This window comes from Lacerta agilis, chromosome 3 (assembly GCF_009819535.1).
Source record: "Lacerta agilis isolate rLacAgi1 chromosome 3, rLacAgi1.pri, whole genome shotgun sequence".
Taxonomy (NCBI): domain Eukaryota; kingdom Metazoa; phylum Chordata; class Lepidosauria; order Squamata; family Lacertidae; genus Lacerta; species Lacerta agilis.
This window is the reverse complement of record NC_046314.1, coordinates 101,353,775-101,609,601: the sequence shown is the minus strand read 5'-3', so window position 1 is coordinate 101,609,601 and position 255,827 is coordinate 101,353,775. Positions and strand designations below refer to the sequence as shown.

The 255,827-nt window shown below is 44.7% G+C and overlaps 10 protein-coding genes and 1 pseudogene across 19 annotated transcripts; 8 read left to right on the top strand and 3 right to left on the bottom strand.

Annotated features, from left to right (window-relative positions):
* Positions 1–3,452: 3,452 nt before the first annotated feature.
* Positions 3,453–7,167, bottom strand: C3H6orf226 (chromosome 3 C6orf226 homolog). Its single transcript, XM_033145469.1, has 3 exons — positions 7,147–7,167; positions 5,468–5,624; positions 3,453–4,034 (listed from the first exon to the last, which is right to left on the bottom strand). The coding sequence occupies exons 1-3, from the start codon at positions 7,165–7,167 to the stop codon at positions 3,673–3,675; spliced, it is 540 nt and encodes a 179-aa protein (XP_033001360.1). The 3' UTR covers positions 3,453–3,672.
* PTCRA (pre T cell antigen receptor alpha) lies at positions 6,731–9,819 on the top strand. The gene is made up of 4 exons (XM_033144970.1): positions 6,731–7,243; positions 8,185–8,508; positions 8,913–8,954; positions 9,683–9,819. Exons 1-4 carry the CDS (start codon positions 7,177–7,179, stop codon positions 9,817–9,819), a joined length of 570 nt encoding a protein of 189 aa, XP_033000861.1. The 5' UTR covers positions 6,731–7,176.
* A 3,684-nt stretch (positions 9,820–13,503) lies between these two features.
* Positions 13,504–18,288, top strand: CNPY3 (canopy FGF signaling regulator 3). Its single transcript, XM_033144969.1, has 6 exons — positions 13,504–13,676; positions 14,998–15,121; positions 15,850–15,946; positions 16,061–16,183; positions 16,821–16,938; positions 17,880–18,288. The coding sequence occupies exons 1-6, from the start codon at positions 13,556–13,558 to the stop codon at positions 18,128–18,130; spliced, it is 834 nt and encodes a 277-aa protein (XP_033000860.1). The 5' UTR covers positions 13,504–13,555; the 3' UTR covers positions 18,131–18,288.
* A 10,449-nt stretch (positions 18,289–28,737) lies between these two features.
* Positions 28,738–39,041, top strand: GNMT (glycine N-methyltransferase). Its single transcript, XM_033144968.1, has 6 exons — positions 28,738–28,997; positions 30,529–30,656; positions 34,334–34,447; positions 35,169–35,311; positions 35,893–36,014; positions 37,527–39,041. The coding sequence occupies exons 1-6, from the start codon at positions 28,792–28,794 to the stop codon at positions 37,696–37,698; spliced, it is 885 nt and encodes a 294-aa protein (XP_033000859.1). The 5' UTR covers positions 28,738–28,791; the 3' UTR covers positions 37,699–39,041.
* Positions 39,042–39,465: 424 nt separating this feature from the next.
* PEX6 (peroxisomal biogenesis factor 6) lies at positions 39,466–62,326 on the bottom strand. Its single transcript, XM_033144967.1, has 17 exons — positions 61,409–62,326; positions 59,596–59,759; positions 58,297–58,380; positions 57,787–57,889; positions 57,308–57,444; positions 56,219–56,330; positions 54,985–55,193; positions 54,492–54,684; positions 53,694–53,770; positions 52,648–52,780; positions 51,016–51,221; positions 50,871–50,932; positions 50,644–50,752; positions 43,934–44,050; positions 42,947–43,024; positions 41,149–41,288; positions 39,466–39,974 (listed from the first exon to the last, which is right to left on the bottom strand). Exons 1-17 carry the CDS (start codon positions 62,309–62,311, stop codon positions 39,841–39,843), a joined length of 2,961 nt encoding a protein of 986 aa, XP_033000858.1. The 5' UTR covers positions 62,312–62,326; the 3' UTR covers positions 39,466–39,840.
* A 7,091-nt stretch (positions 62,327–69,417) lies between these two features.
* On the top strand, positions 69,418–116,597 carry PPP2R5D (protein phosphatase 2 regulatory subunit B'delta). The gene is given in 17 exon segments (XM_033144952.1): positions 69,418–69,540; positions 74,133–74,249; positions 88,496–88,688; positions 91,723–91,922; positions 92,545–92,655; positions 94,643–94,735; positions 96,361–96,491; positions 97,126–97,185; positions 98,738–98,846; positions 99,863–99,916; positions 104,153–104,323; positions 104,956–105,083; positions 106,267–106,368; positions 110,482–110,554; positions 113,455–113,472; positions 113,474–113,572; positions 116,373–116,597. Coding segments are annotated over 17 exon segments (1,824 nt in total). The 5' UTR covers positions 69,418–69,513; the 3' UTR covers positions 116,511–116,597.
* LOC117044821 lies at positions 88,848–88,991 on the top strand (annotated as a pseudogene).
* A 4,230-nt stretch (positions 116,598–120,827) lies between the features above and the next one.
* Positions 120,828–125,447, bottom strand: MEA1 (male-enhanced antigen 1). Of its 5 annotated transcripts, XM_033144961.1 has the most exons (5): positions 125,341–125,429; positions 124,765–124,801; positions 123,565–123,844; positions 123,346–123,442; positions 120,828–121,536 (listed from the first exon to the last, which is right to left on the bottom strand). In XM_033144961.1, the coding sequence occupies exons 3-5, from the start codon at positions 123,832–123,834 to the stop codon at positions 121,373–121,375; spliced, it is 531 nt and encodes a 176-aa protein (XP_033000852.1). In that variant the 5' UTR covers positions 123,835–123,844; positions 124,765–124,801; positions 125,341–125,429; the 3' UTR covers positions 120,828–121,372. The 5 variants fall into 5 exon arrangements, with proteins under 5 accessions (XP_033000852.1, XP_033000853.1, XP_033000855.1 ...); XM_033144962.1 differs by lacking the exon at positions 124,765–124,801 and having other exon boundaries at positions 125,341–125,447; XM_033144964.1 differs by lacking the exon at positions 124,765–124,801 and having other exon boundaries at positions 125,335–125,427.
* A 1,731-nt stretch (positions 125,448–127,178) lies between these two features.
* On the top strand, positions 127,179–170,141 carry KLHDC3 (kelch domain containing 3). Of its 6 annotated transcripts, XM_033144953.1 has the most exons (12): positions 127,546–127,628; positions 129,028–129,129; positions 139,708–139,961; positions 142,959–143,135; positions 144,898–145,013; positions 147,074–147,145; positions 147,344–147,557; positions 148,446–148,532; positions 151,754–151,862; positions 168,162–168,235; positions 168,476–168,554; positions 169,158–170,141. In XM_033144953.1, exons 3-12 carry the CDS (start codon positions 139,808–139,810, stop codon positions 169,222–169,224), a joined length of 1,149 nt encoding a protein of 382 aa, XP_033000844.1. In that variant the 5' UTR covers positions 127,546–127,628; positions 129,028–129,129; positions 139,708–139,807; the 3' UTR covers positions 169,225–170,141. The 6 variants fall into 6 exon arrangements, with proteins under 6 accessions (XP_033000850.1, XP_033000846.1, XP_033000844.1 ...); XM_033144959.1 differs by lacking the exons at positions 127,546–127,628; positions 129,028–129,129 and adding an exon at positions 127,179–127,200; XM_033144955.1 differs by lacking the exon at positions 129,028–129,129 and having other exon boundaries at positions 127,544–127,628.
* A 10,995-nt stretch (positions 170,142–181,136) lies between these two features.
* LOC117044315 (neuronal PAS domain-containing protein 4-like) lies at positions 181,137–219,922 on the top strand. Its single transcript, XM_033144951.1, has 10 exons — positions 181,137–181,219; positions 184,494–184,610; positions 200,854–201,015; positions 210,686–210,854; positions 211,430–211,535; positions 212,606–212,858; positions 213,477–213,586; positions 214,833–214,980; positions 217,041–218,017; positions 219,876–219,922. Exons 2-10 carry the CDS (start codon positions 184,498–184,500, stop codon positions 219,905–219,907), a joined length of 2,070 nt encoding a protein of 689 aa, XP_033000842.1. The 5' UTR covers positions 181,137–181,219; positions 184,494–184,497; the 3' UTR covers positions 219,908–219,922.
* A 710-nt stretch (positions 219,923–220,632) lies between these two features.
* Positions 220,633–250,246, top strand: RRP36 (ribosomal RNA processing 36). The gene is made up of 8 exons (XM_033144960.1): positions 220,633–220,816; positions 224,865–225,343; positions 240,544–240,682; positions 247,925–247,991; positions 248,412–248,516; positions 248,629–248,703; positions 248,889–249,006; positions 249,961–250,246. Exons 2-8 carry the CDS (start codon positions 224,908–224,910, stop codon positions 250,098–250,100), a joined length of 1,080 nt encoding a protein of 359 aa, XP_033000851.1. The 5' UTR covers positions 220,633–220,816; positions 224,865–224,907; the 3' UTR covers positions 250,101–250,246.
* The last annotated feature ends 5,581 nt before the right edge of the window (positions 250,247–255,827 follow it).

The following is a 255,827-nucleotide window of genomic DNA, read 5'->3' as shown; positions in this document are numbered from 1 at the left end:
GGCTTAGAAATTTTAAAAGCTGACCAGACAATCAGAAATATTTGCAGTAGAAAAAGAGACATGTGCCTTTACCACCTCCATATACTGTCCCAATATTAGAAACTTGCTTACATTACTTGAATGGAAAATGGCTGCAAGTCCTCGGACAGCCCTAAAGCGTTCACTAAAATTGCCATAGAAGTTGCAGATTGTAGCCTTTTTCTTGAAAAGGAAGGAAAGTTATAGTGGACAGAAACAGACTTCTTATGTTTTCACCCCATGATGGGTACCAACAAAAGGTTCTTAGGATGCTTTCTCCTTGCATTCTGAAGGGCAGTGGCCAAGCTATTTGCTCCATTGTTATTTTACACCCACCATGCCATTTCTGAATTGCATACTAGTGTCCAGAAGGACAGATCCATATCCTTACCCCCTCAGATCCCGAACACACTGGAACGCAGACATTTTGGCTCCCGAATGCCACAAACCTGGAAGTGATTGTTCCGGTTTGCGAACATTCTTTTGGAACCCAAACGTCCAACAGCTTCTGATTGGCTGCAAAAGCTTCCTGCAGCCAATCAGAAGCCACACCTTGGTTTCCGAACATTCTGGAAGCCAAACGGATTTCTGGAACGGATTCCATTCGTCTTCCAAGGTACGACTGTATTTATTTCCTCAAAGTAGGTATCGGTTCAAGGATGTTGCTGTTTGTTGTTCCATTTTCACCTGAGGTTGCTCACAACATTTCCATTAAAAGATGTTTTACAGTTGGTATTGCTTTTGTCTTTTAAACGACCTTTTCAGTTTAAAAGGATCCAACTAATACTACTTGCTGGTTTATGAAATGTTGCCATGTTTTGACCATGGATCCATTGCTTGCATTCTGTGGAGGGAAAATACTTTTTTAAAAATAAAAAAGAATCTTATGCAAATACTGCTCCTGATTTCCCCCCCCCCTCTGTTATTTTAGTTTTGTTATGATTTATAGGAAAGTAAACCTGATCTTGAACCTAAACTATTGGCAGTCCCTATTGATATTCATTATATTTCACACACATAGTACAGTGCTCAGGAACACGGTCTTTAATTGCAAAAAGCAGAAATCCGTTGATGGGTTTCAAATGTTCTGTTGGCAGGCTAATAATGACCAATTCATATTACATATGACAGTTCACAGGGGCTGGGATCAAAACATGGAAGGATCCTTAACAATCCACATTTTTGATACGCTCCAAAATTTGGCCAAAGTAGAATGTTCTATTACTGAACCAATCCATCTGCTTTTGGCATTTGGAGAATTAAAATTGGGGTAGCCTTGCAAGCAGATTGTGGGGCTGGGACTAAGTTCCTGGGTTGAAATGAGAGCTAGTAAATACAGGGCTTCAAAACTTTTACTCCCTGTGTATAGAAGCCAGAGTGGTGTAGTGGTTAAGAACGGTAGACTTGTAATCTGGGGAACCGGGTTCGCGTCTCCGCTCCTCCACATGCAGCTGCTGGGTGACCTTGGGCTAGTCACACTTCTCTGAAGTCTCTCAGCCCCACTCGCCTCACAGAGTGTTTGTTGTGGGGGAGGAAAGGAAAGGAGAATGTTAGCCGCTTTGAGACTCCTTCGGGTAGTGAAAAGCGGGATATCAAATCCAAACTCCTCTTCTTCTTCTTCTCCTTTCGCCTCTGAAGACCAAGCCATGACTGCCTGGAAAAATACTGAAGTGGATGCAGCTCTCTTCCTAATAGGAAACCAGGGTGGGGAGTTGTTTGCTTCAGTCTTGCAGACTGGATAAGCACAATCGAGACTCACTCACACTGGGTTTTCTTTCCTTCCTTCCTGTTCCTAAACCTTTGCATATTGTGCCTAGATACATGCTTCCTTCTAAATTGCTAATATTCCATCAGTACGAACACCAAGCTATGCAGCCATTAATGTCTTCAATATGATGATACAGGCACATCTTTCAAGCTTTCTTTTAAGGAATGGATCTGCAAGAACTGACAACTTCATTTTTTCAACTGGGCTAAAAAAAAAAAAAAGGTTTCCCAGCATCCTTTCACAATTCTGGCCAAAACAAATAACTCAGGCTGGTGCTTTGCAGCTAGGAATAGACAGGAGTCGGTGCAACCTCTATCACTGAGAGTCACTCTTAGTTGTCCCTCATGGCTCAGGTACATTGCTCAAATCCACCAGCTGCTGTAAGTTCGGCACTGTGAGCCCAATTCTCAGATGAACCTTTTTCATTGCAGCAAGCATTTTAAATTTTATTATTTATTTTCTTACTAGATTTTATTGTAACTTTTAAGCTCTACTGCACACCACTTTGAGACAATGGTGTTAAAGGGCATACAAATTGATGGAATACAATGATAGGATTTTAAGGTACCCCGAAAGTCATTCAGTCCAACCTCCTGCAATGCAGGAATCTCAGCTAAATATTACAGTGTTGTCCTGAGTGCATGCCTTCCTCCCACACAGAGTTACTTTTCCCATAAAGACAAGTCAAATCCCACACTCGGGGAGACAGTGTTTTAAGATACAGGTAGGTTGGTCTGCCATAGTCAAAACAAAATAAAAAATAAAAAAATCCAGTAGCACCTTAGAGACCAACTAAGTTTGTTCTTGGTGTTTTAAGAGCGAGGACAAAATTTGCCCTCTAACGATGCCACTGGGTGGCTGGAGCCATACTGACAAGGATCCTGCAGGTCGATAACATGCCTGTCTATGGATAAAAGAGATGCACAGCTCTGCTTGCATGCCCACGCTCAAGTCTCGTATACACCCCGAAACCGCTGCCTCTTTGCACCCATCCTAATGGTGGGAATTTTACAAGTAGCTATTTCCTAATGCAGCCTCAGCCACAGGTGCGCTTCCATGAATTGCCTTTTGTGCTCTTGGTTAAACTGCAGCGCGTCCGTTACTCAGGTGCATCCTTTGCTTAGCTCACTGCCAGCTGGAGGCCAGCTTTGTGGCTTAGAGATGTCAGCCAGCGATTGCCTTGAGCAGAAAGTTATGGGGCTCTTATCTTTCTGCACTCCCCTTTCCATTTTGAGTTTAAGCTGCTTAAGATCTCTCTTAAAAACAGGCCCTTGCTATATAGCGTGTGCCAACAAGTGAGACCCAAAGTAGGCATCGTTAATTGGATTCTCCCTTTTTTTGGCTACAGGAAAATGCTTTCATTTAAAATAATAATAACTGCAATTGTATTCTTGAAAACGCATGGGTGATTGGTGAAACTTCAAAAGTCAGAAAGGCGGGGTGGGCATTTCAGTGTCCTTGCCTCTTCCCAGACTAGCAAAAGGACAATGCATTATACGAAATAAGATAATGTACAAATTTGCTTAGTTTTCATAATTATGCAACCTGCAGAATTCCACGTTTCTGGGTGCAATCTTTGGATTGCTTGCGTGCCGAAGCATTTTTTGGGTTCTTTCATGCTACACTTGTGATTTTAAATTAAGGACAGGTGGCCTTCAAAGCACACTTTAGTAAAGGACATATTTAATTGTAAGGTGCAGAACTAATTCAATGCACTAGTAGCCTCTTGTCCTCAAGATCTATGACCATGCAAACTGGCAGAGTTTAAAACCCCAAAAAGGTGTTGTACACACACACACAGACAGCTCTTTTAAGTCCGCAAATCCATCAAGCTTGGTAAGTATTGCTTCATTCTGGTGTGGAAGTAAGACGACAGGGCTTTCTAGTCACGATGGGTTGTTCTCCCAAGGTTTGGGTCTTGGGGCCATTTGAGATGGTGTAGGACTCCCATTTGTTGGGGTGATATTTAGCTTCTGCAGCCCAGGAATGTCCTGCCCAGCCTGGACCAGGCGGAAGATCTCAGAGAAAGACACAGAAGCATCTGGACTCTGAAGCTGGTCAGCTGGGCGCTCTTGAAGTTCTTCCTTCCTATCCTCCACAGTACTGGGAAGTGAGCTTGCTGTCCCTGCTGCTGTGGATTCCATGGTTTGGTGGATGGATACCTGATGCCCAGCTGCAAGAACCAGCTGTCTAATGTTCAATGTACACTTTGGTATCAGAGAAAAGGAAGCACACCTCAGGAGCACACCTGAAAAGAGAAATTTTCCAAATTAAAGAGAGGGCAATTCAAGCTCCAGGTCAGGTTCCTTTCCAATTCTTATAAGGGACTAAATTAGGCTTCCCCGCAAGTATATGTGGTCCACAATGTCTGGACCACAACGTCTGGACCTTGTCTCAATTCATAATCTTTATTTTAAAATATTAACATCATTTTTATTTGCTTGCTACCACTTCGTTAGCTGCCTGAGGTGCATAAATAGATGTCAAAAGTGTGGAATATTTTATTTATATTTTCTTTTATAAATGAAATATGAATTTTCTTTTATAAATAAATAAATAAGCAAACTCTTATCTGCTTATTTAAATAAATAAGGGCCTTCTTGGTAGCTGCTCCGAGTCTTTGGAAATCCCTCCCTAGAGAAACTAGTCTGGCTCCTTCCTTGTTGTCCTTTCACCTGCAAGTGGAACTGACTGCTTTTCATTTAAGTACTGGAGCTGTGCTGATTATATTATATTATATTATATTATATTATATTATATTATATTATATTATATTATATTATATTATATTATATTATATTATATTATATTATATTATTTAATGCACGCATCCATGGGGTCACAAAGAGACAGACACGACTGAACGACTGAACAACAACAATGCATGCACGCATACAAACACAAACACACACAGTTTTAATTCTATTTATGCTTAATTGGTTTTTAATTGCTCTATGTTTTTGCTAGGAACAGGCACCTGGTTTCCTGTACCCTCCAAGCGGTCTCCAACCACAGCCCCCAGTCTGGATGGCATTCCCTTTTTTCATGCATTTCAGCAGACCGCTCTAAAGCCAAAAATGGCTTTTCAACCTCTCTGTTCCCCTCAGCTGCAGAAAACCTGGAAGGGGGCTTACCATCGGAGATCGAACAAGGGCAGGAAAGGACAAGCGTGGGCAAGTGGGCGTAGTTACACGTACTTAAAAGCTCGGGTATCAAACAGTTGGGCATGAGGATGGGGGGGGAATAAACTAAAAGGCATCGTACTTTTATTTTGTGGGCAATGCCCTGCGGTTTCGGGTGGAGGGCGGGATACAAATTTAATAAATTAACAGCGATATACTGTAGTGAAATTTGGGTGAGGAAATGAACGCTTTCACGAATCCTGCTAAATCTCTTTATTTGGAAAGAGCAGCTCCAATGAGCTCCCTGTAGCTTGACAAAACGACAGCCTCTCTCTCTTTTTGGGATGGGTGTGTTGACCCCCCCGCGCCTATAAAGGGCTCAGCCCCGCCCCTCTCTCCCCGTTTACACGGAGGTAAGCGCCCCACCGGTCTCAACCGGCCTACTCTGCAGGGAGGGAGCGGCCACGTGCCAGGCCCTTGCATAGGCCCGCTGCTCCGCCCCCGCCGCCATGGGTTGCCGAGAAGCGGAGACCCCCCTAAGAGCCCCCCTTACCCTTACCCTTTGCAAGCCGAACCCCCGCAGCCGGGCTGCTCCACTCCGGGCGGACGTCACGGAAAGCACCACCAGGGCAGCGAGGGGGAGGCCGGGCCGTACCAAGAGCGATCCGATCCGTCGCCGGGGGAGGAGGCCTAGGAGGAAAACAGGACTGCTGTGCCTAACTCACTTCCCCAGTTACAGTTCATTAATCACGCACGGGCAAAATTTTAGTTAAGTCGGCCAGACGAGCTTTTTAATCGGGGAAGGGGTTGAATCTACATATGCAGCACCTGCAGACTGGATAAACAAACAAACAAACAAAAAGGGTTTTTTTTTCATGTGCAGAGTAGACCCATTGAAATCAATGTGCCCAACTTAGGCCTGGCTGCTGATTTCAGTGGGTCTACTTGGGGTACGCATAACCCCATACCTTCCAACATTTCTCTGATGAAATTAGGGACGTCCTGATGCATGGGTAGGCAAACCACGGCCCGAGGACCAGATCCGGCCCAATGTCCTTCTAAATCTGGCCTGCGGACAGTCCGGGAATCAGCGTATTTTTACATGAGTAGAATGTGCCCTTTTATTTAAAATGCATCTCTGGATTATTTGTGGGGCATAGGAATTTGTTCATTTCCCCCCAAAAAATATAGTCCGGCCCCCCGCATGGTTTGAGGGACAGTGGACCGGCCCACTGCTGAAAAAGTTTGCTGACCCCTGTAATGTTTCAGTATAAAATCAGAAACCGGAGCGGCTTCTGTAAATCCGGGGCTGTCCCTGGAAAACAGGGACACTTGGAGGGTCTGATAGCACTGAATACTACGACCCAATGGCCTGACCCAAACGGGGGGGGGGTGTGGAAGGAAAGCAGCTCACACCGATAAATTTTGCATCCTCTGGTCCCTGGAGCAACTCATTGTGAACAGCTCCTCCCCTGAAGAGTCTCTCCAGAAGGTATGGTCTGAGGACCTTCTTTATTTTATTTCAAAGTAGCATACATGGTTCTCTCCTGCCTCGTTTAATCTCCACAACCACCCCGTGTGATAGGTTAGGCAGAGAGAGACAGTGACTCGCCCAAGGTCACCCAGTGAGCTTCAAGGCCCAGTGGGCATTTGAACCTGGTCTGATACTCCAACCACTGCACCACACAGTCCTATTGCATGCAATGGGAATACTTCTGAAAAGACATGGTTAGGATTGGGCTGTACTGCATACTAAAAAATATTAAAATCCTGCAGCACGAAAAGCTGAATTCTGCACCTTGCATGACTCATGTAACCTGGACTGCTCTGTACAAGTTTCTCTTATTGCATAATTATTTTTTCAGTTTCTCCCTATTTCACATAATCATGGATTGTTCTATGGGATACCAATATGATACATGCATAATCTGTGATGCGGGTAAATAGTAGGACGATTTAATCAGGAAAAGGACAGGTGTAAAATATGTCTCTCAAATAAATGTGCAAGCTTTCGGAGTGCCACAGGACGCTGCAATTGTTATGTCAAGTTCTGGTGGTACTCACATAAGCCAGTCACACAGCTAAAATAATCAAAAAGCGTGCTTAGAAAAATCACACCAAAACACCTCCATTGTTTACTAGGGAGCAGCTGTGCAACCGTTAGCTGCGGGGAAAGGAGTACTGAGGTCAGAGAGGAAGAGAGGTGGGTTGAGCACATTGCCTGCTAGTCTAGCGCACTCTGTTTGTGTAGCTGCTCATCCTCACAAGATGTCAACAGCTCTCTATGTTACGTTCCAGCACCTCCTGACCAGTGTAGCACTCCAGCTTCTGACCTGTGAGTAAAACACCATAGCTTATTTGCTTGCTTGTTGGGGGTCAGTGTGACAGTATCATTCGGGAGAGGGGAGGGAGTCAATTTTGCCCGCTGAGTTATTTGAGTTTTTAAATAAGCAGAATGAAATAAAAGAACTTGGGATCTGGAATTTTAAAATTGTCCTACAGGGGCCTTGTGTCTTCACTAAAGTTAGGAGTCCAAACAGAAACAAAACAAATTATATTTGACCAAAATTGTGCACTCAAAATAAATTATAGGACCGCAGAGGTGGAAGTGATCCCAGGGGTCTAAGTCCTTGCGCAGCACGCCACCCCCCATCCAATTTGAAACCATATCGGACCCTGCATAGCTTTGCAAATGTGGTAGCAGTTTTATTGCTGCACCACCATGCAAGTCATTACAATAGAATGTGTAGTACCTTAATTTTGCATCCTTTAGCCTGCAAAACCAGACTTGGGGGTGGGGGTGGGCAGGAAGCAGAGTTTGTCCCAGCAGGGGGGAATGTTACAGAACCAAACAGGTAACCATGCAAAGCAGAAATGCTCCTCCACCTGCCTGACAGAGCTGTTTGCCTGGAAACTTTTCAGAAGTGACTTACACGACCTTTGGGACTAGGCAAGTGAGCAGCAAGAGCGTTGCAGAGTGGGTTGCAGGGGAATCATTGCCACAAGTTCACCTGCCGGCTCTTTGGACGACCCTTTCTGCCCAGGGCAGTTGCTCCGACCCCTTGATCATTCATTGAATTGGACAGAAACCGTGGGATGGGAAGAATGCCCGTTTTTATTGAAGACAGCTCAAAAGAAATAAAATCCAAGCAAGGCTCCGTCAAGAAGAAAGACCCCCCCCAAAAAAAAACATTAGCTACATAATTTGTGTACATAAAAACCAGTAGCTCCCCGATCAAGTAATTTTGCTCATGCACATTTATAATAAACTCTCAGCAGGTAGCTTATCTTGGAGCTTAAACCCAACACTGGCACCGCCACTCCATGTGATAGTAAATGGCGAAAGGAAGACCCTGGTAATTTGTCTGGTGAACGATCTCTCTGAGGACGCATTGGGGGCCGTTCGGTTTTCCAACGGAAATGGGAGCATGCTGGAGTCTTTCACCTATGGGATTTCTAGGGAAGACGATGGAACTTTCAGCAGCATCTCTCAACTCTCCATCAGCACCAAAGAATTTGGATCATGGAGTACAGTCGCTTGCTACGTCGCACCAAACGAAACTTCAACGACATGGAGCACCACCTCCCTTCAACTCTCAGGTATTCATGAATTGGGGGGGGGGAGTATGGACAGTAGATATACTTTTAGGACCTCATAAATTAACAGTGCAACCCTATGCATGCCTAATTAGAAGTAAGTCCCATTGAGTTCAGTGAGACTTACTCCCAGGTAAGCAAGCATTGGAACGCAACCTCATTTTTCTAAATTACTGGTATCCTGTTACACTTAAATCCTGCCTTTTTGCCAATGAACTCTCTCCTTCTAACTGATGTGTCCTAATACAATCAATTGATCAATAAGGACATTTATGCACAAATTCCAGGCACTTCAAATCAGTAAATTAATAACCTGGAAACTTATGAGGATATAACACAACCAAGGCAGGCATGCTACCAATCTTTCCCTTGCAATGTCTTCTCCAAGTCATAATTTTGTCTTACAGAAGAAAATATGGGAGATCTCTGCCTGAGTGAAGAGGAAGAAGGTAAGGACAACAATGCATTCTTCTTCCAATCTCAGTTATACTAAGAGCTCAGTTCCGAACCCGGTGTTTGGGGGGCAGGAATTCAGAAAAAGCCGTTTAAATATACAAGGCTAGTGTCACGAAGAGTCGGACACGACTAAACGACTAAACAACAACAACAACCTTATCAATCTGGGATGCGGGTGGCGCTGTCGTCTAAACCACTGAGCCTAGGGCTTGCCATTCAGAAGGTCGGCAGTTTGAATCCCTGTGATGGGGTGAGCTCCTGTTGCTCGGTCCCAGCTCCTGCCCACCTAGCAGTTCGAAAGCACGTCCAAGCGCAAGTAGATAAATAGGTACCCCTCCGGTGGGAAGGTAAACAGCGTTTCTGTGCGCTGCTCTGCTTCACCAGAAGCGGCTTAGTCATGCTGGCCACATGACCCGGAAGCTGTCTGCAGACAAAACGCCGGCTCCCTCGGCCTATAGAGCGAGATGAGCGCCGCAACCCCAGAGTTGTCTGCGACTAGACCTAACGGTCAGGGGTACCTTTACCTTTACCTTATCAATCAGATTACTTCTGTCTCTCCTGATAGTTTGATCACCCACTGGGCTTGGCAGCAATTAAGAGATAACATTGGTAATATAGGCCTGTATCCAGAGTATCGGAGGGAGCACATAAGTGGCTGGGGGTATAGTTCTTCTGTGGATATTACTCTTGCCTTTTTCTTTCTTCTTTTTTGTGGTGGCAGCCCAAGAAGAGTCATTGTTCATTGAAGATCTGCATAGCCGCTCACAGATCTTACTTCTCCTGGCTATCAGAATTTTGCTCTTCAAGTTGCTCCTGTTTGACGTGTTGATGACCTGCGGCATTGTTTACAAGAGGTAATATTGGCCACAACATCCAACGCATTGACCAGATATAAAGCTAAACCAAACCATGGCCTAGAACGAGCAAGCAAATGTGCAGTTTCCTGGATCACAGATTGTGGCAGCAGTGTGCCTCTCTCGTTCTGCTGCTGCCACGCTACCCAGAGCTACGCCATGGTTTGGTTTAGCATCACATCCAAAGCCAGGCTCATGGTTTGGCTCACTTCAGACGAACCACAATGTTTGTTCTTGGTTTACTGCTCATGGTGTGTTTGGGGGAAACACAAGCATAGCTTTGGATGTAATGCTAAGCCAAACCATAGCTCAGCCATGGGTAGCACGGTGGCAGCAGAAACACCACTGAACTATTTGAAGGAAGGGTATGGTGTTATGATGATGATGATGATGATGATGATGATGACAGTAAAGTTCAGCTCCCAACCTGCTGTAATCTTCCCTCTCCTTTCAGGGAAGATATCCCGTTGCACCTGAAGCCTTCCAACTTTTCTGCAGTTCATCCACACAGAGTCAGAACTGCTTCTGTCACAGAAATTGTTGCTATGGAAAGCACAGAGCAATGGACTAGGGGGAAAGGCAACTTTCACATATCTGGCTGAAAAGAAGGAACTCCATATGGAAGCAGAACATGTGTCCTGAAGATGGAAGCATTCACTTGAACAAAAGAAGGAGAGACTAGCCTGGTTTGAATACAGGCTGAAAAACAGGCTTTTGGCTTCCTTTCTTCTGTCTCTGCTGTGACCTTCGATTTGGGTTCTTTGGTGCTGATAACTAATCGGACAACAACTAAGCCAGGCACCCAGGCTGTAGCAGTACACAAATCCGCACAAATAACAAGGCTTGACACCCTTTCGATATTCTTGTGTTGTAAGCGCGGAATGTGATGTCCTGAGAAGAATGTTTCTCTCTTGAATATTGCCGTGTGATATTTCTTTGTTCATAATTGTACATATAGTCTTGTTTGCATTGTCCTCAAATATCCAGCTAGTTGTCATCTATATGAGAGGGTGCCTAAGGCAGGGGGTCTGAAACCTGTGTCCCCCTCCAAATGTGGATGGGCTATAACTCCCATCATTCCTGACCATTGGCTGGGGGACCTGGGGCTGATGGGAGTTGGAGTCTAATAACATCTGGCGGGGCACTGCTTCACTTAAGAAATGGATGGTGTTTTTCAGCCCAATGGCAATGTTCCTTCCACGGGCCGCATAACAGCTTACGTGTGGTCAAGGTGGGTGCAGCCAGTCACTTGCTGCTTTCCAGCCAGACAAACAAAGAGGTATTTATCACATTTCAAGGGCATTTTCCAGCCAGGTAAAATCAGGGGCAGTGAGGGGTGTGGCCTGGGAGCTAGGCAGCCATATTCAGCCCCCTGAGCTTGAGGTTCTCCACTTCTTTCACTGTAGTGGGGAGTGAGGTTCTGTGTTTTCAGCTCTTCCGAAGTAGCAAAATGTTAATTGCATAAGAAGTCATTAGGTGAAGGTTCACAAGTGCATCGTCATTGCTCAGCATCTGCAACATCATGTCACAGTGGTGCCCTGCCTATGTGAAACAACAGCTGTCACAGGCTGAATGGCACAAATAGACATCACATCATCTTTAGCAAGCAGGACTCCAGTTCTGAATCGTGGCAGGTGCAAGGAGGAAGGTGCATGCAAGGGAGGCATGGGATAGGGGTTGGTTCTTCCCTACATTCTTTGGACTATTACTTAACATGAATATGATTAAATGCTCTGTGTGTGCTTACAGAACAGCCAAAGCATTTCTAGCATTTTTATGAGGATTTATGCAGCAATTGTGGATTGTAACAACAATGACAGAAACCCTCTACCTTTCTGTATTTTACAGGTGCTATAAATCTGTTTTGAAAAATAAATTACTTAATTTTTAAAATAATAATAATATTTATATTTATACCACAGCCATCTGGCTGGGTTTCCCCAGGCACTCTGGGTGGCCTACAGCACATAAAAAATTGTAAAACATTGGACATAAAAATTTTCTCGATACAGGGCTGCCTTGTTCAGATGTCTTCTAAAAGTCAGATAGTTGTTTATTTCCTTGATATCTGATGGGAAGGTGTTCCACAGAGGGGGAGCCACTACCGAGAAGGCTCCCTGCCTGGATGCTTGCAACAAGAATATATGAGGCAGGTAGGTAGCTACAACAGTCAGCAGAGTGTTGGCCATTAAACATGCTGCCAAAATACGAACTAGCTATGTAGCTATAGGCAAGTCCTCCCCTCTGCAGTATGGAGGGTAACAATACTGTACTGAGTTGAAAGTAAAAGCTGGGAACTGACAGAAGCCAGGCCCCTTAACAGCCTGCCTCTTAAGTAACTGCTGCAGGTTTTGGGACGGGAGAGAGTAAAAAACAATGAGCAGCTGCATCTATCCCAACCATCTCAGTAAGTTTGGGTTGCTGTTTTTAATAAGTTCGCAAACCGTCTAGAACACTTAAGTTGATAGGCAGCATAGATAGAATGTCATTAAGTAAAAAGTAACAGCACAGACCCTATATGTCACGCCAGAAGCGGTTTGGTCAGAGATGAGCACTGCAGAACCACAGTCGCCTTTGACTGGACTTAACCGTCCAGGGGTCCTTTACCTTTTACCTTATCCCACTGAGTTGAATCCAACTTATCTCCATGTAAATGACTACAAGGATCACAGCCTGAGAACGCAAAGTAAAAGAACCACCGCTCTGGAACTGGATAAATGGAAAATCTGAATAAGGATGAATCATAGAATCATTGAGTTGGAAGAGACCCCAAGGGCCATCCAGTCCAACCCCCTGCCAAGCAGGAAACACCATCAAAGCATTCCTGACAGATGGCTGTCAAGCCTCCGCTTAAAGACCTCCAAAGAAGGAGACTCCACCACACTCCTTGGTAGCAAATTCCACTGCCGAACAGCTCTCACTGTCAGGAAGTTCTTCCTAATGTTTAGGTGGAATCTTCTTTCTTGTAGTTTGAATCCATTGCCCCATGTCCGCTTCTCTGGAGCAGCAGAAAACAACCTTTCTCCCCCTCCTCTACATGACATCCTTTGATATATTTGAACATGGCTATCATATCACCTCTTAACCTTCTTTTCTCCAGGCTAAACATACCCAGCTCCCTAAGCCGTTCCTCATAAGGCATCGTTTCCAGGCCTTTGACCATTTTGGTTGCCCTCCTCTGGACACGTTCCAGCTTGTCAGTATCCTTCTTGAACTGTGGTGCCCAGAACTGGACACAGTATTCCAGGTGAGGTCTGACCAGAGCGGAATGCAGCCCAGAATTGCATTGGCTTTTTGGGAGGAGCATTCTCCCTACTCCCCACCCCCCACCCCCGGCGCGTTACCTGAGCCCAATATTCGTGAATGCCTTTTTTACAAAAATGAATGGAGTGAGCATTCCAGGGCCGAGACGAACGGAGGCGAGCACCAATCACAGGACAGCGTTGGCGGCACTCCCATTGGCTGACCTGCGGGGAAAGCGAAGCTGCTCCATTGGACAAGCGAGAGAGCGCACCCACCCACTCCGCTCCTGATTGGGTAACATCTCAAAAGAACAGCCGCCTCGCGCCGGCTCGTTGGCCTCGGCGTGACACGTTCCCAGCTGCCATTGGCCAAGGGCTCCGGTTGTTATAGTTACGCTGAGGGAAAGGGAAAGGGGGGAGGTTCCCGGAAGCGCGGTGTGCGCTCTGGAGAGCTTTTAGCGGCGTGGCGGCCCTTCGCGGGGGTCTCCTCCTCCCTCCATGGCTTCCTGGGGTCCCGCCGTCGCGCTCTGGCTCGCCCTGCTGGTAGGCCCGGCTCCAGGGCACGGCGGGGCCATTGCCGAGGACAGCGAGTGGGTCAAGCTGCCCAGCAAATGCGAAGGTGAGAAAGGGAAGCCCCCCCCAAAAAAAACGGTTATTGCAGAGCTATGGGGGGAGGGGAGAAATCGGTGCCCGAGTTTTGATTTTCCTCATCCCTGCCTGCTCCTCTTTCGTTTCGTGAATTATTGTTATTATTATTCATTTTATTATATTTGCATACCGCCCTTCATTCAAACATCTCAGGGTGGTTCACATATTATTATTATTATTATTATTATTAATAGCAAGAACAGAAGCAAAACAAACCAATAACTCCCACCCCTCCCACAAACACGTTTAAAAGGACATAGGATTAGGATGATGATGATGATGATGAAAAGCCTGCAGTTGTGAGCCTTTTTGGCTGAAGGGTGGGGCCACAAATGCCCAAAATAAAATAAAGGGACAGGAAAAGGGGGTAGTCAAAAACAGGGGGCTGAAGCTCAGTGGCAGAGTGTCTATCTCCCAAGCAGAAGCTCCAAGGTTTGCTCAGTCCCCGCTGGCATCTCCAGGTAAGTCTGGGAGAGACTCCCTGCCTGAAATCTTGGAGTGCTGCTGTTAGTCAGTGTAGACAATACAGAGCAAGATGGCCAGACTTGGAATAATGCAGCTTCCTATGTTGAAGACCACATTGCCCAGCCGTAGACATCACTATATAAGGTTATAGGTAAAAGGATGGGGAATCAGCGACACTCAGTATTTTACTGGGTGACAATTACCACCATCCCAGATCTTTCTTGATACTGGCTGTGGCTGGTGAGAGTTGGAGTCCGGCAGTTTCTGAGGCACCACTGGTTCCCCTCCCCTGGCGAAGCACTTCCAGCACAAAACAATGACAGGCTGACAGGTGGGCTAGCTTATGCAGGGGCACTTATATAAGGTAAGGCTGTCAAGAGTGAAAAGAGGATCTGAAAAGCGCCTTGTCACTAAAAATGGAACTTACTGAGTTAAAGAGGAACAGAGAGAATTATGAGCCGGTAGTTGCAAAAGAAGTTCACTGAAGTGAAAGCCGGAGTGGTATTTAGGTAGAGGGTTAGAGCTGCCTTCTCCAACCCGCTGCACTGTTATTGGGGATCATCCCTGACCATTAGGCTGGTTGGAGTTGATGAGTCCAACAACATCTGGAAGGCTGCTATCAGCCCCAGCCAGCACAGCCAGTGGTCAAGAATGATGGGATTTGTAATCCCAACAGGTTCCCTATCCCTGCCTTATTTTCTCCACATATACACCATTGTTTGTTGCAATATAGCCTGCACTGTAAACTCTGTGATCTGCTTACTTACTGGCTTTTGATCACCAATTAAAATATATGAGTGGTTACTGTTTTTTTCTTCCGTTTTTAGTGTGCAAGTATGTGGCTTTGGAACTTAAATCCTCCTTCGATGAAACTGGCAAGACCAAGGAGGTGATTGACACAAAGTACGGCTTTTTGGATGGCAAGGGATCCAAAATCAAGTACACAAAATCGTAAGTGAATGAAGCTGTTGATAGACCCTTGGAGGCAGCCATTCTTCACCTTGTACATTATTGCAATATCTTGGTGAGTAGGTAATGCAGAGAGAGGGTGTTAACTCTCCTGAATCTTATTTTTGTCTGCCAGGATATAAAACGCAAAAAAGTCACACCCATAAGTCACTTGCCATCCATTCCTGTAAGGAAGGAAGATTTCTTATTCCTTCTGCAGGATTAATTGAGCTCTTTGGTTAGTATGCAATTTATAGGACTCCCCCAACATGCAGGCAAAAAAGTGACATTTCAGTGAAGATAGGACACCCTAAATCCCATTGAAGTTTGGTGGAACTAACATCCATAATTGAATGCTTTAGGTCCTATTCTTAGATGTGCCTAGTTCGTATTGTGTTTCTAGTCCTCAATGTTATAGTGGGTTTTGAAGATGGTAGGACAGGTAACTCACAGATTATGTGGGCTGAAGTCCCAGTGGTGTATGTGTATACACTGTCTATTGATTGAGACTGTGGAAAGGCACATTTTCATACTTTTGCTGTAAAACTACATTCCAGATTCATAAGCTCTTACTAGCGAAGTCCCATAACACATGGAAATTGATCTCAAGCAGTAAATTGTGAGTTGATAAAGTGCTGAGGTACATTCTATCAGCTGCTATTTTATACTTGTGTTATTGGACACTCATACAGAGATCTTGCCATTCATAAGGACACTTTTTTTGCCTGCAGGGACATTCGCCTTATTGAAGTGACAGAAAACATCTGCAAGAGGCTTTTGGAATACAACCTGCACAAAGAGAGAACAGGAAGCAACAGATTTGCAAAGGTTTGTCTCAGGATTTCATCTTGTTTCCAGATTTTTTTAAAGAGCTACTTCTCGTTTTCTGTGCCTGTCTTGGCTCTTCCAGGATACACCACTGAACTCTCTCACTCCCTTTAGGGTATGTCTGAGACCTTTGAAACACTGCATAACTTGGTACACAAAGGAGTCAAGGTGGTGATGGACATCCCTTACGAGCTGTGGAATGAAACCTCTGCGGAAGTGGCCGATCTAAAGAAGCAGGTACAGCCCTTGGCTTCACACTTTGTCTCCGGCATTGAAGGCCGCGTGACTGATGGCGACACATCAGTTCCAAGTAACTGGAGCTCCTGGTTGATCTCCTAGGGCACCTTCACCAATCTGAGCCTCTCTGGATGTTTTGGACTACAATTCCCATCAGCCCAAGGCACCCGGGGAGCCCCAGACGGGTGAAGGCTGTCCTAGAGGATTCTCCTTTCAAATGGGAGAACTGAAAGCGAGAATTCTGCATCTAATGCTGAAACCACTGGCCTGTCAATCACATTTCCAGGGTGTGTTCCAAAGGTACATTTTCACGGATTTTGGTGGGAATGGAAAACTAGTGCATAACCTAGCTGAAGCAAGGCAGGGTCTAGTGATCCGTGGTTAGATGAGAGACTGCCGGGGGATCCTTTTCACGCCACCTTGAATTTATAGAGTTGGAAGGGAGGGTCATCTGGTCCAATCCCCCTGCATTGCAGGACTCTGAGGCCAGGTGAGATCTAAATGTAATGCGGCTTTGTCACAGCCAAGTGGCAATGAAGCTGTGGCAATGTGTGCAGACCTACCGGTGTGGTTGAAAACTCCTCAAGTAGATGTTTGAAGGAGGATTTCTTTCTCTCTCTCTTTCTGTCTCTGTTAGTGTGAGGTAATGGTGGAGGAATTTGAAGATGTGATCGAAGACTGGTACCGGAACCATCAGGAAGAAGACATTTCCCAGTTTCTCTGTGCAAACCACGTCTTGAAAGGAAAAGATACCAGTGAGTTATGTTTCCTGGGGCGTGGCAGGACTCGTCGTTGGGGTCCAGGGATATGTGTACGGGCGGCGGCCATTATAGGCGTGTTCAATTAACATGTGGCCGCCAATGTGTGGGTCCTTTTGGACGTGGAAGAGGGTGGAACGGGGGGCGGGGGTTGGGCAGACTGGGCTTATGTGTGCTCCGCCAATGTACGTGGGGGCTAGGAACGGAATCCCTGTGCAAAATGGCCACCACAAATCCATCCAAATGGTTTTCAGTCAGGAATGGGGAACCTCCGCCCCAGGTGTTGTTGGACTTCAACTCCCATCATGGCCAGTGGTCAGGAATGATGGGCATTGTAGTCCTCACCTTAATTTCACTGCACACAGGTGGTGTAGTGACAATAAAGGTTTATTATATTATTATATTTTATATTATTATTATATTATTATTTATTATATTATATTATTATATTATATTATTTATTATTATTATTTCTCGCATTTCTAACTTGCCTAACTAGTCCACAGAGCTTGGAGCAGCTTGTTGCTTTCCTTCCCTTGTATTTTTTTACCCTCACAACAGCACATAGAGAGCCGAGGGGTCGTGATTGACCCAAGGCTAACTTGTGAGGTGAGTGACTGAAAGCAATTATTTTGGCCCAGGTTTTCTATTCACCCAGTCATAGTCAATGTGCTGCCCTCCAGATGCTGTTGGACTCCAATTCCCATCATCCACCACCAAGCTGGCTGGGGCTGATGGGACCCGGAGTCCAACGAAAACAACAGGATGATACCACCAGATGTACACACTAGTAACCTAAACCGAATGGAAACTTCATCTAAATAAATTAGGTGGCAAGTGAAAGCATGGGAATGGCAACTGGAATTGTGTGCTCAGGGAGGAGTGGAGGCGTTGCAAAATCCCATAGTCTCCTTTTTCCACCCTTCTCCTCTCTCTAGGCTGCCTGACAGAGAAGTGGGCTGGCAAGAAAGGCGACATGGCAAGTTCAAGGCCGAAGAAGTCTAAGAAGAAGGAAGGCAAAGGCAAGAAGGCTTCGAAAAGCAAAAAGAGTGGCAAGGACAAAGCAGGGCAAGAAGGGGAGGGTGAGAAACCGAGAGTCCAAGAGGTCCCTGACCAATCAGAGGAGCAGGATGAAGCAAAGGATGCTGGGAAGGAGGCTACGCTTTCACACAGGCCGGACGAACTGTAGGCAAGGTGCCAGCCAGCCATGCTTTTCCTCGCATGGACTCGCAAGCTTGTATTCAGGCCACTGAGAATTGCTTTCGCCCACCCGAGTTGCAAGATGGAGATTTCTCAGCTTCCTCGAGGGGGAAGTGCCAGGCTGTTCCTGACGGGCAAGGATCGCGGCCTTTCAAACTTTAGCTACCCAGTGTTATGGTGCCTCATTGCAGGTGCAGGGTGGGCCGAACCCAGCTAGCCCCTTGCCTACTTAGGGGAGCAAGCCAGGCAGAAGGAGGGCCTGAAGGACTGGCTCCCTAAGTCTGCGTGTTCAAAAACTGAGCCCGCTGCTTTCATCAGTTCTTCCCCACCTCCACGAGCTTTGATCCGCTAAACGCAACTGGGGGGACGGGTGGAAGGTAAGGAGAAAGTTGCAAGAGATCCAGGTTGGGTTGCAAGGCAGCTCGCCTCTCCAGCCCATTTGACTGAAGCCATGATAACCTCTCTATAGCCAGCGTAGCAGGCTCTCAACTTGGTACATTCCCTAAGTCGATTGTTTGGAAAGTGGGCTCGGTCCAGCCCTTCTTTACATCATGCAGATCACTCCGTTTGCTTGGAAGGAAATAAGGGTGAAGGTACTATTCGTCTAAGGGCACTGTGCTTCTGTTGCGATATCTTTTTGTTGGTTTGGTTTGTTTCGCTTTTGAATTACTCCCCACCTTAATGGATCATTTCCTGCAGTTGCTCCAGTCAGGAGAGAACTTGCAGGTTGGTGATGTGTTTATCTTGCCTCTCCTTCCCTCCCTTAAAAAACATGTGCTTTCTGTTTCTGCGGTGAACATTCTTCCTGTTTCCTGAAGTCCTGCAAAGAGTGAAAATAAAAGAGTTTTTGAATGATTCATGCTCCATCTGGCCTTTCCACTGGCTTTCTTTCCCCGCACTGTTATATGAATGATATTTACCTGTGTGAATCTTTTGAGGAAAAGGTTGCAATACAGTCATAATAACCTTTGTTTCTCCCTTGGAAAATACATAGAGCAGAAGGGGGAAGTTGGAAGAGTGATGCTTTATTCCACTTCCCTTTTCAGCTCTGTGCGCTTTTCAAGGCTCAGGTTAATTCTGCTGGAACCAGGTTCTGGGAAAGCAATCTATTCTGGAGAGCCAGGCTGATCCTGTGTCCCTTTACCTTTACTTTACCTTTTACAGTGGTGCCCCGCTAGACGAATGCCTCGCTAGACGAAAAACTCGCTAGACGAAGGCATTCGTCTATCAGAAGGCTGCCCCACAAGACGAAAAAGTCTATGGGGCTGCCTTGCAAGACAATTTTTTTTCCGTCTAGCGAAAACCGTGGTTTGCATTGCCGCTTCGCTAGACGAAAATACTCGCAGAACGAATTATTTTCGTCTAGCGGGGCACCACTGTACTTCCGTTGATCTGGACACTATACTTCTGTTGATGCAGCCTAGAATAGCTTTAGCTTTATTTTTGCTGCTGCATCACACTGTTGACTCATAATAAAAAAATGTCCTTCCAGTAGCACCTTAGAGACCAACTAAGTTTGTTATTGGTATGAGCTTTCGTGTGCAGCATGCACACTTCTTGTTGACTCATGTTAAGCTTGTAATCCACCATGACCCCAGAATCCTTGTCACATGTACTGCTAGTAAGCCAACATATGGCACTCAAACAGACGAAAACACGAGGGAATGACCAGAGCACCATTTCCTCAAACCATTGGGGGGGGGGGAGGTAAAGTCCTCTCCCTCCCGCTCAATGTTAGGAGTGCATCATGCTTTGTTTAGGGAAGTTTTTAAATATTTAATGCTGTATTGTTTTAACGCTCGATTGGGAGCCGCCCAGAGTGGCTGGGGGAACTCAGCCAGATGGGTGGGGTACAAATAATAATAAATTATTACTTATTATTATTATTGTGTATAAATGAGTATAAGAATATGGTGGCTGTCCAGATTCTCTTGGTAGTTGAAACCCCTCCCCCTATTTTATCAAGGGAATCGTAGCTCTCAAAATGTGTCTTCTGGTGTTCAACTGCTGTCCTCACTTGAAAGGTAAATGTCTCCATTCATGTAAATTCCCGTATCTTGGCTTGTCACAGTTTTAGAAGCCTTTTATTGGGGTCGTTCTAAGGTTTTCCTCTGTATCCGCAAAAGCAAGAAGCATTTTTGAGGCAGAGTCTAAAAAGCAGCTGATGGCTTCTCACATTTCCACTCGCACGCCAAGCGAAAGATTTCTGTATAAGAAGAGTTTGGATTTGATATCCCGCTTTTCACTACCCGAAGGAGTCTCAAAGCGGCTAACATTCTCCTTTCCCTTCCTCCCCCACAACAAACACTCTGTGAGGTGAGTGGGGCTGAGAGACTTCAGAGAAGTGTGACTAGCCCAAGGTCACCCAGCAGCTGCATGTGGAGGAGTGGAGACACGAACCCGGTTCCCCAGATTACAAGTCTACCACTCTTAACAACTACACCACACTGGCTCTGTAACCACCTGTGTGCCTGAATGAGATAGCTTGCGGCAGCAAGCCGGCCAAGCTTGCCCAGAAGAAGATGTGGCTTTGGGGCTGGAAAACGCTCCCTCATCCCTGGGTCCGATGGACCAATAGCCTGATCACCTGTGAGTGAGGGTTGGTATGAAACCAGATAGAGAAGAGCGAGAGCAGATGGAGCCTTGACCAGAGAGGCAGGAATGTGGAGCATGAAACGGGCTGCTCTCTCCGTGCACCAAAAGCCCAAGACTTGTGTGACGTCTTAAGCAAAATACAAACATTCTGTGCCCAGCAACAGAAACCTATGCTTTCACGATTAACATCCGCATAGAGGTGCGTGTAACTTGGAATCTCATAATGTCATACCTAGTTTGGCTCTCCCTGCAGTAGTTTCTCTTCCTGGTATTTCTGTTCAATTAAATAAAAACAACAGCCACCCTCCCAGAAGAGCTATGTAATATTCTACATCTCTTGATGCCAGGTTTGCAGCTGTGTCATTCAGTGGGCGTTTCCATTTATTTCCAGCTAGTCAGGTAGTGTCATGTAAAATCATTTCACACTTAAGTATATATATATATACACACAGTGGTACCTCAGGTTACAGACGCTTCAGGTTACAGACTCCACTAACCCAGAAATAACGCTTCAGGTTAAGAACTTTGCTTCAGGATAAGAAGAGAAATCGTGCTCTGGCGGTGCAGCGGCAGCGGGGGGCCCCATTAGCTAAAGTGGTGCTTCAGGTTAAGAACAGTTTCAGGTTAAGGACGGACCTCCGGAACAAATTAAGTACTTAACCCGGGGTACCACTGTATTTGTAATATGGTTGTGAGACTTCTTGCTGCTTGACTCACAGACACCTCTTTTGCTTGTGAGAGCTGTTTGTCACAGATAACACTTTATGTGAAAACAAATGTGGGATCAATTTGAAACAGGAGGCTTTGTTTGGTGGAGACGCCTTCTCAAATCTGCTTTGATCAGATAGATAGATTAGATTAGATATATAAAGCTTTCAGGAAGCTTTTTATGCAACGCTTGAATTATTTGATGACCACCTTGTTTCTGAATGCCCCTTTGGTGAGAACTTTTTAATTTTTTAATCAAGATTTCCCAACAAATAGTTGAAAAAAATGTTTTAAAAATAACAATCTTTGTACAATTCCAGACAAAGTCACCATATCAGGTGCCACAGAAGCACCCCGCCAAGCTGAGACTGTAGGCAGAACATGGCACAAATATTGCCAAATCCCATTAAATTGAAGAGCCAGTAAACATCCCAATGTATTAAACCATGGTAGGTTTGAGGAAACAGTCGTTATAACTGAACAACTTTCATAGTTTATAAGGATGGTTTTCATATTTATTATCAAAAAGTCAACATTACCCACGTGGGATTGTTAATGCTATTATTCGGTCTTCATAACAGTCACGTTAATGAAATGTGGCTAGCTTTGATAATATATATATGAAAATCGCCTTTAGGTGAAAATAATGCTGTTATAATTATTTTAAGCTATATTCCATTGACAGCAGACTGTCTTTCTTTACCCCCCGCAAATGTTACTGGGGTAAGAAGAAGAAAAAAGCCACAGTACTCTCAAATATAGGAGCCCTAGAACTTGACCTCTGATTTAAGGGAGGTGAATCAGAAACCCTGTTGGTGGCTGAATATAGGTTTCACTTATTTATTCCATTCTTGGCTTTGCAACCAAAAATCAACACCAAGCTCGAAGGGTTGTTATGCATACATAGCCTGCCCTCTCGAGCGGTTCATATAATAGAGAAGCCATTGCACTTGTATTAAAGGTTTGATTTCACAGGAGGCTGCATCGCACCACATGGAATTCTTTGGCCGTGCAATGTTTTGCAGCACTCCCTTCTGGGCAACCTGTGGTGGGCGGAGCCAGAGGCAAGAGTGGGGGCGGAGCAATAAGGGTAAAGGTTACCATTGTACATTCGCACTTACACACACACACACACACACACACACACCCCTCCGTCCAGGCAAGCAAAGAAGCATTAACAAAGTTCAAGGGCACCTTCTAATCAGGCAAAACCAGTCAACAAGGGTGCAGTAGAGAGGCAGTGAATTATGTGGTCTGGGGACAGGGTGTGCCCTAGAGTGTCCTAAAAGCTATATAAAGAGGCCTGTCTAGACCTGACCCCTGGGTTTAAGCTTCCCCACCCCTGATCTAACCCCTTGTTAATCTTCCATCACAGCAGATCCTCCATCACCTGCCATGTGAGCCTTATCATAGAATCATAGAGTTGGAAGAGACCACAAGGGCCATCCAGTCCAACCCCCTGCCAAGCAGGAAACACCATCAAAGCATTCCTGACAGATGGCTGCCAAGCCTCTGCTTAAAGACCTCCAAAGAAGGAGACTCCACCACACTCCTTGGTAGCAAATTCCACTGCCGAACAGCTCTCACTGTCAGGAAGTTCTTCCTAATGTTTAGGCGGAATCTTCTTTCTTGTAATTTGAATCCATTGCTCCATGTCCGCTTCTCTGGAGCAGCAGAAAACAACCTTTCACCCTCCTCTATATGACATCCTTTTATATATTTGAACATGGCTATCATAACACCCCTTAAACCTTCTCTTCTCCAGGCTAAACATACCCAGCTCCCTAAGCCATTCCTCATAAGGTATTGTTTCCAGGCCTTTGACCAGTTTGGTTGCCCTCTTCTGGACACATTCCAGCTTGTCAGTATCCTTCTTGAACTGTGGTGCCCAGAACTGGACACAGTATTCCAGGTGAGGTCTGACCAGAGCAGAATATAGTGGTACTATTACTTCCCTTGATCTAGACGCTATACTCCTATTGATGTAGCCCAGAATTGCATTGGCTTTTTTAGCTGCTGCATCACACTGTTGACTCATGTCAAGTTTGTGGTCTACCAAGACTCCTAGATCCTTTTCACATGTACTGCTCTCAAGCCAGGTGTCACCCATCCTGTATTTGTGCCTTTCATATTTTTTTTGCCCAAGTGTAGTACTTTACATTTCTCCTTGTTAAAATTCATCTTGTTTGCTTTGGCCCAGTTGTCTGTTAAGGTCATTTTGAAGTGTGATCCTGTCCTCTTATTTAATTTTATTTTTTAAATCTGGATTTGCCAGGGATCGAACCTGGGACCTTTTTGATGCAAAAAGCATGAGGTCTATCCCTCCTCGATCGCCCCCCACAACCACCTCTCAGGACATTTCTACAGCCAACGTGTCTTCTTTTTCTCATTGGAAACTGGTAGGGTTGTGCCGGCAGCAAACATTGCCGCTGTTTAAATAGCGGCCGCTGGGTTTCACAACACATTTTTGCCCAGTTGCTTTTGTTAAACACTTCGTTTCACATCGGTGGTTTTGTCATCTCTTTCCCGATTCTTGCCAACTCTCGCCTCTTCCTTGATGATGCAGGTTCACCTTGATCCCCAGCTCCCCCCCCCCTGCCATTCAAATATTAAACAAAAGTGTTGCTGCCAAACGAGCAAAGGTTGACCCTCTCAAAGCTGGAAGAGGGCCCTGGTCTCTAAGGCAGCGGGAGCTGTGTGGGCATCAATTTGAGAGAGGGGTCAAGGCTGGGTGGATCTACCTCCATACTAGTTCTGTGCGCTTGAAGCAGATTGAGGGATCACGTCATGCATTAACCATTTTAGAATGAGCACCTTGTTTTTAAAAAGCCACTTCCAGGAAGAGGGTTTCTGCAAATGTCGAGTGCGTGGATTTGGTGCCTTCGAAGGCACATGTGCTGTGTCAGCCGAACAAATTGGTAGCGTCGTCAGGGCTGGTGCAGTTGACAATGGAGATTGTAATATGGAACCTTGCAAGACACGGGCTTTGCTGCTGCAGCCACTAGTTGAAACTGCCATCTGGATGCAGCCTTGACAGTGAAAAGCAACGGCCTCGGTCCTGTATACCTGAAGGAGCGTCTCCACCCCCACCGTTCAGCCCGGACACTGAGATCCAGCACCGAGGGCCTTCTGGCGGTTCCCTCACTGCGAGAAGCAAAACTACAGGGAACCAGGCAGAGGGCCTTCTTGGTAGTGGCACCCGCCCTGTGGAATGCCCTCCCATCAGGGCTCAGAGAGATAAACAACTACCTGACATTTAGAAAATACCTGAAGGCAGCCCTGTTTAGGGAAGTTTTTAATCTGTGACTTTGTATTGTATTTTAATATTTGTTGGAAGCCGTCCAGAGCGGCCGGGGTGACCCAGCCAGATGGGCAGGGTACAAATATATTATTATTATTATTATTATTATTATTATTATTATTATTATTATTATTATGTGCATATTACCCAGCCATCCTCCCGTTGTGCCCATCTTCCATGCTTGACAAATGTTTTGCCAGCTCCTTAAAGACTGCCAAAGAGAGAGAGGGCAAACAATGGGCACATTGCCACCCCTCGATTTGTTTCATTGCAGAAACTGTAAAGCGCATTACATTCTAAGGATATCCAAACAAGGCGTACAGAAATAAAATATGGACTGTACGTGTGTGCATTTATATCCATAAACATTGATACAGGAAGCCCATTGAGCACAATGCATACTTACATGGTTCCTCCCAGAAAACGTCAAAAAAATCCATTGCCTATGAAGGGTCAGTGGTGACTTTGTTAATGCACATTAAGATCACAGGGAGGCCAACAGGACCAAAACCAATGACTTACCAGTAGTTGTGAGAAAGAAGGAAGGCAAGGCACAGGGCAGCTGGCTAGAAGCAGGGTGAGGTTAGTGGGGCAGGGCACCATTTGCCCCAATGGAACAACCTCCACTGTCTACAAAACAGCCGCACCAGTTCAGATTCCTTGGACAGGATTCACACCTTAAGGCTTTTACATCAGGCGTCCTTCAATCTACAATACTTGTCCAAGTCAAAATAAAGTTTAGCGAGACCGGGCTGGTGCCCAGAAATAAGCTGCTGCAGGGCAGGCCTGAAAGAGAGAACATAATAGAACACCACTTGCTTGGCACTCACATTTCCCAGACGAAACCACTCAAATGTATCAGCAGTGGTCTAATGATCTACAGCGCCTTCTGGATTACAACATTTGCCTCCCACAGCCCTCTGGTGCTAAGCTGACAGACATCACACCCCAAACCTAAAACAGCTGCTCGCCACCAGCGACAGACCCTTTAGTAGATATATGGGCAGGGGGAACAGCTCCTGTGGCAGGCCCAGATACCAACTCAGACAACTCAGGCTGTGTTTAGACATTTAAAGCCCATGGTTGCTCCCCAAATAATCCTGGGAACAGTTGTTGTTGTTGTTCAGTCGTTCAGTTGTGTCCGACTCTTCGTGACCCCATAGACCAGAGCACGCCAGGCACCCCTATCCTCCACTGCCTCCCGCAGCTTGGCCAAACTCATGTTAGTAGCTTCGAGAACACTGTCCAACCATCTCGTCCTCTGTCGTCCCCTTCTCCTTGTGCCCTCCATCTTTCCCAACATCAGGGTCTTTTCTAGGGAGTCTTCTCTTCTCATGAGGTGGCCAAAGTACTGGAGCCTCAACTTCAGGATCTGTCCTTCCAGTGAGCACTCAGGGCTGATTTCTTTAAGGATGGATACGTTTGAGTCTCCTCCAGCACCATAATTCAAAAGCACCAATTCCTGGGAACAGTAGAACTACAATAATGGATGGGGGGGGGGGTGCGGGGGCAAGTGCCACTCCAACAAGCACCTTTCCCCCCATTGCTCCCTAATTGCTGGGCTCCTGTAATTAACATTCATTTTATTTCACAGATCTTAATATGGAAGGGAAGCAACTCGCTGACGTAGGAATATGCTTTGCCCCTTCCCAATGCTTTAAGGTTTAAATAACTTTAAAGCAGCCATCCTGGAGCAAAGGGACTTCAAAAGGAGGCTGCCATGTAAAAGCATTTAACTACAATACCCTGAGAGTTCCAGTGCTATCACTTGTATACCGAACTGAGACAAAGGATTCCTAGCTTATTGTATATATTAATCGGCTTATCAGTGCCGGGGTATCTGCCATCAGAAATCACTGTCTGTACTTTCTTGTGTTCCATTTCTCTCTTACCTCATTTCTTACAATCCCCACCTCTACCCAACAAGGCATATATGCATCTGCAAATCCAGATAACACTCAATGAATCTATCTATCTATCTATCTATCTATCTATCTATCTATCATCTATCTATCTATTGTCCATGGAAACTTAAGCCATAATAAATTTGTTAGTCTTCATCAAGGTGCTGCAACAGGACTCTCTGGGCTGGTGTTTTGCATAACCTCCCTATTCAACTTGTTTCATGGATGATCTTGCAGTTCTGATTTGTATTCCTATAATTCAAAGGCACTCCCTCAATGCTAATATTTTTATCTCTCTCTTTTTTGGTTTCTCCAGTTCCTCAAGTGTTCTCTTCCAAGAACCAGAGCCACAGAGGAGAAACAAAACTGAGCAGGTCTTTAGTCACATGCTAGGCAGGGCTGGAAACGAAAGGAAGCAGGCAAACACTTGTCATATATATGTTTTTAAGCAATTACTACCGCATGCCATACATACATGGACTATATATGTAAATTGACTTCTAGTGTCATTAGTAATTGTATGCAGGCTATATTCTGTGTGATCTCTGTGTATTTAAAAATACAAAACACAAAGGAGGCCTGTGCCACATAAGACACGAGAAACACAGGAAGCTGTGCAGGTGGGAGATTTGTGAAAGAAAGTGATGGGAATGCATATATTTGTGATGAGAGGGGCTCATTTCCAATCACAGACCAATTTGCAATAGGCAGAGTCAACGCAATCTTATCCCCTTGTTCTGATTTTGGACTAGATCTCAGTAACAGGTAGGTAGCCGTGTTGGTCTGCCATAGTCAAAACAAAATAAAAAATAAAAAATTCCTTCCAGTAGCACCTTAGAGACCAACTAAGTTTGTTCTTGGTATGAGCTGTCGTGTGCATGCACACTTCTTCAGATCTCAGTAAGTTAGTTGAACAAAGGATACGATGGCTGTTCAAACCAATGTCAAGAAAAGAAGGCGCGCCCCACTTTTGGCTTTACTTTCAGATCAATGGCACTTTGGAACTCCCTTCCTAGTGAAATCTGGCAGGTGCCGTCACTGTTTTCTTTTTGGCACCTGCTGAATACATTCTTATTGAGTCTACCTTCCCTGGGAAATTTAGAAAAATTGTATGAGTTAATTTTTTTCTTAACATGGTTGTGACATGTTGTATGGCTAAATAAGCAATGAGCAATAATTTTATTGTTTTGTCCTTTTGGAAACAAGCGACATGGAAATCTTATGAAATGAATACATACATACATACATAATGAGAAATTATTTATTTAAATTGTATACCTTCCTTCACCCACGGATCCCAGCGCGGTTCACAGCATAAAAACAGAAGTTAAAAACACAAAATACATGATTAAAACCCGGATAGCTTCGTTTGGTTAGACGTTTGGTTAGAGCATGTTGCTGATAATACCAAGATCGCAGGTTTGATGCCCATATGGAACAGCTGCATATTCCAGCTTTGTGTGTGTGTGTGGGGGGGGGGGGTTGAAGGAGCCAATCCTCAGGGTCCCTTCCAACTCTACAATTTTATTCTCTCTCTCTCTCCCCCCCCCCCACCTGCAAATGCGTTCATAGGCTGCCTCCTATTTTCGATCTTGGCTGCATTTCTTAAAAATTGCGATATATGTGCACACACCCAACTCCTAGGGAACCCGGTCCCACCCCCAATTAAATATTTTGAGGTGGCCCAGCGGGTCTTACCTGTCCACCCCCCCCCCAATATTTTATTCAAGTCGACACCCCTGCACACATACACATACTTTATAGGGCTTCCTCGAGCAGGTGCGCAAGGGGTGCAGGTGACAAAGCAACACGAGCCACTGAGCTGCCGCCCTCCGGCTTGGAAACAGTAGACTGGGGGGGGGGGCGGCGCACGCAAGAGGGAGGAAGGGGGAGGAGGAGAGGCGGGGCCCGGCAGGGGTGTGTGCCCGGCGCTGCGCCCTTTGATTGGCGAGCTGCAGGGCCGAAGGGGCGGCGCCGCGCCTGCCCCGGCTGGGCTGGCTTGTTGTTGCGCCCAGTTGGCGGCAGCTGCCCAGACGCGGCTGCAGGAGCAGCAGGAGCTAGGTGCGCGCTCGTGGGTGCGCTCTCTCTCTCTCTCTCTCTCTCTCGTCCGTCGGCGCCCGCAGGAGCCTCTGTGCGCTCGCCATGGTGGACAGCATCTACCGGACCCGCTCTCTGGGCGTGGCGGCCGAGGGGCTGCCGGACCAGTACGCCGACGGCCGCGCGGCGCGGGTCTGGCAGCTCTACATCGGCGACACGAGGAGCCGCACCGCCGAGTACAAGAACTGGCTGGTGTCGCTGCTGCGCGCCCAGCGCTGCAACACGGTGCTGGACGTGGCCTGCGGCACCGGGTGAGTCACACAGCAGCAGCAGCAGGAGGAGGCGGTGGCGCTGGGTGGTGGATCATGACCCAGCTTGAAGGCCTGGGCTCCCTTCTCCCCAGGGGGGTTAGTGTCTCAGGGTCTTCTAATCCGGATCCACGCACGCGCCAGCTGATCAGGACCTCCCCCCCCCCCCATTGAAAGCACATGGCTCCACATCCCGCACCCAAGAATCCTGGGAACGACAACCCCCAAACTACAATTCCCAGCGCCCTCTAACAAACCACCACTTCCCAGGATTCTTTGAAGGCGTGCGCTTCAAACGCGTCTGGTGTGCTTTAAATGAAAAGAAAGCCCCCTACCCCGTCGCTTTGTTGTGGGAGAGGCTCCCCCCCCCTTTAGGAATATGACACCCTGTCAGTGTCTGATTTATGTATAGGCTAAGTAGGCTGACGCCTAGGTCCTTAGATGCACTTTCTTTAAGAGACAAGTTTAGGATAGAATCCTTTATTCCTATATTAGATGCACTCGAAGCCAATTTAAAAAGAAGTACTGTGTACAGTGACGTTGCACAATTGTTTTCCATTCTTGCTATTCTGAAACCATCTAAGCAGGAAATTCAGCAAGGTGTTGAACTGTTTGTTGATGGAAGTGTACCCAGAAGATAGGGACCGGAAACTTATTTAACTTTGCACTTTCAACTGTACGTGAGATAAAGCCATAGGCTTACAGCAGAGCACTCTCTGTCTCATACAGACCTTTATCAAATTATATACAAGGAAAAAAATCCAGGTGGCCTTTCCTAATGTGGAAGCAATATTGCGGCTATTTATTAGCTTTATGGTCACTAACTGCTCGGGATAGAGGAGTTTTTCAAGACTCAAAAGAATTAAAAATGAATTAAGGGCCACGATGTCTCAAGAGAGGTTTGTGTGCACTGACAAACTTAGACAAACAAATTTTGATGAAGTTTTCTGATGTCCTTTAGAGGAGAAATTGTGAACTGCAGAATTTTAAATACCCACCATCATCCTTTGGTTCACTCAATTTTGTTTAAAACTTCCATTTTCTTCTAGCCGTGAGGATGGGGGGTTGGGGGGGCCTCACAAGTGGAGTAGCTTAGGGTATCTCACCATCTAAATCCAGCCCTGCATGTGCCCTTTAATGTGCTGCGACCGGTTCCCATGCTCCTTGCTTAGCTCTCTTCTTCTTTCTTTATTTACCTCCTGTGATCATTTGACCAGGCAGGTTTAAAAATGAAAGTTTTCTTTTTGGTAATTTTAAGATTTCTGGAGTGATTATTTCTCATCTCCCCACTGTGAATACCAAGCACAGATGTAGGGGCACAGTTGGCAGGGCATGAGACTCTTAATCTCAGGGCCATGGGTTCGAGTCCCAGGTTGGGGAAAAGATTTCTGCATTGCAGTGGGTTGAGCCTTCCTACAACTCTGTGATTCTATGATCCGCTGTCACTACCGGATAGCAATGCAGGGAACTGCTGTTCTGAGTTTACCTGGGGGGTTGTTTAATCCAAATACCTGGACACTTTTATCTCTTGCAGTGTGGACTCCATCATGCTTGTTGAGGAAGGATTCAGGGTCACGAGCGTGGATGCGAGTGACAAGATGCTCAAATATGCCCTGAAGGAGAGATGGAACCGCCGAAAAGAGGACGCTTTCGACCATTGGGGTATTTTATCTATTTTTATTTTTAAAAATTCTTGCATCCCGCCTGCTTTTCAAAAGAAGCTCAAGGCGACTGACAAAACCAAGCATCGCTGCAATGTTGAAGTACGGTATATATAATTCCCCAACCCAACCTGTCATTAGATCAAAACGTTAACGCAAAATAGCAGTGCCCCAGTTGCAAAGTTCCCAAGCAGCTATCAAAATGAGAACATCCTGATAAACCTTATAATAATAGTAGAGGTGAAAAATAAGCACCTGAAGGTCTTTCTGTGTTGTGTGCATTCTGTTGTGTAGTAATTTTTGACAGCCACATTTTTAGCAGCTGTGTAGAACAGAACAGTGATGAGGCCTGGCACCTCGTATTGTGGCAGGGTGTTCCACAGGGTGGTCACCACCAGAAAAAAGGGCCACAGCTACCCATAACTCACAGGGCCTCAGAGCACGAGGAGAAGAGCATACAAAATAAAATCTCGTAATCGCTGGGGAAGACAAGCAACCGACCAAATATATTTTTTAGCTGATTTAACATCTGCTTTGTTGCATGTAAACAGATTTGCTTTGCTCCTAAAACCTATTGACAGATGCTTTCCCAGGTATGTTCCATGTGAAATAGCACAGGTTTAGGAGGAAAGGCAAGGTAGCAGTTTGATTAATAATACCCTTATTAATAATCTTAATAAAAGTGAGATAGAAATGTAATGAAAGGCTGTAACAAGTGGAGTATTTTCTGCCGTAACACACCAGGAAAAGAAATATCACCTCAAAGTGAACATGTGTACCTTTAAATCTCAATCCCATTTATTAAAATTTGCCTTGGTAGCTTAAAATGATAAGAGCTTCTGAAACTTTAGTTCCTTATTGCATCATACCATAAACCCCGGCTTCGCTATAAACACTGCTGTATTATTATTATTTTTAGTAATTGCTTGTGGTTTGCTAATTTTGTACAGGCAAAAAAATAAAATAAAAGGCTTGCTGCTGCAGTTAAGCCTTAATTATATGTAAGCTTCCTGCCAAGGATGCAAAACGTGTAAATCAGACTTGTGGCCGAAGCCAGTAACATCTCCAGTTGCTCTTGCCCTGGGTAGTTGAGGAGTCGAGTTTTGAACACTTCAAATAATTGGGGGTTTGAGCATCTCTTGAAAGTTCTGCTTACATTTGTTAGCAAGCAAGTTTATGTATATGGGCCGAAATATGATCAGTGCTGCTGATAGACATTTGCTATACCATCTTCATCATTATACTGAACATTATATGGCACTTTGTATTTTTGCACTTTGTAATTGCACTTTGTACTAGCACTTTGATGATTTAAAGCATATATAGGTTTGCCTCTGATGAAATATTTATAAATGCCCTTTGCATTATGATATTGTCAGTTTAGTTTCATATTTATACATTTGTTAGCAAGCAAGTTTATGTATATGGGCCGAAATATGATCAGTGCTGCTGAAGGAACTGGCGGAGTGTCAGTGCCGTAATGAGCTCCTTGCTGACACATCCCTTTTCCAGGACTAAACTTGGTGTGGTCGGGTGTTTGTGTCTTTGCCTGGCTTGTTTACCTGCAAAGGGCAGGAGGAGACCGACGCTAATCTCAACCCCATCTTTGGCCTGAAATAAGAGCATGGCGCCCCTCCTGACTTCACAATATCGTGTAATTATATGTGCACTAGAAAGAAAAACAGGGTTGAAAAATATCTCTGCCTATTGAAACCCGATCAGTGAAATGTAAACACGGTTGGGACTTTGTGTGATTTACGATATAGGGAGAGGGGAATAAATAGCACCCAATTCACAAAGATGTATGGCCTAGATGCTTAAGAAAAGAGTTTGACTCTTGGATCAATTCATCTACTTCAGCATTGGCGCTCACATGTACAAGCGTCTCAAATTGTCCCATGCTGTCTCTGTGATTAGGACAGTCTGTGTCAACAACTACCACTAATAATAAATTCTGTTCCGGAAAAAAGCAAAATTTGGCAAACTGTAAGTTACACAAATAGTGCATGTTCCCATAATTTGTTCTGGGCCTGTGATCTGCATGGCAATACAGGGCACTGAAGCTGTGCCTTAGTGCCACTGGAATTCTTACTGAACTCCATCTTCAGAGATTTCTCCAGATTTTAAACAACAACAACAAACTATTATCTGAGCTGCAGGGGTTAAGAACTTCATTTTTTCCTGTTTGATTATGAAAATCTGGAGTTCTTGAGTTCTACAGCTAGTGTCTTTTCTGCATTTGCATGGAAACAACAGATTTGAAACAGCCTAGTCGGTGATCTTCAGAATTCTGTTAAAATCAGATTTCCTATAGAGAAATGTCGTTGTCTGACTCCTTTCCTTTTGCCGGCTGGTCACAAGTGCCCAGCGCAGTTTTCAATGCATCTTCTTTTTAATTAGAGGTGATGCTGGCTTTCAGGTAGCTTCCTGCACTCAGATTGACCTGGGGCCAAATGGCATCTGCAAGTTGCATCATTTTGGGGGTATTTCCAGCTGATGCCAAGCTGGTTTGTCATGAGAACAGAACAGAGACATGGGTAACCCAGCTGCTGGGTTCTGGCAACTGCATTTGTGGAAAGCGAAGCGATATTAGCACCTGGGGAAAGACTAGCTCTTTAAGGCCAAGCTTTGGGTTTAATCTAATTTAGTAATTCTGTTTATGACCACAGCAGCAAATGAAAGCACGTACGAATTGGTTAAATGCTGAAACATCAAAGTAGGTGCTGTGAGCCCATGGGAGGATCTGAATGCCACACAGGAAAAGCTGGAAGATCACTTGCAGCTGGGAATTGCAAGTGCGGAGAGTGTGGTTGCGTGCAAGTCCTGCTTGTGGGTTTGTCTCTCAACACAATTCCCAGTACAAAGACTCTGTACTCTACCTTCCTGATCCAGGTGTAAAAGGAATACAGCATACAACCTCATATAGCCACAGCAAGATGGAGAGAGCTGGAAGTTTTCATCCTTGGCTGTTAAAGCCTATGCCAAAAAAAAAACACCCCACCGTAATACAGTGTTTCTCAAACTTGGGTCCCCAGCTGTTGGACTACAACTCCCATCATCCCTAGCTAGCAGACCAGTGGTCAGGGACAATGGGAGTTGTAGTCCAACAACAGCTGGGGACCCAAGTTTGAGAAACAATGCAGTAATCGCACTTTCAGTGCCAGTGTGGTGTAGTGGTTAAGAGCGGTAGACTCGTAATCTGGGGAACCGGGTTCGCGTCCCCGCTCCTCCACATGCAGCTGCTGGGTGACCTTGGCCTAGTCACACTTCTCTGAAGTCTCTCAGCCCCACTCACCTCACATAGTGTTTGTTGTGGGGGACGAAGGGAAAGGAGAATGTTAGCCGCTTTGAGACTCCTTCGGGTAGTGATAAAGCTAGATAGCAAATCCAAACTCCTCCTCCTCCTCCTCCTCTTCTTCTTCTTCTCAGCAGCAAATTGCAGGGAGAGAGAAACCTGGGGATTATTTTCATGCTTAGCACGTTGTATTTCGTAACAGAGAAGAGGCTTCCCAACTAAGTGACTTTTTTCTTTAACACAGCAAGGTGGCACTTTTTGCTTCTGCACGAGGAACGTAAAATCCTCCAGCTGCAGAAAATGTGTGGAGGCAGAGAGTTAGCCAGAGAAAGTAGAACTCTCTTCCATGTGTTCAATGCACTTTTTTTTTTTTTGTTCAACAGTCATCGAGGAGGCTAACTGGCTCACCCTGTCACAGGACCTAGAGAAGCCTGGCAAGGGCTTTGACGCTGTCATCTGTTTAGGAAACTCTTTTGCACACCTCCCAGATTTTAAAGGTGAGTGTTGCAAGGTTGGTTACATGCCCCTGGGGTCAGTAAGCATTGTCCAGTGCTACAGAAAGGGTTGAGTGACTGGGCCTTCTAGCCATGATGGCTGTGCTCTCCTTCAATGGTCAGAAGCACTAATGCGTCTGTATAGTGGTTGCTTGAAATTGCAGTAGGGGAGAGGTCTCTTGTGCTCTGGTCCTTGGGTTCCCCACAGGCTTCTGGTCACTGTGAGAACACGATGCTGGACTGGACGGGCCATTGGCCTGACCCACCAGGCTCTTACTGCATACTTTCCTTCAGAGCCCATTTCTCAGGCTACCCATAGTTAAGAAAGATGGTGGGCGACTGGGAAGTGATCCATAATGAATTGAAAAAAATGTTTAAAAGTACTCCCTCCCCCCTCCAAACCCAGAGTCCTTTCTGTTGGGGATAATTCAGACTGAAATTCCCAGATGTCAAAAATGGTTATTTATGTATGCCACTACTGCGGCCCGTGTTTTGTTAGCCCCAAAATGGAAAAAGAGCGAGGTCCCAACCGATGAAGGATGGCAACTTAAGCTGACAGAACATGTGTAGCTTGCGGACTTAGAACCCAAAACCCAGAATCAACATAGTCCTAGTTTGACGGCGAAGAAAATATATGACCAGTCCTCTCAGGTTTTATGCATATGTGAAGAATCTCTCTCTAGATGCAGTAAGGAATTTAATTCTTAGTTGTCTCTTTTCCTAGGTGACCAAGGTGCCCATAAGCAGGCTTTGAAGAACATTGCCAGTATGGTGCGTCCAGGTGGCATCCTTGTCATTGACCACCGAAATTATGACTACATCCTGGAAACAGGCTGTGCCCCTCCTGGGAAGAACATTTACTACAAGGTACTTCCTAGAAATAGGTCTTTTGCCAAAGCATTGCAGTAATAAAGGAAAAAACATTTCTCCAGCTTTCATGCTTCCAGCAATCAATTCAGACAGAGAACATGGTACCGTTCTGCATTGTACACCCCACCTTGAATGCAGCTCTAGGCCCCAAAGAGACAATTTAGGGGCAAAGAAAGTGAATCAAGGAAAAGGCACCTAGTAGTTATTTCCCAAATGGGCTAGCTTAGCACACACGGTGGATTTTACAGGTGGAGGAGACACAAGATATTGACCTGCATTCTGAGATGGTATAGTCTCATAAAGGACTATATGAAGTTATCTGGATGTTTGAGCCAGCATTTTGACCAGCATCTGTCCTGGGTTCATAATTAGAACGGGAATAACTCCTATGTGTATTTTTTATCTGTATCAACAATAGAGAGAAGGGAAGGGTTTTATGGGGAAGATGTGTCGATTGCATAGCCTGGACTAGGATTGTGTCGGGCTAATCACAATGAACTAGTCAAGAATGCGCCAAAAGGGGAAGGGAATTAAAACTGGAAGTTTATTTTTTCTCTTTCCCCTCACCTTTGTCCTAGAGTGACTTAACCAAGGACATCACTACATCTGTACTTCTTGTGAACAACAAACCGAACATGGTGACGCTGGACTATACAGTGCAGGTGCCACCCGAGGGGAATGATGGAAGCCCGGAACTAAGGTATGTTCTGTTCAGGCCTCATGTGCTATCCAGAGCCTTCAGCCTGATAGCAAATGTGGGACATCCAGCTATTTGGTAAGGTTGGGTGGGAGCTAACAGATGTCTGGGTCCAGATCAGCCAGGGCTGATCTGTTCTTGGGGCCTGCTACTAAGATCCATCAGATTGGCAGATATCAGAATCAGGGCCTTTTCAATGGTGGCCCCACAACTTTCTTCCCCTAGGTGCTTATGCCCTGCTCACTAGTGACTTTTCATACACTTTAAACTTTTACTTGCTGGCGTCATGTTTTACATGTCAGTTGGTTTTGTTTGTTTTATTGTTTGATATATTGCATTTATTAATGGTTGCATGTTGCCTTGTGAGGGTGTTACCCGAAAAGGCAAGGTATTCATTAAATGGGCTATCACTAGAAGATACCCATGCCATATCCAACCTCGTTGAAAAAACAGCTGCCAGCCAACAAGATTCTCTTCCTTCACATTGATTCTGAAAGATGGAATCACTGCAGATTATAGCCACGTCCAGGCACTTACCTGAACACGTGGCAGCTTAAATTGAGCAACACCCCAAGGCACACCAGCAGCTCTTCAGCTATTTCCGCAATTAGTTCAAAAGTATGAAAGAGCTTCTAAGACTTGTTCAATCTACAACTGTCCCTATGACTGGAAATTGTGAGATGTCACGGTTCCCGACTTAACAAGGAAGGTTTCTAAGTGTGTTCCGTCAAGTGTGCGTCAAATGCCTTCTCACCCCTTTGTGCCAACCACACATGCGCCTGTCCCTCACCCCTGGTTTAACATGCTTGGGTGTGCACCTCTGCCCCTAGTTTAACCTTTCGCGTTCCTATCCAAAGGTAAAACCCAATCACATTCTGTTAAGAAAAGGATGTTTGTGTAGGAAAAGCAATAACCTTGTGTTCCAACAAATATGCACGGCTAGAGCACAGCTTATCCAGCTTAGGGAGGATGCAGAGATCTTTGCATTTTTTTATTTTTAGCAATAAATCAAACTTTCTTCAGCCCAAGTGGTGGTGGGGCCAGAAGCAAAGCAAGAAATGTGACTTCTACCTTTGTACAGCGGGCTGCAAAAGTTAAGTTTCCTTCCATCCTGGCAAGCAAGAGACAAGTATTTCGGCAAGGCAAAATAACTTGGAAAGGTGTGGAGCAGGGCTAGTGATTGGTGTGGCCTGGATGGTGAGTCTGGCCTCCGGGTTGGAGATTTCTCCCTACCTGCAGCTTAAAGATTCTCAAGGTTGAGCTATCTCCCCACTGCAATCCCTTATCTCTGAAAGGGATAAAATGGGCTACACGGCCCACCACTGCAGTCACTTCCAAGGTTGGTGATGAAACAGCACAGAGAGTAAGTGTGGCACCCAAGATCTGTAGCGGGAAATTTAGCAACCAGAAAGCACAAGAGGATGCTGGATGGGTAGTTCACCTGCTGTATTTATACACAAGTGAGATTTCTGGGGGACAGCTGCTAACATTTCTTTTGTCTGTGTGTCTCACCAGCCAGTTCCGCCTCTCCTACTACCCCCATCGCCTGGAGCCTTTCACAGAACTGCTGAAAAACGCCTTCCAGTGCCCGTGTGAACACAGCGTCTTGGGGGACTTCAAGCCTTACACCCCAGGCCAGCAGTACAGCCCATGCTATTTCATCCACGTGGTGAAGAAAACTGGCTGAGAATTATTCCGCAGACGAATCCAGCAGGCGTAGACGGTTTTTCTTCAGCTGCTGGAGTGGCCAGTGGGGGTGTAAGCGGCAGTGAATGTGCATAAGAGGTACATGAACCAGAAGAGGAAGTACTTGAAGGAGTCTTTCCCTTGCCTTTTTCTAAGGGGGAAATCTAGTTAATCTGCTTTGGGAGACTGGAGGAGCCATTGCTCAAATCAGGGAGCTCTTGAGGGAAGAAGGTGGCAATGGTTTGCTTTGCATCTGAATCGTATGCAAGGTCACATGAGCTTACTAAACTTTGTTTCTCGATAACTTTTTGGTTTTTGCTTCTCTGCCTTGAGATTGCCTCAATGATTTGCACCGATGCTTGAAATTCCAAATGAATGTGGTTGTGTGTGTGTTTCTTTGGGGTGGGGAGGAGGGGTGAGCAAATACTCGTGCTTTAGCTACACCTGGAGTAATGGCCAGTTTGGGAACCTCATTAGTTTTGAAGGTGGCAGAAGAAAAAAATAGGGAAAAGAAAACATAGTATTGTCTCCTGAGCTGGAGTGTTTATGTGAGTGAGGGTAGCCATTGGCATGCAACCCTTATAGGGTCAGTTTGGGGGGGGGGGAATTGCCCACCTTTGGTTCTTGATGCTCACAGTGAGGAGACCTTTTGGCTGGGAATATCTTCCGTCACTTGAGATTCTGATGAAGGAAGAGTGCTGCAAAGTTCCCATTCATTTCAGCAGGCACTTACTTAAAATACATTGTGCCCAGAGATCTTGATCAGGGACAATTGGACTGAGTTAATGGTGGCACTGTGGTTAGCTTTCATGTATTTAACTTTTAGCACTTCCCCCAAAACATTTCTGGCAGTAGAGCCCCACCATCTCCTCCCCCAGTGTTCCCGAACAACTGGTAATACTCTATTTCGCCTTGCCAACAGAGCCAGAAAAACAGGTTTCACTGGGTGGTGTAGGCAGTGAATGAACTATGGTAGTAAAAGTTACTGGTTGAGATTTTACTTGATCTGGACCAGGATGAGGCCATGCTCTGTTAAGGATCAACTGGGTATTTTGGTGTTGTTGTGAGACCTGATACAGCTCCTGAAAACTTAGGTAGCAGCTAAGACAAGTGATTTTTAGCAGCATTAACTGTTTTGCCAGTATGACACAGACAATGGTAACCTCAGGGCTGGATGATTGATTACAGCGTGTTGTATGTGGGGAAAACTGTCTGGAAATCTTCGTTAGTTCAGAATACAGTTGCTTGTTTATCACATGAGCAGCCAGACAAAGAAATTCAAAAGAATGATAAAAGCTGCTTTTTTGAGTTCTTGTGGCATGCAATAAAAGTTTGTGGACACTTTGCTGCAGTTTTACACAAGACTTTAGGCTGCCAGCCTGAGCTGCCTTGCTCCATAGCTGGGAAAAGGTGATCTGAATCGCCTCCCCTGGCAAATGCAGAAGTGTTGGATAAGTCCAGCAAGCCAAAGAGTACAAAGGTATCAGTCTCTCTTCTCCCCCTCCCAACAATAAAAAATGGGAATATTTTACCTTATTGCTACAATTGTAAACACCAATGAGATTATATTATATTGGCAGATTAGATAAACTTGCCAAAATGGTGAAGGAGCCAGCATGGGAACAAGACCAGTTCTACAAAACAATTAAATATGTGACTGCATCAGAGTGCCCTACAGGAAGGAAGGAGAGCTCTGCTCTGCTTTGATGGTTTTTTCTTTCTCCCTCTGAAAATCTTAGTTCATAAAAGGCACTAAAGAGCATTTATGTCATTCTGGCAAAGAAACTGGATTTTTATTTATCCATTCTTAGACACAGCCACTGCACCACCACCCAAATATTCATGGGCCCAGGTTGCTGTTAGCATCCAAAGGTTTTCCACTGGGTGTTCAAGAAACCTGAACTTCTCAAGGGCGCTGAGAACTAGCTTGAGGGAGTTCTTACCCAGCTAAGCACCCAATAGTCTCAGTTCCATGCCTAGATCCCATTTTCAGTTTTTATCACTGACTTGGCCATTGGAATCCACTGTTTTCATTTCTCCAGCAAAACCGACAACAAGACATCAAAAATTTCTTCCTGATTCCATGGAATTATACAGTTCCAACCATATGTATCCCTTCCTTTCTGGTCCTGCTGGATCCTTATTAAGCAGCAAATCTCTGCTGGATTAGTTTGTATCTAAGCAGTTCTGGTTCGGAAACAGACGGCTGCAGCCTTGTTGCAGCTTGTACAAAGTCCTCCATGGTTAGAGTTAGGTCTGAGGTCTCTGTGTCTAGCCCTGGAGAAAAAGAGTGAAATGGTTGCCAAAAAAGTTACTCATTTTAGACACGTCAGATGCTGCACACCCACAAACTGTTCCCGGGTATGTAAAAACTTCTACAAGTGCAGAGAGAAACTCTATGAATAGTGCTCCAAAGTGCAAAACTCTCCCTAAGAGTTTTCACAGTGCACTGATTCTTTGCACTGGACAACATCTCATTTCCACAACATTTTACCAAATGACAGAATCCTAACAGCTGAATCAAGATACACTAATGCCAGTCTCTCACAGATAGGTGTTTTAACAGGTTCCCACCTCATGCAAAGTCAGTTCAGTCCAATCCAGATAGCAGAATTAGACCCCCACAAGTAACTCAACCTATTTGCCAAAGAATGCATCAAGAACAGACCCAAGGGTGGCACAAGTAGCAGCAATACAGAAAATTCTGAAAAAAATAAAATAAAAAATAAAAAATCCTTCCAGTAGCATTGTATCTGAAGAAGTGTGCATGCACACGAAAGCTCATACCAAGAACAAACTTAGTTGGTCTCTAAGGTGCTACTGGAAGGATTTTTTGATTTTATATTTTGTTTTAACTAAGGCAGACCAACACGGCTAACCTACCTGTAACTATAAAATTCTGAGACACACATTACAAGGGAAATAATATATTGCACCTTCAGGTCTGAAATTACACTACAGCCTGTAAAAAGGAGATTTTCTATATATCATTCCCACAAAAGGAGCCCAAGAACAAAGGAATATTTTACCTTTCCCGTTAAGGCCTGCTAATTCCTTTCAATTTCACACACCCCTGTCTACCAAGTGTCTCAGAGGCATTTATTTGGAGACTTAAGACAATCCGATTTTCTACTCCACTATTTAGAACTGATCTTTGCTTATCGATATGCAAGTCTAAACAGAAGGATGTAAAGCAGTAATAGTTTTGCCAAACACTTGATCAAATGTTTATTTAAAATATTTGTATTCTGCCTTTCTGTCCCATCACTGGAGATGGATGGACACAGTAAAGAGTTCAGTTATCTTGTTCAATGAATTAGTTTCAAAGAAACAATGGCCCATGAAGAACATTTTTCTCTTTCCAGAACCTGTCCATCATCCTGTCTTTAACTGCCTGCTGTGCATTTTTCTTACTAGATTTGAATCTAGCTGAGCTATGCCAGTTCCTTACCTTCCTCTATCCACACCACTTTTCTTTTGATAGCAGACATCATGGCATCTGAGCAGAGTGCATATATGTCTGCTCCAGTTAGCTGTACGGGACACTTGTCAAGGATACCAAGGAGACTGACGGAAGGATCCAGCTTAAACCTACCAAGGAAGAATATATCCAAAGCTTAGTATCAAAGAAAGATTGTTGTTAGACTGCAGCCCGTCTGAGAGCTGTGGACAGAAAGGAATAACCCTAAATCCCAGGTTCAAATGAGTGTGATCACAGAATCATAGAACTGTAAGATAAGATTTCTCTATTGTCATTGGATAAGTACAAGTACAATGTTGTACAAGTGCAACGAAATTGGATGCCATCCCATAAAAACAGCACAAAAAACAAACAAAAAAAGAAAACACATTGTCAGCCACACATGCACATACGTACACGCCCATCACAACTCTCTAAGGTCATATCTGGTTACAGCATTTAAGATGGTTATAGCTCTTGGGAAGAAACTATTCTTCAATCTATTTGTTCTTGATCTAATTGTTCTATATCTCTTGCCCGAAGGCAGTGGTACAAAAAGACTATATCCTGGATGAGATGGATCCTGTAAAATATTGTTTACTTTTTTTAAGGCAACGGGAACTATATAGTTCTTCCAAAGATGGGAGAGTATGGCCAATAATTTTTCGGGCTGTGGTTATGACCTTCTGTAGACCTTCTGCCTCTCCAATTGTAGAGTTGGAAGGCACCCCGAGGATCATCTAGTTCAGGGTTTCCCAAACTTGGATCGCTAGCTGTTTTTGGACTACAACTCCCATCATCCCTAGCTAGCAGGACCAGTGGTCAGGGGTAATGGGAACTGTAGTCCAAAAACAACTAGAGATCCAAGTTTGGGAAACCTTGATCTAGTCCGACTCCCTGCAATTCAGGGACATGCAGCTGTGCCATACAGGAATCGAACCTGCAACCTTGGCATTATCAGCACCATGCTCTAGCCAACTGAGCTACCCAGGCCTCATGTGGCAAACACCAAATGAGAATTATTGGTCTCACAATAATGTGTCTGGCTATCATTCAGAGCACACACCTCTCTTGGGAAGATTCACAGCCAATTTAACATCCGCAGCTTTCTAAGATCAGAAACTTCATAGCGCAAGGTGGTCTGTTCTACTTTTCTTTTAACAAAAGCAGCAAAAGGAGATGCTGATGCAGAGGGGTAAGCTATTAAGCCCAAATCAGCAGAGGCTGTTATCCAGTTTTAAACTATACTGCAGTTATGCTGCTTTCACTATTCCATAAAGAGGGTAAGACAACCCTGCCGGATCAAGCCAAAGGCCCATCCCATTCTCACAATGGCCACCTAGATGCCTATGAAAAGCCTGCAGAGCAGGACCTAAACGCAGCATCACTCTCCCCACTTTCAATTCCCAGCAACTGGAATGCAGAGGCATGATGCTTCCAACAGTGCAGGTAGAACATAGCCTTATCCTTCATGAATTTGTTACAGTAAATTGGTTTGCTTAAAACGGGAAGCAATAAAATAAACCCCGTGTTCAAGAGCAGGAGGGACTGCACAAGGACAGCACTTGTTTACAATCTTGCAGCCCATGATGTGAAAGATCTTCTGAATGCAAACCAGCAAGTTGCAGTTGTACTTAGCTGCTTGTAGGAGTGGAAGTACCACTTTGCACAGACTTGTCTTCCCCTGCTGAGTTAACTGCCTATATACAAGGAATACTAAGGCCATGAAATACTGGGAATCACAGGGCTTTTGCTTTGTCACTACTTTTATTTTATGGTAGGCACTCACTTTCTGGTGATAGCATTTAGTACTTGCAGCTGAGAGTCTCGGTCTTCATTTATACCCACATAGACCAATTTATCAAATCTGCCAGGGAAACAGACAATAAAGAGACAAAGTGAAGTTGTCCAACATACATACATGCCACAGCCTTGCTATTCAGAAAACACACACAACCCCAAGAAGATCTGAGAACAGACTTCTATTGTTAGGCTGTGGAGCTTTTAATTCAGTATGGCAGACATTCTCCAAGTAGCTCCACTCACAGCGTGCAGAGAAAAGAGAAGAAAAAAGTGCAACCTTCAAGAAACCCTGCACCTGGCTCTGTGCTTAACTGATACCTTCTACAATGAAGATGGGGGCTATTTTGACTAGGGCTCTTGCCCTATTCATTTTCCATAGAAGTTAAAGGGGCCCTTTTTAGTAACTTGCCATGTCCCATGATTTCCACCTGTTTTTAGAATGATGTTGGTACTTTAAAAAGTTAGCAAGTTTTATTAAGTTGTCTGCCAAGACCTCCAGCAATTTTTAAGTGGTCTAAGGGGAAAAAGCCTTTGAGAACTATTGCGCTAAATTGGAGCAAATGAATGCATCCAGCAGCAAATAGGCAAGGAAGAAGCAACAAATTGTTATTTTTCATGGGAAAGCACTTCAAGACCTCACTTTGGACAGAGGATTTGTCTGCCAAAAATGCAACACAGACAGAACAGAAGGGGCAGGGACCCTCTCTTAGTGCTTTACAACTAAACTTGCTTTACAATACATGGAACAAGTGAGGGAGTGGGGAGTTAGGATACTACACTAATCTAACTTTGTCCTTGTCTCTACTGTAACTAAGCCACGGTTCATACAAATGAAGTAATCACATCTTTTGTTTCCCTGTCTATATTTTAGATTTTAAGAGCCAGGGATCTGTTATACCTGTTCTTTGTAAAGTGCCACGTATATACATGTGTGCGTGTGTGTGTGTAAAACCAATAATAGTAAGAATCATACCTGCCTGGCCGGAGCAATGCTGAATCTAGAAGATCAGGTCTGTTTGTAGCTCCAATAACGAAGACATCTCGAGAAGAATGAAGTCCATCAAGTTCTGCTAGTAGCTGAGACACCACTCTACCAAGGGGGAAAAGAACATTTTTAAATGCCACCACAAATCCTAGTGCAGCCATTGAGCAAGTCAACTCATTAACCCAAACAGTACATACACAAAGCACTGGTTCAGATAGGTATGACCAAGCTAAGCTCAAAAGTATTACTGTACTAGCTGCTATACACCACTGAGAGAAAAACTACTTGCCTTGAACGAAACAGTTCTTAACAGACAAGGCAGGGCAAAGGGGGTGTATGAGCAAGTCACTAACTTTGCAGTGAAGTAAGAATCAAACAGAACTTTTCTTCTCACAGCGAGAGCATCACATGTCCTGGAAGACTGGCAAAATCCAGTATCTTCCTATATCTCTCTAGAACTGTAAGGTCCTGCTTCTCACAAGAGGCAAACATCGATTCTATGAATCTTAAAGATTCACCCTGCTTTACAAATTTCTCATCTGACCATTGCCGTATTCTTCTCGTTCAAGGACCGAGTTATATTCTGCTTCACGTGCAAATTGAGGAGAACGTAAGGAAGAACAGAGAAGAAATTAATAGAATTGGGCAGGAGGTGACCACTTTGAAAAAGGACTCCGAGGAAATTAAAGTGGTCAAAGAAAAAATAAAAAAAGTGGAGGAAAAATTGGACAATTTAGATTTGGAGCAGATAGAGAATATTGGAACACGACAGAGAACTGTTGAAGAGTCTCTTGCTTTTCTGCAACTACATCAGAGAGAGGGTAACATCCGTCTAAGGGGTCTTCCAGAATTGGAAGGGGAAGACCTAAAAGCTTATATTGTGAAGCAATTTTCAGTATATTGGGAGCTAGAAGAGGTCAATGTCTCAGCGCGCATAGTGAAGGCCTTCAGATTTGGACCAAGAGGTTCCAGAGGAAAGAAAAGCAATAAAACAGTCAGCGACTGTTTGATTGTGCTACACGATCGACACGATAGGGACTTCTTTCTGGACTTGCATTACAGAAACAACCTGGTGGTAGAGCAGAATAAAGTAATTTTTTATAAGGATATCCCCAGATTTTTCCTGGACAAAAGAGTTCCCTACAACGACTTGGTGACTGAGCTTAGAAGAAGAAAAATCCCCTTCAGTTGGGAATTTCCAGAAGGCCTGGCATTTACGTTCGAAGGGAAAAAGATAAGAATAAGGTCCTTGGCGGAAAAGCAAAAGTTTTTGGACAAGCATCTGGAACAATTTAAAGGTACTCCACTCGATCCAGCACAACTTTACAGGTTCCCAGCTGAGTTTCCACCACCGCCGGGACTACCAGGTCTACCAGGACCAAGCCAGGATCCAGAGAAAGATAAGAAAGGAGAAGCAACTGGAGGAGAAGAATAAAGAAAGGAAAATGGCGCTCAAGTTAATGACATGGAATGTCCGGGGATTGAATCAGAGACCAAAGAGACGCAGAGTGTTTTACAGCATAGAAAAGAAGAATTTGGATATAATATGTTTACAGGAAACCCACATAGCCCAACGTCATAGAAGATTACTACAGAACAAAAAATTAGGCCAAGAGTTTATATCATCGGACAAGGTCAAGAAGAGAGGAGTAGTGATATACGCAAAGGAGAAATATAGCCCAAGACAGCTTTTCAAAGATGAAGAAGGGAGATACATCGCAATTGAAATTAATGTACAAGGCGAAAAAATTATGATTCTGGGACTTTATGCACCAAATGATGGAAAGTCAATTTTTTACAAGAAAATACATGATCTGCTGTTGGACTATTTGGAGTATAAATTAGTTTGCCTTGGAGATTTTAATGGTGCAGTTTCCACATTAATGGACAGATCTCAAAGAACTAAATTAACGAATGATGGGAAACTCCCAAAGACTTTTTTCGAAATGGTGGACAATTTGAATTTGGTGGATTCTTGGAGATTAAAAAACCCTACAGATACAGAGGCAACTTATTTTAGTGAATCTCAGCAGTCATGGTCGAGGATAGATTACATTTGGATCTCGAATGAATTGGCTCCAAAAATACAAAAGGCAGAAATTGGTCCTAAAACGCTTTCAGACCATAATCCGGTACAGTTAAATTTAAAAATGATTTCCAAGGATTCTTTTAGATGGAGAATGGATGACGCTCTGATGAGAGACACCAAGCTAGTAGAAAGAGCGGCGAAAAAGATGAAAGAATATTTTCAGATAAATTGGAGTTCCGAAGTGGAGAAAAGAATTGCGTGGGATGCAAGTAAAGCGGTAATGAGAGGATTCCTCATTAGTGAAAAAGCAAAAAAGAAGAAACAACAAAATGCAGAAATGGAGAGATTGTTGAAATTAATCAAAGAAAAGGAAAAAGAATTAAGAGGACATCCCAGATGTGTTAAAATTCAAAAAGAAATCAAATACTTGCAATCCCAATATGCCAATATAATGAACCAGGATATTGAATGGAAAGTGAAAATGATGAAACAAAGAACATTCGAATCTGCTAATAAGTGTGGAAAACTACTAGCTTGGCAATTGAAGAAAAGACAAAAGGCAAATGTCATCAATAATTTGGTAGTAAATGGAAAAAATGTGGAGAAACCGGAGGAAATCAGATGGTGTTTTCAAAGATTCTACAAGCAACTGTACAAGGAGGAGAAGATAGATGAAGCAGAAATAGACCGATTTCTGGAAAAGAACGGATTGCAAAAAGTCCCAGAGGAAAAATTAGTTATTCTCAACCACCCAATATCGACACAGGAGATAGAAGATGCAATAAACAACATGCAATTAGGGAAGGCTCCAGGACCGGATGGATTAACAGCAAAATATTATAAGACATTGAAAGATTGGCTATCGCAGCCGTTAAGAGAAATTTGCAACAAAATATTAGAAGGAGACAGGGCACCAGAGACGTGGAAAGAAGCCTTTATCACACTGATTCCAAAACCAGATACTGATAAGACTCAAATGAAAAACTACCGTCCAATATCCCTCTTGAATATGGATTATAAAATTTTTGCAAATGTTTTGGCTACAAGGTTGAAAAGAGTGTTGAAAGATTATATACATAGAGACCAAGCAGGTTTCTTGCCAGGAAGACAAATTAGCAATAATACGAGAATTATTGTGGACATTTTAGAAAAACTGGAGAGAGACATAAACACAGGTGCGGCACTATTATTTGTCGATGCAGAGAAAGCATTTGATAAAGTATCCTGGATATTTATGAAAAAGAATTTGGAAAGGATGGGAGTTGGAGAAAAATTCTTGAATGGCATTAAGGCCATCTATACAGAACAAAGAGCTAAAGTAATAGTAAACAGTGTGATATCGGAGGAGTTTGAAGTTGAAAAGGGAACAAGACAAGGGTGCCCTATCTCCCCTTTACTTTTTATTACGGTCCTGGAAGTCCTCCTAAATATGATACGAAAGGACAAACAGATAAAAGGAATTCGTGTGGGAGAGAAAGAATACAAACTACGTGCCTTCGCAGACGATCTGATGTTATCCCTGCAGGAACCGGAAAGCAGTGTCCCCAGAGCCTTGGAAATAATTGAACAATTTGGACTTGTAGCTGGTTTCAAATTAAATAAGCAGAAAACCAAAGTTTTAGGAAAAAATTTGAGTGCAGAACAAATTCAAAGAATACAGGAAGGCACTGGCCTCAATTTTGCTAAAACAGTAAAATATCTAGGTATCAATCTCACAACCAAGAATCTGAACCTGTACAAGGACAATTACGAAAAACTGTGGATGGAAATAAAGAAAGACATGGAGATATGGACAAGATTGAAACTGTCGTTAATGGGAAGAATAGCTGTGATAAAGATGAATGTCCTACCAAGGATGCTGTTTTTATTCCAAGCCATACCAATTTTGGACAAACTGGATTGCTTTAAGAAATGGCAAAAGGATTTATCAAAGTTTATATGGCAGGGCAAAAAGCCCAGAATTAAGCTTAAGATTTTAACAGACTCTAAAGAGAGAGGAGGCTTTGCCCTGCCGGATTTAAGACTTTACTTTGAAGCAGCGGCCTTTTGCTGGTTAAAGGATTGGTTTAAATTAGAGAATGTTGATGTGTTGGACTTGGAAGGACATGACAATATGTTTGGATGGCATGCATACCTTTGGTATGACAAGGTTAAGATTCACAGAACTTTTAAGACTCATATAGTCAGAAAATCCTTGTATCAGGTCTGGATGAGATATAAAGACTTGTTAGAGAGAAAGACCCCTAGATGGATATCTCCAGTGGAGGCCAAGGCCTATAAGAGACCGAACATGTCTGCAAACTGGTTAAGATATATGGACATACTGCAGCAGGAAGGGGACACTTTTAAGTTAAAAAGCTACGATCAGGTGAAAAGTCAGGTCCCCGATTGGCTGCATTATTATCAGGTGCATGAAACATTTAAAATGGACAAAAAGGTTGGTTTTCAAGTAGAAAAATCAAAACTGGAAACAGAACTGATAGAATCGAACTTTAAGAACCTTTCCAAAATGTATAATCTTCTGCTAGAGTGGCATACGAAAGATGAACTGGTTAAATCGTCAATGATAGATTGGGCAAAGGATGTAGGACACAATATTATGATGGATGACTGGGAGAGATTGTGGCAGAAAGGCATCAAATTTACTGCTTGTAATAGCTTAAGAGAAAATGTAATGAAAATGGTTTATAGATGGTATTTGACACCAGTCAAGATAGCTAAGATGAATACCAAAATGTCAGATGTATGCTGGAAATGTAAACATGCTAAAGGTACCTTTTTTCATATGTGGTGGCTGTGCCCAGCGGTAAATGCTTTCTGGGATAGGATTTACAATGAGCTTAAGAAGGTAATGAAAGTTACCTTTTGTAAGAAACCAGAGGCATTTCTTCTGAGCATAACCAATGAAGAGATACCCAGCCAAGATAGAGTGTTTTTTATGTATGCCACAACAGCAGCTAGAATTTTATTGGCAAGAACATGGAAAGGTGAAGAGATACCAACGGTGGAAGAATGGCAGATGAAGATGATGGAGTATATGGAACTCGCAGAACTGACCGCCAGAATCCGGGACCAGAGGGAGGAGAAGGTGTCACAGGACTGGAGGAAATTTAAAGACTATTTAGTCAAATCAGTAAAATTGAATATTTGAGCAGAATTAAATAGAAGATCGGCTTTAGTAGGTTTATGTTAGATAAAACTGTTAGGAAGATATTTTTGTGTGAAAGATTTATTTGCTAGAAAATAAGTTAAGATTTGGTGTTTAAGTCAAGATTTAAATGCGATTAGGTATATGATTAAGTAAAGTTAAGCACATTAAAAATTGGGCAAATGTTAATAGAATAAGATACAAAGCTACCTAGAAGATATATATGATTTTGAAGACAGTGGAGGGAACGGGGGAAGTCCCCAAAAACAGAGAAGATAGTACCAAGAAAAGTAAGAGGATAAGTGTTAGTTTAAAGGTTTGTATATGTTTCTTTTTATTGTAATTGTTTGATTGTGTTCATGTATTGTGTTTTTGTATTGTTAATGTTGGTGTTTATGTTATGTTTTTCTTTTGTTTTAATAGAAAATAATAAAATCTTATAAAAAAAAAAATATATTCTGCTTCACGTGACAGAACAAACCAATGTTTGGTTAGTGCTAGAGCCGTACTGGATATTTTTATTATTTTGTGTTATATATACTGCTTATCACCATAGTCTCTAAGTGGTGTACAGTAAGGTTGCAAAAGATATAAAAAGATAAAATCAGTTTAAATTAACCATTAAAAATAAGAAAACTTAAATGCAAGCAGATATAAAAAGGTGTACACCAATTGCCAAAAGTTCAACTGGGAGTAGACCTATCTGATCTCAGCTGGGAGTGAGTTTTGACAGAAATGGGCGCACAATACTGAGCACCTGGTACCTAGCAGGTATGAGTCATGCATCTAAGTCATGGGGACAGACCGGGCAGGGATAGAAGGAATCACGTGGTGCTCATGGTATCCTAGACACCAGTTGTTGAGGGCCTTCCATATCAATATAACAACTTGGCCCAATAGCATAAGGGCAGCTTGTGCAAGCTTTGAAGCACCAAATACCCAGGCAGTGGGTATGCCTATGAAGGCAGTTTTTAGCTGGGATCCAGAGATGCAGTAATATTTTGCTAATGCCACACACACACACACACACACACACACACATTTATACACAGAGAGAGGGGGGAAGATTTTTTGTTGAAGTTAACCTTGGCTGCAGGATCTGCTTTTTGTTCTATTACATCAAAATACAAAGATTGCTGCATTAGCATTAGCAGCTGCCTTGGATGTTTGTATGCTGAAAGGTGGGATATTAAGATTTTCGATAAAATTTATTTTCACTCTTTATATCTTCTAGAACTAAGCCCCGGTGCAGAAAAAAATAGGATCATCAAAGCTAAGGTTCTGGGACCAAAGACAACCTGTGTGCCATCAGGGAGTGAGTGGGGCACCCCAGCCTTTTTAGTGTTTATATATTTGACAGTGGGAGTCCAGTTTTTAGCGAACACATGCAGATACTTCCAGCCTGTCTGGATCATTATACCAAGCATGGATAAGGGGAAAAAACCAAGAGTTTGCACTGAGTTTGCCACAGCAGGATGCTTATGCTTCAGCATTCCTTAGCAGCTGACAAGTGGCACTCACCGGTCCATTACACCACCGGAGTCTCCACTCCGCCCACGATTGGGTGCCAAGGAATCAAGTTCATCAAAAAATATAATGCAGGGAGCAGCTGCCCTGGCTCTAGCAAACACTGATATGAGAGAGAAAAAGAAAGAAATTAATGTGCATCTTGCGGAGTCACGCTAAAGCCAGCAGCATACATAATGCATAATGCATTCTTCTGCTCCACTTTGGAGCTCCACACTAACCTTCACGTACATTCTCTTCACTCTGCCCAACATACATGTTGATGAGCTCTGGGCCCTTCACACTGAGAAAGAGAAAAGGCAGGGCTGGTTATTCCGAGCTCTGTGCCCCAAGGCTCTCCTTATCCCTTTCTGCCACAATGCCCACCTGAGGAAAGTCATGGTGCATTCAGTTGCCACAGCTTTTGCTAGCAACGTTTTTCCTGTTCCGGGAGGGCCATAGAGCAGAAGGCCAGAGCGGCGAAGACCTAAAGAAAGCAGCTCTGGGTGTTCTAGAGGAAGCTGAATGGTGTCCAAGATCTCCTTCTTCACTTCCTGGAGCCCACCAACATCTTGCCAGAAGACAGAAGGTATCTGCAGTGACAGGACAACCTTGCAACTCTTACCAAGTCTACAACCCTATTTCATAAACCAAGACTTGCACTTTTTTCTTCTTACGGTGCTCTCAAGACACAGTCTCATAAACCCCTTGAGACCACAACACTCCCCTCTGCCCCATCCAGCGACTGCCACCGCTCTCACAGCATCCTCCTCCATGCTCCAAGGGGCAAGTGAAGATTGGTCTCACCTGGAATCATCCATGTTGCACCCTTAACTGCACTTTAGCTACCTTTAGTAGCTCTTCTCCCTTACGTACCCACTTACACCTTAATATCAGAAGGTGAAGCCCTGCTGCTTATTTCATGTACTGACAATTCATTATTACTGTAATTCATTTATATAACGCCAAATCATAGGTAAAGGATGGAGAGGAAGAGGGGGGCTTACAGTTCAGATTGGAATACCCATAACATTCCCAGCACTTTCTGGCTCATAAAAAGTTTCTCCAGACACAAAAATTTGGTTATTCAGTAATTTACAATGGACTCGACCACAAAAAAATACATTTCAGTGTACATGGACCAAATGTCCTTGTCTATATCTAGAAACTGTTGTCTATTTTCAAACTGTTGCATGTTCAAAGATCAAAAACACAGTAAGGTCCCAAGTCCACAGTGCAATTGTTGGCAGAGAGCTGCCTTTCCAGTGTTGTAGAATTAGATTTTCTCAGTTATGAGGGCTTGCAAGCCTCATTTATGTTGCCCATCCATTACCTCCAACAATATCAGAATGTAAAACGGCATTATGTGGATTTCCTTGAGCCTTAAAATTGTTCAAGGTTGAGTACCAATTAATGTGTTCCACAACCCCTGTCCAAAAAGGAAGCAGAAGATTCCTGTATTTTAATATAGTAAGATCTGCATGATTACACAGCTTTTCCCAGTTAATAGTACTACTGTACTAATAGTACTGTTAATAGTACTACTGTTCTTCCTTCCCAAGGACACCAACATTTTAGACACCAACTCTCTGGAATTTCCTACTGGGGGGCGGCTCTATTTGGCCCTGCAATTGCTAGTGAAAGGAGAGAAGTTTTGGGGTTTTTACACTGAAAAATTTACAGATTATTACTAAATTATTTTGTGTAAGCTTTGATAAGCATTGCTGCCTCCCTACTTCTTTATTATGTTTATTATGTTTTTAACATTTATGACTGGATATTCTATTGATTTTAAGCTAATGTACACACTCGATTGCGATTATGACTGAAATTTTATAAATACAATTCGTGAAAGACTGCATAAGCACTGAGCTATCTAGTCCACTTAGTATGGTTTAGTTACTGGAGCAGGAGGCGATGATGATATTCTCCATTTAATGGTAGCAGAGAGCTGCATGAGATTTCAGAGGGTGGTTTGTGGGTTGTTGTTTTTTAAATCAAGCTTCTTATTAGTCATACCTTTGGAGCTCCTATTGCTTGCGAATGAGCATCATGCAGCTTATCCAGTGCAACAACGAAATCTTCTGCTAGAAGAGGGAAGCCTGCAGCACAAAAATCATGTTCTTCCTCCTCACTCAGTCCCCCCAGGAAGCTGGCAAAGAGGAAACAGAAACAGCAAGCTATTTTCTGCAATCATGATAATAATAAAAAGTTAATTGGACCAAAGGCCTCCAAATTATAGGGCTGAGCTGGGTGCTGATGTGCCAAAAGAAAGGTGCCCTCAAATTTTGAGTATTTGCAGGGCACACCAACCAGCTGCGCCACAAAGGTGTTTGAGAGCCTTGACAATCAGGTTCTGCTGTACTGCAAAAATGAAATAATCACTGAGAAGCAAGTCAGACACAAAATCAAATGTGCATCTGAGCAGGATGTTATCTCTCTACACTATATTGCTCTCACATAAGCTCTGATGACTAAGGCTCAATCAGGCCTTAAGAGCGAGAGCAAAGTAGCTTCATTTGCCCTTCACTGACATCGCTCTGCAGCCCAATCTGACTGGCTCAGATACCACCAGGAATAGTATAGTGAAAAAGAATTAAGTTGCCTTATTTAAGCTGAAAAATTGCTCCAAAGCAGTAGTAGGTGAAGGAACTATGGTTGGAAGCAGGGAAGAGAAACAGTGCAAAAACAGAAAAATAGAAGGTTCCTGTGGGGGTGCGGATTCTCTATCCCCTAAAGCATACTTTCACCAAAGAGTCTTAAGAGTCACTGGGGCTCTATCAAATGCTGCCACAGTAAGCTTCCAAAGACAAGTCTTTTCAATCATTTTACTAAGCCACCACCCCGTGGCCACACGCAAACTGCTGCGGGTGGACTCTTTGTACTTGCTCCTTGTGCTACTCCCTCCTGACAGCTGGCACCTCAGGTTTTGAAGATCACAAACTGGCATGCCTCCCTTATCCCATCCACAGTTGGGAAACACAAATCTCATCTTCCAAAGTGTGTAAAACATTTGCAGTTATCACCTGAAGGCTTACGAATCACCAAAAAGTCTCCTCCATTACCTTGAATTCTGGATCCTTGCACAGGCTGCACGACTGCTGTGGGAAAGCAAAGTGCAGAAATCTCCCAGAACGAAGCCCTGCAAACGTGGAACAAGATGCTAGTAGTGGAACAATTCCCAAGGCAAGCAGAGAAAGCATTCTGAAAGAAGACCCCTTAAGGATAAGGATGAAGAGGTTTAATTCTCTATACAGAAAAATCTGGGGAAATCCTCCTGTACCCATTCCCTCAAGCTATGTGAGCACACCACTGAAGTAATGGAGAATGCTACTGCAGGTAGGTTTATATTGGTTTGCAAAGGCCTCCAAGCCCTCCTAGTGAAGGCAATCAAGATGCCTATATTTGTGTAATACTGGCTATCCATAGGCCAGAACTCAACTCAACTGAACTCCAATAGCTACATGAGCTTGACCACATTCTCAGTTTACATACTGTAGATAATTCTTTTTGACAAGTCTTTCTCAGGGATTCTGACTTGGGGCCTAAAGTAGTTGAGATCCAGCACTCCGCATTCCTATTTGGATCATGCTGTTTGCATAAAATGGAAGCAATTCCTGGGAAGGGCTGCAGCTCAGCAGCAGAGCATTGGCTCCCAGGTTCAATGTCCCCTAGCTGGGGCAGGGAGAGGCCCTGGAGAACTGCTGCCAGACAGACAACACTGGCCTAAAGAGACCAACGACCTGGCTGTTCTTTCCTACTGCAAGGTTATCTTTCAGCACTAGAAGGAATCACACACTGTGGCAACTAAGCTCCCCTTGTAACATCAACTAGGCTTTCCTACCGTGCGGGATGCAACTTACTGCGCTTTGCCGGGCAAGCTTAGTCAGGCTCACTTCTTTTCCCAAAGGCAAGCCCTCTGTCAGCATGCTTAGAATGGCCTTCCTCTGCTCTTCACATGGTGCTTCAATTTTCAGTTCATGAAGGAAAGCTGTCTGCAAGTCTGTAGGGACATTCCCAAGCCTGGTTGTTGTTCCTACTACCAGGACAGGATAACTAGTGAGAAAACACACAGATGAGCCATGAATATTTCAGCCAGGGGTGAGAACACAATGCTGGATCCAGCAGGGCTCTACTTAAGTGCTTATGTGAAAATCGCAGTTAAAATATAAAGAAAGCCCCACTCTATACTGCTAATACACCATGAGTTTTTTGGAGCAGGGATCCAAAATTCCAGTATCACCCAGCAAGAGAAGAACTACTCAATTAACTGCTAGGTTGCAGAGACAGGTACACCATAGTGATAGCCATCCTTCAGAAACAAACACCAGAAAATCCTAGTGTGACGATCCATACCTAGTACTTGCCTCTCTGTCCAGGAGAAGGTGCCGTAATGCAAGAATTACTCGGGAGTCCTCCCCAAGTCCATCACGATCTCTTCCCAGCAGCTCTATATCTTTCATTAGCAGGACACAAGGGCTATAGACCTCAGCCTGTGAGAACGCAGCATGCAGTTTTGCTTCTGTGGACCCACTGGTGTCACCACACAAACTAACAGAATCCACCTACAGGAAGCCAGGGGACAAAGATATGTTGAGGACTGCAATGCAAAAATATTTGAAGAATACATGCAGGGGAATTGGCTGCAGATTCTGCTGATCTAGACTAGTTTATTCATTGGACACATTTTTAACCTACAACCATACAATAACCTTTTTTACAACTGTACATGCCCGCCATTTTCCTGTAGACATCTTTAACAGGTGTGAGGATGGGAGAATTTTAGCAAGTGCAGACTATCCTATATGGGAAAGAAAAGCTGCATCAGGATTCCTCCCCTCTTACCACTTTCAGACTGTTGCTTTCTTATGATTGGTATATACCGGTAACTTTCATGAACAGTAAAAACAAATACAATTTGGTGCTCTCTCAACTGATACAACCCAGCAGTTGAAGAACAATATTACAGATAGGGGTAATTTCAATTTTTTAGAACTATAGAAACAGTCAGTGTGCTGCTGTTTTCACTATGCTAAAGCAAGATTTCAAATAAATTGAATACTTGATAAAAAAAAAAATGCCTTCATAGGGAACAAAAAGCAGTGGAAGCAGCACAGAGCTCAGTGCAGTGTCATCAATTGGCAGATAAACATGTCCTGACCCTCTGAAGGTGGGAGTTTTGGAAGACCCAGAAGTCCAAAACTGCCTCTTATTTCTGAGATGCATGCATTTAGAAAGAAGTATCCTTTATAAGGAAATTATAAAACCTCTATTATTCCTTGTAAGCACTCCCATCAGCAGCAGCACTCTGCATTCACGTAAGATGCCCAAGTTGCAAGGGGCAAGAGACAAATACAATTCACCCTCAGCTAAGAGGGAAAGAGGATAAATGTAGGATGAAGAAGGAATATGCAATGCCAGAAGTTCTCTATAGAAAAACCACTTTTCTCCACTGTGCCTGAGTGACAATTTGGGGTCAAAAAAGCAAAAAGAGAACATTGCTATTTGTAAGTAGCACTGTATTCTTTCAAGGCCATTTTCCACATGTTAAATGACATAAAAAATCAAATGGAAGGCTCAAACAAACTACCTTGAACAAATGGAGATTGAGGCGGCTACAGGCAGCTCTGACAGCTGTCAGTTTCCCCACACCACTGGGTCCTGAAAGAAGAATGCTTCCAGCTCCATTTAGTAGAGTCCCCCTAGAACACAAAAAACAAGCAACTTCATTAATTAGTATTACAAAAGAAGAAAGCAAAGGAGGGAGACTGCAGCACAACCACATAAACAGGGAACCAGGCAGAGGGCCTTCTCAGTAGTGGCACCCTCCCTGTGGAACTCCCTCCCTCCAGATGTCAAGGAGATAAAAAACTATACAACTTTTAGAACGGCCTCAGTCCAGTATACCTGAAGGAGCGTCTCCACCCCCATCGTTCTGCCTGGACACTGAGGTCCAGTGCCGAGGGCCTTCTGGCGGTTCCCTCACTACGAGAAGCCAAGTTATAGAGAACCAGGCAGAGGGACTTATCGGTAGTGGCGCCCGCCCTGTGGAACGCCCTCCCACCAGATGTCAAAGAGAAAAACAACTACCAGACTTTTAGAAGACATCTGAAGGCAGCCCTGTTTAGGGAAGCTTTGAATGTTTAATATATTATTGCATTTAATATTCTGTTGGAAGCCACCCAGAGTGGCTGGGGAAACCCAGCCAGATGGGCGGGGTATGTATGTATGTATGAATAAATAAATATTTATTATTATTATTAATCTGAAGGCGGCCTTGTATCAGGAAGTTTTTAATGTTTGATGCTTTATTATGTTTTAATATATGCTGTAAACCGCCCAGAGTGGCTGGGGAAACCCAGATAGTTGGATGGGGTATAAATAATAAAAAACAAGTTGTTGTTGTTGTTGTTGTTGTTGTTATAAACTCACAATGTGAGGCCCCAAAGGTTCAATGAGAAATTGAATTCAGGCCCCACTGCCACAAGAGCACCTTGAATGAAATGTGGCATGGTCCAGAACCAGAAAAATCCTACCACCGCATAACCAAAGTTATAATACAGAATTTCCAAAATCTATCAGTAAAGGGCAACAGCTACATGCAGCATAGACCCAGCCCCCGAAGCTATCTGCAGCAATGTATGTATGTGGTAGAATTAGGTCGAGTCAACTGACTTACCTACTGTGTAAGTGAGGCCCAAGAATATCACAAAGCTGTTTCACTATGTTGCAGAGTCCAGCAGGAGATAAACTATTCCAAAACCCATGATCATTTTGAGACGGGAAAGATGGGACGGCACTGTTTGTTGAACCAACCTACAAAAAAAGGGAACTGAAAATTACCTGATATGAGTATTTCTTCTCAAATCAAATACCCTTTAGAGCAAAGGTAGCTATTTAAATAACTGATCAGGTCCCTGGAAGCCCTACCACATTTTAATAGAAGAGAAATATATATATTTTTCTGTCTTGCAGCTAAGGAAAACAAAGGTGTTCAAAAGTTGGGAGAAATGTGTCCCACTTCAACATTACCTCTCTCCATGAGTTTTGTATGTAATGCCCTAACCATTATTTATATTTTTATATTTATTATACTCAAGAGCTCTGATGTCAGCACTAGAATATGCTATTTACCTAAAACATTTTTTTATACCTTACCAGAAATAAAGACGTGTTCTGGGTGTCAGCCAGGTACCCCAGGCTCTGCTCTTTTTCGTCTGCTGCTACTATCTTTTTTACCTTGAAGTAGAGGTCCGGCCATCTGAATGAAGAGCAAACAGGCTAAAATTCCAGTACCAAAGGCATTGGTGGAATCAATAGAAAATAACTGGAGTATTTATATGAAAAATATACTTTGCAAAAGCACAAGCTTTAGGTAGTTCTTCCTCAATTGATATTTTTCTCCAAAAACATCAGCATTTCCCATTTTCTGAAATTAAAGAACAGCCCCTAACATCACAGGACTTCCTTAGGTATAAAGCCACAATCTGCAAGACTATAATAATGGTACCATCAATCCAGGGTAAACAAGCTTCTGATTTTCCAGGACAGCTCTCCCTAGGCATTTAACCCAAACCAATTGAGGCTACTTCAATCAGATTTTTTAGTAAGCAGATTGATAACTGCAAAATGACAGATCAGTTAGCTTTAACAAAATGGAAAACATACCTAGAGAACTTATCTGAATTTCCTTCTAAGAACTCAGGATGCCCGACTGTTGGAATACACAGAATATCTTCCTCCTGGACTAGCCTGCAACAAAACAGTCATGGTGATACATGTGTTATTAAACTAAAGGAAGGGAGAAAAATCTGTGTGACAATGCAATGGTCTTAAAATGAAGTAAGGGAGGCCATCAGAAATATTTCAAATGTTTAATATCCTGCAGCAGATATGTGGTCCAACTAGCCATTTTAATTTTTGTCCTGAACAGAAAGTGCTGAATGAAATGGTACGCCTCAAAAACAGAGGCCTCTTCACTGTACTGCCAGCATTTGGTGTGGAAAAGGAATCACCAGAAGGAAACCTTTCTGCACAAACACAGTAATAACTTGCCTGTTAAAATCATATTTAAATCAATTCGTTACAAAGCATACAGAAAGAGTGTGGGGGGATGAAACATACTGGGGGCAGGTAACCTTAAGATAGCATTTGTTACTTATATTATTATTGTTTATAAAGACATCTATACTGCTTTTTAGGACAATTGTCTTACAAACCAATTCACAATAAAATAATACATTAAAAAAACCAATCAGTAAAATATTACAGTAAAACTATAAAATCTCATTACATTCAATGAATAAAGAAAACTAAAATTAACATTGAACAAATAGCTGATAATTTGGCCCAACATCACATTTCATTCTCCCAAGGCCATTCCTTTAAAGAGTGTGTCTATAAAGCATGTTTAAAAGAGATCATATTCCGAGCTTGCTTAATTTTCACTGGAAATATGTTCTATGAGTTACTTTGCATTAACCTGCTTTCAGTGCAGATCTTGGACCACAACTCTCAGCTGTGATTAGCACCACTGGCCACTGAATAAGAGAGGAAAGTTGAGGGGGTTGGACTAGATGACCCTCAGGATCCCTTCCAACTCTACAATTCTATGATTCTATGAAATGACTAGGAGAAGCCATAAAAGGTACTTGGCATACAGACCCCACAAAGACAGGCTTAAGATCACAATGCTACTGCAAAAGTTTTTAAGAGTTCTCTCAGCTGGCACAACCAATATATTTCACTGATTTAAGACATATTCTAAGTATTTCTAGAATCAATATTTTACTTGTAAATGTTTAAAATGCCTAAGCAAGCTTCTCAAATGTGACACATTGGCAACAAGCCCATGTCCTGCTAATTGTGTGCTCATGCAGTAAATAAGAAGCACAGTAACAAGATTATCCCTTGATCTCATAAAGAGGGATGCAGAGGTTAAGTTATTGTCTTTACTGAAACGCTAACCTGGGAGTTTGAAAGTGTTGGTAGAGAATTTGGTCATATACTCCTGTGATGCTGTAGGCTGGTGAGGACACAATCTCTATGTGTAGCTCCTTGGCAAAGGGTGGCACAGATAGCAAGGACCGACTTCCTTTTAACTCCTGCGCACCAGCAGCTTCCCCATATCTCTACAGAGGACAAACAACCCTATTCCATTTTAATTCCACTACACAAAATTAACAACTAGGAGATTAGGACAGAACAGTCTTTTTTTTTTAAACTACAATAACCTTTGAGTACCAGGCCTAATTTTTCCCATCCCATAATAGGTTAGAGAAAACCCAATTTTCCAGTCACAGATGTGTTTTAAACCTTTTAATTTCATTATCCCCACTTTAACCTAATTGTTACAGTCTGTAATTGTTGCATTTCATTCCCTGCTAACTTCACTGCCTACATTTTCACCCCCTGCCTTACAAATATGAGTATCTATACCTGCCAGTTTCCCGATAATGCTTAATACATGTGATTAGTTTACTCCAGTCTAGGAAAGCTTATGCCACAATGTTTGTTATTTTTTTAAGGTGCCACACAGCAAGATTGCTTCTTTGACACTAGACTAACTCAGTGGCAGATGTTTTCATTCATTCGGTACATATCTGTGTATGGAACAGGAGCTCCAATCTCTGTTGGTAATTGTGAATATACAAGTAGGGGGTGGTAGTTTTTTCCAGAAGCATTCCAGCCTGGAGTTAAGGGTGAAATTTTCAATGTATAAATCAAGTAACAAAGGAATGACGTATTTGAAGGGGAAACACCCTCTCTAAATGCAAGATAAAGCTCAATGATGTTCATAAAAGTGGAAAGGAGGTAAAGATGAGGGTTTGTTATGCAATCCTGAATACAGAACTAACTTTACCCAAGCAGCCACACGCCTGCTACCTTTGGGTCTATACAATGGCATAATCACACAAGATTTTTTAAATTGTATACAGATAGAGATCCTCCCCATGCTGCACTTCAGAAGTTCCCAAACTTCCACTTTAGAGACTCTCAGTTCATCTCTAACTGCAGAATCAAAGTCCACCACGACATCTTCACAACAATCTGTGCATGCTGTCATGACAAACTTATGATCTTGCCTTTCACTTTTAATCCTCATGGCTGTTAACAACAGTGCTATAGCAAAGACCTGCAGCTTCCTTCAACCCACCCCAATATTGAAGCTAAGACCCTACTGACCCCTAACTAGCTTATAAGTTAGCATGCTATGCTTTAAGGAGTCTTTCTGCTAAGCACATCCTTTACGATACAGGCTGGGCTCCACAGATAACTAAAGACTCTTCACAGATGCTATAGAACTACACTACTGCTGTGATCCTGATGTCACAACTACCTCTTCCTGCTCTATGGCATTTGACACAAAAGTACGCATCCACACTTTCCCCTTATATAACCACAACTCTATAGCAGACAAGCCCCATCCTGCTACTAGTCCAATTTCCACATACCAAACAAGCCACACCAAAAGGGATAAGATAACTTTACCCTTGTGTGTAGGGGGGTGGCATTAGCCAGATTTACAGGCATTATTCTTCCTCCAGACAGGAGGTTTTGCATTCAGTTCTCAGATGTGTGAGGTGGGCATACATTTGGTAAAAAAGACTACCGTATATAGCTGGTAGTTTTGCCTGCTGAAACATCTGGGAGTCGCTCCCAGTCCCAGCAGGCAGAACCGTGGTAGTCTGAAAGCTGCCCTACATGGTGCGAGGCAGCTTCCCACGCTCAGCACCTGTTTTCCCAGCCGGGCGCCTCATTCCGCACAGGTGCCACCCACCTGGATTTTAAGGAGTGCCCCTTCCAGAGGGTCGCAGGACAGGTTGAAGGCCAAGGTGGCGGGGAGCAGAGCCCTCTCGTGCGGAAAGACGGCGTCCTCCTCGGCGGCTCGGCGTCGCCTGTCTTCGGCGAGGGAGAAGTACCACCGGGGGTCGAGGGCTCGCACGGTGGCCAAGTGGCGGGAGCCGCCTTCCGGCCTCGACACGGACACCCACTCCCCGTGGAAAAGGCCCAGGCTGCGCAGACCGCCGCGGGTCACCCACAGGGTCTCGCCGGCCTCGCCTCCCCACAGAGCTGCGTGGCCCCGCTCCGCCTTCACCAGCCGCTCCCCGCCGTGCGCCCACGCAGATACCAGCGGCGGCGGCTCCCCGCTCCGGTCCCGGCTCTCGCCGCCGCCGCCGCCCCTCAGTTCAGTCACGGCCAAGCGGGTGCCGGCGCCCAGCAGCCCTTGCAGGGCCGGCCGGGACTCCAGCACCAGCAGCCCCGAGCCCGGCAACGTCTCCCCGCGCCGCACCAGGACGCTGGAGCCCGAGCCGGCCGCGGGTCGCGGAGCCCGCCCTGCCCCTGCCGCCCCTAGCAACACCCAGCCTAGCAACGGCGGCCTCCTCACGGGCCAGACCCGCACGCGTCTCCCCGCCGCCAGGCCCAGCTGCCTCAGGAAGGCCCGGCCCAGCCACAGCTCCGGCCCCGAGGCCGCCGAGGCCTCCAGCAGCGCCGCGCACAGCAGCACCGGCTGCGCCTCAGACCCCGCCGGGCGGACGGCCAGCACCAGAGGGCCGCCCGCCGCGGCCGCCGCCGCCACCGCGGCCCATTGCCCGCCGGCCGGGGCCACCAGCAGCCCCGCGGCCGCGGGCAGGTCCTGCGGGACTGGGTCTCCCAGGCTGCGCAGAACCGCCACCGCCATAGAGAAGCACAGAGACGCCCTCAGAGCGGCGGGGAGGGAGCTTCCCGGGAGGACCACAGAGAGAGAGGCGCAGGAAAGAACGCCCCTTCGCGGGCACTTCCGGCCCGAGTTTGAAAAACGCCCAATGCGAAAGTAGACGTGCGGATAACTAGAGATACGAGCGGTTAGAGTGGCGCCACTGGCAGGGGTGGGCTCACGGCGGACGCACAAGAGCACTCTCTTCCCTTTCTGCGGTTTTCAGCAGCTGTCGCTCAGATGATTTCTGCCTCCCGACCGTGGAGGCAGAGCACAGCCACCATGTAAAGAAAAGGGGTTATTCCTTCGGGGTTATTCCTAGTTCATATTCTCTCCCTAAGCCATAGGCCCTGCTCTAGACCCTCCTCAAATGGCTTTGTCTGTTTGGAAGGCACCCTTGAACCATGCTAATTCCTGTTACAGGTAGGTAGCCGTGTTGGTCTGCCATAGTCAATAAGTAAAAATAAAATAAAATAAAATTCCTTCCAGTAGCACCTTAGAGACCAACTAATTTCTTGGTATGAGCTTTCATGTGCATGCACACTTCTTCAGATACAAGGACATTTAAGTTTCCCACCCTGGAGTCCAAGACCACCCCCAGAAACCTCATACATACAGTATGAGGGTCTCCAACTGAAATCTGAGAGCGTTTTTCTCCTGCCTGCCAGTTTATCTGATAATGCCTTCTCTGATTGCCCTTCCTGGTATGTCTGGACATTCTTTTGAAATGGTAATCAATTTAAATTCCTGAGACAATGGGAAAGTTCCCTCACCCCCCCTTCCTTCCTTGCAGAGAAACATTTTGTCAGTTTGGGAATGAGAACTGGTGCTGCTGTTAATGGCAAGAGAATACAGGTGAATTGTTTATGGAATCAGAACCGAATGCTTTTATTGTGTTTTGCAGTGCGGCCTGATCCTGTACATAATTTCTCAGCGGTAAGCGTAAGCCCCATATTTCAATGAGACACACAAGCATGTAAGTCACCATAGGATTGCAATCATAAAAGCCAATAATTGCCCTCTGTGCTCATCATAGCTGTCAACTTTTCCCTTTTCGGAATAAGGGAATTTCCCTTAAAAAGGGGGGAGAGTTGACAGCTATGGTGCTCATTATTGCCCATCACAAATATCTAAAACCAGGTGCTGAATGAATTAAATAATAATAATCCTTCCAGTGGCACCTTAGAGACCAACTAAGTTTGTTCTTGGTATGAGCTTTCATGTGCATGCACAGTTCTTCAGACATGAAAGCACATACCAAGAACAAACTTAGTTGGTCTCTAAGGTGCTACTGGAAGAATTTTTTAATTTTTTATTTAGTTTTGACTATGGCAGACCAACACGGCTACCTACCTGTAACGGGTGCTGAATGTAACTGAAACCTCATGTACTTGTGCAGTTTGAATCTGGCCAAAGAGAGCTCCAGAGGAGCTGCTGTTTCTTCTGTGGACTGATGCTGCTTTAGAATTAGTAGAGCCCACCTGTGTCCCTACTTGCTGCCCACCTGATCAACCTAGGCAATTGTAAATAAATATATAGAGTTGGGTAAAAAAAAAAAAAGTTTCCTGTACTTCCTTTCCCTACAATAGAAATTATTCTGTAAGGTTGCCCTGGAACTCGTTAGTCCTCGAGACAGTGGGAAGTTTGAATAATTATGACAAAACCATTATGTTGTGCCACTTAAGCCTCACCTCAAACTGCAGAAATCTGGGTTGAATCACCATCTCTCTGCTTAACCTGCCTCAGAGGGTTGCTTTAAGGATAAAATGAGAGAAGTGTATGTTTCCATAAGCTCCCCGAAGGATGTGCAGGAAACAAATCAATTGCCACGTCCTCTGCTTCAGATTTTCCCATGTTCAAGCACTTCCATCTTTCTTCCTAACATGTACATTGTTTTGCTTTCCCCCATTGCATTCCTTGCTCTGTGCTGGGGGCGGGGGGGGGGGGGGTGGAATCAGAAACCTTCCAGGTACTGTTGAACTCCATATTTCATCATTGCAAGTTAACATGGCCAACGGACAGGGATGATGGGAGTTGTAGTCCAACAGCATCTGGAGGGCCAAAGGTTCCCCATCCTAGCCCCAGGCAAAGTGAACAAAAGGTTGACACCATTTCTTATTAGAATGCCCGAGGATAAAGCTGAGGATCTATCCAAGGAAATGAGGCCATTCAGGTGCAAGTATTTTTGGAAGGGCTGTGGACAGCAGCCAAAGCCATTTACGCTCAGTTAAGGTATTCTGTGGCCTGCTGAGCTGTCTACATGGCTCTGTGTATCCATTCCCTCCAGTGCTCCATCTATTATTGCTCAGTACGTCATGTCAAGTCTTGGCAAGAAGCGACATTTGCCATTTTGCTTCCCAAACATAATTATTTTAAATTGGAAGGGGAAGGAAAACTAGAATACGTAGTGATGCCAAATTGAAGGAAATAGAAGAGGGGGAAATCTTCACGAAACAAAGCAGGACAAAAATAAAAGAGATGTCTAACGGTCTTCCATTTGGGGTTGGGCAAATATTGTGAAACTGGAAACTATCCAAAATGTCTAATTGAGTTCATTATGGAACCTACCACGTGGCAGTCCTATTTCCATGGTAAGATTTTAGGTTGGCTTTTCTTCAGTACTGTCCAGAGTTCGTGTTATTTTCCATTTGTACTGGTTTAAATACTTAAAAGGGGGGGGGGTGGGAATATAAAAAGAAAACAACAACTGCAATTTGGAGTAAATTTCCAATAGAACTGGGCTGACAAAGTAAAGCACAGGCTGATTCTCTATGCTTAGAAGGCTGTTACTCCTGTAGCTCAAAATAAACCCATGGTGTATTATAAGTAAAGAGTGGGGCCTTCCTTATTTTATAAGAAGAGCCCTGCTGGGTCCAGCATCCTGTTCTCACACAAGCAGGACCCAAGCACAAAAGCACCCTCGGCCCCTGTAGTTTCCAGCAACTGGTATTCAGAAGCATTGCTGCATCTAACTGCGGAGATAAAGCACAGCCATCATTAATAGTAGACAGCGATAGTCCTCTCCGCCATGAATTTGTCCGATCTTTTTTTAAAATCACCCAGGTTGGCGGCTGTCACTGCTTCACTCACTATGGAGCGAGTTCCATAGTTTTAACTCTTATTTGTACTGAATTTTCCCACATTTGGCTTCATTGGATGTTCATAAGTCCTATTGTTATGAGACAGGGATAAAAGCTTTTCTTTGTCCACTTTTTCCATGCTGTGCAAAATTGTAAAAAATTCTGTTATGTCACCTCTTACTTTAAACAACAACAAAAGTTCCAAATGCTGCAACCTTTCTTCATAGACAAATTGCTCCACTTCCTGATCATTTTGGTTGCCCTTTTCTGAAGCGTGTTATTATTTTGTTCAATCTGATATGATCTAATTACAGTTTTTTAAAGTTTTATGTTGGTGTAACGAGGAAAGTGTATTTTTCTGCTTTGAGTTCCTAACCCTATACCACAGGATATTTAGAGGGGGAAATATACTGCAATATCTGAAAACCATGGTTTGGACATTTGTGGCCGGGGAAGAGGTGGAAGATACTGTTCACTACGTATTGTATTGTTCCCTGTGTAATCCTCTTGGGGTAGGTTTTTGAAAGAGATTATTGTTTCTTTATTGGACAGTAGGAAATGATGATACAGTAGGTATTTATTGTAACCCACCCATCTGACCAGGTTGCCCCAGCCACTCTGGGTGACTTCCAACAAAATATAAAAGGCCACAACAAAATTAAAAGCTCATCGAAACAGGGCTGCCTTCAGATGTCTGCAAAAAGTCATATAATTGTTTTATCTCTTTGAAATCTGATGGAAGGGTGTTGCACAGGGTGGGTGCAACTGCTGAGAAGTGAGGGAACCATCAGAAGCCACAGAGATGGACCTCAGTGTCCAGGCTAAACGATGGGGGTGGGGTAGCTCCTTCAGGTACACTAGTTGATTGATATACATACAGTAACGTATTTAAAGTTTCTTAACCAATCAGATCAGACTAAAATGTAGCTTACAAAATGGGGTAAAATGTGCTGGAGATCCCCTGTACTTATATGTCTCTCTTAAGTTGATTATGCCCATATTTTTGTGTTGACCACAGGTTTTTAGCAAATAAACATGACTGATTTGTGACACAGAAACCGTCCTGGGATGACACATCAGGTTGAATCCCCCTATCTAAAACCTCCTTTAAATATCTACTAGAACCAAAGGGTGGGAGCCTCGTCAATGGAAGCCATGTAGAAGGACTTCCACTTGCACAATAGGGCTTTTCCTCCTCTCTTCCCCCTTCATCCCCCAAAATGGGCTCTAGGGGTGATGGGAGAAGCAGAGAAGCCTCAGCACTGGGAACCAGTGTGGTGTAGTGGTTAAGAGTGGTAGTCTTGTAATCTGGTGAATTGGGTTCGTGTCCCCGCTCCTCCACGTGCAGCTGCAGGGTGACCTTGGGCTAGTCACACTTTTCTGAAGTCTCTCAGCCTCACTCACCTCACAAAGTGTTTGTTGTGGGGGAGGAAGGGAAAGGAGAATGTTAGCCGCTTTGAGACTCCTTCGGGTAGTGATAAAGCGGGATATCAAATCCAAACTCCTCCTCCTCCTCCTCCTCCTCCTCTTCTTCTTCTTCAGCAGAGGAAGGCTTGGAACCAAGGGAGCGGTGGTGGGGCACTGAAGACAGGTCAGAGGATGAAGGTTAGGGCAGAATGGTTGGATGCTGAACAAGCAGCAGGCTTGAGTGAGAAAGAGGAAGAGGAGGCAGAAAGCACTGCAGGTGTAGAACAGGCAGCTGCAGAGGTGGGGCCTGAGGCTGCAACAGATTATTAATAATAAATAATGATGATTATGTTATTTATACTCTGCCCTTCTAGCTGGGTTTCCCCAGCCACGCACAGAAGACTGCTAGTCCTACTGTACTCAGCTTCCCTCCTCCTTTGTCTCCAAGGGCATGAAGAGTTCTGCATGTTGCAGTACAGAGAGCACCTCCCCAATGGAGTTCACGACTGCTGGGGAAAGAGCCAGACAGGAGGTACAGATTGTTAGTTCTGGCAACTGCTTTACCATGGACAGTCTTGCCCATAGGTTTCTGTTTGTACAGTATTCTGTTTCCTTGAATAAATAAGCAACTTATTCTGATGGACCCCAGTCTCACATGCATGTCCATATTCCCTGAAACAACACAGAACACCGTTTACAAGACCTTCAATCCTTTTTTTTTTTTATTAAGGGCTGCGTGCTTAGAGATTGTGATATATTTGCATTATCATACCTTATTATCAAGGGTGAGGGTGGCGCTGTGGGTTAAACCACAGAGCCTAGGGCTTGCTGATCAGAAGGTCGGCGGTTCAAATTCCCGTGACAGGGTGAGCTCCTGTTTCTCGGTCCCAGCTCCTGCCCACCTAGCAGTTTGAAAGCATGTCAAAGTGCAAGTAGATAAATAGGTATCGCTCCAGCAGGAAGGTAAACAGCGTTTCTGTGCGCTGCTCTGGTTCGCCGGAAGCGGCTTATTCATGCTGGCCACATGACCTGGAAGCTGTATGCCGGCTCCCTCGGCCAGTAACGCGAGATGAGCGCTGCAATTCCAGAGTCGGACACAACTGGACCCAATGGTCAGGGGTCCCTTTACCTTTACTAATATAGTGGTGCTGTTTTCGTCTGATTATATTATGTTTTATTATTGTACTGGGCAACTTGCTGCAGTTTGTACAGACTATTTTAAGGTTACTGGGGGTTTTAAAGTTTGTTATGTTGTCGCTGCATATTTCAGAATATTTTCTTGAAAAATGGTTCAAATGTTTTTAGATGAGTAATTTTTTATTGCCCCGTTCTGTCTCCCCTCAGAAGAAAGTCACATTGTTTTTAGTGGGACTTACTCCCAGGTTAAGCGCTACAGTAGCTGGATTGCAGCCTTGCTTTGTTGGGGCAGTCACGTTTGCAATTATATCTGGACCCACTGGAAATGTCTTTAACTGCATTAGGATACATTACTGGGTTCTGGATCTTAAGTATTCTTGTTTGTTACATTTTATATTCTTTATTTTCTCCAAGGAGCTCAGAACTAAATACCCAACTCACTTCTAGTTAGTTGTGTTTAGGATTTCAGCCTTTTTGTTTTCACATTCATTCTCTCCTGACAAAGTTGGACACAAACCAGCCAAAGCTAAGCTAACGTAAATCCCACCAGTTTCAACAGGAATGTTAAGCAGCGCTTAAACTCTCTCATGTGGTTCTACTGAAATTTTAAATTTCTGAATTATTGTTCCAGTCCTCTGTCTCAAGTTTGTTTTCTCTGACCGATTGTGGATCTTGATCAGGAGTTGGGCTGTATAACCCCCATTTTCCTCTAACAGTCTTCAATTGTTATTATTATTACTATTTTAAAATCTCTTATGGTTCCTCCTATTGTTGAATTTTTATTTTTTTATTTTTTGCCGCTTCATATAATAGCAGAACCTCGTACTTGAAGGAGCAGCATCCAAAACATTATTAATGGCTTGCACTTTGTGTGTGTGTGTGTGTGTGCATTGTGCAAAGAATTATAACTGCAATGCAGTTGTCATTCTTTGGGAGCTGCTTCATTCACGGCAACCTTTCACTTCGTGGGGTTGCCTTCTCCATCGGCGTTTCTCCTTGACAATGACACAGAAAAGAGGCACACAGAGAGAAAGAGGCCTGCCCGCTGCACTACCCCAGTTGGTCCCTTATTTCACAAAAGGGCGCCCAGTCGCGGCGTCCACATCTTCACGGCACCCACACCCCTTCCAATTTATTCGAAGCAGCCATGGTGACCTATATCCATAATCCGGCAGCCCCCCCCCAACCCGAGCAGCCGGCGGCAGAGAAGCCCCCTTCGCCCCCCTGCCGCTTTCCTCCTCTTCCAATCCCACTCCTCTTTCCCTACAACCGCGGCGGCGCCTTTTTGCAAAACCGGCAGCGGCCTCCTCCCGCCCTCCCCAGCTGCCATTCAAACAGGCCCTCCAATGGCAAAAATCGGCGCGGCAGCCGGCGGCCAATGAAGCTAAGGCAGCGAGGCGGTTGCCAGGCAGGTTCGGCCGAGCTGGTCCAATCGGGGGCTCACCCAACCCAGCGCAGAGGGAGGAGGAGGCGGCGGCGGCGAGGAAGAAACCGAGGGAGGGCGACGAGAGGAGGCCGGGCCGGCGGCGGGGAGAGGCCGAGCGAGCGCTTTCGAGGTCCGGGATGCCCTACAAGCTGAAGAAAGAGAAGGTGAGCGAGCGGGTGGCGGCGCCCCGGGGTCGGACCACCCCTTTCTCTCGCACCACTCCGCCCCAGGGCCAGGTTGGTGGGGTGGGCGGGAGCGCCCTGGCGCCAAAGCCCTTCCCGGGGCCTGGCGGCATCCGTGCTCCGGGGCCTCCGCCGGGAGTGGAACCGCCCCGCGCGCCGAGGGGGCCGAGGACGCAGGCAGGAAGCAGCTGCACTTGCAGCAGCCCGGTGCTTCGACGCAGGATCCGTGTAACACACACACACACTCATCCAGGACGAGCAAATCAGTGCACACACCTGCAGGTCTAGGTTTGCAACACACACACACACGTATGTATATACTATGTAGGAAAGGGCGCACTGACCAGACAATGCACCACATATTTGTTATTACCCCTGAGCGCGGGCCTATTGGGTTAAGCGCGCGCACGCACACACACATCTTTATATCAATATCTGATTCACATATATATGGGAAAGGCACTGACCGGGCAACGCACAACATATTTGTTACTACACTCTTAAGCACGGGCCCTCTGGGTTAAGCATACACAAACACATATGTATCTTTATTTCTGTATCTACATTATATATTTAGAGAGGGGGCGGGGGGGGGGGAGAGGACGCACAGGCCAGACAATGCACAGCGTATTTGTTGTTACCCGTGGGGACGAGCCCTGGGTTAAGCGTACACACAAACACATATGTATTTCTATCTGTCTTTAAATCTGATTGCAGGAAAAGACGCCCTGGTCAGAGACAATGCACAGCCTATTTGTTGTTACAGCCTCTGAGCACGGGCCCCCTTGAGTTAGGCGCGCACACGAGCGCAGACAGACAAGCACCCACACGGGGGAGAAAATGTCCGCACCCGTGCAGGAGCCTTGCACCTGGGGAGAGGCGGGCTGAGGAGGGTGGCGGCGGCGGCGGCGTTAACACAAGGGTGCTCACGGGCAAGAGGCCGTTGCATCCTGGACGGGGTGGAAGGGGAAATGCAGGGGCCGAGAGTAAGGCGAGGCAGGGAAGAGAAGCGGCGATCGCAGCATGGTGCATAGGCAAGCGCCGTTGCATGGCACGGGAGGGGGTTGGGTTGAGTTGAGTGCTTGCTTGCGGAGAAAGAGGGAATCTACTAGTGACGGTCTCCGAGGCAGTGCCGGAAGCGGGTGGGGTGGGGAGAAACCCAACACGTATCTGGGCCTGGGCATCCTAGAATGCAGTGTGCGCGCGCGCACTGATAGTGAAGGATGCGCTGCGCTTCTTTGTATGCTTCCTTCGCGTCCATCGCTTCCGGTTCGGGGGCTCCCTGTGCAGGCGTGTGCGCCGTGCCCGTGCCTGTGTGTGTGTGTGTGTTGCATTCGGAGGTCAGACTAGCACAATGGACCTCACACTTGTCTTGCCATGCAGCAGGGGGAGGCCTAAGGACAGATTGCTCCCTTTAAATCGGACCGGTGCGTTTTAAGCACAAAGTTATGGGAAAGAGTACAGATTCAATGTTGCCTTTTGCAGTGCATAGCAACCACACCTAGGTGGCACTGGGGCAGATGCATATTTAGGCAAGTGGCAGGAGCGTCACACTGTGGAAGTGGGGCAAATTCAAGGCCCGTGTAGAAAGGCACTGCCAATATGATATTAGGAAGGATGTATGTGCATGTAAAGAGGAAGAATCTTGGGGGGAAAAGGGTTTGTGTTATTTTGTGTGGGGCACAGAGTTCATGTGTGCGCTATGTGCAAATGCAGAGGAGGCTGTATAGGTAGTGTAAGCTAAGTAGGAGTGCACAGAGAATCGTGTGCAGACATTACCAGGCATTTGTGCATAACTTTAAGGGGATAGAAGACAGAACTCCTGTGAACTACTGTACGCTGCAGAAGTATGCAGAACACAAACAAATGTGCAGAGTCTAGAATCCGGAGCAGAGTCCGAAAGTAATGTGCGTATCCGTGTAACATGCAATGTAGGCGTGGCGCCTCTGTGCAACACATGGCATGTGGCACAAATGTGTGGATCAGTTGCAGAGAGGAAGTATGCAAAGGGGTTTGTTGGCATGCTGAGCTAAAGGTTCGTGAGTGCAACATTTCTGCTTGTGGAAGTGGGCATGCATTGCATAGGGAAGGCTGCATGTTCAATTTCCAGAAGCTCTCAGTAGGGCCAAGAAAGACTTCTATCTAAACCAGGGGTAGGCAACCTAAGGCCCGTGGGCTGGACAACTGCCTTGTCAATCCGGCCCGCGGACAGTTCGGGAATCAGCATGTTTTTACTTGAGTAGAATGTGTGCTTTTATTTAAAATGCATCTCTGGGTTATTTGTGGGGCATAGGAATTCGTTCACCCCCCCCCCCAAATATAGTCAGGCCCACCCCATGGTCTGAGAGACGGTGGACCGACCCACGGCTGAAAAAGGTTGCTGACCCCTGATCTAAACCCTGGAAAATAGCTGCCAGGCTTTAGATGGCTTTGATGTTAGAATAAGACCTGTTCCTGTGTGCCAATGTTTACCTTCATGAAGCAGGAACCTGTAAATAATCATAATCATAAATTTCTTATACCCCACCAGTGTTCGAAACTCCCATTGCTCTAGGCGCATTTTGCGACTGCGAATTTCATTAGCGTGAGCAATTTCTGAGCTCTGGGTGCGGCACTGTCCCTAAAATTTCGGATTAAAACTGCGGAGTGGAAGGAAAGGAGGACCTTTTTTCTGCCTCCCCACTTCCAGCTACTCTCCGAAGACTGGAGAAGAGACCCTCTTAAGAATATTAGGGGGTTGGGCAGGGGAAGGACTGGACCGTGTGAAAAATGAACATAGTATTCTATCTGCAGTTCATTCATTTTCAGCTTTGTATTCTTGTTATTTAAAAAGTGTGCCTAGACATTACGTTGTGGTGCCCATAACCTAGATTTAAGGTGCCATTTAGCTCCTAGCTTCATATCTTAGTTTCTAACACTGTACCCCACCCATATGACTGGGTAACCCGTGCCATTCCGGGCAGCTTCCAGCAAAATACAGAAGGGAAAAAAACCACATCAAGCATTAAAAGCTTCTTGAAACAGGGCTACCTTCAGATGTCTCCAAAAGTAATGTAGTTGTTTATCTGTTTGACATCTGACTGGAGGGCGGAATTGAGAAGGCCCTCTGCCTGGTTCCTTGTAACTTCACTTCTCGCAATGAAGGAAGGGCCAGAACGCCCTTGGAGCTGGACTTCTTTGCCTGAGCTGAATGATGGGGGGTAGAGACACTCTTTTGGTATACAGGGCTGAAGCTGTTAGGGCTTTAAAGGTCAACACCAGCACCTTGAATTGTGCTTGGAAACATACTGGGAGCCAATGTAGATCTTTTAGGACCAGTGTTATATGACCCTTCCCAGTCACCAGTCTAGCAACTGAATTTGGAATTAATTGTTGTTTCCAAGTCACCGTCAGAGGTACAGTAGTCCCTGGTTCCGATTTAAATGAGAGGTATCATCTACATACTGATGAACACTCAGCCCAAATCCCCTGATGATCTCTCCCACATTTTATTTGAGCAGCGGATATGGACCTTAAAGGCACAACACAGAATCTCTTCACAATATGGTTATCAAACACATGCATTTCACAGCAAAAGAAGAAGAAGAAGAAGTCCTGCAGCATGGATACTATTTGTTATTATTTCTACCCCACCTTTTCTCGAACAAGCCCGTTTTGCTCCCCATTTTATCCTCAAAGCAACCCTGCACCGTAGACTAGTCTGAGAGTGAATGGCTGGCTCAAATTCACTCAGCAAACTTCATGGCTGAGCGAGGATTTGAACCCTGGCCTAGTCCTTGTCCAGTACTCTTAACCACTATGCTGCACAGGCTCACTAAAGCGTCATTTCCCGCAGCAGTCCATCACATGCGCCTTGGCTCAGGTCAAATTCCCTTGCGAAATATGTTTTAATATAACCTGTAAATGTATTTTCCTTACCTGTGATGAAGTTTGTTTAGATTGTAGCCTGTACACACTTGCCTGAGAGAGAGCCCCACTGAATTCTACCTTGGTCAGTACGGCTTCTGTCTGTGTTAGGGACGAAAAAATAGGCCAAATACAGATTTAGTTGACTGTCCACACACCAGTTGAATGGAGCTCCCGCCCCTCAGCTTGAGAACCTCTTTTCAGTTTTTCCTCCAGTCTTTGTTCTCAGCCTGCATTGCAAACTGCTTTCTAAATAGCAGTTTACTAGCATTTACTTGCTGTTGGCAGATAAGCCCTTTCCCATGGAGGATGGCAGGAGCAGAGACTCAGCTGGTCTGGCTAAGGCAGAGAGAGCAACAGGCTGCAAAACAGGCACCAGTGGGTGGGACTTCAGTAGAGTCAGGTGCCCTTTTTAAAGGGAAGAGAATTGACCGTTCTAGCAGGAGCTCTTGGATGATGATCAGTGTGTTTCTTTACACAGACCTTTCTCTTGCGCCAGGAAGAGTGTGTCTCTTGGGCACCGACATGGAGAGCATGGTATAGGAGCCTATTTATGGGATGGTGTCTTCTTTTTCTGTTGGGGTTTCATGATCCACGAACTTTGTTAAGCTGTTGCTAAAACAGTGCATCTGAATGTGTGTTTTTTTCCTGTTCCTTTTCTTCCTTAGGAGCCTCCAAAGTCTACTAAAAGCACTACAAAAGCCAGTAGCAGCAGCAGCAGCGGTGGTGGCGGCAGCGGCGGCAGTGGTAGTGGCAAAGATGGAGGCACAGAGAATTCAGAAGAGGTAGGATGTTGAAGACATCATTTGCATGATGTATGTTGCAGTCTGGTTGGCTTAGAGGAGCCTTCCCCGACACGGGGACCACCAGATATTTTGGGCTGCAACTTCCGTCAGTGTTCCTGATAGGTTATTGTGGGATCAGAGAGGGAGAAGGGGATTGGTAAAGGAAGAATGGAAACCACTAGTAGAAATAAAAGCTCTACGCAAGCCGAAAAAGCATGTGAGAGCCTGCAGTATGTGGTGGTTTAGCATGTAGCATAATAATTAAGTGTCTGAACTATAAAATTCAAATCTTACCATTGGTGTTGGAACTCCTGAAATTACTTCCATTCAAGCCACACGGCCTCAGCAATTCCATTTCCTCATCTGAAACATGGTGATTATAATAATGACATACCTTATGTGGTTGTTTTACGGATTGCAACAAAATCATATACATAAAACAGTTTGGACAATTTTTAATTTTGTATAAGTGTTGAATATAATTCATCTGTTGGGTTTTGGTAATTTGTGATTATTTCCTGAGCTCTGTTACTTACCCTCTTATTTAATTATAAAACATGGCCGTTTTAGATGAAAAATAGGCAGAACCTATTTTATTGGGGGGGGGTTAAATTAAGAGGGATAAAGGGTGAGAACTAAACCTTGTGGGAAAGGAACCGAGCAGAAGACTAATCAAGTGTGTGTGTCTAGGGTAGGTGGAGATTACCAAAATACTTTTTTGGTGCACAGAATTAATGGCAGAGAAATTCAAGTGAAGGATGTTTAGCTTAATTGATGGCATTCATGGAACTGACTGTGGTAGAAAAGCATACAGGTTGCGGACTTGTTTTCAACATCTAAAAGAAGATTTTGCATTTTCCCCCTCCTTGAAATTCAAATAAGTGGCAGTATTATAAATAGAAAGAAAGGAGAAAGGTTAGAACAAAAGTATCTGTTTGTCTATTTAGACCGAAACATCTTTTGGGGCTGCAGGTGTTTTTGAACTACACCTCCCATCATCCTGATACTGGCCTTGCTGGTTAGGGCTGATGGGAGTTGTAGTCCAAACATCTGGAGGACACCAGGTTGGTGAAGTTTGGGTTAAAGGGACAGCAGTGCTGCAGGATTTGATGTACAAGGGTTCTTCTTCCCATGGTACAATGTGTGTATTGTCAAAGATGAGGATGCCTGTGTGGTAGTGAAGTTCTCTTAGAGTTAATCCTTTGTTGAGGCTTCCCGATGAGGTTCTGGTACATATGGTTCCCCCTCTTTGGGGTCTGTTTCCATTTAGCACTGACACCTCAGCCTTAGAAAACATGAGGTGGTCTTAATTTGGAATGATTTAAGTTTCCCATTCAGAAACAAAGGTCCATTTAATGGTCACTCGAAGATAGGGCTGGAAAAATTCCAGCTGTTTTGTTGCTTGGGTTCTTAAACTCTTGATGTTGTCATCTAGGAATTGGAAAGGTCTCTGCAGGATCTGCTAATAGCTTTTAAAAATGGAGGCCTAGGATTTGAAATTATTTTCATCAGCTGTGAGTTTGGAAGAAGTTTTTTGAAGTCGAGATTGCCCCGAAGATATATCCTCCGATCAATAGCTTTTAATAAGTCGGGGCAACTCTAGAAAAATAAATTCTAGTACTGTACTAAAATATGTAAACACAATAGGGAATTCCACCTGGTGTATATTTGCTCATTGTGTCCCAAGTAGGAAGAGGAACACCATCCACTGTGTTGTTCAGCAGATATATTGGGGGTTTCCCTTGACATGACCCAGGGAGGAGTCAGGCTAGCATTTCTTGAGTCAATGGAAGATTCCTATTTTCCTACTTGAATGTGTTGGTGGTAGACCTCTCCTTCCTATTTTGAACCACAAGAGTCCTAAACACTAGCTTTTCAAGGTCAGATCCCTTTGATAATGTTATTGATCACACCTGGGTTGCCGGGGTGGGGTGGGGGTGGGGGAGAGAAACTGTGGCTCTCCAGAAATAGTTGGACTTCTAGCTCCCACCATCTGTGACCTTGGCCATTCTGGTTGGGAGTTGGGAGTCCACAAATGCCCTTTCTTTGGATTAAACCAAACAGTGTATTGTGGAAAGCTTTCTATCTCATAACGCAGTGAGGACAGGGTTATGGCTTTCCCCGAAGGTAGCTGTGGTTGCTCTCAGATGCAGTGGAAAATGCTGTCCCATAATTTTAGAAGACATCTGAAGGCAACCCTGTTTAGGGAAGTTTTTAATGTCTGATGTTTTATTGTATCTTTAATATTTTGTTGGAAGCTGCCCAGAGTGGCTGGGGAAACCCAGACAGATGGGTGGGGTATAAATAATAAATTATTATTATTAGTGTTGAAGTAAGATTCAACTTGGGGTGGGCAGAGGGGTTTATCGGTTTGTTCCTGTTCTTGTTGTTACGCATTTAGTGTTTTTATCTTGTGTTTTTATGTTGAGATCTACAGATGAAGGGTGGTATACAAATTTAATCATCATCATCATCTCTGGTTGCAGAAACAGACTTCTTTTATAGGCTTGAGGTAGAGTAGGGTGAAGAAAGGGACTAAGTAAGCACCGGGAAATGTCTCTCTTCTTGTATTGTCGTCTTGAAGACTTACTGCAAGTCCTGACATTCAGGGACAAGAGCCCCTTTCATCCAGTGCAGGAACGCTTATTCACAGATATATATATTCGTGGGCATCAAGGCCATATTCACAGCATACATTCAAAGTACTGCGATACCACTTTGAACAGTCTGTCTCCCAAGAATTATGGGAACTGCAGTTTGTTATGGGTGCTGAGAGGTGTTGGGAGAGCCCTATTCCATTTGAGGAGGTACAGTTCCCAGAGTGGTTTAGCAGTTAATACCTCTCCACATGATGCGGGTGGCGCTGTGGTCCAAACTACAGAGCCTGGGGCTTGCCGATCAGAAGGTCGGCGGTTCGAATCCCCGCGACGGGGTGAGCTCCCGTTGCTCGGTCCCAGCTCCTGCCCACCTAGCAGTTCGAAAGCACATCAAAGTGCGAATAATTATCGCTCCGGCGGGAAGGTAAACGGCTTTTCTGTGCGCTGCTCTGATTTCGCCAGAAGCGGCTTAGTCATGCTGGCCACATGACCCGGAAGCTGTACACCGGATCCCTCGGCCAGTAAAGCGAGATGAGCTCCGCAACCCCAGAGTCATCCGTGACTGGACCTAACGGTCAGGGGTACCTTTACCTTTACCTCTCCACAGGGAACTCTTGAGAATTGTAGCCCTGTGAGGGAATAGGGGCCTCCTAATAACTCACAACACCCTAAACAAACTACAGCTACCACAGTTTTTGGGAGGAAGCCATGATGGTCTAAAGTGGTATCAAAGTTCTTTAAATGTATGGTGCGAATGTGGCCGAAGAGAGAGAGAATAAAATGACAAAGTGAGGTCAGGCTGCTGAAAATATTTTAGGCTACCATACAGACCCCACTTATCTTGGAGTAAGCCCCATTGAATTCATTGAGATTTACTTATGAGTAGACATGGTTAGGATTGCAGCCATATTCCTTTTAGATGCCACAAGGCACTCTTGTCATATTTTTTGTTGCACCAGAATACAGCTACCCTTGCGGCATTGATTAAAAGTTGCTAATGACGATGGATGGAGTTCTTTCAAACTATCAGTAAATAATGTTCTGTTGCGCTAGCATGGCTATTACTATTCAATGAAACAACAGCTCTAGTTTTCACACAGCCTGCTAAAAAAAAAAACAATGCTGATGCAGTTTCTGAAAGCATAGTTGTGAGTGTGTGACACCTAAGAATGTGCTAAGCAATTGTGAGCATCCTGGAAGCAAGTGTAAAACTAACTTGGGGCTTTCAGTTAATTTCGGCTGAGAAACTGTTGCTATGCCCCAGCAGTTGGCATGAAAGAATTGGGGGTGTCAGCTTTTACCTTCTTGAGTAGGGCTGGAAAAAAATATTCCAGATTTCCTAGGTTGACCTAACTTAACTGTTTAGGGGCCTAGCACTAAAGCTCATGGCAAAGCCATGTGGGTCAGGAATCCCTATTTTTCCGTACTTGGGAATTATCCCGTTCTTCCTCCACATTGGAGAAGGCATGGAAGAAAACCCACAAACTGTTCAGCAGCTTGCATCCATTAGCGATTTCAGGGGTCCCCAAACTAAGTCCCGGGGGCCGGATGTGGCCCAATCGCCTTCTAAATGGACAGTCTGGGAATCGGCGTGTTTTTACATGAGTAGAATGTGTCCTTTTATTTAAAATGCATCTGTGGGTTATTTGTGGGGCCTGCCTGGTGTTTCTACAGGAGTAGAATGTGTGCTTTTATTTAAAATGCATCTTTGGGTTATTTGTGGGGCATAGGAATTCGTTCATATTTTTTTCAAAATATATTCCACCCTCCCCCCTCAAGGTCTGAGGGACAGTGGACCGGCCCCCTGCTGAAAACGTTTGCTGACCCCTGAGTGAGATGTTCTTTGGGCTGAAAATAATTAGAATACCAAATGGGCCGGAGAAGCTCAGAAACTGTCCTCTATTCTTTCTGTGTTGGAGCTGGGCAGCAGTCACACCCTAGCAAAGAATGATCTTTAGTTCCTAATGGGTGTGCATCTACATAGAGGTGAACCCGGCAGTTACCAGAGCAATCAGATGCTAAAATATAATGTCTGTGTGCAGGCTTTTAATGTGCAGAGATCTGGACACAAACCAAGAACTCTTGTTGTCTCGCTCCTATAGAGGGCAGGGCACATTTTAAGTCTGCATTGCTTTTTGATGCCTTCTTGATGGAATTCTGGTCGCAGAGCAGAAACAGCAGCCCTATGAAACTATTGACCTGAGCAAAACCCACTTAAATTGGAGAAGAGGGCCTGTGCCCTACATGGAATTCAAAGCCAGCCTTGTAGGTGTAAATCTGCAAGTCCATTCAGTGGCAGCTGTTGCACCAATGCATAACCAAACTCATGCAATGCACATTTAGTCATGAGTTGGTTCTTTATCGGATGCCTTCTGATGCGCAACCAGCTTGGAGGGTTCGACTCAGCATCCTGGTATGGTTTGTTTGCCAGAATCTCTCCGAGGTCTGGACTGGTGTTGCTACTGAACAATCCTGCCCTGCACCATTCCTGGTGTGCGTTAAGATGTTCCTTGCAATTCCTCTCCAATGTCAGATCTGCCGCTGCCAAAGGTACAACACTAGTCGTACAAATGGAAGCCACACCCATTATCTCCTGCAAGTACGGACTTATTGCTACATAGGCTGACAGGGCATGTCTTCCCCCGGCAAAACTGATTGCAGGTTTTCAGCTCTCTCCTCCAAAATAATTTGTCTTTCAGTTACTCCCCATGCAAAGGATAAATTTAGGTATTTGAGGTGTGAAAATCATCATGTGTGCAAGCTGATAGGTTCTCTCATTGAAACTAATTATTGCAGCAGCGGCCTTTAGCTTATAGTTGCTTCCACTGTGCAGGGCAGGACCGTGTTTACTCTTTGCTCAAACAAATCAAATTAAAATTCTGCATCAACAAAAGTTCAGTTCTGCAATGTGCATATGCTAGGGCAAAAATGAGCACACTTGCATAATTTCTCTTGTGTCATTTATTCCCCATTTCCATGTTACTTAATTTATCCTAGTTTTTCTAGTTAGGATGTGGGGATGGACAAAAACCAACAGAAGGCACTGGACTCCTGTTTTTCTCCCGCCACCTAGCCAACCAAGCTTAGGAAGTCTTTGTTTATCAATTCCGCTGGCTGCTGAGATTTCAGAAGGCATTAACCACACACTTGCAAGCATGCCTTTCCAGCCATAAGAGCAGGAAGCTTGCCCGCTTCTTTTTATGAATACTGAGTTTTTGTGGGAGGAGAATAAGCAGTACCATGTTAATCCTGAATCCAGTACCATGTTCTGTGTTTCTGATGCATTGCATCACACCCACTGCCCTTCTTGGAGCTTTGCTTTAGCAGAGGAAGTTCTTCTCACTTGCAAGGTCAACATCATATCAAGCTCCATTTGTTCTGGGTGACGTGTACTGTGGATGGACCATAGCTCTGTGGGTAGAGCTCATGCTTTGAGTGCAGAAGGCCTTGGGTTCAATCCCTGGGATCCCCAGGTTAAAAAAAAGGAAGCCTCATGTAATAATAATAATAATAATAATAATAATATTTATTATTTGTACCCCGCCCATCTGGCTGGATTTCCCCAGCCACTCTGGGCGGCTTCCAACAGAAATCAAATACAAAAATATCACACATTAAAAACTTCCCTAAAAAGGGCAGCCTTCAGGTATTTTCTGAATGTCAGGTAGTTGTTTATTTCCTTGACCTGTGATGGGAGGGCGTTCCACAGGGCGGGCGCCACTACCGAGAAGGCCCTCTGCCTGGTTCCCTGTAGCTTTGCTTCTCGCAGTGAGGGAACCGCCAGAAGGCCCTCGGCGCTGGATCTCAGTGTCCGGGCTGAATGATGGGGGTGGAGACGCTCCTTCAGGTATACAGGACCGAGGCCGTTTAGGGCTTTAAAGGTCAGCCCCAACACTTTGAATTGTGCTTGGAAACGCACTGGGAGCCAATGTAGATCTCTCAGGACCGGTGTTATGTGGTCCCGGCGGCCACTCCCAGTCACCAGTCTAGCTGCCGCATTCTGGATTAATTGCAGTTTCCGGCTCACCTTCAAAGGTAGCCCCACATAGAGCGCATCGCAGTAGTCCAAGCGGGAGATAACCAGAGCATGCACCACCTTGGTGAGACAGTCCGCGGGCAGGTAGGGTCTCAGCCTGTGTACCAGATGGAGCTGGTAGACAGCTGCCCTGGACACAGAATTAACCTGCACCTCCATGGACAGCTGTGAGTCCAAAATGACTCCCAGGCTGCGCACCTGGTCCTTCAGGGGCACAGTTACCCCATTCAGTGCCAGGGAATCCTCCACACCTGCCCTCCTCCTGTCCCCCAAAAACAGTAGTTCTGTCTTGTCAGGATTCAACCTCAATCTGTTAGCCGCCATCCATCCTCCAACCGCCTCCAGGCACTCGCACAGGACCTTCACGGCCTTCACTGTAGCAGGTGATGTGCAAAGGATATTTGCCTGACGCCTTGGAGAGCTCCTCGCAGCTAGATGGACCATTGAAGATGTGGTTTTGGGAAGTTTCCTATCCTCCAGCTCTGCAGGGCAGAGAACTGGCAGCCCTAATAAAGATGCTGGAAGGAACAATTAGAATTGAGCTTCAAGTGTTTATTGCTTTGTCATTTTCAGAGTTGGAACAGAAGGCCCAAACTGGATGTGATGCTAAATTCGGCACTCGCTGCTCCTTCTTTATTTTAAAAAAGCAGCCGCTTGGCAGAGATAGGAATTTTCATCAGAACTACAGTGCGTGGGAAGAGGTTAAACCTTTCTTCTTGGCTCCCTTCTCCCCCTCCGGCTGCTATTAACCGCAAGAGGGAACCTCCCATTCATGGAGGATAGGTCTCTCAATGGCTACTAGCCCCGATGGCTAGGTTCTGTCTGTTTCTCTGAATGCCAGTTGTGGGAAGAGAGTGTCGCTGTGCTCAGGTCCCTCTTTCGGAACTTCCCATAGCCATCTGGTTGGCCTCTGTAAGAGAACAGGTCTTTGGACCAGCTGGGCCATTGGTCTGTTCCAGTGGGGGGATCTTCTTACGTTCCACTGGTGCCAAAAAAACCCCCCACGTTTCTTTCCATGCTGATGATAGCAGCCACGGGAGGCGATTTTTTATGGGGAATTTCGGCAGGGAAGGAAAGGGTTAACCATATGCTGTGGTCCTGATGAAAAATCATCCCTCCTTATTGCCTGCTATTAGTGGCTTAAAAAAAAAATGCAGCCGCAAGCATCACATATAGTTTAGTCCAGAGAGAGAGAGAGAAAGTGTCTCTTTTATTTCTTCTTGTCCTTAAAAATTGGGCGGGACAGCGTGTTTGTTTTTTTAAGCCAGCAAACTCTGTGCAAGCACGTTTCTGATGAAAGCGCAGCAATTCAGTTGCAGGAACTTCCAATAATGCTGCTTGTTGCCTTTTAAATCTTCTGATCTCCTCTGGGCAAAACAATAAGAGGCTGTTTCTGCTTATTCTCCTGTCGCCAGGTGGTTCTAAACCAGAAATCTTTCAGGGGGGGCTCATATTAGTCATTATATTTTGTGGAGGTTTTGTTGAGGTTCATTTGTGTGTGTGTTCTAATTTTCTTCTTTTTAAAAGAAAACACTCCCAAATGACAGGCTGATACAACCTTTCTCTCTCTCTCTCTCTCTCTCTCTCTCTCTCTCTCTCTCTCTCTCTTTAATATACTCTATTCAAGATTCTGGGGAAGGATGAGCTGAGAAGTGGCACAGGGCCTCTTCAGACTTACAATGAACTGGCTGTGGTGAGATCCTGTTAATATGCAGCAGGCAGCGGGGGGGGGGGGGTTGATGCTGGCAAGGCGCCCCATGGCCCTTGTAAGAGAAGTGGGGAGTGAGGGCTGGGCAGCAGAAAAAGGGCCATCCATTTCCAAAATGTCTTTTGGAAAGCATTGTTTTGTCCAATTTGCTTCCCACAGTACTTCCCCCCCCCCTGGTCCATGGAATGCCCCCCCCATTTCCTATAGCTACCATCCACAGCCTTTCTTTCTCCCCTCCCCACATCGTGTAGACCTTAAAAAATGCTTTTCCTCCTCCCCCATTGAGAGAGAAGAGGAGCTACACAAACCTGTAAGGAGAGCTTCCTGTTCTTTGAGCCTTTTTTTTTTAATGCCATTTTTGAAACGTTTTGAATTAACCTGCTAAGGGTTGGATTTGGGAGGCGAGAAACGAACTTGGAGGGAATCCAGGGAGAAGTTCTGCCAGCCTTGCTAACTTAGCCTGTGTTGGCGAAATGAGGGCAGCATTTAGGAATGGGGTTCTGCTTCACATTGAGTTATTTCTCTCTCTCTCTCTCTGTCTCTCCTGTTTCTAGGTGTCCTGCAGAATCCTCCCCTCCCCTTTGATATATTTGTTTATACCAGCTCCAGTTTAATCTCCTCCTGCTTTCACATTTGCCAGGGCTCTGGAGAGAGAGGGCACTGTGTGTGTGTGTGTCTGTACGCGTGTGCACACACACAGAGCCATTTCTCATCTAGTTTCTTGTAGCCTTTTAAAAATTAAAATGTTGCTGAGTACAAAGGCAATTGCATCATTGCTTGCACAAAATAATAAAGTGTGCAGCTATAGCTGTATAAAATTCATTCATTCAATTTGTAGTGCTCCCTCCCTCCCAAAGGGTGCATATTGCCACAATACTTTACATTCCAGAGCACAGTGAATCACGCATCGTTCCAGAATTGCATTTGGTCATGCAGTGCAAGCTCTCCTAAAGCATGTTAACTTGATCATGGTCAAGATTGTGACCAGTTTCTTTCGAGCCTATCTGTTTCTTGCAGAACTTTATCAGCCTGGGCCTTGTCCTCAGCAAACAACTCTGATCCATTTGATTTTATCACCACTGTGTCTGGACGATGGACTCTCCCTCCCCTCTAGCTCCTCCCTTCCAGCCTCATTGTTAACATCTCCATTCATTATTACGCTGCAAATCTATACTTTGCTCACTTCTTAAATCCCCTTCCCAATGTTAACTCTGTCTTGGGCATTGGAACCTCAGGAGGAAGGCAATTTCAAAGCTGGGGTTGGGGGGGAAAGCTCTCTGTTGAAATCCTGCACTGTGACTGGCTTACCAATCCTTTTTGTTGATTTCCTCTCACTGGCTTTGGGGCGGATCAGCATGGAGAGACTCCTAATTAGCTCTTTGGGAGAGTAAATCCAAGGAGAGTTCGGCTCAAGGAGATAAAAGCAGGTTTTGAAACAACAGCAGATGAAGGCCCAAAAGTTGGGGTGGGAAGGAGACCGGTGAAAAGGAAGATCTTAACACAGCAAAGGCAGCAAAGGACTTTGCATTTCAGGACTTTTGTGGGTGAGGTTGTGGTAAGATGCAAAGAATCTTAGACTCCAGATTTTGCAGTTTTGGTGTCATGCAGTTTGGCCAAGGTGATCAGCTCAAACCCAGGTGTCTGGCTACTGCATTCACAATGCAGTATTCGCAACCCCACCAGTCCACCACTTCAGCCTGTTTTGTATGATGAGGAAAGCCTTGCCTAGATTTTTGTCTTCTTTTCAGATTTGCATCCAGAGTTCTGCCAGGTGGCTGTGCCTGGAGCAAACGGAGAAACGTTTGACATTTTCTGCGCAAAACTCTTCTGCGATCGGTCTGCTGCTTCATCCACTTCATTATACTGTTGAGGTGACCCACCCTCTGCAAATGTGAAATTATCCCCTTAAGATAACAGGGCACTTATTAACGAGCAGCAAGCATGAATTCAAACACACCCAGGGCTGAGTCACGCATGGCACTAGTTTTTCCTCTCCCGCCTCCTAAGCTCGGTGGCTCTCAGCAGAATGAGCAAGCTGTCTCCATTTGGAAGTGTCGTGGTTCTGAATTGACATGGGATGATACGGCAGTTCTGCTGGGGGCGTGTGTGTGCATTTGATCTGTGATGGCTCATTCACATGTGCATCGAGTGGCGGCTTGCTGCTGTAGATAAGGAGCAGTGAACATGCATGTGTGAGCTATTCCTCAGTGAAGGGCAGACGCTGGTCCTTTTGGGATTCTGTGAGGGTGTCAGCCTTGCCTGCATTTAATTTTTTTAAAAAACGTTTTTAATTTAATGTGGAGCTGGGGAACCATTTTCAGTCTCGGGGGGGGGGGAGTTTGCATTTCTATGGGTCATATGCCCGTAATGGGCATGGTCAGAGTGTTAGAAATTCCCCTGGTGCATTTTGCGACTGGCACAGGTCCAGTTGTAACCACGTGGAGGTATCTGGATGCCAGGTTGGCAACTGACACCTCCATCTGGCTGGCCCCTCCTGTTTTTTTAAGAAAGTAAGCAGAAGAACAAGAAGAAGAGTTTGGATTTGATATCCCGCCTTTCACTACCCAAAGGAGTCTCAAAGCGGCTAACATTCTCCTTTTCCCTTCCTTCCCCACAACAAACACTCTGTGAGGTGAGTGGGGCTGAGAGACTTCAAAGAAGTGTGACTAGCCCAAGGTCACCCAGCAGCTGCATGTGGAGGAGTGGAGACACAAACCCGGTTCCCCAGATTACGAGTCTACTGCTCTTAACCACTACACCACACTGGCTCTTATTTATTGCATTTATTTATTGCATTTACACCCCACCTTTTTCTCTAAGGAGTACATGGTTCACCCCCCTCCTCAGATAATCCTTACAACGACCCTGTGAGGTAGGTTAAGAGGCTGTGACTGGCCCAGGGTCACCCAGTTGAGCTTCCCTGGGGATTCGAGCCCTGATCTCCCAGCTCCTACTCCAGGCATAGGCAAACTCGTTCCTCCTGATGTTTTGGGACTACAACTCCCATCACCCCTAGCTAAACAGGACCAGTGGTCAGAGATGATGGGAATTGTAGTCCCAAAACATCTGTAGGGCAGAGTTTGCCTATGCCTGCCCTAGTCGGACACTCTTAAGCACTATACCACTCTGGTTTCCTAAAGTCCTTCTGCTATGGGGCAGCTATATGAATTAAGTAGGTAAATAAATATGGGGAAAGCAAAATGTCACTTACAGAAGGATCTGAAATATTTTCCTTGAAGCCTGAACTTGTTTTATTCTGGATTTTGTTTGGTGTTTTAATGTGCTGCAAACGGCTTTTGAGATTTTTTTTTTCCTTTAAAAAATAAAGCGGTATAGAAATGAATAGCAAGAATAAGTTAAATTTCAAAATAAAAAATGGCACCTAGACCAGGGTTTGAAATTAGCAGGGTGCCAGGCGCATTTTGTGCCCAAAGATTCTCTATTTGCGAGCACCTCAGAACGTCTGGGTGCAATTTTCTGTGTGCCTGGCTGACACTCAAGCATTACTGAAATGTATGTGCTTTGAATCCTTGAAGTATATGTTAAGGATAGACAATATGTTAAATAATTTAACAATTAAAGAGTAGAGTGTTTTGAAAACCAATATTGCTATTGTAAACATAAAATTAAACATGTATTAACAATTTCTGCTAAAATTGTGAAATTATCAATGTGTCACTTATGTGAATTGCATATTAGTTCATGTTTATCAAAATAATAATTAAAGTATTGCCCCCCCCCAAATGGTGCCCACAACCCAGGTCCCAGAAGCCATTTGGCTCCTAGCTTTTCTATCCCAGTTTCTAACCCTGGCCTAGAAATTCCATTGTTGTGACTGCAGCCTAGGTTTAAGTTGCCCTTTCAGTGGTGATTAGCTTATACTGTATATCTTGAGTTTCTAACATTGACCAGAGGCAAAACGTGGGCAGAGCTATGAATCTTAACCTTTTGTACAGTAGGATACGGTACATTTCAGCCATGCAGAAGTCAAAGAGTTTTTGGTACCCACACACCTGTCTCTCCATCCAGGCGAGCAAGAGGACGTTCTCACAGTTCAAGAGCAGGTTACAGGCAGGCAAAAGCGCTCATGGAGTCTGGTGGCATAGGGCTGGTGAGATGTGTGATCTGAGGAGAGGCATGTAGCCTATGCAGAGTCCTGAAAGCCATAGAGAGAGTTCTGGAGCTCTATAGTTGGCCCTCCAGACCTGAGAGTTCTGCACCCCCGATTTAATGAATGAATGTGTTACGGTAAAAGAAAAAGAAAAAGAAAATCAATGCAGACAGCAACGGAGCCTCTTAAAGGAGAGAGGCCAGGCAAATGGAAAAAAATAGGGCCCTGTGTTAAAAATGTATAGGGTTTCTTTTCCATTTTAACAGCTACGTCTTACGGACCTCACTGAAATAATGGCAAGGTAATCAACGGCTGGAACAGTTTCTAAAAGGTCTTGCAGGAAGAAGAAGAAGAAGAAAATCTACATTTTGTTTGTATGTGTGCCCTAGGAGTCTTCAAAAGAAATAAAGGAAAGCCAAGCTAGCATGATGCGTTCCAGGTTTCTTTTCTTCTAGGAGGTAGCTTTTCTTGGGGAAGCATTGTCGGGTTGAAGAGAACATCCCACGTCTTAAGTTCACCTCCAAGAGGTGGTTTAGGTTTAACGCTGCCTGTATCCTGATTTGCAGGATGAGTGCAAGCCACAGCTTTCGGGTTTTGTTCGAGCAGTATTATAAAACCACCGAGAGGAGATAGAATCATGGAATTTGATAATAGAGTTTGAAGGATATGATTGGGTGGCCGTCTGCCACGGATGCTTTAGTTGAGATTCCTGCATTGCAGGGGGTTGGACTAGATGACCCTGGGGGGTCTCTTTCAACTTTACAATTAAATGATACTGTGATTCCTCAAGGCAGGATTGGAGGGAGCGAATTGACACACGTGAAGGGGGAGGAGGAAGCACACGAGTAACATGGCTTCTCACTGCTCATTGAGATCATGGGTTTGGCATTACATTTGAACTGCCCATAGGTTTCTGTAGGGCAGGTATGGGGGAACCCCAAGCTCTCAGCATCTTTGTCCATTGCCCATGCAGGCTGAGGCCGATGGGAGTTGCCTGGATTCCACTTATTTAGGCATCAAGTTAAGACATTCACCCACCCCACCCCCCAAACATTTTAATGGTTTTCATTGAATAGAAGCTGGAAGCTTTTGATTGCTGTTTCCCTTGCTGTATTATTTTTTTGTGTTGTGCTGATTATGTTTTATTGCTCTTAACCGGTTTGTTTTATATTATTGCTTTGTTTAAAATTACATTGAAAAACTATGCTGGGATAAAACGTTACCTAGGGTGGTATACGAATACGTTAAATGCTTATCATAAGTCGTAAGTAGCAGTTTACAGGTACCGTACAACGGAATGAACTATAACAGGGATAAGCCACATCATTGACGGGAGATAATCAAATGTGACAATATTTGACAGTGATCCTTAGATACTGTGTTTACAGTGGGTCCTTCCAGTGGGATATAATCGTTGCTTTACAGATCGCACCAAGAGTTGTGTCCAACAATTTTTTTTAGTTCAAGCAGACCTAGTGAAATAAATGAACACAAGTGATTTTGGTTTGTAAATTTCACTGGGCCTACTCTTAAGTAAAGCTTAATTGGATACACTTTAAAATATATATATATAAACTTGGGTGCATAGAGGTAGTGACTGGCCCGAGGTCATCCAGCGGACTTGATGGACAAGTGGTGACTTGAACCCTGGTCTCCCAAGATCGCATCCGATGCTCTAACCAACACAGCGCACCGACTCTTTTATCTACAGCAAAACCACTTACTACTTAACAGGCGCATTGATGTCAGGTTAGCACTTAATGTTTTTGTCTGTGTGCCTCCTTCTCTCTTCAGGTCCAGCAGCAACAGCAGCAGCAGCAGCAGACCTCGAATAAGCGACCCAGCAACAGCACCCCCCCACCAACCCAGCTGAATAAGATCAAGTATTCAGGGGGACCCCAGATTGTAAAGAAGGAGCGGCGGCAGAGCTCCTCCCGCTTCAACTTAAGCAAAAACCGGGAACTCCAGAAGCTCCCTGCCCTTAAAGGTGAGAAGGAGTTGAGTCGCCTTTAAATCACAGAGTTGGAAGGGACCTCAGGAAGTCATCTAGTCCAGCATTCTTTTAACCTTGCGTCCCCATACGTTGTTGGCTAAGCTGGCTGCAGAAGAGGGAGCTGTGGCCCAACGGCATCTTACTTACCGGTACTTACTTACCTGGCAGGGGAGACACCTTGATCCTGGAGGAGATTTTCCCAGGGTGAGGCTCATCCATTGCACTAGCCGCCCAGAGTGGCTGGGGAAACCCAGCCAGATGGGCGCGGTATAAATTATTATTATTTATTATTTTAAGGGCCCAAGGTTGAAGAACTCTGATCTAGTCCCAGGAATCCTGCTATAGCGCCCCCTGTCAAGGATGGGCCATCCAGTCTCTGGCCAAGAACCTCCAGCAAAGGAGAGTCCAGTTTGTAAGCAACAGTGTGCATTACTCAACTAGTGTTCTTGCCCATATTTGATGATTAAAATGCCGATGTTCCTACAAGGACTTAGTTATATTTTTGGCAGCAGCTGATAAGTAAGTGCTGCTAAACTGGTCTAGGATTAACATCCAGGTGGAAGATGAACATCTGGACATTTACTTTAGGAAGATTGAAGGCTGTGGGAGGTAAAAAAGAAAAGAAAAGATGGCTTTGACCCAATTTGGTTTGATTCCATAACAGGTCTAGCCATACTTTAATTCAATCCACGGTGCCCTACAGAGACACTCTTTTAAGTTAGGCTCCCAGATTTCACAGTGAACATGCTTACAACAGCAGTAGTGTGATTCTGTTGTTGCTTGGCATTCGTATGGGCAGAAAGCCATTCAGTAGAAATACTTTCCCAAAGAAGGGAGTCCACCACGTTCTGAGACTTTCAGAACAGCCCGTACCCTTTCTGCTGTTAATCAAAATCCCCTTATGCCTACCAGGCAGTGGCTAGTTAGCCAGCGTGACACCTGGGAAGGCTTCTACAGGTAGAAACAGGACTGATTCAGCTGTGAGTCATGCTGGTTTAAGTAGCTGCAGTGCTGAAAGGAAAGCAGCTCCTGAGTCTGGGGAAGGCATCAAGCTGCAAGACAATGCTAAGGGACACGACCGCAGTTATTCTCCCTTCAAGTGAGGGAAGGAGCCAGGAGATTCTGCCATCACGTTGCAGATTCAGGAGCGAGGGAGCCCATCTCTCGTACTTGGAATCAAGTCATGGAAAGGAAGTAGCTTTGCATATTGAGAAGTCTAGAGAGTGGAGAACGTGAAGGACATAAATATTGGATGTTGGCAAACCTGGGCATATCTGGCATATTTGTGTTGCCTTCACACAGTGTTAGAAACCCCAGGTATATAATCGAATTGCCAAATGGCACCTTAAACCTAGGTTATAGTTGCCACAATGGAATGTCTAGGTGCCATTTTCCCCCAGTGAAGTTGATGATTATTGGTTTCATACCTATACTGCTTTATATTTTAAAGCAGCTCGCAACACATTAAAACATCGAATAAAACAATACAGAATAAAACAAAATTCAAGCTTTAAGGAAATCTGAAATAATCCATCTATGGAAGGCAGCTTTTTCCAAAGCATCATAATTCGACATCTTCCAGCGTGAATTGGGCAAGTTTAATTTAGCATTGCCTCTCTACTGCCCTTCTTGCTTCAAACACTTTGGGGCGCTTTTTTTGGGGGGGGGCTCTCCACGCTGTGCAGATCTCTCTCACTACGTTCCAGGACGTTGCATTACATTACAAATGGTGTGTCATGGGATTGCAGTTCATGGGAGGATCACAAGATCATGTACCCAAAATATTTAGAGGAATTAAAAGACCTGAATTAGATACTCTGCTGCATCTCAAATGTAATAAAAAAGAGCTTTGATTCCTTGGTTAAGTGCAGGAATAGGCTCTGGAGGAAAGATCTGAAGGATATGTAAGGAGGGAAGACCGCTCAAGGCACAGGGAGTGGAATGGCAAAGACGGCCCCTTGGCTGGTTGCTGTTGAAAACAGTATTTTAGACTATGGCAGATAAATCTTTGGTCTGATCCAACAGAACACTTCTTACGTTAGTGGAAAAAATGGGTGGGTGGGTGGGAATAGAAATATCCAAAGTACTTCACGTATGTTACCTCTGTAGTTGTTACAACAGCCTAGCGAGGTAGGTCATTGTCGTCATAATACAGTGGTACCTCGGGTTACAGACGCTTCAGGTTACAGACTCCGCTAACCCAGAAATAGTACCGTGGGTTAAGAACTTTGCTTCAGGATGAGAACAGAAATCACGCAACAGCGGCAGCGGGAGGCCCTATTAGCTAAAGTGGTACCTCAGGTTAAGAACAGTTTCAGGTTAAGAACGGACCTCCGGAACGAATTAAGTTCTTAACCTGAGGTACCACTTTAGCCATGTTATCATATATATTTTTTACCACTGTACCATATTACAGGATTGGGAGGGGCTGGGGGAGAGAGCGAGAGAGAGAGAGCAGGTTGCTTGAGTTCCCCCAGTGGTTCATAGCAAAGGTGCATTGAAAACACGGACCTGCTGCTCATTGTTTCACTTACTCCTGTCTCTCAGTGAGCATGCGCAGAGCAGAAGGACCATAAAGGAATGCAAGGAGAGGCAAGAGAAAGGAGGCCAGAAAAAGGATAGCAATGCATCCTATTTTGATGTCAGGTGCCCCAAGTACTTATTCACACAGAGCTCGGTTAAGCTGTGGAAGTCGCTTCCACAGAATTAGACAAGTTAATGGAGGGCAAAGCTGCCGGTATTGGCGACTACTAGCCACTATGACACTTGTTCCATCTCCACTGTTGAAGCCAGCGTGCCTCAGAATGCCAGTTTCTTGCAATCACCAATGAGGGCACTGCTTTTGCACTCGGGTCCCGCTTGTGGGTTTCATGTAAGCATCTGGTTGGCTACCGTGAGAACAGGATGCTGGAGTAGGCGGGCCTTTGCCCAGCTAGCTACCAGGCTCTTCCTAGGTCCTTCGGTTCAGCTGATGAGCTACAGTGGAAGAAGAGGACTCCCCTTTTTTGCCCTCTCTCTCTCTCCTCAGATGCACCTCCTCACGAACGGGAAGAGCTCTTCATACAGAAGCTGCGACAATGCTGCGTCCTCTTCGACTTCGTCTCTGACCCACTCAGTGACTTGAAGTTCAAAGAGGTGAAGCGAGCGGGCCTCAACGAGATGGTGGAATACATCACACACAACCGGGATGTTGTCACAGAGGCCATTTACCCCGAAGCTGTTATCATGGTAAGGCCGAGCTTATGACTGGGCGGCGACATCTCTTAAACACTCCACAAAGTCAAGAAATGTGTGTTCTGTACTTCCAGGCTGAAAGAGGTGCGCATTAATAGTGTGAGAGGTTGTGGGCACCAAAATGTGCGCGGGGTGCAGAGTGGGATTCTGTACAAAGCTCGTCGTTTTGATGGACGCTATATGAAATGTGTTGGGTGTGTGACCCTCCTAATAAAGTGGCACTGTGTTAAACTTGTGATCGTCATCTGATGCCCTTCTTCGTATGCCTCCTCCATGAGAGGCCCTGAAGGTGGCAACATGTGAACAGGCCTTTTCTGCTGTGGCTCCCTGTTTGTGGAATGCCCTCCCCAGGGAGGCTTGCCTGGCACCTTCACTACATATCTTTAGGCGCCCGGCAAAAACATTTCTCTTCTCCCAGACCTTTGGCTAATTAAACAATCTTACGACCGTTTAAGCTTTGTGTGTGTGTGTGTGTGTGTGTGTGTATGGGGTACTATTTTGTTTGTTAACTATGTTATATATTGTGTTTTTTAAAATTGTAAATACATTAATAAACAATAATGGTAATAACTTCTCAACTTTGCCAAACTTCTCAACTTCCTTATCGCGTCTTCAGTTTTCAGTAAATCTCTTCCGTACGCTTCCCCCGTCATCCAATCCTACGGGAGCAGAATTTGACCCTGAGGAAGATGAACCTACGCTAGAAGCTGCTTGGCCACACCTCCAGGTAATGCTATATAAAATTTGGCAGCACCTGGGCGCTGTAATCGTCATCTGGGACCCTTCCTCTTGCGTTACCCTCCATGGGAGGTCAGAGCATGGCAACAGAGCATGGCCTTTTCAGTGGTGGCTCCCCTCTTGCGGAATGGTCTTCCCAGGGAGGCACACCTGGCACCATCATAATTTACTTGAGGTGCTAGAAAAAATCTCCCCCCCCCCTTCTGCCCAGGCCTTTGCTTTGTAATTATATGCGGCCTCCATCAGTTTGTGGGTTGCTTTAGTCCTGTTTTTTAAAAATGTGAGCGGGTTTTAGATTTTTTGATTTTGTTTTTATGCTTGTTTTAATGTACATGTCGCTTACTTATTATTGTGGATCTGCTTGAGTTCCATTTGTAAAAAAAAAGAGGAAAAAGTGACCAATAAGTTTAATAAATAATCATAATTTAAATCTTGCTTTCCGTACGTGATGGAACTCAAGGCTCTTAGCAAAGTTCCTAGGCAGGACAGATTACAGCCACTCCCTTCTGCCCTTAGCACAGTTGCTGCATCATATTCATTTACACCCTGCCCTACTTGGTCTCTTTCTCGGGTCGATGGAGAACCAGTGACTAGCTTATATGTGAAATGAGCAGCTACTTGGCATAAGCTCCTAGGATCTGAAAGAGGGAGCAGGAGAGAGCAATGCTGATTTCCCCCCAGACAGAAGTTCCAAGTGGTTTTCCTCCACCAGCCATCGCTGTTTAAACATTTTGTGGCTAAGAGGTTGGGCCCATGGAGGTTACTGCCTCTGAGATGTCCCGGTCACCTTGGCTTTTGCTAGGGAGAATGGCTGTAGCTCAGTGCTGGAGCAATGCTTTGCATGCTAAAGGTCCTAGGTTGAACCCCCAGCAGCTGCAAATAAATCTGTGGAAGACTCTCACCTGAAACGCTGGAGAGCAGCAGCCAGTCAGTACTGGGCTCAATGGACCAAGGTTTAAATGTATTTTAATGTTTGATGGAAGCCGCCCAGAGTGGCTGGGGAGACCCAGCCAGATGGGCGGGGTACAAATAATAAATTATTATTATTATTATTATTATTAGCATAAGGCAACTTCTTAAGCTCCTTCGCAGTATGCTGATGAGACTTGAATCACAGAATTATAGAGTTGGAAGGGACCACGAGGGTCATTTAGTCCAGCCGCCCCTGCAATTTCCCCCAATGTGGGTCTCGAACCCACAACCCTGAGATTAATAAGAGTCTCATCTTCTACCAACTGAGCTACCCCAGGAGCACATTTGCTTCCAAATAAACCTGCATGGGTCCCACTGTTGGTCCCTTTGTATTGCTGTGGAAAGGCTTCTCCAACCAGCACAGTAATGTAGGTCTTTAATCACTGAATTAGGCTCCTGCTGAGATGAATTGTCTGCATTTCTGCAGTCTTCTTTCTCAGAGGTCCTGTGACATGACAGTTCTCCCGCTGGCGGGGGGAAATAAAGACAAAAGCTTCCTCTAGAGACATCATTTTGGCTCTTCTTTCCTGTGCCAATCTGCTCTCGCATCTCTCTTGATATTACATACTTACTTCCTTTTTATTTAGCTTTCGCAAGCCAGGGAGAATCTTTCCCCATTCTGTCCTGTCTCCCATTCTGTCATCTCCTTTATCATTTAGAAGGACTGTCACGCTAAAGCCATTCATTTCTTTTTTTAAAAAACCAAAAAAACCCCCAAAACATTCCTTTCCATTTTGGAAATTATTTTCATTTTCTGATACAATCTATTAACTGGCAGGCACGAGTCCACACTCAAACCCAATGGATAATCTGTTCAATTTCTATTGTTGTCGGTGGGCTTTAACTGTTCTTCAAATAGGTTTGACCGTTTTTTGTGGTTTAACTGGCTGAAGGGGCACAACTTCTGCATCCCTGTGTTTGCAGCAGGTACGCAATACGGACAACCAGTCTTATACTTACAAATAACCCTTTTCCTGTTTCCCCCCTCCCCCTTCCCTTCCTAGCTGGTTTATGAATTCTTTCTGAGGTTCCTGGAGTCCCCAGACTTCCAACCAAACATAGCAAAGAAATATATTGACCAGAAGTTTGTATTATCAGTAAGTAGTTGCAGCTTCCTTCTAACTTGGCATTTGTTTCAAAGCATTTCTAAACTGCTTAATATTTAAAAAATGGCATGGGGGCTGGTCAGGACAGGATAGAGAAGAGGTGGGGTCGACAGGGAGGGATCCAGTTGGCTGGGCAATCTCTCCCCAGGTTGGGGGAACCCATACTAGAAGCAAACCAGTATAATAAAAACAGGACATTGGTAATGGCAGGATCTAGTCTCATGGGTCAGGGGGAAAAAAATGTTACAAAGAGATATGGTTGGTACCCAGTTCACTTGTTCCGTTACCACAAGGATTTATGTTTGTGCAGTGGAATTTACCTCCCCTGCACACACAAACGCCCTGCGCCCTCTCCCAGAAATCTGCTCTGGAGGGTTGTGAGGAGAGCCCCTAGACCAGATTTAGTGGGTGGGGTACACTGGAAGGAGGAGAGATAACCCTTGCACTGATATAACACTGACTTTAATTCTATGTTGATTTCCACCCTCAGTCCGCCATCTTGATTCAAAATGGTATCCAAGCCTAAAACAAAAAAAAACAAAAAATCCCACTGGCTGATTTCATCAACCATCGCACCAAATTTGGTTTACAATACCCTTGGAGGTGTCTAAATACATAGTGAGCAAATACTCGATTGTGGGGTGTATATATGTATATATGTACGTACACACACATACATGTTATATTATGTGATCATCTCTTGCTATATTACCTACAGGTGAAACTCGAAAAATTAGAATATCGTGGAAAGGTTCATTTCTTTCAGTAATTTAACCTAAAAGGTGAACCAATAGATGAGATGACATGCAAAGCGAGATACCGGTATGTCAAGCCTTTATTTTTTATAATTGTGATGATTATGGTGTACAGCTGATGAGAACCCCAAATTAACAAACTTTGGGGTTTTCATCAGCTGTACGCCATAATCATCACAATTATAACAAATAAAGGCTTGACATATCTCGCTTTGCATGTCATGAGTCTATCTCATATATTAAACTCCAGTAGCTAATGAAAACAATTGCTTACACAAATGGACTTTTCCACAATATTCTAATTTTTTGAGTTTCACCTGTATGTATTAACAGATGCTCTTCTCCATATTCCACCACTTCATGAGGTACCGTATATGGCAATACAGGAGAGAGCCTTCTCTGTAGTGGTGTCTCTGTCTAAGTCATACTTGGGGTAGACCTATTGAAATGAAGAAGCGTGAGTTAACGCCCATTTGTTTCAGCGGAGTTACTCTCTGATCTCCTTTGAGTCTAGGGGCAGAGAATCTTTCCAGCTTCACGGGTCAGATCCTTATCAGGACCTGCCACGTCTGCAAAATTTGATAGTTTGGGGCGGAGTAATCACCTTGCATCACAGATGACATTGGGGGCATTTAGTGCTTTGAAATCCCAAAGTCAAGACTTCAAAGCACTAGCAGGCAGCAAAAGACCCCCCCCCCTTTTTCCTGCAGCTATTTCACTGCAAACAGTTGCTGAAATGTAGGGAAAAACATGGACACAGCACCAGTGCCCCTCCTTTGCACCAGCAGGAGGTGGGGTGGGGAGAATCTGTTAGCGCTGGATTCGGGTGCACAAGAGATTGATTAAATCCTCCATCCGCAGCTGCTGGACCTGTTTGACAGTGAAGATCCCAGAGAGCGGGACTTTCTGAAGACTATTTTGCATAGGATTTATGGGAAATTCTTGGGCCTCCGAGCATATATAAGGCGGCAGATCAACAATATATTTTACAGGTAAATACTGGTTGCCAGAAATATTTAATCTATTGTGAATGTTTGTGTGTGGAGGATTCAATCTTAATTTGAGCGGTTGCACCGCATTTCCTTGGAGTTTCATTTAGTCCTCTTAACTCCAACAATGATTAGATAAATAGACGGAAGATCTATGAGTGACCTAGGGCAGGAGCAGGGAACCTGCAAACCTCCAGATGTTGTCGGATGACCCCTCCCAGCATCCTCAATCATTGGCCGTTCTGGCTGGGGAGTTTCTGATTCCCGAGGCTGCAGGGAAGATTAGGTGTTATGGTACCTGGTGGAAGGATCAGAGGAAGCATCTCAGGGCCCATTTGCAAGTCCTCTCCTTCCCTATAGCTCCTATTTGCCGCACCCTGTTTGCGCCATGCTTTCCCCCAGTCGTTGGAATTCCTTGTCCAGAAACATCCAGGCCTATTTGCCTTCCCCATTTTAGAAAGCAAAACACAGCGACTAAATTATGCAGATGTGCTGCTCATGGCTACAGATTTCCTGCTTCCCTCCAGGGACAGAATGTGGAGCATTTTTATTTTGGGGGTGGAAAGTACTTACCAAGCCTCTGTGCTCATGAAGCCAGCCTGCGTTTTCTGCTTGACACCTGCTTCTCTCTACTCAGGTTTATCTATGAGACAGAACACCATAACGGAATTGCAGAACTGCTAGAGATTTTAGGGAGGTAAGGGGTACACCTTTCTCTTTATTATTCCCTCCCTGTTCTGCAGGGGGCCTCCTTGGCAGGAGCAATAAAAATATTTTTATTATCTATATGCCACTCATCTGATGGGGTTAACCAGTCACTCTGGGCAGCTCCCAACAAAATATTAAAAACACAACAAAACATCAGCCATTAAAATACTTCCCTATGCAGGGCTGCCTTTGGATGTTTTCTAAAAGTCATATCGTTAATTAGCTCCTTGACATCTGATGGGAGGGTGTTCCACAGGGCGGAAGGGACGCGGGTGGTGCTGTGTTCTAAACCACTGGGGCCTCTTGGGCTTGCTGATTGGAAGGTTGGCGGTTCGAATCCCCACTACGGGGTGAGCTCCCGTTACTCTGTCCCAGCTCCTGCCAACCTAGCAGTTCGAAAGCACGCCAGTGCAAGTAGATAAATAGGTACCACTGCGGCAGGAAGGTAAACAGTGTTTCCATGCGCTCTGGCTTCTGTCACAGTGTTCCGTTGCGCCAGAAGCTGTTTAGGCATGCTGGCCACATGACCTGGAAAGCTGTCTGTGGACAAATGCCAGCTGCCTTGGCCTGAAAAGCGAAATGAGCACTGCAACCCCATAGTCGCCTTTGACTGGACTTAACCGTTCGGGGTCCTTTACCTTTTTATCTTTTACTACAGGGCAGGTGCCTCTACTGAGAAGGCCCTCTGCCTAGTTCCCTATAACTTCACTTGGATGTGGACCTCATTGTGTGGGTAGAGACACTCCTTCAGATATACAGGGCCGAGACTGTTTAGGGCTTTAAAGGTCAGCACTAACACTTTGAATTGTGCTCGGTAATGTGCTAGAAGCCAATATGGATCCTTTTGGGCTGGTGTTATATGGTCCTGGCAGCTGCTCCCAGTCACCAGTCTAGCTGCCGCATTCTGGATTAGCTGTAGTTTCCGAGTCACCTTCAAAGGTAGCCCCACGTAGAACATGTTGCAATAGTCCAAGTGGGAGATGACCAGGGCATGTACCACTCCGGCGAGACAGTGCACAGCAGGTAGGGTCTCAGTCAGCATACCAGATGGGGCTGGTAGACAGCCACCTTGGACACAGAATTAACCTGTGCTTCTATGGACAGCTGTCAGTCCAAAATGACCCGCAGGCTGCTCACCTGGTCTTTTAGTGAGTGGCACAATTACCCTATTCAGGACCAGGGAGTCCCCCATACCTGCCTGTTCCCTGTCCCCCAGATACAGTACTTCCGTCTTACCAGGATTCAGCCTCAATAGGTGATTGCTAGCTAGGCCGTCAAGTGAAATTTACACACACACACACACACACAGAGAGAGAGAGAGAGAGAGGAGGAGGAGAGAGATTTCTGCTTAGAGTCTTTCAAGAAAGCATGGTATGAACCCTGCAGCTGGGTCCCTGGGAGCATTGCAGATGTTTCCTGCAGGATATCCTGACAATGAGGCACAGCAGCAAGGCGGGGGGCTGGGAACTGCTCTGTGCACATACAAACATGCACAGACAGTGCGAGTCTTGGAGGTTTACTATTCTCTCCCTTCTCCTCAGTATAATCAATGGATTTGCTTTGCCCCTGAAGGAAGAGCACAAGATGTTCCTCATCCGGGTCTTGCTGCCGTTGCACAAAGTGAAATCTCTGAGCGTCTACCACCCCCAGGTAAGAAGCACGTTGAGCCCGCGTGTGTTGTGCTCGCCGTAAAATGACAGGCAGGTTTAAGACCCTAAGGGGTGCCCTGCTGGATGACGTCAAAGGCCCATCTAGTCCAGCATCATATTCAGTAGCAGCACTCTCTCTACTTGGGTTCCCCAGCAGCTGGTATTGAGAGATTTTCTGTCTCTGAAACTGGGGTTGGCATACAGACTTATCAGTCATACTGATAAACCTGTCAATTTGTAGTATTTTAAAATATATCGTATCCGGCCTTTCTTCCATCACGGAACCCACAGCGGCACATACTTCCATCCAGTTAGTGACCAAACACGGGTCTGCTTAGCTTCTGCAAGGTGGTGGACAAGAGTCATGGGCCCTCTTGCCTGCAGGCCGTTCCCCACCCCCCAATCACGCTCATCTCTCTCTTGCACCTGACATCAGGTGTGGGGCAGGTGAGTACACAGCTACAGAGGAATAATTGGGAGCTTAAAGTGAGCTGATCGTTCCTTTGCACATGGGGGCTCCCTGAGAGCGAGGCCTCTGAAGGGGTGCTTCCGTTCCAAATTTAATCTCTGCATACTGATACCAAAGGGGGCTCATTATCAATGGTCTTCCAGGGTGGCTGATCCCTTTTCAGCTGGCAGGGTGAGGTCTAGGGGGTCTGGCTGGATCCAGTTCCCCATTCCTGCCCCCAAATCGTACTCTGGGACTCTAAAATCCCCTTCTAAAGCTGTTCAAGGCGCCTATTTCCAGTTGACGTACAAACACGGAAGTGGTGCGCTCTGACGACTTTTCTCTTGGCACGGAAATAAATCTCACCAAGTCGTAGGGAACTGAACCCTCGTGTAACTGTGCACAGGCTTGCAGCATTGGATTTGTGGGCTTGGATGCAGCTGACTTGCATCTGCGCCATCTCATCGGAAGGCTGGTTATAAATACTTTCAGATACCACACATGTTCTGCCTGCCTCTGCCGTTTCCATAGTGCCTGGAGTTCTGACTGTACTGTGCTCTTCCTTGCAGTTGGCATACTGTGTGGTGCAGTTCTTGGAGAAAGACAGCAGCCTGACCGAACCGGTAAGTGCTCCCTCTGGGTGGGGCTGCCTTGGAAGAATATTTGGAAACTTTGTAGGGAAACTTCCCACTGCTGCTGCTGCTGCTGCTGCTGCTGCTGCTGCTGCTGCTGTTAGGCCCTGTCTGCACTGTATGTTTAAAGCAGTATCATACCACTTTAAGCAGTCATGGCTTCTTCCCCCAAAGAATCCTGGGAACTATAGTTCGTTAAGGGTGCTGAGAGATGTTAGGAGACAGTAATCTGGAGGGGGAAAAGGCTTCTGAGACCATGGGTGGATCTAGACACATAAAAAAAAGCCATTCAGTTAAATGCGTTGTAAACAGTCATACAGGGAAATCCCCTTGGCGAAAGGCAGGACTCCACAGCGCCATCTGGTGTCACAGTATTGTAACACATATAAGGCGCTCCGTCTTTACAATTAAGGGTGCTGAGTGTTCTTAGGTGACCCCTAGTCCCCCCCCCAGCACTTCAATTCCCAGAATTCCCTGCCAAGAGAGATTGATGGTTAAACCACTCCTGGGATTGTAGCTCCGTAAGGGGAATAGGGGTCAACCTGTGAGCTCTGAGCACCTGTAACCAAATGACACTTTCCAAGATTCTTTAGGGGGAAACTATGACTAAGACGATATCGCACATGCGGCCTTCGGAGATATCTGTATACTGATAGCGGACTCATTCTCTGAGTGGCTTTCCTTACCTAGCCAAAAGGAGACCACGCTTGCACAAAAGAGAATCGTCAGCAGGCTTGGGGGAAACCCAGTGTTTGCTTGAGCACAGACTTTAATGGGAGAGGGAAAATAAAGGGGGCAGGGGAGCTGGGTGTGATGGAATGGAGTAGCCTAGAGAAGGCAGAGCTTGCTGGCTGGCACTTTGAATGGCAGCACTCTGCATTATATTGCAGATCTTGCTGGTGCCCTTGGCGCTGCCCCCTCTTTGTGGCTGGGGTGTTCTTTGGGGTTTTTTTATTGCTTGTGGCAGGGTGTTATTTGCTGTTGGTCTTTTTATCTTCATTTTAGATCCTTGTGATTTGCGTGGAAATCGTTCATTTCGGTTGTGCATCTTTTAATATTTTATTTATTGTTTATTACCACTTTTTGTTACGTGTTTTTTTGCATGTTGTAAGCTGCCTTGAGCGCGGTTTAAACTGGAAAGCCGGCATATGAGTAAGATCATGCCTATATGTATGCAGTTAGTTTCTAAGCCCATTTCAAAGTGCTGGTGATGGATCTTTTAAAGTTAAACCATAAGTGGTCTCAGGGTACAGTGAGGAGGCTTTCTTTTGTTCTGGAGGGTTGCGAATGCTGTTTAGCGACCCCGATTTGATTTTTTTTATTTTGTTTATTATTTTTTGAGAGTGCTGGGTGATATTTTTTTTTTTTTGTAATCATAATGATTCACTTCTTTCATGTTACTGGTTTTTATTGTGTTGTTTGTATAGTTGTAAATACTCTGAGGGCTGTTCATGTGGCAGAAAATAAAGTCCAGTGTGTACATTCTGTAAATAAGGAGTTAAGTTCAAACCGCTTCTGCACGGTTGACCTATTGTACTGTGGAGTGTATGTATGAATATGGCAAAACAATGCAAGCTTATCTCACCATCAACACGAATGGCTTAAAGTAAAAAAAAATTCCTCCCAGTAGCACCTTAGAGACCAACCAAGTTTGTTCTTGGTATGAGCTTTCATGTGCAAGCAATGGATTCAAACTACAAGAAAGAAGATTCCACCTAAACATTAGGAAGAACTTCCTGACAGTAAGAGCTGTTCGACAGTGGAATTTGCTGCCAAGGAGTGTGGTGGAGTCTCCTTCTTTGGAGGTCTTTAAGCGGAGGCTTGGCAGCCATCTGTCAGGAATGCTTTGATGGTGTTTCCTGCTTGGCAGGGGGTTGGACTGGATGGCCCTTGAGGTCTCCTCCAACTCTATGTTTCTATGATTCTATGACTTCTTCAGATACACTGAAACAGAAGTCCACTCTAAGATGCTACTGGAAGGGATTTTTTATTTATTTATTTATTTATTTATTTTTACTATGGCAGACCAACACGGCTACTTACCTGTAACTGGCTTAAAAGTAGTTTGCCCCATGAACATAAAAAGCATAAGGAACTTGACTTACACTGAACAGAGGTGTAATGGGTGTGGTGTCAATGGGGGTTGGAGACATGTTACTATTTCAGCAGCGGGCACCCCTGTCACCAGCATCCTAGAGCCATCAATCAGCCTGAAAGGGGAGCTCTTTAGCCAATAAGAAGAAGCCTTTTCACCCTTTTTTTTTTGCTGACGGGAGCCAATCAGAATGAAGGGAGGAGAGACAGCCCCTGAAAATTGACTCCTTAGGGTCACTCTGGAGAAGGTGCGTTGGGAAGAACGCCGAAGAAGATCTTGTTCTCTGTGCTCCAAAAGCTAAGCATTTAGGAACGCTGAAAACACAAGGCGCTTCTGTTTCAAAAGAATGGTGTGCAAGTTCTGCAAAGTACAGTAGAACTTTAAGGAAAACACAGCTAAAGTCGCTCCAAAAGAAGGGCACGTTTTCTAGCTGAAAAGCAGCACATGGAGATCTGCATTGATTGTTGCAGTGCTAAGTATTATTATTGTGTAGTTGTACCGTATAAGGCTGCATAAACTTAGATGGGTATGTGGCTGGGACTCTCATGTAGGGACCCTTCAGAAAAATGTGTGCCGCTAAGTCATTCCTCATACTTCTCATTTGAATTGTGAAAGATCCAATGCGCTTCTGCTAGAATTACTGCTGGGTTTGATATTTGGACACAAAGCAGGAAAGCTAGAACAGGCAAGCTACTCTTCGGTTGGTCTTTTTGCCCTGCCTGGCAATGCACTTCCCAGAAGCCCTTTGCATCCTTGTGACTTCTTCGCACATGCTGCGGTCCTTCCCGAAACTGCGTTGTTGCCTTCTTTGATCTATGGTTTGAACTTTGATTGCACTGACGCCCTGGGGAAAAATCAGGCTGGGCCACTGCAGAGTATTCTTGGCACGTTCTTTGAAAGCGTAGAAGCTTAGGTAAAAAGATACTTCAGTTGGCGTTGCTGACAAGTGTAATAATGAGTGCAGCCGATTGTCTTTAGATTACTTGATTTGTCTGTTGTTCCAGGTTCTATGAAACTGAATTGGTATTAAGTCGAGTGACTGAAATCGGGTTGGGGAGGAGCACGTTTGCACAACACAGACCTTGTTTAAAGCTGCAGTGATAAATGTGTGTGACTGACTTCGCATTATTACATTTGCTTCACACACTATTCTGCAGCAATATTAATTTCTGGGCCAGATTAAAAATTAAGGCAGATCTCTCTTCCAAGCAGCCAAGAGGATGACTGCATGATAAGCGTTCATAGACAAGAACTGAGGGTGTAAACCAGTTGCAGAATGTTTAGGTGAACTACCACCTGCCTTTTAACTGATTTATTATTTAATCAATTTCTGAAACCTATAGGTTTCTAAAACCTTAATGCAAGCTGCGTTTTTTGAGATACTTTAAGGAAAGCGTGCAAACTTTCAGTGCAATAAGCAACAGCTACCAGAAGAGAAGGTCATATGGAATGTTTGCCATTTCCTGTGACAGACACACACCAGAACCAAAGCATTCTTTAAACAAAACAAAGTATGCCCCAAGTTCTTAACTGGTTAAATTAATCTTACAAGGATTTCTGGTTAAATTTCACTCCATAGGTTTGATTCATGAAATGTAGTTGAAACTTACAGGGCTGAACAGCACAGAAGCAGCTAGAGATTTCTAGCTTTGCATTGAAACCAGCATACCTCCTTATGAAATGCTCCCCTTGTTGTGGATTCCTCTCCTCTTGGAATGCAGTGTAAGATGCAGGATATGCTCAGATGCAACACTAAACAATGGTTTGGAGTTATACAAATAGGCAGATAATAAGCCTCAGGCTTGTGGCCTTTCTCTTCCCCTTCTTCACCTTGTGTGTGATGATTAATAACTTTCAACAGAAATAAAAAATTTCTCAAAAATCTGTATGTGCACTAATTATGTCACATTAAGTAAATCGACACTTTATCTTGTGCCTTTTGACTAATTAAGCAGATTTAAAAAAAACAAGCTTGGAGGATAAAGGTCCCGGGTTTGTTGCTATCTTTTGGCCTCAGGATTTCACTATTGGCATCCCCCCCCCCAGACATAAAATTCTTGTTGCTATCACCAACAAATGTTCCTGCTTGTTTCTCTAACGCTCATAAAAAACTCGCTTCTTCATCTGTTCAGGTGATTATGGGCTTGCTGAAGTTTTGGCCAAAAACACACAGTCCCAAGGAGGTGATGTTCCTGAATGAGCTGGAAGAAATATTAGATGTCATTGAACCCTCGGAGTTTGTGAAGGTTATGGAACCCCTGTTCAGGCAGCTGGCGAAGTGTGTCTCCAGCCCACACTTCCAGGTAGGATCGAAACTCAGGATGCTGGCCACAGCTTTAGTCTCTGTTCAAATGCAGAGTGTAACGCTGAAATTCTGAAGCACGTTTGTACATAAGATGAGCAATTATTCAGTGAAAGTTTTTATAGCTAGCGCAGTTGGAAAGTACACCTTCCTCATCAGTGTAGTGGCCCACTTCAGATGATCTCACCGTGTTTAACATTAGGAAGTTCCCCACAAAATTTAGCTGAAATTATTTCCACACATTCTATTCCTGCTCTCTTGAGCAACAGATAATGAAGTTGATGCTCCCTCCTCTGTGTGGCAGCCCTTCAGATATTGGAAGGCCGCTATTATGGCTTGCCTTGATCTCTCAATCCTGCTAAACACGCCCAACTTTTTCAGCTATCCTTCGTCAGGCTGATTGCCCGCAACTGAACGTGCTCCGGTTTGTCCATGTCCTCCTTAAAATGTGGTGTCCAGAACAGGCCACTGTACTCCAGATGTGGCTTGCATAGCAGACAATAGAATGAACTTGTTTCTGCTTGTGATAAGGGCACTAGGTTTCTGTTAATTCGCCTTCATATTGCATTATCTGCTTCCCCCTTTAAAAGATCTCTCTTGTTTCAGAAGTTATATTTTGCTTTATTTATACAGGTGGCCGAGAGGGCGTTGTACTATTGGAACAATGAATACATCATGAGCTTGATCAGTGACAATGCAGCCAAAATTCTCCCCATCATGTTCCCGGCACTCTACAAGAATTCCAAAAGTCATTGGAACAAGTAGGTCATGTCTGTGTGCACGGGGCATGAGTGGAAGTACAGCTGAGAGAGCTCCGCCTTGCTCTTCCACCATGGCCTATTGCTCATGCAAAGTTTGGCAGAGGGAGAAAGAAAAGGGCTCTGATGGCGATGATCGCTAGCAATATGCATGGGCGTATGGAATAGGTTGCCTCCCCTTGAGTCTGTTATTTTTATCAGATCATTTGTAACTGGGAGTTTTATGTGGTTTGTCCACCTTTGGTCCCCACGATGCACTCAGCTCTCACCTGTGGCTCCTAGAAGCTGTCAACACGCAGTAATGGCCACATTCTGGGAAACGGCTTTGACTGGCCAGCGAAACCAAGCGAGGGTAGCTGATGGGTCTCAAACCCTTGGTCAGTTAGGGATTTCCTCTGCATGCGAAGGCAGACTCCGGCGGATTGAGCAGACAAGACCAGTAGTTGGTCCAATGGTCAAGAAGGCGGTTTCTGCATGTGCTGTGGAAGGAAGTGAGAGGCACATGGGGCTCTGCAACCAGGGAAGGGAGCCCATCTAGAAGAAATACTCTTGATCCTAAACCTCCACTGCCTTATGGGGTATCTTCGAATAAACCCTGCACAAATCCAGAGTGGATTCCCTAGGGTGATTGGTTGGTGCCTTGTACGCCTCCTTCCCGCAACTCCTGAGTGGGGATTCGAACCCCGGTCTCCCACGTCCTCGTCCAGTACTCTAACCACTATGCCACACTGGCTTCCATATACACCGCCCAGGCTTGCGCCCCAGGGAGGTCACACTCTTGCAGCTCATGCAGTGGTTTGACATCACCATTGACTCTCAACAACGACAACAATTTATAACTGGGATGGGGGATCCGTGGCCCTCCAGAGGCTGTTGTACTCCAGCCCCCATCACTCCTTTTGCCATGCTGGCCGGGACTGATGAGAGTTGGACTCCAGTATCCTCTGGAGTTCTACAGGTTGCCCACCCCGACTTACAGATTTATGTTGGTCTTTTTAGGGGTAGCGGGGGGGGGGGGATAAATGGGTGTCTCCTGGCATTTGAAGCTATTCTTCCTTTTTATATCGGGTATTGGAAGTTTACTGTTCTGGTCTATTAAATCTCTTCTGCGGAAGGGCAATTTCCCCACCTTCTATCCAAAGAGCTCTTTACTTCATTCTCCACCTCTTTTTTTGTTTTGTTTTAGGACAATCCATGGGTTGATCTACAATGCACTGAAGCTGTTCATGGAGATGAATCAGAAGCTGTTTGACGACTGCACACAGCAGTACAAGGCAGAGAAGCAGAAGTGAGTACTCGTGGCTGGGGAAACTGCCTGCAGCTAACTCTGCAACTAGTGGAACCATCCTACTTGACAGCACCTACCAAGTCTAAACCACTGAGCCTCTTGGGCTTGCCGATCAGAAGGTCGGCGGTACGAATCCTCGCAACGGGGTGAGCTCCTGTTGCTCTGCTCCAGCTCCTGTCAACCTAGCAGTTCAAAAGCACAGCAAGTAGATAAATAGGTGCTGCTGTGGCAGGAAGGTAGGCAGCATTTCTGTGCGCTCTGGCTTCCATCAAGGTGTTCCGTTTCGGCAGAATACCCCTCTTTGCGGAACCCCACCTTTTACGGGACCAGGGGTCATTTACCTTACCTTACCTAGAGGTTGGGGCAGGGGACCCAATACTGCTGGAGAACAGTCTCCCATCATCCTTGACCATTGCCTGGTGGGAGAAGGAAACTAAGATGCTCTCCATCAGCCGCCTGATGGCAGAGAAAGGAGCCCAGCTGCTGTGCCTTAGGCAAGATGAAGGCTGGGAAGACAGGGAGGATATAAAAAGCATCAGAGAGTGGGAAGAAGCGGGAGAAGCCCCATGGAGACACAGTGAGAACAGGCTGGGCTAGTTGGATGCTTAAATAATGTGTGTCTCTACAGAGGTTGGGAGAATGTGGGCTGTGATTCCTTTTTGGAAGTCCTCTTCATGCTGTTCCCCTAAGTCAGAGAGGGAATACTAACAGGCTATGCGCTGTGGTCTAAACCACTGAGACCAGGGCTTGCCGATCAGAAGGTTGGCGGTTCGAATCCCTGCGACGGGGTGAGCTTCCATTGCTTGGTCCCAGCTCCTGCCCACCTAGCAGTTTGAAAGCACATCAAAGTGCAAGTAGATAAATAGGTACCCCTGTGGTGGGAAGGTAAACGGCGTTTCCATGCACTGCTCTGGTTTGCCAGAAGCGGCTTAGTCATGCTGGCCACATGACCCAGAAGCTGTCTGCGGACAAACGGCGGCTCCTTCAGCCTATAGAGCGAGATGAGCGCCGCAACCCCAGAGTCGTCCGCGACTGGACCTAATGGTCAGGGGTACCTTTACCTTTATGCTGATCTAGCCCCACTGCTTCCTGGGGAGGCATAGGGTCGTGGATTTAACCATGGCAAGGGCATTTAGGCAGAATAGCCCTCTTTGGGAAAGAGCCTCGGCTCTGGGAGGAACTGCCTTTCCCTGGGGATTGGGACTTACCTCCGAGGAGACTTGGGACACTGAAGAATGGACTACACTGAAGCAGCCCTCTGTGAATCTGCTGAAAGACTCAGGGATGGGAGGAACATGGTTCGCAGAGAGAGTGAATGAGTGTTTCTGGAATAAAACCTGGTTTGCAGCTGACCAGACATGAGCTGGTGCTGTTTTTGAGCTTTTTGCCAGGTGTGGTCTATGGAAGCTACGGAACAAGCAGCTTCCACGGGGGTACAGCACTGGTGTTCACATAAAACACCTTGAAAACAATGGTAGACGAGCAACGCCAAAAGAACATTTAAGAAAAAGCTACCTGAAAGGAATGGGAGTTTTAAGACCCATAAGAGCCACAGGCAAATCAGGCAGAAAGGAATCCCTCAAAGCAGGGAGGGACCACTGTGAGAACACCCTGTTTATTATGCCTGCTAGCCTATTAGATCTTAACCAGCGGGCCCAGGGCTGATTTGAAAGTGCAAACAGGTTTATACAGGTGGACTTGACCCACAACGTGGCCCTGTTGCGACCCTATGGGATATCACTAGCATTAGAAATTCACCAGCAACCCGAGCAACTGATGCAATATTGGAGCTGAGTATTCTGACCCCCTTGGCCCTTAACAACATCCGAGTGGCCTCATTCTGAGCCGCTTGAAGTTTCTGAATCTCTCTGAAAGGCTGCCCCACGTGGAATGCATTGCAGTAGCCTCGCCGACGGTGCTTCCACAGGTAGTCCAAAAGAACCTATAAGCTGTGAACTTTATCCTTCAGGGGAAAGCGCCATTCCATCCAGGAGTGCTTGGATACCTCTTTTCAGTTTTGGCTGTTTTCCACACTCGCAATACCTCTGTCATATCTGGATTCCGTTCGGCTTGCTTGTCCTCATCCACCTCTAAGCCACCTCTAGACACCTGTTTGAGACTTCACAGGCTTCCTTGGGATTAGTAGGGATTCAGACAAGAGACAGGGGAGCCTGCCAGCCACATACTGGGGACACCACAGCCTTGTGACTTCCCACAGTGTAAGATGTTAGAAAGCACAGGCAATAAGATGGAGCCCAGAGACACCCTGTTGGTTATTGGGCGGAGCAGATGTCATGCTGCAGCACTACTTTCTGTGTCTAATTTTCCCAAAGGAACTGGGGTAACCATAACACTGTGCTTCCTAAGCCCAGCAGGAACCTTAGCTAAACTACCCAGCTGTGGCATTGTGCTAGTGGAAATCCCATAAGGTAGGGCACTCAATTGCCACTGTTCCCCACCACCTGCAGTCCCTCTGCCCCATAGGCCCTTGTAGTTCTGCAAGGTTCCACAACCCTCAGTAGCAGCTTTTCTGGAAGGCGTTTGGGGCTGTCAATGGATCAGCAAAAATTGGGTGCCCTGCCTTACACGGCTGAAGCGCTTTACAATAGTGCAAAGCCACCGCCGAATGCCATCCCATTGTGCGCAACTCTCCATCCCCTGCTCTGTCCCCATTGAGAAGGCTGAGCTGCAGTCCTGTGGATGCTTTCTTGGGAATAGACTCCACTGAATCCAACAGGGCTTCTAAACTAAAAGCAACCAAGGAAGAGTCATGTGGCTGCCTTAATATATTTATATCCATTGTAAGGACCGAAGGAGAGCCCTGCTGGATCACACCAGTGATGTATCTGGCCCAGCTTTCTGTTCTCACGCTGGCATACGGGAAGCCTGCAAACAGGACCCGTTTGTGATCCCCAGCAACCGGGGGGTTTTTTGGGAAGCAGAAGCTTTTCAGAGCAAGTTGTTACTTCTGAGCGAACATAGCCAGTTAGGTATGCTTTGCCCCCAGTAAAACTGCCAGACTTAAGAGCTTAACTGTACTTGGCATTCCCAGTTCTGCAAAGCTCTCAGTTGTGTGCAAAGGAGAACTTGACCTATGAGGTGCTGCTATAAAGCCTTGGGAAGTGGAGGGGGTGGGCTCCTTGGGGTTGTGCCACAACTAAGATTAAGAAAGAGGGGAAGATCACAGATTAGGGATTTGTGCCTCCTTTATGAAAAGGGCAGGAACGAAGAGGAACTCTTACGCTTGGAGATACGGGTAAATCGGGGGTGACTGCGGTCCCTCAGTAATCTGAGGCGAAAGGATCAGCTAGGAACGAACTTGTCTCTTTGAGGCGCGGCTTGAGCGATTCCTCAGCCATCTTAATTTTTTTTAAAAAAGGAAAGAGCAGGGTAGATGTGTTTACATTTGAATCCTCTTGGTACGCAGCCTGCAGGAAGCCTCATGCAAGTTCCAGAGATAACGGAAGCCCAGTCCACAGTAACTCAGAACGAGAGGAAAGCTTTCAGTGGAGCTGCCCCTGTTTTTGTGGAATAGCATTCCTGTTGAGATACAGCAGGCAGGCTGTCTGCAGTTTCCAAAACCAACTGAAGACATTTTTTGGCCCATTGGCTTTCCCATCTGGATGAATGGGTCTCTGCCATGGGTGTCTACTTTGCATTTTTATTTTTATTTTGCATTTACACACACACATACCCCTGCTGTTGTTTGCTGTGTTTTTAACTGCTTAGCTATTTTAATTTTTTTTGTACATTGATATGTGTGGGAGGCAGTTAATTACTTTAAAATACCTTCTAGTAGCACCTTAGAGACCAACTGAGTTTGTTCCTGGTATGAGCTTTCGTGTGCATGCACACGAAAGCTCATACCAGGAACAAACTCAGTTGGTCTCTAAGGTGCTACTAGAAAGAATTTTCGATTTTGTTTTGACTATGGCAGACCAACACGGCTACCCACCTGTAACTTTAAAATACCTGTTTTAATATGGAGCATTTGATTGGGTTTTGAAGAATGGCATAACTTGACTAGAGCTCTAGAGGGAGGGTGCAGGTTAAAAGTCTAATTGAAAAAAAATAACACCCACCCTAAAAAAAAAATTTCATTTTCTTCTTCAGAGGGCGGTTCAGGTTGAAGGAACGAGAAGAGATGTGGCACAAGATTGAGGAGCTGGCCCGCCAAAATCCTCAGGTAATAGTTGTTAGCAACAGAGGAAAGATGTTTTGGCAGTGTACTTTCTTAGGTTACCAGACCGCAAACTTGTTACCTTAACGATAAACTCTATGTGTTTGCTCCAGTGAATAAGCATTGAACTATGTCTAGGACAGGGAACTTGCGTCCCTCCATATGTTGTTGCACATGCTGATGGAAATTGGAGGCCAGCAAAATCTGAAGGGCGCACCAGGTTGGCTATCACTGCACTAGGACCTGTGGTTTTAAATTTCTGCATGGTCCTGGTCGAGTTGCTGTTCCTCGTCTATAAAATGGCAATTCTTTTCAGATGCAGGAGATAAGAGATCTTTATCCTTTGTTGAGCACGGTAGGTATGTCTCCACAAGGTATTTGCTAAAACACAACAGTTTAATTCTCCCTCACTTCTTCCTGGCAAACTAGCATCCAGGTATTAATCAGCTCCTGTCACCTCTGTCTGCTCATTTCAAATATGGTTACTAAATGCCTGCTTCATAGCTCGGTAAGTTTTGATATCTCTGGAACAAACATGAGCTGGCTTATACTGAGCCAGCTCTCATCTAGCTCAGAATTGGAAGTGTCTCTCCAGAGTTTCAGGCCAAGAGCATTTGGCACCCCTACTTGCAAAGGCGAGTAATTCAACCTGGGACCATTCTTTATTTATAGCATTTATATGCTGCCTTTTAGGGCACAGCCCCAACAGATCTAGTTGATGCCCATTTTGAATACTAAACATAAGATTCCGGAAACGTAAGGAAGCACCAAGTCGTGGGAATCAGTGGTGTAAAAGCACTTTTGTTACGGAAACAAAGCAAACGAATCACGTTTGAAGGATGATGCTGAAAGGGGCCTTCAGTAGTTCTACAGTAGTGGAGTTCCACTACTGTAGAACTTGGCGGTGAGGCCACCACCAAGGAGGCCCTTTCCTTTTTTGCTCACCAACCCAGTTAACTGTTCTTGTGAGGACTCAGTGATGGACTCTGCCTTTGATCTTAGCAAACAAGCAGGATCTTTTATTACGTAAATGACCTTTGCACGGAAAACTTGTCCGCTGCCCCCAAGCTATGGCCCTTCCCTGGAGCAGTGACCTTTGGAAACAGAAGTGGTTAGCATCAAGAAAACATAATTAGGGAACAGCGCAGAATGCAGATACTCTTCTGTGCCCTTTTGCATGTTACTCAGAGGAAGCTCCTTATATCTGCGAGTGGCTCCCTCGAAAATAGACTAACATAAAAGAGGGCTCTTTCTTCTCACCATCAGTGAGGCCAGGCCAGGAAATACTCTGTTGCAGGGCCCTGGGAGGACCTGTGGCCCTCCAGATATTGTGGGACTCTCAACTCTCATCATCCTTGAAGTTTGTTGGCTGAGGCTGATGGGATCAGTGTGGAGCCAGTGTGGAGCAGTGGTTAAGAGCGGTAGACTTGTAATTTGGTGAACTGGGTTCGCGTCTCCGCTCTTCCACATGCACCTTGGGCTAGTCACACTTCTCTGAAGTCTCTCAGCCCCACTCACCTCACAGAGTGTTTGTTGTGGGGAGGAAGGGAAAGGAGAATGTTAGCCTCTTTGAGACTCCTTCGGGTAGTAATAAAGCGGGATATCAAATCCAAACTCTTCTTCTTCTTCTTCTTCTTCCTCTTCTTCTTCTTCACCAGATCTGGAGGGGTCACAGGTTCCTGGCTGCTGCTTTATAAGCCATTTGTATCAGAAGGAGCCTGCTTTAGGAAAGATTCGAAATGCTCAATGCTCATCTGTGTGCTACTCAGTTTTAAAGCCCTGTGGTTTTAAAAAGTGTGACCCTTCACAAATCAGGTAGGGAAGCCAGATTGATACGTTCTGCCTTAGGGAGGAATTCAGTGTCACACATTCCCTCAGAACAAGCATTTCAGCTTCCAGATGAAACAAACCTCCCCTCCTCCGGATGCACTATTCTTGGGGTCCTGTCGACCAGAGCCTCCCAAGCCAGTTTGTGGGAATGGTGAAAGAGAGGGGAAAGGCCCTGTTGCATAAGCACAAGTCCTTGTGAGAGCTTCTGCTGGCAGGACTTTGTAGTGGAATCCACCCTTTTTTCCAATTTTTGGAGTGACTCCCATTTTTTAAAAAAAAAAATATGAAATTTTAAATAAGGAATATTTTATAGTACTGCTCTTGTAGTAGGAATATAGGATGCTATCTTACACTGAATCATGGCATTGGTCTGATCCCCAACAGCGGAAGGCCTCCCCATCGCTCAGTGGTTAGAACATCTGCTTTGCATGCAGAAGGCCCTGGGTTCAATCCTCTGCATTGCCAGGAGTCTCTTGCTTGAAACTCTGGAGAGCTGCAGCCAGTCTGTGCAGGCAGTACGGAGCTGGATGTCTCACTCAGTAGAAGACATTTTATTTCCTTGCATCTAGGATCTGTAGTGAATGCTCAGTATTAATTCCAGTAGGGCCTCATGTACCTCTGTACTTCCCCCCTCCCCTTTAAGCCAAAGCTTCCTGAAGATAGGAACAACAACAACAAAATAATAATGGTTAGCAACTCTTACCTTAATGTAAAGGTGATGCTAAAAAACCACTTTGGGGTAATTTAGACCACTCAGTACCTTGGACATGATGCATTTTATAATCAGCTCTAATCGGAGTGTGACACCAATGCCATTTTGACAAAACAAAACTCAGAAAAGGGGGGAGGGAATCCCAAGTGGAAGCTGCAGGGAATCGGGAGAAAAGTTTTAACCTTTTCTAATCCCTTGTGCCATTTTCACAGAAGGGAGAGCGTGAGCTGCAAAGGGGTTTCTCCCCCCCCCCCAGTGCTTTATCACACTTAACCTACATATATATGTGTTTAAACATTCGGCGTTTCAGTAGTTGAGTTGCTGAGCTTGCGTTCCCATTTTTCTATGTGCTGTGTTCTTGCAGTACCCCATGTATTGCGCCCCCCCCACCCTTGCCTCCTGTTTATTGCATGGAGACGGAGACCCCCACTGCAGAGGACATACAGCTGCTGAAGAAAACGATGGAGACGGAGGCTGTGCAGGTGACTCATCTCTATATCCTCCAGTGGGTCAGGAGTCCTTTTCTGTAATGTGAAAAGCAGAAGGGGTTCTTGGTGACCAGCGGAACTCCTCGCGAGCAAGCAGCCTCTTCTCCCTAACAAGAGACCTCACCGCCCACTTCCAGAGGCAGGCTGTAGGCCTTTAAGGCTACCTTCTGCTGTTTCTCTGTGAGAGAGGGCAGTGGAGGGGGAGGCTGGGCGGGGACTTCATTCTTGACTCTCAGTTGTCTTGGGCTCATTTAGAAGGGACAGCTGTCAGCCCCAGATTTGAGGGCCTTTGCACACTGCAGCTTGCGGCAGCTCGGACTTGCATGACGTCAAACCCATCGCAGAGTCTTGTGGCACCTTAAAGACTTAACAGATTTCTGGTGGGAGGTCTGTGGCAATTGCTGAGCTCACTCCTTGTAAGGAGCCAGGCAGCCAGTCCCAAGAAACAGTCGTGGTTTCCTTGCCAGAGGTTCCCTGCTCTGCTCAGCAGTTGACACCAGTCTGCTAAACGCTGTGGTTGTTTAATATAGATTTAAACACTTAATTGTCACAGGCTGTATTTTTTTTTGGGGGGGGTCTCATTTTGATCCCACTTTGCCAGTTTCCCCAACACATACCTTCCGACTAAGGTTTCGTTTCATGCAGCTGACAAAAGTGGGAACGAGTAAAGCTTGTGCCGTAGTGAACGCCGCAAGTCTTTTAAGGTCCCACAAGACTCGATTGCTTTTGCTACAAGAGACCCAACACGGCTGCCTCTGTGGAAATGTTTGCATGGTGTTAGTTCACGAAGGATACGACCATTTCTTCATTAAACCACCGCTGAAGTGCAAGCCAAACCTTGCGTTTCTCAGCAAGCGGCTATCAGAACTGTCTGCCATGCAAGTGGTAATTCCTGCTAGCGCCCCACCCCCCCACCCCAAAGCCCCGCTAGTGTGCATTTCACTTGTTTCCAATGTCCTTTCTGGAAAGAAAGAAAGAAAGAAAGAAAGAAAGAAAGAAAGAAAGAAAGAAAGAAAGAAAGAAAGAAAGAAAGTCATCCAGAACTGCACAGTTGCACAAAAACAAACAGACTTGCTTAGTTGTTTTTGCATGAATTGACAAACTCAGCAGAGCAGAGGAAGAGGGAGCAGCTAAACCATCCTTTGGCATGTTGTGTTGGCCAAGTCGCATGCTTTCTGTTTCAGCCAGAATAATCATCCCTCCTCAAGGTCTCACACCTTGAACTATGTGGGATAGTGGTGCCTACACAAAATCACAGGGCACTGCAGATCAGCCATGGCCATGTGGTCAGGTTTTGATGATTGGGAATCCATGATTGGGAATCCACCAGGATCCTCCCATTAGTGATTGCTGCTTCCCTTCTGGCATACCTGCTCTGCGCCTAAAGATTGCCAGTTCCCCTGTACTCCTCGCCCCAGCCACATCAGCCTCGCCCCCCTAGCTCCCATTCTGCTTACCTTTGCTCCCCAAGCAGATTCCCACACCCAACTTTGGGAAGCATTGGGAAGAGCTTGCACATCTGTGCTCCTTTGGGACACTACGGAAGTCCCGTTCATTGCCAGCCCAACATGCCCACCCCCACCCCCCCGCCAGCCCTGTGGCTGTCAGAAGGGAATGCAACCGGGCAGAAAGTACAGCTGCAGAGCTCAATATGCAGAGCTGCGTTACGATGGCAAATGCCAGGCACAGAGTCCCATTTTGTCCAAGTAAACATGATCAGGTTAAATGCCTTTGCTCATATGTTAGCGAGTGGGAGCACCGGAGCGCTTGTTTCTGAGCCTTGGTGTTCCCACTTTGTGAGACAGGCCTGTTAAGGAGAAAACAAAAGATAAAGAAACAGCAGGCTGTATTTCTACCTGATGAAGAAATCTAAGGTTCACCAGTTAGCCTTTATGCTTGCTCCTCGGCCTCTGTGTGTGTCACCCATCTGCAAAATAGGATGTCTTCTAGACTGTCTTCTCCATGCTGAATTCTGCTTATGATTTGCCCGCTCTACCCCTCTCTCTGTTGACCTGTAGCCTGCGGCTTGACTCGCTTTCTTAACTTGCCAGCTTTGTGTGCAGCTTTGTTAGTTCCTCATTCCTGACTCTGGCATTGCTGCTGTCTGCAGTGTGTGAGCTTGACACTGTGCATTGCTGGAATTGCTTGGTGGATGATGCTTTGCAAGAAAGCTCAAAGGCTGCATAGCACCGCTTGGGGAACCCTTTTCAGCCAAGAGTGCCACATTCCCTTCTGGGCAGCCTCCTGGCGCCCACACGCCATCAGTGGGCGGAGCCAGAGGCGGAGCAATGAACGCAAATTTCACCTTCGTACAGCAGGCTAGTTTCCACACCCGCTCATATACCCGTCTCTGTCCTCATGTCATCCAGGCAAAAACACTTAAGAGTAGGGGTCAAAGCAGGGCTGGTGAGCCCCATGGGTCACATAGAAAGGCCCAGAAACTTAGTCAAACAGGCATTTTTGCACTGGTTTTCTTTTATTTGTCTATTATTTATTTCAGGCTAGGCCCGGAAGGTGCTTCAGTAGGCAGCATCAGGAGGGCACACAAACCCTAGGGCTAGGATCAGCTTGGCACTGACCTCCAGCACACTCTATAAAGTAGGCCGGGCTTTGCCAACCTGTCACCCTCCAGCTGGCTGGGGCTGATGGAAGTTGTAGTCCAAAATGGCTGGAGGGTGCCCGGTTGGCAAAGATGGTAGTAGACCCAGCCCCCAGAGAGGAGGGCCAGGCCAGGAGGAGTTGCACCGCTCCCAGAAGCAGCCTCTGCTAACTTATTGTGGGATCTTGTGCCTAGATGCTGAAAGACATAAAGAAGGAGAAAGTTTTGCTGCGTCGGAAATCGGAGCTTCCCCAGGACGTCTACACCATAAAGGCCCTGGAAGCGCACAAGAGAGCGGAAGAATTCCTCACCTCGAGCCAGGAGGCACTCTGACGGGCTAGGGAGCCCCTGGAGGGAACACAGAAATGCACTTTGTTCTAATGTATAACTAGGGAATGAACATGGTGAGCTGTGCCTGTCCTCCGCTCCATTCTCATTCTTTCAGGTTAGATTTGATTTTACATTGTACCTCATATCCCCCCACGACACTGTCACTTCCTCCTGCTTTTTCCTCTTTACAAAGCTGTTTTTTGTGTGCACGTGTGAAAGGGAGCCTAGCCCCATCCATGAGGGGGTCATTCCACACAAGGGTCATCCCTGCTCCTCCTGTTTCCCCCCCTCCCCCCCGCATCAATCTACTCCAGTCCCAGGACCAAAGCATCGAGAGTTCAGCCGCAAACTTAACAGCAGCCTTAGCCCAATCTGGCGCCCTGCAGATGTTCTGGACCACAAATCCCATCAGGTAGTCCGGAATATCTGGAAAGCACCAGATGGTCAAAGGCTGGTGCTACAGTAATAATTCACTACAGCCCCCTAGCAATTGTTTATATCCCCCCCCCCTTTTTATCTACACCCCACACAATGATATGGTCTGAAGAATGGAACGTATTATGTGAAACTGGCAGAGCTGCTCACTACAGTCTGCTTCCTAGGGATCAAGGCAGGCTTGTTCGTTGGGGACCAAGCTAGATTTAGGAACATAGTTTTGCTCTCCCCACCCCCCCACCCCCGCCGGAATAAATGGCTAATTAGAGAGTACCGATTTGATTTGATCTATATGAATAATGGTCGCTGGCTTTTTTGTTGGGTTCTGTGCAAGGATGTAATCAGTGTGTGTGTGTGTGTGTGTCAGTGTAAGAAAGAGATCATGAATGCAAATGGAGTGAGTCAGGCAAATTTACAATTTGTTCTATTTGCACTCTTCCCCACCCCACCCCAAATTGCGGCACAATGGCAGCCTTACATAGTTCTAGGTCTGGCCTGTGCTTTTTGCTGCTCGGATCATTTGGATTGTCCGTCCCAAATACAGACTAGTGACTGATCTACACATTTACCGCACAAGAGCCTCCCTTATGAACTGGTTGGCTTTTCTCTCTGCAGTTTCAGCTAGAACTAGAGCGAGATTTGACGCTTTCCAGCAGATTCTCCTACTTGCGCCAACCTCCCTCTCTCCACTGTTGGTTTCTAAGCTTGGGAGAACGCTGGACGAATTAGTTCCCGGCTAAGTTCACAGTACACAAACAGCTTTTTAAGCATTTTTCATATTGGGGAACAAGGGAGGGAGGGGACTTAAACTGCACAAGCCAGGGAACACCTTTGCTGTTTTCTTAATAGGGATCAACACTTTGTTTGCTGGGGGGGACGGGGGACTAAGCCTCAGTGTGCTCAAGTTCATTTCAGCCGTTCTAGTTCCATGGGCCTCATCTTGGAAAGTCTCGGAGCAAGAGATAGCAAAGGCTTATTTTAGGGTGGTAGCCAGAGAGGATTACCCCATTTCCCGTAAGCTGTAGCTTTTAGCTTGTGAGCCACTGACTCAAACCCCTTGCTCAATGCAAGCAATCCAGAGCTAGAGTTTTCTAGAGGTGGCCATCCAACATCGACTTGTGGAGTTCCTGTAAGGTTCAGCCTTCCATGCCTCTAGGTCAGTGTTTCCCAAAGTTGGGCCTCCAGCTGTTTTTGGACTACAATTCCCATCATCCCTAGCTAGTGAGACCAGTGGTCAGGGATGATGGGAATTGTAGTCCGAAAACAACTGGAGACCCAGCTTTGGGAAACACTGCTCTAGGTAATTGTCAAACTGCTCTTACCTTCGAAATTTTTCTCCTATTAGTGAACCAAAATATTTGCTCAGTCGTGTCCGACTCTTCGTGACCCCATGGACCAGAGCACGCCAGGCACGCCTATCCTTCACTGCCTCTCGCAGTTTGGCCAAACTCATGTTAGTAGCTTATATCCTCCTGTAATTTAAGGCCGTAAGAGCTACTCTTGCCCTCTAGGGGCAGAAAAGGACAAATGGTTGCCTTCTTTGTGATAGCTTTTCAGGTATTTCAAGTGCTAGCATGTCCGCCTTCAGTCTTCTCTTCTGCAGCTGTAACATCCCCTGTTCCCTTTAATGTATCCTTACGAGATTTGTTTTCTATAGTTGGCCATGTTTGTTGGCCTCCGCTTAATCCAGTTGTCTATATCAGGGGTTCCATGGACCACCGGTGGTCCAGGAAATGTGTTTGAAGAACAGTTACAATTTGAATTCCATAGAATTCTATACAATTCAAATTGTAGTACAATATGAGAAATAAAAGAAGCAATAAAAATACAAGTAAAAACCATACAGCATCAAGCACAGCACGTTACAACAGGCAGAGAAAAATCATTAAGTGGTCTGCCTCAAAGTTGGGGCACCCAGAACTGGACACATTACTTCAGATGTGGTCTGACTAGTGTAGAGTAAAATGGAACTATTAACTTCTCATCTAGCCTATATTTAACCAGTTCACCAACAAAAATGTTAGAAAGACTTTGCCAAATGCTTAGCTGTAATAAAGATAAATTACATCCAGAGCATTCCCACACTCCAAGCTAACGACCTGATCAAAAAAGTCTGAGATTCTTGACAAATCCATTATGACTTCAACTAATTGTTATCAAGATTGTATATATATATATATAATTTGTTCTAGTATCATAGTCAGACTGACCAGTCTATGATTTCCTAGATATTTCTTTTTGCAAAGTGGAGCAACATTTGCTTGTCTCCAGTCCTGTGATGCCTCACAACCATTCTCCGGGATTTTTTCAATTAGTGCTTCTGCAAGTAAACTAGTGACTTCCTTTAGTACTCTACGATGTGATCTATATGCCCTGAAGCCTTGAACTCATTTGAGGTAGCTAGGTAGTTTCCTGACCAACTCCTTATTAAACTTGAATTAGCTTCATATGCTGCCATTGTTTACAGATTGCTGATTGAATTTCAGAATCATGGAAGGTCACAAAAGGGGAGGACCCTCATTCCTAATCAATTCCGCGTTAACCTTCTGTTTTATGAATTCTGACTTGCATCTCCCCACCTCAGATTCTAGGTTCCAGTCTTCTACATTTAATTTAAGGCTGTAAGTCCAAGTTCACTCACTCAGACGTAAATCCCATTGAAAGCAGTGAGGCAACCATGGGGTGCGGGAGGTTCAGACTGCAAGCCTCTTTCTCCAGTCTACATCACACTTTAAATCTTCATACGCTGTATTGCATTATCTGCACACCTACTTCACTTCTGTTGTGTTTCTCCCTATTTCTTCTGTACCTAGATTAATTTTGTTCCAAGTTCCCTAAAACCCAGTTTCATAGATCTGCCTGCATCTCACTGAAGGTACCCACTTTCCTGTACTGGTAACTGATCTGCACCGTTGCTTTTCTGAATTTGCCAATTAGTTTGGAAAGGAAGGTGAGGCACAGCTGACAACAGGCTATTAGTACTCTGACATCCAGCCCATCAATCAATCATAGCTCCTCCACTGTCCGCTGCCAAAATATTTTCAATACCCGTTGAAGATGCTCTGGCTGACTGGTGAACAGTTTCTCTGAACACTAAAGCCCTTCTTTGAGTGAGACCTGCTTAAACCTCTTGCCATGTGCCAACTGAAGCAACAAGTGGGAAACCATGACCCAAAAGGGAAGGGGGAGTTTTGATTTAATATATTTGCCTGTCTTTTCAGTGGTAGAATTGAATAGGAACCAGAATGAACTGAGTAGCCGCTGGGCTTCAAGTGTAGCTGCTGGGGGGGACGATGTTGACTTGGAGCTCTTCTAAAGCAAAGTGCAATTCAGTCAATTTGTGCCCCCCCCACCCACCCAAGGCTGGGCTCTGCAGACGAGAACTATAGGGCACATTCCACAACCTAGCCCCATAACACAACACAGCCCTTCTCTGCCTGCTGGAGTTTTGCATTGGTGGAGCAGGACTGCAATTGAGCATCATGTGCTGTATGACTTAGATGTAAATATAGCCTCTGTCTAATCTTTGTTTGGGGTCAGGGAACTTGTGTTTGGTACCTAACATTAAAGTTTAGTTTGCTGCCAATTCATTCCGGTGTCCTATGTATCTTAACAGGGATGGGAGAAGCTGTTTGAGAAAGGGGGCGAAAGAACTAACACCTCAAGCACACGGCTTCAGATCACTATTCACTTTAATCCAGCTCTACTTTTTTTTTAAAAAAAATCCCTTGTGTTTCTCCCACTTTGCTTGTATACCTTCCCTACTTTTTACATGGACAGGGTTGGAGCTGCCTCTTTCACTTCTTACATAGCCCCTTCTCAAAGGGGGGGGCAAGCAAAACTTAAAGTGATGCATTCACTCTCTGGACACAAGTATTAAGCTGCTTTACAGTTCATTATGTACATATGGTGTACTTTATTTTCAGTAGAGTATTACATAGTATGACAGTGTTGGATTTTGTACAGATGTCCCTGTATGTACAGAACTAAATAAAATGGATCTCTTGAAAAGATGACACGCTGGACTCCACCTCATGGCCATGTTTAGCTCTTAAGCCCATGTGTCACTTGGAAAAGGGGAGTGGGGCTGGTGGGGGGGAGAGTAAACAGCAGGGCTAGAATCATGCATGTCAAAGGGCGATTTCATGAGATGGTTAGTTCTCCTAGAGGCTTCTCCCTCTCCCCAAGCTTAGGAAAACAGCCTGATATCACTAGCACCACCACTCAAGTAGCTATGACTGGGCATTACAAAAAAAAAAACCCCACAAAACCCTTATGAATTAGGCCATATTTTCAATGTGACAAGGTGAACACAGAGTTTCAATGCTGATGAAAGATAAATATCTAACCCAACCAGTTCAGAGACAATGGTTTAAAGTGCAGCACTTCATGTTTAGCTCTTTCAGCAAAGGATGCACAAGATCCAGTCTTCAGTTCCATTCTGGCTTGGGGCTGCTCTGGCTCTGCCGGGCTTGCAGGGTTCGCTGCACCATATCCTGCCACTGGTCATCCGAGATTTCATTGGCCCACGCAGGGATTCCAAGCGTGGGAAGCTTGATTCCAGCCATAGTCCTTTTCACCAGCTCCACATGTTCTAGAGTCAAAGACAGCCGAGGAATGAGAGGGGCAGCACAAAAGGAAACCAGCTGTCAACACCACACACCCAAGACTCAACACAATTCCTTTTCAAGGATTTCCATATTCATGCAGTACTCAATCTGTGAATAGATAAAGGGGCAGCTCATCCAAGGTAGCATGCGACCCAGGATGAAGGCTCAGGTTTACTGGGGGGGGGGGACATACGCATTTATGGGCCCATGGTAAGCTTGAACTAGGGACTGGATAGCCAAAAACGATTGCTGCCCCACTAATCTTATGAACAAGAGAGAGCACCATAGCAATTAGCCAACCCACAAACAGAGTTACCAAGCAAAACTGCAGCCGATAATATACTAGTGCTAAAACTGAATGGGAAGAATGGAGAGAGGAATGCCATGAAAGCTAGAGGACATTGTGTGTTTGGACTTGAGCAAAGAGAAGCCAGACTTAGACCCAATAGCTCTGTAAAGTAGTCTAGATTGAGAGAGTAGTTATGTGTGGCCTTTATATGGCACTTAATCATAAAAGGGGTCATGAACACGGGTGAAATAACCCCTCTGCCACCTTGCACTTTATGTGGGCTACATGATGCTATTGTTAGGTGGATTTGTAGCTGGTTGGCTGACCAAGGCCAGAGGGTGCTCACCAATGGTTCCTTGTCATCCTGGAAAAAAGTGATAAGTGGTGTACTGCAAGGTTCTGTCCCGGGCCTGGTGTTGTTCAACATCTTTATATAAATGACTTCGATAAAGGAATAGTGGAGAAGCTCATCAAAGTTGTACATGACACCAAACTGAGAAGAGCGTGTAATGCCTCAAGAGAACAGAATCGGGATTCAATAGGATCTTAACTGGTTGGAGAACAGGACCAAAAATCATGAAAAGTAGTTCAATAGGAACTAGCAAAATGAATTTCAGTATGGACATATGTAAGGTTCTACACTTAGGAATAATCAGATGCACAAATCAGGATCAGTGGCATCTGGCTTGACACAGCAGTGCATGTGAAAAGGATCTAGGGGTCCTAGTAGATCACAAGCTTAGTATGAGTCAACAGCATGATGCAGCAGCAAAAAACAAACAAAACTAACACTATTCTAGGCTGCATCAACAGAAGTATAGTGTCCAGATCAAGGGAAGTAACAGTACCACTCTATTGTGCCTTGGTCAGATCCCACTTGGGAGTACTGTGTCCAGTTCTGGGCACCAGAGTTTAAGAAGGAGTTAAGGGTTGGGTATGCTTAGCCTGGAAAAGCGAAGACTGAGAGGTGATATGGTAGCCATCTTCAGATATCTGAAGGGCTGTCACATAGAGAAGGAAGCATGCTTGTTTTCTGCTGTTCCAGAAGGTAGGACCTGAGCCAATGGATTCAAGGGGATAGGGGATTCCAACTAAACAGAAATAACTTCAAGACGATAAGAGCTGTTCAACAGTGGAACCAACTACTTCAGCAGGTGGTGGACTATTTCAATGGAAGTTTTAAAGCAGAGGTCAAATGGCCATCTGTAAGGGATTCTTTATTTGTGATTCCTGCATTGCAGAAGGTTAGACTAGAAGACCTTTGGGATCCTCTACAACTCTGTGTAGGAATGGCAGGATAGAAAAGTGATTTAGAGGTTATGGAACAGGTTGGAGACATGGAGGATATAACAAACTAGATAATCACAAGCCTTAAAAAAGGCAGAATGGAAAAAATAACAGGCTGAATGTGGCAGGACTTACATACAACAAGTTCTAAGGCTGGCAATTCTCTCTGGAGACTATAAAGACTAAAATAAATAAAGCTGCTTCAATATAATGTTACCTGGATCCATAGGGATAGAGCTGCGAGAGTTTTGAGCTGCAGTTCCCTCCTCCTCATCGCTGTCCACAGGTGGGTCAGGCAGATGCAGTCTCATTGCCTGCATGCAGTGCATAAAGCCATTACAAGCATTAAGCATAGCACAAAGGCATGCTCATGCAAGAATCTGTGGCCCCACCTTGAGGAACCCCAGGACACATACTTGAAACAAAACTCTGCTACCTGAAGTCGCTCATTGATATCGGGCGCTGGCTCTGTGCTGGGTTCCGTTTCTTCAGCTGCTGCTAGTCCCTGATCCGGATCTTGATTCAGTGGCTGGTACAAGTAGCCATTACTACCATCTTCCTCCTCCTCTTCAGGTTCTTCACTACTCCACTCCCCAGCAGGTTCAGGGGTTCCATCAGGTGTCTCTTGCAGCCCCAGCTCTTCGTGCTCATTTGGACAGATCCTCTCTGGACCCATTATCTGTGTAACCACTGGCTCCAAGGCCATGCACTAGGATCTGAAGGGAAAACATGGAATTTAAATCTCCGCAACAATACTAAAGTTATATGTTTTTTTGAGAAAAGACTGGGAAAGGAGCATATCCTACAAAGAGATTGCAGGAAGGTTAGAGCAATAAGCACCCTAAGGCAGAACAGACCTACCTAAGAGAGTCCATTATAGTCAACTTTTAGAGCCATCACCACATTTCACATCACATACTAAAGCATTATGCCACAGAATCAGTTGGGACCATGAGGATCATCTAGTCCAACCCCATTGCAGTACAGGAATATGCAGCTGTCCCATATGGAGGTTGAACCTGCAACCTTGGTGTTATCAGCACCATGTTCTAACCAGCTGAGCTATGTAATGTGATGGGTTTCAGGCTGCCTTTCAGGGAACACCAGGATTCTATGGAAGCTTATCGGGAGCTTCCCAGAAATACAACTATACCATCTCTGCTTTAGTTTTTCCTGCAATACACAGGAAAGTGTTGAGTGTTTTTAAGTGGCTCAATTCTAGTTTGTCCAGTTATGGCAAAGCTCAATAGCCATTGGCCTAACCTGCATAGGTCACTGTTTCCCTAAGACAGAGATGGAAAACCTGCAGGCTTCCAGATGTTGGCACTCCCACTCATATATCAGCCCCAGCCTTGCCCTAAACAAGGACACTTCTTCAGGGTAAATTAGCTTCCAAGTCGTATATCCCATTTGCCTTTCACCCACATCAGTTGAGGGCTAGGTTTCATAACCAATTAACTAGACGTAGCTATTCATCTCAGTATCTCATATTGTCTTCTATGGGACAAATTAATAAGCTGTAATGTGTGATAGGAAACAAAAGAGCTAGGTTTAGGTCCCCTCTATGATCTATGTAACCTAGTGGAAGAGACTTTAAGAAAGCACTTTAAGACAATGCAGTTTAGACCAAACTCACCTAGAACCCCTAACAGCGACTGTTCTCCAAAGTATTTCTAAACTTATAATAGTAATAATACAATAACTTACCATTATTAAAACTGTTCTATTACGCCAAGCTTAGACGCATGCAATATAAAAGCATGGTGATTATTCACAGCATCGGCAACAATCCTGGCTCCCACTTCCCTTTGAGGTGGAATCATGGCTCTAACTCGCACCTCCGTAAAGTTACTTGCCTTCAAGATGCCTTTTCGCTTTTGCTGCTACCCCTCTGGAAAATAAACAAACTAGCCTTAGGCAGCCCAGGTTCAGGCTCCCCACTACCCACCCCAATGGAAGGATGGACAAAAACGTGTCTTTCCGGGTTTCAAAGGGGTTTCTATATGTGCCCGTCGTTATGGACCCTCCAAACGCCCTATAAATGCTGAGCCTTGTTATCCTCGCCCCCACCACAAATACCTCCCTTTCCAATACCGCCTGCTCTCGCCGTTTCGCCTATTGCCCTCGTGGAAGGCTACCTCAATCGCTGCCTGACGCCCAGCAAACCACAGCCGCGCCCGCCACCCAGAGCAACAAGACCCCCTGCCGTCACCCAGAAGGGAGTTCCGCCTTCCCGATCGGAGGCCGATCCCAGCCGCTCAGCCTCCGGAAAGTACGAGGCGCACAGGGCCACTGAGGATGACGTCATAGACATGCGCGGCGGGAGGAGCCATAACTATGGCAACCTGCTGCCCCTCTTGGGCGAGATACAGGCCTCGCCTCTCCACTGGCCCCTGGCAGTTCTAAAGTCGACAAGCGGCTGTGTTTGATACGGTCACAAAGCACGTTGGAAGGACTGGCCAATAGCTGCCGCCTTGCGCTTCGTGAAAGCATAAGGCTCGTGCAACAAAAGACACTCGCCGGGAATCGGGATTGCGGGGCGGAGGGGCCGGGTCTCAAGTACGGTGATGGGCAACCCAAATGCATGTAGGTTAGCAGTTCGGTAAAACCATATGTCCAAAGCCCTTCTACATCACCAGGCCAGTTTTTTATCCTTTTTAATACCACGGGGAGGCTTTTTGTTGTCGCTGCTGGTGGTGGCCAAAAAAAAAAGATGTTTCTCTTTTGCACCGTGGAGAGTTATGGAAATACCTTTCTCACAGCGCGTGCACGTGTAGAATTGCCCGACTTCCAGCAACCTCTGGGGCTCTAGAAGTTAAATCTCTTTTGAGGTTAGAGGTTGTATCTTAAAGGCGTTCCCATCCCACCCACACGGACAGGACGAGGGTGGCGTTGTGGGTTAAACCACAGAGCCTAGGGCTTGCTGATCAGAAGGTGCTCCTGCCAACCTAGCAGTTCGAAAGCAAGTCAAAGTGCAAGTAGATAAATAGGTACCGCTCCGGTGGTAAACGCCGTTTCCCTGCGCTGCTCTGGTTCACCAGAAGCTGCTTAGTCATGCTGGCCACATGACCCAGAAGCTGTAGGCAGGCTCCCTCGGCCAGTAATGCGAGATGAGCGCCGCAACCCCAGAGTTGGACACGACTGGACCTAATGGTCAGGGGCCCTTAGCCACACGGACACTCTGGACAAGAAATTCGCTCACCGATTTTGTGAAATACCTTTTATTATTGCACTTCATGCAATTATGCAAGCTGGCTAGATTTTTTGGGTTGCAAGTGAATACCTAACAAATGCAAATGATGATGATGGAGTGAGGGACGGAGCTGCGGGTCATCCTCTGTGAGAGGGGTACAGGAACATTGTTCCTACTGTATTTTTATCTGCGGAAATTTGAAGGTCAGGGTATGCAGGCTGTGTAGAAGATGTAAGGGGTATGTGTTAAATGGCACTGTATACCATATAGGCATAAAGTCACCAAGTAGGGTTGCCACCTGTCCTTTATCATAAGGGATTGTTCCTTTCTTCAAGGAAAAATATGGGACTTGTCCTTGCTTGACCTGTCCCATATTTTGCCCGACCAAAGGTGGCAACCCGACCACCAAGTGCCCTACTATAGGAAGGATCCAGGTGAATTTCTACCTACTGGTGTTTATTATGGTTTTTTTTTTTTAATGTAACTCCATGTTGCCTGTAAGACAAGTTGGAAGGGTTTGTATCCTGAAAGACGGCGGGGATATAAATACTTGAAATAAATAACTACAGTTGCCCCCCACAGAGCTACAATTCCCAGCACCTTTAACTACAGTTCCCAGGGTTCTTTTGGGGGGCGGGGAGTGTGCTTTAAATGGTGCATACGCAGCCGTAGTTAAATCTTCTTTCTCTGCCAGTTCTCCCAGGTTCCTTTTCTCCCTCCGGGCTTATGTCTGGAGCCTGGCTTCTGGAGCTCGCACCACCCACCTACCAACCTAAGACCATTCAGTCCAGAGTCTAAAATTACCTGCACCCGCCGCGTGTGCACAGAATTGCTTTACCAAATCCGTATCAAGTGATCTGGACCCGTTATGTAAATAAGGTAACCTTCATGCAGCGCGAAGCTGGTGGAAAGAGCTACAGCGGCTAGGGGCTTCTTAAAATCCCCCTTTTTGCATGCGTGGATATGTGAAGACGCTGCCCGGGCCGCCCCACTTCGTGGCCATTTTTTTGAAACCGGCGTGCTGGGGTCCAGAGTGACGGGGTAAAGAAGAACACCCTCGCTATATCCGCGGGACTACATTTCCCAGACTCCCCTTGGTGGGCGTGGCGCATCATTCTCAGCCGTTGTGCGCCGAAGCTGGGCCTGTGGGTAGGTGGGAGGGAGGGAGGGAAGGAGCGGCTGAGGCGCCTCAGGAGAAAGCTCGGGGCTTGGCTGGGCCGTTAACGAGCGCAGGGAGAGCGGGTTCGCGTGACCCTTCGGGGCCGCGGGCCGGCCCCGCAGCCCTCTCCCCGCTCGTGGGGGGGCAGGTAAATGCAGCTGAGGCGCCGGGGCGTGGAGGGAGCCCCTGTGGAGGAGGGCCGGGGGGGGGGCGGTTCTGCCGCGGGCGCGCGTTGGCGGCGCTGGCAGTTGGGGCGGCCGGGATCCGAGAGCCGTGATGCGTCTGTCATGGTTGGGGGTGGGGCGCGGGGGTTGTTATGAGGGACTCGTCAGTTATGGGGGCCGGGGGAAAGTCCCTGCAGGGAGAGAGAATGAAAATACACACACACACACACACACACAGAGTATAGAGCGAGAGAGAGACGGCTGAGGGGTGTGACAGGCTAGGCTCGCATTGTGAGCGCTGGGGAGCCCAGGGGGCTTAAGAGGAGGTTGGTGCATTTATTTATTCTTTCGGGGGTCAGTGTGTCTGCCAGGGCCGACCCGACTCTTTTTGCTATCTGAGGCGGAGCAGCAGATTTCATACCCCGCCCCCCCCCAACGCGCGCGCGCGCGCTTCTCCCCCTTGTCCCCCGGTGTCAAGAGTGCAGAGTCCTCAAGCCATGCCAAGTTGTTTTGGCGCTTGAGGCATGAGATATTGCAAAAGGCCTGTTTTCCTTCCTCCGCACCCCCCCCCCCCCGGCCTGGCAGTCAAAATACGACAATAACTTTTAAATGTTATTTGCTGCCCCTCCCCCCCAAAAAAACATTGATCTGCCCAAGGGTGCCGTTTAACTCACCCTGCCCAATGGTAGGGCTGGCGTTCCTGAATAAATGCCCGTGGCAGTCTGAAAACAGGGCAACCCTCTCCTTCCCTGGACAGTGTGCAAAGTTGCATTTTGCGGTATTTTCTAGGCATGTGGTTTTCTGCACTGGGGTGCTAGTTTTTTGGTGGGGGGAGGTGGAGGTTCTATGAGTGTTCATTAGGATGGTATATGAGAAAACCATATAATAAACGCCTGTTATCCCTAAAGTTTTATGGAGTTTGGTTTTCTGCTTATTCCTTTTTTTTTGTTGGGGCCTTCTTCTGCATTATCATTGTGTAATGCAGCACCATCAGTGTACATGGAACTGAGATGCATGGGCAAAATTGACAGTGTCCCCAATATAGAACAGTATAGAACAGATAATGGTTAAAACAAGAGAAAGTGGGGCATGGAAGAATGAATGTAGTAAAATGCTGTTGCTATACTTAGTTGGAAATAAAGGGATAAACCAAAGGCTTAATCTGGAATAATTCTGGCACCCTGGGTCAGTAGTCGTCTATGGACACAGTGTTTTGACTGACTGGATCCTCCATTTCACCTATTGATAAGTGCTGAAAATGTGGATTTTTTTCTCTTTCTGCTACACTTAACACGACTCTTGGTACTTTTATATATTTAAGAACCCCATTGTTTTCTTCTTTATTCCCAAGAAATGCTGGAATAACTCTTAATTCTAATGTAGATTAGAACTCCCATCAACATTCTCAGAAGAATGGAGAAAATATTCCACCTGTCATGTCTAAAGCATCCAGATACATTGTACATTGAGCAGGACAAAATTCAGGTCAGCAAATCCTGGGGATGGCAACTGAAATTCAAAGGGCAGCATGTTACAGGCTTTCTTATTGTCTATATCCCTGGAAGCCACAGACTTACTTAAACATGCATGTTCATCATTTGGTGACTGCAGCTTCAAATATAAATTGGATGTGTGAATGAACCATCACAGATATAGCCCCTCTAATAGAACTTTCATATCACATCAAAAGCAACAGAATTGGTGCACACAGTGGCTTGTTATAAAGTTTAGAAAAACTAAATGGTAAACAAGCATTTGTGAATCAATTCTCTTTGTTCCCAGTTGAGGCCAAATTACTTTTCAAATCTGCCAAATAAGCAGGATCCCGTTGCCTGGGTGTGATACTTTTTCTTATAACAGCTTATCCATAATAAACTCAAATTTTATTCCTGGATGCAACTCAAAAACAATGGTTTCTGGGTATTTTAAACCTGCTCATCCCTTTGAAAATAAGCCTCATGTGCCACATATGCACATAAAACGAGTCATCTACCACTCATCTTAGCTTTTCCTAATTGCTTCTACTCCCAGTGTGACTTAGCATGGTGCGTACTCATGCTAACATGGATAAATTATACCAATGTACTTATGCCCTTTTGGCAGATAGCTGAGAAGCAAATACTCAAAAACACTTAGGCTGTGGTCCTAACCACAATATGAAACAAGTTACTCAGCTTCTTAGGAGAAAAAAGATATGAGATCAGGATTTTAGCATGTATTAGTTATACATCACATACTTTAACCACCCTGCCAAGCTCAATAATTTATTATTCGTACCCTTCCCATATGACCGAGTTGTCCCAGATGGGCGACATAATAATGCCCCAAATGGGTGTTATGCTAAAGCATCAAACATTAAAAAACTTCCTTATACAGGGCTGCCTTAGAAGACATCTGGTCTTCTAAAAGTTGTATAGTTATTTATCTCCTTGACATCTGATGGGAGAGTGTTCCACAGGGCTGGCCCTCCATAGAGTGGCTAAAGGCGGAGTGGGGGGAAATACTTTGATCTTTTTTTATGAAAAAGAGAATGTTTGTACAACATTGAAGTACTAGTTGTAATTAAAGATTTTAATAACTTAACCACATTAGTGTCTCGTTCATACTTTGCAGCACTACAGTGAATTTATGTGATCGGTTTTTGATGGAAGAAAAAAACCCACCTTTTGACATTAACCATCAGAGTGCTTTAAGGAATCAAATCTGAGTGCTGTAATCATAGGCAAATGAAATAATGTATCCTTAATGACAAGCTAGACCCACATACTTTTGGAAAAGCTAGAAGTGTTCACATTTTCTTTTTTCAAGTCAAAATTAGCATACAAAGGATCTGTGATTTCACATTTAAAGCTTGTTCAGAGTTTCTGTATCCTGTAGAAGTTGTAGCTGCTTCAATCCAAATACGTAATAATGTAACTTTGATTGTAACTGAAACATAGACAGTATTAGTGCTATTTTCATTGAAGTGGGCATGCAGCTAGGTTTCAAATATTTTTGTCTTTATATTTTGACTGCAGAATCATTCTGCTTCACTAAGAACAGCATCACTAATTTGGGTCTGTCATTTTGTCTATAGCTTGATTTTAAAATGGTTAGTTCTGGGTATTTAGGCTGACTTCACTTTTTGAGCAGTTGTCTACTCTCAGAAGGTACAGCTGTGTGCCTTGTTTAAGCTAGAAGGCAAAGTGTTGGGTTGCTTGCCCTTTCCAAGACTGTGCAAATGAAGTAGCTTTACAAGCTGCATATTCCCTCATTTAGGTTGTTTGGTTCGTGCTAGTATGCCCTTATTTATTTATCCTGAAGTTGTTATTGTTGTCAGAATGGATTCTAATATGTCTTTCTTGCTGATTTTTGAAGCACTCTATAAAATCACATGTTCCTGTATCACATGTTTATTTTGACATGTCAGCTATTGAGCTTTCAGCCAAACAAGACTATTTTAATTTGCTACTTTTGTATAGATTATTATCTATTATCTGCATTAAAAGGTTTTGGGGATATAATATTGTGCACTTGTTAAGTGATAAATGCCCACCTTTATTCTGCCCCTTGTAGACATGGTAGGCAGTCACCCCTGCCAATCAAAATTTGTCACTTCTACATGTAACACAGAGTAAACAGTCACTTGATACACAAATCAATGAACACACAGAGTTTCACAAGTACCTTAATAAAGTATTTCTGACCATGTGCAGAGTGCTAGATACTTTCCCTTGTGCTTATTATGATTGTACTTGGCAGGTTTCCTGATTGCATTCAGTCAGTTAGCTTTCTTGCCCATAAAGAGATCTCGTACATAAATAGCATGTTAGACTCTTGGGAGGATTGAAGCATATTGTAAGAAGATTGATTTTTATGCTGTTCTACCATTTTTCATGTGTGCATATGCAGGAGTTAGCTGCAGTAAAATGGAAGAAGAAATTTTTGGAAAGATGCAGACAGGGAACTGAATTTGTAAAACAAGCTCCTTAAGGAAATTGTTGTAGTTCCCTTTTGCATAAAGTTAGGTGAGAGCTACTTCTGAAATGTGTATAGGCAAATTGTGTGGACTAAACTTAGGGTTGTATTCAGCTTAACACTAAGGAGAACATTCTCCTTCTTTCCCTGCACGCTCCCTAAATCTGTTTTGCCTCCCCAATCTTCCAGAGCAAATCTGGGGACATCACAAATACCACCTACTAGCAGTGCCTATTTTTTTTATCAGGATTCACCCTCAGTTAACTGGCAATCATCCAACCCATTATCACCTCAAGGCATATTGTTCTAAGCTAGTTAGCAAGATAAAAATAAATTCATTACATTGTGATATAAAGGTTTTTAAGTCTCTGTGATAGCTAATGTGTTTGAGTTTCTTCCAGGATAACTAGAACAGAATTTCCATAAATAATTTTCATGGAAAGTCTCTTTAGAGCAGGGGTAAAGAACCTCTGGCCTTCTAGATGTTGCTAGATTCCACCTCCCACAATCTGATCATTGTCCATGGTGGCTGGGGCTGAGTGTTGGAAGTCCAACAACAGCTGGAGGGCCACAGTCCCACCCTCCCCCCGCATTAGAGAAGCCCAAAATCTCAGGTTTTGCTTTTTTGTCCACAACCTTCTATGTCTGGAGTCTGAACCTTTCCTGTGGCTCCCCCTTACTCAGGTTATTGCTTGAAGTCTATGTAACCCTATAGCCTGGCTGATTTTTTCTATATTGCAAGATCATGGTGTTGGCGGTGGGGTGGGAGCAAGTTGAAAAGGTAAAGGGTGCATTGAGATTGAACAGGTGCTTCTGTCATTGGCAAACAAGAGCTGCCCTTCTGTTTGAATATAGCTGTTTCTTCTCTCTGCTGTTCAGATGACTAATGGTGTTTATGGAATTTCTGGCTTGCTTCATGGCTTCTGTTTATAGCAAGTTTCTCCTGGAGACGTGCATCTAACGCACATCCCTCTAAGATTCCTGGGATCTTTCCTTGAGGAATCGAATGACTGTCAAATTGGGTCTCTTGGGGTTTTGGTGATGGAATCTTGACATTGTGGTCTTCTGATAAGTAATTTAATAGGAGGGATCTATAAATCAGCATAATGTCATGGAGTGGGAGGCTAATCTCTGTAGGTTATGGAGAAGGCATCTTTTGTGTGTCTAAATGAGCTCTGTCACCTCTCAGCTGAAGCATCTAATAAAGTAACTTACAATATAATACAAAAAAATCCAGCAGTTGACATCAGAAGCCAATTAAAACTCACACCAGTAGTAAAAATAATAGCTAAGGCTGCAGTGAACAGTAAAACCAAAATTATCTCCAAAGAATCTGCAAAATATTGTTGCCTTCACCTGATGTCCAAATTTAGTATGTGCCAATAAAGTGGCACTGGAAGGAGAGCATTCCACACTTAGGGCAGTACCAATGAAAACGCCTACCTCTAGTAGTCACCTACCTCACTTCTAAAGTTGACACACAGAGACTCTGTCACAGGTCTTAATGAGTGAGCAGGTCTGTGTAGGAGTAGAGAGCCCTTCAGATAACCTGATGCCAAGCTGTATAGGTCATTATTGGTCAAAATCACTACAATACCTTGAATTGTACCCGGAAACAAATTGGAAGCCAGTGAAGATATTTTTAAGCTGATGAGTTCTTCTGAATGGCCAATATTAGTCAGTAATCTGGCTGTTATATTCTGAAACAACTGAAGTTTCAATAAATAAATCAAGGACAACTACATGTACAACATAATGTATTGCAGCAATCAAGTCTGGATGTTAATCTGGAAATTTTTGAAATTCTATAGTGTTTGCTGATCTCTGATGTCAGAATGGCCATATAAGCATAACGGAAGGAGGCCAAGGAAAAGAGAGAGAGAGAAAAAAATCCAAGGTTCCAAGGCACCTGCAGGTGCTCAGCTGAGGAGGAGGATGAGCACTTGACTGGCAGGTGCTGCTCAAGATGGGAAGCTATCTTGATATGCGTAAAGGTTTTGTTTCGAAATTCATGAGGTGGAAAGTGGTTGGGACTGGGTAGTGGGTGGTGTGTAAATGTAGCTTGCTGTAGAGGTTGGTTCCTTTTGATTTTAGCATGGACTGTATCTTATTAAGTCAGCTTACATAAGTGATCAGATGTATGACCTTTTCTATGTCAGTCTTTTCACAGCTGGTATTCCTACTAATGGGTATGGACAGTATCCCTTTCTTGTGGCATGTCACTTCAGTCTTGCTAAAAAGGAGGTACTGAATCAGAAAGGATTAAAACACCTGCAGTGTGTTGTCAAACATTAGGAAATCTGTTGCTCCTTGGCCAATAGCAAAGAGAAAATGAGTTTGAGGGGCTTACAAGGGTAGCAGGTTCAGTAGTTACAGCTGAGGCTACATGACAGCAAGCAGCTCAGCTGTCGCCCCGACCCCTATATGATATGCGTAAAGGTTTTGTTTGGAAATAGCTTGGGTTTTGCTCTGGCAAGTGTCAGGTGTCAGCATTGCTGCTCCTCATTATGAAAGGCCACTAACCATGCCTGTGTTGACACTGGCTTTCATTTCCTGCTGTCTTGGAATGAATAGCCAATGGAGTACATAAATGTCAGGAGAGAGAAAAGTTGCTGGATTGTTATTCTGCTGGATGTAACAGTGAGTTGGGATGTGCCTGAAATAGAACAGTCTATATGGCCTGCCTCAAGCTGACTGGATCTATTTTTAAGTACTACTAAACCACGTAGCTGGAAACACAGCTTTTCAGGTTACATATTCTCAAGGACTGAGACAACAGCATGGTAGGGACACGTCCTTTGCATGCACTTGAGAAATTGTGGGTGCAAGATTGCTTTGGTGTTTGTGGGAAGAGAGCTTCATTACAGTGTGTGATGATGAATGAAGATTTTGTTTGCTTCTTGCTGGGCTCATTTGTTCTGAAACATAAAAAATATTTTGACCTATATATTTCTTAAAATTTTAAAACTGCTTTACTTATAGAGCTAACTTTTGTCTGTTTCTTTTAGGACTGGTGTTTCTGCTCTTTTTGGAGCTATACCTTAGTAAATAATCTTCCTCTGTTTACCTTGCCTCAATTGCCCTCTTCCTTTCTCAGTTGCCTCCCTCTTAGTAGATTTTACATTGCAAGCTCCTTGGGGCAAGGATTTGTCTTATACTTTCTAGTATACCATATGTATGAGTTTTGGGCAGGGTTTGGTGGTGGTGTGTTCCTTTCCTTGTTGTAGATTTCTGGGACATCCACTCACTGGTCTAGACTGTTTTTAAAATATTGAAAACTTGTGTACGGTGCTACCTTTATCAATTTATTTTATTTTATTTTATTTTGCTTAAGGCACAAAAAGCAATAATTTATATTAACACTATTTGTATCATTCTTAGTACAGTACAAACTGATATATTACATTTGGCCACAATTGTTTATTGTTCCTATAGTCAACAAAACTATCTGACTATCATATTTTTGTCTTTTCATGTAAATCTGAGATAATGGGTTAGTTTGGCCATAGCAGCAAATTCTCGAAGTTTCTCCACACATTTTTTACTGGATAGTGTGTTAACTGATCCCATGTCTTACCAAATATTATTGGTGTGGCTAACATGAAAGAAACAAATTTGTTAAGTTCTGATGCCCCCAGCTTTCCGCATACTGGTAATTCAGTTTTTTTAAAAAACCTGGATGGAGAGGAATTTTATCATCTAAGATCTTTTTAATACAATTTTAAATTTTATTCTAGTAGTTTTTTGACAAATCACATTTGCACCACATATGGGGGTGGGAATCACCTATCTGTTTTTGGAATTTCTAACATGTGATAGGATATTTTTTGTTAGTATTTGTATCTGGGCTAAAGTGATATGCTACATACTCATCTTAAAAGAGTTTTCCCTTGAATACAAGTTGATTTTCAACCATTTTAAAATATTGAATAAAATGAATACTAGGTTAGAGGTTGTGCCAGCACTTGCATTCGGTTCCTTTGTCTTCTGGCACAGATTCAAGATGCTGACTTCAGTTTAATCTAAATGGTTAGGTTCCTACTTACCCTGGAGCAGGAGTGGGGAACCCATGACCCTCCAGATCTTGCTGGACTATTGGGAGGAATTCAGTGTTGTGCTAAGATGATTGTTTTATCAGGGCAAGCATTTGGGATTGACAGACAGAACAGTCCCCCCTCTCCTCTCCCCAGGCACTATTCCAAGGGTTCTCCCTACCTCCTTGAGCCAATGGGGGGCATGTTGGGGGGGGCCGTCCTGCACAAGAGGAAGTTCTTTTGCAGGCCTTCTATTGATGGGATTCATTAGCTGAATCCCACCTATTATTATTTTCATTTATTACCTGTCCTATTCCCTAAGGTCCCTGGGCAGATTACAACAATTTAAAATGTAGTTTAAAACAGTTTACCAAAACTCTCACAATCCCTGACTAATGACCATTCAGACTGGTGCTGTTGAGAGTTGGAAAATATCTGGAGGGCTGCATAATACCCTTCACTGCCTTAGGTTTCCTCCTGTCCTACCTCCAGTTGGTGTCGGTCACAATCACTTAACCTATCAGAAAGTAACCTCTTAACAATAACAGCATTGCTCCAAATCACGCTATTAAGTCTACAGGGAGCATTCCTAAGTACCAGAAAAAATATATAAGGTAGTTACACTCACTCTCATTTCACAGTAATTGTTTAGAAGGTACAGTACCTGAATGCTTTGCCCCATAACAACCTTTCTAGGTGGACTAGAGACTTACTTAAAAAAGAAAACTCAGAGTCTTTGACCCCCGGCCACAAGCACATATACCTTAACATTTAACATGTACCTAAAACTTTTGGGATAATATTTATCAGTACCTCTCCCTACCTGTAGAAATCCCAAATTGCATTTCTTAATTGCATGCATGTTAAAAGATGTACATGTGATGTGCTCAATGCTTGAAAGGCAACTATGATCATAGCTGTCAACTTTCCCCTTTTTAAAAGGGGAATTCCCTTATTCCGAATAGGATTCCTCGCAAGAAAGGTGAAAAGATGACAGCTATGACTATGATGGATGCATAAGTAGAATTTTTCCATGAAGGAGCTCCCCCACTAAGGCCCCAATTGCTTGTTTGGTAAACTGAACTATTCTTCATTTTCCTCTATAGTGAAGCTTATAAAATGCATATAGAAAATAGATGTTATCATTATTTAAAATGGCTTTTGTATGCACTAGGATAAACTAGCTTTTCCTCTTAGGATTCTGATCTTATATAGCCATTGTTGTGTTCCTAACTTTATACTTTCAGCCAATATTTTTCTCTTTTGAAATAACAATATATGTTGTAGGCACCTTCATCCCTCACACTTTTTTCTTTTCTGTTACATTTTGTCAGTGTTTTTAACATATATACCACAAAAAGGTAACATATATGCCATAAAAAAGGCGAAGGACCCCTGGCAGTTACCGGTAAGTCCAGTCGCGAACAACTCTGGGATTGCGGCATTTGTCTCGCTTTACTGGGCGAGGGAGCTGGTGTTTGTCTGCAGACAGTTTTTCTGGGTCATGTGGCCACATGACTAAGCTGCTTCTGGCGAAACCAGAGCAGCACACGGCAACGCCGTTTACCTTCCTGCTGGAGCAGTACCTATTTATCTAATTGCACTTTGATGTGCTTTCGAACTGATAGGTTGGCAGGAGCTGGGACTGAGCAACAGGAGCTCACCCCATCATGGGGATTCGAACCGCTGCCCTTCCAATCAGCAAGCCCTAGGCTCAGTGTTTTAGACCACAGCCCCACCTGTGTCCCATATAATATATATATAACATAAAATCATAGAATCACATGTTGGATCTCTGCCTCTTTCTTAACCATGTTACCTTCTTTCATCATGCACTTTATACTAGAATTTTCACCTCTTTTCTTTTATGAATTTATATATTTCAGTACATCAGACAAAGGGAAAGTTTTCAAGTGTTAACATCTGGTTATGTGTTTGGGATGGAATGTTACTCTAATCTAAACTATATTTGGCTGATGCTAATTGATTTCAGGGTTTGTTTTTTTGGAAAATTGATTATCAGTTGCTTTATTGGCCTTCATTGCAGGCCCTCTGCTTAAAGAAAACATTTTGTTTTCCTATGAATATTTCCAGTTGACTGGACTGGTGCTGAGTTTGTTGCCACACACAGGAGATGAACAGTTAAGCAAGTAGAGAATATTCTGTTCCTTGGTTTTAAAACTCCTACATAGTTCAAACACCTGATGAGAAAAGCTCTCTCTAAGTACTCTAAGATTCCAACTTCACGAAGTCTTTTGACAAGGTTTCAAGAACTCCCACTACAGTCATCACACAGCAGAAGACAGGTCTTGATTTTCCTTCTATTTTGGACACATAGCTGGAGAGACATGTGTGGGTTTAAATCTCTAACCACTGATTTTCTCCCAGGGATTGACTTTTGAAAAAGCTTCTTTAATAAGCAATCTGCTTTTTTCTTGCTTGTGTGTGATGAAAAGCCAGACACAAAGCTCTAAATCATTAAAGAGGATCTTTACCCTTCAAGTAAAACTAGATATATATTGCCTGGACCCCTATTACAGAAGAGCCTTGCTGGATCGGATCAAAGCCCCATCTAGTCTACCATTCTTTTCTCACAGTGACCAACCCAATACTTTTGGGGAGTCCTCAAGCAGAATGTGTGTGCAACAGAAGTCTTCCCATTTGTGCTTACAGCAACTGGTATTCAAAGGCATACCGCCTCAAATACTGGAAGTAGCACACAACCATCATAACTTGTAGCTTTTGTTAACTATATCCTCCATGAATTTTTCTAATCTCATTTTAAAGCCGTCCCAAGTGCTGGCCATCACTGCATCTTGTGGTAGCCTATTTCATAGTTTAACTATGTGCTGTGTGAAACTGCACTTCCTTTGGTCTGTTTTGAATTTTTCAACATTCAATTTCATTGCATGTTGCCAGGTTCTAGAATTCTCTTTGGTTAGGCATTAAATAAGTGGGGTACTGCAGGGTTCTGTCCAACATCTTTATGAATGACTTGTATGAAGAAATAGAGGGGATGCTCATCAAACGTGTAAAGGGACCCCTGACCATTAGGTCCAGTCATGTCCGACTCTGGGGTTGTGGCGCTCATCTTGTGTTACTGGCTGAGGGAGCCGGCGTACAGCTTCCGCGTCATGTGGCCAGCATGACAAAGCCGTTTCTGGCGAACCAGAGCAGTGCACAGAAACACCATTTACCTTCCCGCCGGAGTGGTACCTATTTATCTACTTGCACTTTGACGTGCTTTCGAACTGCTAGGTTGGCAGGAGCTAGGACCGAGTAACGGGAGCTCACCGCGTCGTGGGGATTCAAACCACCGACCTTCTGATCAGCAAGCCCTAGGCTCTGTGGTTTAACCCACAGCACCACCCGCGTCCGCCATCAAACCTGTAGATGTTACCAAATTTGGAGGGGTAGTTCATACCTCAGAAGATAGAATCATGATTCAACATTACCTTTACAGATTGGAGAACTGGGCCAAAACTAGCAAAATGAATTTCAATATGGACAAATGTAAGGTTCTATATTTGAAAATAATCAGATGCACAAATATAGGTTGGGGCATTGTAATGACTTGACTGGGAACTGCCCCACATAGAGAAAAAAGAGTTGAATTGTAAATTCATTTCTTGCGATTAATTTGCCATGAATATTCTCTTTGTCTTCTGTTAGAACAAGTAATTGCTGTACAACCTGATGGAAACATCTTTTCTCTTTACCATTACTGTTGTTGAGTATGCATTCTGTGAAATGATGACTAGAGGGAAATGCTTATTCTTGCTGCCCTCCTGAACTGCTGAGACATAGTTAACACTTGTTTTGCCATTTTTTGAATGATTACATATATCACATTTTCTGATTCAATAAATACTATTCCCTATCTTAGATATGTAGCAGGCTAACAAGAAAAAACTAACTGCTTTCTTCCACCCAAGAGGAACAATGTAATGCAGTATTCAAAGAGGCAGTTAAAATCGTGTCCAGTGGGAAAGCGGTTGCATAGAGGAAGAATCATATTCATTTTACAGTGGGCATAATCAGTAGCATTTTGAAAATTTGTTGTCTTTTTCAGAGCTCTGTGGCTACATACCAACATGGTTGGTAGCCCTGTTGGCATGAAACTCTAATGCCCCAACCCCCTTCTTGGAAGGACTGAGCACTTGCAAAAGGGAATGTTACGGTGGACAGTGCATTTAGAAGGTGGGCCCCGGAGAGTAAACCACGCTGCTGTGGCTGTTGGACACAAAGTCTACTCTTTTGGCGGTTACTGTTCTGGGGAAGACTATGAGACACTGCGACAGATCGACGTTCATGTATTCAATGCAGGTAAGATGAGTGTTGTGGCTGCAAAGGACTTGAACAGCTAGCACTTTCATACGACTGAATGGTTATGTTTTGAGAATGTTGTGAAAGCATGTCTTCCAGATTTTGAGATCTTTAAATCCAAGGTACACGTGCTGTTGCAAACAAACCCAGCTGCCTTACTTATATGATAGTGTTCCGTTAGCTTTTAAACATAGATGAGGTCAATGAGAATTTAAAAGTATCAAAAGCTGGAATTGTTCTTAAGGAGCATGGGAATCAGCCATTTCACACAGCATGAACATTATATTTACTGTATTTGTTGTTTATCATTTATATATCAACATTCATTATAAAAATATCAGAGCCATGAACAAGAGGTTAAAACCTAGAATTACAATACATTAAAGTATAAGATTGCAATAATAATATATAGCAGTAAACAAATCAATGCATATATTTTTATATAAAAAATACATGTATGCCTCTTGCTGAAATTTCACTTCTTTGGGAGCTATTTGCTGTCTAGGAAAAGTATTGTGTATGAAGTGACCTTTAGTGTATCATCAGAACAAGTTTGGGGAACAAATGTTAGAGCAAAGCTTCATTGTAGGAAGTGCTAAGGGAGGAGAAACTCCCTGATTTATGATTTCCCTTTCCAAGATATTTTGATAACCTTTAGGTTGCCTTGGAGAAGGAATAATCCTTAAAACGAGTCACTGGTTGGGAAATGATTTGCTGCTGTGGAAAGAAATGGAACATTGTTTAGTTGTTTAAGCCAGAAGTTATACTGTATTAAAAATCAAACATATCTGCAAAAAATCAAAGGGGTTATAAAAACCATCAATTGTGTGTCCTAGGAAAAAAAGAGTTTCACAAATTTGCAGCCACAAAAGCAAAGGCAATTACTTATTAAATAAGATTTATTTTTCTGATGGCTAACAGAACTTCATTTATTTTATTTTTTTCTTGCTAGATCAAAATCCCTTTCCAAAAACAAGCTATCCAAGTAGTCAGTGCTTTGTTTACTTTATGCGGTGAACACTGGAATAAGTGGTAGAGCTTCAATAACACTATAAATATGGCATCTTAAATTGTAAGGGCTTTCCCTATAATTACCATTCTGAACTGGAGTACGTATCTGCTGAAATTACAAGATGGTCAAAGTTTCCCTTATTGATTATTTAGTAAGAATCTATAGATAGCTTTCATAACTGAAAACATTTTTGATCATATAATTCATGGAGCAACCGTCACCATATTTTAGTTTTCAGCACCGTGTGACATGAATACATCTTTCACTCTGTTATTAAATTGATTTTTTTTTTTACTGCTGTTACCATATGAAAATAATACAGCAGTCTGACACAAGCCGGTTGATATATAATGTATGGTAAGCATCAAGTAGAAATGATCAAAATGCAACCTGTTCATAATTCAGGTTAAGAAAACAAGCTTGTGGGTTGGTTCACCCAGATGTGACACAACTGACCAACCCAAAGCTCTTTGGGGAAGGTGCAAAAGCCTGTTAATGATCCACTTGATGATGCATGGACAAGCCTCATCAATTAGTGGCAAACTTGGGTGCTTAAACAGGAATGGCACAGTATGACCCAGATGCTGCTGAGCTATATAAATACCTGATTTTACTAACCTTAATTGGAAGATGTGTTTTTTTTAAAATACATCTTTTACAGTTTTATTTGTTTAAACTGGGGGATCTCTTGGCAGCAGTAATACACTGTGGCATGGAGTTTTATGGAGCTAATTACAGATTTTCATTGTCACATGTATAATACGCAGATTCCATTGGAGAGTCAGAAGAGGGGAAGCAAACAGGAGTCTGGTAGGGCAGTGTATGTTTCAACAGGACAGGGTAGTAGATTCAGTTATGAGAGACCCAAGTGCTCAAATACCAGTACTCAGCAGTGAAGCACACTAGCCTTTGGCAATTGTCTTAGCCCAATGTTCCCAAGAACATTGTTGTGAAAATAGACAATAGAATTGTACATTAGTTGATTACTGCTGTTTTTAAATTATTAATAAGAGTTGAATATTTTTACTTTTTCTAGTGTGCACTGTCTTACATATTCTAATCTGCCATTTGGCTACCCATTTCCCTATTTTAAGCTCTTAAACTGTGTGCTTTTAACATTGTTTTAACCATTACCCTAAATGGGCCTTCAAAGCACTTAATTTTCTCTGCTTTGTACTTGTGTATGTTAATTCTTTTAGAACTCTTGAATATATGTCGTCTTCTAATGGAGCAACTGTTGAAAATACTATTTTCATCTGGCACCAACATCTATATAGTGTAACACATTTGCAACAGATTGTTCAAAGTGTTGGTGCTGACCTTTAAAGCCCTAAATGTCCAGTCCAGTATACCTGAAGGAGTGTCTCCACCCACATCGTTCTGCCTGGACACTGAGGTCTAGCACCAAGGGGCTTCTGGCGGTTCCCTCACTGCAAGAAGCGAAGTTACTAGGAACCAGGCAGAGGGCCTTCTCGGTAATGGCACCCGCCCCGTGGAACGCCCTCCCACCAGATGTCAAAGGAAAAAACAACTACCAGACTTTTAGAAGACATCTGAAGGCAGCCCTGTTTAGGGAAGCTTTTAATATCTAAGGATTATTATATTTTAATATTTTGTTGGAAGCCGCCCAGAGTCGCTGGGGAAACCCAGCCGGATGGGTGGGGTATAAATAATAAATTATTATTGTTATTATTAATACTAGGTGAACATCTTTCACATTCTCTTAGTGGTATAACCTTTTTAGCATCTTTTCATTGTTCTCTCTTTCCTTTTTATTTTCTCCAAGTAAAGTAATGTTTTGCAATCTCAAAACACACACACACGAGAGAGAGAGAGAGTACTGCATGACAGCCATTGGATTTCCTCCAACAATTATGACTTGTTAATCCAAGCAATTGAATTGTTTGTCAGTTAGTATCTGTGCATAGCAGCTTGATGCCTAAGAGCAAGCCAGTCAAGTAACACTGTGGGCTTTTTCCTTTTAGTCTCTCTGCGCTGGACCAAACTACCACCAGTGTGGACAAACAGCAGAGACCATGTGAGGGAAGTTCCATACATGAGATACGGACACTCTGCAGTGCTTATTGAGGACACCATCTACATTTGGGGAGGCCGCAATGACACTGAGGGAGCCTGCAATGTCCTATACGCCTTTGACGTCAGTAAGTGTTGTTTGCTGCTCCCCATATCCCTGGCTGTCACATGCTGCTGAAAGTGTATATTCTAAAAAGTTGCAGTTTGTCTCCAGGTTTAAACTGGGAACAGCAGGTGTGAAAGTACTTAATGTTGATTATAACTTTTATAGAGACGTGATTAATATTTTCAAAGAACGTGGGAATTGTTGGAGACCCACTGTACAGTCTTCAGTCTTCATGACTGGTGCTTCATGGAAATTATGCTCTCACTACTGTGGGCAGCACACAATGCAGGGGGACTGCGTACAGTAGCAGGAAAAAAGGTATGCTGCATCAAGGGAAGGTGTTGGCATATTTTTATTTCATTTATTAACCACTTCCTATGAAGCATTTTGAAGTGAATTTTCAATACAGTACAATAGAAGCCATATGCAAAACAATTGCATATATAAAACCAGCTAAAACAGTTGCATGTGTAAGTTGCAGATCAGTTCAGATACTGATCTGAACTCTTCACATAAAAGGTTTGTTGAAAGAGGAAAGTGTTCAACAGGAAAGAAGGAAACTGATCAGAAGGAAATAATGAGAGAACCAGTATCTTACAAACTCTCCATGCAATGAAGATGGGCTCTCGGTTCTTGGGCTCTCTTTCCAGGTCTAGCTAATTCTCTAACAAATTTACTTTCTCGGTATCTTGGAGTTCATTGTAGGGAGCAAAACTAGATATCCATAGAATTCCGTTGTACATACGGGCATCACACAGCTGCCAAACTGATTCTGTGTTTGAGGAGTGGTGGAAAAAGCTGCAAGGAACTGTTGCTGTCCAGAGTCCTAGGCAGCCTTGGATGCACTTGCTTGTGCAATTTCCTACCATCCCTGGAAAGCAAGTCTACTAATCCTTTCCCTCTCATGGGAAAAGGTGGAAACCCTCTTGCATGAGTCACTTCAGGCTAGACAAAGCCCTGAAGCTATTCTGTAAGGCATTGTCCTTCGTTGGCTTGCAAATGCTATCTGTATTAGATGTCACAGTCTGCTCCAGTCTCTAGTTTCATATGTAGCTCTTGGCCAAGGTCTTTAGGGGTAGCACATGACTGGATTTAGAAATCCAAGCATGGCACACATCCCACTAGGAGCAAGGCTCACTTTTCTTTGTGTTAATAATCTCCACAGAGTTTACATTGACCTTGTATTGAGCTGGAATACTTCTCCAGTTAATCTAGGTGGGTGGTTGTGGATGGAAGCCAGGATGTGAGAGATTCTTGGGTGCTAGAGGATTATGAACAGGCCACTCTATTCTGCTTCCTGGAATAAGCACTGAAGCTGACTGCCAACTGTGGTTAGGCAATCTCTTGCTTCTCCGAGGATTATCTGTGCTTCTTTTTATGGACTTCTGAGACAGGTGCTTGCTTTAACTTTACAGATAACCAGGCAGCCTTGCGTTAAAAATATTTTTCAGGTACTGAAAAATACTCTCCTACAGTTTAATTGCTTCCCAAAATATTGCAACTGTTTCTTACTTTGTAATACACAGTAGGATAAAAGTGAAATCTCACAGAATGTGAGTGGTGGCTTTTCACAGTTTTTCAGGAACTATAAGATAGCTTCTAGAGAGGCAGCTGCTGTTCCACTGTCCTGTGTGGAAGAGAATGTATACGTGGTTCCTTCCTATAAAGGAGAGATATTTGTTTGTTTAGGATTTCCCCCCCCCCCTTTCATTCATTCCTGAACGTGACATTCTTTGTCTGCTAGTAATGGCTCATCTCTCTGTTTTTTGTTTTTAACATATTAGGCACGCACAAATGGTTCACACCAAAAGTTTCTGGAATGGTTCCGGGAGCAAGAGATGGACATTCGGCTTGCGTCTTGGGGAAGAGCATGTATATCTTTGGGGGATATGAACAACTGGTAAGTCATCCTATGATGTCTGCTATTTGTGTTTAGGTCTGCATGACATATGCGGCTTCCAAATCAAATTATTCAAAGAGAATTCTGAGTGGTCCCTCTGCTCCCACTTCTCTTTCTTTCTTTCTTTCTTTCTTTTTTTCTTTCTTTCTTTCTTTCTTTCCTTTACCAACAATTATATTTAAATTTGTGAATTAAGTTAAAGATCACTGAAATGTTCTGTATTGTAACCCCATACTGTCACATACTGATGATAATGCCAAACTTTCATTGTAGCTGATGAATTCCAAGCATGAGGCCATGTCCTGTGCATATTTATTCAGAAGTAATTCTCACTGTGTTCAGTAGGATTTACTCCCAAGAGTATTAGACTGTAGCCTTAGTCTACACCTAGGTTTAAAGGGCTAGATGTATTTAAAGCTAAAGTCTGCTTGCTGCTTATGCATCTCTGTGCTCCTTGCCTCTTAGAGAGCAAGCTGTTGTACTGTTGATTGGTAAGTAAAAAGCAAAACTCAGTTTAGTCAACTGACATCTCAGGCATTATTGCCTTTGTTGTCATGCCACTAAATTTGTATTTTCCTCCTCTTTCTTTTTATGTCAGGTTGCAGTTCTGAATGCTGTCCTGGGTTATTTATATGAAGGGCAGTAAACAAATATCTTAGATAAAATTGTCAAAACTCTTAAAAGTTGGATTGCATCAGAAGGATGAATACATGCTAATTTATGAATAGATGTTAATTGGTTCTGTGAACTGCCCTGAGACCTCCAAGTATGGGGCGGTGTATAAACTCAATTAATAATAATAATAATAATAATAATATGCACAGAAACAGTCCGAAGGGAGTCTAGTTCAAGTCCCTGACCTATTAGATGACTAAAAATTTCAAACTTCCTAAGAGATGTGTTGCATCAGAAGTATGAGCAGATGTTAATTTATGCATGGAAACAGACTTAGACTTTCTAAGTGTTGTCTTTCTAGATGACTTTCTAGTGTTGTCTTTACCATCACTAGAGAGAGATTCCACAAGTTCCTAAGACAATCATAATTGTGCTTGTAAGATGTGCAGAATGTTTTCCCTTCCTGCTTATTCTTGCAATTACTGTAAAATAGATAATAGACCACCTCTGTTTTCTGGTGGTGACTGAGTTATTTGGAACAGATGGTGTCCAAAAGCCATCCATTGATTTGTGGCTGAGCAGAGATTTAACCTGTTTCCAGTACACAAGCAGCTGGATCTCACTGGCTTTTTCAGTGACTAGATCTTATGGCAAATGAAATAAAAAATATAAAATTCCTTCCAGTAGCACCTAAGGAATTTTTTATTTTGTTTTGACTATGGCAGACCAACACGGCTACCTACCTGTTATGGCAAATGAGTTTGTTTTCAGTGGATTTACAGCAATAATTAAAGTCTGTGTGGCAGGGTACTGAAACAAACGAAAATATGGTGATAGGATTTAAGGGACTCACCAGCAACTCCAAAGATTTTATCTCTCTCCATGGTAGGTCCAAGTCTTACAAAGCTTTGGCAAACCCAGCAATCTAGTATCTTTTACAGGTTGCTGCTAATTATGCATTCCTCTCAGAACATTTAGCTTAAGGCTTGTCTGGTATGACTTAGTGACTCTTTAACAACTCCAGTTGAGGTTAATGAGAGCTACTGATGTTTAGCACTTATTTAAAAGAAGGGAAAAGGGCAGCCTTTGCCATCCCACACCAGACATTCAGAACCAGTGTACTGTAAATCATGGTTTTAATCTCCCACATTACTTCTTTTTTCCTGTATATAAACGGGAGATGTTTTTTGATGGCATATGTATATTCAATGTGTTGTTTGGATAGTGTGCACTGATGTGAGTCAGTCTGAACAGCTGCTTTGTTTTTTGAGCCACCTATTTCAGTTCCCTTAATATATTTCAGCTCCACAGGGAAATGCTGAAGAATTAAACTCTGTTTTTATCTCTAGAGAGTAAAATAACCAAAGGCCTTTAGAATGCCTGGATTTAGTTGGCAGTGCTCGTTCCAACATCCCCACTAGTTTAATAATTTCTCTTTCTTTCAGGCTGATTGTTTTTCAAATGACATCCACAAATTGGATAGCAGCAACATGATTTGGAGTCTGATCTGTACAAAGGTCAGTATTGGTGTTAGTGTGTCTTTGGGTCCTGCATGTGACCCTGTTTGCTGTTTAACTTTTGTCTGCTTTAGTTTGTAGTCAACAGAATTTTGAACACCCAAAATCCCCTTTCACCTACATCCCCTTTCATATCTTTTACTCCTAAAGTAACTTCCATTTCCCTTTGACTTACTTAACAGGAGTCTCTTGTTTCAGGGCACACCAGCTCGATGGAGAGACTTTCACTCAGCCACAATAATTGGGACAAAGATGTATGTGTTTGGGGGAAGAGCAGACCGCTTTGGGCCATTCCACTCCAACAATGAGATCTACTGTAACCGAATCAAAGTATTTGACACAGACACAAACTCTTGGCTGGACTCGCCTCCCACTCCCCTCCTTCCTGAAGGCAGAAGGAGCCACTCAGCATGTAAGTCATCATTACACTCCATTGAGCGTGAGAAGTCTAATTAAGATTAAAGAGAAAGTTGTAGTTGGCCAATCAGGCACAAGTCTTCAAAAGATCAAGTAGTGGCCTTTGTTGTTTTTAGAAAGCAACAATGAACAGGGAATCAGCAAGTGTAAGTGTAATCAGTAAGTGGAAAAACAGAGAACAAGAATTTGGAGTCAGTTGCTTACCTCCCTCCTTCCTCCAATATGAAATGGTTCTTAATTCACCGTGCTTTTCTTTCATCTAAATCAGTCTTGTGCATCTTCCATTGGGAGAGGTGCCCATTATCAATTTTGGACAAGATGGAAAAACAGAGAACAAGAATTTGGAGTCAGTTGCTTACCTCCCTCCTTCCTCCAATATGAAATGGTTCTTAATCTAATGTAAATGGACAATCTTGGCTCTGAATGTGGCATGCAATAACATACGAGTCCTGGTGGATCAGACCAAAGGCCCATCTTGTCCAGCATCCTGTTCCTATAGTGACCACCCAGATTGCTTATGGGAAAATCATAAACAGAACTTGAGTGCAAAAGCATTCTCCCCACTTGTGATTCCTAACAACTGGTGTTCATAGGTATACTGCCTCCATCACTTGAGTAGCCATTGATAGCCTTATCCTCTATGAATTTGTCTAATTTCCATTCTATTTGGTGACCATTGCTGCATCTTATAGTATTGAATTCCATAGTTGGTAACTATTCACTGTACGAAGAAGTACCTCCTTTTGCCTGTTCTGAATGTTCCTACATTCAGCTCCATTGCAAACTGTAAAGGGGAATAGCACAAAAACTTTTCAGTTGTAACTGATATGAAACTGAGCTTCGTTTTAGGTGTCCTGACATGTAATTTCTCTATTCCCTACAGTTGGCTACAATGGAGAGTTGTATATATTCGGTGGCTACAATGCACGTCTGAACAGACACTTTCACGATCTCTGGAAATTTGATCCAGGTATTTTTAATTGACATTCATTCTTACTACTGGTATTACAGGAACCACCAAGAATCTTTGCTGTGATCAGGGCTACAGCTATGCATTAATCACATTTCCTCCATGCCCCAGATGCTCCCATATGTTTTGTAGGATGTATATGTTCAACAGATGCATGTAGCATGTGTTCACAAACACATAGATTTTCCATCAGTAAGGAGTGGTGAGGTCTTGGACCCAGTTAACAATATTAGCTGAAGTGGTAGTTGCTATATTGATTTGGAGCTCAATGCACTAATGGCCACATTGTACTCACGAGGAAGGGAAAGCTAAACAGCCACACTCCATCAAGCTCCAGGCATATCTCAGGGACACCACATGGGACCCGGGTAATGCAACAAATACTGGTTCCTTAATCTGAGCCTGGAGTGAGTCTCCCTGACCTTGCAGGTTTTGGCTATGAACTGCTGCTGTCTCTGCCAACAGTAACAGCAATATCAGTACCTGTTCAGGATTGTGGCGGCCAGGGGTTGCAGTACTGCACAGTAGACTTTGGGATCATGCCTTTGATGGTTGAGTATATCCATTAGCAGCTTCAAACCCTCCGCCCTTTTATTTGCATCTCTCTGTTGGTAATGTGGCTGTGTGGTACTTATATGGCTCACTGCTAATGAGTTCTCAAATAAGAGATTCAGAAGAGACTCAAGAAAATGTTTTATGGCCAGCTGCTTTTCTCTAGTGGGCTGATGCTCCCTGGCCAGGCTTCTCAGGAACTGGACACACACATGCACATGTGCACACATCACCATGACCACCACCTTCCTGTGCATGGTCATGTTTGCTCTGCCACCTCTTGGTGTGAAAGGGCATTATATAGCAGAGGCCTCCATAATGGTGCAGAGACCTCTTGGGCACCCTTGTCTTCAGCACTAGAAAGAATGGCAACCTTTCAGTGAGATTTTGCAGACTAAAGTACTGGATAGTCCTAGGAGATCTAGCTTCAAATCCCCGCTTAGCCAGAGACTCACTAAGATTGCTTTTCAACCTCAGAGGGCCAGGTTTAAAAATAAATGAGAAAAGAATTATAAATTACCCTTGTATCCTGCACATACATCCGAAGAGGCCACAAATTCTCTTTTCTGAAAAGCAGCTGAGACCACTTCAGATTGTTCCCGCTAGCTGTTTCAGTCCCTGTCTGCCACCTTCACGTTGGCTTTTCCCATGCCGCAGTTGACCTATAAGCTCTAAGCTAAGGCCGCTGCCGCTACCCCTGCTCAGCTTGTATGGATTGATTGAATGTTATTGCTGTGGGCTCAGCCAGTAAGTAAGCGGCATGCCCAAGGAAATACAGGGTCTGTAGAAGTAGGGGAGAAATCGGCAGATGGGGAACTAAGAGGAGGAAAAAAACACCCACCAACTCATTGAGGACTGAGCATGAAAAGCTAGGGGCTGTAGGATGGGAGTACCCTGGAAGAAGGCATGGCTGGCTGGAACACATCCATTGTCTGATCACTGCAGCTTGTGGAAGTGAATTCCATACATTAATTATATGTAGGTATGTCATTAGTTTAAAATATTTATTTACTGTCTCTCATTACACTAATAACAAGGCAGCGTACAATTAAATAATTCAATATACCATAAAAATGATCCAGTAAATGAACATGGCAATTACAGTACCTAGGTATTGTTCAGCTGATGGCAGAGGCTGGAGAAAGCTTGAGCAAATGGATGTGTTTTAACAGCTGGTGGAAGTTCACTGTAGTAGGTGTATACTACATGAGTAGGGAGTTCATTCTACAGAGCAGGGGCCCTCCTCAAAGCTGCATTGAAATGAATATGGCCGCCTCTGAATATTTTCATGAATGGGCAGGCCTGTGTGGGAGAAGGCATTCTTTCAGAAAACCTGATCCAAAATTGTTTAGGTAAGGATATCCTAGTCCAGGAACAGTCATATCTGGCAAACCAGCCAAGGATAGCAAAAGGCACTCCTAGCCATTGAGGTCATTTTTGCCTCCAGTGACAAAGTTGGATCAAGGAGAACTCCCAGAATATATACCTGTTCCCTCAGAAGGAATGCAACCCCATCCAAAACAGGCATATGCTCTAGTTCCTGGGAATCACTTGTGCACAGGAGTACAGTATTAGTATTTAGCTTCAGCTTATTGGCTCACAACCTGCTCACTCATGCATCCAGACACCAGCCTGGGGATTGCAAGGCCTCACCTTAAATGATGTGAAGTGATGCTTATGTATGTCCTCAGTTTACTGCCACACAGTTCCAGTTATCTCACTACACCTTAGTATGATGCTTATGGGGGAGGTTTGTCAGTGTATGCTACAGAGAGTAACTACGTCCTGCCTTTATTATATTCATACAACTAACTTGCCAATCTCCACTCTCTAAAGGAGAGAGGGTAGCAGGCATCTCTGTGGGGATGTCTCAGTGGTTATGGCTTCTGTACTTCATGCAGTTACCAATAGGTGGCAGTGCACCCACATGTACTCTTCAAAAAAAAAGTTAATGCATAGTTCAATCAGCAGAATGTTTTCAGAAGATGCTATGTGGTTTCTTAATTCTGAGTTCTACGGTTGTCACCTTCTTCTCATTTGCCCTCTAAAGCAATTGCTTTTTCAAGGGTCCTTATGCAATAAATATCCGTTTTTTTTTTAAAGTGAAGTGCAAACCGGAACAGCTGAATGCTTTGAACTATAATATCCTTAGTCTTCCAAGAGAATTTGAAAGAGTTCCCTTTATTTGAGGAGTTGTGGTGTAATGTAGCATTTTCTTGCTTCACACAGTCCTGTGTGACTTGAAGGTGTGAAATCTGTATACTCCTCCTTAACTGCTGGAAATGTTCAGCTTGTACAATGAAACATACAGCTTTGCATACATTTCATGTTTGGGATTGTTGGTGAAAAGGATTGTATAGCCTTAGCAGGCATTTCAGGGAGCTGTCCCAGGGTTTTTTTGTTTAACCAGAAGATCCCTGCTCCATTGGGAATAAAATATCAAGAGTGCAAACAAACATTTTTCATGAAGAAGAGACTGTGATATTTGAAACCTGAACATCTTTTTCACCTGCAAGCAAAAAACCTCAGTGTTTGTGCTGAAAAGCAAAAAGGTTTGTTTCTATGGGTTAAATTTGTAAACTTCTTAGAACTACAGCTTGTTCGTGTGGCTTGTCTTTACCAAGATTGCTTGAAATATTCAGCTTTCATGGTGTATGTGTTTTCTCCAGTTTCTTTTACCTGGAAGAAAATTGATCCCAAAGGGAAAGGGCCATGTCCTCGCCGCAGACAGTGCTGTTGTAGAGTAGGGGACAAGATCATCCTCTTTGGAGGCACAAGGTGAGTGGTATATCAGATTGGCTTTCTTGGTGTCTTGACTTTGGATTTGAAAATTCACTATTCAGTTCTTAAGCAATGACAAAGAACCAAAAGCAAGCCTTACCACAAACACACCATTGATCATTCTGCAGGCTGTGTTCAGTCTATTTCGAGTGTACGAGATTGCATCTGAGCCCTCGAGTCTCTCCTGTAGACCAATTTCTTAAGCCAGCTTACATCGTCCCTGACCATTGCTCATAAGGACTGGGAGTTTTAGTCCAAAAAACATTGCTGTAAGATTGGAGATAAGAGAAATGCCACCTGCTATTTAAAAAAGTGATTTTTAAAATCTCTGTTAATAGTGCTAAGCACCACAGTGTTAAAATTGGAGAGAAGCTTATTTCCAGTTTTAGCACTTTGGTGCTTAGCACTAACACTGAATATAAGATATATCTATATATATAAAATGCAAGTGTCTCTGCGTCCAGTGTGTGTGTCTCTGGGTTTGCGCAACTGAGCATGTGCCCCAGGGACACAGGGATTGGAGCAGAGAGACATCGGGCCACGAGCAGCGTCGGCAGTTCAAGCCGGGCGGTTTAAATGGAACGTCCGCGCTGCAGAGGACGAGGGAAGCCGAAGAGGGAGGTCACGCTGCTGCTCCCGCCACTACAAGGAGAGCCTGTTGCTGCTGACCCCCTCCTGCCCCGTTGGCCTGCATGGCGCTGCTGCCTCTCCTCCACCCCGCCCCCCCACCCGCTAAAGCAGGCTTTGGCAGGCGGGCGGGGGGCGGGGGGGGGCAAGCAGAGCTTCTCCGCTTTAACGGAGAAGCCCTGCTTGCCTCTCCTCCACCCCCCCCACCACCCGCTAAAGCAGGCTTTGGCAGGCGGGCGGGGGGCGGGGGGGCAAGCAGGGCTTCTCCGCTTTAACGGAGAAGCCCTTCTTGCCTCTCCTCCACCCCCCCGACCACCCGCTAAAGCAGGCTTTGGCAGGGGGGCGGGGGGGCAAGCAGGGCTTCTCCGCTTTAACGGAGAAGCCCTGCTTGCCTCTCCTCCACCCCCCGACCACCCGCTAAAGCAGGCTTTGGCAGGCGGGCGGGGGGCGGGGGGGCAAGCAGAGCTTCTCCGCTTTAACGGAGAAGCCCTGCTTGCCTCTCCTCCACCCCCCGACCACCCGCTAAAGCAGGCTTTGGCAGGGGGGTGGGGGGCGGGGCGGGCAAGCAGAGCTTCTCCGCTTTAACCGAGAAGCCCTGCTTGCCTCTCCTCCACCCCCCGACAACCCGCTAAAGCAGGCTTTGGCAGGGGGTGGGGGTGGGGCGCCAGCCCCCTCCACATATATTCTAGCCCGTTTTTTTAACGGGCTTAAACCACTAGTAAGAATATAAGAACATAATGTAAGGTATCTGAAGAAGTGTGCATGCACACGAAAGCTCATACCAAGAACAAACTTAGTTGATCTCTAAGGTGCTACTGGAAGGATGTTTTTATTTTTTATTTTGTTTTGACTATGGCAGACCAACACGGCTACCTACCTGTAACTGAATATAAGAGATCACTTGTCTCCAATCTTAACACTTAATGTTTTGATCAGAGATAGCCGATCTATGTGCCCGATGTCATATGTCAGGTGACTGACAAGTGGGTGTGGTTTGCCCAGAATGGCTTTGCAGGCCAAAATCAGAGGCCTAGTGGGCCTAACTAGGTATACGGGCCAGAGTTTCCTTCTGCTATTCCGAAGCCTACTGCTGCCATTTTGTGACTTTTTATATTTTTTATTTTGCTTCTCAGTTCCCCCTTGTAGAATTTTCACCCGATTCCTAGGTTGCATGATGTAGTACAAAATTTTATATTGCATCTAGCATTGTGAACCACTGAGTTCAATGCAGAGTAATGGACTTGGTACATAAAAGTTCAAATTACACCTTAGCTGTAGGCAGTCGTCTCATACAAGTCACGCTGTCTTAGATTTGGTTCCCCATCTGCAACATTGAATTATTTAATGCCCTACTTTGTAATAAAAATTCATGAGACAAGTATTTTTTTTTATAAAAAAAACACTACATTAAACATACATAAAATATGAAAATTATGCTGTTTATTGTTTGTAAGTTTCCATTCCATTGCAAGTTAACTTGAGACTCAGTTTTCCTCCTTTTTCCATGGATCATGTTCAGTTTCACAAAAGCAAGGGGGGGGGAATCATAATGTCATAAAGAAACAAAAAGGATATCTCCTCCCATTTCCTGGAGTTCCGTGTTAGTCTTTGCTTCAGAAAAATGCAGCAACATTTTGCAAAGATAGTGACTGTTAGCAGACTTTGTAGCTTGGGTGATTTAGATTGCAATAATGACTTTGCAGTTTCTGGAGTTCAGAGGCTTTATGCATGCAGGAGCTCTTTACAGGCTGAATAGTGATGAGAGAGAAAAACCACAGACATATTGTCCGGAGAGAACGGGAAACAAAATGGCTTAAGCTTTGGGGTAGAGTTAACGTAAACACAGAAGCTTGCAAACAAGTGCTGGCTAGATTGCGTGACAAAACAGTGGCTTTATGCGCTTTAAAGTAACACATGCATTAACTACAAATTCAAGAGAACAAAATGTATTTGCTTTCCCCTGACAGTGACAACCAGCTCCTTAAAATGTCATTTTTATTGTTGTTATCTCTTAATTAACTGTTCCTGTGCATCTATTGGTGCTATGTGATAATGCCAAAAGGTTTTATGTGCCCCTTCCCTATTTTTCCCATTCAACTTTTACTTCCTTGCCCTTATGTCTATCAATTGAATCTAATCAGAGAGATCTCAGTGGGTTATGCTGCAGATTGCTGATTTTGGGGGGGGGGGTGTTGATCCAACTTTGGATTTCATGCAGAGGCAGTAGCACAATTAGGTAATCTTGGACTCTGGACTTAAGGGCCATGCAGTGGGGGCACTGGAAGTGTGTAGTACACTTCAAAATGTGGTAAGCCACCCCCGTGTGTTTGGGAGTCCACCTGCCAGTTTGGTCTGGTGCCCTGGACTTTTGTACAATGGTTGTGCCCTGATGTAATCATTGTACAGGGGAGGCAAGACAGGGAGGAAAATCTCTTGCATCATAGCAGCAGTTTCTTTACACAGCACCACTCTTTGCTCTTCACATCGCCAACAACAGCCAGTTGCTGACATTCACACAGCTCCCTGATAATCTGTTCATTTCTCTACAGGAAAATTACATTTTTCTCAGTAACAAAATACTACTGCTTGGAAGGAAAAGGTGTGGGCAGTGCTTTGCAGATGAGGAAACAAATGTACATTTGGGGCACCATAAACAATCTAGAAAGGCATGTAAAACCAGGAAGCAACTTGGGACTTGTCTGTGACAGTGAAAGCTAAATGAGTCATAGAATTACGGTACCTCTGTCTTCAAAGCTGAATTTAGCTGAAGGGTCTACTAACTAGGAAAGATGCTGGAGTTGGGGAATGAGTTGTCAAACATTGGCAGTGACCTCAGCAAGATACAAGTCGGCTAGAAGTGATCTAGATACTTACCAGCTGCTATGAGCCAGGAAGTATGCAAGTGCAGCAGAACTTTTGGCATCTGAGCTTTTTCTTGATGGTAACCATATGTTAAGTTTACAAATCTAGAAATACAGACAAAGTAAATGTTTATTAGAAATTAATTTATTTTCTCACCTGTTTTACTTTGAAAGTTTCAAAGTAAGTTTTAAGCACACCCTTACTAAGCTCTTTCCACTGTGACACCTTCTATACTAATAAACTTGCAATGTTTAAAGACAGGCAAGATGAGATTAGGGTACTGGTCTGTCTTAAAGAAAAAGAAGAGCAGAGTGAGAGGCTCAGACAAGTGTTTGACGAATGGTTTGCGAGTATCTGAAGCTGCAATACTTCTACCACTACAGAAGTGTTGATATGATCAGACTTTTGCATGAGAAGACTCTGCCAGCCCCCCGTGTAAGAGGCTGTAAATATAATTTAAACTTCATTTGCAGTGAGTGTCAATAACAACATAACCTATTTTTTTTCATAAGCATCTCATTAATGTTGTTATGACAGGGCTCAGTAGCCTGACTATTCGTAAGGGTAAAAGCTTCAGAGGCCTGGAATATCCACTTTGTTAGGCATCACCGGGTTGAAGACGTACATAAAAATTGAGAATATCAGAAACTTGAGACCAACAATGACAAACCAATTTTCCATATCATTGCCTTGGGCTGGCGGTTTCCTTCCCGTATTGCAAACTATACATTCCGTTCTTGAAGGCAGGATATCTCAGATGATGGACTGAGCTATTGATCTGATCCAGTACGACTTATCTGATATGTTATTTAGACAGCCCCATTAACTCATGAGATTGGGAAGAACCAGAAGGTCATAAAGTCAAACACCTCCCCCTGAAGCACAATCTTCCAGCTATTGCACCATATCTATCTTTCTCGCTCGCTCTCCCTCTGTCACACAGAGATACACACTCCTGATCAAAGTGTCATCTGTGTCACAAACCATCCAGTCAAGTTGTGTCAGTCTCTGATAACATCCATAAATTGTCTTGCCCTGCAGCAGAGGTGGATAACTTGTGGGTTGTCAGATGTTGTTGGGACTCCCAACTCCCACCTGTCGTGGCCAGCATGGCCAATAGTGAGAGATAATGGGAGTTGTAGTTCAGCAACATTTAGAGGACCACATGCTAGCCATGCCTGACACAGTCACTCACTGAGAGTGAACTCTAGTGTAGCACAATATTAATCAGATGTCTGGAGTAGCCCCTCCATGTGGGGCTGCCTTTAATGATTTGGAAACTTCTATCTAGTACAGAACACAGCCAGCTGGATGTTGAGGCTAGGCAATCAGATCCTGTACTGATGCAGTGGTTGCCAATGCCGTTTCAAGCCCAATTTAAAGTCTGAGGACTGCGTCCCCTCATAGGCAACCTCTGGTGGGCGTATGCCAGTAGTGGGCATGGCCAAAGGCAAAATTGGATGTGACAACGAATGTGACACTTAGCTTTGCACAGTAGGCTACACTCCAGCCCCACAAAAGTTGATTTCTGCACCCACATACACCTCTCCCCATTCAGGCAAGCAAGTGGCATTTTCAGAATCGAAGCACACATTCCAGCAAGGCACAAAGTACTCAAGGAGGGGGCTGGGGAGGAGGCATGGCCCGAGAAAGTCCCAAGGATCAGACATGGAGGCCTGGTGGGGGCTGTATTTCACCTCTGGGTTTCAGATTCCTCAGTCTAGTTCCTCGTAAATGGTTTGGAATGAAGTTACACACTGATCATCATCCGAAGCCCTGCTCACACACCTATTTCCATTATGGATACTAGAACACAGGGCCACACAGTGAAGCTGAACGTTGGAAAACTCAGGACAGACAAAGTACTTCTTCACACAGCACATAACTGAACTATGGAATTTGCTTCCAGTAGATAGTGATGAACACATGCTTAGATGGCTTTAAAAAAGAATTAGACAGAGTCATGGAAAATAGGGCTATCAGTGCTACCAGCCGTGATAATTAAGTTCTACCTGCATGGTTGGAGGGAGCATGCTTTTGTACATTGGTTGCTGGCAAACAGAAGTGGGGAGTGTTTTGTTGCACTCAGTTCCTGCTTGCAGGCTTCCCATAGGTATCTCGACCACTGTGAGTACAAGAGGCATAAACAGGCCTTTGGCTTGATCCAGTATTCTGAGTTTGGTAGACTCAAGGAAGCTTGGTTTTAAGTTGCTTTGGGTTGCCCTGGGCAAAATAAAGTGTCTAATAAAGGAAGGAAGAAAAGAGAAAGGTTTTTTTTGGCAGTGGTCTCACTTGTGGAATGCTTGCCAGTGGGGCTACATCATACCCCCCCTTCATACCTTGAATATTGCTTGGATTTTAAAATTTGTTAGAGTTATCGTTATTTATTTACCATGGTGGGTATGTTTTTAGTGTTATTGCTGGTCCTTATCTGTTCCTAGCTTTTGTGTATTACAGTTTTATTCTTGAATCTTACTGCTAATTACCCGGTATATTGTATATTGATTGTTGCAACCTACCTTGGGAAGGTTTCTGACCCTACAAGACTGCCTGTAAATATGTTTAATAATGATAATTAATTAGGTCATTCGATCTAAAAACATTTTACTGTCTTCACATGCTTCTTCCTTACACCCTGCCTGTGAGCTAGGGGAACTAAGGATAGTATAGAAGTCACTTTTGATACAGGAAAGATGTAGGGATCTTCCAGCATTGCTTTTACACTACTGAACAAAATAATGATAGCGCTACTTTTTATCATTATAAATATAGGTCTACCAAAAAGAGAAGGATATGTGTATCCTACATATATATATTTTATCCAGTAGCACCTTAGAGACCAAATAAGTTTGTTCTTGGTATGAGCTTTCGTGTGCTCCTGGAAGGATTTATTATTATTATTATTATTATTATTATTATATATTTATATTACGTATAATACCTTTAGATCTAAATAGAGAGAATGGTCAAAGCATTGTAAGCAATAAGTGTGATTGTCTATCATAATAGTATGTACCATTTCAAAACGTCAGAAAAGTAACTTTTTCTCAAAATTATGCTGCTAGGTTTTTATCACCTTCAGTGAAAAGGTAACATGTTACTATGAGCATATTAAAGCAATGAAATAACAGTTCCAATAGCTTCATCAGTGTGGTTCTCCCACCTTCAAACTTCACTGTTGGGAGTGTCACAATAAAAGTGCATTTGAAGTGCCTATTTTGTGTCCGAATTTGGGGGGGGGGGCAGCAACTTTTATTGCACGTTACTTTCCCACATCTTTTGCTGGTTTGATAAGACTCTGTTTATATTGTCGGGAGAGGATAAGAAGGCCAGAAAGGGGGGTTGGGCTGGAGAGGTTCACTTCCTCTGAGTAGCTATCAGGTATGCTGTGGAGCTGGCTAGCTTGATAAGACGTTTTTCCAGGAAGTTGTTGTAAATGAAGAGGTTCCTGCATCTTGTTTTGTCCTGAAGGTGACAGGTCACCAGGAAGTGGGGGTGGGGGGAGGGAAGAGATAAAATTTCAGCACAGGGCAAGGATTAGAGAGAACATAAGTGGAAAAATAACAGCCAGCAAGTCTCTGGGTCCATTGGAAAAATGGAACAGGAGGCATCAAATAGGGAAAGCTAAATCTTATCTGTCTGTTATTCAGACCCACAGGAGCCCTTGCCTCCCTGCTTTTTGCATAGCCTTTATTTCACATTTAGTTTGCAGTCTTCCGCTGAAGATAGACATAAGCTTTTAAAAGAAGTGAGAGTGATAAGTTTGCCGCACTGTACCCAAACATTTCTTCTGTTCTGCTGTTCTTTCTGGTCAGATGTGTTTTGCATAAGCAGTACAAAAGCCACTTACTGGAGATAATAGTAGGATAAATGTTGGAAATTGTTCTGCTCTCATCTCATCTTCAGTTCTGTGGTGAGAAATTACTTATTTCCATTTTCAGATGTTTCTGTGGTGTTTTCTGTTGGTATACTGTTGTAAGAATATTAAGGTCTTTTTTACCATATAGTGAAGAGATCTCAACAGTTTATCTGCAGACCACAAATCAGTGTCCTCAGATCTGCTGCAGGCTCTGTTAAATAAATATCTATCCCGTTTCCTGAGGGGTAGTTATTTTAGTCTGTTCAGCAAAAACAACAGAGAGTCTTGTGGCATCTTAAAGACTAGCAAATTTATTAGGGCATAAGCTTTTGTGGACCAGAGTCCACTTTGTCTGATGCATGGAATGCTGTCTTGAGTTGGCAGGGATATATAATCCTGCACATGGGTGGAAAGAGAGAGAGAAATATGTTAGCAGTAAGATAAGAGGGAAATGGAAAGGCAGGAAACACAGATTGTAAAGCTTAAGTGTAAAAATAATTACAGTGACCAAACACAAACATATTAGCAGATGTATGCTTTGATTCAGACATATATACAAACTTCATAGCTGGGTGTTGAATGTTTAGCTAATCAACTCTTAAAATAGATCCTATCCCTCTGCAGCTCCTCTTACCCAAAGAAGAAGAGAGTGCACAGCTTCACACTAACAAAATAGAATAGGGTCAGGGTAATTTTGATAAAATTAACTAAACATGAGCTAACAATATAAGCAAAAACAGGTTAAAAAGAAAAAAAGACGCGGGTCTAATCTACTGAGCCTCTTGGGCTTGCCAATCAGAAAGTCGGCGGTTCAAATCCCTGCAATGGAGTGAGCTCCCATTGCTCTGTTCCAGCTTCCCCCAACCTAGTAGTTTGAAAGCATGCCAGTGCAAGTAGATAAATAGGTACCGCATCATAAGCATTTACTTCCTAAACAGTGAGATTACTATGTGCAATATCTTGGGACTGAAGTTCCCTGTTTCATTTGTTCTCTACCATATGTAATACTAAACAGCGCTTGGTAGGACTTCAGCAAAAGGCACTTGTATTGCACATGTACAGCATAGTGTTGATGGATGGAGGTTGCTAGAAGAACTGTATTACTGCTTATTTGATCCTTCCCGAAGGAATTCTGAATGTGATTGGATGCTCTTAAGCTCTCCGTTTCCAAATTTCTAGAGGCCTAGGAGTGTTGCATGTGCTTTTTGTGTGTAGGCTATGCAGTGGTGGCTGACAAATTAATTTGATTTGAATTCAAATTAATTTATTGGCCTTGCATTTACTGTCTAGGGAGTTCTGTGATAGATGTTATTGTCTGTTCATGCTGATACTCCCCCTACCTAAGTTCAGCTGAGTAAAGTGTATAGAAAGTTGTTAAGGGAGCACAAACCGATGCTCAGATCATCCAGTGTGAAACAGTCAAGCTGACCCACCAGCCTGACTGGCCCCAGTGCCTGGCTGATAACAGAGTAGTAGGTGCCCCAGGTTATCCCTTCATGGGAGCCATTCACCCCCATGTCTGGCCTTATTCTTCTGCAATCATTTTGGCCTTGAACTCTGACGTCTTTTGGCCCTTAAGACTTGTCTGTAATGCAGTAGACACTGCTTTTTTCTCCCTCACAAAGATAAGGAGTGCATTAGGGTTTCCTGACGTGGATGTGAAATAAGGTTAGATTATCCTGGCTGGGAAACTGCAGAGCTGTGGTGCTTGAAAGAGCTTTATCGTGAGCTCAGATAGACAGTGCTGCTCTACAACAGGTGCTGTCCCTGCTAAGGTTGAAGCTATTGGAAGAATATATTTGCCCTTATGTGCGCTTTTCTCAGGGCAAAAATTAATAATGCCAACTGTTCTTCCATTTTCTGGCAGAAAAGTGAGAATATCCCATTGACACATGTCTCTAATCTGAGACCTAAAATTGTTAGCTTGTGGATAAAATTGTAGCATAATTAGATTTGATTTTAAAGTATAACATGTTGTTATGCATCCATCTTAACCCTCCTATGGTAATGGAGTGGCTGTGTGGACCCTAGGTTGTAGTTGAAATATTTGTGCAAACCTGAACCAACTTCATACTGCATGCTCAAAAATTATGTTGTCCTGTGGTGTTTCATCTCTCTCCAGTGTCTTTTTATTTATTTATTTATTGCATGCTACCAGGAACCTATTGGTATTGAAGTGAATGGAGGGGATGGGGACAGTCTAGTAGGACCTTAAAGATTTCCTTTTAGTTCACCCATCCTTGTTTGTTAATAACATTGTTGGGAAGGTACAATTTGAAGAAAAGAAGTGGTGTGCTGGAAGAGGCTGCTTAACCCTCCTACTTACCACTTGTTTTCAACTGCAGCACCATACCACCCAGCCTGTTTTATCCCCGCCTAGCATCTCATGTTCCAAAGCAGTCCCAGATGTCTTGTGGCAAGCCTGCTGGAGAAAATCTCAAAAAGGTTCTGAACGAGTATTTTTATCTCTGTCATCATGTTGCAGTTCCAAATCCAGAATAAGGTATTTGAACTCCCAGGTCATTCAGTCTTCTATACTGCTGCACAAAGACCTCCTTTGGGGTTAGCCAGCATAAGGATGATGAAAGGCACTAGAAGAGGGCTCCATGTCCTCATGCAGTTAAGCAACAGGCGTGGAGCAACTTGCAGGAGGGTTATTCTAGAAATACAATAAGGTCCAGACACTTCATAAAGCAATACAGGACCAGGACAATGTGGAACATCTTTACTGGTCCCAGACACTTCATTTTCCCCACCTGGATTTGGACCTGAAAGACTAGGACCAAGTGTGGGTACGTGGAGGGCAGGTTATAGGGAAGCACAGTTTGAGACATTGCACAACATCATTACTGATGACAGAGCATGTCTGTTACAGCATCAGCATTATCTTCTCATTTCCTGGCTTTGTGTATCTTAAGCCAACATGAGACCCTTTCTCTGGCATTGAGCTGGTAGGTTTGATCATATTTCTGTGACTTTGATTTACATTCCTCAGACACACACACACACACACACATACACACACTGCTCCTTCATTGTACTCTTCCTTGATTTAGCTAATAGTTTTTGAGATGGGCGGGTAACAGGACCTTGTTCTTTTAAGTATGATTCCTGTGGGTCCCGAAGAACATAAAACATGAATCCTCTGTCCTAGCTTTATTGAATTTACTTGAATATATCTATTAAGCACTATATAAATAGGAACTGAAATATCTACTGGTTGCTGAAGAAGCCAAGGTAGTAATGGATTGGACACCAGAGTGTTGTTTTATATTTAAAAGCTGTCAGGAAGAAAGGGAACTAAAGAGTAAAAATGAATAGTATGCTGTTTATCTTGCTAAAACCCAACAGTGACATACTCAAGGCTCTGTACTAGACCCAGTGTTGAATTGAATGATTCTATAGAAACAGTAGTTCAAGGATAACCATATTTTGTGTTCTTATTCACTACTGGTGGAAAATAGCCAGCGTTGCTCAGGAATTCTAAGGAACCAATTTATAAATTGATAATAGAATATAATGTAGTTTCTAGGGCTGTGCACAGGTCCCTGATCTCCAGCCCCCCCCCCCAATACCAACCAAACTGGCCAGAGGGTTCAGTCCTGTTGAGTGGCGTTTCACTAGTGTGTTCCTCATGGGGAACAAGTTGGTGGAGCAGACCCCTTCAGCCAGCAGGATTGCACCCTTGACAAGGTCACACCTGCACTGCTGCTGCACATGCTCAGCTGCCGTGCCAGGCCTGCTTGCCCACTCCTCTGTTTCATTGCCTCTCAGTGTAGTTCATGCCCTAGCCATTCTTCCTGTCACTAATAAGTCAAAAAGAAAAAATCCAAGGACTCTGGCCAGGCAGGAGATCAGTTTTAAAGTCTTCAAACAGTTTTATTATTAAGGTATTGGAACAAATTCCAGTTGAATAAATTCCAGGACAACGCCCTGTTTCGATAATTCTTCATCAGCTGGAATATTAAGAAATCCTACGTTAGAAATAAACCTTATAATATTTATAAGTGCTTATATACATAATACCCTTTTGTGATATCATTAGTTATGTAGTCTATACCAAACTCAGTCCATAATTTACACAGTATATAACTGACGAAAACAGCTTACCTAGATTTTCATGGTCAAGGTGTACCAATTCTATGTATGCCTAACTTGTTCACACTGTTTGTAGTGTTTAAAGGAAAAGTAAGGTGTGGTCCATTTAGTGATTCAAAAGGCAGTACTACATCTATAGATGCTGAATCATGGAGTATCAGTTTAAAGATACTGTCTTCCTGTCACTGACAACAACGCCACTTCCTACCACTCCATGGCTGGCACTTATCCAGCTGCTACTGCTGCTGCTTCCACCAGCACTGCATTATGAGAAGCAGTTGTCAGAGCTGCACCCGCCTCACTCATCGCCACCCCCTACAAACTGATTCCTGCATCAACCAACTCCATCTTCATGGGTGCAATAACCAATGGTGAACTACCAACTGACCCCTGGTCTTGGCCCAACACATTGTTGGTAGCTGGTTCTTCTCTCCTCTTCTCTCCGCCCCCCCCCCACTCATCCTGGGTTTAGGTCTCCTCTTCCGTCCTTGGGACCTCTGCAGTCTCACACCTGCCCCAGATGTTTGCTTCCTCAGCATGTTCCCTTTGAGTAGCATGCTGGCAAAAGGTCCCTCTGCAGCAGTTTGGAACAGGTTGGTTCAGCATCTTAATTCAAAATGGTATTTGTCAGTTTCCAAACATAGACCAAAACGTGCTCCCCAGTCTCGGAAACTTTCATGCCAAATTGGGTGACAGTATCTTCAGAAGTGTCCAAATCAGTGCAGTTTGGAACGGTTTGGTCCGTCATCTTGGTTCAAAGTGGTGTCTGATAGTATCTATCCAAATGTAGACAAAAACTGGTTCCTCCATCTTAGAAACTGTTGTGTCAAATTTGGCAATGATATCTTCAGAGGTGTCCAAATCCATAGAAAACAGACGGACAGATGAACCACTTTCCAAAATATATAGTAGACATAGAGGTGCAAAGGCTAGAAGTATATTGTACTGCACGATGTTGATTGTACTAATGTTGTTTTTAATCATTCTGAGCACAAATGAGACGTAGGCTAAAAATATTTTAAATATATAAAATAAAAAGGAATTGGAAGTAAGTGCTCTGTAAGTTGGGGCACATGCATGCTCGGGCATATCCATTTCTAAAAATCCAAAGAGAGATGTGGCACTGAAGTGTGAAGACACTTGCTTCCTCTTACCCACATATATATACAAGTTGGAAATATTTTCTTTGTGAATGAAAATGCAGAATGCTGCTTCTTTTTACCACAACATGATTTGAAATTTGATAAAATTGCTTCAGGAGACCAACCGCTGCTAGTTGGCCATCCTGGCTGTAGATAGTAAGACAATGGGCGTCTGTGACCCATAACTAAAAGGAAATATTGGTGCTAACATGATGAATGAAAAATTCAAAAGTAGATGAAATTTAATGCAGTTGCATAGTCAGTACAGTGGTGCCCCGCTAGACGAAAATAATTCGTCCCGCGAAAATTTTCGTCTAGCGGGGTTTTCGTCTTGCGGAGCGGCAATGGGAGCCGCGCTCCGCAAAACGGAAAAAAAAAGACGAAATTTTTTCGTCTTGCGAGGCAGCCCCATAGACTTTTTCGTCTAGCGGGGCAGCCTCCCGCTAGACGAATGCTTTCGTCTAGCGAGTTTTTCGTCTAGCGAAGCATTCGTCTAGCGGGGTACCACTGTAAAATGTAGTACCAAGGAACTTTAGAATTACTCACATCCTTTACAGGACTCTAATCTAGCAATTACTTGAGAAGACTGTTACGTATCTGGGGAAAGCCCAGTTAATGCCACTGTTCTCGGTGTGCTGTCATTTTGCCAAAGCAAACCCTTCAAGACCAAGTGTGGAAAACCATGACAGAAGGTCAGATATTCTGATGATTAAGAATGGTTTCATATTTTGGTTCCATACCTAAAGTGATTTTTTTTTTAGTTGACAGGCTGAGGGGAAGCAGAGAAGCCAAGTGATTAAGCATGTAGGAAACTCTATAAAGAGATAGGGATTTGTGTTATTTCACTGGGGCCAGGCAGAAAAAGTATTTTAATCAAAAAATGCCGGGTCATTAGATTGGAAGCAGAGATTCCAGAGAAGATTGTGAATAGATGGCAGGAACACTCAGAGCTACAAGTGGGACCTTCAGCAAAATGTTGCCGTGTGTAATGCTTCTGTTCAGGATTCTAGCCAGCTGTGCCAGCTTACAGGATATTCCATTCCATTTCCCACCACCACCACCAAATTTTTAAATATATATAATTTTTTTCCACCCAACAGTCAGTGCTCTGTGGTCACTGGAAATGCTCAGTTCTTATTAGCTGATTCGGTGGAGGAGCTCCCGCTTAGAGGTTTTTCTTTCTCTCAAATGTACTACGTAGTAGTAGTAGTAATTTTATTATTTATACCCCGCATATCTGGCTTTGTTTCCCCAGCCACCCTGGGTTGCTTCCAATGCACACAAAAACATAACAAAACACCAGACATTAAAAACCTTCTAAAACAAGGCTGCCTTCTAAAAGTTGTATAGTTATTTATCTCCTTAACATCTGATGGGAGGGCATTCCACAGGAATAACAACATTTAGGTATTCCTGCACTTGCCGATACCACCCGTTAGTTTGTGGATGGTGCCAGGTGAGCTACATAAGAATCTGCTTTTAGATAATGAGTTGGCCCTTAGTGCATAAAATGGTAGCTGTATTAGGCAGAAAGATGAAACCTCTTATTTATCTCCGAATATTGATGATTTGAGTGAGGTCTTCACAAAGCAGTCATTTACCCAGTTATGTAATATCAATGATGTACCTATAGGCAGATGAAGCATAGTTATAATCCACTCTGTTTCTGTTCTCTGATTTTATGGCTCTTCCATTCCACCAATTTATTTACCGTATGTATGTATGTATGTATGTATGTATTTTTATTTTTCATTTATTCAATAACAATTATACACCGCTTGATTGTAAAAAAACAACAACCTCAAAGTGGTTTACAAAAGATTTCCTTGCATAAGGTTTACGTGGAGACTAGATTATGTTCAGTCTTTACTGAGAATTTAGATTTAGTTTACGTGTTGGATATACAACAGTGAGCATTCATCCTGATTTGCTTGTGGGGTGTTTATGCATCTCCTCATTAATCACTCATTCTTTCCACATGTTTCAATGCACTTCCTTGTCACTGTCGAAATTATTTCTATTTAAAAATGAATTTGCTGTGCTAAGACAACAGAGTGCTTTAATCCACTTTAATTGTCCAAACTTTCCAAGGATGCACTTGAATCTCTTCCACAAAATACTGACAGTCTGGAGCCTCCCTTAGTGTAAGGCAGCAAGGGGAGAGACTGGCTTATGTTTGTTTATTTTTTGCACGGAATCTGCTTCTCTCCCAGTCGCTTGCCTGTTATACTGTTTAAGAGTCTGCCAACCCCTGTATCTATTATTCGAGTTGATTTGGTGGGTTTAAAAAACCACACCTCTAACAAAGAATCCTTTCAACTTTAGAGAAGAACTCAGACGTCACTGGTGTTGTGGAGTGATCAAATACACAACCTAAATCTGATTCCTCCCCCACTGCTCCCAAGTTGGCTGCCTGCTAGGGGTCTCTGTGACCTTCTGTGATAATGAAATTTCCAGATGGTGCAGGAACATCCTGCCCTGGCTGTTGCGAGGGCAGAGCAAGGAGCCTTGTTTGTTTGCTAGGGAAGAAGAGAGGCTGGAGAAAATGAAGCAGCTGGGCAGAAGCTTGTACAAACAGGTCAAGCCCATGCCCCAAAGTATCCCCTTTCTTACATGCTCAGGTTTCTCCTTTCTTAAACCACGGCTAACAGATCTGCTACATTTCCATGCTCACCTTGGGTATTTCTTTGTGTCCACATAGAGGTTTAGCGTGCAGTATGCAGAGATTTGCTACCACAATTATTCCTGGTACTAAGCAAAGTGATTAAGGCAAACCTGTTGCCATGATGATGGGATTCTGAACGGCAATGCTGAGAGGAGAACCGAGGGAGTCTAGTGTGTCTTTGAATGGAGTTCATATAAGATGGGAGGGAATTGCAAAGCTAATGTATAGTTGGGATTCCCAAGCTATGGTCTGCAGACAATGAGCAGTTCGTGAGCTTCATTAAGGTAGTCTGCAATGTGTCTGTAAAAATACTATTAAAAATCATACAGCATCTGGCACAGCACATTACAATGGCTACAACAGGCAAAAAAGTCATTAAGAGGTCCTCCAAGACTCTCAACAATTTATGCAGGAGAAATTTAAGGAACCACTGATGCAGAGTAACACAGAGTGGGGAGTTTGTATGTATTGGGCAGAGAGAGAGAGAGAGAGAGAGAGAGAGAGAGAGAGAGAGAGAGAGAGAGAGAGAGAGTATGGATAGAATCCAGTGTTGTTTTTCATTTTTGTAACCTGCCAGGGTACGTAGAAGTGCAAGGTATACATGTTTCAAATAAATTTCATTGACTGAAATAAATACATATCACAGTCTCATTGCTAATGCAGGAATAGCAAAGTGGGGAAAGGAAGACTTTGCTGCAAAGAGACTATTTCCATTCCGACACATCTACGATAGAATCCTTTTGAATTGCAGGGGATAGGGCAGAGGTAAAGGAAATAATTTTGAAGGTTAAAGGAATAGATGGCAGCATTAGACATAAGGCAGTAAAGGGAGTAGGAACTGAAAACAAACAGCGTTGGCTTGGCCGGCAATAAACACAGAGGTTATTAAAGAGAGCCTTTGCTATCAGCAGCTGCACTTTGTTAGGTTACACTGAATTCAGGGAAGCCCTGTGGAATAGTTCAGAACTCTGGAAGAATCCGAAACACAGCCTTAATTTGAAGTGAATTGCAGTGATTGATGGGGTTCTCTTTGTTTTCCACAGCCCATCCCCAGAGGAAGGCATGGGAGATGAATTTGACCTGATGGATCACTCGGACCTGTACATCTTAGACTTCAGTATGTGAACATTTCCTCCTTATGTTGCCTTTAGTAACTGCTTCCCCTAGGTTGAATCTCCTGGTGTGTTTTCTTTATATTAAAAAGCCTGGCCAAAGTAGCTGCAATAGCTGTACTCTCTCCTTGTCCCATTAAAGGAGCTGCGTAGTGCAGTTAATTTGGCTTACCTTTTATGCTTCTCATGGGCTGCTTCCAAGAAGGGCAGTTTTATCGACGTACTGTATGCTTCTTTTTCTTCAGGTCCCAGCTTAAAAACACTCTGTAAACTGGCAGTGATACAGTATAACCTTGACCAGTCCTGCCTCCCTCATGACATCAGGTAAGTTACTTATCCCCATGCAGGGATGTTCAATATATCTAAACTACTTGTTCTATACTACACAAGAGGCAGCCTTTTACCAGGGCAGGCTATTTCCCCCTCTACCCAATATGGTCTGACTGGTACCAAGTGTCCATTAGAAGTATTTCCCATCACCTGCTACCTGAACTTTTTAATTGGAGATGCCAGGGTTCAAACCTAGGACTTTTGGCACATAAAGCACACTCTGTGCCATTGATTTCTCTTCCCCCAGTCTTCCCATTTCATGTTTGTCATTGTTGATGGCATCTGTCTGTCTCGAAAGACAATGGAGTGCGCCTCCAGGGGTGAAGTCAAACCGCTGCATTAGCAGCACCAAAGTGACCTCCCTGGGGCGCAAGCCTGGGCAGTGTGTATGGGAGGTCCTGGGCTGCCCAGATGACAAGACCCCCTCTCCCAGCCTCACGGATGTGTCCCAAAGGAAAGGAGAGCAATACGTTTGGCACCAGATTGGCTGCAGGAGTTGCCGGAAGGAGGCGTACACAACACCATGCAACCGCCATGTTTAGTAGCTGAAACATCTCGATTGTTTTATTGTTTAATTCTAGCCCATTGTCTCTGCAGGTGGGAACTTGCAGCAATGACGACAAACAGCAACATCAGCCGACCCATCTTCTCCTCTCATGGATAATCCGGTCTCCTGCTTCCCCCTCCCAGCTGCCCTCGGCCCCCTGCCTTGCAGACATCATCTACCGTCTCCTTCACTGTGCATGAATGTTTAGCCTATTCAGGAAAGGGGCACTGCTTCACCGTCACATAAGGGATTTCTTTGTAGCCCAGCGCTAGGAGGGCTCTACTTGCTCATCCTGCTGCCACACCTCTCCAGCTGCAACTTTGCCGAGACCTCACCTTAAAGGCAGCATGCATGCAGAATTGGACAGTGCGCTCTACAGAGAAGCAGTGCAGGTGTGTTCCTGCTCCTGGACGCTACAGCTTACATCTCTCTATGGCGGTAGTACAACTTGAATAATAGGAACAAAAGAAACTCAATCTCAGGACTAACTGGTGTAAGGCCAGCATGTGCTTCACATAAGTCTAGGATCAAAGGCAAACCAAGCAAGGACTTACCAAGACCCAACTTCTCTACGTCCCTAGCCATTTTGAGTGCCTGGCCCTCACCATTAATCCAAGGGCTGAATCGGGTGCCCTGTCTTAAGCCATTTTCTCTGCTCCGCTGTGAGCGCAGAAAAGCATGCCTGGTCTTACATATTTTGAAATTTGACTGGGTTTGCCCTTCTCCATTGGGTATCCAGGGGAACTCCATATATATATGTGTGTGTGTGATAATCAAGCACTCGCTGCCTTTACAGTTGTGTGGACTTCTGTGAGGTCAGACTCTTTGCTTGGAAGAGGAGGGGGAAATGATGACAACTCTGCCCGGCTAGGCAAGGAGTGGCCATCCAACATCTCGTAAGACTGAGTAGAACAGAGACTTTTCTGTGCCTGTTGCAGGAGGGGTCAGTGCAAGATCTGAAACGCTGCTGCCCAGTTTCATGTGTACAAGCAGCACCTCTGAATTTATAAATACGGGGGGCGGGGAAGCTAAACTTTGGTAGCCTTGTGTGTCAGTGCTTTTTGTATGGCTGGTGGGTGAGTGATGGGCCCATGCAAAGAGCTGGTGGCCCGGGGCCCGGAGATCGCAAACTGAGCCTGAAATCAGAGAACTGGTCTCACTTTGTGGCTAATGGCATGCACTGGGAAGCCACCTGTTCAAATCTTCCTTTGACCATGGACTTGCTGGATGATCTTAAGCAAACTTCTCAGCTTCAGCCCCCACCTGAAATTCAGGAGTATTACTTGCCTGCCTTACGGAAATGTCGTAAGGATAAGTGAAGTGTTTCATATATTCTAAAGAGCTATATAAATGCTCCGCATTATTTAAGATAAAATTGGGCTTCGTCGTCACCCTTATTAAATGAGGCTTTCAGCCAGCCAAGACCACTCTGGTGCCTCAAAGCTGCCTGTCTCAAATGTCCCATTGACCTATTTAACCCAGTATCAGAATTGTGCAATTTGGGGTGGGGAGATCAGAAGCTCATCCCTTTTGCTTTCTTATTACTTTCATTACCCAAACACATGACCTGCTTTGTTTTCTTCTGCATCCATGAAGAGGTTGGCATCCCAAAATGCTAGCAGGACCACATGGACTGGAAAAAGCGAAGGGGCAGGGAAGAAGAGAGGGTACATGCAGTAGCTTTGACCCTGCTTAATTTATGCACTGCATTCCCAGCCCAAGCATTGTACTCTGTGGGCTTATCTGTGATGGAAGGCAGCAGTTGGCCTCTTAACCCACAGTGCCTCTAGAAAACCCTGGTGTAATGGACAATGCCTTCAAGTTAGGTGGGTGTATATGGATATTCACAACTATGTTGAGATGATTGTGTGTGTGTTTGTACACATATGTGTGATGAGCACATTAACCACATTGCAAGAACACTGGATGGAACAAATGGGACCAAAACAAAAACAGTAGCCAAGGGGTTCAGGTGCACACATACTTTGTTCCTCCATTTTTTTCATCATGACAAGTAGGGCTGGTTCACATAAGGTATGTTCATCACTTGATGTGTGAATAAGCCATCACAGAACCAGGCATTCTATAGAGCACTCTTATATCACCTTCCCATGCTCAAAAATAATGCAGTTCCTTTGTTCAGCTGCCACTGACCAAGTGTGAAAAGTGCTTGTCGGATTTTTAGTTTATCACACCCCAGATAACAAAAACTGGGACTCTTCCAAGTTCCAGCTTGCTCTTTTTTGCTTGCCTTCTCTTGTTTTCTCTGCCACATGGATTTTATTCTTTGATGGACTTTGATCAAATAACTGCAGAATGATTGCCGCCTCACATTTACTTATTTGTAATTGTTTTCTGAATCAGTCCTTGTCTACCTCACCCAATTTGTGAAGAGCGTTTTGCAGTTTTTTCTAGGAGGAAGACTGATCTACAGTTTGCAGTTAATTGTATTGGCTTACTAGGCACACTTACATGTTTAACTATCTCTTCTGAGATGCTCCTTCTGAGATGGTAGATCAGATCTTGCTACTTTTGCGGCAAGCTCATCTACAAATCCCAAAATCATACCCCTGAGTTAAAATAGCACAAATTGGTCACTGGCAAATAGTTCGGTTAGTTTTATAGAGAACAAACAGAATGTCTCTAGTTCAATTACAGTACCACAGAACCCTTATCTGTGATTTCCTCCCTAGTAACTGTGATGAACTGTCTGTGGTCGTGATATATACCCTGCTTCTAAATGAAGTTGCTAAAAAATAGTCAGGCTTCATCCTAGTCTCAAAACTTCAGTTACTTATTTGGGTTAAAAATGGAAGCTAGTGTTTAAACACTGGCTACCTTTTTTACAATTTGATTAATTTCATACTTCTCAGTGTCAATTATGATTTAAATAATTCTTAAACTGAGAAAATCGGACTTCCACCATGATTCCCAGTTGCGTGAGAAATTAATGCTACTTAGCAATGAAGGTGGTGCTTGTGAACAGCCTGTTTCTTCCAAGACAAGAAAGGCTTTATATAGTTGAATTTTCCCTAAAGGTTTTGATAGCATGACCCTGAGTCTTATTTTCTGATTTGTGGCTTTTAATCTCATGGTCTGTTGTTACAGCTGCATCTACACTTTTTGTTTCAATTGTTTGCGGTCATTCCATCTCTGCAAAGACCACTGGGAACACTGGTTTGGGGTGGGATGAACAGAGATACAACAGAATTATAAGTAGCCTCAAACTACAGTTCTGAGAATTTTGGGGGGAAAGCCATGGCAAGTAATCTAGTATAAAACAAACATTTGGGCTGTAGGTACATAGACCGAATCTGTGATAAGGCTGTCTTGATTTCTCCCCAGGAGGAAGGCACAAGTGCCAGAAATTTCACGCTTTTTCGTTTGGGTGATCAAGGCAACTAAGGAGGGACATCATAGAGCTGTTTAAAATTATGCTCAGAATCAAAAACATGGATATGGAGAAGTTTTTAATCTTGTAACACTAGGAATGCTGGGCCATCCGATGAAACTGAGTAGTGGGAGATTCCGGGCGAACAAAATGAAATACTTCACATTGCTCAGAGAATTTCCTGTCACAAACTCTGGTGTTGTCCAGCAGCTTAGAAAAGCGCTTCGACAAATTCATGAAGGATATAAGACTACCAGGATAGCTGCATACAACCTCCAGCATCAGAGGCAGCATGGCTCTGGATTCCAGTCACTAGGAAGCAAGAGCAGGAAAGGGCTGGTGCATTTATGTCCTGCTTGTGAGCTTTGGGAAAAATAGGCCTTGGGCCTGATCCTGCAGGGCTGTTCTTCTGTAACTAATCTGTTCCTCTCTGTTGCATTTCTTGATTGCTGGCAAAGGCATGTAGTTTCTTCCACTGTACAAGAGAAGGGGTGTTTGCAGCAACACTTGGACACTCCCAAGAAAGAGTGACCAGACCACAAACTGTCTTGGCTATTGATTCCTTTTTCAGTGGTCAGTGCAAGCAGTGGCAGGTGGACTGGTTGCACCTAGTCCTTCATTAAGGGAACAATATGAATCAGGCTTTAGCTTTCTGAAGTTAGATGACATGAGTCATTGGGGGGGCGTGTCCCTCTGTTACAGAAATTATTTCTGCTGCAGAATCTACCTCTTGTCATTTGCAATCTGATTTTTTTACGGAGATGAGCTACCTCCCCCCCCCACCAAAAAAAGTCCCCAAACCAAACATCCTCCTTGACAACGTAAAAGCAAATGCAACCATTGCACAACCCAATGCAGCAAAACACATCTTCATGGAACCGCAGCACAAATGGTTAGTATCAGAGTTTTAAATGTAGCATACCAGCTCACAGCCAAGAATCTGCTACAAAACTTTTAAATGTCTTCGAGGCTGGAAAAGCAGCAGTTTTGGAGGTGCATGGAGAGAGCCCTACTGAAACAGATTAAAGGCCTCTCTCATACTGCTGCTTCCGCAATAGCCAACCAGGTACTTCTGCGAATCCCGCAAGCAAGACCTGACTGCAACAGTGCGCTCTTGCCTGTTTCCCCTCGGCTACCCTATCAGTCACGCTGCCTCTCATCCTGGAAGCAGTATATTGCCATAATGGCTAGTAGCCATTTTAACCTCAATGAGACGGCCAATCCTTCCTATAGCGTTTATTTTGTATATTTTTGAAAGAATACAAAACCCCCAGCAAAATCCACTTACCAGAGGCAAAAGTGGGATGGGCATACATACTATTGGCATCCGTTCATCTTCTCAAATCCACCACCCTCCTGTCTCCAGCCTCAGAGGTAGGCAGAGACTTACAGAACAATCCTGAGTATAGGAAACCAGTTTAAGCTAAGTTGGTGTAAGTTACTCCCGCTCCATACTCCGTTCAGGAGCCAGGCTGAGCCTAGCAAAGAGAAAACAAGCCATCAAAGTAGACTTTGACTTAGCATCATCCTGTTGCAGTATGATGCAGTATGAGTATCCTGTTTGCTGGTGTAATTCTTGCCAGGTTATGTGGCTGAGCCAAACAGTTTGTAACGGATGTCTTCCTTTGCCCCATCCCTAACCCCTTTGGGGGGAGGGATTTACACCAGGCTAAATTCTACCAGATTAAATCCTGCTGGCTGGCTGACTGCTGGCATAGGTCCCGTTCAGTCAGGATGCAAGAGTTACTGGGAAAGAGTTGGCACTATAATGGGGATGGCTTCAACCTGTATCCTTTTCAGCCGGACCTGATTGACAGATGTGCTGCAGAGCTACACCTCCCTACCGGCTCCTAACAAGCAGGGAACTTTGTGCCCATTTTTATTGGATTATCCTTAGCAGCCTCCCCACCCCGCCAGTCTGTGCGATTTAAAAGTCTCTTTGCTGAAAATTAATTAGGTTCTCAACACGTGTTCTTCACAGCTCTCCTGTGTGCATCTGAGCCTTGTCATTACATTTCCCCAACCTGCACAGAGTCTCACATCTCTCCTAGGTGGATAATTGATTCAGGACTGAGAGTTTGAGAAGAAGTATTGTTCTATTAAGATGCAAAGCCACAGTACTCTGGGCTGGGCTCCAGACTGAGTGGGACAGAAAGAAATTGCATTTTTTAAAAGGGAAAGGAAGAGAGAATCTGCTTCACTGGTGCAATCTGGTGCAACACTCACCCCAGGTTGGAATGTCAGGGTCTAGCCGCAGGGTATGCATGTTTGTGTGTATTAATTATAAAAAAGAGAATGCATCCAATTACATTTCCCTTGTCTGCGTGCAACCACAGCCAATCTCCATAGCAGAAGACATACTTTGCTCAACCAGACCACCAGCTTCTAATATACTAATAGTGAACTCATTCTTTCTCCAGGTGCAGATTCTTGTGTAAATCATGGGGTTGAGTTTTTGTTTTCTGTTTCTGTACAAAGAGCCCGATGAGAAATGAATGTGTGCAGTGGCCACAAAACACTTAATACTAACGAATGGCAGAGGGGAATTGGCTGGAATGGATTTTCCCAGAAGAGGACATGGCTGGCTATAACTTTGATCAGAAGCACTCCACCCACCTGCAAGAAATAGTTCCAAGTGTCATTTGTTCCATTTCTAACAATGCACAGGCAGATAGATGCCTCTAGGAAGCTTACATGCTGGACACGAGCCATTGTCTTCCTTCCAGCATCTTCTTTGTAGGAAAGAGATGCTTTCTGAACACAGAGGTTTCATTCTTAGACATGAATGTCTAATTGCCAGTTACCACAAATTTGTCTAACCCTCTTTTAAACAGCCACCTAAGTGCACAAGAGGCTGTCCTTAATTCTGCACTTGGTGTAGAGGTGCTTTGTTCTCAACCTATGGCAATGCCAATTAAATTTCACTGGCCACTAGTTTTCCAGCCACCATGAAAAAAAGACACCAGCCTCTCTCCTTTCTCTCTACACTATAATTTTCTGCTGGGGAAGATGCTATAGAGGTCCAGCAGTGTGTCAAAATGGGGGAGCTTAGGCAATTCCCCTAGTTATGAAAATATGGGTGTTACAAGCATGTCCCTGTTTTGGGCTATGTGCTGTTGTAGGGTAGGCAGGTATGCAAGTCCCTGCCCTGCCCCGCCCCGCCCCACCTCACCTCAGCCCTGTACTGAACATCTCTTAAAGATGTGTGCTAAACTGTCTTCAGAAGAGCATGATGGCAGTTCATTTTCTTTGCTCATGTGATTAGAAAGCTGTTTATGTGATGCCATTTGTAGAAGTGGATCTTTTTGTTGATCGGGGATTGCAGGAGAAATGTGACGATGTGCCTTGGCGAATGTTTTGCCTTCTGTTTTAATGAGAGCTGCTAGACTACAATGCAGGTTCAAGGTAACCCCTACTATACGTCTGGCAATTGCCTTTTTTCCTTTTCCTTTTTTGCTCCTGCCTTGACTGCTATGCTGTTAGTTTTGCTGTTTCAACGCTGTTCCTGCCTTTTCCAACCCGCTACGCCAAAGGGATGCAGCCCATTTGTCAGATATTTTCTCTCTCACCTTCCAGAAGCATTAACCTTCATTTCCCTGCAAATTAACCTCTTGCAATCTTGATTCATTTCTCTCCAGTCTCCTCATTTTCCTAGTCTTCTGCCGAGTTTGCTTAGAGGGGGAAACGAGAGTTTGTACTGAGAAGTAACCAGCAGCATCTAATACACAAACACCCCTGCTCCCCAGTCCAGTGCAAAGGCGGGAGAGATCCATATTCACTCCATCATGTCCAAGTGCAGTGGTGGCTCCAGGTGTTAGAAGACACCATCCCTAGGGTCCCCTCCCTGCCATTGTTGCCAACTGCTACTGCTGCTCCTTTTCCTCAATCTTTACTGCCAGGCAGGGTGCCCCCAAGGTTGAAGGGGGCTACATGGGCCATGACACCCATCTCCCAACACTGAGCAGCCCGATGCAACTTTCAGACCCTCCAAGAGTCCCTATTTTCCAGGGTCATCTCTTGATTTGGAGAAGCTGTCCCAGTTTCTGATTTGATCCCGTAATGTCTCACTTTTCCCTAGGATGTCCCTATTTTCTTTAGCTTTTTTTTTAAAATTTTTTTTTTTAATAATCTTTATTTCAAAATGTCCCTATTTTCATCGGAGAAATGTTGGAGGGTATGGAGTTCCCCAAGTTGTCTGAAGGCAATCCTGTATAGGGAAGTTTTAAAATGTTTAACGTTTTACAGTATTATGTTTTTTATATACATTGGAAGCTTCCCAGAGTTGCTGGAGGAACCCAGAAAGATGTGTTGGGTATAAATAGCAAAATTATTATCATGGAAAAGGACGTCCCTATTTTCACTGGAGAAATGTTGGAGGGTATGGACTTAGCGCCAGGCCACGCCAGTCCCTGCAGCATCTCCCAACATTTTGGAGGCCAGTGCAGCCGTCCGCTAGGCCACATTCTTGTTACAGCAGACACCTCACACAAGCAACATTTCGAGCACCTTCTGTTTGTAACCCTAATTTTTATATTAAAGGGACTCCCGCCACTGCTTCTTGCCTTATGGAATCTAATGGCTGCATACACTGCCCGCTGTTTTTTTTTAAATGCTCTGGCAGGAAAGGGATGTACATCTTCACAGTCTCAATGCTGCTGACACATATTGAAACTCAGGGAATCAAATATGAAATCGGCGGATTAACTTACACTTCTAACTATGTACAGTCTCCTTAAGGACAACCCAGGTGTTACATGTCCTTCTCTCCCCTTAGAATAAAAGAAACCCCTCTGCAGCCCTGAGTTAGGAGTCTTGTCAAGGAGAAATAACAGAAAACCTTGCTTGCTTGCTTGCTTGCTAAATGTATGTATGTCTGTATGTCTGTATGTATGTCACCAACACCTATATGAAGCCTGAATTCCATCTGCCAAAAGGTTCATAGATATCTGAAATCTATTTATTGCATTTATAGCTCACATAGTTTTTCACCATCTTGTTTAATCTGACAACAACCCTGTGAGGTAGGTTAGGCTGAGAGAAGAAGAGAAGAGTTTGGATTTGATATCCCGCTTTATCACTACCCGAAGGAGTCTCAAAGCGGCTAACAATCTCCTTTTCCCTTCCTCCCCCACAACAAACACTCTGTGAGGTGAGTGGGGCTGAGAGACTTCAGAGAAGTGTGACTAGCCCAAGGTCACCCAGCAGCTGCATGTGGAGGAGCGGAGACGCGAACCCGGTTCCCCAGATTACGAGTCTACCGCTCTTAACCACTACACCACACTGGCTCTCGGTGAGAGACAGTGACTGGCCCAAGGTCATCCAGTGAGCTTCAAGGTTGAGTGGAGATTCGAATCCTGGTCTCCCAGGCCCTAGTCCGGCACTCTAACCCAGGGGTAGGCAACCTAAGGCCCATGGACCAGACGTTGCCCACAGGGGTCATTTAACCGGCCCACGAGCCATCCCTGAACTGAGCCACCTGCTCAGCAAGTCCCTGCGTGCTGCGGCGCTGGAAATTGTGTCTACGCAGACACCAGAAATCGCGTCTGCACAGATGCAGACACCGTAAATCGCGGGCGCGTGCGTGCGTTAGCAATCCAGCCCACAGAGGGATCTCCACTGGAGTGAACTGGCCCAGGCGAGGTAAACATTGCCAACCCCTGCTCTAACCTCTACCCCATTGATAGAACCGGCGTGGCGCATGCAACATGCACAAGCTTCTTTGCGTAATTTGCATATCTCTGTTTCTTGGTTGCAGAAATTGGGGTTCTCTTTGCCCAGATGTTTCGTTAAGTTCAGGCCCAAGCATAACTAGTGGGTGGATGCTCGGATGTTGCTGTGTTACAGATGATCACGGCCCTGTGTGATGCCGAAAGCAAAGTGAGATCTTTCTCAGTCCGCAGAACATGCTGTTACTCAGGCTTTGTTCCAGGGTCTTGTAATCACAGGCTTCAGCAAGGTTTCCTGCAGGACTTACAATTCCAGCACAGAATGCTACAGTCAGTATTGCTGATCACTCTTAAATAAACCATGCCAGACTGCAAATCCCAATAGGAACATTTGGAATAAAAGGGATGAAGTGCACACACACTTCCTCAAAGTTTTTTTGTTTTTATCGAAAGAGACAGGGATTTTCCCCCACTGATTTCTACTCTAAACACAACAAGCTGGACCTGAGCCAGGTGTGAACATCTCTTTTAGGGAGGGGGGGGGAAACCAGCAACATCCCTGATGAAAGGCATGGCAAACGAAATCACAACCTTAGGCTAAAAAGCAAAGGGAAACAAAAAGGGGGGGGAATGTAATCTGTGCTCTGAATTGTGAAAGATACAGTTCCCCCTCAACAGACTTTCCCAAACTGGTGTCCATTGGCCACAGCCAGCATGACCAATGGTCAGGAATGATGGAGACTGGGGTGCAAAATATCTAGAGGGCACTAGGTAGGGAAAGGCTGCCTCAAAATAATCATGCCAACAGAAACTGCTCCTTTTCTTATTGCTCCTTGCTGTGTGATTCAGAGAAAAACAGCCAGTTAAGTATACGCACATCATTCACAATTGCCAGGTATGTTTCAGGACCAGCCTTAACCTTAGGAAATTGAGGCAGCCTCTCTCAGATGGCCAGTCTTTAGACCCTATTAAAGGGTAGCTAACTAGGATGGTGGCGCTGTGGGTTAAACCACAGAACCTAGGGCTTGCTGATCAGAAGGTCGGCGGTTCGAATCCCCGCGACGGGGTGAGCTCCTGGTGCTCGGTCCCTGCTCCTGCCCACCTAGCAGTTCAAAAGCACATCAAAGTGCAAGTAGAGAAATGGGTACCGCTCCGGCGGGAAGGTAAACGGCGTTTCCGTGCACTGCTCTGGTTTGCCAGAAGCGGCTTAGCCATGCTGGCCACATGACCCGGAAACTGTACGATGGCTCCCTCGGCCAGTAACGCGAGATGAGCGCCGCAACCCCAGAGTCGGACACGACTGGACCTAATGGTCAGGGGTCCCTTTACCTTTACCTAACTACATGGTTATTCTTAATTTGTACCTGCTGTGGGCGGTTCCATTGGGATGTTCTGTTTTGTGCATAAAATGGGCTGAATCTAGACATATATTAAAAATGCTGTGAAAATGCTGTTTTAAAAAACGTTTTAAAATATATATTGAATTTCCCATTAGCTCACCATCACCATCTGGTGTCACATTTGTATAATGCACTTAAAACACATTTAAAATGTTATATTTGCAGCTGTATAGCTGAGTCCATAGTTTTGGGACATAGAATCTTAGAATTGTAGAGTTGGAAGGGACCACACAGGTCATCTAGTCCAACCCCCTGCAATGTAGAATCTTTTGCCCAAGGTGGGTCTCAAACCCATGACCCTGAAATTAAGAGTCTCATGCTCTACCAACTAAGGTATCCCTGAGCTGCACACCAACTCCTTTGCATCCCAATTAATATGAGGGCACTTGTCTAGATGGTCAGATGATCAAATCCAGTCTTTGGAGAGGAGACAATATGATCCATTGTAGCCAGCAGAGCATCTGTTTAATTCAGGATTCGGCTGATGATACAGAGGGGTTGAACCCTAAAAGTAAGTTGCACTGGGGCAGCATGTGCAACTTTGACATATAAATTCGCCCTTGGATTTAACAAACCTGCACCATTAGCTGACCATGGAAGTCACAGCATTTAGCTGTAGTCTTTGGATGAATATCTTGCCTTTGCCACAAACTCACTCAGAGGCTTTGGGCAACTCCTTGATCTCTCTCGCCCTCAGGGCCACTAGCAGGATTTTCTGAGCTTGGTAGTCTAGCTAGGAGAAGCCATGGGTCCATCGCAGTACATTCGCTTATATGTGCTCAGCTTCAGTTCCCTGCAATCTATGAAGACAGTAATATTCACCTACCTTGCTGGATTGGTTGTAAGGAGGACAGAGATAACATATGTGAAACACTTTTTCTAACATGCTGCAATTGCTAAGTTTTGTTATTGTTTGCGCTTGCTCCTTAATCATTTAGCTTTCTGCTTGGAGAATCCCATATAGCAGAGGTGGCCAACCTCCAAGATACTGCGATCTACTCACCGAGTTAAAAACTGGCAGTGTTCTGATCTACCCCCTTATGGGGGGGTTCAGGTCAAAGTTGTTGAGTTTTTTTTCAGGGAGGAGGTAAAATTTTGAGCTTTTTTTTTTTTTTAAAGGAAGCCACAGTTGTTCAGCTTCTTTGGTGGCAGCCAGTGATCTACCAGTGATCTACCACAGACGTCCAGTGATCTACCGGTAGATCACGATCTACCTGTTGGACATTCCTGCCATATAGCTAGCAGCTCTTAAGGGCATCACCGCTTCTCCTTCATCAGCTACATCACTGTGACTCAAAGTGAGGATAATCCTCATCCACTAGGAGTGACCCCCCCACCCCCACCCATAACCCCAATTCCCTGCTGAGATGACAATCCAGCTTTAAAAAGCCAGAGCCTCCCTTTATTGCTTCCCCTATCAGATTACAACAAGCAGGCTGTGGGGTGGTGGTCAGGCTATTTTTAGAAGCCTGCTTTCTAAAAATAGCGCAGAGATGTTTAGAATTGCGTCACAAGAGGTAATTTTATCCCCGTTTGGCCTGACGGCCCCTCTCCAACCCCCCCCCCACCTCCCCAGGAGGGGGTGACTACAAAAGGAAGGAGTTCCTGAGAACAAGGGGTCAGCAAGTTCAGACCCAGACAGAGAGAGGAAAGAGGTAAGAAGTCATTTTAGGGGATGGTTGGGCCAGATCTGACTATGTCTTGTATGTCATTATTATTATTATTATTATTATTATTATTATTATTATTATGATGCAACCCTAAGGAGGTGGCGAATCCAGCTGTCTTGCAGCTGCCTGGTGGGACTTAGCACTTGGATTCAGCTGAGTCGTCCTAATTCTAGCCCAGTCACTGCCAAGCAATAAGACTGGCTTGTGACCCTGCTACAGCTCCCTATCAATCCATTACCAGCAGTACCACCCAGTGGACAGCAGAGACATTGAAGCGCAGGGCGCATTGATGCAGCTGCTCGCCCAGAGGATCAACTTTGGATCCAGTTGCCACCTGGCTCTGTGTTCCAGGTGCATGGAAGGGTCAGGTTGCGCTGGCTCAGTTTTCCCCCCCATCTGCACCAGGAAAGATGCTGGGACCATTGCAGGATCAGTTTGTGGCTCTCCAGATGTTGTTGGACTCCAACTCCCATCATGCTTGACCATTGGGGCCATGCTTGCTGGAGCTGATGGGAGTTGTCGTCCAACAACATCTGGAGAGCCAAATCTGCAAGCTGTAGTTTGTTAAAGGATTGCCAGGAGTTTTGGGATCTAAACAAGTGTCCAGAATCATTTGAGGGGGAAACAGGAATCCAAATGTGCTTTAAAGTTATAGGTGGGTACACAGCCCCGGGCTGCGTACGTGCCGTACATTTAAAACACATGACCCTCCCCCCCAAAAAAAAAATAATTCTGTGAACTGTAGTTTGTTAAGGGTGCTTGTAATCATAGGTCTGTGGTGGGTCAACTATAGTTCCTGGGGCTTGGAGGGGCTATATGTTTTAAATATGCTTTAAATGCATGGTGTGTACACAGCCTTCATTTTTTTAATTCAAAGATGCAGAGACTGAAGTCTGTCTGCATGTTAATCTCTTCACCCTCAGAAGCCCTTGCCTCTAATCCCAGATACTTAAGGGCTGGCTGTGGTTGTTAGGCAGTGTAGGAAAGGCACTCGGTCCATGCTCAAGCGTCTCTTTGTATTCTGTTTACATGTTGACCTCTGGCACTGAATTCTGCAGCTGAGCCCTTTTTACAAATTAGCTTCTTGGATGTGTCGGAGCGTTCTAGGAATAGATTTCCGGATGTATTCCTCATTTTAAAGAACCCTCTTTGCCCCCGAACTCCTGAGTGTACTGCTCAACTTCCATTGTTTCAGTCTCCCAAGTGTCCCTTTTTCTTTGAAGTAGGGCAGTTTTTCTCCTGATGCAAGACTCTGGGCAGCAAGCATGATCGGGGTGGAAAAATTATATGCATCAAAAACTTTTGAAGCTGGTTCCTATAGAGTTTTGGCAGTCCTATTCCCATCCTTATACGGTGCCGGCCTCTAAAAGATTGATGCTGGCTACTGAAAATTTGATGCTGGGTAGTGAAAATTTAATGCTGGTGTCATGCTCCAACACGGATAGAGGTCAGGGTAGAAATTTCGTTTCCAATTCATAAAAGAGGCAGAAAAACCACAACAAACATTTAAAGAACATGGCTTCCCTCCAAGGATCCTGGGAACTGTAGTTTATTAGGAGTGCTGGGAACCGTATCCCCCGAAAGGGTAAACTTCTGGTCCCAGGATTCTTTGGGGAAAGCCGTGTGCTTTAAATGTAATTTAAATGATTTGTGTGGATGTGACCAAAGTCACTGCTCAGTCGTCAATGAAGAATTAAGCAATGTACAGATGTAGTCTTAGTAAGCCATAGTTCTCATAACATATTAATGGTAAATATATTAAATCCCAATATAATAAATAACTAAGAGCCGAAGTAGAACACAATGCTAAGCACATCATCTGAAGATACGCCTCTGGTTTGTGTTTTGTTTTTTTATAGTTAGCAACATATATAAATTCAATAAATAAAACAAATAGTTCCTTTTTAACCAGGCCTTTGGTTGATCTGATTGACATGCCCTTTTTAAGATGTGGCTCTTTTTTTTGGGGGGGGGTGTTATTGGGTTGTTGTTTTTATTTTGATTATATATATATATTGTGGTTTTTATGTTGGTCTTTTCTTTGAACCGCCCTGAGACCTCCGGGTATAGGGCGGTATATAAATTCAAAAAATAAAAAATAAATAAACTTGGCCTGCCGCCAAACTTTGCAATGTGAACTGCTCCCTGTCCTGGGCTCCAGCCAGTCAGCCATGCCCTTTCCCAGGATACTCCATTACTCCTCCCGCCACAATTTTCCATTCCTGTCCCACAACAAACAGTGTTCCATTGCCACTAAGCATGCTCAGTCGTCACTGGGCTGTTGGAGGTTCTCTGCCTCCTGCGTCTCGCTTAAAAGTCTCCCCCCCCCCTTTAAGGTTCTCTTTGTACATCTGCAAAGCCTTGAATCCTTTCTTCCTTGTGCACAAACAGCGCCCTTTTGGCCACATGAGGAATGATCTTCAGAAGGTGTCTGTGCTTTTGTGGACACCCATTTAAATTTGCTACCTTTATGTCCATATATTTTGATGGGGTTGTTTTATTACATATTCTAAACTGGTTTTTAAATACTTTGTAAACCACTTGATGCTCTGGCATTAAGCAGGTTGCCGTTGTTACCAAAACAGCGGTGGATTTTTATCAGGGCTGTTGCACGTAGCTCAATGCTTTCCTCCCCGTCACAGCCCCCCAACAACAATTCTCAATGGCATAACAAAAGCTTCACTTTTGTTTACACAGCCCCTGCCGATATCAAAATCTAACAATATCCAAAGTAGTCAGTTTTGTTTTAGTGTCCACATGAGCTCAGCACCAAACTAGATGCTGTACGAGAACCCTATTATTGAACTTCCCACATTTTTTTTAAAAAAGGAGCTAGGATGGGACCAGTTTGGATAGGGCTGTGGCCAGGTGAAAGTACTGCACTAGTGATAATCAGGCCCAAACAGAGGGGGGGGGGGTCATACGGGCCACTTGGCCCGGGCCTCCGATTCAAAAGGGGGCCTCGGTCAGCATATTCACAATCGCTCACAATTATTTAAATGTAAATACTTAAAATAATCATTTTCCTTATGTATTTTTAAAAAGCTCTATTATTTATATACTTACTTATTTATAAGATTTCGGAGATCCCCGGGTAAAAAAAAGGGGGCACATTATCTACCTGGCCCGGGCCTCTGCCTGGCTCTTCAAGGGCCTGGTGATAATCCTTTAGCTTAGCTGACAGAACTGTGACTTAGCGTGACATTGGACACAACCCCAAGACTCCCTCCCTCCTCTCAATGTTTCCATCGCTTTCCAGAACGATGACCATCTTGTGTGAAAACTGCCGCAAGCCAATCAGGACAGAGAGCTGCATCTCGAGATGCCCAACTGCATCAGTCTCCAGGCGGGAGCTCAGGACCACAAAGCCATTCAGGTTAGAGACTATCCTGCTCACTTTCCCCACCTGAGTCTACATTGCGGGCAGGGCAAGGGAAGAACCAACTGCCTCCAGTCAACTTTCTTGGTGCACAAACTGTCCTGTACATGTGCACACCATCTAAAAATAATGCTGCCGTCCCCCCTTTAGAACCACCGGTTTTCCTGCTTTGTGTCCAAATTTAATAAATTAAACTACTTAAACTAATCAGCTGAGGCACACAGCTACAATCCTCTGCAGACTTACCATGGGATGCGGAGCAACTTCCAAGTAAATAGACATAGGATTGCACTGTAAGAGTCTCTTCATTTCAAACCCATCTGCCTACTGCTCAACTGTTCCCAATTTAAGTGGGGATTACAGAAACCTTTCCCGGCTTCTGATTGGATCCCGGAATGTCCCATTTTTTTGGTCCGGAGCTCTGGCACTAGTCAGCTGCCTTGTGCCGAGCACTGGACCAAAAGCTGCATGTTTTTTGGTCTTGTGGTCTGGCACAAGTCAGCTGGCTCCTCCTGCAGGAGCACTAAAAACAAGCGTCCCAATTGGGACCACTCAGATGTTGGAGGGTATGCATCTGTTATGGCAGGGATATGGAACCTCTGCAACCTTCCAGTTGTTGCCGGACTCCAACTCCCATTGTCCTGACAATTGGCCATGCTGGCTGGGGCTGATCGGAGTCCAACAAGACCTGGAGAGCCACAAGTTCCCCATCCCTGCGCTAAGGCTTTCTGTCGCTGGAGTGTTGCTGGTATTCTTTCTGTAGCCAGCAGCTGACGCTCAGTGAGTAAACGCCATTATAGTTCCTTACAATATTTTAGGGTTAGCAGCACAGCTGTTCCGAAGCATCTGCAAAGCACTTGCTTCCTCTGCTGGGGCAGGAGATGTGCTCAACGCTAGATGCCAGCAGCAGAGCAGAGAGCAAACCGGAGCGGTTCAGCCAATGCCAAACCAGGCCTGTCACCTGTGGCAGCGCATCTACTGGCAGAGGCTGTCCGGGTCCCACTAACCGATGAATCATTGAGGCTGCAAATGTTTACATGGCCAGACTCCAGATGGAAGCTGAGGGTCCTATCTATCTCCAGGTTGCACATTAAAGCATTTCCAGCAGAATTGTAAAATGGGAGGCATGAAATCATCTTCCTTGAAGGACTGGCTGGATGAACATCTGTTGGAGATTCTTCTATGGGAGAAACTCAAGGATGACGTGGACCTCGTTCTGCTATATTCATACCATACGTTTAAAGCACTATGATGCCTGCTTTAAACAGCTATGGCTTCCCTCAAAGGATTCTGGGAGCTGCAGTTTGTTTAGGGTGCTAAGTGTTGTTAAGAGCAGTGCTTTTTTTCTAAAAAAAAAAATGTTTCGGGGTACTCTCATTTTCCTACTCATATTGAAATACTGTCCCTCAACGAGGCCAAACTTAGAATCACAAAATGTTTAGGAGTATGCGTCCCCCCAGAAAAAAGCATTTGTTAAGACAGGGGTCCCTAAACTAAGGCCAGGGGGCCGGATGCTGCCCAAATGCCTTCTAAATCTGGCCCGCAGACGGTCCGGGAATCAGCGTGTTTTTACATGAGTAGAATGTGTCCTTTTATTTAAAATGCATCTCTGGGTTATTTGTGGGGCCTGCCTGGTGTTTTTACATGAGTAGAATGTGTGCTTTTATTTAAAATGCATCTCTGGGTTATTTGTGGGGCATAGGAATTCGTTCATTTCCCCCCCCCAAAAAATATAGTTCGGCCCCCCACAAGGTCTGAGGGACAGTGGACCAGCCCCCTGCTGAAAACGTTTGCTGACCCCTGTGTTAAGAGAACCCTATTCCCTTCACAGAGCTACAGTTCTCAGGATGGGTTAACAAACTATTTCTTTTCACGGAGAACTCTGGAAATTGTAGCTCTGTGAGGGAAATAGGGAGTCTCCTAACAACCCTCGGCAGCCTTAAATAAGCTGCAGCTCCCAGAATTCTTTGGGGGACTCCATAACTGTTTAAAACAGCATCATAGTGTTTTAATGTATAGTGTGAATGTAGCCTAGAGAGATTCATGTCACACCTGAGCCTCTTATAACCTGCTTATTGACCTGTTGTTCAGTTCTCAAATCTTTAAAGTTCCTCCCAACATTCAAGTAAACATGTGTCTGTATATGTGTGAACAATAATTCACAGATACGGATGCACAATCAAATACATGTATGTTATATACACATTCTCCTAAGGCTATTTAAGTTGTGTGCGAGTGTATGTTATTTTATTTTGCTATGTAGCATATATTAATACAATCATTATTAGCCACTGAGAGCCAGTGTGGTGTAGTGGTTAAGAGTGGTAGACTTGTATTCTGGTGAACCAGGTTCGTGTCTCCACTCCTCCACATGCAGCTGCTGGGTGACCTTAGGCTAGTCACACTTCTGTGAAGTCTCTCAGCCCCACTCACCTCACAGAGTGTTTGTTGTGGGGAAGGAAGGGAAAGGAGAATGTAGGCGCTTTGAGACTCCTTTGGGTAGTCATAAAGCGGGATATCAAATCCAAACTCTTCTTCTTTTTCTTCTTCTTCTTCTTCTTCTTCTTCTTCCACAAAACCTGAAGTTCCAAGAACAATTTTTGGGCGTTACCAGCAAAAGCTCCTCTCTCCCTTTCTCAGTGCTCAAATATTAATTGAAATCTGCAATTCTAAACGTTGCAACTGGGGAGTAGTAAGGCACACTGAATTCAGCGGGATTTACTTCTGAATCAACACACTTAGGATTGTGCTATAAGTGTTGCCCCTATATGTGACTCCCATAGGACACATTTCTACATCAGATAGACGAGGCTGCGTAGTCCCCTAGTGACCACCAGGACAAATACCCTTAGGAGAAAGAAGTTGATTGGCTGGGCAAAATAAGGGGAGTTCATGGTTATTCTTCTACTGATTATTTGTAAAAAACAAACAAACAAACGTCAAGTGTGCTGGGGCTACAGGTACACCAAAGTGCACATGTCACTGCCCTCAAGCATACAATCAAAATAAACTCTGTTCAAAGCCAGGAAAGTGCTTGGATTAACTTCGGTGGAGCAAAACCAGTACTTTGGTTTAAACACAGTGGTCAGGGAAAGGCCATAGCTCAGTGGCTCTATAGCTCACAGTACCTGTCCAGGTCCAATCCCTGGCATCCGCAGGTAAGACACCTTTCTGAAACTCTGGAGAGCCACTGTCTGTCTGCATAGACTAGCCTCCTACCAACCTCTTGCCCTCTGGGTATTTTGGACTACAGCTACCATCCTTCTTGACCGTTGGCCATGCTGGCTGGGGCTGATGGGAGTTGTAGTCCAGCAGCACCTGAGGGGCACCTGGTTGGGGGAAAGACAATACTGAGCTAGGTGGGCCTATGGTCCAACTTGATACAAGCAAGCTTATCCCCCCTTTTTTAGCACTGGCCCCTGGGAAGCTGAGTCTACTCTGCACCACCAGTTCTTTAAAGTTCCCAGCTCCAAGAGATGGGAGTGCTGACGCCTGTCTGCCAGCTTCCAGCCCCTTTGCACAGCTGAATGCCTCGCATGGCTGCGCGGCGGTTGTCATGGGAACCATCACATACAATAACTGAAGTGCATATTGAATTTCTATGCTGAATGGTCCACTTTCAGCAGCACAGAATCCTCCCGAATCCATCTGCTCTTTTCTCCCTCCTGATCTCTAATGCTACTGTTTCTTTATTGATCACCTTTTTTCTAAGCTCTCCCTGGGGCTCCTTTGCAAAAAGGAAAGAAGAGGGAGAGGGAGAGGGAGGGAGAGAGAGAGAGAGAGAAGTACCGGTAATGCAAAACAAACAAAAGAAAACAGGGTTTAGCCAGCTAAAAAGTACATGCTTTCTTTAAAAAAGCAAAATTCAAGCATGGTCCTAGTCAAAAGGTGCTTTCTGTCTCTGGATGAATTGTGGATGGTCATATACAAAGGAGGGCAGAATCTTTGTTTCTGGGATGGGGAAGCACCTGCGACCCTCCAGATGTGCCCATTGGCCAACCTGCCTGGGGGAATCAGCAATCAACATCTGGAGGACCACAGATCCCTGATTTCATAGTCACAGACTACTCCTTTTCTTCTCCCTCCATAGAAACTGCACATACTCAAATCCCTTCTTTTGCACAACTATGAAAAAACGAGTCCTTCTGCCTTCATTTGCATCTGTTCCCCTGCTTAATATGGTTGCTCTTCTGCACCAGCTTCAGGTTGAGCAGAAATCCAGGCTGCTACATTCCATTCCTTAGCCAGGCATGGGGAATTGCAGGCCCAGGGGCCAAATGTGGCCCTGCAAAGCTCTCTTTCTGGCACTTGGGTCTTTCCATCTTCAGCCACACACCCTCTCCACAGGCCACACCCCTCACCAGCCCTGCTTTGCACCCTCCTGGAGTGTTTTTGCCTGGCTGGAATGTGTCCTCAAACTCTGATAAGGCCTCTTGCTCGCTGTCAGAAGCGAGCCAGCAGTAAATCACACCCGGCAAGTTGGAGTTAACTCTTTGTTAGCAAAACAACAACAACAACAACAAGTGGCACAAACATGGTGGGGTGTCAGGGCTAATGAGCACAGCAACTCATCTCTGTCTTGCCCGGCATGTTTCCTCCTCTCTGGTGTTTTTTTCCAAGCAATCAGAGACTGTGCCTGCTTGCAGTCTTTTGCTGCTCTGCCTGTTTCATGCCTCTTCTGGTTCTGGGAGATCGGGGGGAGGGGCCCTCATCACAGCAGGAGGGGGAGACACCCATGCCTCTTCACTAGCCGGACTCATCTATGCCTCTTGGCCTCCCTCCTCTGCTGCTTCAGCTTCTGCCTCTGATTCTGAACTTCTCTCTGCCACAGACTCTCCCAGCTCACCGAGCCCTGTTACCTCTTCAGCTTCCAACTCCTCCTCTTCCCAGTCTTCTCCCTCTGACCTCTCAATGTTGTCCCGCCGCCAATCTCTGGGCTCTGAGCCTCCTTCCCTTGGGGGTTCCCCAGATGGTGCCTTCCACCATTCCTTTGCCTAGTTGGAGGACATGGAAAGGTGTGCAGGTTTCTGCAGAAACTAATCTACTCTACAAAGGTAAAATTTGCATCCATTGCTCCACCAAAGTCAACTGATGGAGGAGGAGTCAAGAGAACTCACCCTCCATCCTGCCATCGGGAACTCAGTGCCACCTCTGCTGTTGGGAGCAGACTATGTCCCTTGGAGAAACATATGCCTTCAAGCACACCAGGCTCACAGAGGGAGTATCGGTGGCAGGAGAGGCATGACCATTTGTTGAGACATCTCCACAGATATTACCCGTATCTGGCCTCAGACTCCTGATGTTGTTCTTGGACTCCCTAGCTCTGTTTGTAGCAATCTGCACCTGTAGCCTGACCTGTATTGTTGTAAGCCTTGAACAAAGCTTTCTCTCTTTCCTGCACGTAAGACCCTCTGTCATAGCATTTGGGATGGCAGCCGCAACAACATGGGATCGACACCACTGAAGGCACTGGGACTTACTTTCGAGTAAACCTGCAGTGGGTTGTGCTGTTAAGTCAGAACTGTGACTAATGCAATTTTTCTCTGCCACTGTTAAGTGTGCAGAGCATTAAAAACACACACCCTATAATTCATACCTTACAGCACAGAATGATCATTAATATTCCTGTTTTATACTCAGAAGGCACTGAAGCTGACAGAGAATGGCTTGCTCAAGGCCATCCAAAGAATTCGTCATCGATGAGCAGAATTCAAGATGCCCAACCTAAGGAATGATCTAAAAGTTAGCACCCTCCTCACCTTCCTGATATGAAATGGGTGTCGAGAAACCCCTTTGTGTGGTGGTCGCTCCACAGAGAGGCTTAACATTTGAAAGCGATTCCCCACATGAATGGATATGTCCCAGCCATGTAATAAGGTGTCATACTAGTTGCCAGGGGCTGAGGGGAATATGAGGCACTGATGTGGACACTTGACACCCTCCAATATTTTTTATCCAGTGTGCACCTTTGTCTTTTGCTAGGGCCTTTAGGTAGAGTGAGGCCGTTGCCTCAGGTGGCAGATACTGAGGGGTGAGAAGTGGCAGTGAAATACAGCAGAGTGGTGTTTGCCCCATACCTGCCCTGCTCCCCCTAAGCTAGCCTGTTGCCCTCAAGCTGTGTAGGAAGATGCTGTCACATCGCCATTGTTGAAATAAGATTCAACAGCCAGTCTAGTGAGTTTCCGTACATGGAATGTGAGGGGCTGCCATCTTGTTCTTCACCTCAGGAAGCAAAAGGTCTCAGGCTGTTCCTGCCTTTTGGAAAGTCCTCTGTAACCCTATGCAAACCAACTGCTTGGCAAACTATGAGTGATCGTCCCTCAGTCCACCAGTTGCCTCTGAGGCCTGGTTGCTACCAAACTGTTAAACCTGGGGTAACCTGTATCTTTTCACACTTGATCTTAGTCAAAAGGCTGGAGCTAATAATTAATATATAAATAAATGCCACCCATCTGACTTGGTTGCCCTCTGGGCGACTTCTGACAACTTGAAACACAGTAAGACATTTTTTAAAAAATTAAAACTTCCCTAAATAGGGCTGCCTTCAGATGTTTTCTAAAAGTCAGATAGTTGTTTATTTCCTTGACATCTGATGGGAGGGCATTCCACAGGGACAGTGCCACTACCAAGAAGGCTCTCTGCCTGATTCCCTGTAACCTCACTTTTTGCAGTGAGGGAAGCGCCAGAAGGCCTTTGGAGTTGGATCTCAGTAAAAGCTCACACAATTGAACATATATCTCCATTCAGAAAAATGCCCTGCACATAGAAAAGTAGCATGTCAAGAAGGAAGCTGGGACAGAATCCTTCTCTCTGGCACCTGGCTTCCTTTATGGGTGGATTTTGGGTTGTTGTTGTTGTTGTTGTTGTTGTTGTTGTGTTACGCCTGTATGCCTTGACCCAATAAGACCAGACGAAAATATTTCAGGCAGCAAAGTTTTCAGAAAAAAAGTCTCTTTATTGCAATAAGGTGCATTCAGTAAGCAAAAGGCAAATGCACACCCCACCTCCTGTGGGGCAAGCTTAAGTACTCTCTATGACATAGTAAAGCTCCTCCTAAATCCCTCCTCCTGGCCTATCAGAACTAATATTATAATACTGCGTTAGCAAATCAGAACATTTCCTTTGTCCGGCTGCCTTTGTCTGTTTCAAGCTGCTTTAGCCGCCAGGAGGTGCTATATGCTATTATTACAGTGCCTAAATGCCTAGCCGTTGACCTCCAACTGCACCTGGGACCTTATTTTGGCTTCTGCTGATGTTCACAGGAAATGGCTCGGTCATGGGGGTGAGTTGTGGTTAGCTCTTCCCCTGAAACTAGACATAGTGTGGAAAAGAGGAAGTCTGTGGTCGGCCGTTTACTGACATTCTGCTGAACTGCTGAACTGCTGAAACTGCTGATATGTCTAAGTTTATCTAAGAAGCTGCAATGTAAGGATTTTAGCTGGCAAAGTTGAAGCAAAGTTCAAGCAAAGTTGAATCTCTAAAATGGAGTGGGGGCATCTCCGAAATGGGGTTCAGGGGCTCGTATCTTGGTGCCTCATTTCCCCCCTTTCAATCGAGAGGAGCAGCTTGTTCTGCTTCCTCTTCAGATTGACCTACTGAGATTTCCTCTATAACTTGATCCATCCAGTGTTCAAACACCCCTATAGGGTCTTCAAAATGTTCATCAGGTTCCCATGTATCATCATCTGGTGAATAACCTTTCCATCGTACTTTATATAGTATTTTACTATCTGTAGTTTTCATGTCCAGGATCTTCTCCACTTCAAAGACATCCGTATCATATTCATTGATACCTCTGCCGCTTTCCACTATCCCTTCTCCTCCTGCAGCCACCTTCTCCTCAGCCCCACTCACAACAGCTGCCATGTATGAGGCGAACGTTGTAATGGTGTCCTTCTCCAGTCAGTCCCTTGGACTGTAAGCAGTTGCGTGGCAACCACAGGTATATTTGGTAAGCCTGCGGTTCCTGTACATAAAAGGACTTCCCACCCCCCTTTGGTGACTCTGGGTGGCGTGTCCCCTGGTGTGAAAGCTTCAAATTTCCTTGTGACTACACTGGAGAAAGTCGAATAAGAGCCAGTGCCTCACCCCAAGTTCATTCCTCGAGGACTAAATTCTGGTTTACTGTTACAGCTGAATATGGCCCATATTTCTTATGGAGGGTGATGACATTTACTGGAGGACTGGAAGGGACTAATGAAATTAGTGTGAGAAGAATAGGATCAGTGAATATTTTACCTATTCTGACTTCTTGAGAGCAGTTGCAATGTAGCAAATAGTCAGGAATAACTTTCTAACAGTAAGAACTGTTTGGCTGTAGAATGGACTCCCTATTCTCTTTTCCAGTGAAAATACACCCATAGGTATAAAAGACTAGGCCCTCCCCCTCTGGTTCCCAACTATATACACGCAAGGGAATAGAAAGGGATATTGTTACTTTGACAAAGTCAATTTCAAGGGGTCAACAGGATTTTCCCTTCCAATTTCCCGTCCAATCCCAACAGCCTAGACCAACATTGTTCACACCTCTAACACTCCCAATCTATAGAGTTATGCCCTGTCTAACAACTGGTCGACAAACCACTAATAACAATGTCCTTCTGACCAATTTTTCTGATGTGGTTCTGCTGGAGATGGTCAGGGGCTACTTCAATTCGGTCTCCCGTGCGCTGGGCGTCCTTGCCGGTCAGACGCAGCAGGGGAGACTGGTGCACCGTGCGTTGAGTACCTACTCCTGGCTAGGCACAGCAGGGTGTCGACTCCAGGGGGTCACCTCGGCCTTTCACCGCCGTTGGGGTGGATAGGAGAACCGTGTATGGACCGTGTAAGAAGGTTGCGCTTCCACTCCTTTACCCACACGCTGTCGCCTGGTTGGAACCGATGGACTGGCTCAGCAAAGCTGCACGGTGTTTGCTCGAGGGCCCACCTGCTGAGGGAACGACAACACACAGACACAGAGAGACAGACAGACAGATAGAGAGATTATTTGTTTGTGGAAGGTGATATGCTCTTCCACCTGTCCAGTCCAGCTGGTTTTTCACGAACAAATGGAGGTGGCCTCCCATACAGGAGCTCAAATGGTGACAGTTCAAGTCTCTTGGTGGGGGCGCTTCGAATTCGGAACAGAGCTATAGGGAGGACATCTGTCCACTTCAGTTCGGTCTCTTGGGTTAATTTGGCCAATTGGATTTTCAAAGTCCGGTTCATCCTTTCAGTTTTTTCCCGAACTCTGTGGCCTATAGGCAGAGTGCAGTCTCCACTTTATCTGAAGTTTCTTGCACACTTCCTGCACTACCTGATCGATAAAGGCTGGTCCATTATCACTCCCTATACTCCTGGGCAGTCCGAACCTGGGTATTAGTTCGGTTAGAAGTTTCTTAGTTACTTCCCTGGCTTTTTCAGTCCGTGTTGGGAACGCCTCTACCCATCCGGTCAGCGTACAAACAAACACTAGCAGATATTTGCAAGTCCTTGCAGGTGGCAACTCAGTAAAATCCACAATCAGATTCTCCATAGGGCTATATCCCACATGTTGTACACTCGGTGGGGGTTGCATTCCTTGCTTGGGGTTGTTTTTGGCACAAAGGATACACCTCTGGGAGATAGCAGCAGTTAATTGTGAGAGGTTAGGCACATACAATTTTCTCCCGAGATGTTCCCTAGCAGCAGTGCCACCCAAGTGTGTGGACTCATGATAGTTTCTCACAATTTTGCTGGCCAAGTGTTGGGGCACGAACACTCGGTTGTCTGGGAGGAGTAGCCATCCATCTTGCAGTCGGGCTCCCTCCTGTTGTGCCCATTCTTGCTCTTCAGGAGAATAGTGAGGTTCCAAGTCTTCAGTGGATATTTCTGGGATGAGTGCAGCCACGGTTGGAGGTGGTGGTTGCAAGGCTGCTTCTCGGGCAGCCTTGTCTGCCTTATGGTTGCCTCTGGTGACCAAATCCTTGCCTCGCCCATGTCCTTTGCAATGCATTACAGCAATCCTCTCAGAGGCCCACACCGCCTCTAATAGACTTTCCACTTCTTGTCCATACTTCAAGGCTTTTCCATGGGCTCCTATCAAACCTCTTTCCTTCCATAGAGCTCCATGCGCATGCAGGGTTAAGAAGGCATACTTTGAATCCGTATATATATATTCGCCTTACATCCAGCTGCCAATTGCAGGGCTCTAGTGAGTGCAATTATTTCGGCCTTCTGGGCAGAGGTTCCCGGTTGCAGAGCTTCTGCCTCTACAATCTCATCGTTGGTCACCACAGCATACCCAGCCCTCCTAACGCCATTGGATACAAAGCTGCTCCCATCTGTGTAATATACAACATCAGGCTCTTTCAGGGGTTCATCTTTCAAGTCTGGTCTGCTAGAATAGACTTCGTCCATCACCTGGAGACAATCATGGTGTTCTATTTCCTCGTCGTCTGGTAGGGGCATCAGGGTGGCGGGGTTAAGGGTATTCACCACTCTTAGGTGCACTCTTGGGTTTTCACACAGCAGGCCCTGGTATTGGGCCATTCGGGGGTTTGTCAGCCAGTAACTCCCTTTGTACTCCATGAGGGTGAGAACAGCATGGGGTACATTTACATACATTTCTTGGCCAAAGGTGAATTTATCTGCTTCTGTCACCAAGACTGCAGTGGCTGCCACTGATCTCAGACAGGGTGGCCATCCTTTAGCCGTTGGGTCCAGTTGCTTTGAAAGATAAGCTACAGGCCGATTCCAGCTTCTTAGCTTCTGAGTCAAAACTCCAGCTGCCACGCCATTCTGCTCATGCACATACAGTTGGAAGGGCTTCTCTGGGTTTGGCAGCCTCAAGGCCGGAGCCTCCATTAGGCATTTCTTAATAGTCTCAAAAGCCTCTTGCTGCTCTGGTCCCCACACAAAGGGTCTTCCTTCACTCCTCCTGTACTATCATTCAGGGATTCTGGTAAAACACTGAAGCCAGGTATTTAGCACCACCCTGCATTTCCCTAGGAAGTCCCACAACTGCTTCCTAGTGGTGGGCTCTCTTATGAGACATATGGCTTCTTTCCTCTGTGATGTGATATATTGAAGCCTAAATACTTGATTTCCTTCAGATACAATTTATGCCTTTCTCTGAGAGGCTTTGTATCCTGTCTCCCATAACAAGTATAACAGTTCTTCTGTAACTTCTTTTCCTTTTCTTCCAAGTTTTGGCCATCTTTACCAATTTTTTTTTAATCCTTGTGGCCAGTATCAAAGGGGTTTGAGTAAGCCAAGATTCAATAATCAGTTCAAGTGTTTCTGGGCTCCTTCTGCCGCCCATCGTGGCAGGAAAGTGAGAGTAGTGTTTTACTGAGACTGGCATAGCCTAGGACCTTACATTAAGAATTATATGCAGGATATTTTTGGCCAACTCTGGGGATTATCTTCAGCCCACACCCCTGGTGGAGCTTGGAGAGTTTCAGGTATTTATTCTGTCACTTTTCCCAAGAGTAAATGGATGGGATTTTGTGATCAGGGCTGCCAAAAGTTCCTAAGAGTATTCTCTAGGCACCATTAGTGACAATATGCTGGTCACTCGTGGAAATAGCTGCATTTCTGGTCCTTTGGGGACAAAATAATTTGTGCCTGTACCTTGAGGGGACGTCTCTTTCCAGTGAGGGCACTGGGTATTTGGGCATATACAGGAACTGATGGGTGAGGTGGCATCCTTCAATTTGACATTCCAAATGCCTCCCTGAACAAATCACTTGTGGCTCCCACAATGTTCACTGATTCTAGGCTTTTGGATTGTACAGGCGTGGTTATAACAGAATACTGGGCTCCCAGCGAAATATCTCTGGTTGGTCCCTCTGGGGTATCTTCCTCCAAGCCCTCTTCCTCTTTGTCCTCTTCCTCTTCCTTCTCCTCTATTCTGGGGCCATTCTCACTTCCAGTGTGTCTCCCTTTTCTACATATGACACACTGCTTCCTTCCTAGCAACTGACCTTTTCACCGGCCTCTTCCTCGGGTCAGACCCCTCTGGCCTTACCCGGGTCACCAGTCCTAGGACGCTTGTTGCTTGGCCTTTCATCCTTACATACTCCTTCAATGCCTCTTCTACTGCTTTCTTCCAAGCGGCTGACCTCTTCACCGGCCTCTATCTCGGGCCTCTGGGCCCCTCTGGCCCTCCCGAGTCGCCGGTCCTCCTTGGGCCAAAGCTGCCGCCATAACTGCCGCCTTCTCCTTCATCCACTTCCTCTTTTCCTTCTTCTCCTCCTCCCCTCTATAGTCATACACTCGCTGGGCAATTGCCATCAATTCACTCCGGGACTTTCCTTGAAACCCATCCTGCTTTTGTATCTTTGTCCTTATATCTTTAGTGGATTGTGCGATAAATGAGCTATTGACCATCGCCGCATACTCGGGGAGGTCGGGGTCAAATGGAGTCCAGATTCTATAGGCTTCCATTAACCGTTCCAGAAAATCTCCAGGGCTCTCATCTGCCTTCTGGGTCACAGCCGAGACCTTGGACAGGTCTGTTGGCTTCCTAGCTGCCCTTCGAATACCTTGTAGGAGAGTTTCCCTATATGCTTTCAGGGCGTTTCGGTCTCCATCATTGTTTGCGTTCCATTTGGGATCAGACGAGGGATATCGAGTGGGCCAATCTGTTTCTAACACTCTCTGTTCCTTCAAGTGTTCTAATGCTTGTTGATCTATCCTCCTTCTTTCCTCTGTGGTAAAAAGGGTATTCAGCAACTGCTGGCAATCTGGCCAGGTTGGTTCGTGGGCAGCGAAGATAGATGCCATTATATCCACCATAGCTTTAGGTTTTTCACTAAAGGGTGGTGTGTGTACCTTCCAATTCATCAAATCTGTGGTGGTAAAGGGAACATACTGCATGGTGTACGTCCGAGGTGGGGGTCCACCATCGACTAAAGGTGCATCAGGTGGGGGTGGATTGTCCCATACCACCCGAAGGGGGGCAATTAGGTCTTCTGGTGGTGCTTCCTTGCACCTTTTTGCATAGTCTTTCAGTGCCTGATTACGGGCCCTGCTGTAGGCTGCCGCTGCACTTTTATGCTTAGGATTGGAGGACCTATACCGGCTTATCCTTTCCCTTAATTCTCTGAGGTCTGGGTATATTTCTTCCAGGGTTTGGGTGTTAGGGACCTTCACCCTATTCCCCTGTCCCCCTTCTGCCCCAGCCGGTGGGTCTGCGTTCTGAGGCTGTTGTACTAGGGGCGCATAAGGGGGTGGCCGCGGAACCATAAGCTCCTCTTCTTGACTGTCCAGTACTGGCGGGTGTTTTGCTAACTTCTGTACACTGCAGATCTTAGCCCTTGGTGGCAATTTTCTGCACCCTCGCAGCCAAGGGGGATTATGGTCTACAGCATCCTTCCACGTTGAGATATATGGGATCTGGTCTGGATGATTGTCAATTATAGTCCGCCATAAGGGATTAATGAGATTCTCATCAAAGCTTCCCTCGGAGGGCCAGCCTGTACCCTGTGTTGGCCAGTCTACTTCACACAGGGATCGTAGGCGTTCTTTCCTCAACGGGAATCCCCAATCGTCGCCCTCTGTGGCTTCCTTCCAATGGTCCAGAAAACACTGGAGGGGAGTCCCTTTGCTGGACCCTCCTCCCATCCTGGGCTGCTGAGGTACTCCGCTCCTACCAGGGTACAATCACACACCTTTCTCCACACGTCGCTTGGCTAGTGGCACTAACGCCCCGGCCTCTCATGCATACACACAATCACTGGAGTACCTTATTCACACACCACACACATATACCTCCCAAAGTTTTCCCCTTTTTGTCCTTTCTTGCCTACCTACACATATCTATGTATCTACCTGCCCTACCTGTCCTACCTGCCCTACCTGTCCTACCTGCCCTACCTCTGCGTATATGGGTTCGCCAGAGGACCGCTTACCTGCTGGCTAATACCATACGCTGGGGAGAGATCAAGTCCCCCTTCCTCTAATTAATATAGAGGGTCAGTACTCACCAAAAGCCGGCTGTCTTCCCTGTCTCCCCGGTTCTTTGTCCGTTGCCACTCCTTGCAGGGCGGAGGGGGGTCAAGATGCCTTCTGATCCCTTCCAACTCTTAAGACTGAGGTGGTGCGCACAAGGTCACAGGGCTGTTGACCAACACCTGCCGCCCTACCTGGAGGCAAGGGGGCTGCCTCTGGTCGAGGGCTTAAGGCCCGATCCGAGTCCTTGACGGCACCAGAAATGTTACGCCTGTATGCCTTGACCCAATAAGACCAGACGAAAATATTTCAGGCAGCAAAGTTTTCAGAAAAAAAGTCTCTTTATTGCAATAAGGTGCATTCAGTAAGCAAAAGGCAAATGCACACCCCACCTCCTGTGGGGCAAGCTTAAGTACTCTCTATGACATAGTAAAGCTCCTCCTAAATCCCTCCTCCTGGCCTATCAGAACTAATATTATAATACTGCGTTAGCAAATCAGAACATTTCCTTTGTCCGGCTGCCTTTGTCTGTTTCAAGCTGCTTTAGCCGCCAGGAGGTGCTATATGCTATTATTACAGTGCCTAAATGCCTAGCCGTTGACCTCCAACTGCACCTGGGACCTTATTTTGGCTTCTGCTGATGTTCACAGGAAATGGCTCGGTCATGGGGGTGAGTTGTGGTTAGCTCTTCCCCTGAAACTAGACATAGTGTGGAAAAGAGGAAGTCTGTGGTCGGCCGTTTACTGACATTCTGCTGAACTGCTGAACTGCTGAAACTGCTGATATGTCTAAGTTTATCTAAGAAGCTGCAATGTAAGGATTTTAGCTGGCAAAGTTGAAGCAAAGTTCAAGCAAAGTTGAATCTCTAAAATGGAGTGGGGGCATCTCCGAAATGGGGTTCAGGGGCTCGTATCTTGGTGCCTCAGTTGTTGTTGTTGTTTTTGATAGAGGAGCATTCAGTCCACCTGAAGTATGAAGTGGAACATCCAAGACTGAGATTTACCATGTCAGGGAAAATTAAGCCTGAATCACACAGGCCTGAAATGGTCTCTCTTGAACAGTTTAGCACAGTCGCTTTGGGCCCATTATGTGTCTGAATGCGGGTGAAATTGTCTCTTCAGTGAGAAATCATATACATCAGGGAGAGTTTTCATTTTCAGAAAAAAGTCTCCTACTGTGCCATTCACTGAGCCTTAAGTTATAAACCCATCTGGAATAGTTGCTGTTCACACCACTGTGAAATGGTCCTGTGTGAGGAATGATTCTCTTTGTCCCCTTAAGTGAGGTAAAACATTCTTCTGACAACTTTGCCTTCTAAATTTTAAAAGGCAAAGTTGTCATAATAATATTTTACCTCATTTGTTGTTTCCAGTGGGGAACGATTCATGGCATCATATAGTGAAACACTGGTCGCATGAGAGGGAACTTACTTAGTTCTGAAGCCTTTCTCCTAAAATGGATTATTCCCGCTTGCACCACATGGGATGCATTTACAAGGAGAGATCTACGACGAATTCGATTCCATTCACTTTTAAATGAATGAGAAGCTACCTAATTTGTTCTTCTCAAACCAGTGCTCAAACGGAAACACAGCTCTTCTTCAAATTTCACATTTCTCTGAAAGTTGCAGGGCAGCTCTTCAACCAGCATGTACAAAAATGCATAGACTGTGTGTATGTGTAAAAATGCATTGCCTTGGGGAAAATAACAGACAAAAATGCATTGCACTGGGGTTATTTGGGCAAACTGCCAAATATACAAAAATGCTGGTGAATTCTTATGAGGGCGGGGGGAATCATACATTGCTGCAGAAATGTGAAGAACTAAATTTGAGACTGGAAAAATGGGAATGTGAGGAGAACCCATGTTGTCAGATGTCTATCCCTGTGCATAAAGTATATCACCCATGTAAAACTGAGGTGAATTTTTTTACTTAACTAAGTCAAAACGGCAGTGGAGATTAGGGTCACATCTGCACTATACATTTAAAGCAGCCTGGGAACTGTAGTTTGGTTAAGCGTGCTGAGACCTGATAGGAGACCCCTCACAGAGCTACAATTCTCGGAGTGGTTTAACAGTCAACCCCTCTTCCTCATGAACTGTGGGGAATTCACGGCCTCTGTATGTTTCGGAGGGGGCGGGGAATCAACTTGCAGTCTTATATTGGAGCTACAGTTTCACAAGACTTCTTTATTGTAGGAAAATTGGGGGGTGGTGGTCATGTGAATCAAACTGTCTCATATGTTGGAAGTGTTGCAGGAACTTTGTGGGGCCATGCTAAGTAAATTGTCAAGTTGTCTCATATCTTGCAACTCTTGGTCATCAGGTCAACTAAAGGTGCTTCCAAGGCTCGCCGGGATCAGATCAACGCTGAGCTGCAGAATCTGCGCTCCCTTCTGCCCATCTTGGAGCAAGAGAAGGAGCGCCTCTCATACCTTCATACCATGGCTCTTGTCTGCTTCTACATACGAGAAACGCAGCTTTTCCCTCCAGGTGAATATTAAGCCTTTCTGGCTGTGACTGTTTCGATTAACGCTGACTTTATATGTCCTCAGACTGTGGCGAAGTTTCTCCAATGTGATGTAGGCCTCCCTAAGGAAGCTTGGACAGTTGCTAGAGGGGGGGGCACACATTCTCTTTCTGCAGCAAGGGTGGGGGAATTGTAGCTGCCCAGATGTTGCTGGGACTCCCATCAGCGCCAGCCAGCACCGCCAGTGGTAAGGGATGGTGGGAGATGTGGTTCAATGACATCTGGAGCACAACAAGTTGGTGGCCCATTCCTGCTGTAAAATGCTTGCAAATGTGGCGAGCAGTCACAGAGCTGACCTCCCTCTCACCAACCTTACTTTATCAAGATGCATTCAGAAAAGCAGCAACGAAGGTGGTGAGGACATGATACCTTGATTTAGGGTGGGGTGAGGAGAAGTAATAATAATAATAATAATAATAATAATAATAATAATAATAATAAATAACTCTGTGCGGCTTCCAACTGAATATTAAAAACAATACAGCATCAAACTTTTAAAAACTTCCCTAAAAAGGGCCACCTTCAGTTGTCTTTTAAAAGTAAAATAGTTGCTTATTGCCTTGACATCTGCTGGGAGGGCGTTCCACAGAGCAGGCGCCACCACCGGAAAGGCCCTTTGCCTGGTTCCCTGTAACCTCACTTCTCGCAGCGAGGGAACCGCCAGAAGGCCCTCGGCGCTGGACCTCAGTGTCCGGGCTGGACGATGGGGGTGGAGACACTCCTTCAGGTATACAGGACCGAGGTCATTCAGGGCTTTAAAGGTCAGCACCAACACTTTGAATTGTGCTCGGAAACGTACTGGGAGCCAATGAAGATCTTTCAGGACCGGAGTTATATGGTCTCGGCGGCCATATAAGTGACTATTGGATTGAATAATCTTAGGAAATCACAGGTCTGTAAGTAATGAGTCGGCAGCCAGCCTCCAAGCTTGCTCCCATTCAAAAGCTATTCCACAAGATGAGTAGACTGAGTTATATATGACAAAATTTAAAGCACATTCTGCACCTATATCAAACACACGAATCCTCCCTAGCCTAGAACTGTCACTTTCCCCTCACAGAGCTACAATCCCCAGAACCCGTTACAAACTACAGTTCCCAGGATTATTTGACGGAAGCCACATGCATTAAATGTGTGTTAAATGTGCTTTGAATGGATGGTGCCGATCTTCCTCGTGTGTCTTATCCAATGTTCACTATGCCAAAGATAACTCCCTGTGGCGTTTTCACATCTGTTTGCTTGCATCTGCTCACAGGGGTGGCTTATAACTTCCTTTTATGAAAATATTTATAACTGTCTTCTTCTTTCTTCTTTGGCAATCACTCGTAGCCGAGCAAGATTGTCTTTCATGAACGCGGTCTTAACAGTGAGTCCGTAAGTGACTGTGGAGGCCAATTCTGGATCCGCACGTCCTTCCACAGTGGGGACATAGATTTCCGGGCAGAAGTAGATCACAGTGAGGGTTTGCCAAATGTGCTTTTTCCTCTTAGCTCATTTCTCCTTTTCACCCTGAGTTCGTGCTGCCATGACACCTTGGGTAAAGGCTGTTCTCCAACTGGAGCGCTCGCAGGCCAGTGTTTGCCATTGATCAGTGCTTATACTACGTTTTTTTTAGATTTGCCTTGAGAGAGTCTTTAAACCTCTTTTGTTGTCCACCGGTATTTTGCTTTCCATTCTTAGGTTGGGAATAGAGTAGTTGCTTTGGAAGATGATAATCAGGCATCCGAACAGCATGACCAGTCCAACGAAGTTGATGTTGAAGAATGCTATATCAGATTAGGGTTCTGAGCAGGGAACGAGAAGACATTTGAAACAGTCGCTCCATTAATACAGGAGGGTCTGGTGTGGGCATGGGAATTGCTCACACTTACCAAGATGGGGCGGGACATGGTGGTGGTGAGGTCAGGACTCCCTAAGCTCATTGGTGGGTGCACCTGATTGGCTCTGTCAGTGCATCTATGGAGCCCTACCTGCCTTGACCCCTGGACCATTGATGGAAGCGGTAAGGACTGTAACAGGACACCAGACCCCTCCATACCAGCTGCTCCTGTATTAATACAACTAAAGCGTATGAAACAATAAATGGCGACAATAATCTTAAAACACAGAAAAGCTGGTTTCTCCTATTATCAGTTAACAATAAACACCACCACCGTGAATTCAGAGTGGAAATATTCACACATGCATTCTGCAACGGTACATTTTCTCTTGCTTCCCCCTCAAAGGCAAAACTGCAGTTTTCATCAGGAAAACAGTGTAAGGGGAAAGGGTTAAGTAGCCTCCCACCCCACCCCCACCCCCAGTGGCATAGGAAGGGCGGGGCGTAGGGGGCGGGTTGCCCTGGGTTCCGGGGGGTGACACTCCCCGGCCCCTCCCACCACTCCCCCGCCGCCCAGCACCTCGTCCATGCTTCTTTACGGACACCCGGGCAGCTCCACGAGCTGCAGCTCGCTCACCGGCTCGTGGGGCTGCCCCGCCCATTAAGCAGCACGGCTGGGGCAGCCCCACAAGCCGACGCTCGCTTGCCGGCTCGCCGCAGGAGCAGCAGCGCCGGCCCGGGTGCACTACGCATGCCCAGAAATTCCCAGGGGGGTGCCTCCGCTCCGCCGCCCCGAGTGGCGAAGAGGCTTCCTCCACCACTGCCCACCCCGCAAATGCCATGACCCCAACCTGACCCTCCACCACTACCAGTGGGGTGGTGGCTGAAGTGTATGAAATTCTGGTTGTGGGTCTTCTTTGTCATGTCTAATTGCACCCTTATTTCTATTTAAAGGGGATATAGGACAGGTAGCAAAGAGCAAGCATACAGTGAGCAAGCAGCTGGCTTTATGAATGGGAAGACTTCATCCGTCATGGTCTTCTCACCTCCTCTAAGGTGCATTTTACCTGAAGACATTTTCCTGTCTTCCCTTTTTCTTTTTGAATTGTCCCTGAGAGGATCAGTGCAAGAGCTAACATGCCCTTTCCTTTAGCTGCATTTTTTTTTAAAAAAGGGGGGGGGAGAAAAAACTTTTTTGGGTTTATTTTTTGCAGTGCCATTAGATCACACGATAAAGTGAAAGAAGAAGCAGTGACCTTGATATTGTTCTTCCGTAATTATGTTCCAAGGCGGGCATGTTCTGTTCTGCACAATGTATTGCCTGAAAGATGTTGTTCTCTCCTCATCTATAACATAGAAGGAGGAGCTCGCTTGGCAGAAAACAGCAAAGACCTACATCAACCTCACCGAGACGGATTTCTGCGGAGAGAGGAGTTTGCTGTGAGAGCCTTGATTAGTGAAACCGACTAAGTAGCGAGCTGGGAAGCAAGGGCTGAGGGAATGTAATCTGAGTTATTCAGACTGAAATCCGACACTTACCTACTTGGGAGTAAGTCTCTTAGAACTCAGCGAGGCTTACTTCTGAGTAGGCAAGTAGAGAATTCCGTTGTTATATGTTGGTGTGTACACACCAAACATTTGAAGTGCGTTTCTCACCCCAGAACCCTGGGAGCTGTGGTTTACCCATCACAGAGCTATAATTCTCAGGCCCTAAACATGCTATAGTTCCTAGGATTCTTTGGCGGGGAGCGCTTTTAATGTAAAGCATATACACAGCCTTCGGTTGCAATATTGTACGCTCTTAAAGGTAAAGGGACCCCTGACCATTAGGTCCAGTCGCGGACGACTCTGGGGTTGCAGCGCTCATCTCGCTTTACTGGGCGAGGGAGCCGGCGTACAGCTTCCGTGTCATGTGGCCAGCATGACTAAGCCACTTCTGGCGAACCAGAGCAGTGCACGGAAACGCTCTTACCTGGTAGTAAACTCCACTGAACATAGTAGGATTTTCTCCTGAGTAAACATGAGTAGGCTTGCTTTGTTAAAATGGTAGTCTGTCTTGTGCTACCGGTACGGTTCAGGATGAGCAATGGGAGGCTCACAATTTAAATTTTCACACCAGTTAGAGGAGTGTGTAGAAAGGGGAATGATTGAGGGGGGAGAGCACTGAATTCCTTGTCTCTTGCTCCAGGAAAATGCTTTGTCAGGAATGCTTTGATGGTGTTTCCTGCTTGGCAGGGGGTTGGACTGGATGGCCCTTGTGGTCTCTTCCAACTCTATGATTCTATGATTCTATGAAAACCTAAGAGCCAGGCTGAAGATATTTAAACACTGAACCTTTCTTAACGCTTCCCCACCAAAGATCCCCTCCTTTCTAACTCTACCCCACCCCCATCTTATTAAACCATCGATAAAAATCTCCAGCCACACCCCCTTCTGTTGCCTCTTCTGTTTCTAAGGGATGCTCCAGGTGACTTCTTTTTCTCAGCCTTTATTCTGATTCGCTTGCACAAAGCTTATGTGGAGGTTAGACTACATCCAGTGTTTTCTGAGTGTTCATTCTGATTTGTATGCAAGGGGGTTATATGGCACTGGACATTCATCCTGCATTAATTCTAGTGTGCTTACTGGGTGTTTTTATGTCTTCCCATTAATCTTATGTTCATTCCCTATTTTTCAGTGCATTTCTCCATCACTTTCCTAATCACAAAAAACTATTAATTTTTTGAAAAGGTGACAGAGCACTTTAATCTAAATTAATTACACAAAAGTAAATTCTGCAGCATGCACATGCATTTCTCCTGCAAAATACTGACAGCCTGAAGCCTAACACAAAGGAACGTGTTGAGCCAGATCGCTTCCTCTGCATTGGCCCAAGCCACTCGCCCCCTCCAAAAAAGCAGTAAGCTCCTGTGTTGATATTGCTCATCAAACTGCATGTGACACTAACCAGGGATGGATGGATCAGTCTATTTCAGGTCCATGACAGCTTTGCATGCATTCACACTTAATGTGTTTTGCATGAGTCACTTCCACCTCATTTCTGCATTACTCTACAAAATTTCTTTTTAATAATCCGTGCAAAAATTCCTATTTAAATACACATGTGTATTTTATCTCAATGCACACATTCCTAAAGATGGCTTGATCATAAGATATGCATTTAAAACACATTTTAGTAAGTTTGTTTGAGCTGAGACCTATCACAGATTTCAGAGCATTGTGAAATCCAAAGGATAATTGTTCTCACATCTGAGGGCAGGTCATTTTCCTTCAGGATTCACAGAAACTGAATTCCTCAAGCATCTATGGGTAAAATACATAGTTAAAGGTATGTGTATCTCCCCCCCCCCCACACACACACTGGAAAACTCAGTTGCTGTGCATCCTGATTAGGATTGGGACCATAACAGATGGGGACAAGATTTAACTCTTTGCTTTCACACCATGATCTAAGTGAAAACCCTCTTCCTCAAAATTGCTATTTAGCACAGGAGAGAAGTTTCCATCGGTGCAAAAGTGAGCATCTTTCCTGTGCTGAATAGCAACTTTGGAGGGTTGGGGACGATTCTCATTGGGCCTGTCCTGGCCTGATACCAGAACCCATGGAGAAGGAGGCAAGACTTGTCAGAAATTTCAGGACCACGGAGAGCTCCAAGTGAACACCTTGCTCCGGAAAAAGGTTGAGAGCACATGGAACCTTTTAATGCCTCTGCTCTCGGGCTCCACCCCATTGTGACTTACCTGACATTCTTAAATGGCCAACACTCTGCCCTGGAGACTTGCACTTCTCCTCCATCCCCTAGCCTCACGCTTGCTGCTCTCCCTGTGCTGCTGAACTGCTGAGATCTTGGAGGAGGCATTTGATGCCTAAAGCCCTGGAGTAGGTGCCTGTGAGGTTCTACACTCTGGCCCTACAGATACAGGAGGTTCTTATGGGGGTACTTTTGTTCCTCAGCCTGTCATTTCATGCTCTCAGTCAGCTGCACAATCAGAGTGCCCTACACATCAAGTCATGCTGGCCACATGACCCACAAGCTGTCTGCGGACAAACGCCGGCTCCTCGGCCTATAGAGCGAGATGAGCGCTGCAACCCCAGAGTCGTCCGCGACTGGACCTAACGGTCAGGGGTACCTTTTCCTTTACACTTGGTCTGGCTTCTTGGCTACAAAGTCTGCAGCCTCTGACGTGGAGACTTGGCTGCTGCTGGATCATGACAGGAAAAAAGGGGGAAACAACTGCAACAAAAGAAAAACAACATTTGGCACCTGCATCTAAGTCAAGGCATTCTGCATTCAGCACTGTTTAGCAACAGCGGCACAACCTCCACAGGCGTAGCTCACCTTTTCTAAGAGGTGTGGTTTTGACATGGGCAATGGCATACGGAGTGAGCAAGTGAGCTCATTGCGATGCCTCGATGCTTCAGCGTACCTTCGCTCGTACTTTTCCACCCTGTGCCATTTGTGCCTTTTAATTTGCACATTCCCACCTTTTTAATTATTAAAGTAGTCATGCCATGGCACTTACATTAAAAAGCCTTTTAGCGTAAATTTCAACATAGATTTTGAAAAATGCTGCCTTTCCACTTGGTGCCATTTTATCACCGTAGGGGTTTTCCCCTCCCTCCTCCGTTTTTCTCATGTATTTATTTTTCTTCTACTTTTTAGCCTTATTCAAGTAATTGCATAATGGTCTGAATTTTTTTTTAAAAGCGTGGTAGCACACATTTTAAAATGCAAAAGAGAGAGAGATGCTCAGGTGAATTGCCCCCTTTCTGCCCATAAGTGTGGATTAAACACAGGGGGGAGATATACGCACACAGTAAGATCTATACTCCTCCTCTTCAGCTTAAACATTTTAAAGTAATTTCCAGGACCGGCTGTGTGCTAAGTATTGCAATCAGTATGTACTTGAGAAACTTGATACAGTCAGAACCCTGTTTGATTAAATCCCTCTTCCTCCCAACGCCCCCACCAGCCACCTCCTGGAGATGCAACATTAAAAAAAATAACATGATTTTGGAAGTAGCTCTGGGTCTGCAATGACCCAGAGAAACTCTGTGATGCCCCGACTCTAGACATTCCTTTTTTTTATTGTGCATTTCTGATTATCTGTGCTCAGGATGGTATTGGGCTGGTTATATGGAATCCCATTTTAAGTACAATGTTACCTTGGGTTACATACGCTTCAGGTTACAGACTCCGCTAACCCAGGAATAATGCTTCAGGTTAAGAACTTTGCTTCAGGATAAGAACAGAAATCGTGCTCTGGCGGCACAGCGGCAGCGGGAGGCCCCATTAGCTAAAGTGGTGCTTCAGGTTAAGAACAGTTTCAGGTTAAGAACGGACCTCAGGAACGAATTAAGTTCTTAACAAGAGGTACCACTGTGCTGTTCATGCCTGCAAACGTTTTGGGGGGTGGACATACTGCTTTGTTTCAAACTGATGTATGTCCCACTACTTCCTGCTGAAACCCTGTAACATTTTATACTGGATGTTTGTGGGGCAGGGAAGGGGGAGGTGTCCTACCTTTGTTCCACTATAGTGCAAAAGTGCTGCTTCAGATTACTATAGAGTTGATAACACCGGCAAATTTATTTTTTAATTGCTGGCTTTAAATGTGTTTTGATGTATTTTAATTACTGTTTTCAGGGTTTTTTTCATTCCTTTTGGTATTTTATAATGTAGGTTTTTTTTAACAAGTTTGTAAACTGCCTTGAACCCCAACTTGGGGGAAAGCGGGGTAGAAGTACTTAATATAAATAAATAAATACGCACTGGGGAAGCATCACAGAACAACTAACAAAACGGAATGGTGTGTAGACAGTCCAGTATAAATCTAATACTAATGCACTGTTGTTGCATCAATGGCACGTCCAGAATATACCTGCAATAAAAATGGGGCCGTGGCTCTGTCCTGGCCTACAGATGGAACCAAGGTTTAGCTCATAATCATAGAATTGTAGAGTTGGAAGGGACTACAAGAATATTCTAGTCCAACCCCCTGCAATGCAGAAATCTTTTGCCCAACCTCAGGCTCAAACCCACGACTCTACTATATACTGATGCTCTTCTATGCAACTTAAATATTAAACCAATCTAGGTTTAGTTAGAAAATACCCTGTTCTTTTAATTTTAATGCAATGCCCCATTACATCTGTCACTTTACTCCTGAATCTTTAATAGCACTTTAATTAAAAATCTGGAGTTGAACCACAATGCTTTACTTTAGGGGAATCTTACCCACACGACGGTCCTGCCTAATGCACTGAACTGATGGAGGAAGAACGGACTAAATCCCTATCTGTATGTTCAACAGAACGCACACATGAGGGCTTAAACTGGGGAAGGGGAACAGCCACACGCATGCAACCCCCTCCCCAGCATCTCTGTCTGCCTGGGTTACGCCTGTCCCCAAACTCCCCGCATTCAACAGGAACGTCTGGCAGGGGGCTTGTAAGCGCGTTCCTACATTGTGCAAAATGGACCTCCCGATAAGATGGCATCAGCAGGAAGCCCTCACCGGCAGAGTGTATTGCTCAGTCGGGTATATAAGGGGTGAGATGATATTTCACAATAGTGAAAACAACATACAAAGACGCAACATATAGGGTAAGCCCTTGCGTGTTCTCTTGAACGTGTTAACAGGGCTGTAAAGTCTGTCTCTTCCACAAGGCTAACTCAAAATATTTTGCTGCCTGATGCAAAGGACATGAGGTAAAAAAGTAAAGGACCCCTGGATTTAGGTTAAGTCCAGTCAAAGGCGACTATGGCGTTGCGATGCTCATCTCACTTCAGGCTGAGGGAGCTGGCATTTGTCCACAGACAGCTTTCTGGGTCATGTGGCCAGCATGACTAAACCGCTTCTGGGGGCATCCCACATACAAAAACCAATTTGGTCAGGCAGTTGGATAATTTTGACACTGGTGGTAGGATATAGTCCTCCACAACTCCTGAGGGAGAATGCTTGTTGTCATATACAACTCTGTCCTCCAACAGAGCAAAATGGCCAGGGTGCTTGTAAGACGAACAGCCAGGGGGCTGCTGCTGCCTGAGGTGGTTGCTGCCTGAGGCGATCACCTCATACTGCCTAATGGTAGGGCTGAGTCTGCCCTTTCCTCTTTGCGGCACCACAAATTCGAATCTTACATGTATAGTGGTACCTCGGGTTACAGATGCTTCAGGTTACAGACTCCACTAACCCAGAATAGTACCTTGGGTTAAGAACTTTACCTCAGGATGAGAACAGAAATCGCGCACCAGCGGTGCGGCGGCAGCGGGAGGCCCCATTAGCTAAAGTGGTACCTCAGGTTAAGAACTGTTTCAGGTTAAGAACGGCCCTCCGGAATGAATTAAGTTCTTAACGTGAGGTACCACTGTATTCAGAAGTGGGCTGCCTACACACCATGCATTCAGAACGCAACTAAAGCACGCGGCTTCCCCCAAAGTATTAAGGGAAGCATAGTTCATCCCTCACTGGAGCTACAATTCCCAGTACCCTTAACAAACTGGGAGTCCCAGGGTTCTTTGGGGGGAGTAATGTGCTTTAATTGTGTGTATGGCCTAAAGTATTAAAAGGTGGATGGTGGCACCACTAGCCATGCGTCAAAACATGAAGGGAGTCTCTGGGTTGTTCTGCCTCACATGACCTCTTTATGCACAAATCAGGGCTCTCTCGTCTGACGCAGGGGCTGAAAAGTTGGGATCATAGGACCCGTGGAGCTGGAAGGTGATGTGCAGCAAGCCTTTAGCCAATGAATGGGAAGCCTCGTTCTGTGGATCCAGAGAACCAATTAATCTATCTCTTTATTTTCTCAGATTTACATGAAGTGATGGGACTAGCCTCTAATCTCGCAACTTCTGCTGCACTGAAAGATCCAGAACTACTGCTTTCCCTCCCGGGGTTCATCCTGGCTTTCAATGCAAATGGCAAACTGGCTCATGTCTCTGAGAATGTGTCCCACTTCCTTGGATTTTCCGTGGTAAGTCCATGCTATTGCAGGTGGGAGGAAGCCAAGTTTGCCTTGCTTGGTCTAATCCAGGCATAGGCAAACTCGGCCCTCCAGATGTTTTGGGACTACAACTCCCATCTTCCATGACCACTGGATGATGGGAGTTGTAGTCCCAAAACATCTGGAGGGCCAGGTTTGCCTGTGCCTGGTCTAATCTAATGCAGTACTGTCGTCGAATTCAGCTAGCTATCTCTCTCCAAGGTCTAATTTGAGGGTTTTTTCCAAACCTTTCCCACTACGATCCTTTCAACTGGAGGCAAGAAGGATTGGGGCTGAAATTTGTCAACCTGCAAAACATGTTAATGTTTGCACTGGGAAATGTCTGTGACATGAAATGCTATGGTGTGCAAGTAGATCCCAAAAAAGGCAATTTCGCTTACAACTCCTAAGGCTTTTGTTAGAATACTTAAGGTCATACTTCTCCTTCAAAAGTTACTAGTCCTCAAGGTTTCACTTTAAAAAATATCATGGCACACAGCTACATGCTAAACAAGTTGCCTGTCGTCATTCATTGGCTGCTATGATTTCTCATTCTCTTCTTGCAGGTAGAACTCTTAGCCCACACGGACTCCATCTTTGACCTCTTGAATAGCCCAGCAAGCGGAATTGTCCAGGAGAAGCTCGGTTTTGCCCAGCAGCATCCAGGCACTGGTAAGGACAGATCTTTGCAGCTGGGGGGGGGGTAATATTTATGTGACACGGCATCATCTCAGCTGGTTAGCATGGTATGCTGAAGAAATAAACATCAGCGTCTGATTTCATACACTCCTTTAATGTGAAAAGCAAAGTTTCCTTTCTTTCTTTTTGTTCTTTGTTTCTTGTCTAGAAAAAGAAATATATTCCACCTTTTATCAGTTGATTTCAGGGTACTGTGGTTTAGTCGCACACAAATACAATAAAGTCACACTAGAACAACAGAAGTTCAATTCAAATCAGCCAGCACATCTAAAAACTCCGGGTAAACAATACACTGTACCAAAGCTTAACCTGGAATCTGAAAAATAACAAAGAAGGTTCCAGTGAAGCCTTGTTGAGGAGGAAGTTCTATAAACAGTCAGTCACAGCTGGTCTCCACGATGCACCTCACTTCTGGGGCACTCAAAGAAAGGCTCCAGCAAATTACTTGCATACTTGGAAAGTTAAAACAAGAAAAGTTATTCCTTTAGGACAGGGGTTGGGGGAAACACTTCAGATGTTCCTGGACTCCAGTCCCCATCAGCCCCAGCCAGCATGTCAGAGACTGTGGGAGTTGTAGTCCATCAATACCTGTTGTGCCACAGGTTGTCTACTCTTGCTTTAGGTGTTCTTAACTCCAATTGCAGCCTGGGAGTAATTGTCATCTTCTCCAGACAAACAACATGGAATTGGGTGACAAGCCATTTTCTTTCATCTTGTCAGACTAGTGAGAGTGAATGTGGGACCTTCCAGATGTTTGATGGGCTAGAGTTCCCATCACCCCTCACTAGCAAGACCAATAGCAAAGGATGATGGGAGTTGTAGTCCAGAAACATCTATAGCCACAGATCACCCATCCCTATATTAGACCATGGAGCTGGATTTAAAATCGGGTTACACAGAGATTGAGTTTTGTGTTGGTGTACTTATTGCAAAAAGGAGTCAGAGGTGTGCCTCCAAGTTCCTACCTAGTATCAGCCCTCACAAACCTCAGTCTGCCTCTGAGCTTTAAGCATCCTGATTTATTTATATTTTAATTGCTGCAGAAATTGAGTTCATCGCCGAAATGCGCACTTTGAGAGCCTTTCGGGTGAGGTATGGAAGGAACCGTTTGATGGCTGTGCGTGGCAGATTCCTCACGCTCAACCCGCAGTCGACCTCCTCCTCTCCTGCCTTGACCTTTGTTGCCTTCTGTACTCCTGTCACACACCTGTCAGAAGATGTAGATGGGGCTTCCAAGGACTCCACATTCCAGAGCCAGCACACACTGGATATGAAGATCACGGAGATGACTGAAAAGTAAGAAAAATCCACTATTTGAGCAGTTTAGTAGGGCCAGTCTGGATATTATTTATGATATAATTTATTCAATTTATATCCTGCCCTTCCTCCCGAAGCCAAAGGAACCCAGGGTGGCAAGCACATCAATATATATGCATTATAAGACCAGTTAAAAACATTCTATCAGCCATTGATTTCAGGGTTGCCAGGAGCAGCAGCTTCCAGGCATCAAACACCTGGGTAAAAGGAATGTTTTTCAATTGTTCCTGAAAGTCAATAGTGATGGAGAGAGATGCGTCACACAGCGACAGCAATTCTACAAATGGATAGAGTTGCCCAATGACCAGAAAAGAAAACCTGCCCTATGTTCCTGTGTTTTGATCTGCAATCATTAGCAGGTGAAGGTTTTCATGGAAATCAACTGCTGCCTGAGCTTTGGGGGCCAGGGGTGGGCAGAATCACACTTATAATCACAGGAGAAGAGGCCAGTAAACAACTAAGTTGGCAATCCTATTCTAGGCAGTGGTGTTTGCTTGCCACAAAAGTTCAGTCGTCGCCTATTGTGCTTTCTTTCCCACTTCATGATGGAGATACCATAGTATTGATTAAACTCTTCGCTGTTTTCTCCCCCTCAAGCGTTATTTACCATCTTGGTTATCAAAAGGAAGAGCTGGTTGGACAGTCTTGGTACCGTCTCCTGCATCCTGAAGATACTGGAAGAGCTGTAGAGATTCACAGGACTCTGAGTGAGTGTTGCGCCTGAGACAGAGTGACTAGGAAGATGGAAGCAACACCCACACCTCTTTAACAGTCATGGCATCACTCAGAGAATCATGGGAGCATTCCTATGCACATCCCTATGGAAGTAAACTCTACTGAAAACAGTGGGGCCTACTTCTAAGTAAACATCCATAGGCTTACACCACTGGAGTGCTTTGTTCAACCATGAACTCACCGCACAGAATTAAGCAAGCTGGCCACTATTTTTTTAGACTCAGCTCTCATCTATGATTTGGTGAAACAGCTGGCCTAACTTGCAGGGTGGTGTATAGATTATAGACATATACTAATAGAATTTGGAGTAGCGTGGCTAGAGAAGAGGGGGGGGGGAGAGTACAGGGTGCCTGCATGTTCAATACTTTTGTAGAAGAGGGGAATTCAGGTGTGGATTGTTATGCAGCTAGCCACATTAGTTTTAAGAGACTGCAAGGGTCATGTAGTCCCGATACTAGCAGCAAATCTCATATGACAATGTACCTGTGATAGGTAGTCATCCAGCCTCTGCCAGATTTGAATGGGTTTAAAAGAGGATTAGATAAAGTCATGAACAGCAAGGCTATCAATGGTTTGCTAATCCTGATGGCTATATGATTCTACCTCCACTGTTGGGCACAGAATGCTTCTGGGTACCAATAACTGGGGAAGGTCGGGAAGGGTGCTCTTGTGCTCAGGTCCTGCTTGCAGGTTTCCCAGTCATGTGGTTGGCCACTGTGAGAAAAGGAAGTTGGACTTGATTGGCCACTGCCCTGATCTAGCAGGGGTGTAGTGGTTAAGAGCGGTAGACTCGTAATCTGGTGAACCGGGTTCGCGTCTCCACTCCTCCACATGCAGCTGCTGGGTGACCTTGGGCTAGTCACACTTCTCTGAAGTCTCTCAGCCCCAGTCACCTCACAGAGTGTTTGTTGTGGGGGAGGAAGGGAAAGAAGAATGTTAGCCGCTTTGAGACTCCTTTGGGTAGTGAAAAGCAGGGTATCAAATCCAAACTCTTCTTATATTCTTATTGGGTCCGCGGACCAGAGGTTGCCCACCGCTGGCTTAATTGTTTGAGCTGGCCTTTGGGACTCAGGATTAAGCTGGCATAACTGCTTTGTAAACTTGTCAATATAGAACAGTGGCACTATGTAATTTCAGCTCAGCTGACTGCTGTTCTTCCAGTTATCAGGTGTTCTATGTGCCTATGTTTAAAAGAATAACCATTTATTATTTTTGCAGTTTCAGTGCACGATTCTGGGAGACACATTCGGCACACGGTAGTCCGTCTTCTCTGCAAGGACCTGAGCTGGGTTTGGGTGCGAGTTCTTGCGATAAGGGAGAATGGAAAGGGAGGAGAGCTGATCACTTGCACCAACCACATCCTCAGGTAAATACATTCTCTGCGTAGGTAATATTCGAGGGCAGTTCCAAACTAAGGCGCTTCCTTCGTTCTAAATTATCCGGCAGTGGAACTGACTCCCTTGGGAGGTTGTGGACTCTCCTTCCTTGGAGGTTTATAAGCAGAGGTAGGGTGGCCATCTATAATGGATGCTTTAGCTGAGATTCCTGCATTGCATGGGGTTGGAATAGATGACCCTTGGGGGTCCTTTCCAACTCTACAATTCTATGATTTATTATTATTTGCATTCTACACCATTGTCTCAATGAGATGTATAATAAACACATTTAAAACAGCAGATACATTTAAAACTAAACTAAAACAAAATAGACTCGGCCAAGACCCATTCATCCAGCTGGGACAGCCGCTTGGAACAAAAATGTCTTCCTTCATTTCCAGAAAGCACAGATGGTGTCTGCCTGCCATATTTCGACAGGAATTCTATTCCACAGAACTGGGGCAGTCACACTAAAAGCCCTGCTGCAGGTTACTTTGGAGTGGGCTTCTGAGATCTTTGGAACTTGCAGGAAAAAACTCTCCCACAGATTGTAGTGACCTACTGGGTATATAAGAGATAAGGCAGCTTCTCTAGCAACCCGGTCCTGTATAGAACTTATATGTTAGTACCAACTCCTTGAATTTCACCGAGTAGCAGCTTGGAAGCCAGTGCAAATCCCACAAGGAAGGTGATATATATGCTGGCAGTGGTTTGTCTACACAAGCAGCCTCGCTGCTGTCCTGCGCACCAGTTGCAGCCTCCAGAGCATCCTCAAGCATAGCTCCACATAAAACGCATTGCGTGACCATGAGATGGGGACCCAGTCATTGCCGTCCTCTTCTCCCCACGGCTCTTCCAACTTTTCTCATAATCTAGCTTTGAAAAAATAACTCAGAACAGTAGCACATAGTTTATGTCTTCTTTGCCAGAACACAGGGTTGTACTCAACTGACTCACAACAGGTTAGACCCATTGTAATTAACGGATGTGACTAAAGTTAAATCCATGGAATTGAATGGATTCGTTCCGATATTACTTAGTAATTGGATACATGCCCTAGTTTTAAAGAGGTTTTCTTGAGAATAATTGGGCAATAGCGCTTTAGGACATCTTACATCATTTGACTTTTAAAAAGATTGCTGAAATAATGTCTTTGGGGTTTTGTTTTTTTTTAATTGCTGTTAAGACAACTTGTGCTTTCCCTTCCTTGCGCTTATGGAATGCAATGGACAGAATATAGCTGGATGTACACAGAAAGGAAAAGCAGTTGCAGCAGCAAGGATAGTAGTTTGAAAAGTCAACTGCATTTCCACTTGTAGCGTACAACAAAAAATGAAAAAAAGGGCTCCTCCAGACAACCTGCTTATTGAGCATTTATCCTGATTTGCTTGCACAAAGCTTATGCAGAGGGTTGGTTAGATCTAGGCTTTATTGAGCATTCATCCTGGTTTGCTTGCGGGGTGTTTATATATCTTCCTGTGAATCATTCATTCATCTTCCACTTTTCAGTGCATTTCCATGTCACTTTCCTAACTACAAAAAGTCATTTCCCCCCCTTTTTCAAAGTGGATTCGCTGTGCTAGGGCAGCAGAGCATTTTAATTGTACAAACCTAAATTTTCTGCATGCACTTAAATCACATCTCCCTCCCCCCCCCAAAAAAAAAAGGTCTGGAGGCAGCCTTGATGGAAAGAGCTAGGAAAGAAGAACATCTCTGGATCTTGTTTAACTCTTCATCTCCCCCTTCCCCAATTTTCTTTGTCTGCAAATCTGAATTGGCTCCAACGTACATTGGTGTTGCAAACGACGTCTTCTGCTTTCTGTACTACGTTAGCAATATTTGCAAATTCTAGCCTCAAAGGCATTCCTGAACCCTCTGTGCAAATGCCCTCATGCTTGTCATTCCCTTGTGCTCTCACAATATTTTGATTATGCTACACAGTGGCATGGGAGGACCAAATCTGGTTTGAGTGCCTGTGTCAGTAACCTTCCTGTTGGTATGATGGCATCCAGCACTTGATTCAACGCATACTTTTTGTATCCTTGCATAGGGAGAAAGAAGCCCTCTATCTCCAGAACCAAGACCCACAGCATGGAGCTGTTTCCCCAGCTATCCAAAATCTTCAATGCAATTCTGGAGAAATACAGCAGCAGACAACAGAGCTGAACGAAGCCAGTTTCTTCCCTCAAGAATCAGTGGCAGCCATGGATGGGGCAAATGAGTACAACCCCTCTCAGCTGCTTGAGGCATGCGAAGAAAATATGCTTCCTTCTGCCCTTCCTTCTCTGTTTCCAACCAACATCCCTCTCCCTAAGATGAGGGCTGATGCAGGCACCCTGCAGCCGCCTCAAGAAATGGGACTTCCATTCTTTCCAGCAGGTGGGCCCAAAAGTCTCTCCAGTCTAGACAATGCCAACAAGCTGCCTTCCATGAACCCTTATGTGCTCTGCTCCCCTGGAAATGCACTTCCCCCTGATAGCAGCCCTCCTGTAGACATTTCTCCATTATTTGAAGGAGGGCCATCCATAGGCACGTTCCCAACAACAGGTACAAGCCCTGACCCAGACAGATGGGCCATCAGCATACTGGCTGGACAAATCCACTCCCTGGATGAAATCTTCTCTCAATGTGCAAAGCAAGCACCTCAGAAGTCTCCCAGCATTTCCTTGTGGCCCAGACAGTCGACTGAGGACATTCACATGATACCAAGGCAGGGTTTGGGGACTAATGGAGCTCTAGATTTCCCTGAGGAACTCTCTGTGGATGAAGATGTAATCGCCAACATCTTAAACAGCTTCCTAGACCCTAACAACTTAAACCCGCTCACTTCTGAGCTTGGATCAGAAAGCAGTTTCCATGCATTAAATGCTGAGCCACAGGCTTCCTTAATCCAGGCTCCTCGAACAGACATAACTCCTTGCCTTGAGCAGTGCCTCTTCTTGCATTCTTTGTCTTCCTCTGCATCACCCAGTACCCACGTGCCTGACTCCCAGTGGGATGGGAGATTCCATACTGTATTTCAGCAAGGTACTGCTTGCCCTTCTTCAACATAATGTTAAAATTTATAAATAACCAATAAATCAGGGGTGCAGAACCCATGCCCCTCTAGATGTCCCTGGGCTACAGCTCCCATCATCCCTGACCATTCACCAAGATGGCTGGGGCTCATGGGAGCTAGAGTCCAGGGACATCTTGATAAAGACCAATTATTGGGTTAAATAATGCACCCCAAGAATTGGTCTTTATCAGTCTGAAGGACCGTATGTTCTGCATCCCTGAAATAAAGTAACTGAGGCCAGTACAATCCTGAATTCACCTCAACTCAGGTTTGATGCAGGGCGGAATAATAAACTACACAGCTGCTGCTTTAAAAGTCTTCGTCGTAGTGGCATTCAGCATGCGAAATTTTCAGTGTCTGGTCATATGGCAAGACTAAAATTACAATGCCCCAAACCACTGAGAAGCACTGCCTGCCTGGAGTTTACAATCATCTCTCCATAAACTTTATAGCAGCTACTGCATGCTTGGCCCGTATGAATCCATACCGAGATGAAGGGTTTATGGATAGCTTTCCCGGCTGGGATAAAAATGGGCAGTACTGTCTTCATGCTAGAAGTAGGACCTCCATAATGCGTGGAGTGGCCTTAAAACAGGGTATATATCTAAAGATATTTATACAACCCTGGCATGATGACCTGCAACCCATGGCTGGCTTTAAAAGAGGATTTGCCACGTTCAAGGAGGATAAGGCTACTAGCCACAATGGCTATGTTCTACCACTAGTGAACAGCATGCCTTTGAATAAGTAATACCATATTTTTCCGTGTATAAGACTATAGTATATTTTCCCTAAATTTTTGAAGTTTAAAATAAGGGGTCATCTTATACACAGATAGTGCATAGTACATTTTCTTAATTTTTGGTTTAAGAAAATAGGGTTTGGCTTATACATGGGAGCGTCTTATACACGGAAAAATACGGTAAATTGAAATAGATAATACCAGTTGCTGGAAAAAGGCAGGTAACAAGAGTGTTGTTATAGCCAGACCTTGCTTTCACAAACCCCCGTGTTGCAATACAGAATATTCTGCTCAAATACAGCTGCAACACGTGGCTAATAAATGTAGTAAATGTATCATTATTAGTGGTTAGAATGTAATCCAAAATTTACAAATCATCAACTTCAAAATAATATATATCAGTCCATAACCAAGACGTAGTCAGCGTGATGAATTGCTGGGAGGGAACACCACAACGCAGGCCACTCCGAGAACAGGATGCTGGGCTAGATGTTGGGCCTTTGGTCAGATCCAGCAACCAGGCTCTTCTATTCTTACTTATTTACAAGCCACAGCCCTTGACTCCCCTGCCCCCAATTTATAGCCAGATCATGCCTGCTACAGCTTCCTAAACACAGTAGTTGAAGCAGGGTTGGCTCCATCACTCCTAGCTAGCACAGCCAACAAGTGGGAATTTCAGTAGGCCAGAGTTCCCATATATGAAAATAAAGGGCACACGAGCTTCTACCCCATCTAATTTGAACAATGTCCCTCCTTGTTGTTGTTGCCATCTGTCTCGGGACACAATGGAGAGGCACATGCACCTTTGGGGGTGAAGTCAACATGTTGGAAAGCTGTAATGACTATGATGCAAAAAAGCGTTAGCCTTGCTGTTGTTGGCACCCGTCTGTCTCAGGGGACAATGAAGGAGTGTGTGTTTGGGGGTCCAAACCGTTTGAGTTACAGTGCCTGCTGTGGCTGTAGAGACTGATACGGGAGAGACATGTTTTGCTGCAGCTGGGGCAGATGAAGGTGTCCAGTTGTGCTGCTGCAGGTGCACCACAGCGTTTCTTTTCGCTTAACTCCTGCATCCTTCCTTCCTGCAGGTGTCTTTCCAGAAGAGGCCATGTTCTACTGAACGCGGCATGGTTGCCCCCCAAGACTGGGTTTAGAAATGAGAGCCCGTGTTGGCAGATAACCTGGCAGTGGAGACCTCCCCTTCAACATTTCTCCAGTGAAATAGGGATGTCCTACCATAACCTCCCAATATTTCTGCAGTAAAAATAGGGGCGCCCTAAGGAGAAGCGGGACATTCTGGGATCAAATCAGAAACCTAGGACGGCTCCTGAAAATCCTGGAAAACAGGAAAAATTGGAGGGTCTGTGGAGAATGGGATTGGCCTGAGGCATGAGACCACATAAGAAAGTGACCAGGCCATCCCCAACACACTGCCAGTGGGGCTCAACCACCTTCTGGTGTGGACAGTGGAGGACCAGCTATGGCGACACAAGGAATGCGACCGCCCTCTAGGGGGCGCTGCAGCGCGATTATCAATAATAAAAGAAAAAAACTCCACTGGGCCTTTTGTTCTCTCGTTGGTTTATTCGTGACGCCATAGGGGAGGCGGGCCGTGGCCCGAGCCTTGCCGCGCGCATGTGCGTCCCGCCCATTGTGACGCTATCCTCTCCCGTTGCCAGGAAACGGGAAAGCGCTGTGATGCCGTGGCCTGCAAGCATCCGAGCGAGGCCTGGCGGGGGCGGGGGGCGTGGAGCGGAGGCGGTGCGTCAGTGGCAGGTGGAGCTCCGGCCCAGCGGCTGCTGCTGCTGCTCGCGCGACCTTCCTCTTCCGGGTTTGCGGCCCGTCCTCCCCTTCCAGCCTCCTCGAGCTCTGACCCCGCAACGCCCCGCACACCCACGAGGCAGTGTGCAAGGCGGCAAGGACCGGTGACCAGAGAGCGGGGTTTGTTGGGGCCTTGTAAGCTCAAGGAGGAGGGGGGGAAGCGGTGAAGGAAAGCCCCTTGCCTGCCACTTGCCCAACAGGACTGCAGGTCGGTTCATTCATATATATATTTCCCCCCGTTTCATAGAATCGTAGAGTTGGGAATGGGGGTCATCTAGTCCAGCCCCTTGCCATTGCAGGAATTTATTTATTTATTTAGCCCAACGTGGGGCTCGAACCCACGACCCTGGGATTAAGAGTTTGGTCATGCTCTACCGATTTAGAGGTTGTAATAGGTTGCCTTTTTAAAGAGCTGAAAACTCTCGCGATGAAATACAGTGCCCCCTCCCATGCAGTTGCAAGCAGTTTATTGCGAATTTTAAAAACACCCCCAGCGGTAATAAAACAAAACACCCGGCCCGAAAACAACGAGCAACAGAGTGATAAACAGCAACCCACCAACGGTGAGAGAACGTGGTGAAAATAGCAGAATAGAAACGCCAACGGGGCAAGTGGGTTTCCAAAGCTTTCCCAGGGGGCCTGTTGGTCCCAAGTTAACCAGGTCACCAGTCGGCAATGGGTTCAGGAACTATGGGGCAGCCCCAGAAAATGCCCTTGTGCTGGGTGACTTAACTGCTTTTTTGTGGCAGGGAGGTGAGAAGGGCCTTCAAAGCTAAATGGAGCCTCCAGGGCAGAGGCAAACTATCTCTGGAATACTAAGTGTTCGGGGCCAGGGAGTGGACAACGGGAGGATTACTACTCCTGGCCTACCTGAGGGCAGTTGATGTCATTAGATTGTGAGTGGTAGGTTTTAGCTTTGGGATCCCCTTCCTTTTTGCTGGAATCCTGAGGTCTGTCTGCTGGAGCCATGTGCAGAACAGTTGCCTAGAAAGTGTGGTGTTCATACACTTAGAAGTAATGATCAGGACAACTCTGGGTGCTTCTCAGTCCTGGAATTTGTTTTTAGTGCCAGAAATAAGCTCATACTCCTTCCACACAAAATCCAGCCTTGGTTCTCTTCCCCCAGCCTCCTATCAACACTTAATTTGTTTCACCAACATGGGGTGGGGTAGGGGAAGGAAGGTATTGTGGCTGAGGAAGGCCCAGCCAAATGGGCAGGGTATAAATAATACATTATTATTATTATTATTATTATTATTATTATTATTATTATTATTTTATTATTGTTAGGATCTGCTTCATCAAGTACAAGTAGATCCTTTGTGATCTACTGCAAGTCACCCAGAGATGTACTAGTAGTTATTTATTTATTTATTCATTCATTCATTCATTCATTCATTGTTTGTTTGTTTGTTTGTTTGATTTATATACTGCCCTTCATCAAAAGATCTCAGGACTGTTCACAATATAAAAACACAAGATAGAAGCACAAATAATAGTAAAAAAAGAAGAAGCAACAAAACAGTAACCACCCCACACACCCTTGCATTAGACTGTCCAATCCAGCTGTGGTTTTCTTACCGTGCGCTTCAGATTCCCTTAGATGGATCTATAACTTATTGCAGAAGGAACACTAATGGCATATATCTCACTTCACCCTTAAACTGTTTTTCAAGCTACATTAAACCACTAAGTGAGAGGTCATCTAGAGTTCTGAGGTTTGCTATCATTGATGTGCTCATGGCACCCAGCTCTGTCTCCCCTTTAGATTTATTTCATTTATTGGTCCCCTTAAGCCATTTGCACCACATGGGGAAGGGAAGGGGGCTGCATTTTCACACCACCCCAAATGTCACCTCTAGCCCTGCCCTCTGCATTTTGATTGAGTGGAAGATCCGAACAGTACGCTTGCTAAAAATCCAAAGACAACACCATGTACATTAGATTTGGCAGTTTTTTACAGGTACTAGCTTTATTCCTTTATTAGCCGCATAACAGGTTAGCAATACAGTTTAACTGCTAATTGCTATTGGCTATAAAGTTTACCGGTACCTTTTGATTTCTGTCTGGTAGTAAAGTTACAAAATCTATTTTCTGAAAGTGGCAACCCTAGGGCACCTCTCTATCTTGCACCCTCAAAACATTGTATATTTGATCCAGTGTCTTTGTGACTTGAAGAAGGGACATCCTTTATTGCCCTCCTCAGAGTTCTACTCCAACCCACACTTTCATAAGCAGTTTAAAAGGGTCTCTTGCTTCTGTGTGCCACATTTCTGTCTCATAGAACACCCCACATCTTAGCTGTGTGGAATGCGATGAGTGAACAACAAAGAATATGATGAGAGTTGCCTTTTTGGATCAGACCAAAATCCATCAGGTCCAGGGTCTGGTGCAGGATGGAGATGGCACCCTTGCTCCATTGCTTTGCTCCCCGCTTCTGATAAACATTAGTACTGTATGCCATTTCTGAACATGGAATACATAGTCATGTAACTGACTACTGTGAATTTGTCTACTAGAATTTAATTGCTCTGAGATCACCCCATGATACGCTTTTAATGACATCTGAATATGGGCAGGGTGGGAAACAGGTGCAGAGCAAAATGCTCTTCCTCAGCCTCCATAAGATCTCTACCAAACACAAGACCTCTGGAAAATAGACTTTAACAGAACAAGGCTAACTGGCCCTGCATGCAGTTAGTTATGAGTCAAGTTTTGGAGGTATGGTGTAAAGACACATGAGGCCATCACCTTGCTAAAGCCAAACAGTTCTGGGCCTGGTCAGTGTCTAGAGGGGAGGCCATATCAAAATCATATGTAGGTTCCAGGACAGAGGAGTGGCAGGAGATAACTGAGAAAAAATATTGCTTAACTAAATATGTAAATGGATCATAGGATGCTGGGATTAGGCTGGATTTGTTCCCTCCCCCAACACCAGCCATTTGGGAAGCAAGCACATAGACTGAGTTTCCCCTCCCCACTTTGATCAGGTAGAGCTGAGATAAAAGATATAAAACAGGGATGGGGAACCTATGACACCAAATGATGTTGGATTGCAGCTCTCATCAGCTGCAACCAGAATGGCAAGTGAGCAGAGATGATGGGAGCTGTAGTCCAATAATATCTGGAAGGTCAAAGGTTCTCCATCTCTGCTGGAAAGGAACCAACTGAGTAACTATGCTAGTAGCTGCAAAAAGTTTTGGGGTCCAGGCCTCAAAAATTTCTGCCAAAAAATGTTAATCTTTAAGATGCCAGATGTCCTTCTGTTGCTTTTTGCTATTTGCTGTCAATGAAGTGCCAAAGAACAACTAGCTCACTCTTTTTCCATGGCCATATGTTGTACTGAAATTCTAAACCCAATCACCCATTGAAGTTAGTCAAAATTATGTCCAAATAAACATGTATAGGACTGAGAGGGCCAAGAAATTGAGGGCTGCCAGCTGAATGATAACAGCGCCCCCTCATAATTAAGATCTCATTTATTCTTGTTTTAATTGTGCCGAATCCCGATTCAGCTCATTTTATTGGTTTATATAGTATCAGTATCTGTAATATGTGTCTTTTTGATGCAATGGCCTGTAGGCTATGCAAATAAAGTTTGTTGTTGTCTCATGTATAGGACTGCATTGTAAGTCCTGGGTCAGACTCAGCAGAATGTTTTAGGTTTAAACCTAGTATGTTACATTATCAAAGGCTTTTCCTGTGCAGAAATTTGAGGACATCAGGAGTCCTGGACAAAACGGAGTAGGAATTTTCCTCAAAGCCTCTAATGGTAGTTTCTATTCCATTGTATTTCTTTCCAAGGAATATAATCATTTTAGTGGGTCATCTCTTTAGAGCAGATACAGGCACCCAACTTTGTAAAGCACCAAACAGGCAGCATCAATTTAGAGACCTAATGAGTAGCTAGATGCTTTTACTGCCAGTTCATTAGAGCATCACAATGTAAACGGACACACACACACCTGCATTTCTTTTCTGTAAGAATCTAAGCACCACTTAGATTGTGGGGTTGTAGCAAAAGATATATATCAACCTCATGAGCCTGCCCCATATACACACACAGTGCCATAGTCCATCCATCCCCTCAGAGAATTAAGTCAACCCTCCAGCTTTGTAAATTAGCTTTTGGTGCAGCCGTTTCTTGCCCTGAACTGTGCACAAGTTGGCCTGCTAGCCAACAAATGGTCAGTGACAGTTTCTGTGGCAACTTAAACTGTGATGAGGTGGAGAGCTAACAGTAGTTTCTCTTTCAGCTTGAGTCTAGTGACTTGGAAGCATCCCAAAACCAAAAGCCTTATGAAGCAGCTGCGTGGGAATAAAGGCGGGGGCAATGCCAGAAAGAAGAGTTCCCCCTCTGGTAAGGACAGCAGGAATCCAGCATTACAGACGTCCGAGGACAGCAGGCCGCTCAACATCCTAAATCCGAAACTGTTGGCTCAGAAGCGACCTCTGCAAGGTTTGAGCAGTATGGGAGGCAGCACCGCAGGGAGTCCCGAAGATGCCAAAAGACCAAAGCTCTTGCCTGAAGTGAATTCTCCTGGCCAGGAATCTGAAGACGAGGAGTCAGATGAGAGTGAATATGAGAGAGAAGAGAATGAGAGTGATGACAGTGATTATACAAACAGTGAAGACGACGATGACGACGAAACTGGCAGCGATGCCTCAGAAAGCAGTGACAAAGGCCCTGAAGAAACAACAAGCCAGCCTTCTTCAAAGACTGATTTAACAAAAGGTAAACGTTGATGCTTGGAAAAATTCAATAAATAGTGCATCTTTGTGTCACCTATCGGCCGTTCTGAGCTTTTCTTTCTCTGGTGGCTTCTGCTTCTAGTTAACCGCCTTAGATGTGGGCATGTAACCATTAATATGCATTATATCCACCATTCAGATGCGCTCCTTGACACTGCTCTCTTTATCACCTAACCGTCCTACATAATTGCCTTATCGTCAGGTGTGTCACATGCTTCGTGCTGCCTCTGAAAGCAGGAAAAGCAGTGTGTGCCTTTCTGTGTCATACTCTGCATTTCTGTATATTCTGTTGCTCAGATACCAAAGAAGTTGGGGCTGTTGGTTGAATAATCTCTTGCATCCTATTTAGTGGAAACACGTTATTGCAATCCAAAAAGTTGTGTTGAAATATGGAATAGCCTATCATTTTTAATGGCTGCATAAATGCCGTATGGTAATCACACCACTAAAAACAATGATGGTTATTCCTCACAACAGCTGATCAGGCAAAGTAGGCCTGGGTGATATATCAATATATTATCCAAAACCTGTTTCAAGTTCACATCATGATATCTGTTTCATAATATTTGACCTGGCAATATATCGTGAATCTCAATGTGTGTGAGGGCTAGTCGATATCTGGTTTTCAACATTGCGATATATCACCGGCTAAACATCACCAATAAGGATGGAACTATGCAGAGGCAAACAGGCTACTACTTGGCAGCTGCTACTACTTAGGGCTCTAAAACGGATGTCGTTATTATCGTCAATAACCACATAGTCAGTTTCATCAGCAGGCAAGCTAAAATACACCCGAACAGGACTTTGGGTTATGGGCTTGGCTTCCAAATTGTGGTATTCAGGACAATCCAAAGTACGGTGATGAGTCATGGTGAATACAAATAATCTGGGACTGCCAGCAGGCTTGCTAGGCGACAGAAGCGGTGGTGGCAGAAACAGCAGGGACCTCACAGGCAGTAGTGGCGACAGCCTTAAAGGCCCAGTGGTGGCGGCAGAATCCCTGGCGGTCTGCGAGGCCTGGTGGCGGCAGGAGTTAGTATCAGATATCATGATATATCAATATGTTGAGATGTTTAGCTGATGGTATATTGCGATATTGAAAACCAGATATTGCCCAGCCCTGAAGCAAAGCTGTGTTATCCCCCTGTTGAAGTCTGAGGATGGGGGAATGCAGTCCGGAGAAACAGTGGCTTGTCTACGTTCACCAAGGTAAGAATTGCTCGCTGGAAACGACACACTTGCCTGCTGCCCTATAGCAGCTCATTGTTTGCACCCAGTCAACGGTGCCATTGCCTCAGTGTGTAATGAGAACACTTTGTCATGCAGGTTAGTCTTCTGGTTGGATGTTTTGTATTTTCTCATGGAAGAAGGGGAGTAGTCTCCTAAATAGGTACTTTGTTGGCCTCACCAGCTGAGTTCAGAATTGGGTGATCTGTTTTCCTTTACACTGTCCTGACAGCAGATTAAAGAAGCTCAAAGAACGTTGTGGATTTTTTGAAAGTTCAAAATATTACATTATGACAGTGCTAATTTGTTCCTTGTTTGATCTCTGCAATGGTTCTAAAATTGTTTGCCACTAGTTTCAAACCTGAAATGTGTAATGTGCATTGGTGGCCTCCCCAAAAGTTGGTGCAAGTGTAGCAAATTCAAAGAAGAGGGAGCTCGAGGAGTAAAAGAGGATTAGGAAACAAACGTTGGTACTGAAAATGAGCATTTTTTGTGAGTCACGTTGACTGCTGCAGTAAGCAACTGATCCTTGTAATAAATCAGTTTAGTTACTACTTGAAAGCCAAGTTTGCCTCGTGGTCATTCTGTAGATTTCCTCTCTTTGTCATATCTGTTGAGAATTGACTGTAGTCTAGAGTTCTAAATGTATGCTCAAGCCTTCAGCCAAAATTACGGTTTGGTCTACTCAACAGAAAGAGCTTATAAGGGCATTGTGGAACTGTCAGCAAGAAGCAGCCGGAAGCACTAATAAAGAACAAATGAGCCACTCAAAACATGTTTTTCTGTTTTGAAAATATGCTTTCTAAATGCAATAAGCAATGTGATACGATATTTATAAAATCATTGAGTGAGATTTCCTAAGGCAGCCTTTTAAGTTAGCTTTGGAATTCTTGTTTCAATGCAGAAAAACAAGATTTGCTCTTAAGAATTGAGACTGATTATATCTTCCAAAGCCGCAGAAAGTTGTGAAATCCAAGCTATCATAATCTTGTCTTCCTTCCTTCCTAAATCGTGGAACCGACTGAGAATTGTGCACCTTAAACATATTTAAATTATATTTGGTAGTGGTAGGTGTTGTCTTACCTTCTCACTCTTCTAGTCAGACAACCATTGTTATATTAATCTTGTGAAGACTAGAAATTTATTAAAATGAAAACATTGTTTTTTATACTGATGTGCTTCCAAGAACCATATCTCTGACAGTGCAGTCCAGTACACCTCTACTCAGAAGTAAATGGGTACAGAGTTGCTGCCTGGGAGAAAATGCAGTTATCTCAAGAATCTTAATTTGAAAAATGTTCAGAATTGGCAACACTGAGAGTGATGCTTTTACATGAATTAAAAAATGGCTGATGTACCACAAACAAAGCACAATTATAAATAGCAGCGTGGTTAATTGGGAAAGTGTCTAATGAGTTCACCAGGGACGCGGATTAGGTCTCATTTAGCATAATAAATGAATCTAGAGGAGGGAGCAAAGAGCACTAATGAAATTCAAATATGAAAACAGAAGGTGGTGAGAACATAATCAATTGGCATACAAATAATAGGTAGCTAGGTGGTGGGACTAAACACAGCCACATACAGCTATTCTTTTGCAGGGAATAAATCATTGGGAACAAATTAATTTTAAATGCATATAATTTAATATCAAATGCAGGTCAGGAAAAACGTGGAAAGATGGATGAAGAAAGGTTTATGTGCAAAGCCAGTGCTGCTTCTCTAATCTTTTATGAACAGACAGCCAAAAACAGATGTAGTTTGTTGGCCAAATAGCAGAGACAGAGGCTACTTCTTGGACATTCTGGTGTGGTTAGTTTAATTAATTTACATAGCACCATCAGTGGGTGTCTGGTGACTTGTGCGCGCAGACAAGTCCTCTTAAAATCTAAATTTTATGTTGAGGGGCAGCCAGTGTTAGAAATTAGCCAGGCGCCAGGTGCATTTTGCTACTGGCGTGGGTCCAGTTGTGACTGTGAGGAGATTTCTGGGTGCCAGGTTGGCAACTGCAGTTTAGAAATGGCCTTAGTCCATAACTAATACAATTTCCATTGTGTGTGTTTCTCCTTGCATACTGGAACAAGTGAATTGTTGTAACAGCAAGCTGCATGCAGACAAGGCACTTGAGATCGTAGAATTATAGAATCGAAGAATTGCAGCGTTGGAACGGACCCTGAGGGTCATCTAGTCCAATCCCTTGGCGAACAGACATTCTCTTGTGGCGACCCCAACCCAGGTTTAAGGGTCCATTTGGGGCCTAGCTTTTGTACCTGAGTTTCTAAAACTGGGGGCATCAGATGTGTGTATTGAGGGGAGATAATGGATGGAGGGCAAAATGGAAGATTGCGCATGTAGGTTGATTGTTTTGGCTTTGTTTCAGGGGGGGACTCTTTATTTATTTAAATAATGAGGGCTAAGGGGGTTTTCCTGAGGAAAGACACCCTGAAGGCATTCATGGCATAAAGAAAGGAGAAATGGTGCACTTGTGTGTGTCGGGGTGGGAGGAGACCTTTGGACCGTTGTGAAGCAATGGAATTTCATGTAGTTCCAGAAGTTTTGATCATGAGTAACGTTGGCTATCGCCCTGTGTCGGCGAAGATGGGAGAACCGGGCTGTGGTCCTCTTTGTGAGAGTAGTCTCCTTGGCATTTTGACTGGTTTGGTGGTCCATAAAAAGCATGGACTGGCAGCTGAGGTGTCCAGCATGCTGTTTCTTTTGCCTTTCTTGTAGCATCCTAGTTGCACACAGTTTGCTTGTATGACAACGGGTTGCTATTTGGATGAAGGATAGTTGTACAAGGAGAGAACTAAGAGTCATAAATACGTTGAAAGCATTGCAAAGAGACAGAAAAGACAACGGAATTATGACATACGCAGTAGTGTTTTGAATTTGGGCTGCCTGCATTTTTAACACACACACATATATATCCCCAGAATTCAAAGCCCGAGGAAAGGCCTCCGTTATCATGAGGGCTATAAAGAGAATCTGGAGGTTTTTATCACAATTTTATTTTATTGTGGTTATGTAGTGCTTTAATACTGCCTGGTGCTTCCGAGAGATTTCAATCTATATTAGGCAAATGCCGGTGATGAGAGGAAGAGAGGGAAAGGCGTGGGATGAGACTTAATAATACAAATAAAAATGAATTATCGGGAGTGAATTCAGCTCAGTGATTTGCAAAAAGAGACTTCAGTGAGGAGGAATAGGCAGAGCTGCCAACTGAGACAAGCTTCGGAAAGCTACTCAAGCATGGTTTGAGCTGAATCTGAATGGGACCTAGTTCCCCGCCTGCATCCCAGCTTCTGTGGGGAAACTTTTGCAAATGTGAATGAAATGGAATTGACGCAGTGCATTCTTCCGAACTTGGCAGACGGTATCTAGTGTTTTCTGCTCAGAACTTTGCAGGCAATAAGTGGGGTGGATTGTTTAAATTAGCACTTAAAAAATATGCTAATGAGCTAAAAGCCCTGGTTTGAATAATCAAATTTTAATTGGCTTTTCTGGAGAAAAGTAGATTTCCATTGGCGAATGTTGCCATTAGACAAATTGACTTCCTCCAAATTACGCAACAGTTGGTACATTTTTATATATATATATATATTTTGCTATTTAGCAAAGTGCCTTGCGTGTTTATCCATGTAGTTAAAGCAATTAAATACCTTAATATCCTTGGGTGTTATTAGCTATGCAGCCGTACAGTGTGAGCATGTAAGCAGGCCTATTGTCTTGAATAGGACTTAGTCACCAATAATAACATATCCTTGGGATTCCAGCCTTAATATGTTAAGCAGTATTACATTGCTAGACATTTTGGCACTTCAGATTTCAGTACCTGTATTTCAGGCAGACCCAGCTGGTGAGCCTGACTTTCACTCTGGCTGAACGTGTATGGCATCCAATCTGTGCTGAACTGGACTTTCCCATTACCCTTGGGTAGAACCTGGATTTGATATTTGTGGTCTTGGCCTTTCTTGCATCAAAGAGCAGTTCTGGGCGCCACAGTTTTAAGAAGGCTATTTGACAAGATTGACAAGCTGGAATGTGAGCAGAGCAGAGTGACTGAGATGATATAAGGGCCTGGAAACCAAGCCTTATGAGGAACGGTGGAGAGAGTTGGGTATGTTTAGCCTGGAGAAAAGGAGACTGAAAGTTGCTTTGATAGCCATCTTCAAAGATCTAAAGGGCTATCACATGGAAGATGGAACAAGCTCGTTTTTCTGCTGCTCCAGAGGGTAGAACCTTAAACAGTGGACTCAAATGACAAGAAATGAGATTCTGACTAAACAATAGGAAGAGCATTCTGACAGTAGTAACAGCTGTTTGACAGTGGAACAGATTTCCTCAGGAAAGGGTAGACTCTCCATTGAGGTTTTTGAGCAGAGGTTAAATGGCCATCAGTCATGGATGCTTTAGTTGAGATTCCTGCATTGCAAGGAGTTGGGCTGCAATGACCCTTGGGTTCCCTTTCAACTCTACAATTCTCTGATTCTAATAACATAACATACTAAATGATAACATAAAAGCAAATCAGTATACCACTGAATGCCACCATACCACCAGGAGGAAACTCCTGTTTCCCCCTCATCCTGCTTATGGGCTTTTCATTCAGTGTTAACTGAATGCTGGTCTGGATATAGACCTTTGGTTTGATCCAGGAAGTCCCTCCTTATATTCACTGCATCTCTTTTACTGATGGGCGGTTGTATTTATCAAATCTGTATTACACGTCAAGCAACCTTTAGCGAAAGGTCAGAATTTGAAGTGATTAAGCAAGATACTCCAATTGCTTCCTTGTCCTTTTCCTTTTTACCAGTGAGCAGGGAGGAAGCTTGAACTGAGCCTTCAACTTGTGATATTCTGATCATGCAGTGGGGTGGGGTGGGGGATAGCATGTGTCAAGAAAACCGCCGCTTCCGGACAGCTCCTTATTAGGCATCTTATCTTGCCCTTCAAAGGTTCTGGACAGTTGTGATTCACTCAGTTCTTCTACACGGGCACTGTGTGTGTCATCTCAAAAGCCTGCTGCTGTGCTTAATGCTAGGAGAAGACCTTGAACCATGAAAGGAAACAGATCAGGGACCGATGAGTGAGAAGAGCTATGGCAGCTGACCCTAACCTGGTATCCTCCAGCTGTTTTGGATTAAACCTCCCATCAGCCCTAGCCAGCTGGGGCTGATCGGGGCTGTAGCAGTCCAAACCCACTGCAAGATACCAACCTGAGGAAAGCCAGTATCGGCAACTTGCGGGATCAAAGGAGGACGCATGAAGCAAGAGAGCAAAGTAAAGATCAGAAAGTAGGAGGAACGGGTGAAGCAGAGGACGAAGATGTACCGCAAATAGAGTGGGAGAAAGCCTCTGATAAGGAGAAAATGAAAAAAAAGGGAGAATAAAAGCATGAAGCAGACTAGGTGGTTTACATTCTTTTGATATACAATGCATTAAATAGAAAATAAGTCACAGCTGACTGCAACCTAATAGCTTCCACAAAACTGTGCTGTGCATTAGAAATTGCTGGAGCAGGTCTGCCCGAGAATACACGGAGACTAGCGCCCTTTCCTTTGAGCCCGAGGGCTGCTTCAAACATGGTTTCTGTCTGAGAAAAAGTGGTGCCTATAGACTTCCTGATTCGTGGATAAGTGAAAACGCTTGCACTGCGTATCTTATGTAGTGGACTTCATGCTTTTTTTAAAAAAAGCAGGAAACTGCATGGAGAAAACATCACATTGTTGTACAGTTGTTTCTCCAAGTTCCTTCTGAACCTTCCCAGTCAGATGAAAGTCTTCTTTCCGGAAGCACGACACGTGTCATTCCTGACAACATTTTAAAATGGGATTTATTTATTTTGTTTGCTTCTTGACATTTCTATACTGTCTTTTCCTCCAAAGACCTCGAGGTTCTCCCATTTCATCCACACGGTGAGGTACATTAGGCTGAGAGACGGTGACTAGCCCAAGGTCGTTCAGTGAGCTTCATGGCCAGGTGAGGATTTGAACCCTCGTCTCCCAGACCCATGTCCCAACACTCTTAACTGTTGCACCACACAGGCTCTCAGTTTCTTAATATATCTGTCAGATTCTGACCTCTGTCGAATGCAGGGCTGGCTTGAGCCTTGTGGTTGGTTTTAGACTTCAGAAGTATTTCCAAGATGTGCATGTTGGGCGACTTCCGCAATGGCACCAGGTACAATTAAGAGTGCCAGTACTAATCCCATAAAAAAGTCTTGGGACCTTGGTGTTTCCCATATCAATCTGCCTGTTTGCAAAGACCTGCCTCTCTGGGTGCCCCTACCTTCAAAAGTAAGGCAGCAGGTGGTTTCGATGAAGAGGGGCTGTTCATTTGGTAGTGCTTGCCTCATATTGCGAATAGCTGACTTGGGGTGTGCGTGACTGATCAGGGCTACCGCAGGGGCAAAAGAACAGCTTTTCTGCGGAATAATTTATGGTAAGCTGTTTTAACATGCAGGGGTGTGGTTTCAAGTTTTAATTTTCCATTCTGTTTTCTCTGAACATTTCTTAATATTCTGATGTTTAATCGGAGTGCTTGACTTGCCTTCTTTTCCTTCCCATCTATGTGGTGAAACCTTCCATTTCCTCGCTAAGCTAAACACCTCTAATCTCTTCCCACATGCCTGTTGTCATTTGTCTTTTCCCCTTTAATTAGTTTTAAACAGAGAGAATTGAACCGGAGATCCGCCTGAGGAATGTGCCATTTATTTGTATAATGGCATAGGTTTTCAATTTTTATTTTTCATTCCCTGTCTTGTGCATTCATACAATTCTTTGTCTTTTTGTGACTTCTATCAAAGAGAGTTTTATTGACCAGACTGCTGTAGATCTCTAATTCCCACCCACCCCCCACCCCAAGAACTGTCACAGATAATTTAGCATCTGTTAACTTTTGAGCACTTTAGATTCTTCTTACCATTGTGTGTGGTTCTGAATCTGCCAACATGATCATTTACTGTACTGCTCACCTAGTTTGCTTAGTTGCTATGAGCAAAGATGTCTGCAAACGAGACATGAAGGCTGCTGTGTGGGAATCCCTTGCAGGCAACCGTAGTGCCTGGAGACAGACAGGCAGGTCATGCATCCACAATAGTGAGCAGAGGAGAAATGACTGCTGGGAGGAGTGCAGAGAAAAGAAATGCCGTGGTGCATTTGCAGCAGCAGAACCAGACGCCTTCACTTGCCCCAGCTGCAACAAAACATGTCTCTCCCCTATCAAGTCTCTAACTATCAGGTGCTGTAACTCTCCAACGGTTCGACCCCCAAACACACACACCTCCATTGTCTCCTGAGACAGGCAGATGCCAACAACAGCAAGGCTGACCCTTATTTCACATCACAGTCGTTACATGGCTGTTAGTCACCCCACACATACTTTGAGTGAATTAGCTGGAGTGTTAACGGCAAATCCATAATCCCTTCAGAAATGTTCTATAATAAATCAAGTCAGTCCATTCCCTCTCTTTTCAGGGAAGAGGCAAGGAGTGGCTACCACATCAAGGTGGGCACAAACATTAAAGGAAGCTACTTCAAAGCATGCATATAAGCGTTCTACCATTTGAAGCATTTTCAGATAAGGAGATGGAAAATGATGGCGACATTGTGCACAACAGGGTACCTTTTTCAGCATTTCATAAGCATGCCCAGTTATCCAAACATTTTGGAGCAAAGTTCTCATTTTTACCACTGTCGTCGTTCATGTTAAAACTTCCTGTTCATTTCACGTACAACTTCTCAATCTTTGTGCAGTGGCCAAAAAGTCTGCATAGTACTATGGAAAACTGCCTTGACTCACTTTATCAAAACATGTCTTAACAAAGCATGGACAACATTCTGTTGAAAAAAAATAGGTACACCAACTTGCTAAGGATCAAGCTACCCCCCCCCCAAAAAAAAACCTCCATGTGTATCTATTACATTTCTCTCTCATTCTTCCTTAAAGGAGGCAAGTCTGTGGGGTAAGCAGCCTAGTGTCTGGCCTTGAAATAATCTAATTGGATAAGGTAGGATGGAGAAGATTCACTGGTCCAGCTTCCAATCAAAGATACTTACATGACGGAGTAGAAGTTTGGAACTACAGTGCTACCTTGGTTGTCGAACAGCTTGGCTCCCAAACAAATCAGTTCCCGAATGCCGCAAACCCAGAAGTGAGTGTTTCGGTTTGCGAAGGTTTTTCGGAAGCTGAATGTCTTCCGCAGCTTCTGATTGAGTGCAGGAAGCCCCTGCAGCCAATCAGAAGCCGCACCTTGGTTTTTGAACGGTTCCAGGAGTCGAACAGACTCCCAGAACAGATTATGTTTGACAACCAAGGTATGACTATATGCTACTCCAGTTCAAGTCTCAATCTACCCACCACCCTAGCTGCTCCTGACTATATTTCATCTAGTGTGGTGCCCACTGTAGAGTTGTGACTGAAGTGTTGGACTGAGACCTAGGTTCAAATCCCTGCTTTACCACAAAGCTTAATGGGTGGCTCTACCTTGCAGAGTCGTCGTGAGAATAAAAATACGCATTTTTATATTTCTTTTGGGGGGAAATGAGCTACAAATAATATTAAAAATGCATGCATTTTTATTCCTTGTTGTGAGTTGCCCTGCAACTATAAGTAAGTAAATGCAATTATAAAGATTGTGCAATGAGGTCCGACACATAATGTAGGATGGTGGCTTTTTTAATGTTGACTTCTCTGTTGCTGTATATGCACAAGGAGATGTATCCTCGTACAGCTAGGGTTCTTCCATCTTTCTCCCGCAAAAGAAAAAAAATGAAGAGCACCCTGAACACCTCTTTTCATTCATTTTAACTCTTACTGCTAAACAAAGTGAACTTAGTACAGTTTATAATTGTTGCTCCTTTTGCAGTCTTCATACTTTGCCTTTGGCCGTCTAGGTATGAAAGGACCCAAACCAATTTGTAGGCCTTTATGTATCTGAAACAACCTTGTTAAAGTGATTGCGTTTTAAACAGCAGGCTCTTTTTATTTTGTCTCTGCCTTCCGCAGTACTTTCTGTAATTGGTGTTTGCAAAAACTCCAAGTGAATAACTGGAAAAGTGGGTGGCATAGGGGGAGCAGAAACTAAGGGAGCATTTCATTGAGGTTGGCTGATAAATTTAGAACAAGGTAAGAAAAGTGGAGTTTTGGGGGATGAAATAAGCAGTGGACCTGTGGAATTTATTGTAGCTCTAGTCACGTTAAAAAAATACAGATTTAAAATTTTGTTTGGCAATGGAGCTTAGATCATGTTGGTTCAGACCTGCTTTTCCATCAGTTAACAAGAAGGGATATGTATACAGTGAGTGACCCATGTTCTGAAAGGTTTCCCCCCTCTCCTCTCCTTTCCCTCCCTCCCTCCCTGACCCCTTGTATTTTGTATTTTGGTGTAGAAGGTGCTGGTTCTTGCCCAGGGCAGGGTAGCTGATTTGATGGGCCAGTGGTTTGATCCAATATGACAAATCGTGTGTTGATGTCTGAGGTGGAACGCATCATTTGGCCTGCATTTGCAGAGGCTTTTGAGGTTTCAGTCTCTTTGCGGGTCTGTCCAGAGCTCATGGGGGAGGGGGGAGGAACTATTACAGTTCTAGACTTTTGCCATAAGGAATGACTAATTGAGGGATTACATGTTTGGCAGAGAGAGAGAGAGAGAGGTGATGTCAGTAAAGCGTTGTGAATGTTTAGGCAAAGGGAAAATGTCTGAATGTTAGAATGTAGACAAAGCAAGAAAAGATGGTATGGGCCCTGATTTAAAATGTAGCCATTTGTCAAATTCTTTTCTCCTTAAAATCCCTCCCCAAATTTTACCATTGTCCATTGAACCTTTCACATAATCACAAAGTACACACAACTTCACCCATGCAAAATGGTGCCGTCAGGACGGTTGGGTTGTCTACAGCTCTGCAATAAGGTTACAGTCTTTGCCTGGAGATGTGGGTTTGAATCCCTCTCTGCCCCTTGGCAGGACGCATGAGTGGTCCAGGGTGCCGAACCAGATTTAAAGGAGGACCATATCTCAGTGATAGGAACCTCCTGTTCTTTCAGAAGATCTCGTGTTCAATCCCAGACACTTCCACTTAAAAGAATCCAATAGCAGAGCTTGAAGACTTCCTTCTGAGACCCTCGAGAGCTGCTGTCAACCAGAGTAAATCATATTGAGCTAGTCAGACACCTGGTTTTAAGGCAGACTATATTCCTGCTAGGGCATGTGCCCTGTTTTCTCCACTTGCCCACCTCCCCTGCCATTCCTCCCCCATTAACCTCCTGGAGCTTCCCCGCCACACCCCATGCAATGACTAAACTTGCTTTTCACCTTCCCAGCCTCATTTCTCATGCCATTTCTCTCTTCTGTTTGTTAGTCCAGCTTTGCACCCCTGTTTTCACCTCCAGCCCCCAATGTCCATGCCTCCTCCCCCTCCTTTTGTGCAACCTCCTTTGCACACAAAACTCTTCCATGGTAACCACCTGCATCTTCTTCCTCCCACACATTGCAACTACCAAGCATCCTTTTCACTTTATGCCGAATTATGAAGCCAGCATCGCCTCCTATTCGTCAAACCCTTTCATGCCCCTGCCTTCAGTTTCAACCTCGTTCCCATGCCTTCTGCACTCTCCTTTCTTGCAGCCCCTTTCTCTGCATCACCATATTCACCTTTGCTCTCCCCCCCTCCACCCTCCTGCTTACTTTCCTCAACTCTTCCTTGCACGCCACCCCATTTCCACGCCTCCCCGTCTCCCTTGCACACAGAGACCCCCATGCAGATCCATGCTGCCGTCTCTTTAAAATAAATAGAATTTAAAGAGCGGGGCTGTCAGTTAGCTTGTTCAGTTAGAGCACGTTCTGTTGATGGATGTTGCACATACAGGCGAAACTCGAAAAATTAGAATATTGTGGAAAGGTTCATTTCTTTCATGAATTCAACTTAAAAGGTGAAACTAATATATGAAATAGACCCATGACATGCAAAGCGAGATATGACAAGCCTTTATTTGTTATAATTGTGATGATTATGGTGTACAGCTGATGCGAATCCCAAATTAACAATTTCAACTTTGGGGTTTTCATCAGCTGTATGCCATAATCATCACAATTATAACAAATAAAGGCTTGACATATCTCGCTTTGTATGTCATGAGTCTATCTCATATATTAAACTCCAGTAGCTAATGAAAACAATTGCTTACACAAATGGAATTTTCCACAATATTCTAATTTTTCGAGTTTCACCGCTCCAGATGAATTTAGATATATCTTTCTTCCATATCTTAAAACAGTCCATCCCTCCCAATATGGGGGTGGTTTGAAATAGATTACTCATCTTTGGTAGTATATTCATTTTAACCACTGCTATCCTGCCTGTTAAAGAAAGGTGCAATTTATTCCAGATTTCCATGCTTCTTTTTATTTCATTCCATGTCCTGGTGTAGTTATCCTGATAGAGATTAATACACTTTGCTGTGATCCATAAACCCAGATATTTAACCTTATTTTTGATCTCCAAGCCTGTTGATGTTTGTAATTTTTTGGCATCTTCTATTTCCATGTTTTTAACCAATAGGTTTGTTTTTTGAGATTTAATTTGAACCCAGCTAGTTCCCCGAAGTTGTTGATTGTCTCTATCGCCGCTGGAATGCTATTCAGGGGCACTTCCATGGTGATTATTAAATCGTCGGTGAATGCCCGGATTTTGTAAGATGTTACACCTAATTTGACTCCCCTTATTTTTCCATTGTTCCTAATCAAATTTAAGAGGGTCTCGAGTACCAAAATAAATAACAATGGGGAGAGGGGGTGACTTTTCCACGATATTCTAATTTTTTGAGTTTCACCTGTATAGGGATGTTTGCTTCTTAATAAAGTCTCTTCTGAATTACGTACCACAGTGACTCTGGAACTTCATGTAGAAGACAACGTGAGGTACCAGGATTGTGGGGAAATATTATGGAGTCGTGGGTTGCACATACTTTATCTCACATAAGCCAGCTGAGGAATGGAAGTTTAAATCAACCAAATTTCCCTTTTCAGTATTCCTCCCTTCCTGATCTATTCAAATGATCGTAAAAGTTTCCTCAGACCTCCGCCATTTTTTAAAAAGCTGCCGTTTTCCTCTCAGTTCCCGCCATTTCTTCTTTACTCAAGCTTCTGGTGTTGTTTTAAAACCACTCCTTCCCTCTCAGTGATTCTACAACCTGCCTTCCCTTTTTCTTTTCATCATTATTACATTTGTATACTGCCCTTCATCCATAGATCTCAGGATGGTTCACAACATAAAAATATGAGATAAAAAACACAAAACACATCATAAGAACAAGAACAAACCAATAACCCCCCTTCCCCCCACCCCCCATGAGGACTCCATGCAAATCCAGATTGTTATGAGGCACCACAAATCCTCCAGTGGGGGCTGCCCAATGGCAGCCTCACATTTTTATGTATTTAGGAAGATAAAATCATTCCCTGCTATGCTTTCATCTCCTATTTTTTACCCCTTCCTCTGATGTCACCTCAGCCGTCAAAATTTAAATTGCAAGCACTTTGTGCTAGAAAATTGGGTTTTACTTATTTATATTTAATCTGCATTGTGTGTGATATATCAATCAACATCGTGTCTTTTGGACCCTTTGTAAAACATGGCTTCCTGCCACAACATGTTAATGAAATGTGCCATGCGCAAACAGTTGTGTTCTGTCCCCAGGTCAGAAAAGAGATGGGAACTGGAAGGGCTTTCCCTTAATCCTTAGGGCAGTGTCTGTAATGCAGAAAGCTCTTTAGCAGTGTCAGCAACCAGGTCTGAGAAGCCCCTTGAGAGAGAGAAAGCCTAAGGAAAGATTTGTGCTATATAGGAATGGCTTGACTTCAGAAGTCTTCCTTTCTAAGCCAAGCGGAGAGTCAAGAACTTGCCGTATAACGGACATGCAAGGAGCTCTGAATGTATTCCGAATTCCTTATTTTGGGGCGGGGGGGGGGGAGAGTGGGCATTTCTAGTCTATTTCCTAATCAGTGCTAAGCACCTCTCCTTCTGTGTGTTACATGTGAATGCAGGGTGGAAGAGCACAATTTTGAAGCTGCACTTGAGCTCCGAGAACAGCTGCTTTTAAAAAATTTGCATTAAAAGGCCGAAGATACAAGCCGAGACTGATTTACACCTCTGATGTGAAAGTGCTCTTAATTCTAAGTCGTGAATCTAGAATTACTACTCTGGTCATTTTTCAGAAATACTAAAGGAAGTTAGAACGCGCACAAAACTTTCAACCTTCTGCCCTCTTTAACATGTGAATGGAAGGTGTTAAAAATCAGCTAATTTGCATTTGTATATTAGTTGGCAGTTTTGGCTTGTGTGCGCCAAACTCTGAAACCATTAGTTGAGTGACCATTTTGTTTTTGTTTGTTTGGATCCTAATTTCACAGATAGTGCTGTGACCTGGTCTGTGGCCTGTGTCATAATTCTGCAGGACTAGCACAGTGTGTGGTTACTTAACTTGGTAGGATACCAGGTTTGTAGTGCTTCCACACAACTCCAGTACACATGGGATTCCTTCAGACACTCCCAGGGAGAAGCTTCCAGTAGTGCTGTCCCATACTGCTGCTGCTGAGGCCTCTTCCCATTGATCTGTGTCCCTCCTGGTGGGATGCTGTTTGGGTTGAAAAGGTCCCCATGATAGGCCCTGAACACTTAACCCAGCCACATGGGGATAGCACCATTGGCAGGGCAGTTTAGCATGTGTTTGAAGGGGCTGTGAGATGAGTACTGGGTGGGTGTGCAGGGTTTTTGTGGTGGCACTTGCATGGATCACAAGTTGTTTACCTGCAGCTGCCCTTTCAATCCGAGTGCAAAAAAAAAGACAGTAGCATTCAACGTGTCATGAAGCAGGTTGTGCAGGCGGGCGGGGAGGAGTTTGAATAATCCAAAGACTGACATTTGTTTGGGGTTTGTCTCGTTTTTATCTTTCCCCCAGAATGGTCTTCGTTGTCTTTCGAGGAGCTGCTGCAGTTGAGAAATCGAGTTGGGACCAAGGCTTATCAGCAGATGACTGCTGGGAAAAGGGCAGTAAATGTCACAAAACCAGAGAAGAGGCAGCATCCAAACAAGCACGGGTAAATGTGTTTCCCTCTTGCTTGTTGTTGTTGTTGTTGTTGTTGTTGTTGTTGTTTTTCAGTCGTTCAGTCGTGTCCGACTCTTCGTGACCCCATGGACCAGAGCACGCCAGGCACGCCTATCCTTCACTGCCTCTCGCAGTTTGGCCAAACTCATGTTAGTAGCTTCGAGAACACTGTCCAACCATCTCATCCTCTGTCGTCCCCTTCTCCTTGTGCCCTCCATCTTTCCCAACATCAGGGTCTTTTCTAGGGAGTCTTCTCTTCTCATGAGGTGGCCAAAGTACTGGAGCCTCAACTTCAGGATCTGTCCTTCTAGTGAGCACTCAGGGCTGATTTCTTTAAGAATGGATAGGTTTGATCTTCTTGCAGTCCATGGGACTCTCAAGAGTCTCCTCCAGCACCATAATTCAAAAGCATCAATTCTTCGGCGATCAGCCTTCTTTATGGTCCAGCTCTCACTTCCGTACATTACTACTGGGAAAACCATAGCTTTTACTATACGGACATAACCCCAAAAGAGAACTGCATTCCCCTGGGCTCAGGTGAAGTCTGCAAACCTGCGCTTGCTTACTTGAGAGTGAGCTCTCAAGTTAGCAATTATTGAACTTGCGCATAGGCTCGTGCAGTAAGCCCTTTCCTGCTTGGTGAAGGGCGTAGAGATTTCTTAGCTGCCTCTGGAGAGCTGTTGGAGCAGAATGCATTCATCCTGGAAAGAAGGAATTTGAGTTTAACCAGAGGGCTCCCTCTGGGAGGGTGGATGGTTGTCTAGGTAGCATGGACTTACCTGAAGAACTAACAGCCTTAAGTGTCTGCTTTAAGGTCTGCACCGCTGGAGCTGCTACCTTGCTCTCGGTGCATTTTTATAACCTTGCTGTGATTCATTTATTTCCTTCTTCCTAAGCCTCTCTGGGAGCCATTTATGTGGCTCTTTTGGCCCCGTTTGTGTTCCCAGTCTCTCACACTTTGGTGTATTCTGTAAAATGCCATCAATGTGATGAGTAATTTAGACATTAAAACAGACACGGATGCAAATGGTCAATGTATTCGCTCCCCGGACACCTCCCCTCAGTTCTCTCCATTTTGCTGTGTGTCATTACCCTTTGTTCATCGTCCTGAAGACAGGTTTCAGTTGCCCTAAGTGTCACAACCAAGAGACACCTGCTCTTTCCTTCATCAGTTCTCTCTCATCTGTTTCCAACTTTCTCTGCTTCTATTCTCTCTCCCCTCCCCACCCTCTGTTGTTAATATCTTGTGCTGTTACTTCACCTTTTACCTGAAGCTCTCACTGGCTTTCCAGACAATGCTGTATAAGCCTTTCAAAATGCCTCTTCTATTATGGGTTGCTTATTTCTATTTTTATCTCTCCAAAGCCTTTTGAGAGTGAGCCTTTCTACAAAAGCCCCAGTGCAGCTGGAATCAAATCAGCTAGGTGTTTGTGTGTGTGTGTGTTTGAAAGGAACCCTCTCGACTTTAAGGGAATGCTCCCCAAATTCTATCCTGTTCAGTGGTGCATTCTTGAATGAAATTGGATTCAGAAGCAAGTAACATAACACTGCGGTATTTTTTTAAAAGCGAGGAAGCTTTATAAAATCTTCCGCATGCTGATTGGAAACCAGTATGTTATGGAAGTGAAAAGCGAGAGGTGTCTGCAGGAGCCTGGCTGGTTTGTGAATTCCCACATGGTGTCTGGAATGACAGCTCCTGCCCTGCTGCTGCGGTCCATTCTCTGGCTTGTATCTGACAAAGTCATCCTATTAGTGCAAGGGCTGCTGCTTGCACAGTGGGATTCCTCTGCCCGCCCCCCATATCTGCTCTCTAAACAGATTTGGGGTGTGCACATAGGGACAACCTTGTTGGGTATGAGCCTAAATGTTGCTCATCTGCCTGCTGCAGAAAGCAGGATCCCATTGCTACTTCAAACCTGGAGGAGAAATGTATCATTGGGGCAGCTGGGACACCACACTCAAATAATGTTTTCCTGTCCCGGGGCTGTTAAAGCAATAGGTGCCGCATCCAGATCAAGAGCTGGCAGCTCTGCCTGCGAGACTCCTTAATACTGTCACAATTCTGGTAAGGGTGGTGTCTTTTCAGCTGGCTAATAAAAATATAATTAACTTCATCGAGCCGTTCATGGGCTGTTGGTGCAGAAGATTAGCTTACTTGTTTTCTCCAGTCCTCATAATTTTATCAGTTTGCACTTCACCTGAGGGAATTTGGTGTATCCCTCTAAAAAAAGGCTGTTTCATAGAGAGCCGTCTGTTTCCCGTGACCGTCCGCACGCGATGCTTTTTCTGCCCCGTCTTAAGGCTGGCGGTTGCGAAGCTACGGCTTGCACAACAGGAGTGAGACTTGGCTAATGTCACTGCCGAAGAGGGTCTGGGTGTCATGTTTTCAAAGGATTTCTACGGCGGCTCATTAAAATTTATGTCGGTATAGCGATGGCGCCACGTCAGTCCAGAGAGTGAAAGGCACCGAATAAGTGATACGTTAACTTTACTGGACCACTCCATTTTGGAGAGAATATTCCCGGTTCATTCGCCTGCTTTTGTCTTTTGGATAATTGGGCGGTGTGGGTTGAAAATGCTTTGAAGGCGGTAATCCAGCAGGTTGGAGAGAGGTAGTGAACGTGATGCTGGAACCGTTTGTTGCTAAAGTGGAGACCTTTTTCCGAACTCCTGCTTTGCATAGGTTTATTCCAGTATTTACTGCTTTTCATAGCCTGCCTTTCCACTGAAGTGCTCAAGTGCAGCTGGAGCAAAAACAGCTCTAACATACAGTAAGCCCGCAGCCGACGCTGGGGTTACATTCCAGGGATCGTGCCCAAAGCCAAAATTGCATGTCATCAAGACACGTTCGGTTCAACGGCAGGTCATTTTTCCGGGAACCCCACCCCCTTTTTAACTTTTTGTCGCTTGCATAAAGCTGAATATGCACAAGTTAAATGTATGTAAGTTGTAGGCTTAGTAAATACAAGACATGAGTGTTGCTTAGTTCTTCCTTCTTACCACTTGAACAATAACTGTGGTTATTCATGGATACAAAGTTTTAAGAACACAACAGTGTTAAAACTCATTTAACATCAAGCTACAGGTGAAATGTTGGGCCAAAGAGGATTAAAAAAAAAACCAAAACTTTGCAAATTATAATGAATCTGGGCGCCTTTCGGTCATTGTATCCCATAAAGCAGAAGCAGTGGCTGAGAAAGCCCTTGTCCTTGACCTTTTCTAGGTGGGGCTGTTGTCAGAGGAGGGTCTCCTTTTCCTGACAAGCTCACGTGCTTTCCCTGAGCCCAGGTTGTTTAGGACTTGAAAGGGTAATGTTAGCATTTTTGGAAAGGGCATGGAAGCCAATTGATGGTCGAAGCAGATACAGCGTTGCATAATCCCCAGTGTTCCTTGACATTAATGAATGGGTTGCTGCGTTTTGCACGAAGAACAGCTTTTGAATACCCTTTAGTGGAAGCCCCAGATATAGCATATTGCAGTAGCTCAGCCTAGAGATTACAAATTGAACGATGGTTTCCAGAGCTTTTAAGCCAGGGATGAGGAATCTGTGGCATTCCAGGTGTTACTGAATCACAACTCCCATCATTCCAGACTATTGTCCACACAGGATGGGGCTGATGGGAGTTGGAATCCAAGGATATGGGAGGGGGGGCAAAGCCTTCCCACCCCTGGTTTTAAGCCGGAGCCATTGATCAGGAATAAATAATCAGCCAGAGCTGATGATAAAAAGCAATTCTGGATACTAGAGAGATTTTGAACATCCAAAAGTAGATCGGGGTGGGTCCATTTCCATAGAGATGTCAGTGTCATTCCATCAATCAAAAAATATTTCCATCCAAATTTATCTGACTTTGGGTCCTGGGATGAAAATTTGCAGCTTATACAGCTGGTAGCGGACCACTGTGCTATACCAATAAAGGCCAGGGACCACCATTTCAAACAAAAATCTTGACTTTGAACATCAGAAAAACAAAATCTCATTAGAGATGAGATTATTTTGTCTGAAACTTTGCTCCTTGACCTTTATTCAGAGTAGCGTACACATAATGACTTGCGGTTTGTGCCCTGCAATTCTGAAGAAAAAGACGCCCTCTTAAAAGGCAATGAATGCAGGTGAAAGGGGACGGAATGATAAGAGCACTTAATTAGATGCACACAGCCCGGGGAAGCTTTTTTTTTTTTAATTAGCGCTTTTTCCTCTTTTACCCACTGATTATATAATTAATTTGCCATACAGATTGCAATCACTGCAATACAATCAGTTGCATCGGAATCCACCCATGCCAGCGGAATCGAAATGTCTTCTACGCTTTCTGTCTTTACACCGTCCTATTTTGCATGGGAGTGCGGAGCCCGGCGGGTGTGTGGATGCACCAAGAGCCAAATTAGATGGCGGGTGTGAGAGGGTGCCTGCCTGCGTTTGCGGGGGCGGGGGGGATGGGGGTTGAAATGATCCCTTGTTTCAAGCTCCCCTCCCCAAACAGAAGTGGCTGGCAGCAGTCTGGGTGCCTTACCTTTCTGCTGGCAGGGAATGTTGGTGGAAGAGAGCAAGACTCAAGTGCAATCCCTCAACCAGTCAGCCGGATGTGGGGCTGAAGAGCTGAAGAGAAGCAAGTCTCTGCAAGTCCTTCAGCTGGGGACTGGATGCAGCAAGCACAGCTCTTGGCGTTCGGTCCCTAGCATCCCCAGATCAGGCTGGGGTGGGGTTTGGGGGGGGAGAATGCTGCTGAAACTCTGGAGAGCAGCTGCCAATCAGTGTAAGGTTAAAAAAAATAAATCAAAGGACCCCTGGATGGTTAAGTCCAGTCAAAGGCGACTATGGGGTTCCAGTGCTCATCTCACTTTCAGGCCGAGGGAGCCGGCGTTTGTCCACAAACAGGTTTCCTGGTCATGTGGCCAGCATGACTAAACCGCTTCTGGCGCAACAGGACACTGTGATGGAAGCCAGATCACACGGAAACGCAGTTTACCTTCCCGCTGCAGCGGTACCTATTTATCTACTTTCACTGGCATGCTTTCGATCTGCTAGGTTGGCAGGAGCTGGGACAGAGCAACAGGCGCTCACCCTGTTGTGGGAATTCGAACCACCGACCTTCTGATCAGCAAGCCCAAGATAGTCAGTGGTTTAGACCACAGCGCCAACCGCGTCCCGCCAGTCAGTGTACTTAACACTGAGATAGATGGGGAAATGTGCTGACTGTGTATAAGACAGCTTCTATATTCCTGTGACTGTGGGGGACAGGGATAGAATTTGGCTCAGTGGCTGTGCACTTGAAGAGGCTTCCTTCAAGCTTGAAAGGGGAATTGGCCTCTTAGCTTTCCTCTGAGGCCTGTTTTCCCCTGTGAAATTCTGTTTGTAATATTCATTTTGTGATGTCAACTACAGGCACCACACCAACAGTGTTCAAAATTCCCCAGGCGCCATTTTGCTGCTGCTGTGGGTCCAATTGCCACTACGTGGACTGAGTGCCAGGCTGACAACTGACAGCTCCATCGAGTCAGCTGATTTGTGTACATTAGAAGACACGTGTCTTGTGCTTCTGTGCTGCTGCGCAAATCATGGACTCCCTTGCTGGGCATCTTAGTCCTCCATCATCACATCAAGGCAAGGAAGTGCAGGGCTAAGTACAGAGATATTTAATTGTGCTGTAGCCTCTCCACAGGCCACCCAAACGGAACTCACAGACCACAGTTTCAAAACCTCTGCATTAGCCCATAGTTAATTCCAGTGTTAGAAACTAGGATAGAAAAGCTAGGAGCAAAATGGCTTCTGGGACCTGGGTTGTGGGCGCCAAAACAGAATGTCTAGTCGCCAAGGAGGGGGAAGGTTGGCAACACTTTCTATTTATTATTTTCATAATCGTGAATTAATATGCAATTAACACAAGTGACACATTTTTAGCAGAAATTGTTGATGCATGTTTAATTTGGTGTTTACAATAAAAATACTGGTACAGTACTTCAGTTTTCAAAACAGTCTACCCTTTCCTTAACATATACTTCAAGGCTTCAAATCACATACATTTCAGGAATCCTTGAGTGTCAGCCAGGCACAAAAAATGGCACCCAGACTTTTTGAGGTGCTCGCAAATGGAGAATCTTTAGGAGCAAAATGCTCCTGGCGCCCTGCTAATTTCGAACCCTGGTTAATTCCGTTTCCATTTCCCCTGTGTTTGTTTCTAATTTCAAGTGGATTGTTGTATAAGAGCAAGCTACGGTCAAGCAATGTAGTTGAGATCATAGAATCATGGAATTGTAGTGTTGGAAGGGACCCTGAGGGTCATCCAGTTCAATAGACATTCTGTTGTGATGTCTGTCAAGTACTTTGAATGTGTCATTTGGTGCCTAGTAAGTTTCTAATACTGCTCACCAGTAATATGCATGTCACAATTTTCTGTAAACAGGATGTGATGCTTTCGCTGGTAGAGTAGTTAACTAAAGCTCTATACTGCAATCCTTAGCATGTAGACTTGGAAGTAAGGTCCATTGTACGCCGTAGGATATAGGATTACGCTGTTGTGTTTAGGAATACTCTCTTGATTTAAATAAAGGGGGCTGTTAAATTATTGGGGATGAAAATTCAGGACACAGTTGTTCTTTGAAGTTACGTTCCCCCCGTGGAATGTAGGGAAGGCAATGTTAAAGAGCCCTTTTCTTTCTAACAGTGAGTGGTAACTTACAATTCAGTAAACAGATGATATCTTGCATTTCCTTCAGTATCTCAAAAAGGCATCTAAACTGAGGCTCTAGTATTTAAATGTAATGATTAATCAATAATTGGTTAAAGGCCAGACTATTTATCAACTAAACTTTTATAATCTGTTGACAGCCCTTAATATATACATAGCAATAAATATAAGGAAACACATGCATCATGTAGTTAGCCTTAATATCTATTATAAACTCTTCTAGTTGCAATACATCTTGTTCCAAAATTCAGAAGATTGAATCCAGTCCTGCATTAATGTACTTTCCCCTTTAATCTCTTCTCTTGTCATATTACATAACACACTTTGCTTTCCAAGTGGTTTTCAATTCCTTGCACATAGCAGTCTCTTAGTTTCCAAAAGTTTCTAGTGGTCATAAGTGCGGAGGAAATACAAGCAAAACACTGGCGCAGAATTCCCTTGAGTTTTGCATTTTGGGAGATGGTTCTGAGAATTAACCCAACCAAGGATAGGAAATACCCCCAGGCTTCTCTTTCCTAAGTATGTACTATCTCTCTCTCCTGCAGACCTCTGGAAATTTCAGCCAAGAAGCCGGTCCCCTATCTAAGACGAGTTGTGCCTGTTAAAAAGAAGGTGAGTTGCTTTTTCCCCTCTTTAATTTTATTTCATTCCTGTCCCCCTTTCTGGTTTTTATTTTTTCATTTTCTTTGTTAAATTTGCAAATTAATTAAAAAAGGGAGAAGTAGCCTTGTGCCCGTGGACAAAAATAAGTACATGGGTAGAAGAGAAGAAAAGGAAAATATTGGAGTAACACAACTGAAAATTACTTGGGAGGGGATGAATATAATGGAGTTTGCATGACGACTGAGGAGACTGTTGAGTTAGTAAGCAGGGCTCAGTGCAGTGCTGCATGAGCCAAGTATCACCGAGTGTGACAGGAGTGATACAAATTCAGCTTGCTCCTGAAAACAAGAGTAATGATGGGTGCCCAAGAAGAAAAGACACCACTTCTTGGCAGTGTTCAAATTTTAGTGCTCGCTCCTCTTTCCCCAGGTACCTCGAGATCCTCGCTTTGATGACCTCTCTGGGGAGTATAAGCCAGAAATCTTTGAAAAGACGTATGGTTTCATGAACGACCTCAGGAAAAAGGAGAAAGAGGTAATGGCCTAGAAGGAGAGAAAGCCTGTGTTGACTTCCCTTTTTACCTCAGAGTCCTGGGTTGAAAGGCGACTTCCCTTTTCAGCGCATCCTCGTCTCTTTCCCCTTGCAGGTAGTTCAGAAGCACCTGAAGAAAAGCCGAAATGTGGAGCAGCAAACCAAGTTGCAGCAGCTCCTCAAGCAAATGGTGAGTTGGGGCCGCGGGGCATTAGGAGCAGCTCGGGTTTCCTTTGGAGATCCGGCAGGCAGGCCGGAGCCTGGAGCCGCCATTCAGCGGAAAGCTCCAGTGAGGCCAATGAGATTGGGGAGAGGAGAAATGTTGACACTGGCCAGCCATGGCATGTTTGCAACTTGCCCACCTTTGCTTCTTAGACTCAGCAGGAAGAGATACAGAGGAAGCAACAGAAGGAGAGAGAAAAGGAGCTGGCCTTGAAGAGGCAGCTGAGGGAGCTGGCCCAGCAAGGAAAGAAGCCCTTCTATCTAAAGAAGTGTAAGTGTTGGCCTGTCGACAGAAGCTGCACGGTTCGAGCCTTGGCTTTCCATCAGGCCTTAATAAATGCTGTCAAATAGGGGACCTGTTGCTGACGCAGTGGCGTAGCTGACGGGGGGCACAGGGGTGATTGGCTCGGGCACAAAATGTCAACACCCAGTGCTTCCTCAACACAGCTGCATGCTTCTGTCGCTAGGCTCTGTTGAAAACGGTTTCTCCCTGTGAACCAGGAAGTTACCTCTCCATACAATAGAACAACTCTTCTTTTCTTATCTCTTTGGCTGCGATCTCCTGGGTGACGGGCACTGCTAGGCAGTTGAATGAGCATATGTACACTGTCTGTTTCCCATCCTTCCACCCATCCCCTCCACACGGCCATGGGCCCTGGCAACCCACGCTACGCCACTTCTGTTGATGTCTATAAATTGGTTCACAGTGGTGTCTGCAGTGGTGTGACTCTTGGAACAGAAGGAAGAAATCCTTTTAAGACAGAGCTCGGTGTGAGTCAGTTAAACAAACTGATCAGAGTCGTAGCAGCACTTCTGGGTTTGTCCTGGTTTGACCCAAACTCTGTGTGACCTTGAGCACCTGATAGTCTTGCCCTGACCCTATTTACCTTCTATAAAGAAAGTCTGTCATCTTCCTCCTCTGCTTGGTTTGCATATTGGAGATGGTCAGCACTGCCACTTTGAATGGTGTTCTCACCTACTGTGTTCATTGGATCAGGTTACCAGTTGCACTGTGGAATAATGCAAAGCAAAGGGATTGGATGGTGACTTTTACTGAGGGGGTTGCAGTCATCAATGTGGATTCTTTTCCTTTTTTATCACGGGACTCTATTGAAAGATGGGAGAGGACTGGAAGAGGGAGCTTGAGTTAGGGATGGGAATTGCTAGTGACATTATGAACATGGCTAGCTTGAATTAAGGCCACTTTCCCTTTTGTGCTTTGCAGCCGATAAGCGGAAATTGGAACTGGCTGAGAAGTACAAAGAGCTGAAGAGGAGTGGGAAGCTGGAGGGCTTCCTGAGCAAGAAGAGGAAAAGGAATGCCGCCAAGGACAAAAGGAGGCTGCCTTTTAGGAAGGATGTGTAATATTTGGCTATATTTGTGACACGCCATTTTACAGGTGCAAATCTCCTGCTGCAAATCAGCTATCGACTCTGGCCAGCAAGGTCAACAGTCCCAAGTTTTCTATGCCCCTAATGCCAGGGGCATTCCGGTCCTCTGAACAAGCAAGAGTTTGAGTTTGAATGGTGACATTCCCAGCCTGAAAAGCGTTCGCCTTCTTCAAAGGAAAATGGATTGCTTAATTTGCAAGAAATTCTCTTCCTCCTTCCAGGAGCAAGCCTCAAGCTTGGCACAGAGTCAAGGAGCACACCCCCACACACACACACACATATTTCCCAGGAAACAACTTCCTTGGACTCCCCACTCCTTGTTTCTTCCACTAGGCAGCCTGTGTGGACTTGGAGGCTCCCCAGTTTCCACCCACCTGCTTCTCTTGCTACTTATTAGTGCTGCTTGGTTGTATTCCCAGCTGTTTTCTTTGCAGATTGCTGTGGAAGCTTAAGAGAGTTTCCCAGAAAGCAGCGTGTCTTAGCTTCATGCGCTGGTATTCCGCAGGCCAAAATATTCCATAAGATTTTCCGTATCTGCAAAATTAAAACCACCTTCAAATACTGGCAGTTGAAGTCTCTTTAAGTAAAAAAAATGTGGTTGAGAATTATCCCAAATAAAGTTCCCAATTAGCCCAATAAATTTTCGAAGATATGCTTGGGGAATATATAATGAAATACCACAAAGTACATATATTACCTGTGGCAATATCATCTTTCATTTATTAACCTTACCCCAAATGCTAAAGTAATGGCCATCTCTCCATATTACTAGAAACCTCTTTCATCAACTTACTCAGATAAAATTGGAATCAGAATACCAAGTGTGTTAAGATGTCTGGGCACCAACAAAATCACCAATTTGTGTACAATCTGCTCTAGCCCACTGGCAATTTCAGTCATTTAATTGTATACTCTCAAATTCTACCAAAACAACCAGAATTGGATTGTTGTTTTTTGTTTTGTTTTGTTTTGTTTTGTTTTGCTGTGAATGTACATGCTTCTAACATTGAACTGAACTCTGGGCAGTTTCTAGAGATTCTGTACAAAGAAACTAATTGCCGTCTCATTATTGGTGGCTGAGTGTGTATATCACTTGGATTACTAACTGGTAATGTGTTTTATAGCAACGTTTCACTGAACAAATTTTTGAAGTAAAGTTATTAATTTTATAAAATCAAACTTCTTCATCTTTGAGCATCAAGTGAGATTTTGTTTGCAGGACTTCTTATTTTGCTAGGGCAAGGACACTTTCTCACCATTTCCACCTAATTTGCTCTTGCCCCCCACCATACTGTTTCTCTCAGTATGGCCTGATATTTTCAGCTAGTAATAATTGCCATCATGGCTTCATTCCAGATAAGCAGATCACTTTCCGGTTTTTATCTTGCATTCCAAATCTTGTCAGACCTTTAGTTCTTGCCCTTCTCTCTCTCTCTCTCTCTCTCTCTCTCTCTCTCTCTCTCTCTCTCTGCTTCTGAGCTAACTACAACTGCTCTGTATCCTTGTGCAAAAAAAGTCACTTTTTATGGATGGACAGGAGAATTTTGCAGGGGCTGTACTATGACATAAGGAGCACGGTTCTCAAATTTAGCACTTTGCATCTGTGTCTCTGGGCTCCATGATTACTGCAGATGGTGACAGCAGTCACAAAATTAAAAGACGCCTGCTTCTTGGGAGAAAAGCAATCACAAACCTAGACAGCATCTTAAAAAGCAGATACATCACCTTGCCGACAAAGGTCCGTACAGTTAAAGCTATGGTTTTCCCAGTAGTGATGTATGGAAGTGAGAGCTGGACCATAAAGAAGGCTGATCGCCGAAGAACTGATGCTTTTGAATTATGGTGCTGGAGGAGACTCTTGAGAGTCCCATGGACTGCAAGAAGATCAAACCTATCCATTCTCAAGGAAGTCAGCCCTGAGTGCTCACTGGAAGGACTGATCCTGAAGCTGAGGCTCCAATACTTTGGCCACTTCATGAGAAGAGAAGACTCCCTGGAAAAGACCCTGATGTTGGGAAAGATGGAGGGCACAAGGAGAAGGGGACGACAGAGGACGAGATGGTTGGACAGTGTTCTCAAAGCTACTAACATGAGTTTGACCAAACTGCGGGAGGCAGTGGAAGACAGGAGTGCCTGGCGTGCTCTGGTCCATGGGGTCATGAAGAGGCACGACTAAACAACAACAACATTAACCTATTAACTCTGGTGCTATATTCTAATGGGAGGCAGTGAAGACAGGAGTGCTCTGGTCCATGGGGTCACGAAGAGTTAGACACGACTAAACAACAACATCTGTGTCTCTGTGCATTTTGCAGTTGCTGTCTGGTGCTACCTTTATATGAAATTGGACTGCTTTAAAAAAAAAACTTATTTTAATCTTCTCATCCAGAGGTGTAAGGAGCAAAGAGGTATGCTGGGCATCTCAAAACCTTCCTACTAGAAATCCATCTTATAGCCCTCTGGTTTAGCACCTGAGAGCAGCAACCCTGCTGGCATGAGATGAGAAGGTCTATCCAGTGCAGCATTCTGCTTCTAGGGAACCCTCAAGCAGGGCGTGCAATTCTCATCCTGCTCTTGCTCTCTAGCAATTGTTATTTAGTGGCATATTGTCTCTGAATGTGTCTTCTGTGCATTTATCAGTCTTTGCACCAGTACTCCTCGCTCCATCCTTTATGACTTGGAAGTTGGGTTGTTTTTTTAATGAAATCTGGGATTTATTGATTTTCTAGCAAGAAGTTGAATTCCATAGCTGGTATCCAATGGTATACTTTCCCAGTGCAGTCACAGAATCCAAAGAGACCTGTAAAATCTCTTGCCCTGGGACTGAGGAGAACACTGGCCTCTGCCACCAACCCGGGAACCAAGAAATTGAGAGGCTTCAAGGAAGAACAACATGGGAAGGAGAGAACAAGCCTGGCTCTATCCATCAGCCCGAGAAGGAGCAGCTTCAGTGAATTTTGATTCTCCTGTTCCCCCGCCAGAAAGAAAATTCTGTTCCGGTTGCCAGTTTCCCTGGTACTGCAGAGCAGAAAGGAATTAATCTCTGGCCTCGTCAATCAGCCAAGGGACTCGCTGAAGCTTAGATTACTGCAGTGTGTTATACATGGGACTGCCTCTGAAGATGATTCAGAAACTTCAGCTGGTGCGGAATTCAGCAGCCAGGTTGCTCACTGGGGCAAGACAGTTTGATCATATAATACCAGTCCTGACCTGACTTCCTCTCTCCATATGAACCGACCCAGAACCTGCGATCATCATCTGAGGCCCTTTTTCGTCTGCCTCCTCCATGAGAGATCCGGAAGGCGGCAACACAAGAATTGGTCTTTTCTGCGGTGGCTGCCCATTTTTGGAATGCTTTCCCCAGGGAGGCTCACCTGGTGCCGGGCAGGCCTTTGGCTAATTAAACAATCCATGACCTTATAAACTCTCTCTCTCTCTCTCTCTCTCTCTCTCTGTGTGTGTGTGTGTGTCTTGTTACTATGTTGCGCATTTTTGTGTTTTTAATTGTAAACCACCCTGTGGTCCTCAGATGAAAGGTGGTATAGAAATTTAACAAATAATAATAAGGCTTTTTAAAATAATTTTTTTATTATACAATACAGACACAGCAAAGAAAAGAACTTAGCATTAAGTTTATGGCATCATTGTACACGCTCTTAAAACCACGTGCATTGCACCAACTCTGCTGCTTTTTACCTAGGTTTTTGGGGCAATGGACAAGTTGCCGAGAAGCACAGTTGCCCTTGTGAAGCTTGTTTATGGAATCAATTTTAAATAATTAGCAATGCAATACCAATTACCGCCGAGTCTTTTAATAGGCAAATACACTGGCAAAGTGCAGCAACTCCTCTTCATGGTGTTATTGATTCTGGTGGCTTGCAGTGGTGATGGGAAGAGGGGGGAAATGCAGTGCAGTTTTATCTTAAGGTTTATATTCCTTGCTTTATGTGCATGGATGGATTGACGTAGCAGTGTTGTGTTGGCCGGAGGTGCTGTAAACCTGTGCTGTCCACACTGTAAATGAACAGAGCAGGGCTGCAGCTTGAAGAGGGAAGGGGTCCTAGATTCCCAGAAAACATGAAAACAACCCAGAGGATGCACAGAGAGAAAGAGAAATGGGCTCACAGCTCAAAGCCCTGGAAAGAAGTGCCAGGGAAAAGAGACTACATGGTCTCTTGCGCTTGGGAAGCAGATGAGCATTTGGGATTCTGGAGAAAGCTGAGAGGATTGCTCATCATCTTTCTCGCCTGTGGGGAGCAGGACCACGTGGGTCTCAGGTGGAACCCAGTTGCCCTCTGAAGTGAGACGGGATTGGAACGCCCTTCCGAAGGGTGAGGTAAGACACCTGCTCTCGTAGGAGATTGATTAATCCTCTCCAGCAAAATAAAGGCTTCGCTATATTGCAGGAGTGTTTTGGTGCCGTGATCAAGCGCCTGACCTTTTCCTCGCATTAGCTTCCCTCTTCCCAGTGTGAATTACATTCCTTGAGCTGGAACACCTGAGGCATGTTAAGCGCGGATCTCGCTTGCTTAGGCGACAGCTTCACCTGCTTCTTTTTCCAGTAGTAAAGTTTACAGTGCACTAGGCTAGCATCCTGCTGACTTGGTTCTCTGCAAATTAGCACAGGTCGAAGAGCCCTCATTCCGATTGACTGAAAAAATGTAAGGGGAGCCTGCTAAACTGTGTAGTTCTTTCAGAGGTCTACATGAGCACAGCAGCCCTCTGCCCATCTTCAGTTCCCAGGAACTGCCTCTGGCAGTGATTTCTATATTTTATTGTGGCTAGTCACCCTCAACAGCCTTGTCTTCCTTGATTTTGTCTAATCCTTTTTAAAAGTCATCCAACTTTGGTGGCCGTTACTGCCTCCTGCGGGAGTGAGTTCCATAGTTGTTTTATTATTATTATTATTATTATTATTATTATTATTATTATTATTATTACCCTGCCCATGTGGCTGGGTTTCCCCAGCCACTCTGGGCAGCTCCCAACAGAATATAAAAAATAATAAAACATCAAACATTAAAAACTTCCCTAACAGGGCTGCCTTCAGATGTGTTCTAAAGTCAGATAGTTGTTTATTTCTTTGACATCTGATGGGAGTGGGTGGGTGCCACTACCGAGAAGGCCCTCTTGCCTGGTTCCCTGTAACTTCTCGCAGTGAGGGAACTGCCAGAAGTCCCTCGGAGCTGGACCTCATGGCTGAGCGATGGGGGTGGAGACGCTCCTTCAGGTCTAGTTTATGCACTGCATGAGGAAGTAAATTCTTTTATCTTTCCTAATCTTCTGGTCCATGGGGTCACGAAGAGTCGGACACGACTGAACGACTGAACAATCTTCCAGCATTTTGCTTCATTGGGTGTCTACATACCTGCCTACATACATACATACCCCACCCATCTGGCTGGGTTTCCCCAGCCACTCTGGGTGGCTCCCAACAGAATATTAAAAACACGATAAAACATCAAACATTAAAAACTGCCCTAAACAGGGCTGCCTTCAGATAATTGTTTATTTCCTTGACATCTGATGGGAGGGTGTTCCACAGAACCGCCAGAAGACCCTTGGAGCTGGACCTCAGTGTCCAGGCCGGACGATGGGGGTGGAGACGCTCCTTCAGATATACTGGACCGAGGCCGTTTAGGTCTTTAAAGGTCAGCACCAACACTTTGGATTGTGCTCGGAAATGTACCGGGAGCCAATG

Bases quoted from the DNA above. Each gene is read 5' to 3' on its own strand.
- C3H6orf226 (XM_033145469.1), bottom strand. From the start codon at position 7,167: ATGAGCAGCTACACAAACAGA. The intron at 5,625-7,146 runs GTGCGCTAGACT...GAAGTGAGTTAG, and splicing joins TGAGCAGCTACACAAACAGA to GCACAGCAGTCCTGTTTTCC. The intron at 4,035-5,467 runs GTAAGGGTAAGG...TTCTCTTTTCAG, and splicing joins GGGGGTTCGGCTTGCAAAGG to GTGTGCTCCTGAGGTGTGCT.
- PTCRA (XM_033144970.1), top strand. From the start codon at position 7,177: ATGTCAACAGCTCTCTATGTTACGTTCCAGCACCTCCTGACCAGTGTA. The intron at 7,244-8,184 runs GTGAGTAAAACA...ATAAACTCTCAG, and splicing joins AGCACTCCAGCTTCTGACCT to CAGGTAGCTTATCTTGGAGC. The intron at 8,955-9,682 runs GTAAGGACAACA...TTGTGGTGGCAG, and splicing joins CCTGAGTGAAGAGGAAGAAG to CCCAAGAAGAGTCATTGTTC.
- CNPY3 (XM_033144969.1), top strand. From the start codon at position 13,556: ATGGCTTCCTGGGGTCCCGCCGTCGCGCTCTGGCTCGCCCTGCTGGTA. The intron at 15,122-15,849 runs GTAAGTGAATGA...TTTTGCCTGCAG, and splicing joins AAAATCAAGTACACAAAATC to GGACATTCGCCTTATTGAAG. The intron at 16,939-17,879 runs GTGAGTTATGTT...TCCTCTCTCTAG, and splicing joins CTTGAAAGGAAAAGATACCA to GCTGCCTGACAGAGAAGTGG.
- GNMT (XM_033144968.1), top strand. From the start codon at position 28,792: ATGGTGGACAGCATCTACCGGACCCGCTCTCTGGGCGTGGCGGCCGAG. The intron at 28,998-30,528 runs GTGAGTCACACA...TATCTCTTGCAG, and splicing joins GACGTGGCCTGCGGCACCGG to TGTGGACTCCATCATGCTTG. The intron at 36,015-37,526 runs GTATGTTCTGTT...GTGTCTCACCAG, and splicing joins GATGGAAGCCCGGAACTAAG to CCAGTTCCGCCTCTCCTACT.
- PEX6 (XM_033144967.1), bottom strand. From the start codon at position 62,311: ATGGCGGTGGCGGTTCTGCGCAGCCTGGGAGACCCAGTCCCGCAGGAC. The intron at 56,331-57,307 runs GTAAGTCAGTTG...TTTGTGTTCTAG, and splicing joins GGGCCTCACTTACACAGTAG to GGGGACTCTACTAAATGGAG. The intron at 52,781-53,693 runs GTAATGGAGGAG...CCTCTTTGCCAG, and splicing joins GCAAGGATCCAGAATTCAAG to CTTCCTGGGGGGACTGAGTG.
- MEA1 (XM_033144962.1), bottom strand. From the start codon at position 123,834: ATGGCCTTGGAGCCAGTGGTTACACAGATAATGGGTCCAGAGAGGATC. The intron at 123,443-123,564 runs GTAGCAGAGTTT...CACTGCATGCAG, and splicing joins ATATCAATGAGCGACTTCAG to GCAATGAGACTGCATCTGCC. The intron at 121,537-123,345 runs GTAACATTATAT...CTTTGACTCTAG, and splicing joins CTCTATCCCTATGGATCCAG to AACATGTGGAGCTGGTGAAA.
- KLHDC3 (XM_033144959.1), top strand. From the start codon at position 139,808: ATGTTACGGTGGACAGTGCATTTAGAAGGTGGGCCCCGGAGAGTAAAC. The intron at 148,533-151,753 runs GTATTTTTAATT...TGTTTTCTCCAG, and splicing joins TCTCTGGAAATTTGATCCAG to TTTCTTTTACCTGGAAGAAA. The intron at 168,555-169,157 runs GTAAGTTACTTA...TTGTCTCTGCAG, and splicing joins TGCCTCCCTCATGACATCAG to GTGGGAACTTGCAGCAATGA.
- LOC117044315 (XM_033144951.1), top strand. From the start codon at position 184,498: ATGACCATCTTGTGTGAAAACTGCCGCAAGCCAATCAGGACAGAGAGC. The intron at 201,016-210,685 runs TCCAGGTGAATA...TCTCTTTATTTT, and splicing joins CGAGAAACGCAGCTTTTCCC to CTCAGATTTACATGAAGTGA. The intron at 212,859-213,476 runs GTAAGAAAAATC...CTCCCCCTCAAG, and splicing joins ATCACGGAGATGACTGAAAA to CGTTATTTACCATCTTGGTT.
- RRP36 (XM_033144960.1), top strand. From the start codon at position 224,908: ATGAAGCAGCTGCGTGGGAATAAAGGCGGGGGCAATGCCAGAAAGAAG. The intron at 247,992-248,411 runs GTGAGTTGCTTT...CTCTTTCCCCAG, and splicing joins TTGTGCCTGTTAAAAAGAAG to GTACCTCGAGATCCTCGCTT. The intron at 248,517-248,628 runs GTAATGGCCTAG...TTCCCCTTGCAG, and splicing joins TCAGGAAAAAGGAGAAAGAG to GTAGTTCAGAAGCACCTGAA.